At 39.2% G+C, this 288,358-nt stretch overlaps 5 protein-coding genes, 1 long non-coding RNA gene and 5 pseudogenes across 19 annotated transcripts; 7 read left to right on the forward strand and 4 right to left on the reverse strand.

The window, feature by feature from the left end:
* Nucleotides 1–16,963: 16,963 nt before the first annotated feature.
* Nucleotides 16,964–171,662, forward strand: GNAL (G protein subunit alpha L). Of its 3 annotated transcripts, none has more exons than XM_039846035.1 (13): nt 17,576–17,703; nt 63,530–63,773; nt 64,024–64,096; nt 64,760–64,814; nt 64,957–65,076; nt 123,754–123,851; nt 159,305–159,359; nt 160,892–160,965; nt 161,535–161,593; nt 161,941–162,061; nt 163,721–163,851; nt 165,395–165,462; nt 167,709–171,662. In XM_039846035.1, the coding sequence occupies exons 2-13, from the start codon at nt 63,632–63,634 to the stop codon at nt 167,853–167,855; spliced, it is 1,143 nt and encodes a 380-aa protein (XP_039701969.1). In that variant the 5' UTR covers nt 17,576–17,703; nt 63,530–63,631; the 3' UTR covers nt 167,856–171,662. The 3 variants fall into 3 exon arrangements, with proteins under 3 accessions (XP_039701958.1, XP_039701969.1, XP_039701979.1); XM_039846045.1 differs by having other exon boundaries at nt 17,579–17,703; nt 63,527–63,773; XM_039846024.1 differs by lacking the exon at nt 63,530–63,773 and having other exon boundaries at nt 16,964–17,703.
* LOC120589684 (uncharacterized) lies at nt 109,091–109,209 on the reverse strand (annotated as a pseudogene).
* On the forward strand, nt 139,243–139,361 carry LOC120590932 (uncharacterized; annotated as a pseudogene).
* On the forward strand, nt 139,837–143,872 carry LOC120588838 (uncharacterized). The gene is made up of 2 exons (XR_005649330.1): nt 139,837–141,484; nt 143,300–143,872. It is a non-coding gene; the product is annotated as an uncharacterized LOC120588838 (long non-coding RNA).
* On the forward strand, nt 152,217–154,907 carry CHMP1B (charged multivesicular body protein 1B). The gene has a single exon (XM_039846144.1). The coding sequence runs from the start codon at nt 152,356–152,358 to the stop codon at nt 152,953–152,955; it is 600 nt and encodes a 199-aa protein (XP_039702078.1). The 5' UTR covers nt 152,217–152,355; the 3' UTR covers nt 152,956–154,907.
* Nucleotides 164,685–164,803, forward strand: LOC120589576 (uncharacterized; annotated as a pseudogene).
* MPPE1 (metallophosphoesterase 1) lies at nt 169,160–188,847 on the reverse strand. Of its 9 annotated transcripts, none has more exons than XM_039846096.1 (12): nt 188,789–188,847; nt 187,832–187,920; nt 181,846–181,956; nt 179,933–180,327; nt 177,470–177,578; nt 175,692–175,795; nt 174,978–175,052; nt 172,793–172,901; nt 172,562–172,630; nt 172,348–172,470; nt 171,658–171,798; nt 169,160–170,712 (listed from the first exon to the last, which is right to left on the reverse strand). In XM_039846096.1, the coding sequence occupies exons 4-12, from the start codon at nt 180,205–180,207 to the stop codon at nt 170,530–170,532; spliced, it is 1,188 nt and encodes a 395-aa protein (XP_039702030.1). In that variant the 5' UTR covers nt 180,208–180,327; nt 181,846–181,956; nt 187,832–187,920; nt 188,789–188,847; the 3' UTR covers nt 169,160–170,529. The 9 variants fall into 9 exon arrangements, with proteins under 9 accessions (XP_039702030.1, XP_039702064.1, XP_039701992.1 ...); XM_039846130.1 differs by having other exon boundaries at nt 172,562–172,627; nt 181,846–182,023; XM_039846058.1 differs by having other exon boundaries at nt 181,846–182,023.
* A 14-nt stretch (nt 188,848–188,861) lies between these two features.
* On the forward strand, nt 188,862–213,916 carry LOC120588841 (ribosomal large subunit pseudouridine synthase B-like). 3 transcript variants are annotated; one of them, XM_039846179.1, is made up of 2 exons: nt 188,862–189,749; nt 213,596–213,916. In XM_039846179.1, the coding sequence occupies exon 1, from the start codon at nt 189,162–189,164 to the stop codon at nt 189,639–189,641; it is 480 nt and encodes a 159-aa protein (XP_039702113.1). In that variant the 5' UTR covers nt 188,862–189,161; the 3' UTR covers nt 189,642–189,749; nt 213,596–213,916. The 3 variants fall into 3 exon arrangements, 2 of the variants coding, with proteins under 2 accessions (XP_039702113.1, XP_039702103.1); XM_039846169.1 differs by lacking the exon at nt 213,596–213,916 and adding an exon at nt 191,549–192,778; XR_005649331.1 differs by lacking the exon at nt 188,862–189,749 and adding an exon at nt 212,328–212,376.
* Nucleotides 213,917–227,304: 13,388 nt separating this feature from the next.
* LOC120590994 (uncharacterized) lies at nt 227,305–227,423 on the reverse strand (annotated as a pseudogene).
* A 1,726-nt stretch (nt 227,424–229,149) lies between these two features.
* On the reverse strand, nt 229,150–229,268 carry LOC120590321 (uncharacterized; annotated as a pseudogene).
* Nucleotides 229,269–243,656: 14,388 nt separating this feature from the next.
* Nucleotides 243,657–286,897, forward strand: IMPA2 (inositol monophosphatase 2). Of its 2 annotated transcripts, XM_039846197.1 has the most exons (8): nt 243,657–243,963; nt 260,477–260,610; nt 267,314–267,418; nt 269,742–269,787; nt 271,798–271,906; nt 282,752–282,860; nt 283,618–283,769; nt 285,117–286,897. In XM_039846197.1, exons 1-8 carry the CDS (start codon nt 243,868–243,870, stop codon nt 285,230–285,232), a joined length of 867 nt encoding a protein of 288 aa, XP_039702131.1. In that variant the 5' UTR covers nt 243,657–243,867; the 3' UTR covers nt 285,233–286,897. The 2 variants fall into 2 exon arrangements, with proteins under 2 accessions (XP_039702131.1, XP_039702140.1); XM_039846206.1 differs by lacking the exon at nt 267,314–267,418.
* The last annotated feature ends 1,461 nt before the right edge of the window (nt 286,898–288,358 follow it).

The raw sequence follows: 288,358 nt of genomic DNA on the forward strand, positions 1-288,358 counted from the left end.
ACATCTGAATGATCAGATTTCCTAGAGAGAATAGAGAAAACAAGGAAATCAAAACTGAAACACCAAGTTTTTAGATTAAAGAAAGCTAGTAGGTAATGCTTTAAAATGAAAAAACAAGTATGTAGCAAAACGGATGCAATTAAACTAACACTGTAAAATTTCAGAGCCCCAAAAACAAGAAGAGCCCATAAACTTCCAGAGGGAAAAAATTAAAACCACAAGTTCCATAGAAAGGATTAAGGTCAGAATGGCAGTGAAATTTTCAAAAGCAGCACTGGAAACTAAAAATCAACTGAATGCCTTCAAAATTCTAAGAGAAAAATATTTCTAATATAGAAGGCCGTATCCAGCCAAAGTAGTAATTAAGCATGAGGGGAAACATTTTTAGATATGCAAGTTCTCAGAAAATTTACTTCTAATGTACCCTTTTCAAAAAGCTACTAGAAGATGTTTTTTACAAAACAGAATAAATCAAGAAAGAGAAGTTCATAGCAGCCAGAAAATAAAAACTTCTGTGTAAAAGAAAGGTGATACCACACTATCTAGCAAGTGTTTTTCTTGGTATATACCCCAATAAGTTGAAAACATATGTCCACACAAAACCTGCACATGGATGTTTATAAACAGCTTTGTTCATAATTGCCAGAACTTGGAAGCAACCAAGATGTCCCTCAATAGGTGAATGGACAAATAAGCTGCGGTATATCCAGACAATGGAATATTTTCCAAAGCTAAAAAGAAATGAACTATCAAGTCATGAGGAGACATGAAGGAACCTTAAGTGCATATTACTAAGTGAAAGAAGCAATCAAAAAGAGCTTCATACTATATGGTTCCAGCTATATGAAATCCTGGAAAAGGCAAAATAATGGAGTCATTGAAACAATCAGTTATTGGTAGGAGTTGGGGTTGGGGGAGGGAAAAATGAATAGTAAAAGCATAGAGGATTTTAGGGGGATGAAACTATTCTGCATGATAATACAATGGTGGATACATGTTATACATTTGTCCAAACCCATAAAATATACACCACCAAGAGTGCATCATAATGTACACTATGGATTTTGGATGCTAATATGTCAACATAGGTCCATCGGCTATAAGAAATGCGTCTCTCTACATTGCTCTGGTAAGCAATGGATGTCTATAATGAGGGAGGATATGTATGTGAGGGGGTTGGGAGATACATAGGAAATTTCTGTACTTTTTTTGCTCAATTTTGCTATGAACCCAAAACTGCTCTAAAAAATTGTCTATTTTTAAGTTTTTAATTCATTTCAACCTGTAATACTGCTTCCAGCAACTTTTTCTAAAGAAAACAGCAGCATGATTAAGAAAAATAATGTATGTCTAAATGATGAAATGTTATGTAATAATTGAATTTTGTTTTTTCCCCCCAAAACATTATGTAATAAAATAGGGGCAAAAAGACCAAAAGGAAAGAGGTGAAAATAATACCTGGGATGAGAACATTTCCTTGTGGAGGGAGAGCTCAGCAATACCCATGTAACAGGCTGAGAGAGCAACCCATCCAATTGGAAGTAGATGACAATGGATTTGACAATACTAATATTCTGAATGTGTGCAGAGGTGATTCTGACAATGGTAGGGAGATGGGGGCAGAATATAGAGGTGAATTAGTGATAAGATTGTAAAAAACCAAAGTAGAAAAAGTGGATTACTCACTCCAGAGGAAATATAACACTGTGTAGAAATGGAAAAGTGATTCTAATATAGTAAGTGGCTCAACTGTAAATAGAATTTGCCTAGTTGTAGTGATGTAAATACTAATCTAGATTTCAATAAAACTTTGAGAGGACATAAAGAGTGAATGTGAAAAGACACCTGCACTCTCATGTTCATTGCAGCATTATTTACAACAGCCAAGATATGAAAACAACCTAAGTGTCCATTGATGGACGGATAGATAAAGAAGATGTGATATATATCAATAGATAAAGATATAGAAATAGAGAGATATATAGATGATAGAGATAGAGATATAATGCAATGTTAGTCATAGATAAAAAAAAAGAATGAAATCCTGCCATGGATAGAACTTGAGGGCACTATGCTAAGCAAAATAAGTAAGACAGAGAAAGATAAATACTGTATGATCTCATATGTGAACTCTAAAAACAAAAAGAAAAACACCAAGTTCATAGATACAGAGAACAGACTGGTGGTTGCCAGAGGCAGGGGGTGGGGGATGGGAAAAATGGGTGAAGAGGGTCAAAAGGTCCAAATTTCCACCTATCAATTCAATGCGTCCTGGAGTATAATGTCCAAATGGTGACTATAGTTAATTATACTGTATTGTATATTTGAAAAGTGCTAAGACAGTAGACCACAAAGTTCTCATCAAAAGAAAAAAATTGTAACTATGGATGTTAACTAGACTTATTGTGGTGATAACTTTTTATGTGGTGATAACTAATACAAATTTCAAATCATGTTTTACTCCTGAAACTAGTATAATGTTACAGTATATGTTAATTATACCTCATTTTTTTAAAAAAAGACTGAATGTAAGGGGGAATTTTGGAGTGGAGAGAGCAAGCAGGGAGCAAGGGGTGTTAGGGTGAGCTGAAGTCCCTACTTCCCTAATGGGAATTCCATAGAATGTACCTGAAATTGAACAATCAAGAAGTAGAAATGGAAACATTATGGAATTATAAAATTCCTATAAATTTTATAAATTTAAATTACATATATAATTTTATAAATGTAAATATAATTTTGTAAATTATAGAAGTAAGATTTTTTTAAAAGAGCTAAAAAGTTAAAATTGGTTGCCTCCTAAGAGCAAGAAATGGATGAGAAGATTGGCAAAGGAAAGCTGTTTTTCATGAATTAGAGAATAATTTGCCTCAGAATTATGTGTATACAACTTTGATAAATATAAAACTAAACAAAAAAAGTTTCTGGGTGACAATGGGTCACTCATAGTTGGCACAATATATGTTTCCTGGGGCTTCATTTCCAGGCACTCCTCTAGATACCAGAAGTACATCAGGGAGCAGTCAGCCACTTACGCATACCCACTTCCAAAACACATACACATAAGTTATCTATCCACACTTGTGGACGATGAGCCAGTTGTTATATTTGACCTGGAAGTCACAATAAAAACCTAGTCTAAGGTGCAAGATAATTAGCTCAGTTTATGAAAGCTAAGAGATTTGAAAGTTGTGCATTGTCTCAGGTTTCACTAGGTTGTCAAAATGCTTCCTCTCTGTTTCATGGTTAAAAATATGTCATCATATCCAGGATGTCTAGAAACATATTCATAACTTGATGTTTATGTAGCTAATTCTGATGACTAGTAATCATGTAATACCTCATTTTCTGAGTACTATGCTGAAGTAGTATCTTCCTGAGTAATTCAAGCTGATAATCTTGGATTAGGTCAATGAAATTGCAGGAAAACATCTAATTTTAGATTGTATTGTTATAATGTTTTATCAATCATTAAACAAAAGCTTAGTAATTATGTTCTCCCTTTATTTCCTGATTTCCTTCTTCTTAGAGCTATAAAGTCTGGATGGTTGTTCTAATTTTCTAATTGGTGCTTTCCCAGCAGAGACTAAATATAAAAAATATCAAGAATATAAGTCCTTTTCTATGTGTGTACTTTGATGTTAATGACTACAATTCTTGATGTCTCGCTTTATCCATTTATTCCCCAACTGCAGAAGATTGTTGAATCACCTGAGGTACTATTTTGAAACAAAAAGCTCTTTTGCATAAGAAATCTTAGGGCTTTATAATCAAAAAATAGATTGGCTGCATTCAAATTTTATAAGGGGGCATCAAAACTGCTTGTAAAATACAAGGTATTGAATATGTGGATTTAGGTGAATTTAGGGTAAAAGATGTCTTGATGTCCATTCCTCTTTCATCAGGCTGGGGACAGGCCTCATGACATCAACTTGACCATGGCTGTTAGAAGCAATCTGGCTCATGCTAGTCTCTGTTCAGTGAGCAGCAACCAGAACCAAATGTGGTCTCAGCTCACCCATCAGAGACCCACTCCAACAACCCAGGAAGTCCCCACCCACTTCCCTAGGCCTCCCAGAGTGCCTTGCGAGAGGGATCCCCAAATGGCGTAGCTGGCCAAATTTCCTCTAAATCAGTATTTTCCAATTATTTTACTCAGCGAAAAACTATTTCAATCTAAAACCTTACTGTATGCTTATTATCAATTGTACTAATATATCATGATTATTATGAAATTTACACACAAAGAAAGATATTATTAGAATCTAGATTTAAAAATTTTTAGAGATGTCCTTATATTTTCTACTGGAATTCCAGAAAGCCACTGTCCACACCCCCTGGGTGTATTTACCCACTACTCTAAATCTCAGCTATCTGGAACCTGGTTGGAAGAAACAAATATAACCTTCCTGGGTCTTAGGTTCACCTCAGGGAATTTTTCTGCACTAATGGAGATACAAAATAAGCAAATGCCCAAATGGACCTTGGATTGAACTAGATATCAACTACATGGAAGAATTCTAAGGGCTCCTGCTTGCCTCCTCTCACAAACACATATAAATGACAACTAAACCACAGAACAACCATCATTGAGAATCACCTGAAATCTAGCTAAGCAGAAGTCTCACAACTGGGGACTCAGAAAAGAGGCAACCTCAAGACTGGTAGGAGGGGCAGAAATGTGGAATGGGCTGGTCCCACACCTATATGTGGCAGTTGATAATCAAGAGGAAATCTTGGCTACAGAGGTTTCCCTGGAGGAACGAAGAGTCCTGGCCCCACACCAGCCTCCCCAGCACAGGGTTCCAGTACCAGGAAGAGAAGTCCTCACAACTTCTAACTGTGAAAAACAGTGGAGTTTGTAGTTATGGACTGCTTCTTTAGGGACCCATGCACTGACTTACTCACTGATGGACTCACATGCTCTGAGCTTCAGTGCTGGGGCAGCAGTTCAAAAGGTGCGGGGGATATATGTGGAGGAACTAAGTTGTCTGACTTCAGGGCAAGGGCTGGAGGGGCAGCTTTCACCCAGACAGAAGTGCTGGCAGGAGCCATTGTCCTTTGTTGATACCCTCCCCCTTCTCAGTGTGCAGACACAGGCAACTGCCATATATGAGTCTTCATCAACCTAGCTAGCAGTTCCCCTGCCTGGGTGATTTCCTGAGACCCCACACCAACTTGTAGGCCCACTCAAGCCATTTCCAGTGACTTTTCCATACAATCAGCCTGTCTCAACTTATGCTGCAGACTTTCCTAAAATATCACAAAACCTAAACAAGCAGCATCTTGCCTGGGCATGCCCCATACCTCTTGCTGAGCCTCCCTAAGCTCAGTTCTAGCAGCAGCTGGCCTCAGTTCACAGCTTGGCCTCTCAAGACACAGCCAAGTCTGGTGCAGGTGGTGGCCATCTGTGAATGCTTGGTGGCTCATGCCAGGTGGCCCCTGGCAGGGCACAGGTTGTAGCTGAACTTGGCCTGTGGTGGGGCCCCTCCCAAGAAGATCATGCCTGCATGCCCAGTGGTCAGCTTTGGTCTCGTCTAGAGCACCATCAGGGCCATATCCAAGGACAATATATCCAAAAGGCAGACTGGGCAGGAACCAGAGCCCTGCTAACGTGAATCCTACTCTATAGGGTCAGCCCCTGAACAACATCTCCTCCACTGTAGCACTGGCCAGTCCTCACAACCAATCAACCAGAGGGTCAATCCCTCCCACTGACTTGCAAACAGCAACCAAGGTTCAACTACAACAGGAGGACACACACAACCTGTACAAGGGACCTGAGTTAGGTAACCAGGGAGACTGTGCTACTGGACCCCACAGGACACCTACTACATAAAGCCACTTTAGTAAGATCAGGAGACATAGCGGCCCTTCCTAATACATAGAAACAAACACAGGGAGGCAGCCACAATAGGGAGACAAAGAAACATGTTCCAAATGAAATAACAGAACAAAGCTACAGGAAAGGAACTAAACAAAATGGAGGCAAGCAATCTATCAGATGCAGAGCTCAAAACACTGGTGATAAAGATGTTCAATGAACTTAGAGGAAAAGTAAATGAACTCAGTGAGAACTTTAACAAAGACAAAAACATAAAAATGGAAATGGAAAATGTAAAAAAAAAAAAAGGTCATGAAGAAATAACCAGAAATAACCAGAAATGAAGAATACAATAACAGAAATAAAGAATACCTTAAGAAAGGGATCCCCAACCCCTGGGCCATAGACTAGTACTGGTCCATGGCCTGTTAGAAACAAGGCCGCACCGCAGGTGAGTGGTGGGTGTGTGAGCAAAACTTTATCTGTATTTGCAGCTGCTCTCCAGCACTAGCATCACCACCTCAGCTTCACCTCAGATCATCAGGCATTAGATTCTCATAGGAGCCCTGGTCCCTGGTGCCAAAAAGTTTGGGAACTGCTGCTTAGGAGCTAGATTAGATGAAGCAGAGGTTCAAATCAGCCATCTAGAAGATAAGGTAGCAGAAAACATCCAATCAGAACAGCAACAAGGAAAAAGAATCAAAAATATGAGGATAGTTTAAGGAACCTCTGGGACAACATGAACTGTACCTAGATTCACATCATAGGGGTAGCAGAAGAAGAGAGAGAGCAAGGAATTGAAAATCTATTTCAAGAATTAATGACAGAAAACTTCCCTAACTTGGTAAAGTAAATAGACATACAACCCCAAGAAGTTCAGAGAGTCTCAAACAAGAGGAATCCAAAGAGGCTCACACCAAGATACATCATAATTAAAATGACAAAGCTTAAAGATAGAGAATCTTAAAAGCATCAAGAGAAAAGCAGTCAGTTACCTAAAAGGGAGCTCCCATTAGACTGTCAGCTGAAATCTCAATAGAAACTTTGCAGGTCAGAAGGGATTGGCGTGAAATAGTCAAAGTGATGAAAGAACCTACAACCAAGATTACTCTACCCAGAAAAGCTATCATTTAGAATTGAAGGCGAGATAAAAAGCTCTCCAACAAAAAAAGCTAAAGGAATTCATCACCACCAAGCCAGTATTACAGTAAATGTTGGGGATACTTCTTTAAGAAGAAGAAGAAAAAAAGATCAAAAATATAAATAATAAAATGACAGTAATTACATATCTATCAATAATTACTTTAAATGAAAATGGATTAAATGCTCCAATTAAAAGAAAGTATGGCTGAATGGATAAGAAAATAAGCCCCTTACATATGCTGCCTACAAGAGACCTACTTCAGAGGAAAGACACACAGAAAGTAAAGGGATAGAAAAAGATTTCATGAAAATGGAAGCAAAGAAACAAGCTGGTGGCAATACCTATACTAGACAAAATAGATTCTAAAGCAATGGCTGTAACAAGAGACATAGAAGGACCTAGTTATCCTACTTCTGGGAATTTATCCAAAGAAATCCAAAACACTACTTCGAAGGGACAGGACGTGTGAATCCACATGTTCGTTGCAGCATTATTTACAATACCCAAGATATGGAGACAACCTGGGTATCCATCAGTGGATAAATGGATAAAGAAGAGGTGATACATATATACAATAGAATATTGCTCAACCATAAAAAAAAAAAATTTTTTTTAATTTAAAAAAAGAAGGAAATCTTGCCATCTGCAACAACATGGATGGACCTAGAGAGTATTGTCTGAGTGGAGTAAGTCATACAAAGACAAATGCCATATTGATGCAGGACAGGGCAAATTTCCCCAAGTTGGTGGGGAGACACTAAGCCCTGTACCAAGAGAAGAAGAGGGTCCTTTGGCGGAGAGCAAAGAAAGAATTCAACACACGCCAAAGCTAGTGTCAAAAGGAAGGTTTATTAGAAAAGAGGTAACACTCCACAGACAGAATGTGGTCTCATCTAAGAGGCAGAGACTGAGAGGGACCAAGAGAGACTTGAAAAGACAGTGAGTAGGGGGCTGAATATTCAGGGAATTCGATTTATATATCATTCTTTAGTTCTTGTGAGCTATTATTTAAAAGACTTTGTTAACTCATTTCCTTTGATATGGACATACAGTGAGGAAGGGGAAGGGTATGTATCTTGAAAAGGTAAGAATATGTACAGTGAAAGGCCTGCTGGCAGTTTCTAGCCTTTAATCCACAGGTTCCCGTGGTTTTAGCCATAGGGAATGACTCTTGGTTCCTGTGTCCCCTTCACAGGTGTGGGGAATGGGTCGTTAGCAATCCCAGCAGAAATCTTCCTTTGTTCTTAAGGTGTCCTCCTGCCCTGGATGCAGGGCTAAGCAGCACATTGCAATCTCTAATTGTGGCTTTATTAATGTTTTAATTCTCTTGCCACCTCCCTACATTAATATGATTCCACTGACATGTGGAATCTAAAGAAAAAAATAAATAAAACAAACTCATAGATTAAGAGAACATTTTGATGGTTACCAGATGGAAAGGAAGTTGTGGGGTAGATGAAAAGGGGGAAGGGATTAAGAAGTACAAATTGGTAGTTATAAAATAGTTATTGGGATATAAAGTATAGCATAAGGAATACAGTCAATAATATTGTAATAATTATGTATGGTGTCAGAGGGGCACTAGATTTATTGGGGTGATCACTTTGTAAGTTATATGAATATCTAATCATTATATTGTACACCTGAAACTAATATATCATCCAATTCAATTCTTTTTAATTATAAAAAAGAATTCAAAAAATGATATCAATAGAATAATGAAGCTATACATTTTGACAACAGAAAAATTCTGAGATGTCCTAAATCAAATTACAGCAGACCAGAGAGTGGGAAGACATGGAGTTAATCAGTTAGCAGAGTCGCAAGCAGAAACCAACAAAAGAGTGCTCACATTCCTGAATGTATGCTGATACTTTGAATTAACTTCCAGGCAGCTATTTCAACACTTATCTGAAAAGGATTAACCAACCACCAGACTCCACTGCATCCTACTAATGCACGATCTTTCCAGACCATTGCCCATCACCAATTCAAAAGCAGCAAACATTTCTTCCTTATGGACTATTCACCTATCCCAGAACTAGCCTTGCTTCACTTTTTCCTATCATTCTCTCCCCTCCCCTCCTTATCTATAGCCAATGTAAATTCTTTCAAAATAACTTACACTTTTCCTCCCTAAACTCATTGTATAAAAGAGCCCCCTCAGACTCAGCATGTCATCAAGACATTGTCTTCTCTATCTAGCCCTGCCACTGGTGGTTTAGATTTCATGTCCCAGGACCTAGTCCTTTTTCTGGCTAGCATATGGCTCAATAAACCCTTTCTTTCAGAAAAGCTTTTGGCCTGAAAGGTTTTTGTTTAACGATGTTCACTGGGGGAAGTAAAAAACTGCAAAAGAGCACAAAAAAAAAAATTAAAATCACCTGTAATCTGTCAACTAAAGTTAGTTGCCACCAATTCAACACCAAATAGGAGTCCTCAATTTGAGGTGTGGTGGAAGTGGGGACTTTATTCTGTGAAAAACAGCTCAACTGTGAAATAGCTTGATTGTGAAACGGCTTGGTTGTGAGACAGCTCAATCAAAGTAGCCAGGGCAAGGTGCCGCAGGCCAAGCGGCTCAGGTGAGGCCACTCAGTTAACAGCTTCAGTGTTACAGCTCCACTGTCACAGCTTTGGGCAGGGAAACTCAGTCTTCTATGGAAGCTAAAAATATGCTGTGTTGAGGAAGAGGTGAGGCTGGTTTATGTAAAGAAGAGTACCTGCCCCTGGTCCCTGATTGGTCCTTTATATGCAAATATGGACTCCAAATGCGCAGTTTGATTGGTCCAAATAGCACTGTTTTGAGTGGTCAGAATAGAGCTGCTCTGATTGGTTGGTAAAGATGCAAATGATATAGGCTTACAGAGCCCTGATTGGCTAGGGCAGGTCTTCAGCCCATTGGTTGGTTTACAAATGGAGGAATTCCTTTATGAGGGTTGGCTCAGATAGCAGGAACACAGATCAGGAGGCTTGGCAGCCCAGTCTGTGGCTTTTCCTTGAAGCTGGGGAGCATGAGAGGCCCCTATTTAGCAAAGGCTGTTAGACTATCTTTATCAATTTGAGTCCAATTTAGCCACCAGGAGTCTTTCTTAAAAGGCACATTTGTTCTTGGTTGGACAAATCCAACCACTTAGAGACAACACTGCTTACACTTTAGAATGCAGCTTTTTCAGCGATTTTCTATGCATTCAGATGTTTCTTGTCAAAGTGTGCAATTTTTTTAAGTTCCTTTTATTATGAATATTTTGTGTATCCTTTAAAAATTCAACATTTTTATTGTTATGTTGCATAATAGATTTAATTTTTATAGTTCATGATTTTTAAACATTCTATTATAAAAATTTTCACATATACAAAGTATACAGGATAATATACCCAAATGTAGTCATCACCCAGCTTCGACATTATAAGCATTATGCCATTCTTATGTCATTTGTAACTCTACTCATTTCCCACACCCCACTAAGATTTTAGTTTTTTAGGTAAAAATCACATACATTATAATGCCCATATCCTAGCTGTACAATTTTGAAAAATAGATAAATCTGTGTAACCCACATTGTTATCATATGAGCATCCTTCGTCTCCTTGAAAATTCATTCAGTACTCTCCACCAGATGCAACCACTATTACAATTTTTTTCAATTTGAATTAGTTCTGTTCCAAAACTTCATATAAGTGGAGTATGTAGTCTTTTGTGTTGGCTTTATTCACTCAACATAATGTCTGTGAGATTTATCCATGTTTTAAAATTTGTTCTATTCAGAAGTAAAAGTCCATTATGAATACACTACAATTTGTTTGGTCATTGTCCTGATGACAGGCATTTGTGTTGTTTCCATTTTGGGACTATTGTAAATAAAGCTGCTATGTTTTCTCCTATGTTTTCTCCTACAAGTCTTTTAAAGTTCCTTTGGATAAATACCTAAGAGTAGAACTGCTGATTAACAGTATAAGAACATGTTTAAGTTTATAAAATAAAACTACAAATCTGTTTTCTAAAGTGGCTGGACAGTTGTACTTTCCCTCTAGAAATACATGAGTGCTCTGGTTTCTTCACATACTCACCAATAGTTAGTTGGTGTTAGTGTCTTTTTAATTTTAGCTATTTTAGTAGATATAGTCTTAATTTGCACTTTGCTGATGACTAAAGATGTAGATCACTTCTTCATTTGCTTATTGACCAGTCATGTCTATCTGTGTAGAGTGTCTGTCTAAGTACTTCACACATTTTCAAGTTGTCTTATTTTTGTTGGTTTGTGGGAATTCCATTATTAATGTATGTATTGCAAATACTTTTTGTCTACTCATTTTAATGGTACCTTTCAATGAGCAGTTTTTAATTTTACCAAGTCACATTTATCAGTTTTCTTTTATGATTAATTTTTCTGTGTCCTACCCAAGAAACCTTTGTCTATTCCTATGTCACAAAGATATCCATTTATGTTTTCTTCTAAAGGTTTTATGGTTTAATCCCCAGTTCTTTTTTGTGTATGGTGTAAGATAGGGAACAAGATCTATTTTTCTAATCTGGACATCCAGATGTTCCATCACTATTTGTTGAAATAACTTTCTCATATTAAATTACTTTTGCACCTTTGTTGAAACCCAATAGACCATTAAGTATAGGTCTATTTTTGCTCTCAGTATCCATTTCATTGATATATTTGCCTGTCCTTATGCACCACATTATTTTAATTACTGTGATATTACTGTGATTTTTGAAGAAAAATAGTATAAGCCCTCCAGATTTGGTCTTCTTTATCAAGATTCCTTTCGATAGTCTAGGTCATTTGCATTTACATATAAATTTTATAGTCAGCTTATCAACTTCTATGAAAATGGCTTCTCGGGTGACAATTGATACTGAGATAAACCCATAGATTAATTTGGAAGAAATAGGCACCCTAACAATATTGAATCTTTCATATTATACCTTTTTATGTATTTACGTCTTCTCTAATTTCTCTCAGCCATGTTTTGTAGCTCTCAGTATAGAGGTTTCACCTCTGTTTATTTCTAAATATTTTATGGATTTGGATTCTACTGTAGATGGAATTTCTAAATTTCACGTTCTAATTATGTTGTTGTTGTTAGCATATAGTAATATAATTTATTTTTGCATATGGACTTGGTATCTTGAGACCTGGCGAAACTCACATATTAGTTCTAGAATGCTTTTAAAATTATTCCTTAGTATTTTCTGTGTAAACAATTATATCATTGGGAACACAGACCATTTCACTTATCCATTTCAATCTTTACACTTTACTTTTCTTGTCTTATAGCAATGGCTAAGCCCTCAAGGGTTATGATGAAAAGAATGGTGACAGCAGACATCCTTGCCCTGTGACCAATGTTAGGAAAAAAGTTTCAGTGTTGCACCATTAGTTATGATGTTAGTTGCAGTATTTTAATAAATGTCCCATTATGAGAAGTCTATTTCTATTCCTAGTTTGCTGACAATTGGGGTTTTTTTCATAAACAAATGTTAAATTATTTCAAATGCTTTACTGCATCTATTGAGGTGGTTATACTATTTTTCTTTAATGTGTCAATGTGGTGAATCGTACTTATTATCAAATGTTAAATCGACCTTGCATTTTGGGGATAATTCTCACTTGATCACAACGTTATTATATTCCTACATTGTTGGCTAATATTTTTTAAGCTTTATCGCATCTATATTTATGAAAAATATTGGCCTAAAATTTCCTGGTTTTATATTTTATCTGTCAAGTGTTGTATCAAGATTGTCCTGAGTTCAGACAAGTCACTGAGTTTTTTTTTCTTCCTTTGTATTCTGAAAGAGTTTGTATAAACTGGTATTATTATCTTCCTTATCTGTTTTGTATAATTCACCAGTAAAGCCATTGACACCTGGAGTTTTCTTTGGGGGGACACTTTTAGTAACAATTTCCATTTATTTGATAGATACATCACTATTCAGATTTTCTGTTTCTTCTTATGTTCATTTTTTAAATTGTATTTTCTAAGAAATTTGTTCATTCCGTCTAGGTTGTCAATTGTGTTGATAAAAAGTTTTCCAAAATATTCCCATTTATAATTTTGATGTATGTAGTTGCTGTAACAGTATTCTCTCTTCTATACCTGATATTGGTAATTGACATTTTCTCAATTTCTTGCTAGGGATTTATTAATGTTATTAAACTTTTCAAATAACCATAAATTATTTAGAAGTTTGTTGTTTAACTTCCAAATATTTAAGAATTTTCTAGATACCTATTGTCATTCTAACTTAATTACATCGTGGTCAGAAGCATACTCTACAAGACTTTAAATGATTTATAATTTGTTGAGATGATTTTTGGCCCAGGGTCTGGTCTATCTTGGTGAACATTCAACATGAACTTGGGAAAAGCATTTTGCATTTGTTGAGTATAGTGTTTTATATATATAAATTAGGTAAAAGTGACTTGTGGTATCGTTCAGACCTTCTAGTTTTTCTGTTAATGAGACAAACAAGTTAAAAGATCCAACTAAGATTGCAGGTTTGTTTACTTCTCCTTTAAGTTCTGTCAGATATTATTTCATGTATTTTGAAGCTCTGTATATACATTTATATTTGTTATGTCTTCCTGAAATACTGACCCTTTCATCATGATGAAATGGTTCTCTTATCTCCAGTAAATCTCCTTATCTTGATATTAACATAACTACTTCAGGTTTCTCATGATTAATATTTCCATGTGTAGTGAGTTAAATAGTGTCTCCTAAAAATTCATGTCTACCTGGAATCTCAAAATATGACCTTATTTGGAAATAGAGTCTTTGCAGATTTTAATTAAGGTAAAGATAAAGATGAGATCATATTGGATTAGTGGGGTCCTAAATCCAAAGAGACTGGTTTATAAAGGACAGAAAAGGATTCATAGGGACATAGGGAAGAAAACTAGTGAAGACAGGCAGAGATTTGAGCGATGCTGTCACAAGTCAATGATCTCCAGGAGCCACCAGAAGCTAGAAGAGTCAAGGAGGGCTTCTCTAAGGCAATGCAGGCCTGCCAACACCTTGATTTCTACTCCTGGACTCCAGAACTGTGAGAGAATGAATATCTATTGTTTTAAGCTTGTTCGATTATAGTAATTTGTTACTGCAGCATTAGGAAACTAATATACCATCATATACATTTTTCCTTTTTTTTTGCTATCAACCCATTTGTGTCTGTATATAAAGTGTGTGCTTTATAAACAGCATAAAGTGAGATCTTTTATTCTCTGCCTTCTAAGTGGAAAGTTTAGTCCATTTACATGTAATTATAAAAATGGTTGGATTTAAGTCGGCCATTTTGCTATTTGTTTTCTATTGAATTCATTTGTTTGTTTCCTTCTGTTCTTTCTTTGGGCTTACTTGAACTTTTTTTTCTTTTTGGCATTCAATTTTATTCTATTAGCTTTTTAGGTATCTTACTTTTCCTTATTTTTATTATGCTACTTTTCATTATTTTTTAGTGGTTACTCTAGGGCTGCATTGTACAAAATGGTTCCCACTAGTCATATGTGATCATTTAAATTTTAAATTTAAGTTAACTAAAATTAAATAAAATTAAAGTTTAGTTCTCCAGTCACAATACTCACATTTTAAGTACACTAAGTATGTGTAACTAGTGGCTACCTTAAAAAAAACAATGCAGATATAGAACATGTCCATCACTGCAGAAAATTCTATGGGTAACATATTACAAATCTTAGTACAATATCATGCTACTTTACATAAAATATTAGAACTCTGTGAGAGTATAATTCCTTTACACACCTTATCCTTTGTAACACTTTCATATATTTCACATATATTTCAGATTCATAATCATTCTATTTTCAGATCCATAATCATTCTTTGACATTAGAAATTACTTACTTATAACACCCAATGATTTGTGAATTAAAAATCACTCTGGATTAAAGAAAAAATGTTAAATTTAACTAACAGTGATATATAAACATTAAATATTTTATTTTAATTTATCTTATAGATCTAATTTTCTTATCATTGGTATGAAATTACAAGTGTTTAGAAAGAAATTGAAATGTGAGCAAAATGAGCAGAGCATTTTTTCCTAGGATACTAAGAATTATTTTTTCAGTTTACTATATAGGGTACCAATAGAGAACATTGTCTTCTAGTTCTTCTTAATGTGCTCATAAACGTGAGTGAATTCTCATTTAGATACATTTTATTTTATGTACTTAATTTTAAAAATCTGTCCTATATTTGTTTCTATTTTAAGCCAGCTTTAACATATAAACAAAAGGTTATCCATCTCACCTGATAGTAGTTAATAAAGTTTAGCAAATCAGTTATAACAGAAAAGGAATTGGTATATACCCTTCAGATCTCAGTTCAAATATCCCTTCCTTTGAAAGGCCTTGTCTGTATCATAAACAAATCCTCTCCCCTTCCAATTTAAATTGAACTTTCCCTTATTCTAGAGAACCCTGTTCTTTCTCTTCAGGGACTTATATAATTTGCATTATGTAATAAATATATTGATTTGCATTTAGATGGTTGAACATATTTCTACCTCACTAGTGTATAAACTCCACAAGGACCCATGTCTTTTGTCTCACCCAATACCAATCAGAATACCTAGCACATGGTAGGTGCTTGATAAATATTAAATAAATGAATGGATAAATGGAGGATGGATGTGTGACTGAATGGGAAAATGACAGTGATATTTAGTAACTTTTTCTGTTTTCCCAGATTTTCTATAGACCTCCTTTCTCCTACTACTCAAAGATCTAAAAGTACAGCATGATTTTGGCAAAAATTTGGGGATAATGTTACATCCAAAACATTACATGGTATATTTATTTGTTATTAACAGAGCCTTAAAATAAACATGAATTATGGATCTCACATTTATTTAAAATTTAATCAAATGTAATATTTACACCAAGTGCCAACTGGTACTGTGTAAACTGTGTAACATGCTGTTTTTTATTTAACAGGCCAAACTCCTGTGTTGATGGGACTTATATTTAACTATCGGTTGTAATATTCCATGTCATTTTGCTCGAAATTAAGGAATACATGTTACAGCCCAGTTCTCTTTTTTTTTTTAACCTAGTTGGAATTTTTATTAGGGTTGAATATATTGTTTAATTTGGAGAAAAATGATAGCTTTGCAATATAGAATCTTTCAACTCATAAGTATTACATATCTGTCCATTTAGGTTTTTTTCAATTTATCGCAATAGTTTCTTCGTTTTCTGGATCAAGATCTTACATATCTTTGTAATATAGTAGAGTTCTTAAAAGCTATTGAAATTTTCACCCATTGCAAAAACTCTATGAGATGACAGACATGAAGTGCGAGATAACAGAGAAAGTGGAAAGTGGCGACTCTGGCAGGTTTGTCCCTAAGAGGTCAGGAGAGAGGGCACGAGTCTGAATGGGCCTCTAATGCTCTCTGCACTATATGTATATTGGGGGTTAAAAAACAGGCTACAAAGTGTAATTTCATATTCTCGTTTTAACAAGTACAAATAGTATATGACAATTACAGGTGCTCATTTTCAATTTCTTAGTAAGTGGTAATTGTTGAAAATAATGCCATAGACCTCCTGATTTGGAGATTTTGTCGAGATCAAAGGTATAATAGTATTAAGGTAGGGATCAAAAAGTGTGCGGATGTGTGTGCTTGTGTGTAAGATGTGAGTTTGAAAAAGGAGCGTACAGGTGCAGAGATCTCAGGAGGTAATATATTCAGGAATGCAAACTCTTAAAGCTAGCATCTCTAGCCCTTCACTCGCCTTTCCGTTCTTATTTACCACTGTCCCAAGATCAAAGCCGCGGCAGGTTTTTAAGTACTGCAATGGCAGTTCTGGGTGGTGACACCACCGCCGCCGCCACTGCGGCACTGTCCGCAGCTGCGCGCTGGGCTTGGGCAGCAGTATTTACGGTATCCAAGACCCGCACGCGCGGCCTTGTCCACTGTCTTAGGGGCCGGCGGAGGCGGCAATATTTACGGTAACTAAAGATGGACCCGGCGGCGGCATTTACAGTAACGTAAACTGGCCAAGGCTGAGGTATTTACGGTAACGGAAGCCGACCAGTGCGGCCGTATATACGGTAACGAGGACCACTACGGCGGCGGTATCTACAGTAAGGGGGGCCGGGCTCGCGAAGGCGGGTCCGCGCTGCCGGCCCCTCATTTTATCAGGTGATCTCCAGCCCAGGCGGCCACCACCCCTTACGCCCGGCAGAAAATGCAAAATGGCCCTTCTGGGCAGTGAGGGGCCGTGGCCCTTGGCCTGGGCCCGCCGCGCGCCTGCCCTGGGTCCAGGCGCAGCCCCCTCCCGCCTCCGAACCGGAGCTCCGGCCTGAACCCCGCGTCAATAGGCCCCGCGCCCGCGCCGCGCCCACATGGGTCTGTGCTACAGTCTGCGACCGCTGCTCTTCGGGGACCCAGAGGACACCCCTCGCGCGGCCTCGGAGACGCCCGCGGAGGGCATGCGGCCCGGCCCAGCCCCGGCCCCGGTGGCTGGGGAAGACGCGGCCCGGACCCCAGCCCCTCGGGGCGCCGGCCAGAGCCCTGCTTGCTCGCGGCCCAAAGCCGACCCGAAGAAGGAGCGGCGGCGTCGCCCGGACCAGCTGCGCGCGGAGGAGCGCGAGGCCGAGCGGGAGGCGAGGAAAGTGAGTCGGGACATCGACCGCATGCTCCGCGAACAGAAGCGGGATCTGCAGCGGACGCACCGGCTCCTGCTCCTGGGTAGGTGCGGCCAGCGCCCGGACTCACCCGGCGCTCGCGACCTCAGGGAGGGACAGCCCGGGCCGGTCCCCGAGGGGAGCGCCACTGTCATCCCTGCATAGGGTGGGCGACGCTCGCAGACGGGATTCAGACGGGGCTGTCAGTCAAATCCTGCGCGGAATGATTTTTGTCCTGACAATATTTACTTCTGTGATTTGGAGGAGAACACGCTACCCAGTTATTTTGCTCTTTTCCACACCGCTGTTTTGGCCAGTCGCTCACTTATGACTAATTAATGAGTTTCTCTGGGAATTTTTCCTCCTCAATTGATTTATTTCCACAGTATGTAATCCGCAGGGATGGCTAACTCGAGCATCTCATTTCCTGCAGCAGTAGTCATGCTGCACTTTAAGAACACAAATGAAAGTAGATTTATAAGGCCTTTTAGCTTAACCACAAAGCTTTTATTCCAATCACAGAATAATAGAGTTGGTAGGTGTGTCTTGTTCCCTTTCAAAAAATGACTTCAGCAGCTGAAGATATGGCACTTCTATTTCATTGAGTAAGTTCAACTCTGGTGTTCTCAGACTGTTTGCTCCTTTTTCAGAAGCAGAACAACGTGGCAGGCTCCCCAGAGTTGTTAGCTGGTGCTAACTGCATGCAAGAAAGTGGGCACAAAATCACCAGGGTTTGAAAGTAATAAACTGGTATCTGGTTTGCTAGTATTTTCTTACAGCTTCGGCTGTAGCAAACATAATAGTTCTACGAGTTAACAACTGGAAAACATTTCCCATGCAGTCTAATGTAGAATCAAAAAATCATGAATTTTTGGTGCTACTTGTTGCCTTTTAAATTGTAAGGCAAAAAAAAAAAAAATTAAGATATGGAATTTTGATCCAAATTTTGTGAGATATAAAGAATAATTGTTCAATTCTGTACTCTGCTGTGTGAAGGGAAAGAACCTATTCCATGACTTAAGATCCCTGCTTATAAATGAATGTGACTTTTATTTAAGATCTAGAGAACAATTAAGTCTTCAGTTTGGAAGTGCTCACCCATTGCAAGAATGAATAATTAAAACAACACAAACCTAGCTTCTGTAACCTGGTGAAATATCTGAATTCTAAGGTAAAAGGAAATTTTGCAGGAGAAACAAAGAAGAAAAAATAAACAAACAAGCAGGTTGCCTGAAAAGGGCAGCAGACCAGATCAGAAGCAGAGTTTGCATCCACAGTGCTCACTTCTAGAATATAACAATGCAATGTTTCCAGAAAATACTGCACAATTCTGAAAATACTGAATTATAATCCTAGAATTTCATACCTCATTAAACCATTGTTTGTGTGAGAGAATAAAATAGATTTTCAGCTATGCACATGCTCAAAGTATATCCCCACCCACATAATTTCCTAAAAACGAAAATTTTTTTCCAGCCTAATTTTTTAAATGTGTCAGATTAAAATAAAAAGGAAGAAGATTGTGGTCTCAAGAAATAAGAGAATAAATAAATAAGCTCTAGAGTTGTGGTGATATATTGTTGTTTTAATGTGAACGTATAGTTGAGCAGAAGTGGGTTTCTTTTTTAAATAAAAGGAATGTGAAACAGAAAATGCTTGAGATATATAGAAATTAATAAACTTATAATTCTGTGAAAGAGAACTGGGAGATAAGACCTAAAGAGTGGACTGGTGAGCTCCAAAGAGCCAACTTCTTGCAACACAGGTTGAAAAACTCTTTAAAGACCTTATTTCATAGCCTAACATAGCTTGTATATCAACATCATATCTGAAATGACAATGAATCAAATGTCTCACTTGAAAGGGAAAGTGTATCTTCTACCCAATGAGGTCAATAGTATAACACTGTTACATCAGGTGGGCATTGTTTATCAGCTTTTGTGTAGATTTGAATTAAACTCAGAAAGATTCCTGGTTTTATTTGAATTTAGAATGGATTTAGCTGGAAATCATTGAATCAGAAGCCTACTTACAGACCATTAATATCCTCAAATGCTTGCTTCTGCTGCCATTGTGTTTGTTTAATAGCCATTTATCTCAGTTACTAAGCCCATTCTCTTACTTCTTCTGGAAATGCGCATTGGGGGACAGAGAACTCACAGGTTCAGGAAGGACACACTTGCTTCAGGGTACTTCCTTATTCCATGCCCACTGGTCTTGGGTTAGTCCCGTCTTCCAAGATGGTATTTCCTCCAAGAGACCTGCCCAGCGTCCTCCAGTGGGAATAGATGTTTAATTCCCTTGTGTCCATATTGAATTTTATATTTGCACCTCTCGTATAGCACTTTGTTGCAGTCTTCATGTGCTCTGGTTCCTCCATGGGTTCATTCTGATGACCGAGCTTCGTTTCCTGCACAGGACTAGAAACCTGTGTACCCCACATCATGCAAAGAGCACTAGAGTCTGGGAGGGCTTCGTGGCAAGAGTGACATGGCTCCATTTTAACTTTCAGATGGAGCATTCTTTCAGGCATGGGGTGGCTGGTAAATCCAAGGAGTACAGGAGTAGGATGTGGATAAGGTGAAAGTTCCAGTTAGAAGGCAACAGATCCAGAAGGGCTCATGGATTCTGAACTAGAATAGTGTAGTAGGAATGTGGAGGGAATGTGCTTAGAGAAGTGGAAGGTGGACAGTGGGGCGGAATTCTCAGATAACTCACATCTGGATATGAGCTGTGTGTTTGTCGACTTGACTGGCCGTACAAAATGCCACAATGACTTAAACTAGCGGTCCCCAACCTTTTGGGCACCAGAGATGGGTGCTGCTATAAGAATCTAATGCCTGATGATCTGAGGTGGAGCTGAGGCGCTGATGCTAGCGCTGGGGAGTGGCTGCTAATACAGATGAAGCTTCATTGGCTCACTGGCTACTCACCTCCTGCTGCGCAGCCCAGTTCCTAACAAGCCACAGACCAGTACCAGTCTGCGGCCCCAGGGGTTGGGGACCCCTGGCTTGAACAACATTTATTTTCTCACATTTCTGGAGATTTGAAGTCCAAGATTGAGGTCTATCAGGACTGGCTTCTGGTGAAGCCTCTCTCTTGGACATAATTCAGTCCAAAACTCACATAAAAACAGTGTATGCTCTGTCTAAAAGGGACAGCAGATCCTAGCTTCATCCTCTTGTTGCCTTGGGAGAATGCAAGCCCAATGTCGCCAGGTCTTATGAATTACCAGAATAAGATGAAAATGCCCATTTTTATTTGAAAACTACTTATTTTTAAGCATTGCCTAAATTTAATAAAACACAATTTATGTGACTGATAAAATCAGGCTGCTCCTTATCTCTGTTCTATCTTCAGCCACACAGACATTTATACAGGTTGTACACTGAGCTCCAGGGACAGCAGCTCTGGGTCAATACCAATTAAAAGCGCAGTTGACAAGGCTGGGTGTGAGATCAAAATATTTACCCAAACAGATATTGCAAGCGAAGCTACATTCACCATTCTTCTAGTGAATTTTTCTGACACTGAACTCATGGAGTCATAATATAATAGATGCCACTGATTCTTCTTCCACATCTCTTATTGACCATGACATAAATTTCCTGTTCACTACTATATGACTGGAGAAGAGTCATCATGTACCCCTAACCATTTAATATTTTCCTTTTTCCAGATAATTGTTCAAATTTAAAATGGCCAATTATGGGTAGGATTCCTGTTTTTCGCTTTACTAAATTATTTCTTGTTGTATTTTTTGTGTTTGGTATTTCTCTTCCAGGAATACATTTTGAGAAGGAAGCAATCTCTTTGAGACAATTATTGCTTTTCTTTTGTATTTGGCTATTAGTATAAAACAGAATGCTGGAATGACCTCTGTCTGTGTCTTTAGTTTCTCCAATTGGAAGTTCTTGGTGCAGTCACAAAAAAAAAAAAAAAAAAAAACAAAAAAAAAAAAATGGGAATATTCTCTAATGTGAGGTTTTGAACATTTTTTAAAAATAAGTGTCTTATTTTCTTGATAGTAATGCTTTCAGTGACCTAGACAGCAGTTTCGAGGTGTGCAGTAGACTTGGGCTGTGTGGACATCTAGGACACATTCTCATCAGTCTACTGCTTTCATTTGACCACAACAGCCTGCTGCAGCACTTTGGCTGTTAAAATCAGAAATCCCAGATACTCTGGCTGTGCCTTTTTTAAAGTCACAAAAGCATAACACTTCCTCCCAACCTCGGAAGAGGATGTACTGCAGTTGTTTTAGTCAAAACTTCTATATCATTCTCTTATATATACTATTGCTACAATTTTATAGATTTGAAGTGGCCATTGTTTACATGAAGCCAGATTTCATCCCAGGAATTCAGGTTGTTCTTTGACCTGTCTAAACACTGAAAGTTCAGAGCCCTCTTCAAAGCCATTCTCTTTGTCTTGTATCTTCGTCAGCTCGGTGGCAATAACAAAACACCACAAACTCCATGGCATAGCCAAGACATTTATTTTCTCACAATCCCAGAGACTGGAAAGTCTAAGATCAAAGCTCAGCAACATTTGGTGTCTGTGGAGAGCTCCCTTCCTGGCCTGCCTTCTCATGTGCCTTCACACAGCGGAAAGAACGAGCTCTGGTCTCATTATTATTAAGACACCAATCCTTATGATTGATGAGGCCAGTCATAATGAGGCCTACCCATATGGCCTCATTTAACCTTAATTACCTCTTAAAGACCCTCTTTCCACATAGAGTCACATTGGAATCAGGGCTTCAATATATGTATTTTAAGGGGACACAATTCAGTCCATAGCAACTGGCAAACCCACTCATGTTTATACTGATGATTAGTACTGGCCCTGAATAGTCTCAAGTTAGATGTCAAATATTGGTGATTAAGTGTGTCACTGGAATATATGACAATTTTGTGAATGCTCTCAAAATTTTGAAATATGCTTATGACCCAGTAAGAGATGCCAAGGACCATGGTGGTTAAGAACATGGCAGTGGAGTCAGACTTTGTTTGAAATGCCAGCACTCCCATTTACCAGATATGTGAATGTAGGTAAACCTTTCTGAGCTTCAGTTTCCATATCAGTAATAATCTCAATGTCACATGCTTACTGAGAAATTAAGTGAAATTAGTTAAAATAATGTATATGAATTTACTTAGCATAGAAATTAGCACATGAAAACCACTCAGTAAAGTGGTGTGATCTCTGAATCCTATATTCAGCCAAACCAGTTCTCTCTGTGGGACCCATACTCTGAATTGTAAACTAAATGGTAACATGAAATCACACAATCTAAAAAAGCTAATCCTGTTCCAAACACACAACCACTGTGTAATGGAGCCGGGATTCAAATCCAGGCAATCCAGCTTCGCTGCACAAAATTGGCAAATGGCTGAGTGGCCAGCTGGAGACAGCTGCAATGGTCCAATCAAGATATGTGAAGATATGGACATAGGCAGATATAATAATGACAGACAGGAAGGAAGGAACAGACGTAATTGTGAATGTAGGCAAAATGGAATCTAGAGAAACTGGTGACCAAAGAGTTGGAAGAAAAGAAAAATGTCGGGGGTGGGATTATCAGTGAATATTCTCCACTGTGAGGTTTTGAAGACAGGTAAAATAGAGATTCCTCATAACAAGGAATTTTAGAGGAAGAGGCAGGTGGGTTGAGAGAGCAATTCCCTTTGGGATGTGTTGAAGGTGAGACAGCCAAGAATATCCAGTAGGCATGTCCGGGAAGCAGTCGGGTGTCTACTGTGGGTGTGGAGCTCAGGGAGCTTGCTGAGCTGGAGACGGACATGCAGGAATAACCCACTGACAATGGGTCCTGGAGTAATGGGCAGCCACCCTAGGAAAATGTGCAGAGAGAGAAGAGAAGAGGGCCTAAGAACAGAAGAACATAGAACTCCAACCTTTCAGAGGAATGTTGGAGGAAGAAAAGTATGAAGAATAACAAAGATAGCTGGGAGAAGCCAAGAAGAGAAAGAGTTTTGGGAAGAAGGGAGTCGTCAGCAATTTCGGCTGGGAGTTCTTGAAGGACTGAAAAGAAATCCACTGGGTTTGCCAGTTCATGGAATGGCAGACGCAGGAGGCTGAAGGTTGTAAACGATGTGGAAACTATGAAGCAGTCATGGTGCCAGTTCTTGGGAGGACTTTGGCTGTAAGAAGAAAAAACAGCTGTGACCATACCTTTCAAACTGCCTTGTGGAAAGTTTAGAAAGGTAAAAATGCAAGTTTAGAAACTAGAATGGTGGTTACCTCCTGCAGGTGAAGAGAAAAAGGGCGGGAGAGGAATTATCAAGTGTTTCCACTCACATGGGTTCCTAATAAAGCAGCAGTCCCCAACCTTTTGGCACCAGAGACCCGTACTTCTATGAGAATCTAATGCCTGATGACCGGAGGTGGAGCTGAGGTGATGCTAGCGCTAGGGAGCGGCTGCAAATACAGATGAAACTTTGCTCACAAGCCCACTGCTCACCTCCTGCTACGCAGCCTGGTTCCTAACAGGCTGCAGTCTAGTACTGGTCTGCAGCCCGGGTGTTGGGGATCCCTGTGATAAAGGATCGGTTTATTTGACCCTGGTCATGAGTCTGCTCTTGAAGCATTCTGGTGTGTAGACAACCTCAGTTCCTCTACCACAAGTAACTTTCCTGTTGACGATGTCACACAAATTTGTAATTCCAAGTGAAATTCTTCAACAGCAAGCAGAGTTTTCAGTTAAGATCAAGAGATCTAGCAAATTCTATAGCTAATTAAGTTAGTCTATGAAAAGTTTCTAAGTATAAGCATTTTTAAAGGTAAGACCTAGGTACTATGGCCTAAAATCAGCTCATGACGTTGAAACTAATGATCAGGAGATTATAAAAACCCCACTACATAAATAAATAAATGAGAATAAACAAAGATCCCTAAATGACTGTTCTTTACCTCACAGCATCAAGAATAATTTATTCATGTCTAAATTTATTGTTATTATTTTAGTTAATTTGAAACTGAAACAAACTGTTTAACAAAAAGAAAGGAGAATTAGATCCTATCAACTGAAGCAGTGACTCTACTAATGTTTAGGGGTCAGGTGAAAACTGTCCCCTGTTATTTTTAAATTACCTTACAGGCAGAGCACAGGGGATTTGGTGGGGGGGGGGGGGGTGAAACTACTCTGTATGATACTATAATGGTAGATATATGTCATTATACATTTGTCCAAATCCATAGAATGTTCAAAACCAAGAGTGAACCATATTATAAATATGAATTCTGGATGATAATGATGTGTCAATGTAGGTTTAACAAATGTACCACTCTAGTGGGGGATGTTGGTATTTGGGGAGGCTGTGGGGGTGGGGAGGCAGAGGGTATAGGGGAAATCTCTGTACTCTCCACTCAATTTTGTCGTGAACCTAAAATTGTTCTTAAAAAATTTTTTTTAAGCCCTTGCTAGGAAAAGAGAAAGACTTTTATCCCTGAACTAGGCTCTGAGAGGAAGAGCTGATGGGAAGAAGGGTGTTGGGTTCCTCTATGAGTGGATGGATCTCAGGGCCACAAGCATCAGGCCTTCCCCTTAAAAAGCCCGAAAATTTGACCAAGTCAGGAAAGATAGTGTGCTGTTATTGAAAGCTGTGGTTTATGAATTAAAAAGCATCACTTAAAGACATTTCCAACTTCAGTTCTAGGGGGTAAATTATTCTCAACCAAAAAGGCTGGCACTGTAATTCTAACACCTCCTTGGTGCTGGTGAGTCATACCCTCCCTTGTACCTCCAGCCTCCCCTGCATCTGTTCTGTAGCCCCTCCCATCTCTGTGCCTTCATCAGGAGGAGTCACATCATCACGATGCCATTGCTGTTACAAGGGTCACACCTAATGCCACCGAAGACACAGAGGACATTGGGAGCACCCCCACCAAGCCTCCTGCTACTCATTTCACTTGCCTTGGGGGGGAAAGGAAGATGCACACTGTCAGTGAGTAAGTGTTGGCCACTGTAGAGCTGCTGACTACTAGAGGAAGGGCACCAAGTACCACTGCTCAGTTTTTCTTTAATCTCAGCAGAGGAAACATAGGGAAGGCCTGTATCTTCATACCTTTAATTAACGTTCACTTGGTGCGTTCTTTTGTAGTTGAAGAGTGAGTTTTTCACTCTGGGGAAGTGGAATACAACCTAAAAGTCTCCTGGAGAAAGCTCAGAAAGGACATTTGGTACAACAGAACAAGGAGCAGGTATATCTATACACTGAATTGCTTCTGCTCACCAACCACAAACACTTCTTTGAGAGCCTGCTATGTGTCAGGTGCTTCTCTGGGTGATATGGAGATGCCAAAGGGTAAAGGACACTGTCTCAGCCCCAGGGAAGTTCACATTGATGTCGAAATGACATGAACCTAAAAAAGAAATGGCGGTGTGAGTGTGCATGTACTAACGTGACAAACTGCAACAGTACAGGTCAATAATATTGCAACTCTCTACGTGGAGATTTCTTTATAACATGACAGGCACCCCTTTTCCTTAGGATGTGTTATTGGTGGGGAAGTACAGGGAGGGTAGAGACTTAAATGCTCAGAGGAATTTTGATGTTTGCATGTAAATGCATAATGCTATTATTGACCCTGGTGGTAAACTCTCAGCAGAAGCATCGGAAACCTGCTGGGAGCTCACACCTGGCAGCCTGGTTTCTCTATTTATCAAGGAGCCCTGGAAAGAACCCAGAAGGAAGCCCAAAGTACCCACAGCTCTCAAGATGTGGCAGAGACCTGGGGTGCTTACTAAATAGGATTAACAGTTCTAGAGGATGAAGAAAGTTTGAGCAACAGTATGTGGAAGTTTCAAATAGGAAGGAGATTGCTCCTTTTATCTTCGGCCATTGAAGTGCTCCACAAATCAATATTAGAAACTGCATTTTATAAATTACGCCATCATGGGAGACTGACGATAAATAAGCATAAAAGAAAAACATCAAGTTTATCGTTTTTTAAAGAAATTATTCATTGTGAAATTCAGGAGCCGCTATTTGGTCCCCCCAAAACTGTCTACTCTAAAGCATGAACACTCTGTTTATTTACTATTGTTATAAGAACATCAAATTTTTCTAAGTTCTGATTAAAGTGGTTTTAAAACATTTGTGGGACAGGAAGAATAGCTAATTCAGAGTCCAAGCATCAGTTATTCTTCCTTGTATAGCAGTATGTAAGGAACTTTTGACAGCAGAGTTCTAAATTAGCTCTCGTTTGATGGTTGAAAAGGAAGTAACTGTAAGAATAAGTGCCAAGCTGCAGCGCAGAGCCTTTATCTGGTGGCAGAGAAGCGATTACTTCCTACAGGAACTCCCAGGGACACACAGAGTGAGTTTGCATCTCCCAGCTGGGAGGTCAAGCAATATTTCAGACTCTTCTTTTCCCATAAGTGGCTTCTTAGTAAAAGGCATCTGGTCAGAAATATGAGGCACCCACGTGTACCTAGACCCAAGTGATATTTCCTCGTCAGGGCAAAGACCGTTAGCTGGAGATAGGCCAGCTACTGAAATCTATAGACACAAAACTCACCTTTTTGAAGCAACAGAGCAAGACTCGGAAAGCAGATATGGGCTGAGGGAGGGAGTGGGACAGAAGGAGAAGGGGATGCTGATCCAGGGACAGCTTAGGCCTTACCTTCCCTGAGGCCCCAAGGCCTGGTCAGCCTTAGAGGCCGGTGTAGACAAACTGCAAGCCCACAGCCACCTGAGAAAGAAGCCTAGAAACAAAAGCAAAGCCATAAGATGCAAATCAATCAACTGTTCGATTTGAGGAGCAACTCCTATGATCTGAAGGATGTGTCAGTGCTGTGTGTTTGTTAATTCAATCACAGGCAATGACACCTGCTACATGCCAGGTTCTGCCCAGGGTGTCAGTATATGAGGCTATCCTCAGGAACTCACAACCTTGTATAAAGACAAGGGCATAAAGCAGTCATCGTGACACAGCATGATGCATAGGGGACAGAGAGTCAGTGTGCCTGAAAAAGAAGGGAAGGCAGGGCAGAGGAGCCTTGTAGGGGGAGGCTCGTGTCTCCCAAATTACTCTCTCACTGAAAAATCAAAACACACTTGAAGAATATATTTCTGTTTCTAAAGGTGCAAAGTTTGTTTTTTTGTTTTTGTTTTTGTTTTTGTTTTTTGAGGGGTTTATTGTAAAACAGCATATTAAGGTTCCACTTAAAGCAAATAGAAAGTGAACACTCAGCACCTTTTCCATAATTGCATCAAAACTCTGCATCTGAGGAAAGCCTATCTGTTCCAAGTCCATGTCAAGTGTGCCCTAATTTACTTATGTGAACTTACTGCGGAATATAAGGGAGCCTCTCACTCACACATGCTCTCTCTTTCTCTCGCTCTCATTCTCGCTCTCTCTAGCTGTGTGTGTGTGTGTGTGTGTGTGTGTGTGTGTGTGTGTGTGTGTGTGTTACTATAGGTTTTCACTGTACAAAGAAATTCAGCGTGCTGAAAAGAATCAGTAAAATGCCACAGGGAAAACAATCGTTTAATGTCTTTCTTTCCTTCTTGTGCCAATAAGGAACAGTTACACAATTCTTTATCTCTGAAATTATTTTAGCTGCTACTTTATTTTAGAATTACTTTTTAATGTAATAACATATTGAACATCAACTGTTGATAAGTGCTGCGTAGAACTAAAAAGCATTCAGAGTTGCCATTGGTCTAATAAACTTTGCTGTGCCTAATGGAGAAGGTTTATTGAATATTCAGATCCACTTCCCCCTCTTGGGCTAATGGTATTTTCTCAGAAGAAACTGTTCCCATCTGGGCTTGAGAACAGTAATGATTTTGTAACAGGAAAGCGGGGCCAGAGTCAATGGTCTCAAAGCGGGGCAGGACATTCTGATGCTCCCAGCCTGCAGGCAGCACGGAACTGCACATGGAACATTGCATCCTGCAGAACACTGAAACACTGATATACTTAATCCTTCATGCTAACCAAGAACAATTTTATCAACCAAAAGCATCCACACACCATATGTACACAACATACAGTTACTTCTGTGCGTACACTGTGGAAATACACGAAGAACGCCCGAATGAGAGCAAGCAGAGACTGTTTATTCAGACTTTGCTGTAGCAGGAGTCAGCCACCGTCACTTGATCTGGCAGACTCAAAGATAGGCAGAAGAGTGGGAAAGCTTTTTAGTGGAAAAAAGGAAAAGCTTCAGGTGTGTCCTGAGTGACAGCTGTTAGTGTGGGGAAACTGTAGGTGGGCTGACTAGAAGCAGGGCATCCTGCCTGATTGGTTAGGAGTACGTATTTTCTTTCTCCAGGTGGTCCTGGAGGTGGAAGCAAAAATTAGGGAAGCTGCCAGTTATTACTCAAGTCCTGGCCATTCGGGTCCAGCTGTTACATGAATTACTGTTTGACTTCCTGGACTGGTTGCTAGAGATAGTGGTCTCAGTTTTTACACTGGTTACTGCAGATGGTAGGTTGGCCTTCTTGGCTGGTGGCTGCAGGTTGTGGGTCAGAGTTCGATTTTTACATACGTAGAGGCATGGTCTGATTATACGTTCAGTGTCTCTGCACATATCCGTGAAGAACAGTCATTTGAATCAGCAGAGAACCCCTGATTCACAGGCTCTGGAACGGGCTCCAGGGCCAAGACCTGTCTAAAATTCTGGCTCTCTCTCCTCTGGAACATTATTTAGCACTTCTAAGATCCTTTTCCCTGATTATAACATGAAGGTGAGAGTACTTTCCGGAAAGATTGTTATGCAAATTGAATGAGGTGAAGCACCATGACACAGAGCAGGGTCTGGTGACTCTGTTTTCCTGCCTCGCTATTCCTGTTGTCCCCCAATTCACACTGATATATCAGGTCTGGCATGTTATTCCCAGAAACTCCTGTACTTTAACGAGACAAAGCCTAGGTTCGATCTCAAGAAACATCCCAGAGTTGTGGGATTTTTTAGGGTGCCTCCAGTGCCAGCAACTACACAAATCACCAAATAAATGAAGATAGGCTATTAGTTTCTCCCACCCTTTCTGTAAACACTTCTCTTCCTAGGTACCTGCCCACGAAGCACCTCTACTGTGTTCTGTCATTGCTGTCAGCTGAAGGGTAACTAGTGAGCACAAGGATGGCTGAAAGGGTTGTGATTTTAAATGACTTGCTCAGGAAGGTTTCATTGAGAAGGTGGACATTTGCACCAGGGCCTGATGGAGATTAAAGAAAGGACCAGGTTAACTATCTGGAGAAGAGCATCTCAGGATATGGAGAGGCAAGTGAAATGCCCTGAGGTTTGCTTGCACCTAGTGTGTTCAAGAAATAAGCCACGGGCTAGTGGCCAACCATGTAGGAACATAAAAGGCTCTAAAAGGACTTCGGATTTTACTCTGGATATTTGTGATAATCCAAATAGCTAGCGGAGGCTTGGGATGGGGTGGTAGTAATGGAGTAATGAGAAGCAATCAGGGTCTAGATAGATTTTTCAAGGCAAATTAATAATTTGCTGATAAAGTAGATGTGGGTACGAGAGAAGGCAGAGTCAAGGGTTATTGTTGGGGGAGGGGGTAGAACTAAAATTTATTCAGCACTTCCTGTACACAAAACATTATGAGGCTGTCATAATATGTGAGGCTGTAATATCTGAATTGTATAATTACTGAGAAAAATCTCACAATTTAAACTCAGACACCAGTCACTGGTTGTTGAGGACTGAGGAGTAGAAGTGTTTGATTTGCATTTTTTGAAACTTAGCTTCTTTACATACTTCAGAGAAAACTGACACCAGCAAAGGACGTGAAAGAAGTATCACAACAACCAAGGATTACACAGAAACATTCCAATTCAGTCAGGAAAGAATTCCTATTCTTCTTAAGAAAAAAAAAAATTGAGTTACTTACTTTCCTTATCTGTAAAATTAGATCATGACCAACCTGATAGGACATCTTCGCCCCTGTGTAGAGAGGTGGAGAACAGCGATGTGGGAGCAGAGGACCCCCCCTGAAGCTTGCAGCTGCAAGGCTGGGAAATTTGTAGATCAGACTGCGGGCCAGGAGTGAGCTATGCTGAAGTGATAACCCAGAAGTCCTCGTGGGAATTCCTGGCTACGTGCGCATGGCAGGACACGATTTGTGGGCCTCATAGGAACCCCTGTGCAGGGCTGAGGCTTCACTGCAGTACTAGGTGGAAACATCCTCAGAGCACACAATCTGCAAAGCATTTGTTTCTAGAACATAAGAAGGAATGCTACAGACTGAGGGCAAAAGACTTAAAGCAGACGTTTCACAAAAGAAGATATATGAAGAGCCAGTAAGCTGCCAACATCTCTAGTCATCAAGGAAATGCAAATTAAAGAGCAGCAATTCATACCCACGCGGGGCTGGAAGATTGAAAATACCAAATGTTGACAAAGATGTAGAACAGGAATCAGCAAACTTTCTCTATAAGGGACAGATGGTAAATAGGTTGTTTTGTAGGCAGTAGGATCTCTGTGACAGCTACAGCATCTCTGCAAATCAACTGTATACTTAAGATCTATGCATTTTACTGTGTGTAAATTTTACTTCTTATTTTTCTTTTAAAAATAGTATCTGGCATTCAGTAAAGGTTTAATAAATATTTTCTATTTTTAAAACGATTTTTTAATTAATAATATTTTTTTCAGTTATAGTTGGCATACAATACGATATTAATTTCAGGTGTACGACATAGTGATTAGACATATATATAACTCACAAAATGATCACCCTAATAAATCTAGTGCCCCTCTGACACCGTACATAGTTATTACAATATTATTGGCTATATTCCTTATGTTATACTTTCTATCTCTGTGACTATTTTGTCACTACTAATTTGTACTTCTTAATCCTTTCACCTTTTTACCCACTCCCTCAACCCCTCTACCACCCACAAAATGTTCTCTGTATCTATGAGTTCGTTTCTGTTTATTTTGTTCTTTAGATTCCACATATATGTGCAATCATGTTGCATTTGTCTTACTCTATCTGACTTACTCCACTCAGCACAATACCCTCTAGGTCCATCATGCAACATCTTTTTCCATCCCCTTACTTTTAGTCTGCATGTGACTTTTAATCTGAAGTGAGTCCCTTGTAGGCAGCATATATATGGGTCTTGTTTTCTTACCCATTCAACCATCCTGTCTTTTGATTGGAACATTTAATTATTTTTCATTTGAAGTACTCATTGATAGATATGTAGTTACTGCCATTCTTTATTTAGACTTTTGATACATATTTTTTTTCTTCTTAAAGAAGTCCCTCCAATATTTCCTGTAACACTGGGTTGGTGGTGATGAACTATTTTAGCTTTTTCTTGTTGGAAAGCCCTTTATATGTCCTTTGGTTCTACATGATAACTTTGCTGGGTAAAATAATCCTGGTTATAGGTCCTGGGTTTTCATCACTTTGAATATTTTGTGCCAAGCCCTTCTGGCCTGTGAAGTTTCTTTTGAGAAATCATCCAGTCTTATGGGTGCTCCTTTGTATGTAACTAATTGCTTTTCTCTTGTTGCTTTTAAGATTCTCTCTTTGAATTTAACCTTTGGCATTTTAATTATGATGTGTCTTGGTATGGATCTCTTTGGGTTCATCTTGTTTGGGACTAACTGAACTTTCTGGAACAGTATCTTTATTTCCCTTGCCAAGTTAGAGAACTTTTCCATCATTATTTCTTCAAATAGATTTTCAATTCCTTGCTCTCTCTCTTCCCCTTCTGGTACTCCTGTGATGCCAGCACTGTTACACTCAACATTGTCCCAGAGGCTCCTTAAACTATCTTCACTTTTTTGGATTCTCTTTTCTTGTTGCTGTCTTCTGCTACCCCATCCTCTATGTTACTGATTCAATCCTCCCTTTCATCCACTCTGTTGATTCCCTCCGATGTACTTTTCATCTCATATTGTATTCTTTTCTGACTGGCTCCCTATTGTGTTTTCCATCTCCATCTTTATAATTTTTATCTCTTTGTTAAAGTTCTCATTGAGTTTATCTGCTCTCCCCTAAATTCCTCGAGCATTCTTATAACCAGAGTTTTGAATTCTGCATGGTATATTGCTTGTCTGCATTTTGGCGACTTCTTTTTCTGGAGCTTTGTTCTAGTCTTTCATGTGGGACATGCTTCTTTGTCCATTTTTGTTGCCTCCCTGCATCCATTTTTATGCATTAAGTAAGGCTCATAAGTGTCCTGGTCTTACTAAAGTGGCTTTATGTAGTAGGTGTGCTCTGGGGCCCCTTGGCACAGACCTGGGAGGGGTCCAGCTCTGCAGGCCAAGTTCAGCTGCAGCCTGTGCATCTCTGGGGCCATCTAGTAAGAGTCACCAAACAATCCGCATATGGCTGCCACCTGTGCTGGGCTCATAAGTGCCTCGAGGGGCCAAGTCAGAAATCAAGGTCAGCTGCCACAGATTGCGGGGCTTGGGGCTGCTCAGCAAGAGGTGCAGGGCACACTGAGGCCAAATGCTGTTTCTTTGGGTATTGTGAGCCCTTGAGAGATTTTATGAAAATTCACAGCAGAGGCCAAGACAGCCTATTTGTATGGAATAAATCATTAGAAGTGGCTTGGGTGGGCCCACAAGTTGGGAGAGGTGGATTCTCAGGGAATCCCCTGCATGGAACAGCCTGTGTTATCCAGGTTGATGGTGCCTGTATTTGCAGGCTGGGAGTGGGGAGAGCTCAACAGAAGAACAGTGGCTTCTGCCTGCACCTCTGTCATGGAGCAAGCCACCCCTCCAGCCCTCACCCTGAAGCCTAACAATTCAGCTCCTCCCCATATGTCCCTGGCACCCCTCGAGCAGCTGCCCCAGTGCTGGAACTCAGAGTGAATGAGTCTGTCAGTGAGTAAGGCCAGATGTTAAAATTATTTCTAACTGGTATTTGTTCCTGTCCCAAGACTTTTCCCTTTAAGAGAAAAGTTCTACTTCCCACAGCCCTCCATCTCACTTGGCCACAACATCCGCTGGTTTTCACAGCCAGAGGTTATGGGGACTTCTCTTCCTGGCACTGGAACCCTGGGCTAGGGAGCCCAGTGCGTAACCAAAACCTCTCTCTCCTCAGGTAGGGGAGGTGACTCTGCAGCCAAGATAGCCCTCCCAATTCTCGATCACCACATATAGTTGTGGGACCAGGCCATTTGGCGTCTCCGCCCCTCCTACCGTTTTGAGGTGACCTGTTATTTGAGGTGACCTGGTGGTAGGGCTTCTGTTCAGCCAGACCTCTGGCAACTCCAGGTACTGGTTTCTCTGTAGTTTTGTTGTAATTCTGGTGTGGCTGCTAAATGAGGCTTGCACTGCCTCTACCTTCTATACCATCTTGAATAGAGTCCTAAAAAGGATTTTTTAGAAGATAGATATGTTAAAACTTAACTTCTAAATATATGAGAAAATAAATTATGGCTTGCTGCACCATACCTAAATTTAATATGTTCTATACAGAAGATCTTACCATTTGTTGTATATGTATTTCTAATGATTCCGAAGATTAAATACCAAACTCTGAAGTGCGACCGTGGTATGTGAGAGGGGGCAAGGATGATATAGCTAATCTCTCTGTCATATAGTCAGGATTAAAGGGGGAGTTTTGTGTTCATATCAACTGTCTATTTCAATGTTTATTGAGCTCCTAGCTGATGCCAGGCATCATGGGAATATTCACACCTGCAAATCATGAAACTATAAACTGCTCTATTATTGGGTCCCCTACTGCTTTACTGTTTTTATGCTTTGTTCTCCTCTGTCTTTTCACTATACCAGGACCCTAAACTGAAGTTGTAAACCTGAAAGTGAAAGGCAGAAAGCCTAATATGAAGCCATTCATTGGGCCAACTGTGTAGGGAAATTATACATTGATTGTTTTAATCCAGACTCTTTACATTGTAAGTGATAGAATTCCAACTCAAACTAGTGTAAGTTAGAGGCAAAGGGGTGGCTCCTGTAACCAGGAAGTTTACATGCCCTGACAACCAGTGTTATTCAAGCTCTGTCTCTCTAGATCTTGATTCTGCCACATTCTGCCTCTTTTTCAGATAGGCCGCCAGCAACTCCAACTTCATGAAGTCTCAGGAGCCCGGTGGAAAGAGGCTTTGGAGTCTTGTAACAATTCTGAGCTGGATAGCTCAAGTGAGATCTTAAAATTGTTTCTAACTGTTATTTGTTCCTGTCTCAAGACTCAACATTGCTTTTTAGTACATTTATTTAATATTTCCTAAAAATCATTTCTAAACTTGATTTCACCATTAATCTTTGGTAAGAGAATTATCGATGTTTTCATATTTTTATTGTATTTCCTTACAATAATGAAACAGACAGAAACGTATATATTTACTACACAGTGATGTTAGAAAATGAAAATATTCCTGAATTCCTGTTTTAAACAGTGATTTCATGATGCATAATATCAATCAATACTGCAAGCTAAAGACACTTACGCATTTTGAAGACAAATTGTTTGCTTAGGAGCCAACAGATGAAGGACTAATTCCTCTCTTGGGAGAACTCATAAGGTATCACTTAAAGCTCTAAGAATTGGAACACATTACCATAGGTGGAATAGTTAATAAGGTCTCATCCAGAAATGTCAGTACCCCTGGAAGGAAAAGAAAGACCTCTGGCATCTTATTTTTGATTTGCCATTTGGTCTTTTTGTTCATAATTTGATGTTTGACAGTGAACAAGATATTTAAGCCATATTTGTAAAATCCTAGAAATGACACTGAGGATGTGATTTTTGTGGCCTCGCACGTTTGTAGATTTGTTGGCTATTACATCATCTAACACAGAGAAATGAAACATTTTTTTCCTGAGAGGTTGGAAAGAAAACAAGCCTCCTTGCCTAAAGCTGGGTTGTTTTAAGGCTCTTCTTGACCCAACTGATTGTTTGCCACTCTCCCCTCCCAATTTGTTTTCCTTTTTTGGTGAAATACCACCAATAACTGCCATTTCAGGTGCAGTTCTTTGTCTCTCTCTCTCTTTCTCTGTACCTCTTCCCACATGCTGTTACCTCTGCTTGGAAAACTTGTCCTCTTTCAATTTACCTGCATGAATTCCATCTTAGTCTTCACATTTCATAGATGCCTTACTTGATGCCCATTTTATTCTTTCCCAGGGTAATTGCCTCTTTTTCCCATAAAACTTACCATTTTTTGCAATTATATCTTCATTCATGTATTTGCTTAGTGTCTGAATTCAGTGAGCTCCTGGGTCCAGGGACCTCATCCTTTATGTTTTCTCCTCAGTCCTCTTGTCCTCTATGGTTCCCGAAGGAAAGCCTTTTGATAAATAAATGAATGTCAGAATATGATCATAATGTAGGAAATAAGCAAGAAAGGTCCTTAGTACCAAGTGCAAATGCTGGTCAGTGCCCTCTTTTCCCTTTTGAGCCCCAGTGGGCGGGTGCAATAGGGCATGATGCTTTAGATCAAGACTGCAGGGTTAAGAGAGAAAATAAATGGCGTAGATGATAGAGGCTCTGTTCATCCCTCTGGCAACCAAATCAAAGTTGTGACAGAAACAAGGAGCAGCAGCAAAGAAAAATTGCCTGGGATGAACAAACCATACAATTAGAGAGAAAGCCAAGAAATCACCCTACAATGGCAGAAGGCAGGACAGGGCAAGGACACGGGGCTGCCAGGTCTCCAGCAGCTAAGTGAGAAGCAGGCTGCGGCAGCAGCAGACGCCTCTTAAAGGGGCCATGTTCACAAGCAGATTTTCGCGGTGACAGGCCTGCCCACTCTGAGCACCAGTGCCAATTCGGCTGAGCTCAGGGGCACCAGGGACTTACAGGGAGACACTGTCAGAGTGAGGACCGAGGTGAGACTCACTCTGTACAGAAGTGCCCACAGTATCCATTGTTCCTTGTTGAGCTTTCCCCACTCCCACTGTGGGGACACAGTACCACCATAGCCGTGACGTCATCAAACTGAATAACCAAGGTCACTCTGCCCAGAAAATTTCCTGAAACCCACCTCCCCCAACTCATGGCTCCACCCAAGCCACATCCTGGTATAGCCTCAGCAAGTCAGGTGCTCCTTGCCGAGCAGCACCTAGACTCACACTGGAGGCAGCTGGCCTCAGTTTCTGATGTGGGCTTTTGAGGCAACTATAAGCACAGCATCTATGGATTGCTTGCTGAATCTTAACAGGTGGCCCCAGAGGCGCACAGGCTTGGGCTAAATTTGGCCTGCAGCTGAACCCCTCTCTCAGGACTGTGCCACTGGACACCTACTTCACAAATCCACACTAATAAAACCGGGAGACTTAGGAGCTTTGTTTAGTACATAGAAACTGACATGGAAAGACTGCCAAAATGGGAAGACAAAGAAGTAGAAACCATATGACAGAACAGAATAGTGATCCAGAAATAATGGAGTCAAGTAATCTAACAGATGCAGAGTGCAAAACACTGGTTATAAAGATGCTCAATGAACTTTTGGGAAGTGTAGAGAACTTCAACAAAGACATTAAAAAAAAACATAAAAATGGAAATGGAATTTATAAAAGGGAATCAGTCTGAAATGAAGAACACATTATCTGAGATGAGAAGTATATTAAATGGAATAAATGAAAGAATAAAAAAGTGAATAAAGAAGAGGATCGCATGTCCTATGTAGAGGTCAAGAAAGCCAAGGACATGCAATCAGAATGGCAAGAAAAAAGATGACAAGACTATAAAAATAATTTAAGGAGGATATGGGACATTATTAAGGTTCCAAATATCCATCTGATTGGCGTAACTGAAGAAAATCAAGATGTTGAACAGCTGTTTGAAGAAATAATGATAGAAAACTTCCTTAACTTGGTGAAGGAAATGGACATAAAACCCCAGGAAGCTCAGAGAATTCCAAAAATCATGGATCCAAACCAAGACACCTCATAATTAAAATGCCAAAGTTTAAATACAAAGAAAGAATATTAAAAGCAGCAAGAGAAAAACAGATCATTGCTTATAAGGGAACACCCATAAGACTGGCAGCTGATTTCTCAAAAGAAACTATGCAAAACAGAAGGACTTCGCAAAAAATATTCGACAGGATGAAGACCCAGGATCTACAACCAAGAATAATTTATCCAGCAAAGCTATCATTTAGAGTTGAAAGACAGATAAGGAGCTTCCCAGACAAAAATAAGCTAAAGGAATTTATCGCCACCAAGCCAGTATTACAGAAAATGTTGGAGAGACTTCTTTAAGAAGAAAAAACATGTATCAAAAACAGGAGTAAGGAATGGTAACAACTACATTCCTATCAATAAGTACCTTAAATGGAAAAGAATTAAGTGCTCCAACCAAAAGATAGAGTGGCTGAAAGGATAAGAAAACAAGACCCATACATATGAAAAGGAAGGGGTTGGAAAAAGATATTTGATGGACCTTGAAGATATTTAAGTCTGACAGAGAAAGATAAACACTACATGATTTCACTTATATGTGGAATCTAAGGAATAAAAAGTACAAACTAATCAAAAACAGACTCACAAATATAGTGGATAATTTAGTGACAGACAGAGGGGAAGAGATTTGGGGAGACTGAGAGAATGGGGTGAAGGGTTAAAGAAGTACAAATTAATAGCTGATGGATGATCACAGGGATGGGGAGCATGGCATAGGGAATGCAGTTAGCATGAATACATTGGCTAGGTGGAGAGTCAGGGGAAGGAGGGAGCCATTGGAGGGATGGTTTTACGAACTATGTAGATGTCTAACCAATGTACTAGATACATGAAACTAATTAAAATAAATAATTTTTTAAAAAAAGAATGCAGAGTTAAGATGGCACATTCTTTTTTTGCAGAGGGGGGTTACTTTGTTTTATTTTTTATTGTACTATAATTGACATATAACATTATATTAGTTTCATGTGTACAACATACTAATTCAATATTTGTACATATTGCAAAATGATCACCACAATAAATTTAGTTAACATCTGCCACCACACATAGTTAACAAAATTTTTATCTTGTGATAAGGGCTTTAAGATTTACTCCCAGCGACTTTAAAGAATACAATACAGTATTATTTTTTTATTTTATATTAGTTTCAGATATACAGTACATTGGTTAGACATTTACATAGTTTATGAAATGATCCCCTAATTAGTCTATCACTCATCTGGCTTTACACACAGCCATTACAATACTATTGACTGTATTCCCTATGCTGTACTCTGTGTCCCCATGACTATTTTGTAACTACTAATTTGTACTTCTTCATCCCTTTACCTTTTTCTCCCAGCTCCCCAACACCCCTACTCCCTGGCAGTCACCATTTTGTCCTCTGTATCTGAGTCTGTTTTTGTTTAGTTTGTTCCTTTTATTCCTTAGATTCTGCATATACATGAAGTCATATGGTATTTATCTTTCTCTAATACAGTATTATTAACTATAGTTCTTATATTGTACATTACATACCCAGGACTTATTTATTTTATCACTGGAAGTTTGTACCTTTTGACCATCTTCACCCATTTTTCATGAATCACTCCCTGCTGTGAACTCACTAGATGTTCTCTCTGTGCCTTCTGCTTGCTACTCCTCAGCCTTACCTTGCCCTCTGCCCCTGGAACCTCTTTCCCCACACTCTTAAATGACCAGGTCCTCCCCATATTTCAAAAGCCATCTCAAGTTTTTTTTCTTCTTTGGAACATTTCGTGATCCCCTCTGTTAGAAGTCTCCACTCATTTTTTATGTAGTTCCCTTATAACACCTTTTAATTTTATATTGTAGCTATATATGTAAAGTTTAGCTTAAATCCATTATCATTTTATATTCTATGAGAGTCATATCCATTCTTATTCACCTCTGTATCCTCCATACCACCTGGCAGAATATGGCATAAAATAAATCAGAAATATCATTGACAAGACAGAAATGAGAACATGGAAATTCCACTGTGCATTTTAATTTCAATCCAGAAATGTTGCCTTTGTTCTTTTATTCTTAATTGAAATATATAATTCACATACCATGAAATTCACCCTTTTTTAACTTGTACAACTTAGTGGTTTTGAGTATATTCCTAAGGTTGTGGAATCATCACTATCTAATTCCACAACATTTTCATCATTCCAAAAAAAAGACCTCTACTCATTAGTAGTCATTTTTCACCCCCCTCTCCTCCCTACTCCTGACAACCACTAATCTATTCTCTGTCTTCATGGGATTGTCTATTCTGATCATTTTACATAAATAATCATACAGTATGTGGTCTGTTGTGTCTAGCTTTTTTCACTTAGTGTGATTTTTCATCCATGTGTAACATATATCAGTATTTCATTTCTTTTTATGTCCAAATAATATTCCACTATATGAAGTACGCCACATTTTATTTATCCATTTATTCAGTTGAGGGACATTTAGGTTGTTTCTACATTTTAGCTTTTCTGAATGATGCTGCCATGAATATTCATGTACAAGTTATTGTCTAGATATATGTTTTCATTTCTCTTCAATATATATCAAGGAGTGGAATGCTGGGTCATATGGTATTTTATGTTTAACTTTTTGAGGAACCGTTAAACAGTTTTCCAAAGCAGCTGAATTATTTTATATTTCCATCAGCAATATTTGAAGTTTCCAATTTTTCCACATCCTCACCAACATTTATTATTATCTGTCCTTTTTATTATAGCCATCCTAGTGGACATGAAATGATATTCACTGTGCTTCTGATTTGCATTTCCCTAATGACTAATTGAGCATCTTTTCATGTGCTGATTGGCCATTTGTATATCTTCTTTAGAGAAATGTCGATTCAAATCCTTTGTTCATTTTTTAAATTGGGTTATTTGTCTTTTTATTGTTGAGTTGTAGTAGTTCCTTAAATATTCTGGACACTAGAGCCTTTTGTTCTTAACCACATGCAACTCTGCACCTTATGTCCTGACCCACAGGATATCTGTTTAATAGTGAATAGTGTCAAGTTTTGACTCTACTTTTATAATTTTAATTGTACATGAGCAATATCAAGAGTCTTAATTCCAAGATTTTATATGTGGACCTCACCAACATTTACAAAATATTGGGACTATATGGAATTTTCTAAACAAATTAAGATATCAATATACTTTGAAACACTGGTTTATCAATGCAAATATTTAGTCTCAGAACCCAATGATTAATGATGGATGTCATAATTTAACAGCTAACAGCAATAATATAAGAAGTACAGGGACATTCAGGGAGATGGAAAATAGCAAAATTAGGTCTATAGAGGGAAGGGAAAGAAGGAATAAGAAAAGGAGATGCTGTGTATTTTTGAAATAGGCATTTTTGGAGCTTTGATTAACTGACATGCAAACAGAAAAAAAAGAAGAGAAACAAAACTGCACTGTCTGCTGAGAAGGAAAGGAAGGTGGTGCCTGAGGGGGTGTTGGCACTAAACCATGTTAGAAAAATGCTGAAGATCAGTGCTCTGGTTGGGTTATTCCTCGAATCAGCCACCAGGTGGTGCTGCCACACAGAAAAGCTGCGTTGTCTCGGCACCGCTGGTGATGGGAATGGGGAGCTTCCCGCAATTCACCAACTGTGCGCCAGGGACACTCGGAGTCCATAGTGGTACCTAGAAGTGGCTGCCATCTAAGCCCATATACTGTTAGAGGAAAACTAAGATTTATTAAGCTCCTAGATGTGAATGATGAGTACTGGGATCTTTCTTCTAGTTTCAAAGGGAAGTTTAATTGGTCCATCCATCGGATGAATGCCATGCCAGGTGGCTGCGGGGTAGGACGGGGGAGAGGCGTGGGGGCGTCGGGGGCATGGGGTGGTGCTTGGGGGGGGCAGGGGGGCGGGCGGTGTGGAGTGGAGAGTGGAGGGGAAGCACTGATAAGGCCTGGTAGGGTTATCTTGGACACACTGAAGCATTGACGAGTTGGAGTTAAAGCAGAAACAGAATCCTATCCCCTCCTTAGTGTATTCTCTTTTGTCTTTTCTGGGAATATTGTTCTCTGTGTTAAAGAAAATCTAAACCAAGGACTTGTGTGAACATGTTTCTGTACATTCCCAGACATATCATGCACCATTCTTGAGTCCATTATGTAAAACTGCTCCCATCATCTCTGTCCCTAAAATGGTACAATGCCTCTTAACTGTCACCCAGTGCCAGTTTTGTACTACCTGTAATCAGTTCTCCACCTAACAGGATTATTTTGAAACCAAAACTGCCCTTGTCACTGCCCTACTTCTCACAATGCTGTGATGCCCCACCACCCTTGGAATGAAGAGTAGACTCCTTAACAGAACCCACAGCCAGTCCATGTGAGTCACTGACTCCTTGAGATAACACCCAGCATGTCATCAGCACTCCATAAATAGTTGCAGAGATCAGTGATAAAATCCATACTAGTGAAATCTAACTAGCAAGGAGGTAAGAAGGTGAGGAACTGAAAGAGAATTCAGAGGTGAAGAAGTGGGTCTTATTTCTCGCTCCTTGATGTATTAGGATATTGTACTGTGCCATGTTGTAGGGAGCTTTGCTTGGTGTTGATTTGCAGATGATCATCATTTTCAAGACTTTAGCATTTCCCATCTCACCATGAAGGATTTAAGGTGTGAGAGTGGCCTCATCCTCCAAGACAGCTCTAAATTCAGATGAAGCCGTCTTTCCAGGGGCTCAGTGGTTTCTTGGTGGAGTTGGGGAGTTAGCGAAGGGAAGTAACCTTTTCTTTACACAAAAGGATCAAATCACACAGACTGGGTTAGGTTGAAACCATTATCACTGGGGCTCAAGGGCCTAAAGCACGATGGCGTGACCTATATGCTCCAGGGGCAGCAAGCTCACGTAAATGTAACAGTGACTTGACAATTTCCATCTATAGTAAAAATATGATTAACTAGATTTAAGATACTCAAACTTTTTTTTTTATTCCGTGCTCAGCTTTTAAAGGAAAAAGAGATAGACAAAGAAATGACCAAATTCCTAGCATCAAAGCAACATGGGATCCATAGATGTTCTGTCAGTTTCTTACTCTATTGTATAGCTGAAGTTTGGTGGGTTTTGTTTTGTTTTGTTTTGTTTTTTTAGATATAAGATGTATTTTTTAGTTCTTATGTCCATACATCCAATCAAAGAACATCAGGAGCCAGAAAGATCACATTCCTCATATCTCTCATACTTCACCGGTAATCTTGCAGCAGTAATGCCCAGTTTGGGACTGGTGAGAGGATTGATATCTAGAGGTACTTGAAACATCTGGATCTCAGAACTAGTTAAGGAACTCTGATTAAAACCAGGCCCCATCCAGAGCCCAGTGTCAAGAGCCTTCTTACACACTGACTTATTTCAGGTACAATAATTACTGAGATTGTATTACTTTAAAAGAGCCTCTATCTTTCAACTATATTGAAAGATGCATGGGTGGTACGTGATGTTTGAGGTATGCTTTAAATATTACAGGAGAAAGCAGAGAGATGGAGAATTGCTGAAACAAGATGAGCCATGTGTTGATGACTGCTGAAGCTGTTTGAAGGATGTATAGGGTCCAATATGTTCTACTTTTACATGTTTAAAATTTTCCATAATACAATCTTTAAAAAAAAAAAAAACCTTCTGCATGCAAGCATTTCAATCTCACATGAAAGAAAACAACACTAGAGAATGGAGGGTTATGATCATTTCTTTTTGTTTCCATAAGATTCTATAAAATCAAGAAAAGATAAGTTACTTTAAAAACACTTTATTTGATACAATGCAATGGATATATATGCCTTAGTGTTGAATTGTACACTTGAAACGTACTGGATTTCGTTAACTAATGTCACCATAATAAAAAAGAAAAATTAATGATAAAAAAAGAAAAAAACACTTTATTTGGTTAAACATGAATGTAAAATAATGTTTTAGAAAGATATTTAATAAAGTTTAAAATATTTTCATTATTCTTAATTTTTTTGAAAAGCAATGCTATCCCAGGAAAATTCATATGCAAAAATGAATTCTTTTTCCATTATGTATTATAAATTTTAAAAGCATGATAATAGTGTTTATAAAAAATTTATGTCCATAAATATATTGCTTCAGTTTTTTTATTTTTTATTTTATTTTTTATTATTATTTTTTGTAATGGCGACAATGGTTAACAAAATCTAATAAGTTTCAGCTGTATACTTTAACAATAAAGCATATATATATTTAAACTGTATATCCACTTCCCATAGTTAGATTTCTTTCTGTCACCACATATTTGACCCCTTTTACCCTGTCTACCTCCCCGCTTCCCCCACTAGTCTATAGTCCATGTTCATGAGTCTCTGTTTGTACTGTTCATTTGTTGCTTTTAGGTTTATATCCCACATATAAGTGATATCATGTGATTTTCAACTTTTTCTGTTTGGGTTATTTCGCTTAGCATGATTATCTTGGGGTCCATCCATGTTGTCACGAATGGCAGTATTTCATCTCTTCTTATGTCTGAGTAATATTCCATTGTATATATGTACCACAGCTTCTTTAGTCAATCATCTATCAGAGGACACTTCAGTTGCTTCCATGTCTTGGCCACCGTGAATAATGTAGCTATGAACATCGGTGTGCACATATGTTTTTGGGTATGAGTTTTCAAGTCTTCGGAGCAAATACCCAGTCGAGGGATTGCTGGATCATATGGTAGATCAATTCTTAGATTTTTGAGGAACCTCCATACTTTTTTCTATAGTGGCTGTGCCAATTTGCAGTCCCACCAGCAGTGTATGAGGGTTCCTTTTTCTCTGCATCCTCTCCAGCATTTGTTATTACTTGTTGATTATAGCTATTCTAACAGGTGTGAGATGATATCTCATTGTGGTTTTGATTTGCATTTCCCTAATAGCTAGCGATGTTGAGCATCTTTTCAAAAATTTGTTGGCCATTTGTATGTTCTCTAGGCTCTAGGGAGAAGTATCTATTCAGGTCTTTTGCCAATTTTTTGATTGGATCATTTGTTTATTATTCTTATTGAGTTGTATGAGTTCTTTGTATATTTTAGATATTAGGCCCTTATCGGAAGTGTTGCTTGCAAATATATTTTCCCATTTGGATGGTTGTCTCTTTACCTTGTTGATAATTTCTTTTGCTGAGCAGAAGCTTTTTAGTTTAATGTAGTCCCATTCATTTATTTTTGTTTTTACTTCTCTTGCTTTTGAGGTCAAATTCATAAAATACTCTTTAAGTCCAAAGTCCTTCAGTTTAGTTCTTATGTTTTCTTCTATGCATTTTATTGTTTCAGGTCTTATATTCAGCTCCTTAACCCATTTTGAGTTAATTTTGATGTGCGGTGATAGACAACAGTCTAGTTTCATTCTTTTGCAAGTGGCTTTCCAGTTTTCCCAGCACCATTTATTGAAGAAGCTTTCCTTTCTCCACTGTATGTTTTTTGGCCTTTTTGTCGAAAATTATTTGCCCATATAAATATGGCTTTACTTCTGGACTCGCGATTTTGTTCCACTTGTCCGCGTGTCTGTTTTGCTGCCACTACCATGCTGTTTTGATTACCATCACTTTGTAGTATAATTTGAAGTCGGGCAGAGTGATGCCTCCAGCCTTGTTCTTTTTTCTCAGGTTGGCTTTGGCAATTCAGGGTCTTTTGTGTTTCCATACAAATCTGCTGATTTTTTTATTCTATTTCTTTAAAAAATGCTTATGGGATTTTGATGGGGATTGCATTAAATCTGTGTTATGCTTTAGGTAATATGGTCATTTGAACTATGTTGATTCTTCTAATCCAAGAACACGGAATATCTTTCCATTTCTTTGTATCTTCTTTGATTTCTTTTAATAGGGTCTTGTAATTTTCATTATATAGGTCGTTCACTTGTTTCGTTAAATTTATTCCTATGCATTTTATTCTTTTTGTTGCAACTGCAAAAGGAATTATTTTTTCCAGTTCTTTTTCTGACAGTTCATTATTAGAATATAGGAACGCTATGGATTTTTGAACATTGATTTTGTATCCAGAGACTTTACTGTATTTGCTCATTGTTTCTAGTAGTGTTCTTGAGTCTCTAGGGTTTTCTATATAGAGAATCGTGTCTTCCACAAATAGTGACAGTTTGATGTCTTCGTTTCCTATTTGGATGCCTTTTATATCTTTCTCTTGACTGATTGCACTCTCTAGGACCTCCAATGTTATACTGAATAACAGTGGCAATAGTGGACAGCCTTGCCTTGTTCCTGATCTTAGAAGGAAGGTTTTTAATTTTACACCATTAAGCATAATGTTGGCTGAGGGCTTGTCATATATGGCCTTTATTATGTTAAGTTATTTTCCTTCTATATCAATTTTGTTAAGTGTTTTGATCATAAATAGATGCTATATCTTGTCGAAGGCTTTTTCTGCATCTATTGATATGATCATATGATTCTTATTTTTTAATTTGTTTATGTGGTATATCACATTAATTGATTTTTGTGTATTTAACCATCCCTTTGCCCCTGAGATGAAGTCCACTTGATCATGGTGTTTACTCTTTTTAATATGTTGCTGTATTCGGTTCACTAATATCTTATTTACAATTTTTGCATCTGTCTTCATGAGAGATATTGGTCTGTAGTTTTCTTTTTTGTGTCATCTTTACCAGGTTTTGGTATCAGGGTAATATTGGCCTCATAAAATGAGTTGGAAAGTATTGCCTCCTCTTCAATTTTTTTTGGAAGAGTTTGAGGAGACTAGGTATTAAATCTTCTTTGAACGTTTGGTAAAATTCACTGGTGAAGCCATTTGGTCCTGGACTTTTCCTTTTTGGTAGGTTTTTGATGATTGTTTCAAATTCCATATTGCTGATCAGTCTATTTAGATTTTCCAGATCTTCTTGATTCAGTCTAGGAAGGTTGCATTTTTCTAAGTACTGGTCCATTTCTTCTAGGTTAGTAAATTTGGTGTTATATACTTTTTCATAGTATTCTTTTATGATCCTTTGTATTTCTGCAATGTCTACCATAAGTTCCCCTCTTTCATCCCTGATTTTGTTTATTTGTGTCCTTTCTCCTTTTTCCTTTAGTGAGTCTAGCCACGGGTTTGTCAATTTTATTAATCTTCTCAAAGAACCAGTTCTTTGTTGCATTTATTTTTTCTATCATTTTTTGTTTTCAATTTCATTTATTTCTGCTCTAATTTTGATAATTTCTTTCTTTCTACCGACTTTGGGCCTCATTTGTTCTTCCTTTTCTAGTTTTTTAAGATGAAGTATTAGGTTGTTTATTTGGGCTCGTTCTTGCTTTTGGAGATAGACCTGTAATGATATGAACTTTCCTCTTGTGACCACTTTGTCATGTCCCAAAAGTTTTGATATGTTGTACTATCATTATCATTCGTTCCTATGTATCTCTTGATCTCTCTTATTATTTCTTCTCTGACCCAGTTATTCTTCAGTAGTATGTTGTTTGATCTCCATGTATTTGTGGTTCTTCCTGATTTCTTTTTGCAGTTGATCTCTTGTTTCAAAACATTATGATCAGAGAATATGTTTGGTATGATTTCAAACTTCTTATATTTATTGAGGCTATCTCTGTGTCCCAGTATGTGGTCAATTCTTGAGAATGTTCCATGTGCACTAGAGAAGAATGTATAAGCAGCTGTTTTGGGATGGAAGTCTCTGTAAATGTCAATTATGTTCAGTTGGTCTGATGTGTCATTTAAGGATGTTATTTCCTTATTGATTTTCTGTTTGGATGATCTGTCCATATCCAACAGTGAGGTATTTAGGTCCCCTACTACGATAGCGTTTTGATCTGTTTCTCCCTTTAGTTCTGTTAGTAATGGCTTTACATATTTCAGGACTTGCTAATTGGGAGCATAGATATTAATAAGTGTTATGTCTTCTTGGTGCATGATTCCTTTATCATTATGAAGTGTCTCTCAGTATCTTTCTTTACCTTTTTTATTTTGAAGTCTATTTCATCTGATATTAGTACCACTATTCCTGCTTTTCTCTGAATGCCATTTCTTGAAATATCATTTTCCACTCTTTCACTTTGAGTCTATATTTGTCTTTGGAGCTGAGATGTGTCTCCTGGAGGCAGCATATGGTTGAGTTTTGTTTTTTGATCCAATCTGCCCCTCTGTGCCTTTTTATTGGTGAGTCCAGTCCATTTACATTTAGGGTGATTATTGAAATACAAGGTCTTCTTTTAGCCATTTTATCTTTTGTTTTCTAGTAGTTCGGTGTTTTCATTGCTTTCTTGTCTTTGTATTTCTGTTTTCTTTATTTTGGTTGGCTTTGTGGGTTTTGCCTCTGGTTCTTCTTGTTTTATGTTATATACTTCAGTTCTGACTCTTTGATGTGTGATTACCATTATGAATATGTGTATATATGTGTGTGTGTGTGTGTGTGTGCGTGCGTGTGTGTGTGTGTGTATATACAGTTGCCCATTTCTTCTGCACGTGTCTTATCTCCATTCCCCTTTGAGAATTTGGATCTTTGAATCCTTTCCTTTTCAGTCATTGTTATCTCAATTTGTCCCTATATATGCTGAATGTTCATTACTATTTTGCTATAGCAATTCTCTTCTTATTGTTTAAGCTTATAATGCCCTATTCTCAGTAAGGGTTGCATTCCTCTGCTTCCATTTGCCTGAGTCACTTTACTCCTAATTATGTTTTGTTTTGTTTTGGTTTGGTTTGGTTGGTTTTTTTGTCATTTTGTTTTAGGCGAGCTGACCCCTTTCAGTAGTTCCTGTAGTGCAGGCCTCGTAGTGGAGAATTCCCTCAAATTTGTATGTCTGAAAAGGTTTTTATTTCTCCTTCATAATTAAAGGAGAGCTTAGGTAGATACATTATTCTAGGCTGGTAGTTCCTTTCATTTAATATTTTGAATATTTGAATCCACTCCTTTCTGGCTTGTAAGATCTGTGCTGAGAAGTCCAACAATAATCTAATGGGTTTTCCTTTATAAGTTACTGTTTTCTCCTTCCTGGCTGCCCTGAGAATTCTGTCTTTGTTGTTGATTTTTGATAATTTTAATATAATATGTCTTAGTGAAGACATTTTTGGGTTGAGATAATTTGGTGTTCTGTTGACTTCTTGAATTCCAGGCTCCAGCTCATTCCTTAGATTTGGGAAATTCTTGTCAACTATTTGTCTGAAAATGCTTTCTAGTCCCTACTCCTTTTCCTCACCTTCAATAATGCCCATTATTCTTATGTTTCCTCTCCTGATGGCATCAGCTAGTTCTTGTATTTCTCTTTCATTATTTTTCATTCTTCGGTTTCTCTCTTCTTCCTTCTGATTTATTTCTAGATTTCTGTCTTCAGTATTACTGATTCTTTCCTCCACTTGGTCGACTCTATTTCCCAACCTTGCTATTTCATTTTTCAACTCTTGCAGTGTGTTTTTTTAATCTCCAAAAGATCTATTCAGTTCTTTTTGAGGGTTTTAATCTCCTTGCCAAAGAAATTCTGCTGACCTAGTTGTTTTTTCAATTCCTGAAATGGTTGATATGACTCGTTTAGGAATTCACTGAGTTTTTTCAGAAGTGCTATCTTGAATTCTCTGTCATTTAAGTCACATATTTCTATGTCATTAAGCTTATTTTCTGGAGATGTCTCTCTTTATTTCTGAGATGCTTTGCCACCTTGGTTGTTCATGGTGTTTATAGGACTATTTCTCCGCCTGTGCATTAATGGAAGTGTATTCTGCTGCTTTTCCAGAAAGAAGATTTATTATTTATTAAAGAGAGAACTTTAGCCTGTTGCAAAGAAGGCGCTCTTCTTTGGGTTTCCAGTAGGTGGCATCTAAGCCTCTTGGATTTCTGCTTTATATAAAGCCTTAATAATGCCTTTTTTTTCTTGTAGATGTTTAATCACACTCACTACCCTCAGTCTCAGTCCCCGTCAGTGTTAGTGACAGTTTCTGTAGTCTTAGCTCAGATTCCCCTGGGCTCCACAGTGATCGGTCTCGGAGGATATGAGGGGAGGGGCCCTCCGGGTTGGGGGTTGGGGGTTGCTGTTCAGTCTTGGTTTTGCAACCATGACTGGTAAAAATCAACCATTGTTTCTCTGCCATCCTGCTTCTATGCTTTCTGTCCTGATGACTGAGCCCTGCCTCCGGCCACGTGGAGCTCACAGCACTTACAGGCAGGGCTATTCAGAGAACTCGCTGCTCCTTCTCCCTTCCCCCTCCTCTCACAGGGAGCTCTGCGGCTGTGAGAGGCAGCTTCTTTATTTCTCCCAGTCCGCCGCCAACACCTTGGGTTCTGACCCGTGGTAGCTCTTATGCATAGATCCCACACTCAGATGTGCTGTTGTGCTGTTTGGGTATTTTTTGTTGAGTTTTAGATGTTCAGCTTATTGTTGTTTCAAGGGGAGAGATCTGGGGACGTCTCTCACTCCGCCATGTTTCTCCAGACTCCTGCTTCAGTTTTTTAATACTGTAGGATTATACTTTAGGATATAGTAAACAGAAAAGATGGTGAACCATGAATAAAAGTGAAATTGCTGAGTGTTGGGAGTTTTCTATTCACATTGGTGCTGACAGGCATGACATAGAGATAGACTAGATGCAGCCCTGTACTGCATGGTCATTGTGGAGAACATGAGGATGTTGTGGGCAAGTCTAGAACACCTGATGGCACTAGATTTTTATTCCCAATGGCACACCATCTGTTTCTAAATGGAGGCCACCAGTAGCGTCTTTCTTCCATTCACTCAGTAAACATTGATCTGACAGACATTGTAGGAAATAGCCTTTGGAGGGTTTTATTCTAGTAGAGCGACCAGGCTTCACAAAGAACCTCAGCAATGCAGGAGGGAGGTAAAAGGCCATAGGACTTAGATGAGGTGAACCACTAAAAGACTGGTGTCCCCTTCAGGTAGAAGTCATGAACAGAGTCAAGGGTTTCGAGAGGACTTGCATAGATGTGCAGAGATACCATAGGAAAGCATTCCAGATAAGGGAAGAAGGCCAAATTAAAATGGGCAGAGGGACAAGGCAGGGCCAGCATGAGTGTCAGAAGACACTTAAAATATTAACAAGTGGTATTCATAATAAATTAATAAAAGAGTTGGGTTAAATGGAGATAATTTAATGCTTGTTCATTGTTCTCTTTAAACTAAAAAGAATACAAATTCATTGTAAAATGTTCAGAGAATTCAGGACAGAAAGCAGAAGTGAAAACCATCACTTCCCGAGTCCCAGCGGTTTTTGGTGCCCTCAGGCCCTCTTCCTATTGACGGATAAGAATCCGTAATCATAGATAACCCTGGACTAGGAGGGTAACATCTGTATGGTTCTGCAGCCTAGCTACAACTTAACCTCACATGTCAGGACATCTCCAGATATAGTACATTTTCTTGGAGGGAGTAAATTTTTTTTTAATTAAAGATACTTCTTTGTGGTTTTCTTCCTTTTTAAGGTGGAGGTATTGGTTTTATTTTTAACTAATTTGACAGTTATGTAATAAAGGCAGTCTCATGAATGAGGATTAAATAAAGCACCATGTACCCTTACAATGTCTTTGCACAGCATTTGTTTTAAAAGATTAGCACCAGAATTTTGCAACCCTGATTTGCAGAAGGTGCTTGAAGACAGGCTCGTGTCTGAGAGCAGAGTTAGCCGTGTTGTTAGGAGCAGCTGATGGTGAGATCAGCCTCCTTCAGTGCCTGAAGAGCGTCCTTAACAAGGGTAAAAATTACCCAGTTGTATTAAAAGAGAGACATGACAACTAAAATGCTGTGATAGTGACTGGCTCCAGAAGAAGGATAGGGAAGATCATTATAAGGGACATCATTGGTTCTGTTGGCACACTTTGAATATACTCTGTGGATTGGTCAATAAGAGTGTAGCATTGTTTGTGGTTATATATGAGAACTTCATTCATAAGAAATACACATTGAAAAGGACATGTCTGCAACTTACTCTCAAATGGTTCAAGAAAAATAAAATCATAGATACAGATAGGGAGAGTATATGGTCAAGAAATGTAGCAAAATACTAACAAATGAAATACATGGGTGAAGGGTATGTGGAAAATTTTTATGCTATTATAAATTTTCTGTAAGTTTGAAGTTATTTCAAAATGAAAAATGAAAAACATATGGCCGAATATTTATCTGACGACTATAGAAAATTAGCTTATTTTGTGTATTTTAATCATCTTTGTAGAAGAAAAAATAGCTTGCTTCTTTGCAATAATACCTACAAGTGTTTTATGTTATGTATATTGTCTTCTAGTCGAATTCAAGAATCTCGAGCCATTTTTTATTCTCCTCCTCGCCGACCCAAGTTCTGCAAGTTTTTCAGTATGTTTCCCCCTTTCACTGTTTTTAATATGTATTATCTTTACCACCCTGGCCAGGCCTCGAGTGTTCTGCAGTAGATTTAACTAACCACTTGCCCATCTCCCGTCTTTTCAGTCCATGGGTTAATCTTCCTTCAGAAAGTATGGCCGGTGTCAGATCACAGCCTGCTCAGATCCTGACAGTTTGCCAAATACAGTTGTGCAGGTTTTCTACTGCACAAGGACACCTGACCAAAATGGGTACTGAAGCAATGGGGACTGAAATCCATCTGGCTCTGCTTCCCAAACCATAGCCCCAGTACAGAGACACATTGGCCCAAAGGAAGGACGCTGTTTGAGTCAGGATCTTGGCAAAAAACAAATCGCCCATTCAGACTGAGTTATTTAAGAATGCTTGATGAAAATATTGTTTATAAAGATGTAGGAATGGTTAAGAAAATCTATAAGGGATTGTGCCAGCCACAGCAGAGAGCCATTGCCACCCCAGGCCTAAAAGACAGGAAGCTGGAGCAGTTATTGAAGCCAAGCAAAGGGTCTCTAGCAAGGAGGGGAACTGGAAGACATACCCTGCCCTCTACCCCCACCCTTCCATCCCCTGTGAACTCATGGCAGCCTGGGCTGCAGAGGCCAGCCTCCTGGGCATCAGGGCTGGGTCTGCAGGGCAGGGAGACTAACCTGGTATTCTGCACTTAACACATAAAGGCCTGAATTACATTCAGTATTTAAATATTTGAAACCTCCCTCTGGTCCACCTTTCCAGCTACCTAGCTGTAAACTGCTAAGTCATTGCTCCCCAACCTGAGCACAGCCTGTATCCTACACATACACCTTTCTAATGGTGGTCCCTCTGTTGCCTGTGGCGCCCTGGGCCTCCTGTAGGCTTTCTGCCTCTGACAAGCTTTGGGCTTAAGCATAGCTCTGACCCAGGTGCCTGGCTCTCAGCCTCTGAGGCCTGGCTGCCTGTGACATGTGTTGTCTCATCTGCTGTGGGCAGATTTGTTCCCTGAGGACTGAAGTCTGGTCCCCTCAAGGGGAAGGATGGCATCTTAGAAGGTCCAGCTGCCCGCGGGCCATCCACTGGCCAGGCAGGTGAACGATCCCTGGCCTCCCCATCTAGCCTCAAGTGCTTTCCCCTTGGACCAGTGGGTTGTAGGGAATCAGAGACAACTCCTTCCAGGCCAAAGCAGAAGCCGCTTGGTGTGAATCTCTCAACAACTGCAAGGCTCAGGGAGAATGCTAATAGTCACAGTGCGGGGATGGTCAGACTGCTCTTAACTGCCCACCACCGCCTTGGTTTCTACGCTAGTGGTACGACTAAGGTATAGGAACGGAACATTGAACTGTGGACTGAACGAGAGCTCAGCTGAAATCTACCCCAGGCACCTGATTTTTAACTTGTGGACCTCGTGCAGAGAGAATCCCCGTGGTGCTGTTTTAATTGTTTACCTTTTTATGTGGACATAATTTCAAACTTAGAAAAGTTTCAAGAATAAGAAGAGTATGAAGGACTCCTAGATACTTATCGCCCAGGTTCACATGTTGTTAACCTTGCCCCCATTTGCCTTGTTGTTTGCATTCTCTCTGCACATAGAAGATATAGATACAGATACAGGATTTTTTTTCTTAATCATTTGAGACTTAGTTGTGGAAGTCATGGCCCCTGAAAGACTTCAGTATGTATTTCCTAAGAATAGGGGTATTCTCTTACATAACCAAGGTATAGTTAGCAGCTTTTGTAAGTTTGACATTGGTACAATAAACGTATCTAATTTACCGTCTGTATTCCAGTTTTATCAATCGACCCAATTATTTCTTTTATTTCCCCCAGTACAGAATCCACTCTAGGGTCTGCTCTCTCTTTAGTTTCCCTTAACCTAGAACGTTTCCACTGTCTTTTGTTTCTTTGTTTCTTTGTTTGTCTTTGTAACATTGCCATCTTTGACAAATAGTTTTCTCCTTTCTTTTTTTAATTTTATATATCCTGATTTAAGTTCAGGTTATGCCTCCCTGGCCAAAACATTGCAGAGATGATATGTGTCCTACCCAGGATCTACACCTGGAAGCAGATGATGTCTAGCTCCTGGCCTTTGACGGTATCCATTTTGATTACCCAAATCGTTGTCTTGTTTCTCCATTGTGTGGTTATTATTTTTTACTTTGCAACTTATAAGCGGTTGGTGAGGAGACCATGCAGATATCCTGTTCCTCATGAAAATATTCCCCTAGATGTAGCCTCCACTGCTGAAACACGCCTGACCCAAACTTCACTATGCTGGTCGCAAATGCCGATTCTCCCTTTCTAGGATTCCTTCCACATGCACTAGTTGTCAGGCGGCAGGAGCCCTCCCTTCTCCCATATTTATTTATTCATCTATTTGTTATTGGCATGAACACATAATATTCCCGTATTTTTCAATGGTTTAAAATTCATTACCATACTTAAATATTTTGGCACTCGAATCACACCAGATTTGGCCAAATGAGAGCCTCTTCAGTCTGGCTCTTGTGTTCTTATGACATGCCCCCAACATTTTTTAAGCACTTTCTTACTTAATGGCGTAACAATGTTCCAGGTTTATTTGTAGCTACCCTGCCCCTACCCTTGAATCAGCTGTTTCTCTGAAGAGTCCTGGTTCCCTTTGATGGTGAATAATACTGAAGACCAAGATCTGGGCACTAAGTGTGCTCTCTGCTACTGGAGCATCTTAACTTCTTGCCTTTTCAGCAGACAGAACTAGGAAATACATTTATACACACTCATATACATACACATGCATACAAACATACACACACACAGATGCACATAATCACGAACATATACAAACATACATATTTTAGAAATCATGAGTTTATACCAGTCACTACAATTTTAATCCATCCCACAGGCTTTTTCTTGCCTTCTTCTGTATTTGTATGTTCCTTCTTCCTCTCTGAAAATTCTGGCTCTAATACATCTAAGATGGTTTGGGATTTGTCTGCAACAGAGACTCCCTTTTGAACGTCAGTCTTTAATTTGTCTATAGTTTAAATCCATCAAATGGTTCCTACTTAATGATCAATATAAACAAACCATGTAATGTCAAATGTAGACAAATATTGAGCTCTATGTCCCTTATTCTTTGTCAGCAGCCCTGAAAGTTTTAGCAAGAGCCATTCCAACTTTTCTGAGAAAGGCACAGAGTTCTCACCTGTGATACAACAAGTTTATGTTCTGTTTAATTTCATATACAATTTGACATTCTATTATAAGGAATACTGTTGCTTTAAACTCTGTAACTAAGCCAAATTCTAAAAGAAACCAGTTGCTAAGGCAACTGTGCGAAGAGTTAATTAATTCCTCAGTCATTACACGCAGATTAATCTGCCTAACTGAGTTAGAAAAGAGGTGAGCTGGTTTGGTTTTTCCTTTTGCAATTAGTAGAAGAGAGAATTGTGCGATTTTTTCAATCTGTAAGAGCCACAGAGTTCCTTTTGGAAAGAGATCAGCCATGGTCCACCCATTTTAGGCCCCTGTGTGACTTTCAGACCAACAGTCTTATCTGCAAAATATAGATAATAATGTGCATCTTGTAGCTCCAGATGAGATGCTAGAAATAAAGCACTTTTTGTTGTCTTAAAATTAAGATAAAGGTGGACTTACAAAGGTTAGCACAAATTTCTCTAGGAAAGTAAATGTTATTTTTTCTTCACTTCTTTAACTGACCACACACACACCCCTCTATGCATTCCCACTGTAATCTCTATAGAACTCAGAGAACTTGATTGCATTTACTTCATTACTTGTCTCTCCCTCTCTACTAGACTATTAAACTGCTTGAGACTGGAGACAATATCTAATTTATTCTTGTAATCTCAAGGTTCTGTGGCACTCAAAAAAAATGCTTTATGGTGAGTGAATGAATGAATGAATGATTGAATGAATGAATGAAAATGCTCTAATTTGAAAACATCCTTAGAGCTTCCATCTGTCCTTCAGGCTCTACATTTCCACCTGCTGGTAGAAAATACAATTGCAGTAAATGTTTCTAAACAAGGAATTGAAGTCACTTAACTGTACTTAGAGTCAAAACAAATATCCTAAAACGATGAGAGAAAGATTTCTCTCTTCAACCATTGTCATGATGAAGATTCTACATGTAAATTTTTCTTGTTTTTACTGTGCTAAACTATGCTTTAAAAAATTACCATTTTAACCATTTTTAAGTGTACAGTTCTGTGGCCTTAAGTACATTCACATTGTTGTGCAACCATTGCCTCCATCCATCCACAGAACTCCTTCCTCTCCCAAACTGAATTCCCATGAAACACTAACTCCTCATTCCTTCCTACCCACCATTCCTGGCAACCACCATTCTGCTTTCTGTCCATATGAATTTAAGTACTCTAGTTGTTCACATAAGTGGAAGCATGCAGTATTTGTACTTTTGTGTCTAGCTTATTTCACTTCCAGATTCATCCATGTTGTAGCATGTATCGGAATTTTCTTCTTTTTTAAAGCAGAATAATATTCCATTGCATGTATAGACCACACTTTGTTTATCAATTCATCCATTAGTTGTGCATTTTTTGTCAGCTTCTAACATGTCTCGTCACTTTCATGTTCCCAGGTAGCAGCTAGTACTTTGCTCAGCTGAGTGTGAGTAGATATTAAACAAATCTTTGTTGCCCATACTACAGTTCGTTGTTCATGTGTCTGCCTAGGAGGAAAAATCAGGAGCTCCTCAAAGAGAGATAAGGTAGAGGAATAAAATGGGTATGTATTTATTAAATTAACGTAGAATGAAAATAATAATTACTACATCTTTTGAGAGCTTGCTACTTGCCATGCACTATGAGAGATGAATTGATTCATAATAATTCTCAGCACAATCCTATGAGAGTGCCATTATCCTCACCCATTTACAAAGAAAGAAACTGAGAATAATATAGTAGAAGAGGGGTTTTAGCTCAGCCATTCTTGCTCAACAACCCATGTTGTTAACCACTAAGCCACATATTTCATGAGATAGCTTAAACCTTGAAAAAATTGCCATACCTACCAGGAATATGTATTCCCCTGTGGCTCATCTGGTTCACTCTGCCTCTGAAACAGTTTTCACTGTTGGTTCATCTCCCTTCTGTGCAATACCAATTCCCTTTCCTTTGCTTTTACCTTGCAGTTCTTCCTCACCTGAACTGTGTTCCTTCTCTTTATCTAATCTAACCCCACATTCTTTAAGACATGCCTTAGGTCTCTCCTCCTTGATGAAGCTTTTCCCAAGTCTATGGACCCTCACATTCCCCATAGAGGCCCTACCATACCTTCAGCCCTTGGTTCATATATATCGTCACACATCGTCCTCTGAACGATTGGAGTGTACTAGTCTTATTTTCACAACTGCTCAAGAACATAAGAAATTAGCCTTAGAGTTTTCTTATCTGTTTTGTTGTTTATAGATGATGACCTATGGGTAGAAATAAACATGTGTTCAGCAATATGAATCTACACTGGGTAAATATGAAACTGGATTCTCTTAACTATCTTTCCTTCAGCATATTGCTACATGATTTGCTTAAAATACGAAAATAGTAGTGAGGCAGGCAGACATCATTGGATTCCAACATTGAATCAGTGTGTTAAGAGCTAGAATTCCTGTCATGTGTCTGGCCGCTCTACCATCCTACAAGGGCACATCAGTGATATCAAGAGAACATTGCTAAGCATTTAAAACACATACCACATTGTTTGTCTTTCTTTTTGCTCCAAATCAAGGGGACTTTGTGGAGTTTGATTCACTTTATAAGCAAATGTTAGCGAATGTAGTTATTTGAAGACTAGAAAACTCATAGTATCTTGAACTAAGTGCTGAAACTATTTTTTTTAGCATAAAATTTTCCTTAAGATTTAAGCTGTATTCATGTATGGTAGGTTTGTGCAGTTTTTACATTTTACTTCATCTGATGTTTGTTAATTAATAAAGAAATAAATATCTTTAAAACTAGTTAGACTATTTTTCAACTTTACATCAGTATTGAAACATACCAATTAAACAACATGTGTTTGGCTCTCTGCTGTAGTCCAATATTCTGTTAGGCTATTTAATCTTAAGGAACAGAATTAAACAAGTAGGAATGATAATCTTCACTGTTCAAATCCTAATTTTCACTCCTCCTCTGGTCCTTGAGCCCATTATTTGATTTCTGGTTTGTAAAATGTGTTTTAAATGTAATTTTGATGTGTGTGGTTTCTCTTGCAATACATTAACAGTCCACAGGCTGCCTTTCTGACCATTTCCACCTCATAACCTGACCCAGCTTGGTGGCTTTCACAGATTTTTTGAGCTGCAAAACATTGATAGCTTCATTCTGTTTGCAGATTTCCTGTTCTGTTTTATTGGGGGGGGGGGTTGTTATATCATATTCAGTAGCCTCCCAGATCGTGTTTTCATGCTGTAATTAAACATTCACCTATGACACTGAGTTGTGTATTCCAATAAGGAAATTTCAGACTTGGGTTTTTGGACATGAGGTAGAATCAGACAGTTAACATACTTTCTTCTGATTCGCTACTGTTTTGGTTTTTAAAGCTGTCAGTTGAACAAGGCTGCATTACTACCCTGTACAGACGACACCTCCAAAAGCTACTTAATATCACTTTGGCTGTAGGAGTAAGAAGGGAAAACGAGGAAACAAATCATTTCAATAAATTCTAAAGTATTTGACTGCAGAGTATTATGTGCAAAAAGGGAAATGTTTCCCTGCTCTTCTATTTTAAAAAAGTAAAAAAATTACTGCAGTACTTCTAAAGTGTCTTGTGATTAGGTCATGGAGTGAGTTCCACTGCTAAGAATGGAAGATAATCTACACAGGTTATTTCCACCAAGACACTAAGAAATAAAAAATGTAAAACAACAATTGTCTAAAATGGCACGAACTAGAATGATGTCTGTGTGTGCACTGGTCACTCACCCACCACTATGCTGGCACCACCAAGTTTGCTTGCAAAACTGGCTGCGGCTTTTGGTTTCTTAGATCACTGTCATTTCATTGAATTAGTGACTCTTCGCCTTACCTAAATTATTTTGTTCCTCTTCTTTTAAGATTTTTGATATACCTGTTTTTAGTGCAGTTTTAACTTCTAAAGTATAAAATGCTACTGAAAGACCAGTTTTTAATTTTTTTAATATTGACTTTTTAATTAAATTCAACATATCCACTATCTTGTGCTGTATAGCCTCTACTCACTTTTCGGACTAGCTCAGCATCTCCTGAACCTAGACCTGCCATGAACTAAAACAGTTTTCTTGCATATTTTCATCCAGTTGTTAAACTTCTCTGGAGAGAAACAGATTTCTCATATAAATTCTCATTTATATGAGAAACAAATTTTGTTCCTACTGCCATCATGGACTTGAGTTCAGCTAACCAAAGGACAGGTGCAATTTTTTATCAGAATTTGCAAACTTCAATCAGAGAGACTGAAACAAACAAACAACAAAAAAAAAACATTTAAAAATTATTGCAGTATTCAAAATTCACAAAAAATATAAAAGAAATGTAATTAAACTTTCAAATGAAATAGGACTTCTGAAACATCCTATCTGTCTTAAACATCAACAAGAGTGAGGAAAACATCACTTTGTTTTACCTTTGTCCTTTTACTCCAAACTTTGTGCCTTCCCAATTCTTGATGTGACCAGAGCCTGTCCTCGCCTACTTTGCAGGCCCCAGCATTTTTCTGACCCAGCTGTCCCTGTCTCTGCTGGCACCGGCTGCGGGGCAGGCCTTCATATCTGCAGGTGTGTGTGCGCTGCTTGGCAAGGCTGCTGCTGCTGCTGCTGCTGCTGCTGCTGCTGCTGCTGCTCTGCCGTTGCCTGGCAACAGATACTTTCAGTTCCAAGCTGAGCTCCATGCTTCTCCAACAGTTCTGCTCCCGCTGCTCCAGGTGAGCCAGCTGGGATTTTTAATTCTGATCCCTTGGTTTGAAACACAAATGCAGATCAGTTTCCCAGATCAGTCTAGAAAAAGGCCAGGTGATTGGGTTTTGTTTTTTTAAGGTTTCTTTAGCTCCTACCTGATAAAGGTCGGACTCAGTAAAGATTGACTTTGCATTTTTCTTAAGAAGTTGAATCACTGTGTAGACATTACTTTTCTATTTTAGAGTGTTTAGCAGTGTATTGTAGAATACACTGTAGGTTGTACAGTGCATCTGTCTTATTAGATCTGTTAATCTAATCCTTCATATAAAATTCAACATATAAAAAATTCCTAAATTTGAATAAGTAGAAGCTTTTTGCTATATTTTTAGGGTGAACGAGTATCAGGCTGCCTTAAAAGTGTGGCTTCTGGATTCTAACCTAATCACCCTTTATAAGTTTTTACAAGATTTTTTTTTTGTCCCCTTCTCTTCCCACTAACGATTTAAAGAAATCTTAGCATTAAAAAAATTAACAAATTATCATAAAAATCCACTACAGTGTGTTATTTTTATATACCTTTCCTCACCTTCTGACTGTCCCATTAGCCACACTACAGGCAGGGTTGATATTGCCATTTGTGAATATTTGCATTAACACAAGCTGTGAGGCCTGACAACAGTGCTAAAATAATCTCCTTCCACAAAACTAGAACTTTCAATCTGGCTCAGAATATAGTATTGCACTGTATGTTTGTTTCTGCCTATGTCAAAAAGAGTGATTTACTGCTTTTATTTTTTAAAGAGTATTCTTATTTTCAGTGTAGTACTAAACTGGACAAGTATTTACGAATTTAAAATTTGATCATGAAATTCCTTTAATGAGAACTCACACTTCAAGCAGGAGTTATCTTTGGCATTCATGAATTTATTCATCTATTCAATGAAAATTCTCAGGACATCTCCCCTGGGTCAGGCACTGAACTAGGCACAGGTGCAGCAAGTGCAAAGGACAGACTCATCCTGGCCCTCGTGAAGTCCACAGTATACTGGAGTTTTGAAAGAGCAGTAAACAAACAGTAGCAATGCAAGGTGCTGGTGAGATGATGGAACACAGAGAAGAGCACCTAACTCTGGCTGTGGAGGCAGTGGCGAGGCTGGAGGGATAACTAGGAGTTGGCCAAGCAAAGAAGGAGCCAAGGTTTTCCAGTGAGAGGAGCAGCATGTGTAGCCAAGGGGTGAACTAAGGTGTTCAAGAGTGCAACTAGTCAGAAGGATGATGAGAGAGCGCTGGGAGGGGAGGAAAGTGAGAGCTGAGGCCCCAGAGTTTATTTATACTGAACCAGTCTTGAAGGACTATGGCTATGGGCTTGTAGATGGTAAGGACAGTGACATGGCAGATTGTATTGTCACTGTGGCAACATCGTGTAGGGTGCACCTGAGTAAGTGAGCAGAAGGCCACTGCAAAAATCCAGATTAGATTAGTGATCTAAGACCATGGCAGTGGCAGATAGGGTAGAAAGGACAGGATAGATATTTAGGACGCAGATCCATTGGATACAGCAACTATTTGGGATGGCAAGAAGGAAAGGGAATCGAGAATGGCTCCCATGTTCTGATTGGACATTTGGGGCTCACAATACGTGAGAACACATGCCTGCTCTTATTCCCAGAGAGGTGGAGGTTGGGGGTGTGGGGTGAGCATGAGGGGTGAGCTCAGGCCTTCAGAGGGAAAATTGGAGATCCCTGGAATGCATGGAGGTGGAGGTGGGCTGGGGGGACAAAGTGGACAGGAGGGCGATCTGGGCTGGAGATTTGATGTGGACATAGTCAAAGCTGTGTATACAGAGTATTCAGGATACAATCAGCCCCATTGGGAGAAAAGGCAGTGCTGGTCTAAGGACCTTCTGCTGCGTGGAGGAGCAGAGATCCACCAGCCAGATGGCAGGCAGGAAATCAAAACAGTCTGCATGGTGAAAGCCAAAGGACAAGAACTTCTCAAGGAGGGTCAGAGCCATCTCCACAGAGAGGTCAAAGAAGGTAAAGACCAAAGTTCATGGGTGACGTTTAGCCCCTAAGAGGCCATTGATGAACCCAGTGAGAATATTTTCAGTGTAGGGAAGTGAGTTGCCAGGGGTTGAGGTGTGAACAGAAAGTAAGGATGGACAAGGGAAGTCATATCCCTTTATGTCTCTTGGCTGTGGTGAACAGGAGAAAAGTCGGTGGAACTAACAAGGGACCTGAGATTGAAGGACATGCTGTTGCTTTTCAAAAGGACAGAGATGAATGTATTTGTACACTTAAAGGAATGAAGCCAATAGAAAAGGGGAGGTTGAAGAAAGAGGGGAGTCAGAGGAGGCATGTTAACAGGGCAAAGACCTCCAGGATATTAGGCACAGAGGCAGCACAGTGAGGATCCCAGCCAGGTGGGTTTGCTCTCTGTGCAGGAGGCCAGGCCATCCAGAAAGTGAGGAGAAAGTTGTGGGTTTGGAGAAAAGTGGGGCATTTGAAGAGAGCTAAGCTAAGGCATGTAAAAGAATAGATGTGCATGCAACATGCAGGCCCTCAGATCCTGGAGACCATGAACTTGTAACCACAACGCTCACGGAAGTGACGTTCACAGCGCAGTGCTGGCTGCTCAGACTGCTGCCCAGTCACCTATTTTGCCCTCCTTCCCCCAAGTACAGCAACGCCAAGACAAAATGGCTGGTTGCCCCTGCGGTCTAGCAATAGCAGGAATGGAGGGACTATCTCATAGTCAGTCACAATACGTGAGAACACATGCCTGTCTCCTGCCTTAGTTGTTCCTTGGCTACAATGCCAAGTTCTAGGCCATAATGTCTTCTAGAAAAGGAGTACAGCTGTTCAGAAAACTGCAAAGGAGAAACGGGGGCTGGAGGTAAAGACAAGAGGCTAAGGGAGGCGGCGGCGTGGGTGCGCTGGAATAGTCTAGAAAATGAAGGGAACAAAGGCGGTGTGACTGGTGAGCCTCTTACGGATCCTCCTCCCTGATAGAATATGCATAATCCTGCGCGAGGCCTCGCCTGCCTGGGAGCAGGGAGGCGTCGGAAGGATCAGCGGGGAACGGTTGCCCAGACCCACTCTCCTGGGCTTGGGATTCTAGACAGCCACACGGCCGCGCTCCGGACCCCCACGCGTGTGAGCTTCCCGCGGGCTGGGCTCTTAGAGGTCAGCTCCCGACCCCTCCAGCACCGTTAGCGTTAGCTCCCCTCTGACACCTGGGGACCATCGTGCAGGCCGCCCCCGAGCAGGCCAGCCCCCCTTCCCTCCCGCGCGTAGGCACGGAGGGAGCTCAGACCCAGGAAGAGGTGCAGGTCCGACGGCAGAGGCTGAGCGGGACGCAAGCCGGTCCGCAGGTGCCCGCAGTCGCCCTGCGGGGACTCGGCGGCACGCTCTGTCCCTCTGCGCCGTCTTCGGCCACCACCCAGCAGGGTCCCGGCACCTGGCTGCGCGCGTCGCCCCCTGAGCTGTTCCCCGCGGCGCAGCCGGGGGCGGGGCAGAGAGGGACAGCACCGCGCGGGGACGTAGGGCGAGCGGAGGGCGTTGCGCAACCCGGCTGGCTCCAGCAGAGCGCGGCGCTCTCGACCCCAGTCTCCGTTCATTGTGTGCCATTCATCCAGCAGATAATTCTAAACAATTATCTTTACAAAGCGTTTGACTCCGCGCGTCTTCTTGCATCCTTGTTAGTTAGGTGTTTGCTGTGGGCAGGTGGCGGGAGAAAACCGCCTGTTCTGCTCGGAAAACACCAAGAAACCAGACCATCTCTTTCAGCAGCAAGGAAGAGAAGCTGTCGCAGGACCCACACGTATCTACAACTCTCTATTGCTTTTTGTGCAAGTTCCTAACTGTGCCTGACGTCCATCCGAGCGGGCAGGCATGGGCTGTCTGGGCAACAGCAAGACAACAGAAGACCAGGGAGTCGATGAAAAAGAAAGACGCGAGGCCAACAAAAAGATCGAGAAGCAGTTGCAGAAGGAGCGCCTGGCATACAAAGCGACTCACCGCCTTCTGCTACTGGGTAAGGCGGGAGGGCGCGCGCCGGCTCCCGGCAGGAGTCGAGCGCACTGCCAGGAGCTCGGCCAGAGTCGGCCAGGCAGGCCCCACTGGTCAGGGGCCTCAGCGACTGCCGCCACCTCCTCCAGCCGAGAGTCCGCGTGCGCTTGAAAAATGCCTGCGTTGGGGTACAATAATTGTTCAGTGTGGGTTAGCATGAGAGGCGGAAAGGGCATCGGGCTACAGATCACCGCATTCTTTTTGTTTGTTTGCAGGGGCTGGTGAATCTGGGAAAAGCACTATCGTCAAACAGATGAGGATCCTGCACGTCAATGGGTTTAATCCTGAGTAAGGAACGATCAATTTCAGTTTTGCTTCCAGACCGCATGCAAACTTTGTCATGCCTCTCCCAGTTCCCAAAAAATGCTTTCTCCAGTCAATTTGATCACTGAATACACCTTTAAAGGAGGAAAATATAGAAGTGTATTATTGAATTTGGTATATTTAGGCAAATTCTTTTTCTGATAGTATCTAGATCAAAAAATAAAATAACTTGCTTAGCAAAGTACGATTTATTAGGTATTCTTGAGGTATTGATATTCTTGATATTTCTCTGAGCACACTTAGCCAATGTCAATATATACTTTTCTCTATATCATTTGTCTGCAACTATTTTAATTCATAACTATCAACATATAGATAGATTCAAATCAAATATATTTACAAATGTAGCTATATAGTTTCTATATGCAACATTCATTAACTTGTGTGGTTGTTTAAAGCTGTAGATTGTAATGTGTGCATTTAAGTTTGTTTAGAGTACAAATTAGAAAAGAGGGATGTTTTCCTTTCCCAGATAAAAACTTTGCAACTGTTGATCTGGGAGTTGAGCTGACCTCTAGGAAAACCAGTCTATCCCTGTGCTGCAGCTGGAAATTTAAAATCCTACCCAATTGATTCAAATCAATGCCAACGATAAATCGAATTAAGAACAATTCTCTTTTAATACAGGGAGAAGAAACAGAAAATTCTGGACATTCGGAAAAATGTCAAAGATGCTATTGTGGTAAGAACTTTTGTTTACTAGAAAAGTTAAGTACTTTGCTCTCTAAAATTGTGTAGACAGAAATTATATATTAAATTATCATATATATGGAGCTTAAGTGTTATATTTATCCATGCATACATATGTTTTTATTCCATTTTAGACGATTGTTTCAGCGATGAGTACTATAATACCTCCAGTTCCACTGGCCAACCCAGAAAACCAATTTCGATCAGACTATATCAAGAGTATAGCCCCTATCACTGACTTTGACTATTCCGAGGTATGTAAATTTTTATTGAAATATTTTAAGTGATGCAAGATGGAAACATTTTTAATGAAGTGGCTTACTGAATTTGAATCAATGTCAATATTATTAACTTTCTTCAAAATCTAACTCTGCTTAAGAGAAATGCTTTCTGCCATACCAAAATATTAACATTGGTTAAAAACATTAAAGACAATATGATTGTAAAAACCACTTTTATGAATGTATTGATGAGGCTGATAATCAGGATGACAGCATACCTTTAAGAAATATTGATGGTACTTTTTCCCTATATATATTTCTAAATGAACAATTAAGCAGTTTACCAGATAACAAACGAGCAGAAATTCTATGAGTAGAATGCTATACTTTATGATCTGTGATTGCCTCCATGGGAAGAATAGAAAGAAAAGAATTCAGTTTACTTTTAAGGTATGTGTCCTTCAGATCAAATGAGAAGAGACTGCATTCTGTAATTAATAAGGTGGATCTCTTCTGAACATTTACGATATAATAGGAAAATATAGTTTGCTTCGTATCTGCAGGATTTAGGGCTGCTTTCCTAATCGTTTGGATGGCAGTAATGCTTATACGAAAGAATGATATGAATATTAGTTTTCTCTTGTTTGGGGGAATAAACATTTCAATATTATTATTTGGAGATTTGATTAAGCATGTTCCAAAGAAAAATACGTTTGCTAAATTTCTCAGAAAATCATTTTTTTTTATAGTTGTGCCAAAAGAGCGTATATTTTGTCTGTGTGTGTACCCATCAATTACAGCATTTCAAAGTTTTCACTGCCTGGCATGGTGATCTTCAGACATTTATCATTCTCAGAATCCTCTCTTCCAATCGAAGCTGATACAGAAACCAGTGTATACAATAGAAAATCCCTGCCCTGCTCTGACTGAAGTTCTGGCTGGCCTGCTCAGCCCTACTCCCTCTCTTCAGCACAGCACTGTTGTCCAGTAGGCTCTGTATTGGGATGGCCAAAATTACTTTCTTTAAAGCTTTTATTTCCATCCTCTCAGGGGATTATTGCTTCTGATAAGCATTCAGTGTAGCCAGTGAGATCTCTAGAATATCTAAAAAGGAGATAGGGCTGGAAAAATGGCTAGAAAAAGAGGCCAGGGCATCTGACACAGCAGCGCCCACTGTTTTTCACTAAACTATGTCTTTAACTGGATGGCTTGAAGAGGGATAAAGGAGATGATGTGGAGGATAGGGCCAAAGCAGTGATTCAGCTACCCAGAGTTGTAGGATGTCCTCCCAGCACTCTATGATATTTTATGTATTAAAGGAGTCACTCAAAACGACAAGGTCCTAGCTGAAATGAGGAGTGACATTCCCATTTGACTTCAGATTTACACATTCATAGACATATATTTGAGTTCTCAATTTTGTCCTGTCATGTTTGCCTAAACATAATCATAAAGCATATTATATATGGTTCAGATATAGGAAAAAATTATTCTTAGTATATAATGAGAAATTAGAATTAAGATGTATTACTCATTCACACATCTTCTTTCTTCTGTTCATGACAAACTCACATATGATAAAGGGATCTCATATTTAATCCAAAATTCAGAAGCAGTCTGTAGCTCCCTTGTGGATTACTAAGGAATCCAAAGTGTATTTTGAGCTAAATCACGAATATTTTTAATAAAAAAATGAAACTCGACAAACCATTTCCTTTGAACACATGTATTTTCATATAGATATGTTAAGGCTACTTAAAAATAATTATCAGAACCATAATTAATTATCAATAAAAGAGAATTGGGAACCAGAAAATTAAAATGCAATTAGAATGCTCTTTCAGAGCTAATACTTTTTTGGTTAGTGTTTAAGCCTCATGTTCTGTTGTCATCTGTGTCTCTGTCCATGTCAATAAGATTATGTTTATAAAAGAGCCAGCACTTATATAAATGAAGAAATAAATATCAAAATATATAACTATCCTTCTGAAAATGCTATTTCTATTTTAATAACATTCCAGTAACATTCCATAATTTTCTGAAATAGTCACATCACTTATATAATTACATTAAATGGTTCTTAAATTTACTTTTTGATGATCCAAGACAAATCCCTGACATATATTAATATTACTCGGTACATTGGAGAAAATTAACTTTTATTTAAAGAAAATGTATATTGTTGTAAAAAAAAAAAGTAGAACTACATGAAGTATTTTTATAGTAAACATAACACTAACTTACTAAATTTAGTACTTTTTTGAAATTAAATCCTTGAGAAAGTCACAATCAGTTCCTTAAGGGTCTTAAGTTTTTCCTGTAGGTATAAAATAATTTTGAACCAAATATACCCTATCATTAAAAATAATTTGGAGTGCTTTAAGAAAAATTAAAAGAATATGAATTTAAAATTCTCCATAAGCTTGCTCATTATAATGGAAAATCTAAACTTATTTTAAGTTGTCTCAAGAATCTCCTCTGATAATATCACACTTGGTTTCCCTTTTCTTCTCTTGCGCTTCATGTTGCTTTCCATTTGAATTTTGATTGGATTATACGAAAACTTAAGTTGTGACAGAAAGAAGGCCAATGTAGATAGCACCCATCCAGCTAAGGATTGCTGTGTGGGGTTAGAGAGAGCGTGTCAGGGGGCAGATCTCGCGGGCCTCAGAGGCCAGGTCTGCTGATCTGGGAAGTCTTTGGAGAGTTCTGAGCAGTGGAGTTACATGATCTGGTTGTGTTTTATCAAGATCACTCTGGCTATGAGGGGAAAATGGATTGTAGGAAGGCAAGAGATGAAGTGGAGTAACCATTTTGGAGGCTATTATAGCAATCCAGATGAAAGATAGTGGGGCAGCTTAGTATGGGGTGGTATCATGAATTAATTAATTGCTTCTTTATCATTATTTCTCATGCATACATCCAGACCGTCTTGGCTCTGGACTAGACTCTGCCCAGGACCCATCACTAGTTGACATCATGTCTCTGCATCCAGCTCATCTACACACGAAGTGACAGAAAATAAATTGTCTTAGGTGATGATCATGACAGAATGTAGATCAAGGGATCATTTATAAAATAGGAAAATTATTGTAGCCAAGTGCCTCCCCACCCCACCACTTTCCAAAAAACTCTTAGCACAATAGCAAACAAAATCACTGATGAATTAAATTGAATTTGTTTGGCTTTTTTTCTTATTAAAATGTGGGTATTTTGTTAGCTCTTTTAAAATTTAAAATTATTTCATTAGATTTTTTTAAGGGAAGGAGGATAAATAAGGCTTAACGAGAAATGTGAAAGCAGTCTGATCTGTTGGTCGATACTCTTTCATTACCATCTAATATTTCCTAAAGTGACATTTATCATAATTGCATGTCAACATAAACCCAAAGAGTAGGAATAGTCTTTCCTCTCCTCCCAGGTGAGAGGAGACCAAGCATTTGGTGAGGGTGCAGACTGGCTTATGCAGTAGACTGGGGACAAAGTCCTGTGAGCCCACTGTGAGTCTTGGCTCCACCAGTCTCTAAAGATTTGACCTAGAGCACTCAGTGAACAATAGGGTGGGAGCAAGGCTTCCTGAATGGTAAGGATGAGAGCAAAAGTGGGCACAGAGAAGTGCTTAAGGGCACCTTCCAGGACATAGAAGGCTCTGCTGGGCTAACAGCAGATCGGGAACCAACCATTGACACGCCAAAGGGTTTGGGCTCCTCCTCAAGGCTGTGGAGAAACATTTAGTGATTCTAGTCAGGGAGTGACAAAATGCAAGATGACTTTGGAAAGACTGCTCTTGAATTCATAAAGAGGCCACTCTTGCATATCTGCCCTTGGAATGGTTCTCTGGAGGTTTGTTGTTGGACAGAGGACATTTTCTCCATCAGAAACTTGTTTCCAGGCTTCACAATGCTTGTGTCAAAATGCTAAGGAGGAATGGAACTCCCTGCACATCTGGTAGAATGATAAAAGGAATTGCTATCATTTGAGTAAATTATTTCAGTTAGATCTAGAGCTTCGATGAAGATACTTTTTTATTTTTTTTGTTTTTGTTTAGTGTGTGTCACTTTTATTTTCTATTTATTTATTTAAATATTTTATTTATTTTCCCCCTCCCCGCTGAAGATACTTTTTTAAACTCCATTTTTTATTTGGAATATTACCATAAGGCATATTCCTAAAAAATATTTTTTTATTTTAAAACAATTTTAAACTCACCCCAAAATTGCAAAGAACTCTCATATGCCCTTCACCTAGATTTATCAATTGCTAATGTTTGGCCACACTTGCTTACTCATTCTCACTACACTAACACACATTTTTTTAATGAAACATTTGAAAGCTGGTCATAAAAATCATGCTCTTTTACCTCTAAATACTTCAACATGTATTTCCTGTGAACAAGGACATCCACTTATATAACCACAACACAGTTACTGAAATCAGGAGATTTAGCATTAATACAGTGTTGTTTTGTAACCTACAAATGTTATTTAAATTTCACCAATAATAGATAATATAGTGAAATAATAATAATAATAATGATAACTCTGGTCAATAATCCAATTCAAGATCAAGTACTACATTTAATTTTTATTTCTCCTTTACTCTAGAAGTTCTTCAGCCTTCCTTTTCTTTTGTGATATTGACCAGACATTTATTTTGTGGCATGCCCTCACTATGGTTCATCTGATGTGTTGTAACTAGATTAGGTTAATGCTTTGGCATCAATAACACATAAGTGATCTTGTATTCTTCCTAGTGTATCAGGGACCAGACGTGATACTAAGGCGTGGTCTACCTGTTTCTCCTCTGTCCCCTTTATAATTCATAAGTACATTTTAGAAATGACCTTTAAGACTGTATAAATATCCTGTTTTTATAGGAATGTTTACACTCTAGTTTTAGCACACTAATAAATTTTATCCATAATAAATATTTAAGTAGGAAAGCTGTTGGCAATTCTTACTGCTTCTGAATACTATAATAAAAACTAAGTAGAATGTGGATCATGATGCAGCTTTCACTTAATAAAAAGCATATCATTAGAGGATCAACAAGAGCAGTGGCCTCTCCCATCTACACAGACACGCCAAGAAACCTGGGCGTCAGCCACAAGACTTTTCCCTAAAGTGTTTTTCCAGATAGAAAATGCATTTGAAAGGTCACAAAGTAAGGCGACATATATTTTTTAATTTCTTTGATAAGATGTCACTGAAACTTCAAATCCTTTGAAAGTATGTTGTCAAGGTTTTTGTTGTCAAGATTCACCTCAAATTTGCATGTATTGGAAGTTTGTTGCTTGGTTTACCAGTGCAGTTCACTTCCAAGGACACTTGCTCTTTCAGAAGAATGTGACATTAAAAACACCTTAGTACTAGAGCCTGTCGTCTTTATCAGTACAGCTTCTATGTAACTCTGAGAGGAAATGTTTTGAACTTCCCAGCACTCTCTTGGGAAACAGTGGAAGGAGAAGTAGGCTACTCTATGTCAAATCATGCTGTGGTTGAGTTGGCATGTGGTTTGTGAGAAAGGTACACTGAGGTTTTAAGAGACAGAATAATGAAGTTGCTCCTGAAAAGATTCCTTTAATATATTGGCTTTTTAAGTTTTTCAGTTTTGCATGAGAATGTCATCCATGAATGTGTGGGGTTTTATCTTCACCTCTTAAAATAATCCCATACATCTTTTATTCTGTCCTTTACTGTGACATATAGATTGAATTAAGTCAACTTGATGCATAACATTCTCACTATACAAAGCAATTTTATTTTTTAAGTTGTATTTGTATTTGTCTGAATAAGAAATATTTGTATATGGCTCAAAATTCAAAAGCTATAAAAGAGTGAAACCTCTCTCTCTTACTCCTGTCCCCAGGCACCCAGGGCTTGTCCTGCCGGGAGACAGCCAGTGTGGTTTGAAATTGACTTAGGGTCCTTAAAGAGCAATCTTTTTAACGTATTTTTGTCTCATAGTGAATAATTAGTTATAAAATGTAATTGCAGTCAATCTTATTAATATTGAGAAAATATGTAGTCTGAATTGCCAGGTAAACATTTTTCAAATAAAATTTAAAATAAATAAAATTCAAATAAAATTTATTTCAAATAAAATTGAAATAAATTGTATGGAACCTGTTTTGGTGCTTAGACAAAATGCCAGAGTACTTGATAATAAAAATATAGAAAGATTTTATTAGGCATCTACTAAATATTATTATGTTAAAGTATAGAAATTATAGAATTTATCACTTTGAGAGAAATCACAAATTATACAAATAACCCAAGCAGGACCCTTGGAAGGCTTTTGACCTTTGTTCTGCCTGGCTAATAACCTGTTGGAGCATTTGGTTGCTTTTTGGGACTATTTCTCTAACCACTTAGGTCCAAGCCTCATGGCATCTTTCTCACATGAATTTCCTGTTCATTCTGTACCCATCCTGCATTCTTCCATCTTGGCTTTAGGACATTCTGCCCCTCCCACATCTATTTTTCTTTCTTAGACCTAGTCTGAAATTTCTGCCCAATAAAAAATCCCTGGCTTTCCTCCCATGTGACATGCTTACCTGTGTCTGCACATGGTATGCTGTCTTTGCTTCCCACCAGTTCTTGCTCTTCCCACCTTCTGCCTGCTGTTTTTATATCCACTACATGAAAAACTAAGATTCCCAAGAACACAGTTTACACATTGTATATTTGTCCTTATTTAAATATTGATTTGCCAAAGGTCAGTCTTGAGCACTTAGTAAGTACTCAATTAATGCTGAGTGATTTTAAGTTCCTACATTTAACAAGGCTAGACTTACTTAAAAAGCAGATTTTGTCTCATGATTTCAAATGTTTAACTTTTATGCCTGTTCTTTTATTTAAAGCTCACATCACGGTTAGTCGCATTGAACGTCACCACTACACATATATTTATCCTAGGTAAAAACCATCTTCTCCTAGCTTGGCACATACAGTCATGCACCCAATAACAACGTTCTGGTCAATGATGAGTCACATATGTGACAGTTGTGCCATAAGATTATTATAATGGTGCTGAAAAATTCCTATCACCTAGTGATTTTGTAGCTGTCATAACATCATAGCACACATTTTACTCATGTAATTCTGGTTTGTGGTGATGCTGGTGTAAACAAATCTACAGCACTGCCAGTAATAAAAAAGTATAGCACATACAATTATGTACACTACATAATATTTGATAATGATAATAAGCAGCTGTGTTACTGGTTAATGTATTTACTATACTATACCTTTTTTATTGTTACTTCAGAGTGTATCCACTCTACTTACAAAAAAAGTTTGCTGTAAAACAATGTACCATGTTACACCAGGAGCAGCCTCATACATCTATTACCACATCTCTTGATTACATCACTCTCTCTTCTGCTTGATTTAATTTTGTATTCTTTTGTTCATCATGGCCCCCAAGCTGACAAAATCCACTGATAGTGTTGCCAGAAAAGGCCACATTGAGTGACTGACCTGGAAATGAAATTAAAAGTGGTTAAGGACGACGAAAATCACTTTTAATTTTTAATTACTGGAAAATCAGTAATGGTTGTTGCTCACCAGTCGGGCATGTCTCATTCCACCATAGCTACGATCTTGAAGAATGAGAATAAAGTGATGGAAGCTGTTAAAGGATCTGCTTCACTGAAGGCAATAGGACTAACAAAAATTCAAGAAGGGCCTATATCAGACATGGAGAAACTTCTCATTACCTGGATTGAAGACCAGACACAGAAGCGTATCCCTCTCAGCACCATGACAATAATGGCCAAAGCAAAAAGTTTGTGACCTTGAAAGAAAAGGCTAAACCCAGCTATGATGTTGAATTTACTGCTAGTTCTGGGGATTCAAACTATTCAAGAATCATTATTCATTATATAAGGTGAAAGGGAGTGGTTAGTCTGCCAGTGCTGATATGAAAGTAGCTGAAAAATTTTTGGAAACTCTAGATAAGCTGATTATGGAGCAAAATTACTTGCCAGAGCAAATATTCAATATAGATGAAACTTCCCTATTCTGGAAATGGAATGCCTAAAAGGGCTTTCATCCATAAGGAGGCCAAGTCAATGCCAGGTTTCAAGATTTTTAAGGACAGGATAACAGTTTTGCTTGGGAGCAGTGTTGCAAGTTACAAATTGAAACCCTTTGTGATCTGACACAGTGAGAATTCCAGGGCCTTCAAGCGTATCAATAAACACACACTGTCAGAAGCAATAAGAAGTATGGATGACTCATCTCCTCTTTTAAGATCCCCTCCTGAATTGCTATGCCAGCAAAATGGAGAACTGTTTGGAGAATGACATACTTTTCAAGATTTTGCTTATTGTTGATAATTCTCCCGTCATCCTCCTTTTAATGGTGATCTTTATCCCAGTATCAAAGTTGTATTTCCTTCTCCAAGCACCACCTCTTTGATCCAACCAATGGATCAAGGAGTTATAGCAACTTTTAAGGCCTGCTACCTGAAGTGGACCCTTTTCCAGGCTATTGCTGTAACTGAGGAAGACACTGATGCAATTCTAGAAGGATTACAGCATCTATGACTACAACAAGAACCTTGCTTAGGCTTAGGGTGATGTCACCGAGGAGTATATGAATGGCATTTGGAAGAAGATACTCAAGAGGTTCGTCCATGACGTCAAAGGATTTGCCAAAAATGAAGAAGTTGCAAAAATCAGCAAGGCTGTGCTTGAGATGGCAAACAACTTTAACGTGGGTGTGGATGGGGATGACTTTGAGGAGCTCATAGAGATCATTCCTGAGGAACTAACTAATGAGGCGTTGTTCCAGCTGGAACAGGAGTGCATAGCTGAAGAGGAGGCAAGAGAAAAGGAAACTGCAGGAGAAGAAAAAGAAGAACCCCCAAGGAAAGCCACATTTGAAGGGTTTAGCAGAAACTTTTGCAGATCTCAACAAATTCCTTAAAAAGTTGGAAAGCTTGGAGCTAACACCAAAAGATTTTCATTAATAGTGAGGAATGTTCATGATGAATTATCTGCTTATAAGCAAGTCTGTGATGAAAAGAAAAAAAAAAAAAAACAAGCATATTACCATGGACATATTTCTGAAAAGAGTGACATATTTCTGAGAAGAGCCTCAGGCAGGTCCTTCAGGAGATATTCCAGAAGAAGGCATCGTTATCATAGATGGCAGCTCCATGGGTGTTATTGCCACTGAGCACCTTCCAGTGGGACAAGATGTGGAGGTGGAAGACAATGATATTGATGATACTGAATCTTGACCCTGTGTAAGCCTAGGCTAACACATGTGTGTGCCTTAGTTTTTAACAAAAAAGTTTTAAAAGTTTTTTTTTTAATTTTAATAGAAGAAAGCTTATAGAATAAGGATATAAAGAAAGTATTTTTGTGTAGCTGTATAATGTGTTTGTTTTAAGCTAAGTGATATTATTAAAGAATCAAAAAGTTAAAAAAAATTTAATGTATAAAGTAAAAAAGTTACAGTAAGCTAAGGTTAATTTTTCAAAGGAAGAAAAAATATAAATTAATGTAGACTAAGTATGCAGTGTTTACAAAGTCTGCGGCAGCATACAGTAATGTCTTAGCCTTCACATTCACTCACCAATTACTCAGTGACTCACCCAGAACAACTTCCAGTCCTGCAAGCTCCATTCATGGAAAGTGTCCTGTACAGATGTACCATTTCTTATCTTTCATACCATATTTTACTATACCTTTTCTATGTTTAGATATATAAATACTTACCATTGTGTTACAGTTATCTACAATATTCAGTACAATAACATGCTATACAGGTTTGTAATGTAGGTGCAGTAGGCTATACCATCTAGGTTTCTGTAAGTGCACTCTGTGATGTTTACATGACAAAAATGCCTAATGACACCTTTCGCAGAACACACCCCTATCGTTAAGCAATGCATAACTGTAGTTATGCTTAAAAATTGTGAGCTAAAGTCAAGTATTTGTCATGCGCTCAGCACTGTACTTAAGAGTATGAGTTACACAAAGAAAGTCTAAGTTATGCCTTCTAGCCTCAAGAAACTTATGATTTAGTGAAGAAACAAGGTGTATGTAATATATAATATATGTAATATATAATATGTAATATAAAATTAATGAACAATAAACTATCATGTAATTTAATGCTAACTTATTGTGGGACAGGCTGGAAATTCTGTAGCCATTCAGAGAAGAAGATTCAAAAGGACTGTAGTGCTCAGACTGGAGGCTCCATGAAAACACCTGATGTAGTGGGCCTTCCTGGGAGAGTAATATTTTCATCAACAAAGCAGAACTAAGGACCATGGTGAAATAACACAGCTTTAGCTAAAGTCAAAGATGGATGCTGAAAGGAGATTAAGAGTTAGAGAGAGACAGGACATAGACTGCCAATTGGAACACTTTTTATTTGTTTCTATTAAAAACTGGGCACACTACATTTGGAATATGGCTGCAGGAAGACTGAAAGGGAGAGCTCAGAAGTGAGAAGAAAACATTGGCCGTGGAATTATGCTGGGACTCACCTGGTCAGGAAGCATTTCCTTATTCCAAAATTAAGGTCATTTTTCTAGCATAGCAGTTTCAGTCCCTTTCAGTTCTGTGGGAGCAATAAGCTTGGCTAGAATTCAAGATGAGCCCATGGTTTACCAGCTCAGTCCCATGGTGTTCAGAAAAACAGAGAATGTCATCTTTGTTTGGCTTAAAAAAAATACATTCACACTTGTGGCAGTTAATTCATTACATGCACACATAATTGCTTAGAGTTCAAAGAAATGTTAGTGGTAAAAAAATATATGTTCAGGCTAATTGTATTTTTTCATCCTATAAATATATCGGTTGTTTCATTCATTTCCATTTGAACTTACTCGTTCCAAATTGAGGTAAAATGAACCTTACCAAAATCTTATTTATCCTACCTATTTATCCACATACACAATTAAAACACACACACACATACACTCACACACTTGGAGGCTGAATCATGCACAAAATATTATCTAAATTATGAACTTGTTTTAAACATATTACCCAAATACCACATTTAGTTCACAAATATCTAAATCTTCACAAATTAATCTTCGTAAATATCTAAAAAAGAGTGAAAGATCTTATCGTAGCAAAGACTACTTTTAGAATCATTTCTGGAAAAGGAAAACAGATATTTTCTCTTGATTTTCCTTAATTCTCTTGATTTTCCATCCATCAGATATGAAAATGATGTTGTTTCAAAATGAGTTTTACCACCTATTATTCTTGATTGCTTTCTAGAACCATTTATGCAATCTCAGTCAAATGAGTATTTATAGAAATATAATGTTTTTATTTTTATCAAAAATAGTGTTAAAGATTTTATAGAGTTATTATCATATTGCATTTATTTTTATTGACCACAGTGTATTCATTACCCTAAAGAATACCTTTCGTGAGAATACTATAAGTAGGTTGATTTGAGAAATTATTGGGAGATTTTTACTCCTCTTTCTCAAGCCTCTGTTCCTTACCCAATCTCCTAAATTTTGACATTATCTAAATGTCCTATTGCTTTGCATACTAAATGATATATCACTTCAAAGTATTCAGCTTCAAATTTCTCAAAGGTTTTTTAGTAGTCCTTAAACCATTGTATTTTTATTTGTTTTTCTGTTAAACTGTATAGGAACCTACCCAAGACACTAAAATGGCACCAACTAGTATTTTTAACTGCTTGAAAGAATTATGTTGATAAAGATTATCATCAGTGTTTCTCATTTCTACTGATAAAAAGGTATAATTAATAAGTAGTACATCATGTCATCATGTACTAGAAGTTAATATCTTTCAAATTAACCATTAACAGTTTTATCTAAATGGACATTCAATTCAATTTTTTTTTAAAATGATTACCTAATATGTATCAGGAACTGTGTTAAGCATCAGAAATACCAAGATGAATTTTTGTGTACCCATAAGGAGTAACAGGGTTCGCAGAACTTAAATAAATAATTAGGACACACTGAAAAGTTGCCGGTGCGGCGGAAGGTGGGATTAGCCCATTAGGGAGCAGTTGGTGATGCTGTCCCAGGGAAGGTGAGGCTTGAACTGGACTTTGAATAATGAAAGAATTCTGCATGTAGACCAAGGGTACAGGGCTGTGCAGCCAGAGTAGCACCGTGGACAAATTGGGACGCATACAAGGGGTCTTTCTCACAAATCCCCCACATCATCTGAAGAATTTAGAAAGAGAGTCTAGCCCAGCAGAAATATCATGGTGGGACATTTTTAGAGTCATGGCTCTCTTGAAGCTAATTTTTAGTTAATTCAACTGGAGACTTTTATACTTACTGCAGCATAAATTTTTATAGTATAAACATTATGATAAATAAAATAGAGATAAATAAAATCACCAGTACAGATAATAGAAAATGTCTGTGCTTCAATAAAAAGACTGCTTTAAGTTATCCTAGTTGATTTTATTGAAGGTAAATTTGAAACTACTTAGTATTTAAGCTAAGTTGTTATCTATGCTTCTCTTGTGGTTCTCTTAACCAGCAAATCAGGGAGAGTAAATCTTTGCAGGTTTTCTATGGCTTGCTCTGTACTCATCAGTTTGCCCCCAGGACTACTCCTGTTCCAGTTGATCACAGGTCAAATGCATTGACTTCTTCACCTCATTTTGAACACGCCTCCTTATCAACACTCTTATAGTGGCTTCTCATTGAATTTCATCTTGGAGTGGACTTAAGTGTGTCTAGTCTGAGTCTTACTTTACAGATGAGCAAGGTGTGGCAGCAGAACTTTAAGAGACTTGTCTAGGATTGTCCACACGTGTCGACTTGGACATCAAGTCAGGACTGGAACACAGAGTCTTCTAATTTCTTATTTAGTTCTCATCTCATCATTTTCATTAATGTATCGTTCAGATCTGCATTTATATAGAGGAGCTTTATTATCTATTAGATTGAATCATAAGAAATTGCCAATATGTGCCTGTTTTTTACCTATATAATGGCGGTTTCATATGGTTTGACCTTTTGGATTGCATACTACCCATTAGCCTTCTGTCCCTTATGTCCTGTGTTTCCAGAGACTGATTTGCATTTGTAGGACAGGTGCTTGATGAGGGGCACCATCGCTGGCTGGTCTGCAGCAGAGCCAGGCTCTTTCTTTCTTGTTCCATGGTCTCCTTTCTTCCAACCTGCCTTTCTGCTTCCCTCTGGTTGGTCACCCTCTCACCTCTGAAGCACTTCTCACATCCTTAGTCTCATAAACATCTGAACAGAAACCTTACAACAGGTCATCTCTACTGAGATCTTTCACCTACCTGTGAGATGATAGGTGGCAAATTCCCCCCAAGCCACACACTAACTGCACAGTCACCTCATTTGAACATTTGGTTTCCCATTCCCGGGTCATTTAATCTGTGCTTCTATAGTGCTCATTTGGTCAAAGTTACACATTTTTGGTGGCTGAGCACGAGACATGTTTGCTTCAAGCACTCTGTTTAAAGGATTTTGTAGGAAATCACCCAGAAAGAGTCTCAGTATATGTTGGGGGTGGGAGGTAAACAGGATGGCACTCTGTGTAACCAGTCTCTGAAATAGTACCCTTAGTCGGCTCAGTATCCACTCTTGAGACTCTTTTTTGAAAAGAAAGGGAGCAAAATAGTACCAAAAATCTAATAACAATAGCTTTATACACATAATTGTATAAAAAAACAATTATATCTGAGTCATTTTGATGGCTAGAGTAAAGGTTCCTTAACATTATGGCTAAGAATGTTGGCTTTGTAGTTCTCATCTCATCTCTGCCTCCTGCTATCTGTATAACTTTAGGTAAGTTAAATAACATCTCTGTGCTCAGTTTTCTCTTCTGTAAAATGGGGATAATAATGATAATGCCTATCATATGAAGTAGTGATGGGATTTAAATACAATAACGCATCTAAAGTGCTTGGCACTGCATGGCACACTCTAAACATCTGACGAACGTTAGTCATTATCCTAGTTTCTCTTTAACATAATGTTTATAAATGTATGTACATTGCCTTTTTTAGATGTTACCAAGTACTGAAAGTTTGGAAACTTCATTCAGGGATTCTGCTGCCAAATACTTGTGTGCCAGGAACGTGCAAAGAGCCTCATTGCTCAGGGAGGGAGGGTCTCACCCTCCCTCTCTTCTTAGATAGGCAGTGCAGCTTCTGGTATCCTTGCAGAATTCTTGAGACCAACAGGGCCCTGGAACAAGATGATGGGACAGTGCCTATACTTCTTCTGTCAGATGCCTGTACTGCACAAGGGCCACCCAGTTTGACCCAGCGCTTCTAGGAGTGGCCCCAGAACAAGCCTGATTCTGAATAAAGGGCCAGGCTGTGGTATTTGCAGGGGACTCTCTGTATGCTGTAGCTCTCCAAGGCATGGGGTTGCATGGAAAGTGTCAAAAATACTATATTTTGCAGAAAATGTTTTCATCTGGAATAAATTATATTGTTTAGATAAAAATACAAAGAAAAAGCAAACTGGAATTTTAAAATGCATGAGGGCCCATCAGAAAATTTTTTCTGCTCCTCAGTTTTCATCTTTTTTTGGAGATATTGGTAAATTTGCTTGATTCCAATCAAAATAATGACTAATCTCACATAGCACTTCATGCCAAATATTGTCCTAAGTCATGTAGTCACAGCAATCCTCTCAGGCGGGCACTATTGTCCTGATTTTACACGTGGGGAAACAGAAGCACAGAGAAGGTAATTGACTTTGCCAGGGTCACAGAGCTGAGTAGGAGATGGTTCAGGATTTGAGCCCAGGTGGTCTGACTCCAGAGCCTGCTTTGTGACTTCCTGGGCTCAGGAACCACTGGCCCATATTGTATGCCAGGTCAGTCTCATTTCAGCTGCAGACTGAGGCTTGGTCCAGTCCTTCATCATCCCTCATTTTGATCTTTGTTTTCAAAGTTCTGGTCAAAGGAAATTGCTGATTCTCTTGTATGTCTTAGATAAAAAATAACCAGTGTAGTCCTGTATCTGCCTACATATAATCTATGTGGGGGTGGGCAGGGGTTACCCTGCTGGGGCCATCTTTCAGTTCAGCATCTGAGGGATGACAACTCTTCCCACAGCAAACAGTTGCCTGGCCACTCTCCCAGGAGAGCCCAGTGTGTGGGCAGAGCATTCCTATTTAATCTTCCCTTGACTGTGGCTTCTTTCTGATTCTCGATTCACTCATGATAAACCTTCTGCCTTGAAGGAATTGCTTGCTCTGTGGCATTTCCCAACTCCGAATAAGCAATTCTGGAGAGACTCACTTGTACACTTTATTCTGGGAGACAAAAAAATCAACAGCTAACATTCATTGTGTATGAAGAAGAGAAGGTGGCCAGACTGGTCTCGATCCAAGTCCCCTATCTGTACTCACATAAGCTCTCATTTATGGAAAAAAATTTTTTTTTGAAGTTTGGCTTCTGTATTGATAGCTTTCAATCAGTTGCTTAATAAAAGCACCCCAGACTCTCTGTGTATGTTTTCCTTTCGAAGGACACAGACCTAGGCTTCCCGGTGTCCTTCTTCCGCACACGCTCAGGTCAGCTGCGATGATCAGCAGCCTGCCCAAGGTGAGAGTCTCCCCAAGAGTGACTGCAGGAAATTACATCATTTTTTTCTTTTTACCTTTGACCCCCTTTACCCATTTCTCCCACCCTCTATTCCTCCCACCCTCGCCTCTGGCAACCACCAATCTGTTCTCTGTATGTATGAGCTTGTTTTTTTTCTTTTTTTTAAAGTGAAATCATATGGTATTTATCTTTCTCTGACTTATTTCACTTAGCATAATGTCCTCAAGATCCATCCATATTGTCACAAATGATAAGATTTAATTATTTTTCGTGGCTGAATAATGTTTCATTGCATGTATATACCACAATTTTTTAATCCATTCATCCATCGTTGGACACTTAGGTTGTTTCCATATCTTGGCTATTGTAAATAATGCTGCAATGAACACAGCTAGTATATTCCTTTTCTTCAGCTAAATACACAGAAATGGAATTGCTAGATCATATGGTAGTTCTATTTTTAATTTTTTGAGGAACCGCCGTTCCATTCTATTGTGGCTATATTACATTCTTATCAACAGTGCACAAAGGTTCCCTTTCCTCCACATCCTTGCTAACACTTGTTATTTCTTATCTTTTTTGTAATAGTTATTCTAACAAGTGTGAGATATCTCATTATAGTTTTGATTTGCATTTTCCTAATGATTAATGATTTTAAGCACCTTTCCAGGTACCTGTTGGCCATCTGTATGTCTTCTTTGGAAAAAATGTCCATTCAGATCTTCTGCCCATTGTTTAATAAGATTTTTGTTCTTTTGTTATTGAGCTGTGTCAGTTCTTTATATATTTTGGATATTAGCCCCTTGTCAGATATATGGTTTGCAAATATTGTCTCCAACTCAGTAGGCTGCCTTTTTATTTTGTTGATGGTTTCCTTTCCTGTGCAGAAGCTCTTTAGTTTGATATTGTCCCACATTTTTATTTTTGCTTTTTTTTTGCTTTTGCTTTTGGTGTCAGATTCAAGAAATCAATGCCAAGATCTGTGTCAAGGAGCTTACCACCTATGTTGTTTTCTAGTTTTATGCTTTCAGGTCTCACGTTCAAATATTTCATACATTTTGAGTTAATTTTTATGTATGGTGTAAGATAGTGGTCCAGTTACTTTTTCTTTTTCTTTTTTCCTTTTTTGCATGTGGCTGTCCAGTTTTCTCAACGTTATTTATTGAAGAGACTGTCCTTTCCCCATTATATAGTCTTGGCTCCTTTGTGGTAAATTAATTGACCATATATGTGTGGGTTTATTTCTGGGCTCTTTCTCTGTTCTGGTCCATCTGATCTCTGTCTGTTTTGAAGCCAATACCATACTGTTTTAATTACCATAGCTTTGAAATATATTTTGAAATCAGAGAGTGTGATGCATCTAGTTTTGTTTTTCTTTCTCAGAATTGCTTTGGCTACTCAGGGTCTTTTTGGTTCCATACAAATATTAGGATTATTTTTTCTATTTCTGTGAAAAGTGCCATTGGAATTTTGATAGGGACTGCATTGAATCTGATTGCTTTAAGGAGTATTTTGAGTAGATTGCTTTGGGTAGTGTGGACATTTTAACAATATTGATTCTTCGAATTCATGAGCATAGACTATCTTTCCATTTATTTATGTCTTCTTCAATTTCTTTCATAAATGTCATATAGTTTTCAATATACAGGTCTTTCACCTCCTTGGTTAAATTTATTTCTAGGCATTCTATTCTTTTTTATGTAATCATAAATGAAATTGCATTCTTAATTTCTCTTTCTGATAGTTTGTTATTAGTATATTAAAAGGTAACTGATTTTTGTATGTTGGTTGTGTTTGTATCCTGCAACTTTACCAAATTTATGAGTTCTAACAGTTTTTTCCTGGTGTCTTTAGGGCTTTCTATAAATAGTATAATGTCAACTGCAAATAGCGACAGTTTTACTTCTCTCTTTCCTATTTAGATACCTTTTATATCTTTTTCTGACCTAATTGCTCTGGCTAATACTTCCAATAATATGTTGAATGAAGGTGGTGAAATTTGGCATTCCTGTCTTGCTCCTGATTTTAGAGGAAAATCTTTTAGGTTTTCACGATTGAGTGTGATGTTAGCTGTGGGATTGTCATATACGGCCTTTATTATGTTGAGGAACATTCTCTCTGTATCCACTTTGCTGAGAGCTTTTATTGCAATGAATGTTGAGTTTTGTCAGAAGCTTTTTCTGCATCTGTTGAGATAATCATATGATTTTTATCCTTCATTTTGTTAACATAGTGTATCACATTGAATGATTTATAGATGCTGAACCATCATTGCATCTCTAGAATAAATCCCACTTGATCCTGGTGTATGATTTTTTTAATGTAATGTTAAATACATTAAATTTAGTTTGCTAATATGTTGTTGAAGATTTTTACATCTATGTTTATCAGAGATGATGGCCCATAATTTTCTTTTCTGGTAGTGGCCTCATCTGGTTTTTGTATTAAGGTAATGTTAGCCTCGTAACATGTATTTGGAAGAGTTCCCTCCTCTTATATTTTTTGGAAAAGTTTGAGAAGGATAGGTATTCATTTTTCTTTGAATGTTTAGTAGAATTCACCAGTGAAGTTATCTGGTCCTGGACTTTTGTTTGTTAGGCGGGTTTTGGTTACTGGTTTAATTTCTTTACTGGTAATCAGTCTATTCAGATTTTCTATTTTGTCATGTTTCAGTCTTGATAAGTTGTATGCTTCTAGGAATTTATCAGTTTCTTATAGGTTTTCCAGTTCATTTGCGTTAATTATGGATAGTAGTCTCACTATCCTTTGTGTTTCTCTGTTTTCAGTTGTAACATTTCCTCTTTCGTTTCTAATTTTATTTGGGTCTTGTCCTCTGTTTCTCTTGGTGAGTCTAGCTAAAGACTTTTAAATTTTGTTTATCTTTTCAAAGACGCAGCTCTTAGTTTCATTGATCTTGTCTATTGTCTTTTTCATCTCTATGTCATTTATTTCTGCTTTAACATTTGTTATTTCCTTCCATTAACTTTAGGTTTCACTTGTTCTCCTTTTCCTAGTTCATTCAGGTGTAAAGTTAGGTTGTTTATTTGAGACTTCTCTAGTTTCTTGAGGTAGGCACTTATCACTATGAAATTCCCTCTTAGAACTGCCTTGGCTGCATCCTGCAAATTTGGTATGTTACAGTTCCATTTTTGTTTGTCTCAAGGTATTCTTTGGTTTCTCTTTCGATTTCTTCTTTGAATCATTGGTTCTTAAGTAACATGTTGTTTAGTCTCCACATATTTGTAAATTTTTCAGTTTTCTTTGTGTGATTAATTTCTAGTTCCATACCACTGTGGTCAGAAAAGGTACTTGATGTGATTTCACTCCTCTCATATTCATTAAGACTTGTTTTGTGACCTAACTTATGATCTATCCTAAAGAGTGTTTTATGTGCACTTGAGAATAATGTATATTCTACAGTTCTGGGATGAAATGTTCTGTATATATCTGTTGAATTCATCTGGTCTAATGTGTTATTTAAGGCCAATGTTTTCTTATTGATTTTCTGTCTGGATGATCTATTCACTGATATAAGTGGAGTATTAAAGTCCCCTACAATTATTATATTGCTATCTCTCCCTTTAGGTCTGTTTATATTTGCTTTATATATTTAGGTGCTATGTTGGGTTTACACATGTTATGTCCTCTTCTTTACTTGATCCCTTCATCACATATAATGCCTATCTTTGTCTCTTAGTATAATTGTTTAAAAGTCTTTGTTTTGTAGTTTATTTAGTCTGATATAAGTAAGCTATTCCAGCTTTTTTTTTTTTTGATTTTCAATACTTCTTCCATCCCTTTACTTTCAGTCTTTGTGAGTCCTTACATCTAAAGTGAGTCTCTTGTAGACAGCATAAAGATGGGTCTTTTTTTTTTATCCATTTAGCCACTCTGTGTCTTTTGATTGGATAATTTGGTCTATTTACATTTAAAGTAATTGGTGATAGGTATGTACTTAATACTATTTTGTTAATTGTTTTCTGGCTATTTTTGTAGTTCTTCTCTGTTCCTTTCTTCTCTTACTCTCTTCCTTTGTGGTTTGATGACTTTTTTAGTGGCATGCTTACATTCCTTTTTCTTTATCCATTTGTATTTACTACAGGTTTTTGCTTTGTGGTTACCATGAGGTTTTACATATAACGATTTATATCTATAATACTCTATTTTAAATTGATAAAATCTTAAGTTTGATCCCATTCTACAACTCAACATTTTTATTCTCCCCCTCCCCACGTTTTATGGTTTCATGTCACATTTTAGATCTTTTTATCTTGTATTTCTTTACTAATTATCATAATGATAGTTATTTTTACTACTTTTATCTTTTAACCTTTATACTAGTTTTATAAGTGATTAATCTATTACTTTTACTATAAGTTTACCCTTCCAGTAAGATTTATTCTTTCATGTGTTCTTGCTACTAACTAGTGCCCTTTCTTTTCAGCTTAAAGAATTACTTTTACCATGTCTTGTAACACTAATTTAGTGTTTCCTTAGCTTTTGCTTGTTTGGAAAATACCTTAGCTCTCATTCAATTCTGAATAACTCTGCTAGGTGGAGTATTCTTGGTAGAAAGTTTTTTTTCTTTTAGCACTTTAAATATATTGTGCCACTCCCTTTGGACCCACATAGTTTCTGATGAAAAATCTGCTTGTAGTCTTATGGAAGTTCCCTTGTACATAACAAGTAGTTTTTCTCTTTTTGCTTTTAATATTTTCTTGTTTTTAACTTTTCACAATTTAATTATAATGTACTTTGGTGTATGTCTCATTAGGTTCATCTTCTTTGGAACTCTCTGTGCTTCCTGGATCTGAATGTCTGTTTCCCTCCCCAGGTTAGGGACATTTTCAGCCATTATTTCTTCAGATAAAGTTTCTGCCCCTTTCTTTCTTCTTCTCCTTCCCCTCCTTCTCCTTCTTCTCCTCTCTCCTCCTCCTCCTCTTCTTTTTCTTCTTCTTCCTCCTCTTCTTCTTCTTCCTCTTCTTCTTCCTCCTCCTTCTCCTCCTCCTTTCTTCATTCTTCTTCTTCTTCTCCTTATGAAATTGTCATCATGGCAATACCTGTGAAGTGGATGAAGTTCAGGTGGAATAGCTGGCTTCACATCACATGGCTTATACTGGGGGAGCTGGTATTTTGCCTCTAGAGCCCACTCTAAGCCATAATGTCAAAGCGTCTATACACACCTGAAATGATTGCCCTAAACCTGTATCAGATTAGAAATAAGGGGGATCATGAGAAATACTATAATCAACAAAGAAAGAGACAAAAATGGATAAAACACATGCATAAGGACTCAAAAGGCAAATCCTCTGAGTCATTCTGTGCTGGGGCAGATTTCTTGGGGTATCTCTGTGTCTACACCACAAAGTAATTGATGCTCATAGTCTAGATTCTGGGTCTTCAATAAGAAAGAGGTGATATTCAGAATTTTTAAGAAGGCAAAAATGTATGGAATGCTTCAGAAAGATTTCTATTCAAGAGTCATCAATGTGGGAAAAAGTTTCATTGCTGAAAAAAATTAAACCTATAAGTTTAAAGAAATCTTTGATTTGGATTGATAGTCTCTCTAGAAGTTTACCTAGGATTTATCTTCAGTAGTTAATGCCTTCAGATGAGTCTCTAGATGAAAGTGATTTGTAGTCTGTCCATCATTGTCATGGTCCACTGGTGCCTAAAAATAACAGCTTCGATTTCTAGAGTTACTCTGCTCAGTAGGGCCATACAAGTTTTTCAGTACATTTCTGAGGGATTCACATTTTTGCTTCTACTTGGCTCATTAGCCATCTTTCTCTTTCTTTCTTTTTTCATCTTTTTTATTTTTATTTTTTAAATTTATCTATTTAAATTAGTTTCAAGTATACAGTACATTGGTTAGACATCTATATATTTCATAAAATGATCCCCCCATTTACTCCATCCCTCCCCGGCCCTCCACCTAGCCATCATATTAATGCTAACTGCATTCCCTATGCCATGCTCCCCATCCCCATGACCAACTATCAACTATTAATTTGTACTTCTTTAACCTTTCACCCTATTCTCCCAGTCCTCCAACCCCTCTCTCCTCAGTCCATCACCACATCGTCCACTATATTTGTGAGTCCGTTTTTTATTAGTTTGTTCTTTTTGTTCCTTAGAATTTGCATATAAGTGAAATCACATGGTATTTCTCTTTCTCTGTCTGACTTATTTCACTCAGCATAAGAACCTCTAGGTCCAGCCATGTATTTACAAATGTTAGGATTTCATTTTTTTTAACAGCTGAGTAATATTCCATTGTATATATGAACCATTACTTCTTTATCCAGTCGTCTGTTGATGGGCATTTAGGTTGCTTCCATATCTTGGCTATTGTAAAATGTGCTACCATGAATATTGGGGTGCATAGATCTTTACAAATTATTGCTTTGGTTTTCTTTGGATAAATACTCAGAAGTGCAATTGCTGGGTCAAAAGGTATATCCATTTTTAATTTTTTGAAAAACCTCCATACTGTTTTCCATAGCAGCTGTAATACCAACAATGTATAAGGGTTCCCTTTTCTCCATATCCTTGGCAACACTTGTTGATTTTTGATTTATTGATGATAGCCATTCTGACAGGTGTGAGGTGATATCTCATTGTGGTTTTAAGTTGCATTTCTCTGATGATTAGCGACCTTGAGCATCTTTTCATATGTCTATTAGCCATCTGTATTTCTTCTTTGGAAAAGTATCTGTTCAGGTCTTCTGCCCATTTTTTAATTGAATTGTTTGGTTTTTTGTTGTTGAGTTGTATAAGTTCTTTATATATTTTGGATATTAACCCCTTATCAGGTGTATCATTAGTGAATATCTTCTCCCAAACAGTCAGTTGTCTTTTTGTTTTGTTGATGGTTTCCTTTGCTGCACAAAAACTTTTTAGTTTGATGTATTCCCATTTGTTTATTTTTTCTTTTGATTCCCTTGCCTGAGGAGATATATTCAAAAAGAAATTCCTGTTAGTAATATCAGAGAGTTTACTGCCTTTGTTTTCTTCTAGAAGTTTTCCGGTTTCAGGTCTTACATTTAAGTCTTTAATCCATTTTGAGTCTGTTCTTGTATCCATTGTAAGAAGGTGGTCCAGCTTCTTCTTCTTCTTCTTCTTTTTTTTTTTTTGCATGTATCTGTCCAATTTTCCCAACACCATTTATTGAAGAGACTGTCTTATCCCATTGTACTTTCTTGCCTCCTTTGTCATTTGTTAAATGGGCGTATAAGCGTGGATTTATTTCCAGGCTCTCTATTCTGTTCCATTGACCAATGTATCTGTTTTTATGCCAGTACCATGCTGTTTTGATTACTGTAGCCTTGTAGTATAGTTTGATATCAGGTAGTGTGATACCTCTAAATTTGTTCTTCTTTCTCAAGATTGCCGTGGCTATCTGGAATTTTTTATGGCTCTGTATAGATTTTAGGATTATTTGTTCTAGCTCTCTGAAAAATGCCATTGGTATTTTGATAGGGATTTCATTGAATCTATAGATTGCTTTGGGTAGTATGGCCATTTTAACGATGTTGATTCTTCCTAGCCATGAACACAGTAAATGCTTCCATTTATTTGTATCTTCTTCAATTTCTTTTTTCAATGACTTATAATTTTCTGAAAACAGGTCTTTTACCATCTTGGTTAATTTGATTCCCAAGTATTTTATAGTTTTCAGCTCAATTATAAATAGGATTGCTTTCTTAATTTCTCTTTCTGAAAGTTCAACATTGGTGTATAAAAATGCCACTAACTTCTGAATATTTATTTTGTAACCTGATACTTTACTGAATTCATTTATCAGTTAAAACAGTTTTTTGGTGGAATCTTTAGTGTTCTCTGTGTGTAGTATCATGTAATCAGCAAATAACGAGAGTTTCACTTCCTTTCCAATTCAGATGCCTTTTATTTCTCTTTCTTGTATTATTGCTGTGGCTAAGACTTCCAATACAATGTCGAAGAGAAGTGGTGAAAGTAAGCATCCTTGTCTTGTTCCTGATCTTAAGGAAAAGACTTTTAGCCTTTCCCCATTGAGTATGATGTTAGCTGTAGGTTTATCATATACGGCCTTTAAATGCTTTTATAAGATTTGTCTCATTATACATGTCAGAAAATGTTTTGCTTTATTATGTTGAGGTATGTTCTCTCTGTTCCCACTTCCTGAGAGTTTTTATCATAAATGGATGCTGGATTTTCTCTAACGCGTTTTCTGTTTCTATCGATATGATCATATGGTTTTATCTTTTGATTTGTTAATGTGGTGTATCACATTAATTGATTTGTGGATATTGTACCAAACTTGCATCCCATGAATAAATCCAACTTGATCATGGTATATGATATTTTTAATGTATTACTGAATTCAGTTGGCTAATATTTTGTTGAAGATTTTTGCTTCAATGGTCATAAGAGATATTGGCCTATAGTTTTCTTTTTTTGTAATGTGTCTGGTTTTAAAATCAAGATAATGGTGGCCTCATCAATTCTCTGAATGTTTGGTATTAATTCTCTGAATGTTTGGTAAAATTCACCTATGAAGCCATCTGGTCCAGGACTTTTGTTTTTTGGGAGGTTTTTGTCTCCTGATTCTATTTCATTGGTGGTAATCGGTTGGTTCAGATTTTCTGTTTTTTCTTGACTCAATATTGGGACATTGTATGTTTCTGGAATGTGTTCATTTCTTCCAGATTGTCCAATTTGTTGACATATAATTGCTCGTAGTATTTTCTTATGATCCTTTGTATTTCTGTGGAATGAGTTGTGACTTCCACTCTTTCATTTTTTATTTTATTTATTTGAGTCCTCTCTCTTTTTTGCTTGTATCTTTTGATTTCTTCCTTGATCTCATTAATAACCCATTCATTGTTTAGTAGTATGGTATTTAGCCTCCATGTGTTTGTGTATTTTCCAGTTTTTTTTTTCTTGTAGTTAATATCCAGTTTCATACCATTGTGGTCAGAGAAGACGGTTGATATGATTTAATCTCCTTAAATTTATTGAGACTTGATTTGTGTCCTAACATGTGGTCTATCCTTGAAAATGTTCCATGTGCACTTGAGAAGAATGTACATTTTGTTGCTTTGGGGTAAAATGCTTTGAAAATATCTATTAAATCCATCTGTTCTAGTGTGTCTTTTAGGCCCATTGTTTCCTTGTTGATTCCTTAATGGGGTGTTAAAGTCTCCTACTATGAGTATATTACTATTGATCTCTCTTTTTATGTCAGTCAATAATTGCTTTATGTATGTATGTGCTCCTATATTGGGTGCGTATATGTTTACTAGGGTTATGTCCTCTTGATTTATCGATCCCTTTGTCATTATGTAATGCCCTTTTTTGTCTCTTATTATAGCCTTTGTTTTAAAGTCTATTTTATCTGATATAAGTATTGCTACCTTGGCTTTTTTTTTCATTTCCATTTGCGTGAAATATCTTTTTCCATCCCTTTACTTTCAGTCTGTGAGTGTCATTTGATCTGAAATGGGTCTCTTGTAGACAGCATATGCATGGATCTTATTTTCCTATCCATTCTTTAACCCTATGTTTTTTGATTGGAGCATTTAATCTGTTTACATTTAAGTGATTACTGATAGGTACATTGTTACTGCCATTTTATTATTCATGTTTGTTATTTCTATTTTATTTTTTGTCCCTTCTCTTTTTACAGAAGACCTTTTAACATTTCTTGTAATGCTGGCTTATTGGTGATGAATTCCTTAAGCTTTTTTCTGTCTGGGAAGCTCTTTATCTCACCTTCCATTTTAATCGAAAGCCTTCTTGGGTAGAGTAGCCGTGGTTGTAGCACCTTTCTCCTTCTTAAATTCAGCTATCCATGTTGCTCTTTTGGTTTTTTACAGTCACTTTATTTTCATTATACAGAATCTTTTTGTAGATAACAACCCTATTTCAGTTAGCTCATTAGGAAAAAAAAAAAACATTTCCTACTCTTTGGAAAATAACTTTTTTATGTAAGAAGGATGTTAATGAGAGAGGATTCAAATCTTATAAAGCATAACATGTTCTGACATGTATAATGAGACAAATCTTATAAAAGCATTTAAAACTTAGAAAATTACAATCTTCTCTTCATCCTTTGGCTTTATGGAAAACTTTACAGTTATTTGTTGAATTATTACTTTCTATTCATTACTAGATTTGTTATTAGACTATATGCTATAGTTTCCCTTTTCTATTTGTTGAACTTCTCTACCCTTATAGCTAATAGTCATTTATGCATACAAGGAGATCACTCCAGAACAAAACCAAAAATAAATAAATAAATTATAAATGCATAAAGTTATATCAAAATAAAAAACCATTTTACTTCTTTTCAACATTAGGAATCAGAAGACCAAATATGTTTTTACCACTCTTCTTTCCTATGGTCCTCTTATAAGTTAATGATGTGCATGAGTACTTTTAGAGAATGTTAGAGTGATTTTATAAATTAGGAACAAGAGTCCCAGGGCAATGGTGGGATTTGTCCAAGTTTACAAGACATTAGGGGCAAAAATCACAACTAGAAACGACATCCTTTTCTTCTGGGGCCAGTATTCTTACTTCTCATGTGTCAAATGACATGGAATTCAGTGCGAATTTTTCACTTTTAAGGTACAGTGAACCATACCTCAAAATTCCCTCTATTATTCCAGGTGACCTACTTCAGAAACTGTGCCAATACTGTGCCTTTCATACCTATGAAGGCCTGGATAACATTATTTCAGACTAATAGTGATTTCTTTTTATTGTACCTTGTGTTCAGAATACAGCAAACACATGCTACTTGTTGTGAGAACTATATAAAAGGCATGTAAGCAGAGAGATATATTAATCTTCTAAGTAACATCATCTGAACAGTGCAGTTGGAATGCAAAGAGTATCCTGATGAAAGAGGCTTCAAATTGTAAGGGTTACAAGATGAGAGAATAACCTATCCTTCTGCCTATATATTATATTAACACTTCGAATTTTTTTTACTGAATACCTTTCTTCACGATTTCTTTGCAAGTTGTTTAATCAAAACCAAGTTGGTAAACTAGATGGGCATCTACATATGTTTTAAAGGTGGCCAAGGAAAGCAAAGATTCCCAGAAGAGCAAACACTCACATAGCACTCATTACTCCCTAAGAACTTCAAACATATATGCTCACATAATCCTCACAACACCCCAGCAGGGAGCACTATTAGGGTCTGCATGCAGAGATGAAGGCCACACAACTGATTGGTGGTGGGTCCATGTCCAGAGTCTGGCTCCGGGGTCCCTACCTTCATTCCCTACCTGTGCTGCCACTGGGCTCCAGAATCTGTACTTTCCTAACAGCCTGTTTGGTACCTAAAATTCCCATTTCTAGCTTCCTTCCCACAGGTTACTGTGTTGCTTCCAAACATGTGATGTTTGGAAAGGGAATTTCATAACCGCTTAGTACATATATAAAGTGAATAGTGACTGTTGAGGTGGGATGGGATAACAATTGTTTGATTATATCTGCCTTCAAAGTTCAAAAGTTTTCCTTTTGACCCATTATGATTTTTGTCCTTGGAAAAGATAACCATAGTAGAATATCAAGGAAGATTTAAATTCTCTCTAATATCCGAACCATGACCCTTTAGGCTCTATAGAGAAGGTTATTTATGTGTCCATTTAGTTCTCCTATTTTCAGTGTTTTCATCAAATATGGTGCTAACTGCAAACTGAGAGAGCATTCGCTAGATGGGTATTCGAGTCTTCAGTGCTGGAGTCACATCTGCAGAGGCAGTGTGACATTACAGAGAAACAGTATAGGAAAAGTCTTAGCTTCTCTCCTCGATGTGTACTAGCCACAAAACCTTGGAAAACATCACTCAATATTTGGGGCTTTTGTTGCATCATTTGTAAAAATGAATGCTAGGCAACATGATCTCTAAAAGGCCATTCCAGCCCAGAGAACAATAGAATTATGACAAAGGTATTATTTAATCCATGCAATAGGTACGTTAATGAAAATTCACATAGAAAGTAAAAATCTTTTTTTTCAAGAACCTATTTTTATCAGTTCTCATCATGGATTGAGAGATGCATTCTAGTAGGAATAGTTGGAGATTCAAAAGAACTAGAAACAGTATGTAAATGTCACAGAGGAACCAAGTGTTTCTAGTCCAGTAACAGTGGAATTAGTGGTGTGAAGAAAAGCACACTGTGGATTGGAGAATGGGTCCCATGGTATTGCCAAACAGAAGACAAGTGATTACAAGAATAGTTATGATGGAAGCAACTTTTTTCTTTTCCAAACCTATATCTTTCTAATAGTTTGTCATTGCACCTAAAATTTCTATTATTAGATCTCTTCTTGTAGGTTGTAACTATGTGGTACCCATATTATTAGTCACAGCTGCACATTACATATATGTGGTGATACTAATGGTGGAGGCAGGATGGAATAACAGTCATTTTATGAGGTTAATAGTTGAGACTGATAGTTAAACTTTCTTACAGAGAGGGACCTGCTAACAGGAGCTTATGTGGCAGGGGTGCAACTTCATGGAGCAGCCGCAAAAGGGGAAATTACCTGGAATAATTGGATGTTCTTTCCATTCACCGTGATCTACCTCCAGATATTCTGTAAATAATCAGATCTAGTTCTCGGTTCTTTCGAGCAAAAATGCAATTAGATGAAAATGGAAGTATGGATATTATTGGATCATTCACTCATTCAGGTAGAATTTCTTGAATGCCTTATAGGTGTAGTCTGGGATAGCCTAGAAACTGGAATATCACAGTGAACAAGACACATTCCCTGCTATAAAGGACAGTTTATTGACCAAACTTTTGCTGAAATCAAATATTTTCACTTGAGTACTCTTGAAGTTTCATTCATTTCCTTTCATCACACTATAAAAATTTAATTGTGCAGCCATTAACAAAAATCAAGTTGGAAAATATCAACCAAGGATTATTTTTTATACTCACTTGAAGAAGGGTTCTGCAGCTTACTGAGCCAGTGAAAGGTGTCTTTTATAATTTGTTGTTGCTGTTGTAATATATATACACTATCAGAACATAGATCATTATTAGCTCAGTTAGGATCTTTTTATAGCTTTTAGTTCTATGCTCTTATTCTTTCTTAGGGTCTCAGATGTAGTATAAAAATATCTCTGTGATAAGATTCTATTTTAAATTTTTTAACTTCTTTTCATGTGCTGTTACATAAAATTATTCTGTAGGGACTTGAAGCCAATCCCTGAAGTAAAGGGATTTTTGCATATTCACAGTCATACTTTCTTGTCCAGGAATTTATTCTTGTGTACTCTTTTTATATATTTCAATCCTAATATATTAGGCCTTCTTTCAGAGCAAATATCTAAAAATTTTTATAAACCTTATACTTAGAAAAGGATGTTTTTGTTGAATTTAAGATGTGTTAACTCTGGATACTTAAATATTTTAAGATCTTGAAAAAAACAAATGCTTACAGTTTTGTTGTGGGAACCTCTTTGGCTCTTTAAAATAAAAATATTTAAGCCATAAATTAGAGGATGAGTCTTCTATCCAAACAGTTTTTCAAAATTTTTTCAGTCAGCCCCAGTGAAGTGTGGTGCAATGGAATAAGCCCAAGATTTAAAAGACTAGAGTCAATTCTTGGCCAGACACAGTCTCTTGGCCATCTTGCCTTTGAATTTTCCTATCTGTGAAATGGAGATAGTAACACCTACTTCATGGAGGTGCTCTGAGAAATGAATTAGAACACAGGCACAAAAAAGCTGGGTACCCTAAAAAACACAACAAATGTGAGTTAAAATGCTGTTAAAGTTGGCCAAGTTTAAATACTAGAACCAGAAAGGGATTTAAATTATGATAAAAATTAGCAGGAAACACAAAGACTTTGACTTATACATTGCTGACAACTCAGTTCCTAATCTGGAAGACCTAAGTAATACTTGTATAAATGACTGATGACAGATTACTAATGTGTAACCCCTACCAGGTGTCTTTGCATTTTAACTGACTCAGAATCTGTGACTACAGAATTGATATTCTACAAGTTAAATATTAAATATCAACCAGTAAATGACTAAAAATTTATCAGTGGTTTTTATAGCTGTTTCAAATTAAGACTTTAAATGTGGGCAAAATATGTTTTACTTTTTTTTTTAATCAACGTTTACTCTTTTATCAATATTTACTCTTTCGACATGCTGCCTGTAGTCACTGCAAATAAAGCATTCCCTGACTTATAAGTAAAAAATTGGACTGACCATTGAAATACAGGTCTGAACAACTCTTTAAGTTCCTTTGTGTCTCTCAGGCCAGGGAGGCCAAACTAAGAATTAGAAATCTTTACTATACACCTTAAATAATGTAAAATTTCTGAAATTGCCATGTATCTTATAATAGATATGCACATTTAATGTGATAACATTCTCCTCTCATACACCCCCACACCCTCAAAAATCTATTTTAAAGCAGTACTACATCAAGAATGGAGAAAATACAGCATTTTGTGGAAAGTTAAACATATGGCTTCAAAAAAAAAAGAAAAGAGCGGTTGTAGGCATTTCCTTGGCTAATTACATAATTCTTAAAAGACATCATTTTACATAATGAACAAATTACTGAGTCCTTTGAAGATAAACCTTGTATTTTGCAAGAATGATAAACAACTTTGTTATATATACATAATTAAAGGGAGTGAAAGGCTGTATTGCTAAGTAACGTGGAAAGAAAATTCTGAATTGCACACAATAGAATCATCAAGCTGCCAGGTCTTTGTTCAGTCCAACCTTTTGGAGGAAAACCTAGGGGATGCTACTGCCAGAAGCATAGGGATTACAGTGGATTTCAAAATTAAATTTTATTAATAAATAAAATGAGGAATATATGACAGAATATATGTCTATATATATGACATTAGGAATATATGACAGGAAACATGTTCAAGACTCATTAGGAATATATGACAGGAAACATGTTCAAGACTATTCATAGTGGCACTGTTTTAAGAACAAAAGACTGGAAATAACCCAAATGCCCACTAACAGGACAATGGATAGATACATCATCTGTAGAATACACACACAATAAGGTACACAGTAGTGAAAAGGAATGAATCACACCCACACCACAACATGGATGGATCTCAGTATCTTATTGTTGAATGAAGAACTAAAGTGTTAAAAAGGTATACATAATACAATACCCTTCTGTAAAGTTCAAAAACAAGCTAAACTAAATACTATATTGTTTCAACATACATATATTTGTGGCGAAATTTTTTTAAAGAGAAGAGAATGATCATCCCAATATTCAAAGTAGTAAAGAGGAAGTAGGGAGCACGCAGATAAACATTATTAATCACATCTAGTGTGGAGGATGGGAGAGGGCTTATGGTGTTCATCATATTATTAAATAAATAATGAAATAAAACAAAAGAGGCCAGGTAAGGACCAGTGGTGACCATGTGTCATTTTCCAGTTCTCTTCATCTGCAGTCCACATTAAAAAGAAATTACAGTTTTCTAATTTATCAGCATATATTCTTCTTTGTGTCATGTCCCCTCTCAAAGAAAAATTTTACAGAGATGATATTGAAGGGGCTATGTGAGCATAATGCAGAGTAAAGAGAATCATAAGTCTCGAGAATTGAATTTGAGATTTATTGTGATAGATGCCAGTGCTTTAAGATTCGCTGGCACAAAATACTTGAGGGTATTACCTCCATAAAGACAGATTCTGGTTATGCAGAAGATGTGATAAAAGATCAATCAATGTTTGTAAAAGTAATTAACTGTCATTCTATAAATTTCACGTCACATTCTAGCAGTTATTCTTGAAGTGAATCAGACTAGAATTCCAGAGATGGATGCCTCTCCCATTTCTCATCTATTTCTTATTTATTATGAATGTATATAATTATTTTTAAAGTATTTTAAACTTTCAACATTCAACAGAAAGGTTGTGAAAGGAAAACTGCTCCCTGGAGCCGGGCTGCCTGGGGTCAGAGCCCTTCCAAGTAGCGGCACCTCAGTGAGCCAGAGTTTGTTCCTGTCTGAGATGGACATGATACTGGTACCTACCTCACAGAGTTGTGAGCATTAAATGAATCAGCATAGGTAAAAGTTGTTAGGCTCAGTGTTTGCACACTGTAAGTACTCCATATTAGCTATTCAGAGAAAAATATTTTTAAATCAAATTTTTGTGTTATGTTTTTGCAAAACCAAGATGTTCTACTGATCTTAAAGTGACTGCATCAACACATGTAACCTTGGCCAGCCTTTTTTGAATGAACACATTTTCGAGGCCAGCACTGACAAAATACAGAAAATAGATAATATGAGCCACAAATACAAACCACATATGTAATTTTACATTTTTTAGTAGCCACATTTTTTAAAAGTAAAAATAAACAAGTGAAATTTAATAATATATTTTACTTAATATATCCAAAATATTATTTCAATGTGTAATTTCTAGAAATTATTAATGAGATATTCTGTGATCTTTTTTCATAATTGGCCTTTGAAATTCAGTGGGAATTCTACACATACGGAACATCTCAGCTTGAGCAAACAGCATATCAGTTACTCAAACGCCACCTGTCACTAGTGGTTGCCATATAAGACAGGTTGGGCTGTACTGGAGAATATGGGCAACGGAAATAATGATTTGTTCTTAACGAGCTTCAGCATTGGTGGTACTGATAGGTGCAGGGCTGAGTGAGAAGCACCATTTGGGGCTATTCAGTGTGCTTCTCTGAGTCCCCACTGGTCCCCTCACATCCACGTGGCCCTCCCGGCCTGTATTGGTGGACGGTGGCATTCTCTGAGAAGTGGTCACTGCCTGGGCCTGGCAGCCATGCTTCCCCCTTGACGGGGCCAGGCACACTAGTCTTTGCCCTCCCAGTGCTGACAAGAATTGCTTGCTCTTGTAGAACTTTCCCTGCAATGCTTTTCTGTCCTCAGGTCACTGGGTAAGGTGTCCATCTGAATGGGCATGACCTCTAATCCAGTTGCCTGCCCCTAAATCTCCTATGCCATCCACCCATGAGCTGACATTGGGACTGAATTTGACCACGTGGCCATTTTCCACATTTGTAAATGGTGTTGCAGACAGCTGTGTTCTCTGTGCATACAGCAGGAGTAGCTACGAGACCTAACCTCACCACACCTTCATAAAGACACCCCTACAGTTATCAAAATCTGTGATAAGCCTAATACTCTGCTTTTTAAACATACTCTTCTTGATGCTTTTGCCCAAAAAGAGCCACATGATTATGTATTGCTCAAACAGAGGCAGATTGTGTAATTTTGTTCTTTTCATTTTCTGACGCATGCACTTTTTAGGGCATTTAGTAATTCACTGAAAACATGCAAATTAGCATTTTACTTCTAAGCCAAGAAATTGGATCTGGTCTGTGTGTGTTTAAAAGCACTGTATTATGAATCTGAATAGGATATGTGAGAAAAAAAAAATTCTTTTTCAGCCTCAGTGGAATTGAAAAAAATAAAGCCATGTTCTGTGCATGTTCCGTTTCTTAGGAGAAAGCTATAAGGACCTGGGTGTCCTATACATAAGGGAATCAGAAAAGTGGGAGGAAATATGTGATTCATGAGTTTAGAAAAGGTGAATAAACAAGAGGCATTACTCAGGCATTACTATTTAAAACTGGGAACCAGAAGATAGCACAATAGTGTTTGAAGGGGAAAAGTTCCAGATATTTTAACATCTTTCATTTCTCCAAAGTCTGGAATTACTATGATTCATACTTTTTGTCAGTCCCACGCTCAGTTTTCATCCCTTATCAGCCATTTCTTCCCCTGCTTCAATCTAATAAAGTCTTTTAGACTTTTTTTTTTTGCAAGATTTGCCCCTGTGGAATTACGGAAATTAAGTCTAGAGAGCAGAAAGGTGAGAGGGTGCCTAAGAGTTGAGACAAAGCTTAGAGGAGTGGATGTGGATTCTGCCCATTCCCTGTGATGTCATCCCTCAAGGAGCCTCTGGAAATGTGGAGTGAGTATCTGTAGAGCAGGTAGAAGTATGAGATGCCATGTACTAAGCTTGTATGCCTTGAGCCTCCCAACAAATAGGGTAAAAGGAAAATATAACTTTTAAAGCTCTAATAAGTAGAAGAAACAAAGATATTGAGCCATGCTTGGAACTGCCAGTGCTGATGCCTAGAAAGAGAGCACTTCTCCCCACAGCCAGGGCCCAGTGCCTGCCAGCGAGGACCGACCAGTACAGGCCATAAATCTCTAAGAACCAGAGAGCATCCCATCCAGCCTTTCCAAGGGCTTTGTATTTTTCTCTTTCTAGCATACAATTCAGTATCTTAGGTAAAACAAGTCATTGCCAGTGAATTTAAAAGCGAATTGCTTTGTTTTGGTTTTGATTTTTGGCATTGTGTCCATCCTAAACTGTGTCCAGGTTGGTATATGTGAGGCCAGAAGGGGTCATTCTGACCAGAGACCTGGTTTAATTCTTCCCCTCCAGCAAAGTATCAAAGATCATCTCGGCTCTGAACGGGTTACAGCACCAGCTCCTCCAGCTCAGTTCTGTGGCAAGCTGTTATTGAAGGTCTTTAGAAATTTCCACCCACCTTCTTCCCACTCTCCTGGCAAGTGAAAGACATTTAAATTCCTCTCTCAAGGGGGAAAATTATTAAAGTGTAAGAAAATGACTGTTCCCTGTTCTGAAAAGGGGAGAGAAGAAAAGTGGGTCTGCCCCTCCTTTATGATTCCTTACCTGTGAAAGATATTATCAGAAACAGGGTGAAGAACTCTGACTCTCAGAAATCAGGAGAAAAGGAAGTTTATCCCATCTGCCATTTATGTGCTTATTTCAGCTTATAATTCAGTGTCCTAAAATACCATGCACATTCTAATATGGAGTCTGTGGTCGCCCTGGAGTAGATACCCATGATTAGTAGAATTAGGTCTTCACAGAACCCAAATAACTGAACTGTAGAGAAGAATACGAAAGGAGAATGGAAACTGTATTTTTTCTGTCCCTTTGACCACTAGAACTTCCACAGAAAGTAAATCCATTTTGGGAGTCAGATCTAAATGAGAAATAGTGTTTGGTAATGGTTCTTTTACATGTGACTAAAGTGTAATGGGCAGAGAACAAACCGATGCTTGCCATTTAGGGGTGGGGTGGGGGACTGGGTGAAAAGGGGAAAGGATTAATAAGTACAAATTGGTTGTTACAAAATAGTCACGGGGATGTGAAGTACAGCATAGGGAATATAGTCAGTAATTTTGTAATAGCTATGTATAGTGCCAGGTGGGTACTAGACTAATTGGGGTGATCACTTCATAAATTATATAAATGTCTAATTACTACACTGTACACCTGAAACTAATATAAAATAATATTGAATATAACCTCTAATTGAAAAAGAAATTTTTTTAAAAGGCGTAATGGGATGGATTTTCTCAAATTTTCATTTAAATCTTTTTGTATTTTATGAACATCATTTGCTAATTTCTCTGTTAATTCACCTCACCTTTGTATATCCCAAACTAATGAAACTGTACAACATATGTTGGCTTAGCTCCAGCAGTGTTCAAGAAATTGGGTTAGCTGCTCAGAGCAGTGTAGAAAAGATTTTTTAAATAATTTCTGTTCTACAGCTTACAGTCTAATTAGGAAGGCTAGGCCAATACTCATGAAAAACTAAAACTCAAGAGTTTATAGGATTTAAATAAATGCTAGTTTAAAAATGTCTCCACTTCCTATGAACAAATATAAAGGAAAGTAAGAATCTGGCAATGGCAAAAGTCTATTCTGTACCAGTTTTAAGACAATGCATTTTACATCTCCTTAAGATGTTTCGATATAACACTAAAGTCTCTGCTAATAACACATCCCTTCTTTGGCAACAGCTCTTGTGGTTGGAAGCAATAATATGTTATTCAATAAGATGGGCTAAAGCTGTTCTCAACATTTACAGCATTATCTGATTTTACCCTTAGTGATTTTTCGCAGCATTGACATAAGATATAGATATAGAACATTTCAGACTTTGGTATCATTCGGCAGCCATCATTTAACTAGTAGAGTTAAACCTGATTGGATGATTGCCTGTATTTGAGATCTGCCTGCCTTGGTGAGTTTTACTTCATGAAGTTTTCATGTGTATATTAGGGAATATCTGCTTAATAGGATCAAGGCAATCTGTACTGGATTGGCTTGGTAATAAAAATAGGCACAAAGTGAATGTTAACACCTGGTTTCATTGACATTGACAATTTCCCAATTCCTTCTGCAAACTTCCCTTTTTTATTTCCTGTTGTCCTCAATAAATTAGTACTTGATCAAACCTGAGCCATTGCCATAACTGGGTCTTTGAGATCTCAGGCAGCCCTGAGAACTTGTCAGCCTCGGGATCAATGCATAATTCTCAAATCAAAGTGAGCTTCAGGATCATCTGGGGAGTTTCTAAAACAAGGGCCTTATGCCTGCCTCAGAGGTTTGATTCAGGAATTCTTGGGGAGGAGTTGGGGAATCTCTCTATACTAAAAGCTCCCAGAAGATTTCTGCTGTACCTTGGCATTATAACAGAACAAACACCTGGTGTGGCTCTCAGTGCTTAGGCTAGGCTGTGTTCATAAACTTTGAGAGGACTTGCAGGAACTTTCTAGTTATGTGTGAGTGGTCACCAGTGCGAAATGCCTAACCTACAAATGTAGCCCGTGCTCTCTGCAGTTATAGTTCATAGTCATAGGAATAATTGCACTTTCCTATAGCACTTTCTATATTTACAATTCAGAAGAAATCTTGATTCTTTAAAAGTCATCAACAGTATTTTTGCTTAAAAACAGTGTGTATGATAATTTAAATGTAAAGGATTTGTACTAAAGAAGACCTGATACTGCAAATACCGCTGCTAGACCTACCTCAGCTCAGGCACCTGCTCCACCTCTAGCTGCTCTTCCAGCTCTGTGCAGCACGACCTGTGCATTCATTAGCCTGTCATTTTGCTCTCACTCCAGCCAGGCCTACTGGGACATAGAGGGAGAGCTAGAGCAGGGTTGGGTGTGACACTCTCAACAGTAGCATAAGTATTGGGATATTGCTTTGGAATGCCAAAAAGTTAATCAAGGCTAATAACCCTAGTCAAAACTGAGGAACTCGTGAAAAAATGGCCAATGTCCTTTTCTTTCACTGTGCATTTAAGCCTGGATAAACAGTGATTAAAAAAAAAGCTTAAAATGATGTTAGAAATTCTGACACCATCAAGATTCTCCAGAGTCAAAGACCTTAAGTGGTAGATTCCCTCCATGTCAGCATTACTTGAAGATGGTTTGCTGATACACTCCCATGATTTTCTCACAGCTTCTGAGCTCACCTGGGGGACTCCATGTACAGGTAAATCAAAGTCGTGGCATCTACAAAGCATATTTGGTGGGGAAGACTATGTATAGACAACCAGATTCTCCACAGATCAAATAATACAATTTTGCATCTTATGGCTTACAAACATAAGCAAAAATATTCTTTTTAAGTGGATTTTTTAAAATAAAGTACTCTATGTTTCTCCTTTTATCCTATTTACATTCTATCTCCAATTATAGCTTGGCATTTGCTACCATAATCTGGAAACAAACAGATTGACACAAAAGGTTTACATGCTATTTATACGAATAATGCTCATCTGACTTTAAGAAGGTATGTGAAAAATTTAGACTCAGAGCTATAAAAAGGCCTTTTTATAAAATGCCACAGTACAAGACATAGTCTATAATCCACTGATACTTCTGTGTTTCAAAGTAAAAGTATCAAAGTAAATGTTTTGTATGAAGAAGGAAAGGCTCATTTGCAATATATAAATAGTATCAAACAGTATGTTGTACACCTGAAACTAATATAATGTTATACATCAATTATACCTCAAATAAATAAATTAAAAGGAAAGGCTCGGGTCATTGATAATGAAAATGAGAAAATTCTAGGTAAGTTCCAGGCTTCAGGTTTTTAGAGATTTCCAATGGCCCAGAAAAGATACTCTTTTTAAAAAATAATGGAAAAAAATAAAAATAATGAGATGCCAGATATATTGAAGGTAAAAAAATTTAAGTGGGAGAATGGTTTTAATAGTTTGAATATAATTCGCTCAAGCCATTCCTCTGATGAGGGGCTGAGTGCAGGGTCTGGGTGAGTTAGGGTGAGGTAGGGGTGCTCAGAGTCTCAGCTTGTGCCATTTGTCTCCCTGGAACCTTACCAGACCATTGTTGTGAAAGGAGAATTCTCCAGGGTGCTTATTAGTGCAGCCCAATCCCCAGCTTCCAACACTCTGACATCACTGTGTCCTTGCGGGTGGAGGCAAGTGGAGGAGAGGGAGAGTGTTGTTTACGATACTGTGGTATTCACAGTGGAGAGAGATCTCATTGTTCGCACAGATGCACCAAGAGTTTTTCAACACTTAACGGCAGTGGGGGTCAGGGTACACGCTGGGGATGCTGGGGGTGGAACATATTTGCCTAACATGTTTGATTTTTATCTCTGAGACCCCTTTGGCATTTAACACAATGTAAAATTCTGTGTGTAGCAGCCTGTTGATTATTCTATCAAAATTCTTTCAATATTTAGTAAAAGAAATAAAACTGCTACTCAGAATTTACAGAGCAAGACATCCTGATTTGGGAGGGAGAGTTTCTCTAATTAAGACATCCTTTTAGCAGTAGTGAAGGAAAGCTCAGTGTTGGGAGCTTGCGTGGATTTGTAAACCGTTGCTAGGACCCTAATGAAGGTTTCCATGAAAGTGATGCTGCAACTTTAATGAGATCTACAGGCCACAGTTATTTTTAAATGTCTTGTCTGTTTGTATCTTTGTTGCCAGCCACAGAAGCAGGAACAGCTAGGTGTTTTTCTGTAGCCACAGCAGAACCTGGCTCCCTTGTTGTATCATAGAGCCACCCAGGCGGGAGGAGGGCTCAGAGAAGCCATAAGGGACTCTATTTGCCTTCTAAACAGAAGGTTGATTATCAAGAGATCATGCTTGTTTGTTTGAAATAAATGAGCTGATTTCTCCCTTGGGTGTATTTCTTAGTGAAACATTTTAAAAGCTTTGAAAAAGAGAAAAACTATAACCAACTCCACACTAATTAAATAAGATACTAAAGCTAACATGGTACCTATGCACACACAAATCAACCTACTAGTACATGCAATACATTTAGGTAAAACATATTATTAGAGAATAACGGCTTAGCTCGTAGATATGGTCACCTAGACTCATGAGCTGCAGCAACAACATGCATTTATGGAGCTTCTGCTCCACTAGTTTTAGCTAGAAGGTTACGAAGGAGTGTGAGACAAAGGACTTTGGACTCAAGTAGCTTTCGCTAACCATCTCTTTAGTAATATAGTGTGCGAAGAGCTCCCTACGGCTTCCACTGAAGCACCATCACCTCCATCCTCATGGCTCCCTGGTATTACTCATTCCTACTCAGTTAAGCCAATCTGTTCAAAGTCTCCTGACTATCGTATCGTGTTCATTTTTCATGTTCTTCTGGTTCTTTGAGTTCAAGCCCTCCACCTTTGCTGACCTTTCCAATCTATTCTGAAATTGACTGATCTCTCCCTTTCCCAGATTCCTGCAGCTTTCATTTTCTGTGGCTTTCCTAGTTGGCACCATAATAGTCACCATATTATATTCAGTATGTACTGCCTTTTATCATTTTCTAATTATTTGGTGTATCTTAGCCATGGTCTCCTTACTAAAGTGTTAACTTCTCGAGAACAGGAGTTGTAGCTCATACTTGTAGCCCATCTCCCCAGCACCTTGCATTGTGCTGGGCACATAATCTGCAAAATTACAAACTCCCTGAGGATAGGGACCACCTCTTTCTCATCCATTGCAGCCTCCCCAACTCCTAACATGGTACCTAGCACGGGGCTGGAACTCAGTAAATATTTGTTGAACGATCGATTGTTAGCACTTAGGCAATACTTGGGCATTGATAACAAGTTTTGAGGAAGAAGATAATCCTTGTTTTAAATGTCTTTGACAAACCGCCATTATTGGTGACATGATGATACAACTTCCATAGGAAATTCTTCATATTCCATTTGTGGAAAGGAGGCCACTACAAAATTCCTTATCAAAATTAGGTGTGTTTATGTAGTATGGACCTGTTATAGCATTGAAGTATGTCATTTTCCAACAAAACTTATCTGAATTTGAGAAATAATCTAGATTGAACTAACTCTAAACAATATACATACCCCATACCATACAAAAACATTAACTCAAAATGAATCAATGACCTAAACACAAGAACTAAAGCTATAAAACTCTTAAAAGAAACCAGCGATAAATCTTTATGACCTTGGATTTGGCAGTGATTTCTTGGATATGACACCAAAAGCTCAAGCAACAAGATAAAACAAAAATAGATAAATTGGACTTTATCGAAAGTTTAAACTTTTGTGCATCAAAAGATATTATCAAGAAAATGAAAGACAACCAATAGAATGGGAGAAATATTTGGAAATCATATATCTGAAAAGGTCTAGTATCCAGAATATATAAAGAACTCATACAACTCAAGAACAAAAAGACAAGCAGCTCAATTTAAAGATGAGCAAAGGACTTAAACAGACATTTCTTCGAAGAAGATACACACGTGACCAGCAAGGACATGAAAATATGCTGAATTTCATTAGCCATTAAAGAAATTCAAATCGAAAACACAATGAGATACCACTTCACACTGACAAGGATGGCCATAATTTTTTTAGTGAAAATATAAAGTGTTGGTGAGGATATGGAGAAATTAGAACCCTCACACACTGCTGGAGGAATGGAAAGTGGTACAGCCACTGTGGAAACAGTCTGGTGGTTTCTCAAAAGCTTAAATATAAAACTACCATATTACTCAGCAATTCCAAAATAATTGAAAGCAGAAAATTGAACAGATAGCTGTGAACTAATGTTTATAGCAGTTTTATTCACAATAGCCAAAAAGCAGAAACAGAAACGTTCATTGACAGATGAATAGTTAAACAAAATGTGGTATATAATACAATGGAATAATACTCGGCCACAAAAAGAAATAAAGTACCCCTATATGGTACAACCTGGGTAAGGCCTGCAGACATTGTGCTGAATGAAAGAAACCAGACACATAAGACCATGTGTTGTAGGATTCCAGTTATGTGAAATATCCAGAATAGGCGCATCCACAGAGACAGAAAGCAGATCAGTGCTGGCCTGGTGTTGGAAGAAAGAAAGAATGGAGATTTGCTATTTAATGGGCATGATATTTTCTTTTGGACTGATGAAAATGTTTTGGAACTAAATAGAGGTGGTTACAACATTGTGACTACATTGATGACACTGAATTGCACATCTTAAAATAATTAATTTTATATTAGGTGAATTTCACTTCAATATTTTTTAATTTTAAAAAATACATAAACAGACATCTAACAATGTTTCTTCTCATCCCAGGAAAAAAATGACTTTCTCAAATTTATGTTTAGTGAAATAGAGATTAAAATAATTTATAAATCAAGTGTTTTTATCAAGTATCATTCACATGAAACTATAGATTTAAGGGTAGGACATAGAAGCAGATGTAATGAAAGGCTTTGTACTTAAAATAATATAAATTCCATTATGAGAAAAGTTTAGCTGATACAGATATTTCCTTGCACTTTTATACAGATATTTCCTTGAATGTTGAGCATGATGTTTAGGCCTTCCTCTACATATCTGGGCCACCTCTCTGTGTTAAGATCTGGATAACAGCAGAGCTCTGCTGTTTCTGTAGACTTCAGTATGGAGGAGAACAGGCTTCCCTAAGGAGAAATGGTCTCCTCCATGGGTTTGGTGTAAAATAAAATAATTCCTATTTCATCAGCTACAGGTAACTAGGGACAGTAGCAGCTGGTTCCTGCAGGAATGGAGGGCTCAGCTATGAGGTTCTTCAAAGCTGGGGTCAGCTAACAGACACCAAAGCATTCCCCCCAAAAGTAGAATGTTATTATCTTAGAAGAAAATAACCATTTCTTTCTATCCCATTAATTAATTATATATTGACATGCCACATATTTAGAGATGAGCATATAAGCAGGAATCCAGTGAAAAGTGACCGAATGAGAATGGGCACCAACAATGTGTGTGTGTTTTTTTTCCCCCCTCTTTAATTCCCCCACCCTACTTCCACCCCTGACCTATGAACATTGCCGTCTCCCCTTAAGAACTGGATCTCTGAAGACGGGGTGTCTCCTCCCACATGCTCCCGGCATGCACCCAGGCCTGGCACACACGGGGCCTGGCGCACCCGGGTTATGGTCCGTGGCCCCACCTGGGGCGCAAACCCAGGACCGTCTGCTTGTAAAGCAGACGTGCTAACCACTACACTATGGAGCCACTCCAACAATGTGTGTGTTAATGTGATAAGAATGTACAGATTAATTGTAAGATTTAAAAATTTTTAATACAGAAAGGTATCATGAAAGAAAATAAATTCCTTCCATAGTCCTATCTCACTGGGATAAACACTACAAATCTTTAGTGATATCCTTCTAACATCTTATAGACAAGCATACCCGTTTTTTTTTTGTTGTTAAATTGCGACCTTAGCATAGCTACCAATTTAAAACCTGTCTTTTAAACTTACTCGAAATATTTTTCACTTAATTAATATGTCTTCACAACCTGAGTTTTAATGGCTGCATAGTAATCACAACTCTCTATTGTAGGCATTTAATTTTTTGCTATTTTATATAATATTGCATAAACATGTAGCTTTTTACAACTCGCAGACCTTTTTTCCTCTTAGGATAAATTGCTAATAGAACTGCTGAAAGAGACATCATCTTTAAGGCTTTTGATTAATATTGTTATATCACTTTTTTGGACTGACCTAATTTTGATTCTTCTTTGCAGTCAGAAAAAAATGTTTTATTTACAGTATATCAAGTTTCATCTCTTGAATTACTCAATTATTTAGTATTCTTCATAACTTTCTTGGATAGTGTTATTAAAGACACAAGCTTCCTGTTGAGTTTACAAATGAATCTGTCAGAGTCTGATACGTATTTTTTGCAAACAGGCCTACATAGAAAAATGCAAAACACAAAGTCCTAATGTTTTAGACTAGCTGTGAACTAATGTCATTACACAGAGCTGGAGAGAGAGAGAAAGTGTTAATGAGTTACTCACACAGCACTGAAATAAACATTACAACCTAAATGAGTAAGTTAGATTTTCTACAAAAGACGTATTATAACAAATACTCTCCTATAACAAATATATAATGAGCAAATACAGTCTTCAACAACAAACATGTAAAACATGCTTGTGACACTCTTATCCTTGGGTTAGTGTGACATTCCCTGAGAGATAACTATAAAATCTTTGAAGTTTACCACATAAAGTCACAGGTGTGCTTCTTGTACTTCTCATTCAACAAACTAGATAAAAGTTCAGCTTCGTGGTGGCAAAACACAGAGGTGGATGGGTTGGACCGCAGCAGGATTTACCCTTACCTAGGTAATTCTCTTTCTTTTTTGTGCCTTTAAAGCACTTCGTATTTAAGTGTCTCCAATCTTCTCTTCTCTTTACAATGAAAGGCAAACATTAATCCAGTTCCTCAAAAATGTATGAATTGTGGTTATATTTACAACATACATACATATATGTAAAATGATTTCCAGACATTCAGGATTATATATTTTGATTGTGATAAGTTTGCATGATGACAAATGATTACCAGACTTAGTGTGTTGATCACGTTGTAAGGTGTATAAATGTTGAATTACTATATAGTACACCTGAAACATAATATTGTGTACCAACTATACTTAAATACATGAATGAATGAATAACATATCTTCAATATAACTTTGATAGTTGCTAAATAAAACATTCTTTCTTATTTACTAATGTTTATATCAGAAAATGGAATGTTTAGAATCAAATGTGGATGTCAAATCATAAGCTAAAAGCACTTAAGTAGTTTAACATGTTTTAAATGTTCTAACAACAACTTTAGAAATTACTCCTCAAACTAATGAGTCCTAAGAATCTGAGCCTGTGTCCCCAGGCATGGAGGCAATCAGTACCTCTGAGCCTGTGCTTTGGAAGACACCCCATCTCTATAGCCCAAGAGCACTGAGGTGCTTTGTGGGTACTACGATCTTCTTATGACAGGTGTAAACAGCATCGTTGACATCTTCTAGTTGCTCAGTCTTATACATAAATGTTCTGTTATTTCCACAATGAGAATGTTTCGCGGCCTTTATACAGTAACACAATGAATAATAGGGTCCCTATCCAGCCCAGGCAAGCAGTAGCCTTCAGATTGTTATCAACTGACCCACCCATAATTATTATTACTCTTGCACATGGTGGTTGTTTGTTAGTTTGTTTGTTTTTTGGTTTTTGTTTTTTTTTTTTAGGCGAGGCAACCCTTGGTTGACCTCACAGATTGCAAGGACTTTGTCAGCTTACAATCTCTTATTTTTTTTATTTATTTTATTTTTTACGCCTACAGCACCTGGTCTTCCTAGGTGGTCTCCCATCCAAGTACTAACCAGGCCCGACCCTGCTTAGCTTCCAAGATCAGACAGGATCGGGCTTATTCAGAGTAGCATGGCCATAGATGTGTTTTTTTAAAGGCATTTCTCTTAAAGTTTTAGTAGTAAGTCTGAAATGACACAGTTAACAAAACGTCCCACTTTTCCCTTGTTGCTGGGCATGTGTGGGCCTCTGTCTCTCTCTATGTCCTTGGTCTTTTCCCTTTGCCTCTCTTCCTCTCTCCTGTCTCTTCATCCTCTTCACTTGACACTGTCTTTCTCTCCCCCATATGTCTCTGATTCACTCTCTGACCTCTTTCTCTTTCTTTTTTCATTTGTCTCTCTACTCTTCACAGGCCATGAAACTAAAGTCTCTTATTATTATCATTATTATTATTATTATTTGCTTTATTTTTTAAATTGAATCTAATATCCCATGTTCTGATTTTCCCCTATGGATCAACAGCCTTAATAACAATGACAACATATCTTTATCTCCATATATTTATTTCAAACAAACATATACATGATAGATAGATGATAGATAGGTAGGTAGAGGATGGATGGATGGGTGGATGGATGGATGGATGGATGGATGGATGGATGATAGATAGATAGATAGATAGATAGATAGATAGATAGATAGATAGATAAAATGACAAACAACTGGTGTCCAACCAACCCCTGTAGTGAGGCTGATTGTATAAGGATCATGTGGGGATAATATGACCGACTACATGGAAGTGTAAATTGAGGGAATAACTGACTGTGTGTGTTGTTTATTATCCTTGGATTGGTCATAATTAGGAATTTTACAAGCACAAAATAAAGTGTTCTTCATAGATACTTTAGAGAGGTGTATAAGTGGCAGGAGACAATTTGTTGTCATATAGAAACAGTATTTGCTGAGAGGAGAGGCATAAATCCTGGCAGGCAGGAGCCACTGGAATGAAAGTGATCACTGCCTTGGTAGAAGGTCCCTCAGGCCACAGGCCTAGGTAGAACTTGTTCTTTGCCAGATTACATGGCCATGGGTTAAAATTCTTCAGGCACACAGGGAGCCAAACCAACAATAGTGACGGTCACAAGTTAAACCAGGAAAAGGCCAAGCAACCTCGACTTGCCGGGCATGCAAGGATGCAGGCCAGGCGAAGCTCTGATGTGGGAAGGGTTTGTCTTAGCTCTTGTCTGTCAGAAAAGGAAGCTCTTACATGTGCTATAGTCAATACAATATCAATGACACGAATAATTTATGACTTTCTGGGGATAATGGTGTTTTTGGACTCCAGAAAAGTCGTTTTTTAAAATATTCAATACCAGGACAAACATGACTTTAAACATTCAAATATAAAACCTACTTGTAGTTACAAAAATTTTCCCATCAATTCCAAGTTGCTAACAAATAATGTATATGAATTTTCAACTCTCTTAATGAACATAAATGTTTGGTATGGAGGTGAATAAAGAAGATAGAAGGCAAAGTGAGGGAAGATTTCTTGGAAAAGTTTATTGATACATTTAGTTATTAAACAAATATTTATTGAGCTCTTAGTATGTGTCAAGGACTATATTAAGTGCTCGATATACACGAAGATCATGTATATCAGAACACGAAGATCCCTGCCTTCGTGGTGCTCACGGTATAGCAGAAAAGACAGAGAATACATAGAACATAATGACTAAGTTAATTACAGAGTATCTTAGGAAGCGCTAAGCCCTGTATAGACCATACAATTAGAGTAGGCCAAGGGGCCTGGGATGGAGGAGGAGGGGACTGCAGTTTAAGGATGATGGTCAGAGCAGATCTCATTGAGAAGGGGGCATTTAAGGAGAGCCCTGAAGAGGTAAGGCAGTGAGCAAAGCAGGATCAGGGACAGACAGTCCAGGCGGCCAGAACAGCAGCGCTAAGGTGCTGCCTCAGGTGGGAGCAGGCTGGGGGTTCAGGGAACAGCAGGAAGCCAGTGTGGCTAGAGCAGCGAGCAGAAGGAGAATGAGAACGTGATATTAAAGAGGTCATGGAGAGAGGGACAGCAAAGAAATAGCGTTTTGTAGTCATTATAGGGACTCTGAGTGAAAAGGGTTTCATAGGAGGTGTTGAGCGCAGGAGTGACCTGAGCCGACCTGCACTGTAGAAGCATCACCCTGGCTGGAGTTCCAGAAGCAATAGTGGGAGCAGCGGAGACAGGTTAGGAGGCTGTTGCAGTAATCTGGGTAATGAGAAATATTCATGGTTAGAATTATACAACTATTAAGATAGTCAGCGCTGGATACAGTTTGAAAGTGGAGTCATATGAATGTATTAGATATGTCCTGTGAGAGAAAGAGAAGCATTAAGATGAATTCACAGCTTGGCCTGAACAACAAAGTTGCCATCCACACCTCTGGCCATGTGAGTGTAAGATGTCCATTAGACATCCAAAAGAGTGGCCAGAACTGCTCTTCTCCACAATCTTTAAGTAACAGGGTTCTTTTGAAGAAGGTGCTCCATGTCAGAGAAGGAGATAAGTGATCCAAGGCAGGTCCAAAACAATTATAGCAATAATCAGTGCAATACATAACAATCATATATAGTGTTTATGTTTTCAGGGCTTTTCAAACATGAACTTGGTTACCTGTTTCCTTGAAGGCTTAGGAATACTTTTTTTGTGGTAGAAGGAAAGTTGGGTTTTGGCTAAAGATTACAAGAAAAATATTTCTTCTTTCTGGAATCTGTCACATGCCTTAATTTATTCCCTCTTGATAGATCACTTGCCAAGAAAACACTATTTTCTTGATATTTAGAGTTAAGTTAGCAAAAAAATTTTTAAAAAAAAGATCATGCTTCTTATGGATTCCCCCTAAAATCTTGTTGCTGCCCACTAATTGTATTTTTTGGCCCTAAAAGATTAATTGAGAGAGTAAGAACTGAAACCATTCTGTTTATAGAGTTTCTTATGTCATGAATAGCCCCGGAAAGTTGCTATAAGTTCTTTTTGGAATGACTGAACTGGTTCAGAGGACATTGTCTATCATTGTCTTTGTTACTCATGGATTCTGCTTTTACCCTGATGATATGGTTAAATTCCACCTCTGATACCGCCCCGGCACCCACAGGTATTTTGGTTTTCACTTACCTGTACATTTTTGTTTCTTCTCCTAACTCTTCTCTTCATCCCTCAACCCTCTAATCCCTAAAAGCTAGTTATTCTCTATGGTCCCATTCTTGTCACTCTTCTCTGCTTTTCTCCCTACCCCTCTCCCTTGGCAAGTTCATTCAGCACTATGAGTTAAATCAGCAACCTCCTATAGAGTCTTCCCAAAGTTCTTCCAGTCACAGCTTCAACCCTGAACTGAATTCTGATCCTCCATGTGTAACTCTATCCCCGACATCTCTCGAATCATCCCACTAGTCACCCAACTTATCTAAATGAAATTTGTCAACTCTTCCAAAGCACAACTCATCACAGTGTCCTTCAAACTGGTCTCACTGCAGCAGTGGCTTATGGCTCTAACCCACATCTCTGTGTTTTCAGGAGTCACATTCCTGAAGCAGAGCTCTGGGATCCTCTTGGTCAAAACACCCAGTGATTTTTCATCCATTCACAGATGCCTAAAGTAGACACCGAATGTTTATCTGCTAGGCATAATTCTAAGTGCTGTGGATATAGCAGCAGACAGAAGAGACAAAGCTCCTCATGAAGCTTACATTCTATAGAACAAACAAGATCACAACCACTAGATAAGTAGGGATACAGTATAGGGATGGATGGTGGGGAGGGAGTGAAGAAGAGTAAAAGGTAGTAGGAAATGCAGGATGGCAGTTAATGTTGCTATTTTATACAGGGCTGTTAATGATAGTAAGGTATTTGGGCAGAGACCTAAAGGAGTGTCCAGCCAGAAGCAAGAGCACAAGCAGTGCCTCAAGGTGGCATGTTCAAGGAACACCCAGGCCAGTGTCTATAAAAGAATGAGCCAGGCAAAAACAGGGCGAAGAAGATGGGGATTGCGGGGCGGGGGGGCAGATAATGTGGGGACTTCGGATTTTACTCTGAGATGGGAAGCAATGGATTGATGTTTTCTTCTCTTTTCTTAATAAACTTTTCTTTATTGTGGCATAAATTCTTTATTGTGGCATAACATAAAACTTATTATCATAACCATTTTTCAGTGCACAGTTCTGCGGCCTCATTTACAGTCACATTGTGCAACCATCATCACCATACATCTCTAGAACTTTTTCATCTTCTCAAATTGAAACTTTGTGGCCATTAAACACTAACTCTCCATTCCCTCTTCCCCTAGCCCTTGACTACCACCATTCTACTTTTTGTCTCTGAGGATCTGACTACTCTAGGTCCCTCATATAAGCGGAATCATGCAGTATTTTTCCTTCTGTGGCTGGCTTATTTCACTTAGCATAATAGCTTGAAGGTTCATCTGTGTTGCAGCATGTGTCAGAATTTCTTTTTTAGGGCTGAATAATATTCCCTTGTATGAATATACCATATTTTGTTTAACATTCATCTGTCAATGGACACTTGAGTTGTTAGCATTGGGTTGTTTTGAGTCCACTTACAATGTGAACTGACTTGTGTTTTCAAAGAATCATTGATGCCTGAGTTGAATAGATTGTAATAAGAAAGAGTGGAAACAGAGGTCAGTTGAGAGCCTGTGGCAGTAACTGCCAGTCCTAAAAGATGGCTTCAATCAAGAACGTAGAGGTGTAAGATGTGATCAGAATCTGGGTGTGTTCTGAAAGTACAGCCAAGAGGGTTTCCTTAAGGATCACATAGCAAGTATGAGAGGAAGAAAGGGGTCAAAGATGGCTCCAGGGTTTGGGGCCTGAGCAACTGGATGGTGGTGCTGCCATCAACTGGGGAAGGCTCCACGTAGGACGAGTTTTAAGAGGAAATTAAGAGTTTTGTTTTGGAATTTTTTGAGTTGCAGTTACCTGATAGAATTCAAGCAGTGATGTCAGGCAGGCAGTTGGACATGCAAATCCAGAATTCAGAGAAGAGGTCTGAGCTGGAGCTGTCAATGTGAGAGTCACGAGTACAGTTCACCCTCCTTATCCACAGGTTCTGCATCTGCAGATTCACCCAACCAAGGATAGAAAATATTTGAAAAAAAATGTTACATTGTTGCTGATGTATACTATGTAGTTTGACTTTGCATCTGTACTGAACATGTACAGACTTGTTCTTGTCATTCCCTAAACAATACAGTATAACTATTTACTTAGCATTTACACTATATCCGGTATTATAAGATGGTTTAAAGTGTATGGTAGGATGCGCTTAGGAATACCACACCTTTCTATGTAAGGGATTCAAGCACACATGAATTTTGGATCCACAGGGATCCTAGAACAAATCCCCTGTGGATCCTGAGGGATGACTGTGTACTCATACATAGTTAAGCCACAAAACGGAGGAGGTCACAAGGAAGTGAGCTTAGAGAAGAGGATCCAGGACGAGGTCATGAGGCTGCCCAGTATTAGGAGGCTGGGAAAAGAGAAGGACCCAGCAAAGAACACTAACCAAGAATGACAGTGGATTAGCAGGAAAGCCAGGAGTCAGAGAGGTCTCGGAAGCCAAAGTACAGTGTGTCAGTGAGGAGGGGGATAGTCAGCTGCGTTAGATGCTACTGATAGACCAGGTAAGGGGTCAACCAAGAACTGACCATGGAACCCAACAGCCTAAAAGTTATTACCTTAATCACGACCTGCAAAAAAAATTCCACACTTCTTTGGCTTCCTTTTTTTTGTGACTGCTCCCTCACATATCATACCTATTCCAGGCCCTCAATATTTACCTAGTGAATCAATGAATGACACAGCTTGCTTTGACCAAGTCTACTATGGAGGGTGAGGAAGGAATAACCACTCTCACCACCCCAGACACCTTTCCTTCCAGCATTCGCTTGGCCACTATAAGCTCCAAAAGAAAAAAACTAGCTCTGCCTTTTTCTCTGTACCTCCTGTTCCAGCACAGGGTGGCCAACGTGAGCTAGGAGATGGCTGTCACTTGAGCACAAGAGCAAATGAATGGGGTAAGGAGGAGGTGCTGGGCTGTCGAACAGTCTCTGAGTCTTTCTTATTTATTTGGAATTGTCAGGAACTGCAAGAATGTCAGGTCTATCTGTGTTAAAATTTAAATTTGAAATACATTCATAAAGCTAGATGAGATTAACCTTCTTGTTTTATCTGCCACACTATACACCTCCATTACGATAAATAACTAAGCACTTAATAAAGTTATTAAATGTTGAAATGAATTAAGCATGTTGAATCAGAAATCCTAACTAGCAACTCTTATAAAATAGATCCAGATGTTTCTCCTGGGAAAGAAAGGAAGCCCCCTCCTAGGTATGTACCCAGGAGAATTAAAAACCTGCATCCACACAAAAACTCGTACATGAATGTTCGTAGCTTTATTCATAATGGCCAAAAAATGCAAACAATCCAATGTCTATCAAATGATGGGTGGGTAAACATCATACAATGGCATATTACTTGGCAATAAAAAGGGATGAAGCACTGACACATGGCACAACATGACTGAACCTTGAAAACATTATGCCGAGTGAAAGAAGCCAGACACAAAAGCCAGGTATTGTATGATTCCGCGTGTGTAAAATGTCCAGAACCGGCAAATCCATAGAGACGGAAAGTAGATTAATGTTTGCCCGAGTCCAAGGGAGCAGAAGATGAGGAGTGACTTCTAACAGTATGGGGTTTCCTCTGAAGATGATGTTCTAAAAGTGATTCTGGTGATGAGTACACAACTCTCTGAGCAGACTAAAAACCGCTGAATTGTACACTTTAAGTGGGTAAATTGTATGGTACATAAATTATATCTCAATAAAACTGTTACATACAAAATAGAAAGAAAGAGGAAAAATATAAAACTTAAAATCCAGAGAGTCTCAGAACTGGAAGAAATCTTAAAGATTATCTTGTACTAATACATGAGTATAGAACAGCAAGGTGTTTGGCATTTTTGGTCAATTTTCTTTCCCTTTTACGACAGTTGCCTGTTGCCAGATTTGTAGCTGCTTCAGAATTGCAAAGGAACTCAGCAATTGCCTTTGAAATCTTATTTTATATCTATGCGGAAATTTGAATCACCTAATACCACTAGTGTAGTGCTAGGTATTAAGTTTCCTCATAGCTGTTTGTTACTTTCTGGAGAAGGCTCTTGCCTTTCTGGTGCCATGGAGAGGTGGAGCTACACATTCACAGCACAAAACGCCCCCGTGATTTTGTTCATTCCCACTGAGGACACCATCAGCTAATCTTAGTGTGCTGGCTATACGTGCTGTTGTCCATTTATAAGTCAGGGATGGTGGACCTGCGCCTGACATCATCACTCCTAGGTTCTCCCTTTACATCCCCCACTCTTCCCACTGCCTTGCGGGAGTAAGCTGTTGATACCAGTAAGGATCATTGGCACCACGTCCCCAGGCAAAGAATTTGGAGGCTCAGTTTACAGCACATGGCTGTCAAGGCAAATTTTCCAAGCTGTAGCAGACATTCTTACATAAATATTCTGTTCCCCATTTCTTCCTTTTCTCTCGTCATCTGCTGCATTCTTTTCAGCCAGCTTAACTCCCTCACCAGCTGTTAAGTGTGTGTCTGGACAGATCAAATTAGCTTGAAGGCCTTTCTAGAAAGGTCTGAAAACCCAGGGCGAAACCAGGAATCAGAAGCACACTATTAAAAGTTAAGCTCTGACAGCGACGCCTGTCCATGTGGTTGGTTCTTTGTACTGCGACGGAAGCTCATTCCTCTCCTCAAGTGCAGAAATCTTGTGGCCTGTCTCTCGTACACCCTGCACAGAGCATAGTGCCTTATGTCAGCAGGTGTGCTGTAGATGGTTCTCGAATTCGATTCTCAAGCTTACACATGATTTGTTTCCTCACCATGTGTGTTCTCTGTTGACCTGTTGGCACCTGGCAGGCCTTGCCACAATTGTACCAAAGCTACAGTGTCATGCTCCAAAGTGAGGCTCCAGACCCTCCCTCCCCAACAGCACGGGGCACTGTTGGTCACCACTCTGTCGGCCGCCTCAAGTCTGAGCTTGCCCTTCCCACTTCTCATTTTGTCTTTTCAGCCACCTTTTCTCTGTCTCCTTGCTGCCCTTAACCTCACACATGCACCTCCTCCCCTGGCCGCCGTGTGCTCATCAGTCCCAGCCAGGTTCTGCCGTGAAGAACAGTTATCCCCCATGGAGCAGAGGAGGAAAGTTACTCTCAGCAGTCAGAGCCTCTCAGCTGGGATTTAAGCCCAGGCACTCAAATACCAAAATCCGTGCTCAAACCATAAATATTGTTTTATGATTCCTCATTAGACGCTATTAGTGTATTTTACACTAAAATTTTCCCAAAGAAATATGTATCTAATTCTACAGTTGTTGTCAGTAGGAATATAGTAAACTCACTTCTCAAGACACTTGCTTTTAATCTAGTCTTCTTCCCCAAAAGAGGGGTTCCTCTCTTCTTTTTACCTCTCAGCACACAAAACAGGATTCGGAGTGACTAAGGAGACCAAGAATAATACCTAAAAGTGTTATGTAATTTAAGCTTCATGTTCCAAAGAGAATTTTTGTCAGATAACTTTGATAGAGCCTTGTCTGGAAGGAAAGACTAAAGTCGTGATTCTTTGAGCCTCTTATTCCTAATGAAAATACCTAATTATTTTATTTCTGTTCCCACACAAATAAGTTTCTCTTATGAGTCTCTTTGGCATGCTTCAAATGCACAGTTTTCTCAGAGAATTAGGATTTTACAGAGAGAATCTTAGGTATAAGAGTAGGAGTATTATGAAGGGGAAAATCAAAAGCGAGAAAATTAATTTTGTGGAAAAAAATGCTTGAGGAAAATTATGTTCCCATCACTATAAAATAGATTTATTTAATTCTCTATTATGAATCATGGATCTGATTACTAAAGCTTTATACTGATCGCAATTGTTTTGTGAGATTATAAATTACAAATAAAAAAATCTCTAATCAATCTTATTGTATCTTTCTAAAGATACAATACAAGTGTAAGCAGCAAAAACCATGAAGCCTTGCAAGGTGGGCAGTGAAGATCCCTTGGCTAAGTCCTCCTGCACTTTGGAACCACAGATTCTACCCCAGGCCTCATGGGTCATGCTTTTGGGAGAAAAACAGAGAGAGGCCGGAGCTGTGTAGGTAACTATTTCTGTGCACAGCTACACAGGAAGAAATTAAAAGCTACTAGAACTAATAAGTGAAGTTAACAAGGTTGCAAATCAAATGCAGAAATCAATTATATTTCTGTGTACTAGCAATAAAAAAAAATCCAAAAATGACATTTTAAAAATATGTATATACAAAATAAATTCACAAAAAAAACTACTTAGAAAAAATTTAACAAACAATGTGAAAGATCTATACACTGAAACTACAAAACATTATTGAGAGAATTTAAATAAAATACAAATAGATATATCATGTTAATGGATAAAAAAATTCATTATTGTTAAGATGGCATTCTCCCCAAAGTGATATATAGAATCAATGCAGTTTCAATCAAAATGCCAGCAGGCTTTTTTATAGAAATTGACAAGTTAATTGTAAAATGTATATGGAAATTCAAAAGACCTAGAACAGCCAAAATGATGTTGAAAAAGAACAAAGTTGGAGGATTTAACATTACTATCTTTAAGACATACTACAAAGCTACAATAATCAAGACAGTATGGTGTTGGCATAAGGATAGACATATAAGTGGAACAAAATTGAGAGTCCATGAACAGGCCTACATGTATATGGTCAATTTCAACAAAGACACCAAAGTAAAGCAACAGAGACAGAGTAGTCTTTCAATAAAAGACTGAGAAAGTTGGATATCCTTATGGAAAAAAGTGAAATTTGACCTTTTCCTTATAACATCTCCAAAAATTAACTCAAATGGATCATAGACCTGAATGCAAGAGCTATAACTCTAAAACTTTTAGAAGTAAACTTGGAGGAAATATTTTTGACTTTGAGTTAGACGAACATTTCTTAAACACAGAAAAACATAAATACTAAAAGGAAAAAAATTGATTAATTGAACATTAGCAAAATTAAAAACATTGCTCAGCAAAAGATGTTTAAGATAATTAAAATGCAAGCTACGGTTTGAGAGAAAATATTTGCAAAACTTATCGCTAACAAAGGACTTGAATCTAGACAGTTTTTTAAATCTCTTACTCATAAAAAAAGTAAAACTCAATAATAAGACATACAACCTAATTTTTTAAATGGAAAAAATATTTAAAGACACTTCAAAAAGAATATATGCAAGTAGTCAACAATTACATGAAAAGATGTCCAACCTCATTGGTCATTAGGGAAATGTAAGCTGAAACCGTAATGAGATGCCACTATATGCCCACGAGAGTAATTAAAATTAAGAAGACTAACAAAACCAAGTATTGGTGAAGATATAGAAAAACTAGAACCCCTAGACATCGCTCTTGACAATGTAAAATAGAATAGCCACTTTGGAAAACAATTTAACTTTAAAAAAAATTTTAAAGTTAAACATTCACCTGCCATATAACCCAGCAATTCCACTCCTGGGTATCAACCCAAGAAAAATGAAAATACAAGTCCATACAAAGACTGGTACACAAATATTCCTAGCAGCACAGTTTTTAACAGTCAAACACTAGAAATAACCCAAATGATCATCAGTTGGTGAATGAATAAACAAATAGTGGTATATCTGTTCAATAGAATAGAACTCAGCAATTTTTTTAAAAGAAGAACAAACTACTAATACATTACAAAATAGATAAATCTCAAAAATATGCTGAGTGAAAGAAGGCAGATACAAAAGACTATTTATTAGATTTCATTTATATAAAATTTCTAGAAAAGATAAAACTTATAGAGACAGAAGTAGATTAACAGTCTGGGACCTGGGGTGGAGATAGGACTTAGCTCCAGAGGGTAAGGAGGTAATGGAGGTGTTCCAAAAATTAATTGTGGTATTGGTTGCATGACTGTATAAATGGATGAATTTTATGGTATGAAAAGTATACCTCAAAAAGCTGTTAAAAATTATTCTAAAAATAGTTAAAGTAGGCTGTCCTAAGGGGAAAAAATAGTTTAGTTTGTATTATAAATTTGCTATTGTCCCACTGGTCTCCCAGGCACAAGAGACTGCCATCAACTAGAGAATGAAGAAGCTAGCTGGACTCATAGCATGCTTTTGAATCCAGGTTTGACCATTTCCTAGTCAAGGAAGCTTGAGCAAATAGAAAGTATCCTAAATCATTCCCATTTTGTCATCTGTAAAATGGGAGTTGAATCACCTACATGGCAGGTTGTTTGAGACGTAAATGATACCTTGTATCTAAGACCCCTAGAACATTTCTGAAATATAATAGGCACTGGGTAAATGCTGGGTAAAATGAGATGTGACCTCATTTTATATTTGGTTACTTGTTAATGTCATTGCCAACTGTGGTCATGCTTCATTGTAGGAAAGATATGGGCGTGGGGACTGCTAATGACTTTAAATTCATTTGTTTGATTTTTTTTTTTTAGCATAGTTTCTGAAAGCTGTTCCTAAATAGAATTTTAGAGATACTATATTAAATTAGATTTGAAGATGGACAGAGATTTTAAATAACATAATCATAGTGTTACCAGACATGACAGATCCCACATAGACTTTTAACTCAATATATATATCAGATGTCTGAAGAAGAAAATGACAAATCTATTAGATCATTCTGTTATCCAAGGGATAAAATTAAGTAGGTGTATTTTAAATGAATCAGACAGAAACTTGAGCTTTAGAAAATTCAGTTTAAACGGCTATTGACCTGAAACTGCCTATTTCTAAGGTCCATTGGATTATGGTAGTGAACATTATTCACTATGTTTCCATGAAAAATTATGTTAAACACTTATTTATGCTTCAATTTGTTCCAGAAAAGATTTAGAGCTGCTTAAAAAGTTTAAAAACAAGTTAATAAAGTAACTGAAAATCCAAGAGAGTGAGGCTAGGAACATGAAAGCAAGTTATGTGGAGCCAGAAGCACAGTTAGTACCCAGAGCATAAGGCAAAGCCCTTCACACATGGGACTGACCCCGAAACATGACTTCTAGGTCCATAGGATTAAAAGTTACAAGGCCCATAAGATTAAAAATTAATAATAAAATGTAAAAAGCTGTTGCTTGAGAGATGCAAAAAAAGTATTCCTGACACTAAAATTTGAGAGAAGTATAACTATAAGTAGTCCTAGAAAGAATATTGTGCACAATAACATTTTTACACAGTTTCCACCAGCCATAGTACAGGGCACTGAATGTGAAAGCACCTCTGTATGTGTAGCTGGAGCTTTCACTCTAAGCCATTGGACAGCCTTTATTTCAAGAAATAAGAAATATGCTTTTGATTCTTATTTCAAAAAAGAAAAAGTGTACCTCAAGTGTCAGTGTAACCAAAAAGTTATTTTATGATATTAGCAGAGCTATTATACAAGAATTTTTATTACACGTGTCTTATTATCATATGTTTATTTCCATTTTAGAGCAGTTATAAAGAGCTTAAAAGCAAAAGGAAAAATTGCTTCTCATCTGAGAATTCTGTTAGTTTTGAGTATACTTTATATATAAAGGAAGATGTAGACAGCATATAGATTTAAATTTCTTTAGTTAAAAATCAAAATTATGCTGTAATATTTTTAATTCTTTTAAAAAGTAAGTTTAGGTTTGATATTGTCATAATTTTAATTTTCTATAACATAATCTAAACTCCTTTGAATAAGAGTAGCATAAATGTTCCTGTATTTAGTTTGCTGAATGTATGAAGATCCCAAAGCAAGTCTCATATTCGGTTATACAGAAAAAAATTAAGAAATGCCACTTTCTTCCCATGCTCTCAACTTCTATATTTCTTTCCATGCTCTCAACTTCTATATCCTCTCAGATGTCAAAAACAGATTACATTTCACTGTGAACCATTCTTTTATTTTTTTTCAGATATATGCACACACAACACTGAAATTATTTTTATTTAGTATTCATCTTAATTGCTAATGGAGGCATACTAAAATTATTCCTCATATTTATTTCCCAGTTGTAGCAAATATATGAGAATTCTAGCCTGGTTCTGTGTTTAGTTATCATTTAAAAAGCTGCATTGGCTGACTGAATATTTAATGATTTTACAGAATTATTTCTTTGTTTATGTATTTTTTAGTTGAAAGAGTGGCATTGTGGCTATGATTTTTTAAAGCCTTTATGTTTTAAAAATAATGTCGAAATAGAACAATATGGTATAAGATAAAAACTGAGGGGTTCAGCTACTCTCCTTTATACAGAGATAGTCCCTTCGTTGTCAACTGTGGACAGTTTAGATTTGTTGATGATGATGACAGACGATAGATATAGAGACATGTGACATAACTTTAAAGATTGTTCCTGACACTAGGAAGTTAGAATAGGACGTACTGAAACCTAAAGAAGCTTAAGCTCAGGGCTCCTCACTCCTACTCCCCCTTCCAAGGTTTTGTACCTAATTTGTATTCATAATTTTGTTTTCCTTATTTTAAAGAGGGTCCCAGAATTGTATGAGCATCAGGCCCCACAATACTTGGATTTATCCTTGTATGGAACTGTGACTCTCTAAGAAAAATAGCTGCCCTTCATTTTTTTCCTCCAAGGACTCTATGCTGATTCTTAGGGAGCATGGCAGCCATGACGAACAGAAAAGCCTCGATGGCTTACCAGCCAAGTTGCCCCAGACACTTCTGTGCAGATCAAAGGAGGAAATGGGTGCTTCCTGGTGTTGCCATGAGGGGAAAATGACTGATGTGGGAAGAAATATAAATATTCTAACAAAGGGTTTTGTCAAAATTTATATTTAGCAACTACTATATAGTCACTTGCACTGTTAAGTTAATTTGGGTAATTTTGGAAATGTGAATTCCTAAAGCTGCCTTTTACTTTGAGATAAGGAATGTTCTTGTTTCAGAGGTTGCTGCTTGTCATAGTGGGTGAAGTTAAGCACTGTGCCTGCACAGATTTGTGAGAACCAGAAACTGCAGTTCACATTTAAGTCATAGTGTTTAAAATTGCCCAAAATCAGTAAATTACTATCCCCAAAGAATATAATTTTAAAGGTCTTTTTCTTAAAGAATATAATTTTAAAGTTATTTTTCTTAATTACCTAATTCTTTGGGGCCATCCACTCAAACATGTCTCTTCATAATCATGGCTTACATAGGAAATTTTAAATAGCAGCTAAGGCAGAACTTAACCTTATAATAGACATGTTTTTTCATTGTCGAAGTGGCAGTTCCACTAGTAAAGTTATTGAGTACCAAGGACTTTTAAATTGTTAGTTAGTTGCATGTCGTTAACTTTTGACATAATTTTCACTTGGGGGAACTTTCTGGAATGATCAGCATGTTTGACAAATTGATTTGAGTGATGATAACACAGATTCATCCATTTTCATCACAATGAACAAGAGATTTGTGCATTTCACAGTGTGTAGACTCCCACAAAGAAAATAATTCATGTGTTACCTGCAAAATTGAGAGGGCAGGTTTTTTTCACTATTAACTTTTGAAAGATTATAATACATGCATGCTCTTATTTGTAACTTTTTCAAATTTTAGGAATTCTTCGATCATGTGAAGAAACTTTGGGATGATGAAGGTGTGAAGGCATGCTTTGAGAGATCGAATGAATACCAGCTGATCGACTGCGCACAATAGTAAGTCTGCTCTGAGCAGAACCCAGGCCTCTTTGAAGATAGGATTGCACATGTGGTTGGTTGTGCTATCTCCCAGGATTACTGACCTCTCTTGAGTGCAAAGAACAAATAATTAACATCTCACTACAGAAAATAAGCTTTTAAAATAAGGCATGTTTTGTAGATGGAAAATTGAAAATCCAATAGGAATCAGTTTCAAGGAAGAACCAGAAGGATGCTGTATTCATTCTATCTTGATCATGTTTTCAGTTCTATTCGTTTTTTGCTTCTCTACAGTTATAGGCATGTTCATCAATTATAATGTACTTAGATATTCATTATTATATTTTAATTTTGGAACAAGGGCCCCCAAATTAAATTTTAAAATATCAACATCTGCAATCAACCCCAAGCTCTTACTTAAAGTAATAAGTGATACATATTAAAAGTAGACTAGAACCTCGAAAGTAGATGGTCATTAATATAATAAGTAAATATTTGATGAAAAATATAATGACGAGAAATAAGGAAAGGACTCTGGTACCGAGGCTGGCTGGTTGTTTTTCTCTGAAATGCGTGTTTTCCTATTTTCTTTTGCCACTTTAGATTCATTCTATAACTATTAAAGAATAATGGTCTCCCGGGAGAATGTTAGTCAAGAAGTTCGAGATAATGTTTGCTATTGTGATAACAAAAACTAATTGTTTTTACGTGACTCTTCAAGCAGCAAGAAATAGGCACTTTTACATTTTTAGTCTGTAAATTCTAAAAATTCATACATATGGAAGAGATTCATAAGCATAAAAATCTAGGAATTTATAATATTTGGAACCGAATAATGTAGCTATGTTGACTTCAAGGAGAAAATAGTTGTGTGGCCCCAGCCCTTTCTCATCCATAGGAGTTCAGGCACCATCTCCTTGTGACAGGCACTGAGAAGGGCCAATGGCAAGGGCCTGAGGAGGAGATGCTGGAACCCAGGCATTGACAGGAAGCCAGTCTGGGAGCGAACATATGGGTAATGGAAGAATGGCCATAAACGACTGAGAGAGGTCGGTGCAGCCAGACCCTCCCAAGTGCTGAAGGCTATGCAAAGGAACTTGGATTTTTCTTCCAAATGGAATGAGTGACCATTGGTTCCATGAGTGAGGCTGTGAGGGTCACTCTGGCTGCTGTATGGAGAATTAACAGGAGAGAGATCCCAGTGGAGTGCCTTGAGTCAGGTGGTAGCCACGGAAGTGAGCCCTGGGTGCTGAAGGGACAGAATGAGATGGTGGATTGGATAAGAGAAGCAGAGAAAAGGGGGCATCAAGGATGACAGTGCAGTGGGCCATGGTGCCATTTGTTGAGATGGGGGAAACTGAGAGACGCCGTTTATGGAAGAACAGAGGAAGGTATCAAGCTCCATTTGGAGAGGTTAAGTTTGAGATGCCAAAAGGATATCTAAAGAAGGCATTCAAGCAGATGGTTGTAGGAGCCTGGAGCTCAGAAGGAATACTGGTGATACTAGCATGGATGTTTTCAGCCCACTGTATACAAAGCCTTAGAAATGAGTGAACACAAGTGAAGTGGGTGTAGAGAGTGGAAGGTTCCGGACGAAGGAAGTTAAATCCCCAGGAGGGATGCAGCACAAATCCGCTCCACACACTCTGAAATGACCACCAAAAGCTTTGAATGAGCTTCCACAGCATATGCTAAAGAAACTATTTACTAACTAAAAATTGTTATTAACTGGAAAAATATTTTAAAATTTTTATTTCCTATCACACTTAAGAGTCCTTCAAGACTTACCTTAAATCTGTATTCCCTTTTTACATTGGCCACACCCTTAAGTTTACATTTGTGAAGATACTACTGTGGTTACTCTCATGTCATTTAGTAGGTATGTTTGCTTTCATTCCACAACTGGATCACTCAGTCCATGAGAGCCAAGCTGGTTTAGATTTGGGTGTGGGAATAAGGAAAGGTTTAGAGCTCAAGTGCAATTTGAGAGGGTACTGGGAGTCCTCTCTCTTCCTGAAGGTCCTTTATCCTTTCCTTCTACTCTCACTCACTCTTTCTCTAACATGTCATTTCACAATCATTTAAAAGCCATGACGGAATTATATGCTAACTCACAATATTTTAGAGATGGAAAGGATATACTAAGAAAATGTTAACAACTGGAATTTCTAGCACAGCTCATAATAATATTTAAATTCATATACATTTACATTTAAAGTTGATGTGGAATATGCGTTTTATCATCATTTTTGAGTATTTCTCGAGCAAAGACGTCGTGAGGGAACACCACAGTGCTGCTCAGGAATTTCTCCTTCTTAAAAAAGAACAATTTATTCTTATTCACACATCGCCATAGTTATAAAATTGATGATTTAATTTAAAATAGAACATGCAAATATAAATTTTTAAAACAAGTAGTTAGGATTCAGATGACAATAGGTAGTTCAGATTCAGATCTTACCTCTGCCACCAACCATTTGGTGAAACTTTGGGCAAATTACTTTAATGGGAAAAATCATGTGATCTATTCTCATACAGTCATTGTAGGATTAAATAAGTATATATCCAAAGTCCTCAAAAGAGTTCCTGGCACATAGTAAGCCCTAAATAGCTCTTGCTATTATGTCACCAGTGTGGAAACTGGGACCACAAGGGTAAACTAAGACAGCTAAGATCACAGTTTCCCATTAACAGATAAGATCACAGCCAAGATCTGCTTTTCTTTCAGTTCTGTCCTTTCAAATTACCAAGAACCACAGATAATAACTGCCTTGTGAAAGAGACTCTGGGGCATGAAGTCAAGACTCTCTTTCCGGGCTTGTCAGGAATAAAACACCAAATTATTTTTTATGCTTTCTTAACATGACATGGCAAAAATCACAGAAACCATTTCCCCTTCCAGACCTCACTATCTAGGTAACGTCAACAATTTTGCTTTTTTTATCCATTTTAATAAACATGGGAATCAAGTTAGATCAGTAACCTTTGTCTCTTAATAACAATATCTTGTTTTTCCTATACACTCAAATTTTGAGATAGAGGCTGGTGGTGAAGGATTTCAAAAACAAGTAATATTTCAATAACATTTGTTAGACCAACAAATGCTGCCGTACCTTTTTTTAATGTTGCCAAATAAGATGTTAAAGAAATATAAGCTGCTTCCATCTTCCATCACCATCCATTCGTAAAAGAAAAGTCATTTCAACTTCAAGTCGGTGAAGGGACATGATCTCCGAGTAAAGCCCTGGGACTTTACGCCAGCCATCTTGTCCAACCCATGAGATTTTTAATTACTGAGAGAATGTGTTTAACTGATCCTTAAATACCCAGCTCCTACATGAGTGTTCTTACATAAAATAGGTGCTCAGTAAGTCTATCTGAAATAAATGAATTGGCAGAATGGGAGCCCCATATTCACCGTGGCACTAATAGGAAAAGCTGACCCTGTCCCTTTAAAAGTGCACGCCCCACCCCACCCCAGACTCACTCTGGAGCCCCTCTTCTTTCCCCTTGCACATTCCCAGTGTTCCGACATGGCTTTTTTTTACTCTCATCTAAATTGCTTTGAAAAAGATCTGACTTGCATCTTGATATAAATCTAAGTCACGGTGCTACCTTGCTCAACAGCAATGATTTTTAACCTTAATTCTTATTATGATAGGAGTAATTGTAAGCCATGTTAAAGTAACTTCTTCCATGGCAAAAACCACAGGAATATTTGGGGGTAGAGATACTTCCCAGTGATACTGAAATTCTGTTAAGGCTGAGCTACTGATGAAGAATCTAGGGACAGTCTCACAGGTCCTCAAAGGCTTAAACACAGATGCCCAGCATCTTCACTCCTGGATATATAGCCAAGAGAATTAAAAACATATATCTGCATAAAAACTTGTTCATGAATATTCATAGCAGCATTATTCTTAATAACCAAAAAGTACAAACAAATCAACTGTCCATCAAATGATGTATGATTAAGCAAAATGTAAAACATGACACAGTGGAATATTATTTGGCAATGAAAAGGAATGAAGCACTGTACTACAACATGAATGGACCTTGAAAACATTATGCTGAGTCAAAGAACCCTGAATCAAAAGACCACATATTATATTCCATTTGTATGGAATGTCCAGGTTGGGCAAATCCATAGAGAGAAGGTAGAATTGTGGTTGCCAGAAGCTTGGGGACAGGAGAAATTGAGAGTAACTGCTAATGGATACAGAGTTTCTTTGAGAGATAATGGGAATGCTCTGGAATTAGATAGCAGTGATGGTCACACAACCTATGAATATACTAAAATCCACTGAATTGTATACTTCAAAATGGTAAATTTTATGTTATGTGAAATTATGTGAATTATATCTCAATCTAAAAATAGAAAGATTATATAGAAGGAAGAATCCAGGGAAAGCAATGGGAACACTGGTCAAGATTGGCGGTGGGTCAGTCTTCTCACAGAGCCAGGAGTCAGATGAATGTCTTAGTGTGCATTTATAAGGTCTGCTTCTTCATACAGCCACAGGCACATGCCACTCTCCTAGCTTGCAAACACATATGGGCAAATGGGAGCCCTCAATTCATAAAGCACCTCTGTTATACAAATGAAAAGGCTATTAAGATTGATGTCATGCTATTTGACATGGAAAGAGTGGGAACTTGCTCAGGCAACTTCAAGAAAAGAAAATTTTATTCTGAGTCTCTCAGAAGCCACTACTGAATCAGAGGCACTGTGGAGACCAGCTCTTCTATTCCTACTGTCTGGGCATTTCAATTTCTCTTTCCCTGTCTGCTCATCTCATCCCTTGTTTCTAACTGGCAGATCCACTCCATAATCTGCAGGCCAGATCCCAGAGAAAACAGAGGGTATCAGTTTTGCTAATGTCCAGGAGGCTGTCCCCATCTAGCCTTGTCCCCAGTCCCTCCATGCCACCCTACTGGCCCAGTCAGTGGTCATATCCCTGAGCAGAGGCTGCGTTATGGCCAGGGCAGCCAGACTGCACTGTCCAACGCCAGGACTAACATGGCTGGAAAAGCGTGGGAACAATCACTACAACTAAGCTTTCAATATTGTACTTTTGGTAAAAATGAGTGTCTTTGAAGCATCAAGTAAGCCGTGCAAATGACCACAGATTATATTTGATACAAATTCCCCAGTTCCCACTGTGAACATTAAAAACAATCTCTACTGCATTATCCCCCAAAATGCATTTCCTCTAAGTCCTAATAATAAGTGCTTATGTAGCCATGGAAACAGCTATTTTGGGAGAAAGAAAATCAGAGAAAATTGGATCTCTACAACAGGTTTATAAAATCAGACTTTGCTTAATGTAACTTGAAACTCTACAGCTCAGAGCGTAGATTCTTATGCTTTGTACCAATTTATTTACATAAGAGCCTCTAGGAATACATCCACTTGAAAAATTGGTTTTAGTATACTCAAAGACAGAGAATATCCCAGAAAAAGAAAAATGAAAAGAGCAATGGGAAAGGTAAAGTGATTTTCTGCTATGTTCCCTGCCTGCCTTTGCTGTCTGTCAGGAGTCCTGGTGCCCACGTTTACTTCTCTGGCACCAATTTAGAGCTCATGGCTCTCAAGTCCTTGAATCTAAGCTTTCAGGACAATCTAGAAATTAGCAAAAAAAAAAAATGAAGTTTCAACTTCAAAGATGATTTTTTGCAGAATGTTTTAAAATAAAAGAAACTATAAAATGTACATGTTACCATTTACTTTTGAATTCATTAAATATATAACCAACTGCCTGGGTACACGTACTCATTTTTCTTAACTCTCATTTTGACCTTTATTTCTAGACAAATTTATTTTCAGTTTCATTTTATCAATTTACAGAGTTGGAAATGTTCCTGTTTATGGACAGTTCAGTAAAAAAAAATTTTGGTGTGTATGAAGAATAAATTTAATGGCAGGGCTCTAAGTATGTAAACCAAATATCTCAGTGTAAGTTGGTCAGCTCCTGGTTATCCATTTCTTCTATGCTCATTTGGAAACCCTCATCCTGAGAAGGACTTTTTGAGAGGGCTTGCTTAGTACAATGTTTCTCTGTGAGCAGGAAACCTACACTTTTCCTCTTACGTTTCTCCTTTACTCTGACACTGCTACCACACTCACAACACTTCTGACACCAGATGTGGGGAGGGGTGTCCCCCACCAAGCAGTTCCCTGTGACACCAGCTGGTTGCCCTGCAATTTAACTCAATTCTGACACTATCTACTTGGAGATAGTGTCAGACACAAAGGTTAAGTGCTCAGTCCCATGAGACCGCCCCATACTTCAGAGGCCACTTGCAAGTAGTAGGACCCCAGGTTACCACAATTTCTGTCCGACTTGGCTACAATTCAGAGGTTCCCATGATCTCCTCCCCCTGGGTTCAATTATTTCTAGAGCAGCTCACAGAACTCAGGGAAACCTTTACTTAATATTTACCAGTTTGTTAAAGAAGTGATACAGGATACAGATGAACAATCTGAAGAAGAGGTACATAGGGCAAAGTCCAGGGGATCCCTAGCACAGGAGCTTCTATTCTCATGGAGTTGAGGTACGTCACCCTCCTGGTATGTGCATGTGTCCACCAACCTGGAAGCTCTCCAAACCCCGTACTTTGGGGATTTTTATGGAAACTTCATCAGGTAAACACGATCCATCATTAACACCATTCCCAGCCCCTCTCCCATTTCCTTGAAGAATAGGAGCAGGGAGTAATGGAACTGAAATCATGGCTTGGCCTTTCTGGTGCCCATTCCCCATCCAGGAGCCCACCCAGAGTCACCTTGTTAGAACAAAAGACACCCTTTCACCCAGGATATTCCAAGAGATTTAGGAGCTCTGTGTCAGAAACAGGGTCAACGACCAAACAATAGAACAAAAGATGCTCCTAGGACCCTTATCACTTAGGATATCACAAGGGGTTCAGGTGCTCTGTGCCAGGAACCAGGGGCAGAGACAAGTATATATATTTTTTCTATTATCTCACACTGTATAAATTGATTTTTCAAATCTTTCAGAAAATCTACTCCCTTGAGCAGAGAATCCCGGTGGATTCCCATGAAACACCTCATTGAATCCTTAGACTTCCTATAGAAGAGAGGACTCTGGGACCAGGTGGAGTTCCAAGTCCTTGCCCTTACAGCACATCACACTAGTTTCTGATGATGTTTCCCATTCACTGGATAGTGTTAGATTTGTTTTGAAGGCTGTGACTATGGTTTAAAAAAATTTTAATGCTTTTCTGTCTTAGAGTTTTATTTTCCCACTTATATTTTAGAAGTAGAATCCTTTGTCGAACAGTATCCCACATGGGGTGCTAGTAGTGAGGAGGGGTGAGTGGCAGTTAGGAGCCCAACTAGCCTTAGCCTTTCCGGGGCTCCTTCGTGTCCCATCAGTTGGCACCAAGAAACATGAGGCTCCACAGGGCCCAGTTTAAAGTCAAGGGCCAGTTTCCAAAATTTGTAGCCATAGGACCAAATGCAATTTACAACAAATACCAAATAGAACTGGTATTTTATTAGAATAAATATATCACACCAAAGTGATATTTTATTAGAGTTCAATTTATTTTAGATGTTCGTATTGATCACATTTACTTATTATAAAAACTCTATGGCCATTTTGATAAAAACAAGATTGAAATTCAATGTTCATAGATGACAGTTGTGTCTTTCACTGGGCTCAACATCCAGTTTCTTTCTACTGGGGTAAGAGTATATGGAAATATTCTGGTTTATGTAGATGAGTAATAGCAAATGGTAGCAAAAATATGGGCTTTTTTAAATTTTGCTTTGTAATCACAAGAAACATTTTAAGTTAAATTATGCAGAAATGTGAAAAGAAGAACTATAAGAAATTTTATTCCAAGTTGAATTCTTAATAGCCTCTAACAACTTTTCATAGTCTTTAACAAAAACATGAAGTCTGATAGACACTTAAATTTTTAAAGGCACGAATACTGTCTATAAGACAGAATTCTAGTGTGGAAATGTGTCACATTCTCACCTATGAAGTTGCAATGGTTAGGGTGGCCTTTGATGAGGCTGGACACTGCATCCTATGTGCCTATGGGGACCTCTCTTCACTGTTATACTGCAGGACAGGTGCTACATCATCTAAACAATGGCCAGGGTTCTACTACAACCTTCCTTCCAAATAACGACATATCTGCAAGAAGTTAATATATGTGCGTAATATCTTGATCGTTTGGGTTACACAGGTATATGCATGTGTCAAAACTCAGCAAATGTACACTTTAGATTTGTGTTTATATGAATATAAATATTACATTTTAAAAACCAAACAAATATTGATGTCTAGGTAAAGATCCGCATACTAAAGTATTTAGGAGAAAGTGTACTGGCATCTGCAATTTCTTTGAAATGCATCAAAAATAAGACATATAAGTGAATAGATATATGATTTTTTTTTTTTACAGTAAAATGGTAATGTCAGAATCTAGATGGTGGGTATTCAAGCTTCACTGTAAAATTATTTCAAATCTGTTGTACATTTGAACTTATTCATAATAAAATGTAGGGGGAAGAAAAATATACATATGTGTATAAATGTGATCAGAAGTCTAAAGAAAAACAACGTAGCAGAACAAGTTAACACATTAGTGGTACCCCACAAACTACAATATGGCACTTAAGACATTTGTTTGTATGAGGGTATATATGTATAAATAGTTCTTTTAAGTGTTTGTTGAATTCTTTAAAACATTTCCAAGGAACCCAGGGAACTCAAGTTGAAAACCTAAATACTACTATTAACAAAGTACACAGTTTGTGAATAACTTAAGAAGGCTGTCCTGTATTTCTAAGCTTCATAATATAGCTGCAAAATAGCTCATCATTATCAAATCTTACCATTTGGGGAGCTATTTTATGTACATTACATGAGTTAACTTTATTGATCCTCACACTAATCCAAAGTCTATTATTCAAATAATATTTTAAAAAAGAGGAAATAGAGGAAAAAACAGAACACATCATACCAAAATAACACACAGAAGCACAGGCAAAAGAATCAATGGAGACCAGAGCTACCAGAAAACAAAACATAAAGTGGCTATAGGAAATCCTTGTACACCAGTAATCACCCCAAATGTAAATGGACTGAACTCACCAATCAAAAGTCAAGGAGCAGCAGATTGGATCAAAAAACAAAACCCAGCCATACGCTGCTTTCAGGAGACACATCTCAGCTGAAAAGACAAATACGTACTCAAAGTGAAAGAATGGAAAATGATGCTCCACGCAAATGGCATCCAGAGAAAAGCTGGTGTAGCCGTACTTATATCTGACAAAATAGATTTTAAGATTAAAAAGTTACCAAGAGACAAAAATGGACATTTTATAATGATAAATGGGACAATACATCAAGAAGACTTATAAATAATATATATAACCAATCAAGGAACATCAAAATATGTAAAGAAACTGCTAACAGAACTAAAGGGAGAAACTGACAAAAACACAATTATAGTAGGGGACCTAAATACCCCACTGTCAGCTATGGATAGATCATTCAAACAGAAAATCAACAAGGAAATGTCGGCCTTAAATGACACATTAGACCAAATAGACATAATCGACATTTACAGAGCCTTTCATTTTAGAAAACCAGAATATACATTCTTCTCCAGTGTGCATGGAACATTCTCAAGAATAGACCATATATTAGGACACGAAACTATCCTTAACAAATTTAAGAAGATTGAAATCATACTAAGCATATTCTCCAACCACAATGCTTTGACATTGGAAATCGACTGCAAAAAGAAAGTGGGAAAAACCACAAATATGTGCAGATTTAACAACATGCTACTAAAGAATGACTGGAACAAAGAGGACACTCCAAAAGATAAGTAGGGAAAAATGAGAATGACTACACAACATATCAAAACTTTTGGAATGCAGCAAAAGTGATAATAAGAGAGAAATTTATATCATTATAGGCCTATCTCAAGAAACAAGAAAAACCCCAAATAAATAACTTAACATTATATCTTAAAGAACTAGAGAAAGAACAAATGATACCCAAAGTCAGCAGAAGGAAGGAAATAATAAAAATTAGAGCAGAATTAAATGAAATAGAGAACAAAAAGACAGTTGAGAAATTAATGAACAAAGAGTTGGTTCTTTGTAAGATTAATAAGATGAATAAACCCCAGGCTAGACTCACTAAGAAAAAAAGAGAAAAGACTCAAATAGACAAAATCAGAAATGAAGAAGTTACAACAGACACTACAGAAATAAAGAGGATCATACGAGAATATTATGAAAGAGTATATGCCATCGAATTCAATAACCTAGAAGAAATGGACAAGTTCTTAGAAATATATAACCTTCCTAAACCGAATCATAAAGAACTGGAAAACCTAAATAGACTGATCAACAGTAAGGAAATTAAAACAATCATCAAAAACCTCCTCGAAAGTAAAAGTTCAGGACCAGATGGCTTCACTAGTGAATTCTATCAAACATTCAAAGAAGATTTAATACCTATTCTTCTCAAACTCTTCCAAAAAAAAATGAAGAAGAGACAATACTTCCTAACTCATTTATGAGGCCAATATTACCCTGATACCAAAACCTGGCAAGGGTAACATACAAAAAAGAAAACTTCACCCAATATCTCTGATGAGCACAGATGCAAAAATCCTAAACAACATACTAGCGAATCGAATACAACAATACGTGACAAAGATTATATATCATCATCAAGTGGGGTTCATTCCAGGGGTGAAAGGATCGTTCAACATAAGCAAATTGATGAACATGATACACCACATAAACAAAATAAAAGATAAAAATCATGATCATATCAATAGATGCAGAAAAAGCATTTGACAAGATACAGCATCCACTTATGATTTAAAAACTCAATAAAATGGATATAGAAGGAAAGTACCTCAACATAATAAAGGTCACATACGACAAACCCTCAGCTAATATCATACTTAGTGATGAATAACTGAAAGGTTTTTCTCTCAGACCAGGAAAAAGATAAGGATGCCCACTCTTACTCTATTATTCAACACAATGTTACAAGTCTTAGCCCAAGCAATCAGGCAAGAGAAAAAAATAAAAGGCATCCATATTGGGAATGAAGAAGTAAAATTATATAGAAAACCCTAAAGACTCTGCCAAAAAAAAAAACTATTAGAAACAATAAAGAACTACAGTAAAGTTGCAGGAAGCAAAAACAGTGTACGAAAATCCATTGCATTCCTATATACTAACAATGAAATTTTGGAAAAAGGAATGAAAAAAATTCCTTTTGCAATTCCAACAAAAAGAATAAAATACCAAGGAATGAATTTAACTAAGGATGTGAAAAACCTGTACACTGAAAACTACAAGACACTATTTAAAAAACTGAAGAAAACACAAAGGTATTGCATGTTCATGGATTAGAAGAATCAACATCAATAAAATGGCCATTTTACCCAAAGCAATATACAGATTTAACGCAATCCCTGTCAAAATCTGAGTTGCATTTTTTAAAGAAATAGAACAAAAAATCATTAGATTTGTATGGAACCACAAAAGACCCCAAATAGCTAAAGCAAACCTGAGAAAAAAGAACAATGCCAGAGTTTCACACCCCTGATTTCAAATTATATTACAAAGCAACAATAATCAAAGCAGCATGGTATTGGCAGTAAAAAAAGACACACAGACCAATGGAACAGAATTGAGAGCCCAGAAATAAACCCACATATACAGGCAAGCAATTTTCGACAAAGGAGCCAAAAATATACAATTGAGTAAAGAAAGCCTTTTCAATAAATTTCAGTAAATGGTACTGGAAAAAAATGGAAAGCCACATGCAAAAGAATGAAACTAGACTGCTATTTGTCACCATACACAAAAATTAACTCAGTGGATCAAAGACTTAAATATAAGACCCAAAACAATAAAATACATAGAGGAAAACTTAAGTACTAAATTTATAGACATTGATGTCAGAGAGGATTTTATGAATTTGACCTCAAAGGTGAGGGAAGTAAAAGCAAAAATAAATGAATGGGACTATATCAAATTAAAAAGCTTCTTCAGAGCAAAAGAAATCATCAGCAAAACAAAAAGGCAACCAACAACAGAATGGGAGAAGTTATTTGCAAACAATAACTCTGATAAGGGATTAATATCCAAAAAATATGTAGGACTCAAACAATTCAACAACAAAAACAAACAAATCCAATTTAAAAATGGTCAGATGACCTGAACAGACACTTTCCCCAAGAAGGCATATAAATGGCCAATAGACACATGAACAGGTGCTCAATTTCACTAGCTCTTAGGGAAATGCAAATCAAAATCACAATGAGATACTACCTCATACCTGTTAGAATGGCTATTATCAACAAGACGAGGAATAACATTTGTTGGAGAGGTTGTGGATGGAAAAGGAGCCCTCGTTACACTGCTGGCAGGAATGTAAGTTAGAACAGCCAATATGGAAACAGTCTGGAGGGCCCTCAAAAAATTAATAGAGTTATCATATGACTCAACAATCCCTCTTCTGTGTATTTAACCAAAAATTTCGAAAACATTTATTTATAAGGATATGCACCCCTATGTTCATTGCAGTATTATTCGTCATAGCCAAGATATGGAAACTACTGAAGTGTCCTTTGATAGATGATTAGATAAAGAAGATGTGGTACATATATACAATGGAATACTACCCAGCCATGAGAAAAAAATGAAATACTGCCATTTGCAACAACATGGATAGATCTTGAGAATATTGTGCTAAGTGAAATAAGTCAGACAGAGAAAGTCAAGAGCCATATCATTTCACTCATATGTGGGATATAAAAACTGAAATCAACAAACAAGACAAACAAAAACTCATAGACACAGACAACAGACGACAGTACAGTGGTTACCAGAGGGAAAGCGGGGTAGATGGGTGGTAGAAAAGGGTAAAGAGGGTCAATTATATGGTGGCAGAAGGAGATTTGACTGTGGACGGTAAACACACAATGTGATGTACAGGAGAGGAAAAAAAAATGGCATAGACGATAGAGGTTCTGTTCATCCCTCTGGTGACCAAATCAAAGTTGTGATGGAAACAAGGAGCAGTAGCAAAGAAAAATCACCTGGGATGAACAAGCCATACAATTAGGGAGAAATCCAAGAAAGCACCATGCAACGGCAGAAGGTAGGATGGGACGAGGACGCGGGGCTGCCAGGTCCCGAGTGGCTGAGTGAAACCAACAGCGCCAGCTGCAGACGCCACTTAAAGGGGCCGTGTCCGCAAGCAGAATTTCCCAGTGACAGACCTGCTCACTCTGAGCACCGGTGCCAATCAGCTGCACACAGGGGGCACCAGGGCCTTACAGGGAGACTGAGTTGTCAGAGTGAGGGCTTAGGCGAGACTCACTCTGTACAGAAGTGCCAGCAGTATCTATTGTTCCCTGTTGAGCCTTCCCCACTCCAGTAAGGGGACGCAGTGCCACTATAGCTGTGACATCATCAAACTGGATAACAGAGGTCGCTCCGCTCAGAGGATTCCCTGAAACCCCGCCTCCCCAAACTTGCGGCTCCACCCACGCCACATCCTGGTATAGCCTCAGCAAGTCAGGTGCTCCTTGCTGAGCAGCACCTAGACTCACACTGGAGGCAGCTGGCCTTGGTTTCTGGTGTGGCCTTTTGAGGCAACTATAAGCACAGCATCTATGGATTGCTTACTGAATCTTAACAGATGGCCCCAGAGGGGCACAGGCTTGGGCTAAATTTGGCCTGCAGCTGAACCCCTCTCTGAGGGCTGGGCTCTTGGACACCTACTTCACAAATACACACTAATAAGGCTGGGAGACTTAGGAGCTTTGCTTAGTACATAGAAACAGACACAAAAAGGCAGCTAAAATAGGAATACAAGAAGCAGAAGCCATATGAGAGAACAAAACAGATATGCAGATATAATAGAGTGAGGTAATCTAACAGATGCAGAGTTCAAAACACTGGTTATAAAGATGCTCAATGAACTTTTGGGAAGTGTAGAAAACTCCAACAAAGAGATTTAAAAAAAAAAAAAAACATGAAAATGGAAATGGAAATTATAAAAGGGAACCAGTCAGAAATGAAGAACACTTTATCTGAGATGAGAAGTATATTAAATGGAATAAACAAAGTAAATAAAGAAAAGGATCAAATGCCTTATCTAAAGGACGGGAAAGCCAAGGACACGCAATCAGAATGGCAAGAGATAAGATGCCAAGACTATAAAAATAATTTAAGGAAGATATGGGACACTATTAAGGCTCCAAATATTTGTCTGATCAACATAACTGAAGAAAATCAAGATGTCGAACAGCTGTTTGAAGAAATAATGATAGAAAACTTCCCTAACCTGCCGAAGGAACTGGACATAAAACCCCAGGAAGCTCAGAGAATTCCAAAAACCAGGGATCCAAACCAAGACACCTCATAATTAAAATGCCAAAGTTTAAATACAAAGAAAGAAGATTAAAAGCAGCAAGAGAAAAACAGATAGTTACTTATAAGGGAACACCGATAAGACTGGCAGCTGATTTCTCAAAAGAAACTATGCAAGACAGAAGGGCTTGGCAAAAAATATTCAACAGGATGAAGACCCAGGATCTACAACCAAGAATAATTTATCCAGCAAAGCAATCATTTAGAGTTGAAGGGCAGATTAAGAACTTCCCAGACAAAAATAAGCTAAAGGAATTTATCGCCACCAAGCCAGTATTACAGGAAATGTTGGAGGGACTTCTTTAAGAAGAAAAAACATGTATCAAAAACAGGAATGAAGAATGGTAACAACTACATTCCTATCAATAAGTACCTTAAATGGAAAAGAATTAAGTGCTCCAACCAAAAGATAGAGTGGCTGAAAGGATAAGAAAACAAGACCCATACATATGAAAAGGAAGGAGTTGGAAAAAGATATTGCTTTGATGGACCTAGAAGGTATTTAAGTCCGACAGAGAAAGATAAACACTATATGATTTCACTTCTACATGGAATCTAAGGAACAAAAAGAACAAACTAATCAAAAACAGACTCACAAATATAGTGGACAATTTGGTGACAGACAGGGGAGTGGTGTTTGGGGGGCTGGGAGAATGGGGTGAAGGGTTAAAGAAGTACAAATTAGTAGCTTATGGATGGTCATGGGGATGGGGAGCATGACATAGGGAACGCAGTTAGCATTAATACGTTGGCTTGGTGGAGGGTCAGGAGAGGGAGAGAGCAATTGGGGGATGGTTTTACGAACTATATAGATGTCTAACCAATGTACTGTATACTTGAAACTAATTAAAATTTAAAAGCATATGATATACAGATGATGTACTATAGAATTATACACTCGAAACCTATATAATTTTATTGACCAATATCATCCCAATAAATTTTTTAAATTATGGCCATGCCGCCATGAGTGTGTCCAATCTCATCTGATCTCGGAAGCTAAGCAGGGTCCAGCCTGGTTAGTACTTGGATGGGAGACCACTTAGGAATACCAGGTGCTGTAGGTGTTAACAAAAATTTTTTAAATTTTTAAAAATAAATGAAATAAGGAGGTGAGTTTGGATTCGGTAAATTAAAAGTCTATTATCTCCATTTTACTGAGATGAAAACAAAAGCATCTAAGGTTACACAGAACTATACCATGCTAGACTATTACTTGATTTATCCACAATTTCAAATTTTAAACCTAAAGATTTTAAAGACTATTGTAGGCTAAAAGTTCAACAAATATTATGAGAGCATCAAATGTGTATCAGGCACTGCCAGATGCTAACTTATGAAAATGTTGAATCCTGGCTCTAAGCTTGTCACAGGGTACCCATTTTCCAGATCCTAAAGTCATTCTCATCAACTTTTCATTTCCACTTAATTTAATTTGCAAATGAAAGCCAGGATAGTGTTTCTGTAGAGGTTCACATGGTTCGAGAAAGTAAAAAAACTCACAAAAGGGGAAAATATTTGTAAGTTATGTATCTGAGAAGAGACTTGTATCCAGAATACATAAAGAACTTTTATAACTCAATAATAAAAAGATAAATAATTTTATCTTTAATAATAGACATTTCCCCAATAAGATGTATAAATGGCCATTAAGCTCATAAAAAGATGTTCTATATCATTAGCCATTAAGGAAATGCAAATCAAAACCATAATAAGATACCACTTGACACACACTGGGATGGATAATCAAAATGTCAAATAAAACAAGTGTTGACAATGAAGTGGAGAAATTAAAACCCTCATATACTGCTGGTGTAAGTGTAAATGACACAGACACTTGGAAAACAGTCTGGCAGTGCCACAAAAAGTTAAACATAGAATTACCATATGACCCAGCAATTCCACTCCTGGATTTATCTATCCAAGAGAATTGAAAACATATATCTACAGAAAAACTCCAAGACATATATTCATAGCAGCATTATTCGTAATAGCCCAAAAAATGGAAACAACCCAAATGCCCATCAACTGATGAATACAAAATTGAATATTTTTGTACAATACAAAATGTCCAGAATTGGTATATCTGCAGCAACGGAAAATAGATTAGGGTTGCATAGGACTGAGGGGGGTTGAGTGGATTCAGATGAGGAGTAACGGCTCAATGGGTACAGCGTTTCTTTTTGGAGTGATGAAAATGTTCCAAAAGTGATGATAGAGGTGGTTGCGCAACACTGCATATGTAAAACCGTTTGATTATGCATATTAAATTCACTTTAATTGAGTCCCCCCCTACTGCAATTGGCTTGTTAGGTTTTAATTTAGACACCTCAATGAAATTAATTTGGAGATTACTGATCATTTTAATCTGCCTAATTTTAGGGCCTTTCTATTTAATAGTAAGGGGACAGGAAACAGAGACAGACTCCATTTACAAGTGATGAATGATTGCAGGATAGAAGTTAATATTTGGGGGGCTAAAAAAATAAGTTTTTCTTCCACCTTATTATTTTCCACACAAGAATTCACATACTATGAAAATTCCAAAGACAATGAGGGAAATATGTTACATTTTGGACAAAGGAGAAAAGGAAGATAATGAGGTCTTAGATTTTAAAGTGAAAATGGGCAATTTGCAGGTAATTGAGGAAGAGTGGAACACATTTGGCAGGTAAATTTTTGCTAGGCAACTCAGAAAACAATGGGACACCTCGGGCGGGGGATCTAATCAACAGGCTCCTGCCTAGAGTCTTCCAGTCTAATGCTAAGGTGATTATGCTAAGGTTCCCCTCCTAGATCAGGTTTTACATCTGAATCTCTTAGGCATGAAAGGGGGAAGGTCTAAATTTCTTTCTGAGTCTTTTGTTTCTTAATAACCAGCTTAAAATAAACATCCGAAAAGGCAGCTTTAGGGTGGCAAAACTTTGGTTCCCTTCAGTACTCCTTACCCTATAAAGTGAACTGTCTAATCTATGTGCTTGAGTGTGGTGACAATATAGGTACACGGCTGAGAATATTCAGTATAACACCTATAAAGCTTTAGGTTTTGCATATTCTTTATCTTTTTTAAACCAGTTCAAGAAAGAAAAAGGAAGAAAAGAAACGGAAAAGCAAAAATGCTTATTCAAAACATTGTTCCCATACTGAAAATATATCTTTCTCTAACAAAAATTGTTATGGAAATTGGCAGGTAAAAACTGTTTTGTCTGTTTAGGGGACTTTTCGGGGGTGTTTATTTTTTCCAGCCTTATTAAGATATAATTGACCTATATCAATAAGTAATTTTATAAGAAGTTATTTCCATAGGATTTTGAATTGTTCTCCATGCAGTGCCTGACACAGTAACATCTCATTAAATACTTGTTGAATAAATAACTAAATCTAATCAAGTTTTTTAAGCTCTTCATTGTGTATGGGTTAGTATGCCGTTGCTCACTGCTCACATGGAATTATGGTTTACCATTGTGCCTGGAACAATGCCTGGCACATAGGTGATCAAAATATATTTGTTAAATGAATGGGCTTTCATATATAACTGTTCTTTTTCTTTCTCTACCATTCATAGTCCACCATTCTCAATATACAAAATCAGTTTTTCTAAAGTTCAAATAAAGGCGCAATAGCTGTTCATAGCAGCATTATTCAAAATAGCCAGAAACTGGAAACAATGCAAATGTCTATCATATGCTAGAGAAACAAAATGTGGCCTGTCCATAAAATGGGATATTATTACTCGCCTGTAAAAAGGAATGAAGTGCTGATACCTGCTACTACATGACCTCCTTTAGGGAGACTGTCCTACTGTCTGGAAGAAACCCAAACACTGTAGCAGTACATTACGGAGTACTCCCCTCCTCCTAATAAACAAGGAGAATGTGTTCATGATATCAAGAAATGTAATTAAAGCTTTTAAAATAGGATTTAGGGAGTAAAAAATGCTACTCTTTGATAATGCATATTAAAGCATTCAAAAAAGAAAAATCTTCCTTAAGGTAGTGTGTCAGTGATTAGAATTAAATGTCATTCTTACACCTGTGAAACAAAAATTTTAACTTCCACAGCTGAAAGTCTTTTTAAAAGAAAGGGTTGATTAGGCCAGTGCTAGCAAGAGAAAATGAGAAAGAAAAAAAAAACAGGTCCTGGGGCGTGAAGTCTAAATTACCAACAGTGCCAGGTGGGAAAGGCAAGCATGTCCACCATCCTGGAGATGCTGAGCGTTTTTATACGTCAAGTAGGGGGGAGAAATATGTAAGCCATTCTGAAAGAATTTACATTGGCTATCAATAAAGGGAGTGGGAGAAGCTGAAGCGAGGCCAGTTCTGGGACAGGTGCAAGGGACAGGTGCAAAGGACAGGGAAAAAGCGTTTGTTCCTGTGGATTAGCTGTGGGTAGTGGATGGGAAAGTTCCTGTGTAAACAAAAAGGGAAGGCTTCTGAGGTTTAATGGTGCCTAGCTATTCTCTTTTTTAGATAATGACAGAAATAGCCACCTGGAAGTTAATCTGGGGAATGTGAACAGTCTTGTTAGTTGGCCCTGCAGCTGTTAACTGATTAACCACTTTTGGTCTCTTCCTTCCACCCTATTCCTGCTGTAATTTAATTTCGGACATTTCAGAATTTTCTCCTTGTCATATGAAACTCCACTGATAATATAATAATTAGAATCTATGATATCAACAAAAAGCTACCTTTGAAATACAGGCTTTATTCTGTTATGATATTAACTTAGGGCAATCTAAGCACAAATATAATTTGTTTGCTTACAGTTTTATTCATATGACAACAATTAAGTGTTTGGTATGCCGCCGTTTATTATTCTACTTCATATTAATGTGAATCCAGAGCGTTACACATGATTTCTGTGAAGAAGGAATGAAAGATTCTTCATACCAGCTACCTGAGGCAGGTGGTAATGGTTAAGGAAAAAATCACCTTGCCGATACATGCAGTGTATAAATATGTCTTCTGAAACTGACAAGACTTAATAGATCGTTTTTCCATCTCAGATATCTTCAAATAAGAAACTCAGCATGAGGTGAACGTAGATCGGAAGGTCCATTTCTCATTCCATCTCTGTCTCTGACATATGGTCTTAATGTAGGTAGGAGGCAAGAGAACTAAAATGTTAAATCAAGCTATATTCCGAGACTGAATATGCTGATTAGCCCTGCAGCCAGACCATGAGAAAACCTGGATAACAAAAGAAGATTTCTGCTGAGATTGCTGACAACCCATTTCCCTATACCGTGAAAGGAAAACAGGAAAAACAGTCTTCAAGTGGCTGCCCTACACAAAATGAAACCGTTCATTCCCTATGGCTCAAACCATAAGGAACCTACGGAGTAAAGGCTGGGAACTGCCATCAGGCCTTTCAAACTGCAACTCTTCCCCTTCCCCTTCCTCCCTGTATGTCGGTCGATATCACTGGAAATGGGTAAACAAAGTCCTTAAACTGTAACTCATGGAACTAAAGACTGATATATGAACTGGGTTCCCTGACACTCAGGACTTTTTTTCCCTTGTCTAGGCTTTTTGTCTTTGCTTTTCCCCTTCTCTAATAAACTTTTGGTTCTAACTTTGGCATGTGTTTGAATTCTTTCTTATGCGTAACCCTCTTCTCTCTCAGTGCAGAGCTTTGAGTCTCCCCCAACTCAGAGAAATTTGCCCTGTCCTGCATCAGTGTGATCTTAACAAGTCAATATTTTTGGTCTCTGAAAATAGAGCAGCTCACTGGGCATTCCCTCTCAGAGACTGTCTTGTCTGGAAGTCCTCAAAGCTCCTTTCTCCCCGCCCCCTAAGTCAGCCACGTGCTTCTCATAGTTAACATCTTACAGTCAGCTCCCTTGTGAGGATGGGAAAATGGCGGGACCTCTTGGGAAATGACACACAATGGTGGACAGCTACAGAGAGAGGAAACACCAGAATGCTTCCAATAACCGGGAACCATATTGAATGCAGTTTGTGCCTGTTTTTTCAATTTTATTTCATGTAAATGACGTGGAAGAATTTGCAGTTTTGTACATTAGCATAAGTTGAAATTTAGTGAGCTTCGAATTCTTTTAACCCCTAAACTAAAAATTCATTTTCTTTCTCCTACAGTATGCTAAAATTTACTATTCAGTATTATTTCCCAAATGTTAATCTTGGCTAGGATTAGTTATATTTAGGACATGGTTAATTATGTCCCAAGGCAGCCTAGTGATTTTCAGAAAAAAAAAATAGCTGCTAGAATGCTTCACTTGTCAAATTTATCAGGGAAGCTCAGCCAGCACCTCTATGCTCTGATTATGGAGAGCCTTCCATGAGAAGAAATGCTAGGGGAAATAAATACTTCTGCTTTGTGGAACATTATAAATTCATCATGTCTTCCAATTATTTATCTACCCCCCAAGTTATTCAGTCCTGAGCCTTGAACTCAGTAAATATTTGTGGAATACAGGCATGAGCTGGTAGTTTCTAGCCCAACTCTATCAAATATAATAGAACAAGAAGGCATGTTCATTATGTTTTAATTCAGATATCTTGTATCTGATTACTTAATTTAAAGCCATTTTAAAGTTAATATTTCTTTTTAAAATGTCTATCTTTGGCCTCCTTTAGTCCACAAGTGTTACCGGAGAGTGAGGCTCCCCTCTTGACACTTTGTCTTGAACAAAGAATTGAGCAAGACGCCGAAGTACAGCAGCAAAAGCATAGCTTTATTGGAAGGGAAAGCAAGGCGACAGTACACTTCCAGATGTGGAAACGGGGCCCAAGCAAGATAAGCCCACAAAGGGCTCACGGGTTCAAAGGCCCAGTAACAAAGCCTTTGGGGTTTTTATTCCTACTTGCTGCGGGTTGTTACTTTTCTTAGAGGAGTGGGCTTTCTTGATTGACAACTAAGATGGACAGAACTCAGTGACTCATCGTTAGCTTTCTGTGCATGTTCATTCCCAGAATTCAGTATGTTATAATGATATTAATGACTTCCGGGCATATGCATTATATTATAATGACCGTATAATGAGGCTCAGGTGAATTGAAGGTCGTTGTGGGCTTCATTGCACATGTGCAAGTGACTGGCTGAAACTAGTACCCAATTTTCTGCTTACTTGTTTCCTTGTATGAGTTATTTTTAGCCCAAAAGTGCTTTCCGCCTTAATTGTGGGCAGACTGTGGCAGACCCTTTCTAGAATAGAATGACCTCAGTGTTTTGCAGGTGGACCCGAAACCCCCTATTAACTTTCCTGCCAAACCGTTTTTTCTAAGAGCCATGAACCCCTTCTTATTTGTATGGATGTTAAGGGACAGGAAGTCTCTTCGTATCTGCTTCCTGCTGAGCAGGGTTGTAGTCCCTGCCTATTGGGGTTTCATGGAGCTCTTTCCCTCTCTGCCTCAATCAGAACAGGGTCTCGGATATCCCAACAAAACGCCGCCTCTGTCCCTAGAGAAGGAAAGAAAGAAGATACAAACTTATTATTTAAATCATATATCTAGTTATGTCTCTATTAAGGGAGTAAAGGAAAACAAGCTTGGTTAATATGTTTCTTAAAGGAAAAAAAAAAAAAAAACCTCTTGAGTTAAAGGTCCCCTCCCCTCTCAGACTCTAAGGGCCTTGCCTGGCCTAAAGCCATTTCTGCCTACAATGGACCAAGAAGAGTGCTGAGCTTCAGAGATCCTTATCATAGCCAGGGGAGCAGAATCACCAGTTTCAGGGTAATTATCTGAGTTTGAGGGAGAGGGCCTCTTCCTCAAAGAAAGGAGGAAAGAAAAAAACTTAACTGTATACTTAAAAAAAACACACACAATTAAAAGTTCCGTAAGTACCTTTTGCAAATGATGGCCCCGTCTTGGAGAGAATTGAACGCTGTAATAGCACATTATAGAAGTATAGAAGTAACAAGAACACTTCAGCTTTGTTAGAGACTTTTTACATTATAACTATAAGTGTTAAATTATTTCCAGTAGGACTCATTGAGTTATTATAGTTGATTTCTAATACCATTTTGGTTCCTAACTAAAGATACCAACTTAAGCTAACAAAATGTTATGTTTTGGCTCAAAATGAAACTGCAGCTCTTTCTTGACCAAAAGATATTTCCAGGCTTAGCTTTGCATGGGCATTAATGGCCAGCGACTCCTTCCTTTATGTATATTGTGTAGGATAAACTAGAATTTGAAGACCTTTAAATTGTTCTCAGAATATGCAGTTGTTAGAACTCATACTCTCTATTCTATGACCCTGGGTATTTTAAATCACTTGACTTCCTTAAGTTTAATTTAACTACAACATGATGCACATAAAAGATGAGTCTTATGGCAGATCAAATACAGCATTAAGGATTTGAGTGTGTCAGTGACACACACTTATTCCCAGGAGCAGCAATAAAAAACACAAAGGCTGTTCCCCTCCACTGGCATCTCCTAGAACTCAATCTAATGTGGCCCTGGGGAAGCTCACAATTTGTAACCATCTGCTTCCATTACACACAGAAGATGCTCCAAGAGGAGGGTTTTAATATGCAACAAAATATACTGGCTAGTGTGCACATTAACTATTTTTTAACTTATGAGTTGTAAGTTTTTAAAAAGTCATGTGAGAGTAGTCAGCTTCCAGTTTCCTGCAAAGGGTCCCAGACGCAGCCTGGCTGACTAGGGCAGCGTGCAATCCTGTCCTGTGCCAGGTTTGTAGTCATGAAATCACTCTCCATCCAGACCGATGTCTGCAGGATGACTTATCAATTTCCCAGTAGACAGCCAGGCAGCTGTTACACATTGTAGCGTGCTTCAAAGTAAGCTTTTCTTTAAAAGAAAAAAGAGGGAGTATAATAAAGATTTACTGTGAAGAATGGGAATCGTGATTGAAAAAAAGAATGCATGGCCTCTTTCAAAGACCATAAAATATTTCAGGTCTTTGTTCTCCTTCTATAGTTCTTCGGTTTCTGCTTGTATATTTTCTCTCCCTTTGCAGCAGGAGCTCCACCAAAGGAGTAGATTTTCTTACTGCAAAATATTCTGTAAATGGAGGAGTAATATGTGCTGACCACTAGTAATAATATAGAAATACATACAGTCTGCTTTCCCTGTTTTGCTGAATCTACTCCACATGTTCCCCCATGAGATTTGCAAACGTCCATTACAAACTGCTGGGGAAAAAAGGCAACTTAAATAATATATATTTTTTTTCTCTTAGTAAACTTTATAATGAATCTATATAGATTGTTTCAGGGCTTTTTTTTTTTTTTTAATTTAATGGTTTTGAACAGCCTCCTCTGATACTAAAACCTAATAAAGGCATTATCACCAGACTATTAGATTATAGGCCCTCCTTTTCCATTGTTATAAATGAGGAAACTGAGACCTAAGAAAAGAGCTGGCCCAGTCTGGGTCACACAAGTAATCACGCAGCTTTGCCCAGGACAGACCAGAGCCCCGGCCTGACACCACAGCAGGCCACACTGCGTGCCTCTCCCTGCTGCTTTGGTGCTGCTTCCTTTGTTGGGAAAGCCAAAAAATCAAAATCATCTTAAAATAAGAGTGAACTAAAGAGAATCTGGAGTTCTTTTTTAACAAAACCAAACTGGAAAATTAATGTTTAGAGACCATTTTTAAAAAAATAATAATTACTTCCACTGATTTTTCTAAATCCAGATTGTTCTTTAAGGCAAGGAGGACTGGGAAGGACTGTGGAGCCCCCTGCTGTGAAAAAGTAGGCCAAGGTGGTCATTACTTAATTCAGCACCAAAAGAAATCCTGGACTGTCCAGGGATATTTAGATTTAATTTCAGCCTACCATCAAATGGGTAGGTTGTTCAATGCAGAGAAGGAGCAACAGAATTCTTATGTCAGTACCGTAGTAGATGCCCAATTAGACCATCAGGACATAGGAAGGTAAGATTGGCCTAATATTCACTCCTGCCACCACCATGAGGACTAATAACCCAGATACTTACCAACCCTTACATGGAACAGTGCAGACCTCTCCTCATGTGCTGCTTCTCCATTTCCTTCTCTTTCTCATTTTCCTTTCTAAATCTTGACATATTAATATAATCTGAGGGACAATGACTTTGCAATTTCCCAAGATTTGAGAAGTCTCATTGTTTTAAATTATAGCTGCATTCCTAAGTAAAAAGGTGATATAGAGAAAATATATATATAATATACCCAGTAATATATGTAATGTATTTTTTGAAAGGTCACCAAGTAGAGATATACATATCCAAAGCCATTTCCTTTGACTGCATTTATACCTTCAGTAGGAATTTATTGAGCATCTATGTGTCCCAGAGATTGACTGGTACTAGGTGCAAGGTTGTGAACCAAAATGTCACTATAAAAAGATCTAAAAGACAAACTGCTACTGAACAAATCAACATAAATATACACATAGATACAACTTGTGGTAAGTGAGGAGAAGTTTAGAAACAGAATTCAAGGTACAACATTTCAATACCACTAGAAACCTACCTATGAAAATCCAGGAATATTTTAACACATACGATAACATTATTTTTCACATCCATTTCTTTCCTTTTTATTTTAGTGTTTTTAGATTTAGCAGATGATTCTTTTCCAGTGAAATCAAGCCATGGATCCTGCTTAAATATCTCAAGTTTAATCTTTTGTATTGGTTCAAAGGAGAGAAAAGAAATAGGCCATATGTGCCAAATTATAGCAAATTTTTCCCTGTTTTAGGATAAAAATAATTAACTGATTCAAAGCTATATAATTTGCACTCTAACAGTATATGACATTGCCCATTTCTTTCTAAAAGTGGATATTATAGTTTTTGCCAGTATCCCTGTTGAAAATGGTATCAAAAAATAAAAATAATAATTAACTGGTTTGATTTTGATTCCTGGCTTTCTAGAAATGTCTGCATGCTATTCAAAATTTTCTTACAGTCCCTAAATTAAACTTTCTACTTTGGCTATGAGTGTCAGAAGGCGGCAGTGTTACTGTAGAAGTTCTGACTGTTCCAGTGACTGTAGACTGTGTATTCTTTTTTATAGCATGAATTGTATCCAGAAGGTTCTCATGAGCAACTAGCATTGTTGAAGGACCAAAGTCTCCTTTGATAATCTTTCAGAAACTCAAAGTAATCTCCCGTTGACTAGATACATGAAAAGAAAGCATACTAATTTGAACAGACCCTGAAGGTTTTCACCCTCAATGGAATGTAAATAATGGGGAAACTTGGAGAGAGGATATAGCTATAGAGAAGGGGGTCATCCAGGACTATTCCTGAGTCTGACTTGAAAAACAAGGTGAATGGAGGTGCCATTTAGCAAGTAAGGGTTAGCAGATTTGTGGGGAAGGACTGGATGTTCAGTAAATTGGAGGAGCTGCCAAACGGTATTGCGCCCTGAATTTTCTAGTGTCAGGAGATGGTTGGGTATATCGGAGCTCAGAAGAAAACTTGGTCTAGAAATGTAAAAGTGAGAGTCGTTAGTATAGATCACATGGAACACAGTGGGGATGGCTAAGGATGTTATGGAAGAAAGAAAACGACAGGAGGCCTAAGGAATGTACCTAGCTCAGGGAGGATGGGTAGCCTTCTTCTCTGCCTTCTAATTTTCTCTGAAAATATAGCTCCTGGAACTCCACCTCATTCTCTAGACTGTCTGACCAGCTTAAAGAGCAGATCTGCCATCATTCAATGAATGTAGCTTCAGTGGATGTTGACTTAACAACCTTACTTAGGTCATATTAACCTTGCAGTCAACGCAACTTCTCAGACTTCTCAGAACAGCTGGTAAATCGACTTCTTTTAATCCAAAGATAGATTTATTCTTGTTAACCTATTGGATTCCCCACTGTTTTATTACTGGTCCCCGCTCTATCTGTGGAATCCTATTTCTAACATTCCGCAGATGGGTTGTCACAGGCCAGTTGCTTTGCTCTCGTAGCTTCAGTTTCCTTACCCATAAAGTGAGGTGTTAATTGTGTCTATCTCATAAAGTTTGTGAGGATGAGATAAGTTAATTCATATGAAGTGCCCAGAACAATGCCTGGCACATCATTGCTTAATCAATGTTGTCATTATCCACATTGTCTATCAAAGTTTCTAATAATTATATTGCAAATGCTCTCACTGAATTTGAATGTCATTAAGCAAACTATAGAATATGGTTAAGGAACTAGTTTGCTAAGTGCAAAGAAAGCCAGGGACCCAAAAGAAAAAGAGGGTAGGATGAGAGTAAGGAGAGAAGGGGGCGCAGGCCCTCTAGCCCCCACTTTAAACAGATTTCTTCTCTTTATTTATTTTTTTTTTAATATTCTGTTTCTAGAAATGTCACATGTGAAGAAAGAGTTCTACTTTAGGGGAGAGAAAAGTAATCTTGGCTAAGTTGCTAACTAGGGTAATGTCCTAGCCTCTGCCAACCACAATTCAGTTCAGCAAAGCCTTATTGTATGTAGTACCTACTATGTGCAAAGCACATGAGAGAAAAGGGATAAGACTTCTCTGCTTCCACTTGATTCATAATACAATTCAGTGATTTGTCTCCATAGACTCCATGCCAGGAGGTCTGCCCTGTGTGCTATGGCAGAGGTGCAGAGTACAGTGGCATCACAGAGGAGGAGGGTCCTGGGAGGCTTCATGGCGGTGTTTTTTGCAGAGGGGCAATAGGCAAAGATGAATGGAGTGGAAGCCCAGGCAGCAGGGACAGTGTACATAGAGGGAAGAGCATCAATTCTCATTTTCCACACTGATCAAATGACACAAATGATGCTCAACTTCCAAGCTTCGTTCTGGTTTAATTGGCATATAAGGAGAGAGAAAGAATAGGGAGCGTGAGGACCCACTCTGCCATAGAGCAGTTCAGCTTTTCTGCCCAGGTTTTGGAACAACAGAGTAAGGTAATAAGAGTTGCGATTTAGGAAAGTTCATGTGATACCAGAACAACTTTAATTTTGTGGTTCAAGACCCTTGACTAGTTATCACAGGAGGCCCAAAGGGATGATAAGATTCTGGATTAAAATGATCTCTAAACAGAATTAGCGCTTAGTAATCATTTTCAACCTAGCTCATTAGGGCAGGCTAGGTCTTCTTATATTTTACTGTTGTATCTAAAGAATCTAAAAGAAAAAAGCTCCGGGACACATTGCTGCCATCTGAAAGCCCGCATTTTTAAAGGGTATAATACATAGTGACAGTTTTGATATATGCAAGTGGGTGTGCGTCCCAATACTTCACCATTCTCTGCTAGCATAATTTAAAATGACAATTTAGCATGTCAAACTTAAGTGTGAGTGAAGTTCCTTGGATATTTATAAAACATCAAATGGATAGAATCATGTCAGCAATTGATGGAGTTTTTTATTACTAAATCACAGAAGGATTTTTGGGTGATAGTTGCTGAACTTCCAGCCATGGTATTAATGTGCTGATCCACGGTTTTGAAGGCATTTTCACTCATCGGTGAAATAATAAATAAAAGGATATCACAGGACTCCCGTCTAAGTTGTAGTCAAAGACTGAGACGTAGGACAATGATACAACTTTTGTTTTTTAATGTATTAACAATCCATAGTTTCGGGTTCCCCTAAGAAAATGGAAGTTACCCATGCAAATAACGAAAGCTTTAGCCTGCTGACTTAGTTGACTGTTTGCTGTTTTTTAATCCCCCTGCCCAGAAAGCTTAAGGTTTGCCAAGTTTGGAGTTTGGGTATTTTTACGTGCAGATCTAGACACATCCTGTACGTTTCAGTAGATATATGCCTAAGAAAGCGTGTGTGAACACGAATTTTTGTGTCTACTAATGCTTAAATACTTTAAAAACTGGGCGGAACTCAGTGAAGAGAGCAAGCGCCGTAATCAGCCCGGACTACGTCAGCGTGACCAGTCGGGTGCTCGGGGACATCCCCTGGCGCCTTCCGCCCCTCCCCGCCTCTGGGCCCGTGCGTCTCGCGGGTCCCGCCTCCCGGCGCCGGGCTCTGACGTCACCGTCTGCGCCGCGCGGCAGAAACAGGAAGTGCAACCAAAACAAAGGAGCGGCAACCGGGAGCGGACCTCCCTTCTGCCTCCCTTCGGCGTACCTCTGGGCCTCGGCAGCTGACTCCGACGAGCCGTCTGACTATGTCCAATATGGAGAAACACCTGTTCAACCTAAAGTTCGCGGCCAAAGAACTGAGCAGGAGTGCCAAAAAATGCGACAAGGAGGAAAAGGCCGAAAAGGCCAAAATTAAAAAGGCCATTCAGAAGGGCAACATGGAAGTTGCGAGGATACACGCTGAAAATGCCATTCGCCAGAAGAACCAGGCGGTGAATTTCTTGAGAATGAGTGCGCGGGTCGATGCGGTGGCTGCCAGAGTCCAGACGGCAGTGACGATGGGCAAGGTGACCAAGTCAATGGCCGGGGTGGTTAAATCCATGGATGCGACGTTGAAAACCATGAATCTGGAAAAGATCTCTGCCTTGATGGACAAATTCGAGCACCAGTTTGAGACGCTGGACGTCCAAACGCAGCAAATGGAAGACACGATGAGCAGCACGACGACGCTGACCACTCCGCAGAACCAAGTGGATATGCTGCTCCAGGAAATGGCAGACGAGGCCGGCCTAGACCTCAACATGGAGCTGCCGCAGGGGCAGACCGGCTCCGTGGGCACCAGCGTGGCCTCGGCCGAGCAGGATGAGCTATCCCAGAGACTCGCCCGCCTGCGAGATCAAGTGTGAGGACAGAACCCACCCAAAGGTTTCCTGGCTGTAGCCACATTCTGAAATGCTCTCTGTATTAGAGCGATACTGTATACACTAGAAACTTTGAAAATGCCAGAATGCTGAAATTCTCTTAAAATGCTTCTACCTTTGGGTTTACAGTGCTCTCTCTCACTTACATTAAGAAATTCCAGGCTTTCTCCACTCGTAACTGGATTTTAAAGTTCTGTATAGCTTGTAATGATGTGTATTTTTATAGCTACCTTTTAACAGGACTAGTTAATTTGGTGTTTATGAATCTCAAAGTTTTGATCAAAATTTTAGTTCCCGTGTATTCAGTTTTCTGCCCGGATTATCAAAATCGAAGAATGTGTTGTTGTTTTTTTAATATAGTGTAATTAATAATATGTGGAATTGACACGTGCATAAGAATTAGAGGGAAATGATTACTTTGATTACAGGACTAGCAACACCTCGTTCAACTTATTTAATAGTGCTTTTTCTGTGTATCCTTTTTTTCCCATCAAAAGGAGACTACAGTTGACTATTAATCTGTCCTCATAACTTACACTAAAATTACAATAGGACGTTCTCGCATAATACCTTTTTACTGTTTATGTAAATTCTGTAAATTTTTTGTGTGGTAGTTGTCTTATAACTGGAAAAATGCCACATAACTTCCATTTATTATAAGGAAAAATTATTCAATTATGTTTTTATTTACTGAAGTTCTTTTTAAGACAACGTTTAACATATAACAGTTTCTTTCAAATGAAGTTCTCTAACACATTTCTAGTTATTTTCCTATTTCAACACTTTACTTAGACTTCTTATAAAGTATGTTAATTAGCATGGCAGTCATATTACTCACTCTAACATTGCCAAAGAACTGTGATTGTTTTGAGACAACTCTGGGACTGTGTGTGTGGGTTTTATTTTGACTTTAACCAAAATTAGAAATAAAATTAGAACAGCATTTTATGTTCTGTTTGCATTTATTATTTTGTTCTTGAAATAACTTTAATAACCTTGGAAGTACAAGTTAGAATGTTTTACTTAGCCATGCAAATAATTTATACATGCAGCCAGCTGGGACTCCTGGGAAGACAATTCAGGATTGGACAGCAGGCTTGCCCCTTAAGGCTAGAACTCAGATGTGCTGCCTTCCATCTTCCTGGAATGGCAGCGTGTATTTTCTGGCTGAAAAGTAAAGCCTGTAGCAACCCACCACTTTCTCATAGCCTCAAAACATGGAGAACATCGATTTGCTTTTGCCTGGCAAGTATGTTAATCTAAGTGAAATATTTATGAATATGTTAAATTATCCCCTTTTCTTCACTGGAAGACTTCTCCATAAGAGAATTCCACTGTTTCAGAAAATAATTATAGGGACTTCCAGGCCCTTTGAAAGATTCATAACCAAGTATTCATTATAACATGTTTTCCAGTGTGAATGGAAAGGGGGGAAAAAAACATACATGCAGATGAGAGCTGATCCTATGTTTAAGTGTCTTTACATCTGACTGGATGTTGTTCTGAACTCTGTAAGGGACACCTGTCAATTGCCCCATGTGTTTCTAGAACTTGCCCCTTTTTGTGTCTCCTCTCATCCACACGATTGCACAGAGGCAACTGAGTACAGCATGAGTCATAACCCCTCTTTAGACGGGAAAAAAAATTAAAACTTAAAATATAGCTTAGTGTCGAACCCTTTGGTAAATTAAAGACCCTTTTATAGTGCAGATTTTCCCAACAATATTAATATATTTTGTGAGATTAAACAATGCTTATATAAGCTTGAATTTTCTTAAAATGTTCATTTCAAATTATATGAATGAATGTTTTTAGAAACCATAAATATTATTTTCAAAAGCGTATTAGGCCCATGAATTATTTCATCATTTTTGCAGTTGATGAAATGCTGAAATGTAAACCATGAAAGTTTGTCAAATAAATCATTTTAAACTGAATGTCCCTGCAGATGAGTTTGCATTGTGTTTAAAAAGCTATTTAGGAAAAAGAATTCAGAGTAGATTTGGTTCAGAAAGCATGGTATTTTTTGACACTCACCCTTACCACCTGAATTTGTTAGGTTACCATGGAATTTTCATGCATATTTCTGGAAGCCCTAACTATTCTTTATTGTAACAGTTCTTCATGCTGACAAGATTCTTTTTCATATTGAAACTTCCTCAGGTGAAAGAGATACAATTTACAAAAAGATTCAATTCAAACATACCAAGGAAATAGTTAATCTTCCATGCAACTACTAATACAGTTTTTACTTTTTCTTTTTTTTTCTTTTCTTTTTTCCTGCCTTCAAATGCACAAGTTCTAACATGGATTTAGAATAAACTTTTAGAGATCAGGCAGATCGTGAATGGTTTGGAGGCCAGATTAAAAGTGTGGACTTTACCCTGGCGAAAGAAGCAGGAGCGTGAGTCATCAGAACCTATATTGTACAAATGAAAAAAAAATTAGAGCCTAGATAGAGTAGGGTGACAGTAAAAATGGAGAGGAAACTGCAGTGCTTCTCAAACTCTGCTGTGCACATGGGTCTGCTTAACCTGGAGATGTTCAGCTGCACACCCTGATTTCCAGGTCTGCCAGTGCTGCTGCTGCAGCTGGGCTGAGGACTGCCTTTTAAGTAACATGGATCTAACCCTGCTGCACATTAGAACTGCCTGGTACTTTGTCATTGTATAGGTCATCTTTCCCTCCACAAGATTTCTATATCATGAAATAAATGTCAATAATACACTGAGAAAACATTTTTACTTGCCTTGACAGAGTTCCAGCTTGCTACATTTTTCACAAAAGAGATGTTAAATACATTTTAATTTAGTCGGTACTTTTTCTCAGATCCAGTTGTTTAAAGGCACTTAGAATAGTTTTCATCATTTCATGATCCCTTCCTTGTCCCTTTTCATGATCATGTCCATGGACCTAAGAATTCTGTGACTTGAGTTATTTTAGTGGGTGAGAATACAGCAGATGAGAAATAAACAATGAATTGCTGTTTTGTGCCAATATCATCAAACAGAAGGAAGGTCTAAATGATGAGAATAAAAATGCATCTGCTAACATGAATATCCTCAGCTGTAGCAGGAATTAATAAAAATCAAAGTAAATTGCTTTTTTAACATTTTTTTATAGTGTCCATAATGAGGGTGTTTTTCTACAATGGTAATTTGGTATTGTCTTGCAACTCTGTATCTAGTGTGAGTGAATGGTCTATAAGGGAGATTCTTTAATCTGGTTAATATTTTGGTTTAACAGGCAGTGGCATATTTAAGAAGACGATGTTACTTTAAAATGTAGTCCTATGCAATTCTGTATATGATTTGGGAGACCCTTTAAACTCATCTCTCTATATATTATCTTGGGAGCCCCGATTTGAAGTACTTCTACAACATGCTGGGGAATATGTGGATTGAATCAAAGATTTGGGCTAAAGGCTGGCAGAAATACACTACTGTAGATTTTTATTTTATTCCTTTATTCATTAGAGAGCCTTTCAAAGAAAAAGGGAACACATTCACATTAGCGAGGAATTTTCACATTTTATTTTCATTGCACAAACTTGAAATTCATGAACTCAGACTACCTTTCAGCATCATTAACACTGCAGAAGATACTTTGGAAATGTTCATTGATGCTTTTCAGGTCTCGCTTAGATGGTTAAGTGTCAGAGCTGGAATGTACTTTGAGTATCCATCCTGGAGACTTGGGATGGGAAAGGAACTTGACATCTTTGCTCTGTCATCGGCATCTCTGAACCACTTATTTTTAACAGCGTTCAGGAAGGTACTCCCACCACTTTTTTTGGAAGGCACTCTTTAATCACATCTATCAGGAACTTCTGATATTTTTTAACCACATTCCATTGTTTCCATTTATACTAGTTATTACCATCTGAATAAATTCACCCACCTCCCTCTACCCTATCTGCATCCTGATACGAAATTGGTTGCTTCCTAAATTCTAACTATAGCCAAAGTCTTCATATTTAATTTTCAAGTCCTTCCAGCCCTTTTAATCGAAGACAATTAGTTTCTGTGTCACATGTCAGTATTTTATGTCTCCTGCCAAGAGGACAGCTCATTTCTGAATCAAATTATCAAAGCCCCCAGAGGGGTGGGGAGCAGCCTACCTCCGCCCCCAGAGACCTGCCTGGTTGTCTGCATTAATGCCCAGAACTCCCTTTCCAGGAGCAGAAACCGCTTTCACTTCACCACAGTCTTTTGGCTCCATTCCTGCTAGATGGTCAGGAACTCAGTGTATACTTCGGAGGTGCTCTCCACTCCACCAAATTCAAGGCCAGCAAGTACTGAGCCAAACTGCAATTGTGGATTTCAAACCAGGCCTCCACCTTGGCAGTCTCCTCCTGTGGCATTTCCAGGGTTGTTTGTACTCTGTCCAGACCCCTTCTCAGGTATCAGCTCCGCATCCTGGGCCAATTTACCCACCTTCTGGTATGCACGCGGCAGCACCCACCAGGGCACACAATGCCTGCTCCAGAAAGGCCAAGGCTGTTCAGGGACCCTTTGGCCTCTCAATGGCCCTGCCACCTGGCCATAGCTCTGCAGTCCTTCTCCAGGAGCAGTTGGCTTTCTTTGACAACTGCCACAGCAGGCAGTGCAATTACAGATACCACCCTCCACAGCTACCTTCCCCTTTGGTGGGACTGGCCCTGTCTTCCAGTGGAAATGACCTCATTTCCAATGCTGCCTCTTCCTACATTCTGCTGGTGGCTTACCTCCCAGGGGGTTGCCTCTTGTTGCAGCTCTAAGGTAGGCCTTGGTTCTGGAGCAGCGGAGCCTTGTGCCAAATCAAGGGTAAATACATGGATGGCTGCCAAAATGTCACCCTAGCACCAGGCCATCATCTCTGGCTACTGGGGCTGTCTTTAGCTTTCCAGTGGAAAGGAGTGAAGATAGTCAAGGAAATTAAGTGGTCTTACTGAGTCTTCAGCCTCCCTCTTGCTGATGCTGAAAGCATGTCAAGGGCTTAGAGTGTGGGTTGGTCAGGAGACTGGGTGGAAATGGAAAGTAATACCTCCCTTGGGCTATACAAAATGCCCCCAAGCACTTGGGCTTAGAGGAGGGCCCAATCATTGCTTTACTTCAAATATCCTGTGAAGGAACCCAAACCTTCTAGGGCTGGATAGGCAGGGAAGCCAGGCCATGTCCCTCTAGTCTAGGTCACATTCACTCTCCCTCGTGCAGGAGCCTCACCCTGGCCCTTGGACACCCACAGCCAGGAGAGCATGGACTACTGGGGCCCCCCTCTCCCTCCTCAAATGCTCTCCTGCCCTTCTGAAGCCCCTGCTGCCCCCTCTTGCTCCAGAAGTGGTCCTTTGCTCACCAGTTAACTAGTTCCATCTCTTCCTATGTCTTGAAAATCTCTGTGGTATCCTTTGTCGACCAGGCCTCTCAGCCACCTGCTCGCTTACCTCCTCCAGCTTCGGGAAGAGGAAGAGAGCAGACATTAATTCATCGGATAAATATTCAGAGGCAAGGCCTGTGTGAGATGCTAGGGGCACCTGGGCCAACCAGATGAAGGCCTGTGTTTCTTCCCAATTTCTGAATGGCCCCTCACCTGCATTTTGGAGCAAGAAACAGATAATGAACAGATTAACAAATGTAAAACATATCAGGCTATGTTAAGTGCTTTGTGGAAAAATAAAGCAAGGTTGGCATGGAGATGGGCATGGGTGCTATTTTAGATAAGATGTACAGGGCAGCCTCTCTGAGGGGAGAGAGAGCACCTGCCTGCAGGACTCCTTGTTTCTGTGTCTCCTTCCACGGGCAGCTGCAATGTGATTTCCTTTCCCTCCACTTCTCACTCCCTCTATTTGTGCAAAATATCAGACTGCTAGGACCAATCTTACACCTATGAGGCTATGACCTCTGCCAGGTGTGCACATCACATTAAACCTGCTCACAGGCACCCATATTCACACATGACTTTTGGATTTTATTCAGAACTTATTACCTAAGGGAACAGCTCTTGCCTTCAGTTTTATATTTACTTTGCAGCATGGCCTTCCTCTACCAGCTTAGCCTTGGAAGAAGGCCTGTGTTTCTTCCCAAATTCTGAATGGCCCCTCACCTGCAACCCTATGGCAGCTGACAAGAGGGAAGGCAGAGGTAAAAAAAAAAAAAAAAGCAGTCATAGCCCTTCAATCAGGAATGCTATGCTATCTGAACAGGTACATGTGCAGGAAAGAAAATGGGAACTTCCCTCAGCCTCTGTCCTTCTGTGCCTCCTGTGCCTGTGTGTGTGACTGTCCCATGCATCACCCCACAGCCCAGGAGAAAGTCATCAGAGAACATTCTGAGCACTGCTGGCTTTTTTTTTTCAGCTTCCTGGAAAGAATCGACAGTGTCAGCTTGGTGGACTACACCCCGACAGACCAGGTATGTGAAGTTAGAGCTGTGGCCACCCATGGGGAACTTGTGAGGTTAGAGAAATTGCCACTATTATTCAATGATTACTTTAAAATGGATTAAGGAAAAAATTCTTAAAAAACTACTTCTTTCAAATTGTACTATCCCCACATGCACACGTGGTGTGTTACCATGCCCTGTTAGTTGGCCCATGGACTTAGCTCTCTAAAACTTGCTTGATTTCTAAATTCCCGATATTGAAATAATTTTATCTGTGGAATAGGACTAAGAAATTTCCATTCCTCTTGGAGCTGTCAACAGAAAACTAAATCTTTACTTCCCCAGCTTCATAAACCCTGCTCATTCTGCTTTTGGCCCTGGTCTGGGTAATACACAACAGCACACTTTCCAGGTGTGACCCTCTGTGTCGCCTTTGGATTAAGCTGGAGAAAAGTGTCCCATTGCACATTTGTGAGTAGCAAGAGAGGGACATTCTGTGCCCCCCAAAACCTTTGACACTTGGGCATCTGCAGAGACTTAGAGAACCTTGAATTGCTCAGTTTAGGAACCCCCAGATGCCTCTAGATCTAGTGAATTCCAAGAAAGTTAGTGGGGCTCTATTCAAACCAGTGGGGCTCTATTCAAACCGCCTCTCCATCATTCCCCAGTGTCTGTGTCCCCTGGAGGGCCCTGGCTGTGGGCCCCTCCTGGAGGCTTTTTCTTCTCTGACTCTCCTGGAGGACTGAACTCTCTCTCCCTGGAAGTCCATCTCTCTCTGAGGCTTACTCCAAGAGCTCAAAATCATCTGACAGAGCAGTGGAGACTTCCTAGTCTTAAGTCAATCCCTCGAGGCTGTCCTAAACACTTCTCCTCAGGCTAACAGGAGGGGACAGCCTCCCAGCTTCCGGAATGACTGCAGTGTCTGTTTCATTAACATCATAATGGATCTCTGATCAGAAAAAAATACCATCAGCTTTGTAAAACTATGGCTTTCTCTTCCCTTCCAGACCTCATCATCTTTTATCTTAGAGAGAATAAAAGTATGCAGAGACGAGAGGAAATCTAAAATCAGCTAGCATCCAGTCCAAAAAAATCCAAGATCCGTGAATGTTGAGTTACACTTCTTTTGGTTTCTCACCCAAATGGCTCTGAACCCACCGCAGAAGGCTCTCCAGTCTAGCAGGAGATCACTGGCAGTGTCTCTCCCCAGAACACTAAGCATGTGATTTGGTTGTCAACAGCATGATAGTCAGTGGGCTACATTCATCAGTAATTTTTAAAAAGTTCTAAAGAAAATAAAAGCACAGCTATTAAAGTCTCTAAGACCAAACCAGTACATTAACTGTAACTTTCTCAGAGGGTGTGAGATAGAAGATGAGACAGAATGCATTTGCCTAAGTTTTTAATTACCATATTATTCTAATTAACACTCCAGGCCCTTGAGATGCTTTTGTAATGGAAGAAATTGCTATTTGAAAAACTCAGTTATTATGGTTGCATCCAGGGCTTTCCTTATGAAAGGGGACAGTGATATCACTTTGTTTTTCTCTTCTTGCCCTCAGGACCTTCTCAGATGCAGAGTTCTGACATCAGGGATTTTCGAGACCCGATTCCAAGTGGACAAAGTAAACTTTCAGTAAGTGTGTTGTTGAGAGCAGGCCTGCCATGGGGGTGTGGGCAGGAAGCTCTCCCTGCTGCCCACTGGGGCTCTACTGGGTGTGGGACCTGGAGACCTAGCTACCACCCACAGCCCTGGGGCTTCAGGGAGTGTAATCCCAAAAGTACATCATCATCCTTTTGAATAAGTAAATGTAGACTGTGTGGTCCTGAAGTACAGGCAGTAAGTTTAGGGAAGGGCGGAATCCAAGACCTGAGATGCCTGGAAGGGTAAAAGAGATCTGAGGCATTGGGGTAGGTAGAAACTGCAGCCAGAAACTCAGGCAGAGGGATGCACTGAGCAGGCTGCCCAGAGAAGTGAGCCCCGAGCCACCTGATGACCTTGGGGCGAGGGCTGTGACCAGAGAAATGACCAAGTCTGCATGCCCAGGCCGGGTGAGCTGGTGCAGAACCTGGGCTGGGCCCCAGCAGTGTGCTGAGATCCCACGGGAAGCAGTGCTACAGGCCAGACAGCAACAGAGAAAAGCACAGAAGCCTCTGTTGTGTCCTTGCACCTCAAATAATTGTTGTTCTGTTGTCCTTCCACAGCATGTTTGATGTTGGTGGCCAGAGGGACGAGAGAAGAAAATGGATCCAGTGCTTTAATGGTGATTTCTGTGTTCTCTCAAGAATATGGGATGAATTCTCGCACTCATTTCTACTACTATGTTTAAGTAGCTTTGAATGATATCATCTATAAAATGCCATAAGTATGAATCTCATAAATAAGGAATTTAAGCATCCCGAATTTCCATTTATCATTCGCTAATATGAGTAGACTCCTGGTCAGGTACATTATTGAACAACCAATTATATGCACAGTGCTGATTCAAGTCATTCTTATAATCACAGAATGATAATTTCCCTGGAAATGGATAGACATTGGATGTGTACTTTATCATAACCCCACAATGACCATTGGTCTAACTAACTTTTTCTCTCTTCTCCCACTAAGACGTCACCGCTATCATTTATGTCGCAGCTTGCAGTAGCTACAACATGGTGATTCGGGAAGATAACAACACCAACAGGCTGAGAGAGTCCCTGGACCTTTTCGAAAGCATTTGGAACAACAGGTTATAAAAATAATAAATTTGGTGTCATCACTGGATTGCCAATTTTATTTTATTAAAAATACCACTCAGCTCACTTTTATTTTTATTCTCCAGATACATTTTTTCCTTACCAATAAATCCAAAACCATAAGAAGTATCTCTTTTAGTCCATCTCATGTATCAACAGACTTAACATGGGGACTATTCCTTGATAGAACTCTGGTAGTGCTTTGTCAGGAAAATTTAAATCTTGGAATGCCTAAGGGTATACCTAGGGTTCAAATTTGATTTTGTTTTGTTTTCAAAATTTAGAAAGTACCAATTTTAAACATTCACATTTAACTAGATCGTCCCTAAGATCAGTTAGATTTAAGCACAGCATAATTACGTTTGAAACTGCTAGTACTACACAGGGGCAGAACTGCAAACACACACACACACACACACACACACACACACACACACACACACACAATACATACACATATAGTTAAAAGTCAAAGTTTCCTCTAAAGAATAGCACCAAGGAGGATGAAAACATAAGCTGACATTGCAAAAGGTTTGGGTTATCAGAAAAGTATTTCTCTACAAAGTGTCCAACAACTGCTCTCAGTTCTATAGTATTAAGACAGTTAATGGGAAAGAAAGGGTAAGGAAATACTGGCTTTACAGAGGAATACGTTGGAGTCATTAAAAACATATATATACACACATGTACAACCGCATGGGAAAATGACTACAATATTGTTAAATGAAAAAGCAGATTTAAAAACACCATGAACTTATTTTTATAGATATGATAAATGTGTGAGGGTAGGAAAAAAAGGAAGTAAAAACATAAAAATTCTAATAGTAGTTGTCTCTGGGTGTAATTACATTTGATTGTTTTTCTATGTATTAATTTTTCTAATTTTTCTAATAAAAATTCATTTTTATAAGGACTATGTATTTTATAAGTAGAAGAAACCATAATGCTATTTCCATTTGTGGGGAGAATAGATCGTGTTTGTAATTCGTAGTAAGATTCCTGTGCACTAATCATCAGCTTGATTCTTTTGACATAGTGGAATTTCCAAAGGCTTTGCTAATGTGCACATTAAACTTGTGTTAAACCAGTTCTCAGAATTTATTTGATGAAACAGAGAACTTCCCATCCTGCACCTTCACTATACCTGAGGCCTTCCCCTTAGCTTGTCATGTCCAGTGCAGTGATCTGGATTTAGATCTGATTCATATCCTGTTCCACAGCTGGAGAACCTCGGACCTGTTCAGACTAGGCAGGAGAACCAGGCCAGCCACAAACTATGTTCTGTGTGATTAGCTCTTGTTGTTAACACATTAACATCTAGTTTTCTGACCCTTTATTAGTAAATTACACCACCAAAATCCAAGTGTATTTATTACCTAAGCAAACCTTAGCTTTGCTACCAGTAAATCTATATCCTCAGTGAAGATGAGTTACAAAGTGCTAAACTGCTAAATCAACTACCTATGTTTATCATTATAAGAATGCCTAGCTGGCAGTTGGAGGGGGAGGGGGGGACTGAGATATTGGTATATCAAATAATGCTAAATATTGTCAAGAAGATGGCAATGTCCTTTTCACTGAATTCCTCCTATGTTAGATATTCTTTCCCATATACTGGATGTGAAATTTGTATCTTTATTTCTCCTTTTCAGGTGGTTACGAACTATTTCGATCATCTTGTTCTTAAACAAACAAGATATGCTGGCAGAAAAAGTCTTGGCGGGAAAATCAAAAATCGAGGATTATTTTCCAGAATATGCAAATTATACAGTTCCCGAAGATGGTAAGATTTCAAAACAAGTTTGTCCCAATTAAGGAAAAGACTTAATTATTCTTTCAATAGTCCTGTAACTATTATTCAAACAGTTCTGATAAATCTAGGGAATTCAAGTACTTTAAATCAATCCTCTCGACTACTGCCCCATCCTAAAGTACTAGAATATTAAAATGTCCTATGTAGGATTCCATTTGATTACAGTTTGGCTTTCCATTCAAACTGTGCATTTAGAGAAAGGGCAGTTTGAGGTGCACATACGTCATTAGTTGGGGTAAATTCTGCCTCTGGGTGCCTCAGCTGGGTCTGTTGTGAACTGGGCCCATGTCGGCCCTTTACATTGACCTTTACACTGAACCCTCCCAGTAACTCTATGAGGGAGCTTTTGTTATTCTCACATTTTCCCACGGAAAGTGAGGCTGAGAGAGGCGAAGTCACTTTTTCAAGGTCACTCAGGTGGAGCCTGCAAGGACAAGGCAGCCTTTGAACCCTTTTGTCCAGAGCCTATACTTTCAGCCACCGTGTTTACCTCTCTGTCTCCAGCAATGTCTTTGGCTACAATGGCGATTGCCTTTAGGATGGCCAACCATCTGTGGGGATTCCTGGGACATGGGACTCTCTGTGCTAAAGCCTGGAAGGTCCCATTTGGGCAAACCCAGAAGAGGAAATAATCCCAATTCCAGCTGCTGCTCTTCAGTTTTGAGTAGACACTGGGCCACCAGAGGCTTATAGAATGGATTTCTTTACAGCAAAATAACACCACTTCTTAAATTTGAATCCCAAACTCTATAAAGCAGAATGAAAGAGACTTTCCTAGAAACTTTAGTTAAGAAGAGAATTCAGTCTATGGCCATGCCACCCTAAACAAGCCCAATCTTGTCTGATCTCGGAAGCTAAGCAGGGTTGGGCCTGGTTAGTACTTGGATGGGAGACCACCTAGGAAGACCAGGTGCTGTAGGCATAAAAAATAAAAATTAAAAAAAAATAATAAGGGATTGTTAGCTGACAAGTTCCTTGCAATCTGTGAGGTAAACCAAGGGCTGCCTCGCCTTAAAAAAAAAAAAAAAAAAAAAAAAAAAAAAGAAGAAGAGAATTTGTAGTCCTTTGTGCACTAACCTCAGCCAGTCTGAGGTATGCTTTCCGAGGCTAAGGTAGCTAGGCTGTCCGAGGGAAATCTTCAGAGTACCACTTGTGTCTCTGCTGCTGGATTACTGGTCTCCCAGCAACCAAGTCTTCTTTAACTTTCCCAGTCACCAGTGCCCCCATCCCCTTACCCCATCCCATCAATACTCAAGCTCTGCAGAGCTTACCTCCAAAATGTCCACTACAGCATGCAAAAAAAAAAAAAAAAAGTTTTATCAGAGCTCTGTTAAAATTAAAAGATTTGGGAGGAGAAAAGAAAAATGAAAGTGACATTTTAGCTTTTGGCTTTGCCATACTGAGTTTAATGCTGTGAGTATACTAGAGTCTAACTCTGTAATTTGTTTTATGCTTTCCATAGAGTTATATCTCTGTTTCACATTACTTAAAACTCTATTTGTAATTTCTACAGCAACACCAGATGCGGGAGAAGATCCCAAAGTTACAAGAGCGAAGTTCTTTATCAGGGATCTGTTTTTGGTAAGCAATTTTTTTAACCTTTGTTTTCCTACCACCTTAGAGTTATATTGTTCTTTGCAACTTTCAAGTTACTTATCCTATCATGATCTTATTCACTCTCCCCTCAAATTATGAGAGACAAGAGAAGGTATTGTTACTTCATCCCATAGCTTGAGCACTCTGAGGTTCAGAGAGGTTAGTCATCTCACCTCAGGTCACATAGCTTCCAAGCAAGAACAGCACTGAGACAAGCCAGACCCTGTCATTTGTTCTATTTTCCAAAAAGGAAAGAGTCCTTCAGCAGAGTGTGGAACACCAGCACTCATACTAGGTCCTCTTTTCAACTGGGGCCAAGTGGTCAGCCCCCAGAGTCCCCCCCCCAGTCTCATCAACAAGCCCTGTCTCTCAAATTGGAAATGACCCACAAGCCTAAGCCCAAACCTGGGCTAGAATTTTCTCCAGAATCAGCATTACCAAACCTTTTAAAACAGAAGGTAGTAAGTGTGAGGTCAGCCCCGTGTCTTGATGCTCTTAAAAGCCTGCGTGTTTTCTGGGTTATCGTCCTCGTATTTTACTAGCTCCTCTCAGATTTCTTGAACATTATCTTGTAAAAGAGGGCCTCAGAAAGTTGGGCAGCAGCTGGGTAAGCTAGCCAAGCAGAGTCTGGAATTGTCCAGTTTTCCTCGGTGAGTTTCTTTCTATCATTTTTAATAAAAACCGGTTTGTTTCAAGATTTAAACTGAAGTTTGCAAACTGCAACCACCTTTGTAATGACTCCATTCCTTAAATTGCCGTTGCTCCAGTCAGAGACAAACCGGTCAGATTACTACAGAAGGAAGCCCATTTTCATTCATTCACTACGCACTTACTCTGTGTGCCACATATCTCATCTGGTTCTTTTGGACTAAAAAGATATATAACCTACATATTTCAGCATCAATAAGTTTAAAAAACATTTTTAATTGTTCAAGAGAAGCCCGACTATTGCTAAAAACAAGGCTCTCCTCCTAAGAGGAGTTTTATAACGTGATGAGCATTTTCACAATTTCCTTGCAAGAGTCCCCGCATTTCTCCAATGGCTGTTTCCCAAGATGCTTTGCAGAAAAAAAAGGGGGTGGGAATGGGGGTACGAGGAAGACATCCAGGGATTTTTGTGGGTACCTGTGAAGAAAGTTCCATATGATCCCTGCATTAGTCCTACAGACTGAGTGGCTTAACAGAAGACATTTATTTCTCACAGTTCTGGAGTTTGGAAGTCTGAGATCAAGGTGTTTGTTGCCAGGGTCAGTTCCTCTTGGGGCCTCTTTCCTTGGCTTGTAGATGTCCATCTTCTCTCTGTGTCCTCACATGGTCTTCCCTCTACGTCTATGCCCTCATCTCTTCTTGTGAGGACACTCATTTTACTGCATTAGGGCCCACCCTAATTGCCTCATTTTAAGTTAATTACCTCTTTAAAGACCCTAGCTCCTACCACAGTCACACTCTGAGGTGCTGGGGGTTAGGACTGAAAAATATGAATGGGAAAGGGGTCAGAATTTAACCCAAGATAGCCTCTCTTCACTAGGCTCCTTAGCTTTACAATGCCCATGAGCATGTCGCTCCAAGATATCCTCACAAATCATGACATGATGTTTATTTTAATTCAGTGTTTCTCAGTTATTTGGCCACAGAGCACTTTTCTTTCAAAACACCCATGAACCTTCCACTGCTAAACAGGGGACACCTAGGAAATGCTAAAATTCTATGTGAAGGAGGGAGTAGCATGGCTGATGTGCTACCCGTACAGAACCACTAGTCATCTGTGGATATTTAAATTCAAATTAATTAAAATTAAAGAAAACTAAAAATCAATCTCTCTGTTGTATCAGCTAGTAATAGTGGCTACGTTACTGGCAGGGCAGATACAGAACATTTTCATTACTGCAGAAAGTTCCACTGGAAGCCTCTGGCTTAGACCTTCATTTCCAGAAAATACTACCCTGAATTCTACTTTCTGTGCTTGTCTTTTAAATATATGTCCCATCTCAACTAAATTCTAAACCTCTGTGGGCAGGAGGTGAGCAAAGTTTCTTCCGGTTTCCAGCAGCGCGTTCAGTATTTAGACAGACACTCCCTATGGCTGTGTTTCCATGTTAAACACCCCGAGCTCTCTAGTCTTTGATCAGTGTTGCCTAAAACCTTCTCTAAGAATGAATGGGGTGGAGGCGGCATTCCCACATGCCCCCAGGGGCCAGGGCCCAGAAGTGCAGATACCTTGTTTTTTGCAGAGGATCAGCACGGCAACAGGGGACGGCAAACACTACTGTTACCCGCACTTCACCTGCGCAGTGGACACGGAGAATATCCGCAGGGTGTTCAATGACTGCCGCGATATCATCCAGAGGATGCACCTCAAACAGTACGAGCTCCTGTGAGGCGGCCCGGCCCCTGAGCGCGCCTTCTCTCCTCAATCAGCTGCCCCTTCTATTCCCGGACTGCCTGTCAGCCCCAAACCGTGGTACAAAGTAGTGAGTTCCCCAGTGTCATCTGGCTGCCCTCTGTGTCCTGCTCAGTGTCAGCTCCATGTGTGACCACCAAGCCTCTGGCTACCTCTGTTCCCCTCAGGTTTGGTAGGTAGCTTTTCTTTTCATTAAACATGACCTTCCACAGCCTCACCACCCCCACCAATTTGTGTCACTGCAAACCGTCCACTCTCACTTGGGTGACACTGCAGTGAAATCTCTCTGGGTGGGCACCCCTTTTATCCATTCATTCAGTAATTTACTGATTCATCAAGAACTTTACAGGTGGGGGAGAAACACACTTTTTCCCGCGCTATCAAGCATGATAGTAGAGGCACACGTGTAATGCGGTGAGCTACTGTGCTTTCCGGTTCTAGTTTTAAGAAGCTGTAGGGGACAAGTGGCCACCCGTTCTGAGTTGCACTGGCCCAAGACTTAGAGCAGGCCCAAGCCACAGAGTGGAGAGAAAACCTTTTTTCAATAATATTTAAAGTCGCTGCTAGCCTCAGGCATTTGAATTAGAGCTACTTTGAGCCTTTTACATTTTGGCAGAAAACCTACCACATTCATTACTGCAAAGTTTGTCCCGTTTAAAAATGATTCTCTAGACTTTCACTACACTTGGGCAATAGTCTCCTTTCATATATTCTTTTGTTGTTGTTTTATTGCTGGTTTATAATACTGTACAGACCACAAAATGTAATATTATTTTGTATAACCAACTACTAAAGAAAACTTCTTGCAGATCTTTGTGCCTTGCTTATGGCTATACCTGTAAAAGAAATGTGTTTTTACTGTGCTGAACAGCTAAATGTCAACATTATCTGCCGCTTCCTCTGAAAAAGGTAAGAAATGGTAATTAGAATTTAGAATATTTTATCAGGTTGGTACTTTTAAAAATACTCCTTGATTAAACATATATACACATATGATGCAAGTTAATCATCCACATCTTATAAACAATGTCATAGTAACATCACAACCTTCTTTCAGGGAACCAAGGATGTTTTTTCTCTCCAGACAATGTTTTTCGATTATTTTGCTATTTTAAAGACTTTTACAAGTTCCCTGAGGGGGAACAGGTCAACCATTCCCATTGTCAAAGCTTCTGAACCACCCACTTGACCACAGGTTCCACTGTCAACAAATAGGAAGAAAAAGACTAATGGGTGTCAATATTTGTGTCTGCCTAGGAGACTCAAAGGATGACATCTTCCTTTTGAAGAAGAAACAATAGTAAACCTTTATTTGAAATATAAAGTCAAATTATATAGCTATTTCTCAAGCTTGAAAGATCTGCAAATGCAGCCTCAGTATAAATAGCAAGAATCTATGTAGCAGGGACATTTCATATTCGATCTACAATCACAGCTTTGAGGGTAGTTTCCTTAGGCAAAAGATAATTAGTAAAGATATCTGAAGTTATATTTCAACAATAGAAATCCAGAGAAATGACAGCGTAGCATACATTATTTCACTAATTTCCTTTTAGGCTTTTAGTATTCATTGAGTATTTTAAAGTTTATAATATAATCAGCAGTTTATAATCCTTTATAAACTTATGCAATTTTAAATACTACTACTTTTCCAAGAAAGGATGACAACTCTACAGACGATCAATACAACAAACATGGTTTATCTCATTGTTACTGAATTACTGCTCCCCTCATCCTTAACTGTTTCATAAAACTCAGTTGAACGGAGACATATGAAATAGAATTTATTTTCAGTTTACATTGCATTTTCAAAAGAAAACATGAATAAAAACTGAAGATACACCCCCACAAACATACACAAAAAAATGAAGTTGTATATTGTTACATGTATTATTATTCGACAACTCCCCTATTACTAAACTTCCTATTTAAAAGTTTCATTGAAGAAAGAGCCAGACTCGTAGGAAAAATACAAAAAGAATACATTTTGTCTGGCTTAAAATTATCAAGGCATTTATTTTTAAATACCAAATGCCACTTCCAAGTCCATTTTTCAAGTTTCTTTCTTCACAGGCATTAAATTCAGATTTAATAACTTGATCTGCTGGAGAGAAAATTACACTTATCTAAAAATCTGATTCATTAATTCAGCACAGAAGTACAAAAGTCTGTATAAACAATATATTCCTGCTTGTAGCATCTGTACGTTTATTTTCAGTGTACAGCTTTATAATATATAGGAATTTGAGAATGATTTTGGAAAAGGACAAAAGCAAAGCCAGTGTTTGGTTTGTGTACACCCAATCTCGAGTGTGCTCCAGGGCTGCTGGCTCCATCCTGGGGAAGGACAGACTGTCTAGTGCATGCAAGTGATGACATTAATAGTGTTTATATATTGTACAGATACAATCTTTGATTAACATATATTTGATAAAATGAGAAAATAGACTTGTCGTAGAGTACATGTTCCATTTTTATAGCATGAGAACAGTTTAATCAACTATTTATTCTACAGTAGCTTGCATCAATGATTTAGAATTTCTATGATGTGCATAAAGACAGCCTACTTTGGTCCCATCTCACATGAGCATTGCCCAAAGTTCAGTTTCTTTGGCTTTGATATTTATTACTAAATGCAAAAATTCTCCTCTTCACATTGTCTTAAATTTTCTGAGCAGCTGCCAACCAAAAAGAAAAGGTGAGGCTAAAAGCCCAAAGTGAATGAACATGAGAACCACAAGGAACCCAGCTGCTCCACAGTATGTGATCAGAACCGTGTCCTCAAAGGGAAGGTAGCACTTGGCGAGAGCATGCTCTGTGGGTGTCATGCTGCCCTAGAAAGGAAATGAGAACGTAATGCTGCAGTGAGAGCCCCACATACAGCTCCAACACAACAATCTGACTTAAAAACAACAGAGGAGAGGCAGCCTTTTTGGCTCACTCAGGTGAGGCAGAGAAGTGGCTCTCCTCAACTGAGACTCAAGGAGGCACAGCCTTCAACCTACACAAGCAGTGGCAAGAGAAGGGAGTCAAGGGTTCCTCTAAATTATAGTGGGCATACCTGAGAGGTACTCAGAGAGACAGGGAGATTTAAAGCAATGGTTTTCGAGAAACAGGAGTACAAGGCTATTTTTTCATAGTAATATAAGCAATCTGTTACCTAGAAATACATGTGCCAAGAGTATCTCAATGGGCTTGTGTTTGGTAGACAATTTTGCTGTGTAGAATGACAGTGGGGAATGTTTGAATTTGAAAACATGAGGTTTTACCTGTCTTTTTATTAAGTAGAAGTACCAGACATAAAAGCATGAACTGGATGCTGAAACCCAAGGGCAAAAGAAAGGAGCTGACACACCAGGTGGTCACTAACTGAAACAATATCCTTAATCAGCTTGCAAGAGCTGTAGCATTTTTCTGTCAGAGCCCATGGGCACATTTGGAAAATAAGATGACTTGAATACAGCTAATGAAGAAATGATCCTGTTTCCTTAGAAAATTAAACACACAGAGCCTAAGAACAGAAGACACTGCTGTTCCTGGAGCATAAAGCACTCTGTAAGACCCTTCTCCCCTCTCTACCCTCAGAATAATGCCATGTTTATTTGTCTCCAGGAAGGTGTTTAGACAGGAGTCAGTGTACCAAAGTGTGCAGGTGGAGTGGGAGAAGTTTATTTACGGCTTTTGTATATTTTTACAGATTGCAGCAATTAAATAGTTGATTACTGTGTTGATTTAAATACTTATGAAAGCTTTGAGACAAAAATAAATGTTCACATTACCATGATGAAACTGGGGTTGTTTCTGTTCCTCCAACTGAAAGATGGCACGCTGACCTCAGGGATGCCTGTCCCGTGGAGCACCTCGCAGGCACTGTGCGTGTGGCCACTCAGGACCAGGCGCGGCCGGAGCCACCAGAGAAGCTGTGGTCCAGGGGGCAGCAATGGGCAGTTAGTACTTGGATGGAGCCCTGCTGGGGCCCACAACCAGAGTGTCATTGATTTCATTAAGTTAAATATGAAATCCCTACTTCATAGGACTGCTTTATTTTGTCCTTATAAGCCTTTGATTTGTTTAGAATCTATCAAAAGTAACTTCAGGCTCTTAGATCTATTCTTCTCATCCCAGATTTTATATTTTTAAATTTTTATAAGTACTTTATCAATTTATTTCATAAATAAGTTTATTATATGTATATTAGGTATTGTATAAATATATATTTAAGGAAGAACAGTTTAAGTCCTTAAAAATATAATTCTAAGTTTCATTAACATTCCCAAAAACACTCAAATTGGTAGAAAAACTTTGAATAAAGAATAGCTGAGAATATTATTACGCTTGATATTAGGAAATAGAAGCAGATTTACTGGGGGCAGGGGAGGAACAAAACGATGACCTGAAAACCTGAGATACTGCCAAAACCCTGCCCTCCGTCCCCTGTCTTTTGGTTAGCCTCCGGTACACTGCCAAACCTTTTGTGAGGCCTCCCGAGAAAGTGCGTCGTATCTCTCCTTAAAGGGGATTCCCCTTTCTTCTGGAGGTGCGGCATCTTCCCCAGAACAGTTAGCATCACTTCTCCGGTAAAGCGGAAAATGCTGTCCAGGATTTAGAGAGGAGTCAGGTGTGACTGCATGAGACCCTGGGTGGTTCTGCCAAATACACAGAGCTGCTTTCTCCCCACCTCACCTGCAGAAGGATGGGGGCTGACGCTGGCAGCAGCTGACCATCCCCACACCAGCTGGAGCGATGTGCCTGCTGATCAGAAATCAGTTAACCCGGCAAGCCCAGCATTCAGTGCATGGTAGGAAGGGAAGAGGGAGCTAAAGAAGTGACAGAAACACACAGAAACACAACTCACTGTGCCCTTAGAAAATACCAGAACAGAAGGCACCTGTGCCAACTGAAATGATCTCCTACCTCTCGGGAGCAATTCAGTTTGTGAGAAATTTTGATGAGCTCAGCTTCTGCTTCTGAGCAAATGTTGCAGCCGTCCCCTTCCAGGGCAACACTGTTGACCATCACAAAACTGAGGCAGATGGGAGCAAGCAGAGAGTCAGGGGGCTTTCCATGTATTATCTTCTCACGATATCGTTTCCATGAAATGAAAGCTAAGCATCCATAGTGTGAAGAAACACATCCAGAACAGCTTTAAATCTCAACTCAACTAATCTGTGTTTTGGGGCAGAAGTCAATATTAAGAAAACAAAGTAGCGTTATTGGGAGTGAAGTCCAAGACATAGTAAAAGGATTTTTACTGCTGAACTTGTGATAAATCCCAGATCACAGAAGCTCTGCAGTTAAACTACCACTAAATTCAGCATTGAACCATGTGTCCTTGGGCAAATTACTTGGTCTCTCTGTGCCTCATATGCAAAATGGGAATAGAAATAGGACACCACGCCATCAGTGCATTGTGAGGATTAATGAAATAATACAACAGAATAGGGCTTGCCAGTAGAAAGTACTCAGAAAATGTTAGATATTGTTATCACTACGTAAAGTAAACCATGGGCAACATTCGGCAACATCCATGCACCCAGCAAAGAAGGCAGTGTTGGGGGATGGGGGTGCTGGTTAGAGCTGACTAGTATGGATAATCCCAAAGTCAATTATGATTCTCCTTTGCAATCACTTTACCTTAATTATATTTTCTATAAAATCTCATTATATACACTTTTATTTCCTATACACATGAAGAAGGTATGAGTCATAAAGATTGTTTGAAATTTAAAGAATTTTAGAGATGAGTTGCTGACTAATCAAATGATCCGAAATATGATCAGTGTGTTTAAAATTTCCTAAACTCTATGACAAGGGAGAAAAAAATCAAACTGTGCCAAGTCTCCATTATAACTCAGGAAAAGAAGTTAGTCTGGCAGCTACAGGCAAAAAGAGGAAAGGAGCAAGCATTTGTGGAGAAGCCACTGAACCCTGGTCTCTGGGGAGCTTCACACAGGTCATCTCATTTGACAGGCTAGTGAGCTGATCCAGCCAAAGCCAACAGAGTACTGGACACCAGGGAAAGGATATGATCAAAATAGGAAAAAACTTCCTCTACCACCTTTTCTCTCTCCACTAGGTCTGCAACTAGAATAATGTGTACAGTCTGGTACACTGTGCTGCAAACACACACACACACACACACACACACACACACACCCAGAAAGGGTCCAGAGTCGTGCACAAAAATGGTCATGCAGAGGGGAAGCTCGTGCTGATGGTCAGACTATAGGGTTAGGAAGCTTTGATCTAAAAATTAAGGCTGATGATAAGGAATATAGTCAATAATACCATCATAATTATGTATAGGGCCAGGTGAATCCTTGACTAATTGGAAAGATCACTTCATAAATTATATAAATTTCTAACCACTAATATAAAATAATATTGAATGTCAACTGTATTTGAAAAAAAAAAAAAAGAATGAAAAATAGAGAAAAGTTGAGCTGTAGATGCCCAATTCAGAGGGTCTAATACTCTATGCACATACATTCTAGACAGTTATGATAGGAAGGAAAGAAATAATCCAACAAACTATACCACATTTCATCAATTCTAAAATGATCTCAGCTTTAAAATGAATTAATATTTCATCTATCACTATGGAAATAAAAGCTCTGCCAACCGAATTATGGTAAATATATATATATATATTAAATAAAAAACCAAGGCTGATGGGAATGGGTAGGCGCAGAGCTATAGAGCACAGTGAACACACTTGCCACCAAATCCTAGGATACTATAACCACAGGAACAACCTTTATAAAGGGAAATAAGTAAATTTTAAGCAAATAAAAAATACTCCTTTACAAAGTGGGCTGATGAAATTTATACCACCCAGAGACAGTATCGACAGAAAGAATAAAATTCTCTTGGTGGCTAGGTAAAGTAATAAACTAACCGATTCACTATAGGTTGTTAGGGAAAACCAAGACAGTTACTCCCAGGGGGACCATAAACAAGGCCAGCCTGAGGCACCTTCGTCAGAGACTGAAAACCAGGCCAGACAAAGCATGGGTCTGACCCAGTATAGCAATCACTTCTGAAAAATTAAGTTTCCAAGGACTAAAGGTCTTCGTGAGAATCCGCAAATAATACTCACTTAATTCCTTTCCATGAAAACAGCCTCTCACGGTTGAAAACTTCCTCAAATCGTTTTATTCTGTATGTGCTCATCCTACATTCAATTGCAAAAAGAAACATTTTTCAGGCCATTTTAAAACTTCTTATGAGTTATCATGAACACAAAAAATAACTTTCAGGATTTGAGTGCCAGACTAGCATTGTTAACTGAGAGCTCCAGCTGGCCCAAGACTAAGTAGGTGCCACTCTCAGCTCCCCTACTGACTAACGGTAAGGCCTGGCAAGGGACTTTGTCCCCAGGGCCTCAGTTTCCTCTCTGGTACAATGGGTAAAATAAGAGGAACATGATAAAGATGAAAAGAGTTAATATATGGAAGTAAAGTGCTTAAAACAGGTTGACACATATAAGCACTATATAAACATCAGCTATTAAAGTCTAAATCATCTTGTTTCCTGATTCCCAAAGAAAATAACTGGCCATTAAAGGTAAGTTTCCAGTTAGAATCATCCAAGGGCACACACAGATCGTTCGTTTCACAGAGATTTGTTGAGGGTGACGACACACCAAGACAAAACTCTGCCTTCACGAAGTTTACATTCCAGAGCTTACATCTTACAAGGAATACAAATTCCCTCTACACAGCCCAAATAAGGCTTTCATCGAAACTGTAGCAGGTTCAAAATTATAGTTAGCAAGAGCTACCATGTTGCAAGGCTTTAGTGAACTACTTACTGATAGTGGAAGCCAATGTCATGGTTGCCAGCAACTACCTTCAGCTGCACATGACGTGGGTGTCTGAACATTTTGTGAAACCGCTCCACATCATCCGCCCAGGCCTATGGAATAAAAGAGTCACTGCTGAGATCCAGAGAACCTTCTCTTCCTTGTGGCTAAAAAACCACAACCCCTATTCTGATGGTGAGAATTCCCTGTCCAAATCAGATGTTCATGAAGCTAATGTACCAATCAGAATTTCTAATTCTACGTCAAACTTCTCATCCAAAATGAATATTTTAATTATTTGATGCCAAATTTTAATTAAATGGTATCCCCCATCTTAAAACATTAACTGGAAATCCCCAAAATATTTGGTTGATACACCCATTATTTCAAGATCCCTTGAAGATGAAACATGGACCCCAGCTTAAGAATCACATCAGATCTGAACATTTTATAAGAGACTCTTAGGAAATGTCGAGTAAATTTACGTGTCTCAAGACAAGGATGAGCAAATCCTTCAGCATGAGCATTTCCCTGTGGCCACAACTGTGGGGGTGAGACTTGATGAGAAGTGGGGGAAAGAAAGATACCATCCAACAAATATTTCAAGAATATTCCGACATTTGCTTTAACTATCAAAGCTTGAGAATTCTGTGTACATGGTTCTTACTTTTATTAAGCTTAAAAACATCAATTGGACACTCTAGGGTAGACAATACCTAGTTGAATAGTAATCAACTTTATCCTAAAAGTTTTAAATATGGCCCAACCTAGGGAAATATGTTGTGTAGAGAGTCCCTCAACACATTTACAAAGATTTCACTTTAACAAAGAATATTTAAAGTTAGAATAATATAAAATTAAAATAACATAAAATTAGAAAAACATAGAAACATAAAAATGTTGCCCTTAATTTGGAAAAACAGCATATACATCCAATATCATTTTATAAATAGTTGCCTTTTACATATAACATTTCCATTATCATATTTAATTTTGAACTAGATAAAACAAACATTACAACCCTACAAACCATGAGTTTCTATCATATCTGCACCAAAACTTTCTTTGTACAGCTTTTGGATTGTCCTGTGAAATGCCAATGTATTTTTACTATCTTCTAAAAACTATCAGTGACTAAACATTTTTAACCAAGCAGCAAGAAGAGCTTTTTTTTTTTTCTCTCTCTCATTAATTCTAGGAATGTAAAAGCAAAGCATTCTGACAGCTAAGGTGAGAACAGAATTTCTTTTTGGTCTGTAGAAAGGCTCCTACTTCAATACCCAGGCAGAGGTCTCAGGGACCTCTGAAGACAAAGGAACCTCATGCTAAGCCCCCATGGCTCCTTATGCACCTCTCTCTCAGAAGAAGAAAATCAGAGGACAGTAACAAATAACTTTTATAGCATGGTTCTTATGGTTTAATAGTTAAATAAGAGTGTAAAGTCAAATTACATTTCCATGTGTATTCTGTAATTTTGGAGACAACTGAAATAGCATCCATCTTGCCAATATTGCCCTTTCTCAAGAGGTTCATGGTAATGTGCATTCCAACAAAGTGACAGCTGGCTAATCTATATATTTCCTACACAGACAAATATAAGATTAGTCAACCTAACTCAAGATTGTCATTAGACACAGATCCTAATAACCTTCAAGACAGACTATACATTTTTAATACTGGTATTAAGCAAAACTTCCAACCCTAGCTGATATTGCTTCATGGATCCTCTGGGCTGCCGTGAAGGACCCTGAAAGTGGGATTAGGGTGCCAGGATTGCAGGGTCCTACCTGGGAGGAGCTCCACTTCCCTTCATCAAAGATGTCCCCCAGAATGAAGACAACTTCTGGCTGCAACAACCACAGAGCCGTCTGGAAGGCTCTCTCCATTTGCCATTCCCTATAGAGACCAACAGGAAAAAGGCATTGGTCTGTTTCTTGGTTGGAGACTACATCTGTCTAAGGGGTCATTTAAAAAGTGAACTAAATGGTCCCATTCTCTTTCTTCCATGGCCCCATCATCGCATTCTCATCCACAGCTTAGAGGAGGCAGACAGTCAATATCTAATTAAATGTGGGCCACAAAGTCGCCAAAGGAGAGTCAGGCTGCTGTTCTCACATATATCAAAGGGTGGCTTGCCCTGTGTGGTACCCACAGATCAGTCTCTATACTGTACCCAAAAGCCATCACTCAGTCATGAAAGCCCCAGGGATCTGAAAGCTTTATGCTGCTTCTAAAACTGCCCAATGTGGAGTGATTTGGCAGCACTCTGAGGAAATGACAGCCATCTGGCTTAACTTTCACTTCTTCTTGAAGGGACCTCAACTTCTTTCCTGCTTTCAGACTTGGGAAGAGACCAGTGGAGAAACACACTAGCCAATATCAAAACTAAATCCTGTAGACTTCAGGCACACAAGTAATCAATCTGTAGGTGAGACGAGCAAATGAAAAGAGCCTGGGACCTGAAACCTGACGGGCAATGGCTTAACATCCCAGCTCCACTCATGAACCAGTTGTGCTGCCTTGAAAATGTTGGCTACTTTCTCTGATTCCTAGTTTCCTAGTTTCTTCGTTGGTAAATGAAGACAATAAAAACCTACTTCCACAGGATAGTTATGGGACTGAATGAGATAGCATTTGTAAAATTCTGGCACATAGCTGGTATTCAAAAATGTTAGTGCTTTCTCAACCCTCCCTCTCTTCTCCCTAACCAACTCTGATCTGTGTCATTTTCTTAAGGACTCCAATTTTTCCCTCCTTTTTAAGGTATGTTTCTGGCTGCTTCTCCCCTGCAAATGGGGAATGTTCCGCCCTGGGGCACATTAATAGGGGACAGTAACTTCTGGTCAGAGGAGACTTTTTAGGCCCCATATAAACCACTACATGGTACATTTCACTCAAGATACCTCTTCAAATGTAATTCTCCATTTTTCTCGACTTATGTCATTCGCCTTGGAGAAGAAAGCATCTGGAAACAGTAGCAACAAAAGGGCAGGGAAGGCTACTCAAGGGTCATAAATAAAGCGTGATCTATGAGACCGAAACAAAGCCCAAGGAGCTCAGTCTCATTCTGGTCTTCTCTATATCGAGCCTCTTTTGGTTTAAAACTCTGAGTAAAAAAGTACAGCAGCCCCTCCATATGCCCTTGTTTCATCTTATCTTTTTAACCCACCCCTGGGACATCACACATCTACCCTCGCCACCCAACGTAGGGTTCATCTATATCCAAAACACTCTGAGGACACTCCCTCGCACAAGACTAGAGACCTGTTCAGAGAGGCACAGACAAAGCCCTGGTAAGGAAAAGGGGTCAGGGTACAGGGTCACCAGGGTACAGGGTCACCGGCTTTCAACCAGCTGGTGGTTGAAAGCACTCATCAATGGCCTTTTGGTGGACATTAGTCACAGTAGCCAAATGATGGAAGCAACACAGGAGTCTATTGACAGACGAATGGGTAAACAAAATGTAGTGTAAACATACAATAGATATTCAGCCTTAAAAAAAGGAAAAATAATTTTGACACATGCTGCAACATGGATGAACCTTGAGGACATTATGCTAAGTAAAATAAGCTAGTACCAAAAGGACGATTATAATTACACTTACATAAAAATGTTTAAGATGGTAACATTTATGTTATGTGTATTTCACCACAATTACATCTTTTAAAAAGCCTCCTGATGGGAAAACAGACAATGCTGGGTAGGTCTAAGGTGGAGGAACAGTACCTGATCCTCTCCCCAGGGGGACAACAAAATTCTGTTCTGCTCCTCCTGCTGCCCAGAGTGGGCAAAAACCAGTGAGCTCAAAATTACACACCAGTGACTATGAGAGGAGACCACCAACCCAGCTCTGTGTCCTTCCCACCCAGGGAAAAGAGAAAACTACCTTTGCAGCCCACGGCCATGTGCTGGGCGTTGCTGTGGGCATTTTCTTCATATAGCCTGTGGAGTTTCTCTTATTAACCCAGTTACAAACGACGGGGCAGAGACAGGCTTGGAGGGCCCTAGTGACTTGTCCAAAGTCACAAGACTCAAATCCAGACCTGCCTTCCAATTTCTGGGTCTTTGTACATAACAGATACTCTGTAAATAGTAAATTAAAGGAAAAGTCAAATATCTTATATGTCCTTCTTTGAAAGAAAAATATAAATTAATGAGTACTCTGAAGCCATTAACCCTGACCTATGGGGAGAGGACTATGTCTTTTTTCCTACAGAATTTCAGAATGATTCCTGGTTTTTAGTTCCTACCTTCGTAATTTGTCTAGCCAGTGGCCTCTTACTTCCCCGAGCAGGTGGGTATCAGCCAAAAACATGGCTTTCAGCACAGGTTCAAGAGTCTCTCGTTTACCGTCATAGGCTCGAATTTTTACCTCAGGCCAATTACACCGAAAGATCACTAAGTAATAAATTAAAAATTCACAAAATAGAAGCACGGCAAAGACAACAGCTATGATTTTCAACAGCAAAAAACTCTTCAACAGATGAAAATTCTGCCTTCCAAACCAGAGTTTGATAGTAGCCATTTCTCCTGCCCTGGAGTTGCCAGCAACCAAGAGTCAGATCCATCAAGAATTCACCATGAGAAAACTGTAGAATCCTGAGTAAGGTGCAGAAGGTGTCCAGGTGAGGTCTTAGCCATGTACCTATGGAGAAAAGGGAAAGGATTGGATTACGTTTCGTAATGCTACTATCACGTTCCCAAATGAACAAACTGTCCCGTAAACTTACAATAATAATAAGTCTGATTACTAATAAGGATAATAACTGGTTGGCTAGGACGTCTCTTCACTTCCATAGACCAGAATAATGCTATCAGTATACCTTCCTACTAAGATGATAAAATTTTATTACTGCTTTGGAAATCATTAAACAAAAATCTATCAGAAGGATGTTTAAGGTAATAAACATAATAGGGAAAGTCAACAAATGTTATTTAAGTGTAATTTGATCCAAAAAGGATTTACTATCACCCCTCCAGGGCCTTAAAAATCAATAGGTGATAAGCTTCCTGTGATGTTGGTGAATTCATTACTTTTCTACACTCTTTTCCACAAAGGAGTAAATATTCATGCACAATGTACTTCAGATATCCAAATAATGTATTTCACTCTGGGCTCAGAGGACAGGGTCTGACGGAGCCCTATCTATGAATACTGCACTCAGATTATATATTTTTTTCACAGTATGGACTTTTCGCCTGCAAATTAGCTTTAAAACTCTGGATGGCCTTCTGTAATAAGACATTTATGTGCAGTGGTTTCTCTATGGGAACCTTTAAAATGTTTATGGATTCATCCGAGATATATATAAACTTTGCATCCTATAAAGAAAACGTCTATTTTTGACACATCTGAAGAGAAAGGTTGATAAAAGGACAGGCTATAAGAGGTGGCATTTTATTTAAGGTTCCTCAACTAATGCTCAAGGTGAAAATCTTAAAATGGATGGTGACCTGAAGGTTATGGAACACTCAGCTATGGAAGTGGTTCCAGAAGTCTTACAGGGGATAGTGGCTATGCGACACTGACCAGAGATCCTAGCTCAGCCAATAAATAAAGAAAATCTTTTTCTGGAAAGATGATTTTCTAAGCTGAATCTAGAAATCTCCCTATGGTTGATAGGCATCTAAAATAATTTCTGTGAAATTCAGTTTTCATCCCCGTTCACATCTGCAGATAAGCCCCAGTCCCTATAAAAGTCCCTAGCTTATTTCACATTGGTGTTCTATAATAAGCAACCACTATATTTGGAAAATTTTAAAGACTTACCTAAAAACAAGTAAACAGGGGCAAACATGTATTTTGAGCCATTATCAAAAATGGAAAACCCCAGAACTGAAAATACTTTCAGAAATTGATAAAATAAGGAAATATCTTCATGATTATTCAAATGGGGCACTGACAGTTGTTCTGTACTAGGAAGGACTCACTCCATTTGTGGCTTTTCAAAACAGATGAAATGACAGGATAGGAGTGAAATAAAGAGCTCTGTATCTCAAGTCTTCAACATTCTTCTGTCTGCACTCAAAATATTTTTTATTATTTTTATTAAGTATTGTACTTGATTAAAGAGAGAACAGCACATAGGTGCTAGATTTTAAATATGTCCTTTTGGAGAGATCAGAGGAAATCATGCACGTAATCTACGATCAACTGTCTTACCGGAATTCTACGCAGAAAATCCACAACATCTTTATCAACTGAGTCCAGACCACCGGTGATCACACACCATAGCTTGTCCTACTTAGAGCTTCCTTGCCATCTCTGTTTTCTCTAAGGTTGAACCACACATGCCACATAACTAGAGTGACCATATACTTTATCTTCCAACTGGGGACACCTTTGAGAGTGAAATGTGTACTAATCATAATAAAAACAGGACCACGGCATAACCCAGGGCTGTTACAGGCAGTTCAGGATGTGTAGTCACCCTGTGGATAATTTCGCCCTATAAAGCTAGTGCCTAATCTGATGCAGATGAAGAGAAAGTAACAACTCTTTTTTGCTGTCATCCATCTGTCTGCAATCAAACGTTAGAATGATTGGACCAATGTTGTTAGTAACCATTCACCAATGTGACTAAGGGCATGGATTCTCTATTTGGCTGATATTCATAAAAGACAGAAAAGAGAAACTCTAAGGAATAATGAATATAATCCTTAATACCATCTAATTTCCTTTGTTTTGGTTCAATCAAATATATGAAAAGCAACCATTTGATCTTACTATCTCGTTTCTTTCGAAGAGCCTAGAATCTCCTAGATCTTAGAAGCTAAAGCCAAAACAGCAGTTAAAACTTCCTAAAACTTTAATGTTTTTTCAGACCACAGAGGATAAGCCGACAGGGACAGGACCCCAATCTTCCTGGATTCAGTTTAGAATTCTTCCAGTATGCAAATCTTTGCTCTTTACAGGCTCTAAGTTTCCCAAGATGACAACTTTATAACTGCTCTTCTACACCCACTTCTGAGACAACAGAGTTTTGGTAGTAAAGCTAAGATCTTAGAACACAGCAAGGAAAAATGAGTGGCATAGAACAAGTAAGGCGATGCTGCCCTCACAAGTGAGGCCACAGTGAGGCCAGATAGGAAACAAAACTGCAGTCCTCCAGCTTCCCTGGACCAAAATGAACGGGACAGATGACACCAAGAGAGAAGCCATGGGTTTGCACTCACAGGCAACACAGCTCTCCCTAACCTGACTCTCAAGTAAGTTTGATCCTACTGAGCCCACCCAGCTGGGCCCTGTGCCTCTAGGCTGACTGCTTCAGAGGATGACTAACTGGTCAGCTTTGATAAGGAGGGCCTTGCACGAAGAAACTAAAGGTTAGGAGAGCCCTGGCCCTTCCCTCAAACTTCTATGTTCTTTTTTCCCACAGAGAAATAAAAAAATATCCTACACAGGGCCATTCATTAGGAGACTTAGAATGCCGCAGTTCTGCTCTGAGACCTTGGGCAAGCCACGGGCCCTTTCTGAGCCTCATGATAGGGATCACAATACCTACCTCCGCTGATGTTATGCTGATTGATAGAAATGATGTTCATGAAAGTGTTTTTAAAAAGTAAATTTTTCTCTGAGGCAGGTATGTCAGGATTAGATTACAGAGTAAAATTTAAAATCTGAAGAATGCCAACAGGCTCAATGCAACAGTACTCAATTCAAATAGCTATAATCAGGTTAGAGAGAACAAAGGCCAATAATTGGAGAGAATCTAGAAGCTATGGCCATCAGGGTCTGAACCTGTTTACTTATTTATTGAGTTGCACTGTCTAATGCTTCACATCTGAAGTCCCTCTCTAAAAGTAAACCTTAAATTTTATCTCAAGCATAATAAGCAGCCCAACAATTTAAAATCTCCACAGCCACACAGCCTGAATAAACACTACCATCCCTTCCATGTATAAGCTCTCACAGGCTAACGGGAGAGAAAATGTGTTCTTTCCTAGACTAAATGAAAAGAGGGTCTGGTCCTTCATCAGATCAATAAATAATGTGGAAAAAAATGTGTTTATTCATCTTGTACCACTAGACTATAAAATTAGGAAATGAGAGATTTGAATAAAGACTATATTTTGTGTTTTGCTTTCTTGTAAGTGATAATTCCGTCCATATTAAAAGCTTTCCTTTGCAGGTTTGGGTTCAAAAAGCAAAATTACGAAAATGCTATTGCTTTCACTCTCCAAGTTCAATTTGTCAGTTTTAGTAAATTCATCAAATGATAATCCAACAGGAAAACTATACAGGCCTCCTAAACACAGTTCAGCCTGGCCTAGGAACAAAAGGCAGATGCATGCCTCTCAGGACCTCTCCTTGTCTGTAAGGGAGCTATGCTCAATATTAAAGGTTCTGAAAGGCCTTGGTAAGAACTAAAGTGCTGAAACAGCTTAGTAACACCTGCTATACCAGAGCTTTTCAGGAAGCTAAAATTGACCCATCACTGGTTTATGAACTCAATTTGATGATTTGTGACCAGAATTTTAAAAAACAGAATAGAAAATACCAGCCTATACTGCACATAGTAAAGGCAAGGCATAGCAAAGTTTCTTTCATGAAACTTTTGTTTCCATTTTTATATAGATGTATCCATGTGTGCTGGTTATGTGTACTGCACTAGGCTGTAAACTCTCTAAAACAGAGATGTTGCCTTGTTTATTTTCATATCCCACCTCCTCTTATGGCCCAGCACGGTGCCTACAAACAGTAGGTGCTCAATAAATGTCTATGGCATTAAGTGGCTTACATTTAGTCTTATTTCCCCAAACATTTTAGAATTACAAACATACATATTATCGCTCTTTTGGTCCATGATCTGCCTTTAAATGCTTAACAGTCTCCAGTCATAGAAACAGGAGGAAACTATATAGACATTGTTCCTGTTCCTTTTGATCAAAGGGTGAGGCAGAATTTTAAAGACTGGCAAATAGGTACATGGAAAAGTCTCAGCAGGCCTTGTGAGGAACTCTACAAATGAAACACTCAAGTAGCTCTCTGGTGAACAGGGAAGTAATGACAATCTTCTCTGAGCCTCTTTGGAGAAAACAGCTTTCTTCTAAAAGGGAAGTACACAGAAATGCTTGGTAGCTCCTAGGTCCTCCTCTAGGCCCCAGGCTATGTAATCCAGGCAGCCTAAAAAGTGTGTGATCTCAGGAAATTTACTTACAAAAGAGCAGGGAGAAGGTGGAGACAGGATGGTTATGAACAAAACAAAATAGAAAATAACAAGCATTGGCAAAGACTTGGAGAAACTGGAACTCTTATGCATTGCTGGTGGGAACGTAAAATGGTGCAGCCACTGGAGAAAACAGTATGGTGGTTCCTCAAAAAATTAAAAATAGAATTACTATATGATCCAGCAATTTCACTTCTAGATTATACTCAAAAGAATTGAAAGCAGGGACTCAGGTATTAGTATACCCATGTTCATTAGCAGCATTATTCACAATAGCCAAAAGGTGGTGTAGTGACCTCACCTTTAGAAACAATAGGTTAAGGAGAAGACATGGTACGTGCTAACCGCCATGTCTCACTTCTAGTTAGTTATCTGCTAAAAATTTATTAACTAGAGGCATTTACTGGCCAGATTACTGCCTATAGGTACAAAATATTTTAACAATGATGCATTCTGCTTCTGTACCCCTGCTTGCTTACCCACCTCTTAGTTATCAGTTAATGAATGGAGGAGATATAGTCTTTTGTGTAAAAATTAAGGATGTGGGGGATGGAATCGAGGGCTTAAAACCTTTGTGCCCCTGCGCCTCGGGGCTGCTCCTTGGCAAGGACAGCCGCCGGCTAATAAACTGTCTCTTGGATTAGAGCACTCGAGTTGGGCCTGGTTATTTCGGTCACAACAGTGGGAACAAAACAAATGTCCATCAATGGATGAATGAATAAACAAGATGTAGTATATATCTATCTACATGCAATGGAATATTATTCAGCTCTTTAGAAAGGAAAAAAATTTTGACACATATTACAAAATGGATGAACCTTGAGGACATTATGCTAAATGAAATTAGACAGTCACAAAAAGACAAATATTATGATTCCATTTATATGAGGTACCTAAAGTAGTCAAATTCATAGAAACAGAAAGTGGAATGGTAGTTGCCAGGGGCTGGGGGAGGGAAAATGGGGAATTATTATTTCATGGATATATAATTTCATGTTTGTAAGATGGAAAAATTCTAGAGATTAATTAGACAACTATGTGAATATACTCAACACTACTAAACTATACACTTAAAAGTGGGTAAGGTAGTTCAAGAGAATGAGGACAAGCCCCAGACTGGGAGAAAAATATTTACAAAAGACACATCTAATAAAGGACTGTTATCCAACACATACAAAGAAATATTGAAACGCAATAAGAAAACGACCAACCTGATTTAAAAATAGATAAACATAAGAAAACAAATCTTAAGCGTTATCACCACACACAAAAAAAAGGTAACTATGTGAGATGATGGACATGTTAATTAACTTGACTGTGGTAATAATCGCACATACACATATTTCAAATCATCACATTGTACATTTTAAATATGTACAGTTTTATTTGTCAATTGTACCTCAATATAGCTGGGTAAAAAATAAAACTTAAGAATGAAAAATAAATTTAAAATGGAACAAAGACCGTAACAGACATCTCACTGAAGAATACTGGCAAAAAAGCATATGTAAAAATGTTCCACATCGTATGTCACCAGGGAAATACAAATTAAAATAAGATGTCACTACACACCTGTTAGAATGGCCAAAATCCAGAACAGTGACATCAAATGCTTGACGAGGCTGTGGAGCAACAGGAGCTCTCACTTATTGTTGGTAAGAATGCAGTGGTACGTTCACTTTGGAAGAAAGTTTGGCAATTTCTTATAAAACTAAACATATTCTTACCCTATGATCCAGTAACTGTGATGCTTGGTATTTACCAAAATGAGTTTAAAACTTATGTCCTCACAAAAACCTGCCCATAGATATTTGTAGCAGTTTTATTTAGAATTGCCAAAACTTGGAAGCAACTAAGATGTCCTTCAGTAGATGAATGGATAAACTATGTAACATCCAAACAATGAAATATGATTCAGTGCTAAAAAGAATGAACTATCAAGCCATGAAAAAACATTGAAAGACCTTAAATGTACATTAGTGAGTGAAAGATACCAAACTGAAAAGGCTACATACCATATGATTCCTTCTATATGACATTCTGGAAAAGGCAAAACTATGGAGACAGTAAAATGCAGTTGCCAGGGATTGGGGTGGAATAGTAGGGAGGCATGAACAGGTGAAACACAGAGGATTTTAGGGCAATACTCTGAATTATACTATTAATAGTGGATCTGTGTCATTATACGTTGTTTAAAAAAAAAAAAAAAACATAGAATGTACACCAAGAGTAGACGTAATGTAAACTATGGACTCTGGGTGATTATGATGTATCAAGGTAGATTCGCCAACTGTAACAAATGTATCACTCTGGTAGAGGATGTTGATAATGGGGGAGGTTGTACTATGTGGAGGCAGGGGTATACAGGAACTCAACTTTCTGCTCAATTTTACTGTGAACCTAAAACTGCTCTAAAAGAATAGTCATTAAAAATTGGCAAAATGGTAAATTTTATGTGTATTTTACCATAATTAACATTTTTTCATTTAAAATAATGAAATTCTAATATATGCTATAGCACAGATAACCTTGAGGACAGTATGCTAACTGAAATAAGCCAGTTGCAGGACGACAAATACTATATGATTCCAATTATAAAAGGAACACCTAAAGTAGTGTAAAATGGTGGGTACCAGGGGCTGAGGGAGGGTTGGTGGGAGTTATTATTTAATGGATGTGGCGTTTCAATTTGGAAAGGTGAAAAAGTTATGGAAATGGATCCTGTGGTGGTTGCAGAACAATGCAAATGTACTTAATGCCACTGAACTGCACACTTAAAAATGGTTAAAATACTAAATTTTATGTTATGTAGGTTTTGCCACAAATTTTTTTAAAACAGAAAACACACACAGAACCCAACAAGCTAACAATATCCTGTAACAAAGGCTTCATTTCAGGACTAAATCTACTACTTTTATATATTTAAAATAAGTCTTAGGAGCCTGGGTTTAGGGGAGTATCACTAAGTCACCTTCTCACCTTTTAAAGAATGCAACTGGTAGATGAGACTGTATGCAGTATGAAGGCTCTAAATTGGCTTGTGCTCCCCCAAATCAGAGCACCTTTACCTGAAATAAACAGAAAATGAGAGTTTTGTTGCTGAATAACCTTTCATTCAGTTAACTATTACTAAAATGGAAAATGCTCCACTTCTTGCAGGGCACATGGCTGCTGCCCTGTGAGACACAGAAAAGGAACTTAACGAACATTAAAAGTAAAAAAAAAAAAAAATGCTGGGAACCACGCAGCTAAAGGAAAATGACTGACATTATGTTATTGTTCAAGAATAGGTTTTTTAAATTATAGTATATTTATATATAAGACATGTATACTAAATTGTCCTATATTGCCCAACAGATAAGAATAGTAGCTGCAGTCCACAACAGGGAGCAAAATATTTTCTCCATTGGCTTTTAACTTCAAAGTTATCATTAAATATCTAAATTCCCACTCCCAAAGAGCATTAAAAAATATTTACTATGCACTGACCTGTAATTTTTTATTACTTGCTCATTACCTTAAATATATTATTACCACAACGTCGTCAATGGCTATTTGCATGTTAAATTTTCCATCTTAAATAGTATTTTAAGATAAGAGATTTTTTTAAATCTACATCAGTAAACTAGTAAGTGGAAGCCCCTAAGACTTAATACATGGGCCTTGAGTAATAGTGATTTTCCAGCAAATAAATAACTAATCTCTATAACCTGTTTTTTCAATAGGTTAATTTGCAATCCTAAAAGGGCAAGGAGGTTCCAGTTTGCAGTGACATGAAAGAGCAATTCACCTAGAAGCGTAAGTATTATAACATGGTCACAAGAACTCACGTAAAATCCTGCTTGCACTGAGCGCTCAGCAGGACACAAGGTAGATCCGGAAGCAAAGCAAGCCCAGCGAGCCAAACCCCATCATCTCATATGTCCTCCGACTCACCTGTCCTCCGAGTCCCACTGAGCTCCTCGCAGCTTCCTGCTTCCGCGGCTCGGCTGGGCGTGTCACGGTTGCCCTGGAACCCCGCCCCAGCGTCCTCAGTCTGGTCGAATAACCTCCAGACATCCCGGAGAGGCCCGCCTCCGCCCCGCCCGGCGCGCTGTGCAAACAGAGCCTGCTGGCCTGCAACCCCAGGAAGGGAGCCACCGCAGGTCAACTCGAAACAGTAGGTTCAAAGAAAAGTAAACACAGACACGCGGCTGCATCTTCCTCAACGTCTCGGTCCTTTGTGCCATCCTTAAATATCACATGATTTTTCTATGTGCCTGAGTCCTGAGTACTGTCACTCATCGTAACCCCTGGGAAATCGCTGCAAATGGATGGAGGCCGGAGACAAGAACGACACCCCAGAAAGGCGTGCGGAGCGCTCCGAAGAGAAGTCGTTTGGATATGGACCGAAAGGCCGTTAGGACTCAAGGACACTGGCAGCCGGGCCGGGGAACCTAGGGCTCGGGGCGGCCACGCGCTGGTCCCCGGACCACAGCGCCGGTTCGTTGCAGACAGCCGCCGTGGCGGCCTGAGTGCTCGCTGCTTCAGTGCGCCGCCGCAGGTCGGGAGGGAGAGGCGGGCTTCCCGCCGGCAGCGCCCCTGCGGCACCCCAGCCGAGCAGCGGCCCCGCAGCGCCCCGACGGAGCAGCGCCCCAGACGCTCGCCGCAGAGCCACGCTAGGCCGGCTCCGCGCGGGGACAGCTGTCCCCGGCCCGGGCGCACCCCGCGGAGAGTGAGCCAGTTCGCGGGAAGCTGCTGGGTCAGGGAAGACGAGTTGCTCTCTGCTGCGTTGTCCCTGACACTGTGACCGCTTGGTTCTTCTGCCTTTCCCCCTCACCAGATCGCATTCCTGGAGGAGTGACACGGTCTTTCATCTTCGTCTTCTTCAGGGCCTGGCAAAGTTCCTTCAAGAAATGTGAGATGAATAAATGAGACGGTTAGAGTAACTATTTATTATAGATTTTCTTTCTTTTTTAAACTCATGTTACTAATGTTGTAACAGTGTAGCATGGCCTGTTTTACTTCTCAAAGTGCTTTCACATCCATTATTTGAAATAACCCTCAAAATAAGCCTGTAAATTAGAGCAAGAATTATTACCCCGTGTTACAAGAGGTAAACTGAAGATCAGACCAATAGTTAGGGCTTCCAACCAATCAATCCTGGTATGTTTTTGCAAATCTATGAGTATAGTTAATGTACTGAGATGTAATGTGAGAAAATCAGATAGAAAGCAACCAACAAAATGCTTAGTATATGGTAAGTAAGCAGTAAATGGTAATTATTATTAATTAGGAATATTGTAATATTTTCGAATATGTCCAGATGAACTATTTTAACATCACCAAAACTGGGACAAGCTATGCACACTGATATCCAAGAGGAATTATGCAGCATCACTTCTAAAGTATTCTCACTTATGCCCTGCCTTGTAGCCCTCCCCACAACGTGGCAGTTGCTTCTTCAAAGACAACAGGAGAAAGTCTGCTGCTGCTGCTTCTAATCTCTCTGACTTCTTCTGTTTCTTCTCTAGACCCTCTTAAAATATCCGTGTGAGAAATCAGGCCCACCTAAGATAATCTCTTTTGATTAACTTAATGTCAATTCATTAGGCATCTTAATTACCTTTACAGTATCCCTTCACTTTGCTATATCCCATCGCATTCACAGATTCTACCTTCACTCAAGGGGAGGATTCAACAGAGTGCATACTTGGAGAGACACTCTAGGGGACAATTTAGAATCCTATCTAGTCCCCAGATCTCTGACAGAGCTGACTCCTGACCTGGTCACATACACTGTACTAAACTCTTCACAGAAAATCACCAGAAAGTCAAACAAGACACCAAAACCAAGCTGTAAAGGGGGAGGGGAGATGTAACTTTATGCAAACAGGAAAAAAGGAAATCAAATACAAATATAGAATGAGAGCTCACTAACAATTTTATAAATTGAAGAACCACTTTAATGTAAATTATTATTTCTAATTTATCTGTTTTATAAATCTTGATTGGACACATTGAGTTCTTGCTTACAGTGGTGAAAGAACTTAAAGGGATTATGTTTCCTACCTCGATTATGCATATGGAATTTAGTTTTGGTTCTTAGACCTTTGCAATTTTTTTCTTAAGGTAAACATCCTCTATTATGTTTTAGATTATGATATCTAAGGTCAAAAATATACTTACTCCATTTTCCTTTCCTCCAAGTAGTGCATGCAATGTGATCTTAATAAATTACAGAGAACTATGGAGAAGGGGAGTTGTCACATTATCAATCTGCAACAAGGGGTTAAATAATTAATATATTTTATATCACTGTTATTTACAAATTATCTTCCTACTTCATGTATTAAATGTAATTCCAGCTAGATTGGAAACTCCTTCAGGAGAGAGGCTATACTTACACTTATTTATATCCAGAATAGCATTTAATAGAATACACAACAAATAATTGATTCCCAATAAAAATATATTGGATGAATTAAAAACATTAAGATATGTGAAGTAGTTTTCAGAGATTCTGCTTTAGGGAACTTTGATTACTTTTAAGGATAATTACTTTTAAGCAGCTTAGTTGTTAGGGCTTTCCTGAGAGGGTTACTTTGATTGCCTCTGCGTTGATGTGTTTAAGTCAGAGTCAATAGTGCAAACTATTGAGAATAACTCACTAAAATGTTTCCTTTATTTTTTCTTTTGTTTTAAACATGGATCAAGTGTGAATTATCCATTAGGTACTATAGACTGAGTAACTAGACAGCAAAACCAAAACCTGTGGACAATGCTTGGGACAAAACAAGTTAACAAGGTATCCCCCCGAACCCCAAAAGGTAAGGAGAGCAAGGATGAACCACAGATAGCTGCAACACATGGTGATAAAAACATAGTACAGGTAGAAACAGCGGGTGGAAATAAAGCATCTGATGGACCTGAAGACATGGGCAACCAAAATAGCATCAGATTTCCCAAGGAATGCATGGAGAGAACAGCAGTTAAAAACGAGGATTTTTTCCCCACCCAGTAGTAAGTGCAAGGGGCCCATGTATGGATCTGAAAGGCTAGAGCCATCCTTCCTTCCAGTACAAGAACACACATGGAGGGGCAACTCCCAGGATGGAATAAGAATTCTGCAGGACATGAACAAGAAAACTGTAAGAAGGAGAAAAGTGCAGAGAAAAGTGAGAAAGGGGAAATTCTGAAAACAACCTTCCAAGTTTTATACAATAATGAAGACACAGAAGGCTTGATGAATGAAGTTGTGTAAGCTCTCCTGAACCCTGCTTCTTTTAGACATTTAAGAGATGTAAATTCACAAAACAATGAGCAATAGAAAAGAAATGTTGGTTGAAAGCCAACAAAGTTATTTTCAAAAAATAAAATAAAATAAATAGGATGACCTTTCTACAGCCAAGAAAAGCATGCCACAAAGTCAAAAAAATATGGCATAGATGATAGAGGCTCTGTTCATCCCTCTGCCGACCAAATCAAAGTTGTGACAGAAACAAGGAGCAGCAGCAAGGAAAAATCGTCTGGCATCTAGATGACCAAACCATACAACCAGGGAGAAATCCAAGAAATCACCCTGCAACAGAAGAACATAGGACAGGGCGAGGATGCAGGGCTTCCCAGTCCCAAGCAACTGAGTGAGACAGAGACTGCGGCAGCGGCAGCGGCAGACGCCTCTTAAAGGGGCTGCGTCCACAAGCAGATTTTCACAGTGACAGATCTGCTCACTCTGAATACCAGTACCACCAATTCAGCTACGCGTAGGGGGCACCAGAGACTTACAGGGAGACATTGTTGGAGTGAGGGCTAAAGCGAGATTCACTTGGTACAGAAGTGTCAGCGGTATCCATTGTTCCTTGTTGAGCACTCCCCGCTCCCAGTGCCTGGACAAAGTGCTGCCATAGCTGTGACGTCATCAAACTAGATAATAGAGGTCACTCTGCCCAGAAGATTCCCTGAAACTCCGCCTCCCCTAACTCATGGCTCCACCCAAGCCACATATAAGGTATATCTTCAGCGAGTCAGGTGCTCCTGGCTGAGACTCACACTGGAGGCAGCTGCCCTCGGTTTCTGGTGTGGCCTTTTGAGGCAACTATAAGCACAGCATCTGTGGATTGCTTACTGAATCTTAACTGGTGGCCCTGGAGGGGCACAGGCTTGGGCTAAATTTGGCCTGCAGCTGAACCCCTCTCAGGATTATGCCACTGGGCACCTACTTCACAAATCCACACTAATAAGAATGAGAGACTTAGGAGCTTTGCTTAGTACATAGAAACAGACGTGGAAAGGAAGCCAAAATGGGAAAATAAAGAAGCAGAAGCCATATGAGAGAACAGAACATAGATCCAGATATAATGGAGTCAAGTTCTCTAATAGATGCAGAGTTCAAAACACTAGTTATAAAGATGTTTAATGAACTTTTGGGAAGTGTAGAGAATTTCAACAAAGAAATTAAAAGAAACAAAAATGGAAATGGAAATTATAAAAGGGAACCAGTCAGAAATGAAGAACACATTATCGGAGATGAGAAGTATATTAAAGGGAATAAACAAAGGAATAAACAAAAGGAATAAAGAAGAGGATCACATGCCCTATCTAAAGGACAGGAAAGCCAAGGACAATCTATCAGAATGGCAAGAAAAAAGACACCAAGACTAAAAAAATAATTTGAGGATATGTGTAGGGAGCTAAAGCTCCCAAAATTCAAAAGAGTGCATGGATTATCTCAGGAGGCCTGCTTGCATATAAAAGGAAAAAGGCTGGTTCTGTGGAATTCCAGGAAGAAGAAGATTAAGTATAGAAAAAGGGAGTGTCAAAGAGAGTGTCAAAGGAAGTGTCGATTGTACCTCGATCTTCAGGATGAAAGGAGCATAAGAAATAAATTCGGAGAGACAGTTGTGAGATCTGTTCTCCCTCCTGCACCGTGTCTGTCTTCTCTTTTTTCTCAGTCCCCGCTCCCCCATTCAGGGACCTGGTTTGACTTGGTCGGCTGGTTTCCGACAGATATGGAACACTACTAGGGATACAAATATCCATCTGCTTGGCGTAACTGAAGAAAATCAAGACGTTGAACAGCTGTTTAAAGAAATAATGATGGAAAACATCCTTAACTTGGTGAAGGAAATGGACATAAAACCCCTGGAAGCTCAGAAGATTCCAAAAATCAGGGATCCAAAAGAGGCCCATACCAAGACACATCATAATTAAAATGCCAAAGGTTAAATACAAAGAAAGAATATTAAAAGCAGCAAGAAAAAAACAAATAGTTACTTATAAGGGAACACCCATAAGACTGGCAGCTGATTTCTCAAAAGAAACTATGCAAGACAGAAGGGCTTGGCAAAAAATATTCGACAGGACGAAGACCCAGGATCTACAACCAAGAATAATTTATCCAGCAAAGCTATCATTTAGAGTTGAAAGACAGATAAAGAGCTTCCCAGACAAAAATAAGCTAAAGGAATTTATCACCATCAAGCCAGTATTGCAGGAATTATTGGAGGGATTTCTTTAAGAAGAAAAAATATGTATTAAAAACAGGAATGAAGAATGGTAACAACTACGTTCCTATCAATAAGTACTTTAAATGGAAAAGAATTAAGTGCTCCAACCAAAAGATAGAGTGGCTGAAAGGATAAGAAAACAAGACCCCTACATATGAAAAGGAAGAGGATGGAAAAAGATATTACTTTGATGGACCTAGAAGGTATTTAAGTCCGACAGAGAAAGATAAACACTATATGATTTCACTTCTATGTGGAATCTAAGGAACAAAAAGAACAAACTAATCAAAAACAGACTCACAAATATAGTGGACGATTTGGTGTGAGACAGAGGGGAGGGTGGCTTGGGGGACTGGGAGAATGGAGTGAAAGGCTAAAGAAGTACAAATTAGTATCTTATGAAAGGTCACGAGGATGGGGAGCACGGCATAGGGAATGCAGTTAGCATGAATACGTTGGCTAGGTGTAGGGTCAGGGGAGGGAGAGAGCAATTGGGGAGATTGTTTTATGAACTATGTAGATGTCTAACCAATGTACTGTATACTAATTAAAATTTAAAAAAATAAAATCACATGATGCAAAAAAATAAAAAATAAATTTAAAAATAAATTTTAAAAAAAGAAAGGCATGCCTCAAAGACATGCCCACAATACAGACTTTTACAATATTATAAAGGTCTTTGATTTGCTTTTTTCCTGTTTATTTTAAAACAAACTAAAGACATTATGAAAATGCTAGAAGATGTGAGAGAACAACATAAACCAGAATTAAGAAAACTCAGAAATAAAGTGACAAGTCAGAAGATAATTTAAAATAAAAGAAAAAAAGTAAGAAATAACAACTAAATTAAAAGTAACATGAGAGAAAATAAATATAATCAACAACACCTTAAGAGAAATAAAAAATGAAAAGGAAGAAATTTTATAAATCAAAAGGAAGAAAGATAAAATAAGTTTAAGAGAATATGACAAATATTGATGATAGTCAAGAATATCAAAAGATAATAGGAGTCCCTAAAGATGCCAAGTAACATGGGAGAAGATTCTAAAACCTGTAATTCAAAAAAACTTTCTTGAAATAAAAAAATATACATATTGGAAACATATTGAAAGAATACCCTAAGTATCTGAGAATATCTATTCACGATGTTCAGCATCAAGACATATTCTAGTAAAATTATCAGATTTTAGAGAAAAATGAAAATATCATTGGACATGTAGACAATAAGAGCAGTGACTTGTGAGGAAATAACATTTAGATTACCATCAGACTGTGACAACATGCTTTCTGCCATAGTGGAGGAAAATAATTTCCTTTCTACCATTCTAAATTCTTCTGTCTGTTCTAATAATCAAATTGATATGAGACAGATTAACAGAAAATAATAACCAAATTTAATTACATATGTGCACACGGGGACTCCATAAGAATATAGGACCCAAGGACAAATCAGCACTTGAGGTTTATATGCCACCTTGAGCTAAGGAGAAAGAGGGGTTGTAGTTTGGGATTCAAAAAGGAGGAAGGCAATCCACATGGAGAAGGAAATGCAAATTATTGGTAAATAAATGTCTACTGGACCATCTTTAATGATGGGACACAGAGAGGATGTAGATCAAACGAGCCTTGCTATGTTCCTCCCTGTCAATCACACACTAGTTTCTATTAAACTATAGTTATGATGATAGCTCCCTCCCTGGAGCAGGTCCTCTATCTAAATTTTAGATAGTTAAGGGAAAGGTCAAAGATTATTTCTGAGTCTTTTTTTTTTAAATAACCAGCTTAAAGTAATCAATATCCCCAAAAAGTGTATTTTAGAGTGACAAACCTGCTCCTCCTCAATGCCAGAAGAAAACAGAGTACACATACTTAATATTTCCTAAGGAAAGAAAATGTGAACCAAGGATTTTATATGCAGCAAAAGTGAATTTCAAGTATAAAGGTCATAGACAACTGCAATTAATATGCAGGAATTCAGAGAATTTAGTTCCCATGATTTCTTATAGAAAACAAGCTTCAGAAAATCAAACTAACTAGGGAGAGACATTGATGTAAAGACCAGTGGTGAACATTAGAGGTACAGTTTCTTTTTAACCAAGACCAAGTTAGAGATGTAAGAAAGAGTATGATGTGTAGTAGCTATACACTCTGACAAAATAGATGTAATACAACTTTTTTTTTTTAAATGGGAGAAGAATGGAGAGCAGAAATGCAAAAACCAATAGCTGTTTTTAATTAGCATATTGGTAACAGTATTATTTGTAGTGTTATTTTAATACTGTTGCAAGTATAATGGGGGAAGCTATTCATTAGCTATTTGTTAAAGATAAATTATGTGAGAGAAAAAGAAACTTTCTTCTACACTCAAGGTTATTTTGACTGGTCTAATAATCCAATAGAGATGAGACAAATTAGCGAGAGAAAATGACCAAATTTAATTGCATACATATGTATAGGAATCCTGCATACATGAGAGAGTCAGAGACCCCACATACACAAGAGGTTCAGAGACAGAAAGAGAAAGAAAACGAGAAAGAGAAAAGAGAAAATAGCATTCTGAGATAGAGATGAGGTAAGTCACTTTGGGTCTTCAGAAGGTAATTACAGGGAGGACAAATGTTCAGTAGTCAGTAGTTTGCCCTGCCATATAGATAGGTTACCTCTAATAATCTCTTATTATTGGCAAAGCCCCTAACTCTAAAATTTTTAGGTAGTTAAGTGGGGAGCAGAAGTTTCTCTTGAGCCCACAGGGTCTTGGTTGGTTTAGCTCAAAACAATCTACATACCACACAGGCACATCTTAGGGTGACTCATTCCAAACCCCCACAGTTAATAATATGGGATACTCTAATTGTTATTAATCCCTGTATCCCTGATAGAAAACCTGTATGAAGAAATAATAACTGAAAACTTCCATAACCTGGTGAATGAAATAGGCATCCACATCCAGAAATAACAGAGATTCCCAAAAAAGATGAACACTAAGAGACATGTGATGATTAAAATGCCCAAAGTTAAGAATAGAGACAATCTTAAAAGTAGGAAGAGAAAAGAAATTAGTTATGAACAAGGGAGACCCCGTAAGATTATTATATAACTTTTTAATATTTTTCCCAAGCTTTCTTGAAGTATAGTAGACAATTACTTGCTCATATTTACATTGTACAATTCAACAAGGTTTTTTTTTCAATTGTAGTTGGCATACAATAATATATTCATTTCAGTTGTACAGCATAGTGATTAGAGATCTATATAACTAACAAAGTGGTCACCCCACTAAATCAGTTACCCCTTTTCCCTCTTACATGTTTTTACAACATTACTATTTTACTTATGCTACACTTTATAACTATTTTGTATCTATCCATTTGTACTTCTTAATCCCTTTGCCTCTTTTCACTGTCCCCCAAAATCTCCCTCCCATCTAGTAGCCCTCAAAGTATTCCTTATCTATGAGTTTGTTTCCATGTTTGCTGTTGTTTATTTTGTTTTTTAGATTCCACATGTATGTGAAACAGTGTGATATTTGCCTTTCTCTATCTGACTTACTTCATTCAGCACAATACCCTCTAGGTCCTTCAAGGCAATATCTTTTTCTATCCCCTTCCTTTTAGTCTGTGTGTGTCTTTTAATCTGAAGTGAGTCTCTTGTAGGCAGCATATGTAGGGGTCTTGTTTTCTTATCCATTTAGTTTCCCTATGTTTTGGTTGGAGCACTTAATTCTTTTCCATTTGAGGTACTTGTTGATAAATATGTAGTTATTACCATTCTTTATTCATGTTTTTGATACATTTTTTTCTTTTTTAAAAAGTCCCTCCAATAATTCCTGTAATACTGGCTTGGTGTTGATGAATTAAATTCCTTTAGCTTATTTTTGTCTGGGAAGCTTTTTATCTGTCCTTCAACTCTAAATAATAGCTTTGCTGGATAAAGTATTCTTGGTTGTAGATCCTGACTTAACACTTTGAGTATTTTGTGCCAGGCCTTTCTGTCCTGCAAAGTTTCTTTTGTGAAATCGGCTGCCAGTCTTATGGGTGTTCCCTTGCTTTTCTCTTGCTGCTTTTAAGAAGCTCTCTTTGTATTTAACCTTTGGCATTTTAATTGTGATGTGTCTAGGTGTAGGCCTCTTTGGGTTCCTCTTTCTTGGGACTCTCTGAGCTTCCTTGGGTTGTATGTCTATTTCCTTCACCAGGTGAGGGAAGTTTTCCATCATTATTTCTTCAAATAGCTCTCTTCAACGTCTTGTTTTCCTTCAGGTACCCCTATGATATGGATATTTTTACATGTAATAGTGTCCCATAGAGTCCTTAAATTATTATTATATTCTCAGCTTCTTTTTGCCATTCTAATTGAGTGTCCTTGGCTTCCTCATCCTCTATATCAGAGTTTCAATCCTCATCTTCCTTCATACTGTTTATTCCCTCTAATGTACTCGTCATCTCAGATAATGTATTCTTCATTTCTGACTGTTTCCCTTTTATAATTTCCATTTCCATTTTTATGTTTTTTTTATCTCTTTGTTAAAGTTCTCATTGAGTTCATCTACACTTCCCTTAATTACACTGAGCATCTTTATAACCAGTATTTCTAACTCTGCATCTGTGAGATTGCTTGACTCCATTTTTACTTGGTTCTTTCATATGGTTTCTGCTTCTTTGTCTTCCCATTTTGGTTGCCTTTCTGTGTCTGTTTCTCTACCAATCAAAGCTCCTAAGTCTCCAAGTCTTATTAGTGTGATTTTGTGTAGTAAGTGTCCAGCAGCACAGTTCTAAGAGGAGTTTAGCTGCAGGCCAAGTTTAGCCCAGCCCGTTTTTCTCCGGGGCCACCTGTTAAGATTCAGCAAATAATCCTCAGATGCTGTGCTTATAGTTGCCTCAAGAAGCCATGCCAGAAACTGGGGTCAGCTGCCATCAATGTGAATCTTGGTACTGCTTAGTAAGTGGCACAGGACTCACCGAAGATACAACTGAATGTGGCTTGGGTGGTGCTGTAAGTTGTGGGAGGCAGAGTTTCAGGGAATCCTCTGGGCAGAGCAACCTCTGTTATCCAGTTTGAAGACGTCTCAGCTATGATGGCACTGCCTCTGCACACTGAGAGAGGGGAGGGCTCAACTGAGGAGCAATGGATACTGTCAGCACTTCTGCCTGGGAGAAAGCCTTGCCTCTGGCCCTTGCTCCAATAACTCAGTGTCCTCCTATAAGTCCCTGATGATCCCCAAGCAGCTGACCTGGTGCTGGTGCTCAACGTGACCAGGTCTATCACAACAAAAGTCTAGTTGCGGACACGGCCCTTTTAAGAGGCATCTGCAGCTGCTGGCTACCACTGCCAATAGCCTCTGTTCCACTCAGCTGCTGGGGACTGGGCAACCTTGTGTCTTTTCCCGCTTCTACCTTCAATCATTGCAAGGCGATTTCTTATTTTTCTCCTTAGTTGTAGGGCTTCTGTTCATCTAGACCCCCAAGTGACTCTGATTGCTGTTTGATCCGTGTTTCCATCTCAACTTTGATATGGTCACAAGCGGGGATGAGTGAAGCTTTTATCATCTACACCATTTTGCCCAGTCTAGATAATTTTTCAACAAAAATTTTGCAGGCCAGAAGGGAATGGCACAATGTATTCAAAGTGATGAAAGTAAAAAAACCTATAACCAAAAATATTCTACTCAGCAAGCTTATCATTCAGAATTGGAGAGATAGAGTTTCACTGACAAGCAAAAGCTAAAGAAGTTCATCACCACTAACCTAGCATTGCGAGAAGTGTTAAAGAGACTTTTTTTTTTTATGGAAAAGGCTAAAACTAAAAATAAGAAAATATATGGAGGGAGGAGTGAATCTCACTTATAGAGGTGAACACTTAGTAAACATAGTGGATCAACCAATTACAAAACTAGTATGAGGATCAAAAGACAAAAGTAGTAAGATAGTGTCTAAATATAATAATAAATTAAGGGACATACACAATGTGTAAAATATAATGACAAAAACATAAATATGGGAGGGGAGTGAGTAAAAATGTAGTGCTTTTAGAATATGTTTAAATTTAAGGGACCACAAACTTAAAATAGACTGCTATAAACATGACTTGGTTATATGAATCTCAGTAACCACAAACCAAAAAAGCTATAATAGATATACAAAATAAAGAGAAAAAATTCCAAACAAATAACTATAGAAATTCATCGATGTACAAGAAAAGATTACAAGACAAAAAGTAAGGAACAGAGAAGAACCAGAAAACAATAAAGTGGCAATAAATACATAGTTTATCAATAACTATTTAAATGTAAATGGACTACATGTAAATGGGCTCCAATGAAAAGACGAAGTGTGATTGAATTGATTTAAAAAAAAAAAAAAAAAAACACGACCTGTACATACGCTGCCTACAAGTGTGTCACTTAGGTGGAAAGACACACAGAGACTAAAAGTGAAGGAATTGAAAATTATATTTTATGCAAATGAAAATTTTTAAAAACTGGGCTAGCAATACTTATATCAGATAAAATAGACTTCAAAATAAAGGCTGTAATAAGAGACAAAGAAAGCCATTATATAATGATAAAGGGATCCAATAAGAGGATATAACTGTCATAAACATCTATGTACCTAACATAGGAGCAACTAAATATATAAAGCAAATATTGAAAGACATAAAGGGCAAGATCAATAGTAATACAACAATAGGGACTGTGATACTCCACTTACATCAATAGATAGATCATCCAGACAGAAAATCAACAAGGAATCAGTGGCCATGAATGATATATTAGACCAGATAGACTTAATAAATATTTACTGAACATTTCACCCAAAAACAGCAGAATACACATTTAAAAATAATACACGTGGAACATTTTCCAGAATAGATCAAATGTTAGGCCACAAAACAAGTCTCAATATAATTTAAGAAAACTGAAATTATATCAAACATCTTCTCTGGTCACAATAGTAGGAAACTAGAAATCAATTACAGAAGAAAACTGGGGGAAAAAAACGTGTGAAGGATACAAAATATGCTACTAAATAGTCAATGGGTTACTGAGGAGGAAATCAAGAGATATCTGGAGATAAATGAAAATAGAAACACAATGACCCAAAATATACTTGCTCAGCAAAAGCGATTCTAAGAGGAAAATTCATAGCAATACAGGCCTACTTTAAGAAACAAGAAAAATCTCAAATAAACAATCTAACCTTACACTTAAAGAAGCTAGAAAAAGAACAATAAACAGCCCAACAGGAATAGTAAGAAGGAAATAATAAAGATCAGAGTAGAAATGAATGAAATAGAGACAGAAAAAATAAAGATCAATAAACTATGGTTCAATATTTCTTCAGAAAGGTAAACAAAGTTGATAAAACTTTAGATACACTCATCAAGAAAAAAAGAGAGCCCAAATAAATAAAATGAAATTTGAAAGAGAAGTGATGACCAACATCACAGAAGCACAAAACATTATCAAGAAAAACTACAAAAAAATTATATGCCAACACATTGGACAACCTAGAAGAAACGGATAATGACTAAATCAAGAAGATATAGAAAATCTGAACAGACCAATTTTCAACAAAATTGAAATGGTAACCAAAAAACTCCCAACAAACAAAAGTCCTGGACCAGATGGCTTCACAGGTGAATTTTACCAAACATTTAAAGAATTAATATGTATCCTTCTCAAATTATTCCAAAAAATCGAAGAGGAGGGAAAGCTTCTAAATTCATTTTACAAGGCCAGGACTCCCTTGATACCAAAACCAGGCAAAGACATTACCAAAAAAAGAAAAAAAAGAAAAAAGAAAAAAGCAATATCCCTGTCAAACACAGATGCAAAAATCCTCAACAAAATATAAGCAGACTGAATTCAGCAATACATTAAAAAGATCACACACCATGATCAAGTGGGATTTATTCCAAGGATGCATGATTGGTCAATATTCACGAATCAATCAATGTGAAATACCAAGTAAATAAAATGAAGGATAAAGATCATATGATCATATCAATAAATGCAGGAAAATTATTTTAAAACTCTCAGCAAAATGGGCACATAGGGAGCATACTTCAATATAATAAAGGTTTATATATGACAAACCCATAGTTCACATCATACTCAACGATGAAAAGCTGAAAACTTTTTCTCTAAGATCAGGAATAAAACAAGTTGGCCTACTATCATCACTTTTATTCAACATAGCACTGGAAGTCCTGACCACAGCAATCAGACAAGAAAAAGAAATAAGAGTCATCCAAAGTGGAAAGGAAAAAGTAAAACTGTCACTATTTGCAGATGACATGATACTATATATAGAAAATCCTAAAGATTCCACACAAAAAAAACCTGTTAGAACTAATAAAGAAATTCAGTAAACTTGCATGATACAAAATTAATATTCAGAAATCTGTGGCATTTTATACACTAACAACCAACTATCAGAAAGAGAAATTAAGGAAACAATTCCATTTACAACTGCATCAAAAAGAATAAAATATGTAGGAATAAATTTAACCAAGGAAGTAAAATACCTGTACTCTAAAAACCATAAGACATTGTAGAAAGGAATTGAAGAAGGTTATACCATGCTCAGGGATTGGAAGAATTAATATCACTAAAATGTTCATATTACCCAAAGAAATCCACAAATACAATGCAATACCTGTGAAAATACCGATGAAAGTCTTCGCAGAACTAAAACAAATAATTTTAAACTTTATATGGAACCACAAAAGATGCTGAATACCCTATGCAATCTTGAAAGAAGGACAAAGTTGGAGGTATAATGCTACATGATATCAAATTATACTACAAAACTATAATAATCAAAACAGCATGGTACTGGCACAAAAACAGACACATAGATCAATGGAACAGAATAGCAAGCCCAGAAATAAATCCATGCTTTCATGATCAGTTAATCTATGACAAAGAAAGCAAGACTATACAATGGGGTAAAGACAGTCTCTTCAAAAAACTGGACAGATAAAGAATTCATACAACGCAAATCCCCCCAAAATGAACAATCTGATTTAAAAATAGGCAGAGGACCTGAATAGACATTTCTCCAAGAAAGACATACAGATGGCCAACAGACACATAAAAAGATGCTCAACATCACTAATCATCAGGGAAATGCAAATTAAAACCACAGTGAGATTCACCTCACATCTGTCAGAATGGCTGTTATCAAAAAGTCAACAAACAAGTGTTGGTAATGACGTGGAGAAAAAGTGGAGACCATTTAGTCTATCTGCATTGTTCAGCACTGATGTACACATCATAGATTTTTACAATGATGTTTTATGTATTATTGACATTTACTTTTAAAGAAAAATTGCTTTTCATTTTGAAATTCCACTTCTATAAATTTACCCTAAAAAATACTTTGCAAGTGAGCAAAGGTAAAAAAAGAAAAATGTTCATTGCAGCATCTTTCGTAAGATAGACAATCCAAATGCCCATTGATAGACTAGTTAAACAAATTATGGCCCACTAATTAATACAATAATGTAGCTACTGAAAAGAATGAAGCAGACTTCTTCATACTAATATAAAAAGGTATCCAGGATATATTGTGAAGTGGGGAGAAAAAACAGGTTATAGAGTAGAAATGTATAAGGTGATCACATTTCATTTTTTAAAATGTTCATTCATACTTAGTGAAGAAAAAGGCCAACATTTATTGAATACTTAAACAATTTTTCAAAAACTAATTTTTGAACTGTACCATGAGTATATAATCAGCAGACCAAAAAATAAAGGGAAAGAAAAAAAATTTATTCTGCCTTTCATATATGTACTGTACAGTGGGTTACTAAAGAGTTGATCATGGAATGCTTTATGGGAGTATTGCAAATGAATAGATGAAAAGACTGATATAATTAGACTATTCTACTTCGTAACTCTTGTTGAATTAATGGATCTCAAAACTGAGCAGTGATAACTTCTAGCATTACACATCAGCATTAGCTTTCTTCTGAGTGACGAAACAACACACTACATCCTATAGTCTTGCTAAAGGGAAGAATCTTATCAAGCTTCTGATCAAGTTGACAATTTGCGTGACATACTGAGGAGAATGGAACATGTTGAATTATGCTATGAGTATGCTATCAACAATCAATAAAATCCAGACTGGAAAATTCTATAGGATAAACTCTACAGATATTGTCTATTGTCTACCTGGGTAATAAAACTACAAAGAAACATTGGGAAATAATTACTATAGAAGACAGGATAGTGGTTACTTTTGGGAGCAGGTGATGTGATTGAGACAGGCTCATAGGCGGGGTCTTCTGGAGGGCTGGCAAACTTGCATTCCTTGACTTTGGTGGCAATTACAAGAGCGCTTGCCTCAGAATAATTCATTAAACCACATATTTGGTCTGTGTGGTTTTCTTTGTTTGTATTTTATTTTAGAATTTAAAAAAATTATTCCAAAATATAAAAAGGAAAACTGTGAAATTAAAGTTAATATGTTTTATTAACATTCTATAAAATGTAGTAAATTTCTTCATTGTAAAATTGAATATTTATAAAATATTATTGCATTTGAAAACATTTTTTCTTACTTTGATCACACTCCTGAGTATGCCTAATGATTACCAAGAAATCAGAGTCAAATATAAACTGTTATTCAAGATTAAATCACTTCAAAAGCAAAATTAGTCTTTTTAAAATTCTTCAAATGTATTACAATAAAACTACAAATCCATATATAGTTTTTGATGTGGATGGGGTGCATTTTAATGTTTAATATAATGTGCAATGAGACCTTTAATTTGAAATAAGCCTGGAACTTACAAAGTTCTTGAAATGACCTGTAAATGGTGCCACCTGACAACTTGGAACTAGCTATAACTAGATGTATCTCTGTGAATCTACAGATTCAGTTTAGTGTAACGGTTAGGCACTTCGACTGTGGGATTAACTTCCTGGATTTAAGTCCCAACTCTACCACTTATTAACTTTGTGGCCTTGGATAGGTTACTGAATCTCTTTGTTCCGTATCTGCAAAGTGGGAATAATAGCAGTACCTATTTCATAATGCTACTGTGAAGATTAAACATTTCGCTAGATAGTAAATATTAGAATAGTGTCTGGCACACACTTAGTGCTCAGTAAAGATAAGCTATTATCATTATAATTACATTGGCCAGCCAGAGAGATAACCATAAACTGGGGTGGCTGTCCCACCCTATGTGAACAATGGCATGGGGGCCTATTTGTGTGTTTGTGCCTCTATTATCCAGAGCTAGAGAGCAAATGGGGAATGGGGAGCAGGAAGCTGTAGCAGTCGACTAACATGAGCATTTCTTATCATGACTGTGGCCCTCACCTCTCCACTCTTATCAGCCCCACTCAGCTTCTAGTAAGTGTCTCCTTAACACCCATGTTCAACACACACACACACACACACACACACACACACACACGCACTCTCCAGTGGGTACATCCTTTCAAAGTCGTCATAAGCCCTTACTCTGTACTCTAACACATCCCAATATTCTGTTCTGAGGTTGGGAATTTAAATAAAATAGAAAACAAAACATGTATTACAGTTGCAAGTGCTAAACATGTTACACTAAACAATAAAATTCCCATGGACTTTTCTAAACCCACAATGTAGAAACATGATCTCTACTTTGTTTTTACTTAAATTTTGAAATGTTATATATATATTTATTTATTTTAAATGCTAGTTTATTTTTTTCATAGTACATATACATAATTTTTTAACATTTTATTTTTTTATTTTCCCCCTCTCCTCTCCCTTCTGGTAACCATTAGTCCATTGTCCATGTCCATGAGTCTCTGTTTGTTTGTCTTGTTCATTTGTTGCTTTTAGGTTTATATCCCACATATGTGATATCTTGTGATTTTCAACCTTTTCTGTCTGGCTTATTTTGCTTAGAATGATTCTTTCAAGGTCCATCCATGTTGTCACAAATGGCAGTATTTCATATCTTCTTATGGCTGAGTAATATTCCATTGTACATATATACTACAGCTTCTTTAGCCAATCATCTATTGTAGGACACTTCAGTTGCTTCCATGTCCTGACCACTGTGAATAATGCTCCTATGGACATCAGTGTGCAAATAGCTTTTCGAATATGAGTTTTCAAGTCTTTGGGGTAAAAACCTAGTAGAGCAATTGCTGGATCATAAGGTAGATCGATTCTTAGTTTTTTGAGGAACCTCCATACCACTTTCCATGGTGGCTATACCAATTTGCAGTCCCACCAGCAGTGTTTGAGGGTTCCTATTCTCCACATCCTCTCCAACATTTGTTATTACTTGTCCTGGTGATTATAGCCATTCTAACAGGTGTAAGATGGTATCTCATTGTGGTTTTGATTTGCATTTCTCTAATAGCTAGCGATGTTGAACATCTTTTCAAATATTTGTTGGCCATTTGTATGTCCTCTGGGTAGAAGTGTCTTTTCAGGTCCTCTGCCCATTTTTTGATTGGATCATTTGGTTTTTTTGGTTGTTATTGAGTCATATGAGTTCTCTATATTTTCGATATTAGGGCCTTATCAGAAGTGTTGCTTGCAAATATATTTCCCCATTCAGATGGTTGTCTCTCTACCTTGTTGACGGTTTCTTTCACTGAGCAGAAGCTTTTTAGTTTGATATGGTCACATTTATTTATTTTTCCTCTTACTTCCCTTGCCTTTGGGGTCAAATTCATAAAATTCTCTTTAAGCCCAAGGTCCTTGATTTAGTTCCTATGTTTTCTTCTATGCATTTTATTGTTTCTGGTGTTATATTCAGGTCTTTAACCCATTTTGAGTTAATTTTGGTGATAGTCTGAGTTAATTGTGTGGTGATAGACAACAGTCTAGATTCATTCTTTTGCAGATGGCTTTCAAGTTTTCCCAGCACCATTTATTAAAGGGGCTTTCCTTTCTCCACTGTATATTTTTGGCATTTTTGTTGAAAATTATTTGCCCATATAAATATGGGTTTATTTCTGGATTCTCGATTCCGTTCCACTTGTTTGTGTGTCTATTTTTCTGCCAATACCATGCCATTTTGATTACTGTCACTTTGTAATATAATTTGAAGTCGGGCAGAGTGATGCCTCTGGCCTCATTCTTTTTTCTCAGGATGGCTTTGGCAATCCAGGGTCTTTTGTGCATCCATACCAATCTGATGACTTTTTGTTCTATTTCTTTAAAAAATGCCGATGGGATTTTGATGGGGATTGCATTAAATCTGTATAATGCTTTAGGTAATATGGTCATTTTAACTATGTTGATAATTCCAGTCCAAGAACATGGAATATCTTTCCATTTCTTTGTATCTTCTTCAATTTCTTTTAATACGGTCTTATAGTTTTTATTATAAAAGTTCACATTTCGTTAGATTTATTCCTAGGTATTTTATTCTTTTTGTTGCAATTGCAAAAAGAATTATTTTTTCCACTTCTTTTTCTGATGCTTCATTATTAGAGTAAAGGAATGGTATGGATTTTTGAATGTTGATTTTGTATCCAGAGACTTTACTGTATTTGCTTATTGTTTCTAGTAATGTTCTTGTGGAGTCTCTAGGGTTTTCTATATAGAGAATCATGTCATCCTCAAATAGTGACAGTTTGACTTTGTTTCCTATTTGGATGCCTTTTATATCTTTCTCTTGTCTGATTGCACTCGCTAAGACCTCCAATGTTATATTGAATAACAGTGGTGTTAGTGGACAGCCTTGCCTTGTTCATGATCTTAGAGGGAAGGTTTTTAGTTTTTCACCATTAAGTATAATGTTGGCTGAGGGCTTGTCATATATGGTTTTTATTATGTTTAGGTACTTTCCTCCTATACCGATTTTGTTAAGTGTTTTGATCATAAATGGATGATGTATCTTGTCGAAGGCTTTTTCTGCATCTATTGATATGATCATATGATTCTTATTTTTTAATTTGTTTATGTGGTGTATCACATTAATTGATTTGCGTATGTTGAACCATCCTGTGCCCCTGAGATGAAGCCCACTTGATCGTGGCGTATAATCTTTTTAATATGTTGCTGTATTTGGTTCACTAGTATCTTATTTAGGATTTTTGCATCTGTGTTCATGAGAGATATTGGTCTGTAGTTTTCTTGTTTTGTGTTATCTTTATCAAGTTTCAGTGTCAGGTGATATTGGCCTCATAAAATGAGTTGCAAAGTATTTCCTCCTCTTTGATTTCTTTGGAAGAGTTTGAAGAGAATAGGTATTAAATCTTTGAATGTTTGGTAGAATTCACTGGCGAAGCCATCTGGTCCTGGACCTTTACTTTTTGGTAGGTTTTTGATGATTGTTTCAATTTCCATACTGCTGATCAGTCTATTTAGATTTTCCCATTCTTCTTGATTCGATCTAGGAAAATTGTATTTTTCTAAGTACTGGTCCATTTCTTCTAGGTTATTCAATTTGGAGTTATATACTTTTTCACAATATTCTTGTATGATCCTTTGCATTTCTGCGGTGTCAGTCGTAATTTCCCCTCTTTCATCCCTGATTTTGTTTATTTATGTCGTTTCTCTTTTTTCTTTAGTGAGTCTAGCCAGCCATTTGTCAATTTTATTAATCTTCTCAAAGAACCAGCTCTTTGTTGCATTTATTCTTTTTTTTTTTCAATTTCATTTATTTCTGCTCTAATTATGATGATTTCTTTCCTCCTGCTGACTTTAGGTTTCATTTATTCTTCCTTTTCTAGTTTTTTAAGATGAAGCATTAGGTTGTTTATTTAGGCTTGTTCTTGTTTTTGGAGGTAGGTCTGTAGTGATATCAATTTTCCTCTTATGACTGCTTTTGCCATGTCCCAAAAGTTTTGATATGTTGTACTATTATTACCATCCGTTTCTATGTATCTCTTGATCTCCCTTTTATATCTTCTCTGACCCAGTTATTCTTCAGTAGCATGTTGTTTAATCTCCATGTATTTGTGGTTCTTCCTGATTTCTTTTTGCAGTTGATTTCTAGTTTCAGAGCATTATGATCAGAGAATATAGTTGGTAGGATTTCAACCCTCTTCTGTTTGTTGAGGCTATTTCTATGTCCCAGTATGTGGTCAATTCTTGAGAGTGTTCCATGTGCACTAGAGAAGAATGAATAATCAGTTGTTTTGGGATGGAAGGCTCTGTAAATGTCAATTATGTCCAGTTGGACTAATGTGTCATTTAAGGATGTTATTTCCTTATTGATTTTCGGTTTGGATGATGCATCCATATCTGACAGTGGGGTATTTAGGTCCCCTACTATGATAGTGTTTTGGTCTGTTTTTCTCTTTAGTTCTGTTCGTAACTGCTTTACGTATTTCGGAATTCCCTGATTGGGAGCATAGATATTAATAAGTGTTATGTCTTCTTGATTCCTTTTATCATTATGAAGTGTCACTCAGTACCTTCCTTTACCTTTTTGATTTTGAAGTATATTTTGTCTGATATTAGTACCACTACTCCCACTTTTCTTTGAATTCCATTTTCTTGAAACAACATTTTCCACACTTTCACCTGTAGTCTCTATTTGTCTTCGGAACTGAGATGTGTCTCCTGGAGGCAGCATATGGTTGGGTTTTGTTTTTTGATCTAATCTCCCACTCTATGCCTTTTTATTGGTGAGTTCAGTCCATTTACATTTAGGGTGGTTATTGAAATATGAGGTCTTCTTATAACCATGTTATCTTTTGCTTTCTGGTAGTTTGGTGTTTCCATTGCTTCTTTGTCCTTTTGTTTTGGGGTTTTTTATTTTAGTTGGCTTTTGTGAGTTTTCCCTCTGATCCTTCTTGTTTTATGTTATATAATTTGGTTCTAAATCTTTGGCCTGTGGTTACCATAACGAATATGAAAAAGATAGTTGTATATATACAGTCGTCCTTTTTCTTTTGCATGTGCCTTATCTCCATTTCCCTTTGTGAATTTGGATCTTTGAATCCTCCCCTTTTCAGTCATTGTTGTCTCATTTTGTCCCTATGTATGCTGAACATTCATTACTATCTTGCTACAGCAAATATCTTCTTATTTTAAGGTTATAATGCCCTGTTTGTAGTAAGGGTCATACCCCTCTACTTTTATCAGCCTGCTAGTCACCTTACTCCTAATTATGTTTTTTTTTTTTTTTTTTTGGTCGTTTTGTTTTAGGTGAGCTGACCTTTTTCAGTATTTCCTGTAGTAGAGGCCTCGTAATGGAGAATTCCCTCAATTTTTGTATGTCTGGAAAGGTCTTTATTTCTCCTTCATATCTAAAGGAGAGCTTAGCTGGGTACGTTATTCTTGGCTGGAAGTTCCTTTCATTGAATAGTTTAAATATTTGATTCCCCTCCTTTCTGGCTTGTAAAGTTTGTGCTGAGAAATCTGACAATAATCTAATGGGTTTTCCATTATACGTTACCATCTTTTTTCCCTGGCTGCCCTGAGAATTCTGCCTTTATCGTCGATTTTTGATAATTTTTATACGATGTGTCTTAGAGAAGGCCTTTTCGGGTTGAGATAATTGTGTGTTCTATTGACTTCTTGAATTCCAAGCTCCAGCTCATTCCTTAGATTTGGGAAATTCTCATCCACTATTTGTCTGAAAATGCTTTCTAATCACTGCTCCTTTTCCTCCCCTTTGAGAATTCCCTTTATTCTTACGTTTCCCCTCTTGATGGTATCGGCTAGTTCTTGTATTTCTCTTTCATTATTTTTCATTCTTCAGTTTCTGTCTTCTTCCTTCTGATTTATTTCTAGATTTCTGTCCTCGATATCACTGATTTTTCCTCCATTTGGTTGACTCTATTTCCCAAGCTTACTATTTCATTTTTCAACTCTTGCAATGTGTTCTTTATCTTCAGAAGGTCTATTCAGTTCTTTTTGAGGATTCCAATCTCCTTGCTAAAGAACTAATTCTGCTCATCTAGTTGTTTTTTCAATTCCTGAAATTGTTGATATGATTCGTTTTGGATCTCACTGAGTTTTTTCAGAAGTACCATCTTGAATTCTCTGCCATTTAAGTCACATATTTCTATGTCTGAATCTTATTTTCTGGAGATTTCTATCTTTCTTTCTGAGATGCCTTGTCACCTTGGCTATTCATTTTGTTTAATGGACTATTTCTCCACCTGGGCATTAATGGAAGTGTGTTCTGCTTTTTTTCTTTTTTCTTTTTTTCCCCAGAAAGAAGATTTATTATATAATGGTCCCTAGCCTGTTGCAAATAAGGTGTTTTTCTTTTGTTTTCCAGTAGGTGGCATCTAAGCCTCTTGGAGCTCTGCTTTATATAAAGTGTTAATAATGTCTTTTTTTTCCCTTATAGATGTTTAATCATGCTTGCTACCCTCAGTCTCAGTTCCTGTCAGTGTTAGTGACAGTTTCATTAGCATTTGCTCAGATTCCCCTGGGGCTCTGCGGCATTCCTTCTCGGAGGGTATGGGGTAGGGGGCCTTCTGGGTTGGGGGTTAGAGGCTGCGGCTCAGCCTCAGTTTTGCAACCACAGCTGGTAAAATCAACTGCTGTTTCTCTGCCGTTTCTGCTTTTCAGCCATCCCTGTTTCTCTGCCTTCTGCCTTGATGATTGGGCACTGCCGCCGGCCATGTGGAGCTCACAGTACTCTCAGGCAGGGCTGTTCAGGGAATTCACCACTCCTTCTCCCCTCCCTAGCCTCCTACAGGGAGCTCTGGCTGCAAGAGGCAGCTTCTTTGTTTCTCCCAGTCCACTGCCCGTGGTTCTGACCTGTGGGTTCTGACCTGTGGTAGTTCTTATGAGCAGATCCCACGCTCAGACATGCTGGTGTGCAGTTTGGGTGTTTTTTGTTGAGTTTTAGGTGTTCAGCTTATTGTTGTTTCAAGGGGAGAGATCCGGAAAAGTCTCTCACGTCGCCATGTTTAATCCAATCTCCAAATTTTGAAATGTTTATGACTATATGTAATTGCTATCTTAGTAGTTCTGTGAATTTTAATACATTACAAATACTTTGTTTTCTGTCAGAAACTGCTACATGACTGTGTTTCCTTTTTTCTCCAGTGTTTTCTATAACTCTGCATCAATATCCAAGCCAGGACTTCTCCTGGGACTCTAGGTAAATGTCTATTAAATTATGACACCCAAAAATCATATTCCTCAGTATCCTGGGTTAAAGAATCACTGTCATTTTAAGAATTCCACATATCCACCCCACTGAGAGGATTTCAAAGGCTTAGAATAAAACAATGACTTTTTGTTAGTAAGTGCCTCACTGTACCCTGGAACCCAGCAGCTTGACAATTATTACATGGAGATGTTCCACTTTTCTTTTTGGAATTCAAGTTCTTTTTCTTGTCTTTGATGTTCACTCTAAAATGAAGGCTCCATAAATATTACCCTTGATATGTTGGTTTAAACTTGTCAGTACACAGTCTGCAAAAGTATGTCCTCAGCAAAACTAAACTCATAAAAAAAATACTAATTCATTTAAATCTTGGGTTTTATAAACATAAATATAATGTCTCAAATCGCATTATGACATATAACCTGGTCTTTGGGACTGTGTTAATCATTATTAATCCCTGCCGCAATATAGAGTAATTAAAATGATTTAAATTAATTTATAGGCCATGTCATAGTTCAGTTTTTTTTCATATGTAAACTCAGCCAGAGTTTCAAAAGAAAATAAATGCAATTCAATGGCAGTAAACGAATCAGAAGAAAAAAATATTGCTACTTCCAGTATTGTAATTAATTACTTTTATTTTTTAAGATTATCTTCTTGTTCTGTTTGCTATTCTCATCACTTTTTTCTGCTTTTTCTCCTTGAATGATGGTCTCTTTCCAGATATATTCCTGTCCTCACCACAACCACTAGAAGAAAAGAAACAGTCCATATGAGTATATTAAGTCCTTTATTCACCATTGTATCCCTAGAACTTAGTACAATACCTTAAATAGAACTTACCTGAGTCACAGGTAACTGGACATAGATATTTCAAGCAAAAAATAAAAAGTTAGCAACTTCTCCTGATATGGAATTCTCCACTCATGCAACTCCAGCTTGGTGGCCGAGGTACTCCATCTCCTGGGGTCTGCCTTCTTTCTAAAATCCTATGCATCAAGTCTGTAAATAGCTCAACAGGTATCTTAATGTTTTCTGCACAGGGTTCTTGACTTCCCATGAAGAATGTATTTTCCTTAAGGACAGAAAACACTTCTCATTAACCTTGTTCTGAATTAATACAAAGGAAATAATTAAATACCTAAGGCTTTGTGGTTACAGGAAACCTTCCAAAGTTTTAATTTTCATTTATATACATATCTTCATGCAGAGACCAACAAAAGACTTTCAAGTATAAGCATATACGATGAAAATATGACTTCAAAATGAGAAGAAAAGGTAAGATTTCTGATTATTAAAAAAAAGCTTGTGCATTGTTTTTTTAAGTATAGAGATGGGTATCAAATCACTATGGCATTTATATTTCCTTGGATACCTTTAAAAGACAAATGTAACAGCTTAATTTAAATGTGTTGGTTCAAGCATACCTCGTTTTATTGTACTTCACTTTATTGCACTTCTCAGATATTGTGTTTTATACGAATTGAAGGTTTGTGGTAACCCTGCATCTCGCAAGTCTATAGACATCATTTTTCCAACAGCATTTGCTTACTTCATGTCTCTGTCACATTTTGGTAATTCTTGTAATATTTTGAACTTTCTTATTATTATCATATTTGTTGTGGTTATCTGTGATCAGTGATCTTTGATGTCTTTTTTGCAATTGTTTTGGGGGCATCACAAACTCCAACCATATAAGATGGAGAACTTAATTGATAAAGGTACATGTGTTCTGACTGTTCCACCTACCAGCCATCCCCTGTCTCTCTCCCTTTTCTCGGGTCTTCCTATTTCTTGAGACACAGCAATGTTGAAATTAGGCCAATTAACAACCCTACAGCGGCCTCTAAGTGTTTAAGTGAAAGGAAAAGTCAACTTATGTGGTAAACTTCATCATTAAAGAAATTGCCACAGCCACCTCAACCTTCAGCAACCACCACCCTGATCAGTCAGCAGCCACCAACATTGAGGCAAGACCCACTCACTGAAGGCTCAGGTGATGGTTAACATTTTTTAGCAATAAAGTATTTTTTAATTAAGACATGTACATTTTTTAGACATAATGCTATTACATATTTAATAGACTACAGTATAGTGTCAACATAACTTTTATATGCACTGGGAAACCAAAAGACTTGTGTGACTTGCTTTATCGCAATAGTCTGGAACCGAACCCATATTATCTCTGAGGTGTGTCTATATTTACATTAGACTAGCAACTGAATCTTTTGCAACTCTCTAAACTTATGAAGAAAATATTAGAGGACAACTTAAAATGGGTGAGGGGGTAACTGGTTTTTCAAAGTTCCTTAAGGTTATATAAATGAAAAGTTGAAATTTGAAACATTCTCCCCATGAGATTATTCTCACCTTCTCTCTAAAATGAGAAGATGGAGCCCTTGCTCTTTTAATATACACATGTTCTAGTTTTTTCACACCAATACAGCTTAGATAAACTATATAGCTATTAGAGAACAACAATATATTTGGGAGCACTTCATTCTCAGTCTTAGTTGAACCAGACATGAGAAGATAGTTACATAGAACAAATAAAACTCATTATATACTATGCAAACCACAAAACGCATGGCACATACTTCACTATAATAAAATTTACCTGCTCTGGGTTCCCCCCAACCCCCAAATCAATCAAAAGGCAGTTATTAAGTAGCTTCTATGAGCCAACATTGTGTTAGCTTATATTAGTGAATAAAAATATAATCATTTCTCTTTATTTGAGGTATTCACTGCATTAGTGAATACTGAACCATTGCTCCTAGGGGAGAATCTATTTCCAGCATTTTCAGCATTTGGAGGCCACCTATATTCCTTGGCTCATGGTCACTTCCTCCATCTTCAAAACCAGCAATGGTAGGTCAGAGCCTTTTCACATGCTACTACTTTGACCTTCTTTGACCTTCTCTTCCACCTCCCTCTTCTACTTTTAAGGATTTTATATAATTATATTGGGCTCACCTGGGTAATCCAGGATACTGGCCCTTTTTAAAAGTCAACTGATTAGCAATTGAGCAGTTTTTTCCATCCTGGTACATAGTGTCTTTCTCAAGACTACTCCTCCAGCTCTCCAGCACCAGCTGGGTATCCTACAATTCAATTCTGATACTAACTACCCATAGTTAGCATCGGACTGCACAGATTTCAAGGTTCATCCCACAAGACTCACCTCACTTCAGATACCACTTGGAAAATATCAGATCCCTGGGTTAGCCTCACTTCTATCCAACTCGGCTTCAAAGTCAGGGGTTCCCACAACCCCACCACCACACCTCCACCATGTTTCAATAATTTGCTAGAATTACTCACAGAACTCAGAAAAATGCTATACTTACTATTAGAGTTTATTATAAAAGATACAAATATAACCAGATGAAGAGGTACATAGGCCAAGATACAATGTGTCCTAAGTGCGGGGGCCTCTGTCCCTCTGGAGTTAGGGTGTGCCACCCTCCCAGCACAGGGATGTGTTTACGGATGCGGAAGCTCCCCAAATCCTATGACTTAAGGGTTTTTATAGAAGTTTCATAATGTGGCATGAGTGGACATTACTAATGAACTCAATCTCCTTCCTCCCAGAGGCTGGGGGAATGGAGAATGAAATTTTCAAGCTTCTAATCAAGGCTTGGCCTTTCTGGTGATCAGCTACTATCTTGATGCTAAGAACCCACTAAGGGTCACCTCATTACAACAAAAGATGCTCCTATCATCCTTATTATCCCAGAAATTCCAAGAGTTTTAGGAGTTCTGTGACAGAAAATGGGGACAAAGACCGAATATCTTTCTCATTATACCACAGCAACTCTAATTCCATCTTACAACCCTAATTTCCCTTTGCCATGTAAGTTAACATATTCACAGTTCTGGGGATTAGAAATGGAGTCCTGGGAGAAGGAGGTGGGGACATTATTTTGCTGACCACAGAATCTGTTGCAATGTGTGAGCAGTGAAGGTACTGGTTTAGGAAGCTTGTTGTGGCAGCATTATGGGGCATAGATTGGAGGGTCAGTCAAAAGACGGCAGCTGAAGTACTATGTTAGGGTGATGGAGAGAAAATAGAAAGAGAGGAGTCTACAAGCCAATAACAAAGCAGAAGTAACAATTATGTAATCAATATGGAGCTCATGAAAGTCCTATTAGATCATACCCTACAATTAACACATTAGTTCTCTGATAACCTAGAAAATGCATTTCTAGAATGTTAGTGATCTGTGTTAGTTCTAAATAAACATGCAAGAGTCTAATTCTAGAGACCCAAATTTTCTCTGCTGACAAACTACCTTGTTACCCTGGAGAAATTTTGAAGCATTTCATTTATACTTCTTTCTTCCTCCTTCCCTCCCTCTCACCTCGAACTACTTCCAACACTGGCTGACATAGGATGTGGGATATGGTGAGGGGGCACAGAAGGAGACACCCTTCCCCAAGCTGCATCCTATCCCATAATTTAAGTGACCAACCTATCAGTGATTTGTGGATGAGATTTAAAAGCCACAAGAATAAAGTCCTGGCACCACCAGACGACTCACATTAAACAGCCTCTCTCTCTCTGTGCCTGCTAAGAAAACTTTTATAGGTTTTAAGTCGCCAGCCACTCTTAACCACTATCAACATCTCTAGCAGCACCTTCGATGCAAAAAAAGTGCACAGTGACAAGTTAGTTTCACGGCTGGTCAATAATTGTTGAAATCCCTCTAGATGGCAAATGTGCCTATGCATCCTTGTTTCAGATATCCAGTCATTTATTCCAAAGATAAAGATCGTGGCAGTTCTAGAAGTGTGGTTCATAAGGAAAAAAAGATTAATTGCATAACTATGGTGTGATTTCGGGAAATGAGATATTTCTTCAAATCTCAGACACCACTAACTATAAGATATGGCACTATTTTAGGTGCCGAAAGATCTCATACAGTCTCTCATGAGGCCGAAGTTAAGCTGTCAGCCAGCATTGCCATCACCTGAAGCTGAAGCCAGCACTGCCGTCACCAGGCTCATTCACATGGTTGTTGGTAGGCTCTAGCTCCTCCTCAGCTGTTGGCCAGATATCCCAGTTCCTTGCCAACTAGGCCAACTGTCAGCAGCCTGAATGTCTCTCCTAGAGTGAGGAGACCAAGATGGTAGAAGCCACAGCCTTTATAGCCTAATCTCAGAACTTACACACCATGACTTCTGTCATGTTCTATTGGTCACACAGAATAACTCTGGTACAATATGAGAAGGGACTCACAACAGTATGAATAACAGGAGGTGGGGACCATTCATGATGGTTACAGAGAAGCTAGTTACCACATATTATTAAAAGGGACCTGAAGCTAGTTTGCTTCTTTAGGTAACATTTATTGAGCACTTACTATATGCTCTGCCCCATGATAACTCTAATAACTCGTTCAAGAGAATTAAATGAGAACAATGATCCTGAGATTATTCCTATTATTATCATCCCTTTTTTACAGTTGAGAAACTAAAGCTCAGAAAGGTAAAGTAACCTACCTAAGGTCACACAACTAGTAAGGGCGAAAGCTGGTACTTCTGATTTTTCACCAAAATGTTAACCAGTCTTTGCTTCATTGTGTATTATTGACTATGCCAACCAATGAAATCCCATTAGCTAAATTTGAAAAACCCGAGGTTTCTTTGTTTTCTTCACTAGTGTCATCACCAGTTCATAAGAAAGTATTCTATTGTGCTGTGACACTTTTAAAGCTTTAGTTTATTTAATTTGTTGTGATAATTATAATTTTTAAAATCTAGTGAAATGAACTTCAGCTCTGGTGCCACCTACACCTTCCCAAAAGAAATGAGCAAAACTGTCTTCTGAAACACTTGGCTTGCATAAGAGTAGGTATCATTTCGAGAGATAGGGCAGAAGAATAAAGAGACCATCAAGAAAATCTGAGCAATTTCCTGTGAAGACATAATAGTCTCAGAGATAGTATTCAAAATTATTTTCATAACTTCACAAAAGAAATATGAGACAAAATAGACTGCTTTTTATTCTAACACAGAGATGTTCAAATACTAATTATCTAAAACACGTGTCGAAAGTAGACACACTCGCATTCCCCCTATATTTAGAAACAATAGGAAAAAAAGTAAGATAGCTTTTAGACCGCCCTGTGAGCACAAAACAAGCACAATAAGTCCTTACTATTTGTGACCCCAATGGTCTTCTTCTCCAATGAGTCCTTCTACTGCATTTCTGTAAAGAAGCAGACTCAGTGGTTTTGGAATCAGTTCATTGGGATTTCAGTCCATATTAGACAAAGCAATTTTCTTAAATCCCTGCAAGTAAAACTTGCTGAACCTTCAATGCGAAAACACTGTCATCACATCCAGGGGAAAATAAGAATTTAAAGTACTCACAGTGGGAGCAGCTAGATTGAGCCTGGAATAACAACCAGTTGTAACCAAAGTAAGCAGTGGACCAGCTGTTCACGGGGAATCAATTCCTTGTTAAATCCTTCTGTGAGGAGCGCAGAACTAATGGAGTCCATCTATGGGCAGGGTCTGGCTAGGGTCCAAAAGTGGGAGCAGTCCAGACCATCACACAGTGGGGATCTCCCAGGACAAGGGTCGGGGCAGAGAGAAGTGTAAGCGTGAGGTAAAGGGCTGGGGCTGGGGAGCAGCAGGAATCCAGCCAACAGTAGAGAGTTCAGGGGCTCAGCATCTCTGCAGGCTAGATCGTGGTCAAAGAAACAATTGATATTGTTGACAAGTCATGAGAGCCAAGTTTTGAATCACCAAGCCCAGATCCTTGATTGACCCTTTCTGTCTCTTTAGGGAGCAGAGGCCCCAACAGCCTAACTAGTAACAACGTTTTCTGAGCCCAGCATCCAAGAGCCATAAGAACACTGAGTTACTTACCAGTTATTTTTCCTCAGTGCATACCACGGTCTTCTGACATTATTTTGAAGCCTGGGAAGTTTGCCAACAGAAGAATATACAAAGGACTATTTAACTCAAGATTTTTATTCTGGATGCATACCAGATTCTTAAATTATTTTCATTAACTGTGTGTGGGGGGGCAGGGGTGGAGATGAATAGAAGAAGGGAGAAAGGAAGAAAGGAGGAGGGAGGGAGACCAGTCTGGGTGGAAATGCACATGCATGCACACACATGCATGCACACACACCACCGCACATACCCCCCCCACCGCAATCACCCCTAAAGAAATTAGCTATTTTTTAGTTACACCTCTTATCTTAGCCCCTCCTTAGGAGATCCTTTGGGATAAGAGCAGATTATGGCTGGAATAACTGCATATTTTTGGTTAAAATTATTTTTATCTCAATGTGCTGTAAGATACCCAAAATTGCTTATACTTCAGAGAGAAGTACCCCATGCCATTAAAAAGTTGTAATCTACATGGAACAAAGTGACTGGAAACTGGGACTGGGACATTGCCCAGGTCTTGTCCGTGGGCTCGTTCATTTCCTTATACAAAAAGAAGAGAAAACCTGCTATAGAACAGCTCTGTCCCTTCTGGACAGGAAAGAATCGTGGTCTGACCACGGCAGGTAAAAATTAAGCCTCTCGTAGTTAAAAAGAAATTATTTTTTCTCTAGGGCAAATTACTCTGTTTTTCTCTGAAACATAAGCTAAGAGATAGAATGTCTCAAGGCAAATAATTGCCATTCAGAATTAATAAAGGTGATCAGGTTGTGAACTAACTAAACTCAAGCTGATTACTTCATGAAAGGATAGGACTATTAATATCCCCAGCAGGTGGCGCAAGATGCCCTTTGCTGTAATGAGACTTCTCATCCTGTGATCCATTTAGTATCAAAATAAGTTTCCTCAACTGGACTTTGGCTGGTAAACACACAATAGAATATATAGATGTCAAATTATAATGTACACCTGAAAATTATATAATTGTATTAACCAATGTTACCCCAATAAACTTAATTTTTAAAAATTTTAAAAATAGAAGTTTCCTCTTCATATGATGATTGAAACTACATCCTGGCCAGGGGTTAGGTTAAGAAAGAAATCCTTCAGTGGTATTGCAGAAGACACTAAATAGGAAAGACAAAATCTTGAGGCTTTTAAATTTATTTCTCATGTTAAACTGCTTAAAAACATGCATGACTTCACCAATACTATTGATCCATTCACATCATTTGGGGCTCTGAAAAAGTTAATAATTCTGAAAAAGTTAATCTAACAGAGTTTTAGATTAAGTTCCAAAGGACAACAAAGTACCAAGAATTAGGATATCTAAAAATATTTTTATTATCTGGTAGGATAATGGTGAAAGGCACACAATGCAGAAAGTTTTCCCATAACAAAGATAAAGCACTTCTGAAGAAACCATGGGAAAGGGGATGTTGATTAGAGATTATTGAGATCAGCCGATTGTTTCTGCTGCTTAGCTGCTTACAAGTAGTGTTCCAGCTCATATTCTGAGCTCGAGGCTATGCATTTTTTATGAGCAAGCAAACAGAAGAATTGAAAACATTTACCTCTCTGGGCAAGAGGTAACCCTTTGGGAAGGCAGGGAACATAATATGTTATCTTTGGAATCATCTTCACAATCTAGGACAGAAAGTAGAACTTGATTAATTAAGGCTTCTTAAACGTCTGCCCTCACAAGTCTCCAAAGAAACAAGTTTGGAATGTTCAGGTCAGTGACTAATTTCCAGTGAATAGCTGTCCTGCCAGCACCTACTGCCTTCTCTCACATCCATTGATATTTTAACTCTCTGCGGTCTGCTTTTACTGTCAACCTGCCGCAAAAGCTTTATTTGCTAAAGATATTTTAAAATATAAAAGTAATATGTTAACTGCAAAAACATTGGAAAACACTGAAAGGCATAAAAGAGAAATTACCCCTGACTGAGTAGATATTGGCAACACATAATTGTAACAAAGAGCTGTGTCATAAATTCTTCGATACGGTAGTGCTCCTGATCCACAATTTTACTTTCCTTAGTTTCTGTTATCCACGATCAACCACATTCTGAAAGTATTAAGTGGGAAAGTCCAGAAATAAACAATTCATAAGTTTTAAATTGCACATCGTTTTAAGTAGTGCAATGAAATCTAGCTCTTTCCTACCTGGAACGTGACTCAGCTCATTGCCCAGAGTCCTCACACTGTACGTGCTCTTTGCCCATTAGTGTCACTTAGTAGCTGATTATTAGATCGACTGTCTCTGTATCATAGTGCTTATGTTCAAGTAACTCTTATTTTACTTAATGACTCCAAAGCACAAGAGTGGTGATGCTGGCAATTTAGATATGCTAAAGAGAAACCGTAATGTACATCCTTTAAATGAAAAAGTGAGTACAGTACAGCATTTTGAGAGACCACATTCACATGACTTTTATTACAGTGTATTATTATAATTGTTCTATTGTATTATTAGTTGTTGTTAATCTCTTACTCTGCATAATTTATAAATTAAACTTTATCATAGGTATGTATATGTGTATGTATGCATAGGAAAAACGGTACAGAATATATAGGGTTCATTACTACCTGCAGTTTCAGGTATCCACTGGGGGGCTTGGAGCATGTCCCTCATAGACATCGGGGGACTATTTTACATCTTCCTTCAAAACATGGGGCCTAATTCCACCCCTCCCCCGCTCCTCAGAGTAGTCTAGGAGTCAACACTGGCTTCTAACAGAGAGAATAAAGCAGATGGAAGCATGAGGCTTCTGTGATTCAGCAGGCAAAGGCCCTGTAGCCTCCCCCGGGCTCCTCTCCTAGATCACTCAGACAGCTTGAAGCCACTGCTGTGTCCTGTCACTGTTCAAGCAGCCTGTAGGGACTTGTGAGGTGAGGAACTGAGGCCTCCTGCCAAGAGCTGAGTGAAAGACTGTGAGCAGAACCACCCTACTAAATTGCTCCCAAAGAAATGATGACTTACAGAAACTATGAGATAATGAAGTTTTAAGCCACCAAATGTGGAGATAATCTGTTATACAGATATAAATGACTTATACAATGAGATAGTACCACACATGCACCAGAATAGCTGAAGTTTACAAATTTGGCATATCAAGAACTGGTTACTATGTGAACCATAGGAACTCTCATTACACTGCTGGTGGATGTGTAATTGGTACAACCATTCTAGAAAACCATGTGGTATAATCTACTAAAGTTGAATATCTATATACCCTATAACATAAGAATTCCACTTCTAGGACACACCTACAGACATGCATACAATATGCATCAAAATTCACGTGCAAGAATATTCACAGCAGCATCATATGTAATAGGCTAAACCTGAAAATCTACCTAAAAGTAGTTGGATAAATAAATGGTGGCATGTCTACACAACAGAGTGCTAAACAGAAGTGAAATTCATGAACTATAGCTGCATGTAACACCACAGCTGAGCATCACTAACATGATGAGTGAAAGAAGCCAGACACAAAAGAATTAACCCTGAATAATTATGTAGTCAGGACCCAGTAAGGAGAGAGGAACCACACAAGGTACTCCAATAGAGAGAATTTAAAATAAAGAATAGTTATCTAAGTATAAAGATGTTAACTAGATGCATAAAAGTCAAAAAGGTATTTGGAAGGTAGCTATTGCCCCTCGGTCTTGGGAACAAAAGAAAAAAGCTAGAATTCCTGAAATTTAGAAGCTTAGAGGTGGGGCCTCTTGGAGTACTTCCCTGATTCCTGGGCCCAGCTCTCTGGTGTCCCACCTGGCATCCTGGGGGGCGCTGAGGTCGGTTCTGCAAGACTTGGAAAAATTACAAACTCAACTACTACTGCGGGAAGGCACTGTCACTGGTTGGGGTGGGAGGAAGAAGCATGGCTAGAGTGACATTGGGAGGAAAGGGAGCCAACAGGAAGCTAGCAGGAAGAAGCAAATCCCTCCCTTCTCCTGGCTGAGTTTAGGGGAGCAGCTGATAGAAATGGAACTGGCGGAGTCCTGCTCACACCATCAGGTAGAGACTAGAAGGGTGAGTTTGGAACCAAGAGGCCATAGCTTGATAGCTGGCACAGAGGGCAAATATGTCATGTTCAAAAGGAAACAAAAATGAATACATGGTGTTAATATGTGGAAAGTTGTTACCTTGAGAAGAGGCGGGAGGGACATAAAGAAAGCTTCAGGTATGAGTGACATTGTGTGCATTTACCTGGGTAACAGGTATACTGACGCAAAGTGAAGACGTAGCCTGAGGTTAACACCCAACCTACCGGTTACAAAAGGCAATAAAAATTCCAGGAGGTTTGATTCAGTGTAATCCAGCCAGCACTTACTGAAATCTTATCTAAACTTGAAGATAGGCCTCTTCTTGGTATACTTCCCTGATTTTTTTTTTTTGCTCTATTGATCTTTCTTTCTCCTCTGAAGTCAGAGAAATTGTCGTTAATTTCACAGTTAATGCTGAGCTATAATCTTGCAGTGTCGTTTATTACATCACATGAGCTAGTGCTAGTTTTGTCTTCCTAACTAGCTGATAAACCTGAGGACCAGAAACTCAATTTTATTATTTTATACCCCCCAAAATGACATAGCTCAGGACAACTTAGATATCCATAAATATCCGTTATCTGATGATCAGCTTCAAAATTAACTGCAAAGCTGATGCATCAAAATAGCTCATTTGACACCAGGTAACACATGAATATATAAAAGAAATCATTCTTTTGAATTTTTTTTATTAACAAGGGGAAGGTCAAAAGATGACTGAAGTAAAAATGTACACTCTTCAAGGAAAAAAAAATCCTTTTACTAAAAGTTCTGTTTTCTCTATTATTTTTTAAATGAAATGCCTTCACTGAGCTTCTGGGGCAAGAACACACATCAGCGCTGGGCGGGGCTCAGGCGTGGTTCTCACTCGCCACCTTTGCCCCAGTTTAGGCGGCCCTTTGAAGGGTCGCAGCGCCTCAGGAGTTTCTTTGTAGCCTCTCCACTCAGTCCTCAGACAGGCCGGCATCACTTGCCATAAAAAGCAGTACTTTGTATCTCTCTCCACATCAGCCAGGCTATTTTTAAATCTCCCCTACTGGAGAACCCCAAACTAAAAGTATCCCGGGGTAGGCCACCGCATCCGGCTTCCAGCCTTCCCCCACTGCTCTGTGACCTGGCAGGGAGAGGACCGTCCCCAGACACCAGGTACCTTGCTTGCAAAAAGGACCACGAGGAGCATTCTCACCTCCACCCCCATATCCACCCTAGACACCCGGGAGAGGCAGGCTCCACCTCTGTCCCTAGGCAGCCCAGGAGGGCCAGCACTTCCGCTTCACCAGTCCCCCCACCCCACGCTCCCCACCACCACCAAGCCAAGATTTTAAACATGTCAGAAAATCTGCTTGACTTAAAATCTTTTGTTTAAACACCGACTAACAATGTTTTTTTCTCTTGGAAGAGTAAATGGGGTGGGAGGGAGATTTACTTCACACATACCCTTTTTGACCTTTTGGATTTCATGTCATGTTCAAAATTATTCATATTATTAAAATAAAACCTTGCTTTTTAAGCTGGGCTGGTTACATAGGTATGTTCAGTTGTGAAAATTCAGTGAGTTCTATAGTTAGGTTATAGGTACTTTTCTGATGTTATACCTACTTCAATAATAGTTTTAAAAAATAAAATAAAACTTGTGAGCAGAGAGCAGAGCCCAGGCTACCACTGTCCTGCACACACGTGTGTGATTGGGAAGCCATCTGATGTGCTGGATGCAAGCAGACCAGCTCCAGGCATCCACTGCCCCTTCTTTCTGTTGCCTTCTTTCTCTCAAGCTTGGAGTCCCCTCGGGTACATTCTCAGTTCATTCCTACTTTCTAATCCCTCTACAAAGCCAGCAAAGTCTGGAATGTTAACATTTATATTTCAAAGGAAAATCACTCACAGTGATTCAAATAATGACTCTATACTGTGTCCCGGATTCCTGCCTTTTCATTGGAAGGCATCATTCTGTTAAAAGCATTCCATGCTATAGCACTTCCATTTGGGAGATTATACATAGGGAGTAATGGGGCCTTTTCCTCATCCAGCGATTTCCACAGGAGTTATAGAATGCCTACGTCAGGTCCTGGAAGCAAACATGCTTTACTCAGTATAGAGTTATTTGCCGGCACTAGAATGTAATCCGATGAGGGCAGCCATCCCGGGGCCTAGAACAGAGCCTGGTACATCGTAGGGACTCACATGCTTGTTGAATTAATATTTTCAAATGAACTGAGCCAAAAGTGACTGAAAGGTCCGGGACTATAACTGTCCCTTCTCTTTTCCTGCCACCTCAAACACAGACACTAGAGCACCAAAGGGCAAAGACAAAAATTAGGGCATAGTTTGGTATGTAAAGTAGCATTAATTACTATCATTTGTAAATAGTTTACTATTTATATCTGATAGTCATAAAGCATTTATTCATTTTAATATTATGAGAGATACTAAAGCATATTTACATTGTCAGTTTTCCATTTCTAATTCCATAAGCTCTGGCTCCTAATAGGATTTGGTGGTTGTTAAATGAATACAGAACAATGGCCGATGAGACACAAAGGATTTTAAGAGAGCAGGGAAACATAATTGCAGCCCAGGTGAGGGTTCCAAGGTCTAAATAGGTACACGTTTGTGTAACAGAAAGGTTAGATGATGTGATTTAATCACATGGCTGTGAAAATAACATAGAGTGTGGCACATTAAAGTTGGGGAGAGGATACAAGTGTATCAGATAAGACAGAAGCTAGTAGTCAGAAAAGGGAAATATTTTGAAATCTTATTTTAGATCAAGATTGCTCTTAACAAAAATAGTACTCAGTAATGATGCCTCCAGTAAATTAGATACATAAATGTGAACTCATAATACTTACTAAAGTGACCTAAATCACTGACACCTTCCGGGGTCCCCTGCTCTTACTCATAGCTAATTCTTTGTCTTAGGAGAAGGAAAATAAAAATCATCCTGACACTACTTGCCATTGTAAAAGATATATTTCCAGACCACCAAGGAGTCAGCTTTTACAAGGGGCTCCCATGGGCTAAATTGTGACAATTTGAGCATTAAAAAGAAAATAATTATTCTATAAAAAGTTGTGAATTCATTATGACCCCCAAAAGAGCAAACAGGATGAGGTGTACCAAAGGAAAGCTATACATAAATTTCTAATAACAGGTTCAGGAAATGATGTGTATTGATAACCCCACTTGTATATACCAAGTTCATGTTTTGTTTGACAACTAAAGTCAAGTAGTATAAATTAGGGCATGGAGATATAATTTGCAGGTGCAGGACTGATGCCTTCCTGGTGGAGGCAGGGTGAGCCAGGGAGCAGGAGGTGGGGGGGTGGGGTGAAGTTAACAGTAATTAGGGGGTAAAAAAGCATTCAAAGTAAATAATCACTTAAGGCAAAGAAGAGAGCGATCAGGTGGCAAGGAGGTCTGTGAGAGCTGAGGGTTCCAGCCTGACACACAGGGCCTCTCTGCTCCAGTCATGAGACCCGATGCCTGCTCCCTCACCATAAGCACTGCAGGCCCAGGGCCTGAAGTATGGAATCCCACCATTGGCTGGGTGAGCATGTTTTTAACTCTGGGATAAAGAGGAATCAAGCCTACATTGAATGGGACTTGTGAAAGATGTGTTTATATAGTTATGGTAGCAAGTTTTCAAATTATTATGCTGTTTTGTTTATGCTTTGACTGCTGTTAGATGTTTGATAGGGTTAGGGAACATAATTTTTTGGATTTTGAAGTCTGATGGATCAGAGCACTTAAGTATGTAGGGGGATTTTGCCTGTGAGAATTATGGAAGCTCCCAGTTATAGATTTGAAGTGTTCAAGGGAATCAGATATTACATTCAAAATTACAGCTTGAGCTATCTTAGGTAATCTAATAAAGTTTGGAAGTACAGACATACCATGTTTTATTGTGCTTCGCAGATGTTGTGGATAACCCTGTGGGTTTTTTTTTTTTTCTATATATACCTACAGCACCCAGTCTTCCTAGGTGGTCTCCCATCCAATTACTAACCAGGCCCAACCCTGCTTAGCTTCCGAGATCAGGCAGTATTGGTCTTGTTCAGGGTGGTATGGCCGTAGACAACCCTGTGGGATTTTCATTCACATGTGTGTATTTCATGTTAAAAATTGCCTTTCTGTATTTTGGTGTAAAAATGTCATTTCTGTAATAAAATAATTGCGATGAGAGATGGCAGGGTTTTGTTTTTGTTTTTCCTTCTCACTTGGCCATGTAAATGGTTGATAAGTCTATGTAGGTTGCCTATTTATTTATTTATTTATTTATTTTTGAGACATTGGTGGGGTATGGCATGTAGAAGTCTAGGAACTACAATAAAGGGCACATCCTCGGGGACTCTCCTTGAGTCTTTCCCTAACCAAAATGGGAAAACCGGAGAGGTATCAGTGAATGATGGCACTTCATCCTTGCCCAATTAAGAGAGGAAAACACATTGGTGAGAATCCCCAGGATTTTCGAAACTCAATGAGCTTTTCCAAATACTGAAGAAGGAACTCTCTCTCTCCTAATGCCCTTTTAGGAAAAAGAAAGAAAGAAAGAAAGGAAGGAAGGAGAATAGAGGAGAAAGAGAGAGAGAGAGAGAGGGGAAGGAAGGAAGGAAGGAAGGAAGGAAGGATGAAGGAAGGAAGGAAAGGAAGGAGGGAGGGAGTGGAGGGAGGAGGGAGTGAAGGAAGGAAGGAATAATACAGGCCGGGAAGCAGAAAAGGAAGGAAGGAAGGAAGGAAGGGAGAGAAAGAAAGAACCATTAGAAAACACTACTTTTATATAAATATTCCAAAAATTGTATTTGTCAGAAAAAATAATCATGTGTTGTTAGGAGAAAAGATCCTTGGCCTTTTCTGTGGCACAAACAGCTGGACGTACATTCTTCTTTTTTTTAATTTTTAATTTTTTATTATGGTGACATGGTTAATGAAATCCTATAAGTTTCAGTTGTATAATTTAGCAATAAGGCATATGTGTGCGTGTGTATATTTTTTTTACATTGTGTGTTCACTGCCCATAATTAGCTTTCTTTCTGTCACCACATATTCGGCATCTACTGTTTTTTTTACCCCATCTACCTCCCCCCTCCCTTCTCCTCCCCCACCCTCTGACAACCACTTGTCTGTTGTCCATGTCCTTGAGTCTCTGTTTGTTTGTCCTGTTCGTTTGTTGCTTTTAGGTTTATATCCCACATATAAGTGCTATCATGTGGTTTTCAACTTTTTATGTCTGGCTTATTTAGCTTAGCATTATTATTTCAATTTTCATCCACATTGTTGCAAATGGCAGTATTTCATCTCTTATGGCTGAGTAATATTCCATTGTATATATGTACCAAAGCTTCTTTATCTAATTGTCTATTGAACACTTTGGTTGCTTCCTTGTCCTGGCCACCATGAATAATGCTACTATGAACACTGGTGTGCAAATATCTTTATGGATATGAGTTTTCAAGTCTTTGGGGTAAATACCCAGTAGAGGGATTGCTGGATCATATGGTAGATTAATTCTTAGTTATTTGAGGAACCTCCATACTGTTTTCCATAGTGGCTGTACCAATTTGCAGTCCCACCAGCAGTGTGTGAGGGTACCTTTTTCTCTACATCCTCTCCAACACTTGTTATTACTTGTCCTGTTGATAATAGCCGTTCTAACAAGTATGAAATGGTATCTCATTGTGGTTTTGATTTGCATTTCCTTAATAGCTAGTGATGTTGAGCACCCTTTCATGTGTTTGTTGGCCATTTGTATGTCTTCTTGGGAGAAGTGTCTGTTCAGGTCCTCTGCCTTTTTTTTTTTTTTTATGCCTGCAGCACCCGGTCTTCCTAGGTGGTCTCCCATTCAAGTACTAACCAGGCCCAACACTTCTTAGCTTCCGAGATCAGACGAGATCAGGCATGTTCAGGGTGGCATGGCTATAGCTCTGCCCATTTTTTAATTGGATTGTTTTTTGTTGTTATTGAATTGTATGAGTTCTTTGTATATTTTGGATATTAAGCCCTTACCGGAGATGATGCTTGCAGATATATTCGGATGGTTGTCTCTTTGCCTTATTGATGGTTTCTTTTGCTGTGCAGATGCTTTTTAGGTTGATATAGTCCCATTCATTTATTTTTCCTTTTATTTCCCTTGCCTTCAAGGTCAAATTCATAAAATCCTCTTTAAGTTCAAGGTCCATGAGTTTAGTTCCTATGTTTTTCTTCTATGAAATTTATTGTTTCAGGTCTTATATTCAGGTCCTGAATCCATTTTGAGTTAATTTCGGCATGTGGTAATAGACAACAGTCTAGTTTCATTCTTTTGCAGGTGGCTTTCCAGTTTTCCCAGCACCATTTATTGAAGAGGCTTTCTTTTCTCCACTGTATTTTTTTGGCTCCTTTGTCAAAAATTATTTGCCCATATAAGTGGGGTTTACTTCTGGACTCTCGATTTTGTTCCACTGGTCTGTGTGTCTGTTTTTCTGCCTATACCATGCCGTTTTGATTATTGTCATTTCGTAGTGTAATTCGAAGTCAGGCAGAGTATGCCTACAGCCTTGTTCTTTTGTCTCAGGATGACTTTGGTGATTCAGAATCTTTTGTGCTTACATACAAATCTGATGATTTTTTTGTTCTATTTCTTTAAAAGATGCCAATGGGATATTGATGGGGATTGCATTAAATCTGTACAATGCTTTAGGCGATAAGGTCATTTTAACTATGTTGATTCTTCCAATCTAGGAACACGAAATATCTTTCCACTTCTTTGGATCTTCTTCAATTTCTTTTAATAAGGTCTTACAGTTTTCATTATATAGGTCCTTCACATGCTTCATTAGGTTTATTCCTAAGTATTTTATTCTTTTTGTTACAATTGCAAAAGGAATTGTCTTTTCCATTTCTTTTTCTGACCATTCATTATTAGAGTATAAGAACTCTATGGATTCTTGAACATTGATTTTGTATCCTGAAACTTTACTGTATTTGCTTATTGTTTCTAGTAGTGTTCTTGTGGAGTCTTTAGGGTTTTTCTATACAGAATCATGTCATCCACAAATAGTGATAGTTTGACTTCTTCATTTCCTATTTGGGTGCCTTTTATCTTTTTCTCTTGCCTGATGGCACTCACTGGGACCTCTAATTTACACTGAATAACAGTGGTGATAGTAGACAGCCTTGTCTTGTTCCTGATCTTAGAGAAAAAATTTTAGTTTTTCACCATTAAATATAATATTGGCTGAGGGTTTTGACAAATGTTTTTAAAGTACCTACTATGTGCCAACCACAGTACTGGCTTTGGAGATACAATAATGAAAATGCATCTTTTCAGTCAAGAGACTTAGGAATTTTAGTAGGAGAAAGAGACATGTTGATGAATAAATGAGACATGCTCCCAGTGCTTTCCTAGTTACCTGTGTAGGTACAGTGAAGCAGAAGGGAGGAGGGCATCATCAATTCTACTTGAGAAATTGGGAGAAGGCTTCCTAGTGGGAAGCAACACTTCCCAGACAGAAAGAAGGCAAGCCTGGTCAGCAGGCCAGATGGTGAGGCCTGCAGAAGCTACCCTAGGGATCCAGGTGTTCTCCTGCAGGCAAGGGAGGCCGTGCTGATTATTAAACTATTGCCTCTCAACTCAGCTCCACACTTCTCTGCTCTGCCTTTTGATTCTAAGACTCTGCGAATATATTTCCTTTTGCCAGCTGGCTCCCTGTTCGAATCCTCCAGCAGAAACGCTGGTAGGAGACTGAGAGGCTGGAGGAAGGAGAGGGGACCTGCTTGCCTGCTGTTCTTGTCAGCATCACTCTGGCAAACTTCCAGTTCTTTTCCATACCCCGCAAACAAGCTTGCCTATGCCTTGCAGAGGTGGCAGCACTGCCAGGCACCAGCCTTGCCTCCAGGCCCCTCTTCTGAGCCTCTGCTATGCCAGCACGCAGCCTTCCAAGTTGCCTGGCTCCCAGCCCCGCGAACCCCCTCCCAGTTGGCAAGTTCTAGCAACACCAGCTTCTGCCTTGTTTCCATAGCGCCTTGTTTCTGTAGCCCTAAGGTTGGGAGCTGCTTCCTACTCTTATTGCCTTTGCTGCCTCCGTTTTCTGTTTTTGCCTTTTTACCTGTTTAACCAATTTCTTAAAGTCGATTCTCTGTTGAAATACCTAACGTTGTTTCTCTTGTCCTGACTGGACCATGTATGATGTAATACTGCTGTGAGTGGTCCAAGGACACTGGCTCTCAAAGGTCAGATTATGGAATTGATATGGATGTGTTTTTGGCCTTGAATGCAGCACTGAGCTCCTTGCTAGTAGGAAATGAAACACTAATAATCCATAGCATATGGCAGCATTATTATTAGTCAAATTATCATCAGTGGTTCATTAAGATGAAGTGTCTACTGATATACCTTGAAGGACCAAGTGGCTGCTGCACTTGACTGTCATGGTGCCAATGGCCATTACTAGGATGGTAGGGTGGGGTTGCTACTTCTCACTGCACTGGAGAGCTTACAGAAACAATGTGACAACAATTCCTACAGCTGTTTTTGAGCAAGAAATCCAGTATCTGAGAACATGGCTAGAGAAGTGGGAGATTAGGAGTAATAGATTACATGTCCACTGAAAACTAAATTCAGTAACTTCATACTGGTTTGAATGTGTTTAAAAAAGCCCATTCTGAAATTTTAAGTGCCTTTGAATATGTATTTTTATTACTTCATTATAATTTAGTGATTTAAATAAAGCTAGCAAACTAATACGTGTCTGGATTTAGGGTACTATTAGACAAAAAATGACTTCTTGGTGCTCTATAGCTTATCTCAGAGACTTTGATTCCTAGAGTTGAAAGAGATCATCAAGTCCTCTTACAACACTCATGCAGGCAATTATTTACCTCTACTCAAGGTGTTCAATGACTCTGACTGGGAGAATTTCCAGATCTTGAGCAATGTTCACCTCACTGTAACTTTCTACTATCAGTCCTAGTTTTTGTCCCAAGGAGTTATGTAGACTAATTCTAGCTCAGCGGTGGATCAGGAATTAGTGGAGCTAATCTTATTCAATTTGGGAGTCTCTCAGAAAAAAAAAAAATTATAAACATGAAATTAGGTTGAAGGCTCTGACGAGACCCATGCAGGTGAGGGGCCTGGAAGCTTCTGTTTCATTAGAGCCATAGCAAATCCACCTCTGTTCTGCCCTGGCCTCCTGCAAATTCTTTACATCACCTCATTCTCCATCATGCTGAGAAAGTCTTTTCTTCTTTAGGGTAAGCATCCTTTATCATCCAATTGTTTCCTTGGACATATTCCAGTTTGTCCATGGCCCTCCTAACGAATGGTGTGTAAACAGTAATTGGCCCTGGAAAGGAAGATAGAGAGACAACAGACTGAGATGAAAGGCGTCCCCTCATGAAGTTTTTGTGTCATGTGTGCATGGTTACACATTGTAATGCCTTTAATCACATGCTTAAGTAAATCACTTTTTAGAGCATGCCAAAAACTGAACAAGATACTCCAGGTGACCTGCCCAGACAGGATACAATTTGGATTATAACCTACATGGCTCTAAATATCAGGGAATCATAACACCTTGGTATGCCAATCTCTACAACTGCTAGTCAACTCTAAGCACCCACTCCACACTTATAAGTTATGCTTTGGGGCCTAAATGAAAGAGTTTACATTGATTGACCCCTGTTACATTTTTCTTTGCCAAGCTGTCCACAAAATTTTCGAAAGCCTTATTTTATCACCTACTGTGAATTACCCCTCTTGGGTTTGTCATCTGGACAACTGACACAAGCTTTTGTTCACTCAAATGTAAAACCATTGAATGCCTATTAGATTCAAAGACAAAGAAAACCAAATAATTGCACAATGTGACTAAGTCTAGAGCACAGTTGGAGAGAGCTGAGCTGCCAGGATCTGGGGGCCTGGGGAGAGAGAAGGGGAGGGTCCAAGTGGAAAAGTACTAAATATTGAGTCAATGTGGAGAAAATTGTCTTAAAGGCTCCCCAAACAAGGTGATATTGGCAGAGGCCCTGAGAAAGGCCTCATCTGAGATACCTCCCCCACAAAAGGAGGCCTGGGAATGGAGGCATCTAGTCTAGGCCTGTAGATCACCTAGGAACATGGATGGGGCTAGGGAAGTGGAGTGGCATTGGTTACTGAGGCCTCAACTGCAGAAAACCACAGTGTACTGGCTGTGCACCAAGTCTAGCACAAGGAGAGCAGACATCACCCTTCATGAGGCCTGCCAGTTAAAACTTTTTAATTGCCTATGGTCAAGTCTGAAAAATCACACATAGAGTTTTGTCCTGGAGCCAGACTCCTCAGATAGAGGTAAAATAGAATATGATTTCTCAACGTCAGTATTATTAACATTTGGAAATGGTTGGAGAATTCTTTGTTTTGGGGAGGCCGTCCAATGCACTGGGGGATGTTTAGCAGTATCTTTGGCCTCCATCCACTAGATGCTGTTATAGTACTTCCTTCTTTGTGACAACTGAAAATGTCCACAGACATTGCCACATGTGCCTTGCGGGGCACAATCACCCTGGTTAAGAACAATGAAATAAAGTAACGTAACACCTCTGCAGCCTGAGTTGCTCAGAGTTCTACTTCTGCGAACCCACTTCTGCCTACCTTTTGGCATTGCCCTGGGAATGTTTCTTCTGCCCAAAATAACCTTTCTTTCTCTAAGAAGCCTTTTTTGACCACACTCCACCCCTTCCTGAGAGCTGATCCTGTCTTTGCTCTGAATTACATACACACTTTCATTATTATTGTCTTAGCCTCTCTGTGACACATTTATCTATACAGTTCTGGCACTTAATAGTCACACAGTAAATGTTGAAGCCAAGAGGTTGAGCAAAGAATCAGGAGTTTTCAAAGAATATTGGAAAAGATGGAGTCAGAGAACTGCAAAAGTAAACCAGCAGAGATGAGTCCTGGTATGAAATAAGAGAATTACAGGGAGAAGCAGCCCTCAGAGTGAAATGCTATTGAGAGCAAGTAGAAAAAAAGATTAAAAAGCATGTGCAGCATTTAGAAGGGCACTGGAGACATTTGCAAGAGCCACTCTGCAGGGTGATGGAAGGAAGCCACATGGCAGCAGGCTGAGGAATGGCTGGGTGGTACTAAGGAGATGGAGGAGTCTTCCAAAGAGATTCAGACAAAAATGGAAAGGTCTTGACTACTAAGGGTGCAAGATCAACAAGGGACATTTAAGAAGAGGGAGATGTCAGCATGTTTATGGGTCGGGCATGTAGAGTCAGTGGTGATGGGTGCAGGGAATAAAAATACTAGAGAAAGGAGGTAATTGGTGAAGTGAGGTCCAGAAGGAGAATGTAAGGGACAGTGCCAGAGCACAAAAGGGAGGAAATAGAATAGAAGAGACACACCTCTTCCTTTGACACTGGAAAAAATTGGGCATAGGGGAAAGATGTATGTTACCAGGGTAAAGTGGGACAAATTACCTCCTAGCGAAATAGGAGTCAATACGGAGTTTGAACAGTGAGCAGAGGTTTGGAAATGCCAGTGACGGAGAGAGAAAGAGCATGGCTGAGCAGCCCTGAAGTCGAGGAAATGGAAAGAAGTAGACAACATTTAATGAGCATCTACTGTGGGCTAGACCTTTTATACATTATTTCATTTACTTCTTGGAACTGCCCTATGAAGTCGGTATTATATCCACTTTGTAGATAAGCAGTTGAAGACTGAAAGAGGTCAAGTTACTTGCCTAAGGTCCTAGCCAGTAACATATCTGGAATTTGAACCCAGGTTGGTCTGACTCTAAAAGCCAAGTCCTTTCCAGTACTCTACTACTGAAGGTTTCAGAGAGAGTTAAGTTAGTAGAAATAGGTACAAGAGAGAAAGAAATATGGACAGTTCAGACAGGAACCGGACAATTGGAAATCAGTTGCAGAGATGACCAAGGGCCGGGCGATGATGGTGTGCACAGGAGGACTGAGGAGCTGGAGAAGGGATGGGCAGTAAAGCACACCAGAGGCAAGAGGCCAAGGACCTCTGAGTCAAGCATGTACAGTCTGCCATTATTTTAAAAGTTGGAAAAAAATCTAGAAAAATTGGAAATGTTGAGGTGGAATGAAAAAATTGTAAGCCGGAAGACAAACTTTTTAAGGAATGTGAATGATGACCTTGAAGTTAACACCACAAGGACAGAAAAGTTGCTGCATGGCAGTGGCCTCTCAGGAGGTAGGGTCCTGGCCTGAAGACCGAAGAGTGAGGCATGAGGTAGGAAGATGAGGAAATGTTAACATGTCCTCTTTCTTCCCATCCGGATCCTTCCATCTTATTGCACTGCCTCCCTCCTCCCCCCACTCCCGCCGCCCCCCTGCTCCCCACACACACATACACACACACGGGATGTGAAAGAGTATCCAGAAGGCCTGCTTTATTGCTAGGGGACAGCTAGGATTCATTTAGAGCCAGAAGAGAAAGAAGAGCTTACTGTGAAGAGGTTGAGTGGGGTCGGTGGGCAGGCGGAGAGTGGTGTCTAACAGGGAAACTGGCTCATGGAACTGGATAGCCTTCTAGCAAGTTTGCTTTCAGGGTCGATCTAAGCTTTGGATAGTACTGACCATGAAGTGTCCAGGTGCAAACTTCCCTAGTCTACTCCTTTCATGGTCCTTTTATATATACACACACCATTTCCATTGCTGATTGCATTACCTAAGAAGAATAAATGTACTAAAGAAAAGTAACCCACACCCATTCAAATATACTGAAATTTCAGGATGATTTGTCATATTCATGTCCATTCTCCTTCAATGTACTGAACTGCTTCAAGAGAGGACAATGTTGTTTGCTTGATAAAGCAAATCTCTAAAAAGAGTCCCTATGCTCTCTCCTTCACCCAGCAGTCACAGGACATTTATTCTGAAAGAATAAGTCATGGGCAATACTCCCTTTCTCTTTTTGTACTATTTCCAGAAGTTTTCACCTTTAATCATAAAACTATTTGGAATCCTGGGGAAATTACTCTCATTTTAAGTAAAACAGTCTTCTAGGACTGTATACTGATATAAAATAAGAAACCTAGAACTTGAGCAATTTGAGGGCTGAAGTATGTCATTTGTTAGAAATGTTAGAAAATACATTTGAAAATATTGCAAATAGCCAAATAAAAGGCAAATTAAGTTCTGGAATGCAGATGACGTGAGAAAAGTGCTCATGATATAAACATGAAGTAAGATAGACTTTGTAGAATATAACTTTATTAACAATTTTGATAGAGGTGTCCTATATAGGAATAAAGGAGAACTCTCTGTATACTTTGTTTTCTGTCTCAGTGATACACTCTCCCCACTACCACCATCATCCCCAAGAGAAATATGCTTGGAAGTGTGTGTTGTATGAGTCAACGAATTGTTTAGTGTCCTCAGGATGTTTCTTGTGCAGAGGAAAGATTATTCAGAGCTGACTTTAATCCTAAAAATTAATATTTAATTATTTAGTTTTTAGTTCATATTCTTTTTAGCAAATTTTAACAATCACTATTAAAAGTGATTTTTATTATGATTATTTTCACATTTCCTTAATTAAGTGCCTTTAATCATATTAGATTACATTTATATATTTCATATATATTCACAGATAATTTCTTAACGTGGAGATATTGGCAATATGAGTTTGGTTCTCTTTAGCATTTCTTTACTTAATTCTGCATTCTGCTATGGCTAAAAGATGCTCATCCACCAAAGGAACAAAGCTCAACCCATTTCAACAAAGGTGAGATTTCTGCTCCAGGCCTTGGAATTTAATGGAATTCTGGATCATTTTCATATTCTTCCTATCACTGGGACCACAGCTCTCACTGATATGATGATAGTAGCTAATTGAATTCTGTATCTCTCCCCTGGTTTTCATCTGACTCTGCAAATCAGTTTCCAAGGACATTCTAATAGCAATCTTTTGCTGCATCCACCCACCAGTTTGCCATCCTGATTCTCTTATACCTTACATGTTTTCTCCTGTCCAGCCACATTTCCAACTCAATCCACAATGGTACCTGCTTCATTGCGCAGTGCTACCAACTGAAATAAGTGATGATATCTAACTTTACATCTCTTTCTCCTTGTTTTCTTAACCACCAAGGGCCAATATGCAATGGAAAAATGAATGAATGAATGAATGAATGAATGATATACAGGAAGATAAATCCATACTAAAATATGAAATTTATGTTTGTTTTGTTTTCTCCTTTAAATTGGGTTCCTCTCTTGCCAAAAGAGATTCAAAAGTTAGTGCTGATCATAATATCTCCTTTTTATGACACAGACAATTAGAATACACACACATCTCATTTAAATCCCATATTCGTCCTTCAAGGTGAAAAATATGCTAGCTTATTAGTGATGGCTGCTTTAGAAATGGAAATTTTTAGTGAGATTCTATATTTGCTAGCTTTCTTCTGTCAGCTATATATTCCTAAAAAGTATATGCTGTATTCATTCACTTACTTGCTTTCTTTTTCTTTCTCTTCCTGTATGTGTACACACACACACACACAGACGCACACACACATCCTGTACTAAAAAAAGTATTTTCTATTTTTAAGTTCAAATCAGATTGTTTAAAGTTTAATATAAAATGTTGCCTTTAGGAAAGTATGGCTGAATTTGATAATTGCCAGGAATTTCATTCTAATAAATTTAATCTGTCTTCAAAAGGCATGTGAACTTTTTAAAGTGCTTCTTACAACATAGCTGGTTTAGGAAGGCTCCCTGTTGTTTGTTTCTTGAACTCTAAGCATTGGAGCTAGATGCAGGCTATTACTAAAGAGGGAGTATGGGTATGTGAAAGTATGGATGGAGAAGAAAATATTTGAAAAATGCAGACTGTCAGGTGAAGAAAGAGGCCTAGCAGGAGTGAGCACATTTATGCATTTCCCTCTTTCTGCGGTTACCAAAACCACCTGAAAAAGAGCGTGCATGACTTCAAGGTTCTAACCTGTGTATCTTCTTATGGCTCCATTTCTATAAAATATTCTGTAATTTGGTACATGCTATATTCTCTTTCAGTGTGGTTTCCGAGCATAGCTCCATTATTAGACTTTTATTGCCTACTCAATCAATACACATATGTCTTCACTGTTTGAAAGTGTCGTCACTGTTAAAGAATCTTCATGAACTTGAAGATAATTTCTTATAAAGTTGAATGCAACTATAATGTCATTCATAGTGCTTATATAAAAAATACCAGGAATCTTCACGTTTGCTACTTTGATATAGTATTGGGCTTTCTATGTTAACAACATGGAAATATATCAATTTATTAAAACATACTTTCATAAGGAAAAAAAGAGTATATGTATCAACACTTTCAAAAACCAATGATTGTATAATGAAGACATAAAGCTTTGAGATAAATTTTCTTGGCTCAGTGTTAATTGTTTTACCCACTTCAAAATGTCATGTGTTTTGAAAATTGAATCAAATGTAGCAGTCTTATTGTGTACTCCTTTCAAATATTATTAATAACTTTGCAGCATTTTTGCATGTATCAACATACAAACTTTCTCCAGGGTAATGTAATAATGCCTTTTTAGATAAAAAAAAAACAAACAAAACAAAACAAAAGAAAACTTTGCAAACTGAATGTAAGCTTTCAACAAAAAGGCAGAGAAACATTTTCTTGAAAACTATCTAGTTTCTTCTGAATTTATTACTATGTTTCCACTTCCATTCAACTCCCAAAACTTTCCCTGTTCAAGTAGTGAGATATGAGGGTGGATTACCCTAAGGAGGCGGGGCCATCTATCACAGGAAGAACTCAAAACAAAGCATTGCCCCTTTGGTTAGTGCTGACAAAGAAATTACACATTTTGAAAAAGATATGATGAGACAGAGCGCGTGTACCTCCTGCCCCCAGTAGATGGGGTGCGCGGCGAGAGTGGGGTGAAGATGGGCGGAGAAGGAGCGCAGGGAAGGAAGAGTTAAAGCCTAAGGTCAGGCACCCCGCCCCCTCTCTCAGAAGGGCGGAACTGAGAGCAGCAGGAAAAGATCTTTCCTGGAAAATTTTAGGAAGGGAGCCCTTTCCCTGTGGGACCTGGGAAGCATGTACCGTCCTGGTTTCCTTCCACACGACACCAGCTTGGGGACCTGAGCTCAAGCCAAGTAGAAAATGTCCAAGATGACAGTACCAGGCTGGGACCTCCAGTGGGGAGCCTCCCAGAGCCACGTTGCGGCTGAAAGGGCCTGTCTGTGGGCCAAAGCGACCTAGGAGTTGAGGAAGAAATTAGCATGCGACTCAGTACCTCGACCAGGATGGCCAGGGCTACTCAGTACAGGAGGGCAGGGCTGGCCAAAGGAAGCATCTGCCAGTGCAGGAAAGAGCAAGGTCAAAGCAGCAATGTCCTCTCCCAAGGCCAAGCCCCCTTTGCAAAGACCCCCCTAAAGAAAGAAGGATAGCTCAAAGTGAGTTGATTGAATTTTAAACTTGAAATGTCTGAAAAATCATTGACATGTCTGAGTTGTCCTGGAAGTAAGTAGATTCAGTTTTCTGCTATCAGGCAGGAGCAGAAGCTAGAAAGAGAATTCAGTTATGGGGAAATAAAGAGAGTTACATGTTGTACAACTGAGTCTAGAGATTATGAAATATCTGTTCTGTGAGATATTTCATAAACATCATCAGATGCATGGAATTGGAAATATTAGAAATATTTATTTTAAATGATAAATATTTAGGAAGCCTGGGCCCCTTCTTGATGAGACCTATTTATTATAAACAACAAAAAATTATTTTACAGGACTGAGTCCTTGTAGGTTAGAGTTTATCAGAATGAAGGTGGCACCAATTTCATTGTTTTTAGGATCTATATGACTGTGGGATCCGCAGGCACAGAATTATTATAGGAGTGAGTGGAAGGCATAGCAAAGAAAACATAGGAATCCCAGAAAAGCCTTGCAGTGTTCTGAAAGCCAGCATACCATGTGAACTCTCAGGAAGTATCTGGTACAGGTCACACACTCAGCAGGGGTGGAGGGGTGCAGAGTGGGTAATGACCATCACATTAACCTTTTCCTCCAGAGTAGGAAAAAGCATCTCCAGTTTTACAGTGGAAATAAATGCTAAGGAGAAATAAGCCTGCAGAGCAAGTTTTTTACAGACAATTCTGCTGGAGCAGAGCTTTTTACAAGGACTTCTAAAATTGTTCTTTGTTGCAGGGTTGTGTATAGAGTATTGGGTGATATTTAAATACAGAGCATTTGTTGATAATCACCTGACTTTATTTAGTGAGAAGTGTGCTAACACTACTGCATAAGTGATGCTGAGTTTGTGGGCAGAAGGATCCCCTCTACTGTTCTTTTCTGGAGAGCTATGCTGCCTACCACCCTTTACAAAGCCTCTTGGCTGAGAAGAGGTCCTGATAACCCCAAGCATAGCGATGCACAAGGCAAACCTCTTTAGCTCCCAACTGTATCAGTTTGTTAGAGCTGCCATGACACAGTACTACAGACTGGGTGGCTCAACAACAGAAATGTATTTTCTCACAGTTCTGGAGGCTGGAAATCCAAGATCAAGGTGTCCTCAGGTCTGATTTCTCCCGAGGCCTCTCTCCTTGTCTTGCAGATGACCTTCTCCCTCTGTGTCTGTGTCCAATTCTATTTTCTTATCAGGATACCAGTCATACAGGATTAGGGCCCACCCATGTGACCTCATTTTAACTTGATTACCTCTTTAAAGGCCCTGTCTCTAAATACGGTCACATTCTGAGGTCCTGGGGGTGAGGATTCAAAATCTTAATGTTGCGGAGAGACAATTCAGCCCATAATACCAACTTTCCACACATGAGGTTAGGAATGGTTAGATATTATCCTGGGCCCAGTTTTAGGGATTTAGATGAGATGGAAACAAACAAAGACATTCATCAAACGTCCAAATCATCACATCTTGGCCCTTGAGAATAACATTAGATTTGAAAGTAACTAGGAAGCTAGAGAAGTAGGTAAAGAAAAACTTCGTTTGACATTTTATTTAGACTTTGCTTTGTTCCAGAAGGACATGAGGGGAGGGGACTGCCAGATTAGTAAGGACATAAAGGGCAAGATGCAGGAGACAAACTCAGTTTTGAGTGTCCTCTCACCCTCTCACTGCCACCCCCTTGCCTCTGGCTCCTGTTCAGAAACCTTGCATACCTCTTCTTGGTGACTAGAGTGCCCACCAAGGCTACATCCTTGGAGTGAAGGGTGTGAACAGACAGACAGGAAAATCTTTCGAGTCAGACGGAGCCTGGTACTCTAGGGGCTTGCCAAAGTTAATGTGATTTCCCACGTTAAAGAGGTAACATGCAAAAAAAGAAAAAATAAAGAAATAAAGCAGCAATGTACAGACTGGCATACAGGGTCTGGTAGTGAAGAACTATTTTATGTTGCCACAGAGAATCATCATTAAAGCTTGAGAAACTTGGATGATTTATTAGAAAAAGCTGCATTCAATAATTAACATATTTATTAAGTACTTAGTATATGCCAAGCCATATACTGATCACTGGAGGCTATACCGGTGAGCAAATTTTTAGTAATATTAATAAACACACAAGTGCCAAGCACATATATATTAACCCATATAACACAGCCTGCCTTTTTTTTTTTTTACAGTTGAAACTGAAGCAAAGAGGTTATTTGTAATTTGCTCAAACCCACACAGCGAGGAAGAACTGAAGCCAGTATTTTAACTTAGGAAAATCTGGTTGGGTCCAAACTTCATACTAGTAAAAACCACATGATTCTGACAAGATATTTGGAAGTTAGGCAATGAAGTTATAAAGTCTTTCTCTCTGTTTAGATAGGCTGAGATCTATAAGAGTTTAAAGATATAACTGAACTCCCAGATGGGTCCTGATAGGAAGTAGGTGGGGAAGGGTGTTCAGAAAGCAAGCCAAGAAGAGGCCAAAGAGAAATTTTATTCCTTCTTAATTTTGCTAGGCAATCTCTAATGAAAAACTGTCACGAAAATCAATCAATGACAGAATGCATTTAATTTTAAAATGTAGCATTCAGAGCAGTCTTAAGTATTTTTAGAAGTCCAGTTCCCTATCTTGAAAATCATGAAAAATATGAAGAAAAATGATGGAGCAGAGCATGCCCTTAGCTGCTGGTAGTAGGAGCAAGGGCAATTCTAGGTCTAGTTTTCTAAGCTGTAGTATGAGGAAACTGGGCAAGGCTAGGGTAGAGACTAAAGCCCTAGGCCGCTCTGGCTTCCTAATTTCTCTTTGTTCTTTGTAATTTTTATGTCTCTTATACCATAGAGTTACACCTAGAGTTTCTCTACAATGAGTGTTGTGAAACTTTATTCAAAATAAAGTGCTCACAGAAAAAAACTAAAAACTTTTAATCCCATCATTAGGTTAGTTGTATAAAAAATGTCCCATCAAGGTTCTTGTACAAACTCCCATTGTTTTCCCTGGCTCTGAGAGGTGGCGCTCCAGAATAATTTTATATGGGTCAGCATCTTTTATAAAAGGGTAGTACGCACAGCAGCTTATGAAATTAACTCCTGGAAGCCACAGAGTCTCTCTCTTGGGAAAAGCCTTGTATTTATTTATGTTTAGGTGGTGTCAGTGTTCAGCGGCGTTAAAGGATCCAAGATCGAAAAGGTCATTTCTCACTCCAGAGTGGGGCTAGTCCCACAGTTCAGGCTACACCTCGAAGTTCTGAGTTCAGACAGTATACAATCCAGTGCTTGGTTTTTATCTGGGGTGAAAGTTTCTTGTTTGCATCCAAACATTAGGGAACACAGCTTTGTGCTCTCTACTGCCAGACGAGCGCCCGCTGCCGACTGAGCACGCTGAGAATGACACTGGGTATCCAGTGGCCTTCCGCTGAGAGCGACCTGTTGGAGTTGAAGAAAATTCCTTTAGGACCTGGCCGCTCCTCGGGCCACGTGTGTGCGCGGGCCACCAGACCCCGCGAAAGGGCCGTTGGCTCCCCCAGCTGGAGCTGACCCGCAGGCGCCCACAGCACATCGGTGCTACGCCGGAGTCATGGCTTCCGCTGTGCACTCCCATCCGGGCGGCAGTCTAACTCCGGACCCGATTCCCGCCAAGAAAGAGGAGTTTTGCCCCAGCCCACCGTCCCCAGCACCCTCCCACCTCTCGCCACGCCTGCCAGCAGCTGTGTTCTGCAGGCTAGACAGAGCGCGGGGCGTGGCTCAGGGCGGGGCTGCGGGGGTGGGACTCGGCCGAGCGCGCGACAGGGCGGTGCTTAACGGGGAGGGCGGGGCCGGGAGAGTGGTGCCGACTGCGGCGAGGAGGGGCGGGGCTTGGGTGGGGCGTAAAGCGGCATCCACGCCGGGCAGGGCGGGGCTCGGAGGGAGGGGCGGGGCTCGGGGCGGGGCTCCGGCCGCTCCGCGCGGCCTCCCGGGCTGCGGCCGGCTCCTTGCCCTTCCCGCGAACACAGCTGTAGGGCAGGAGGAGGCCGAGTCGCAAGTGGCGGGAGTAAGAGGAGGGAGTGCGGAGCCTGATTTTGGGGTCGTGGGGACTGGTGGAAGACCGGCGTGGAGGGCTGGAGGCGGCAGGGCCCGGCGAGGCCGCGATGAAGCCAAGCCGCGAGGACCAGGCGGCGCCCGCTGGGGGCCCCTGGGAGGAGTGCTTCGAAGCGGCGGTGCAGCTGGCCTTGAGGGCAGGACAGGTGAGCGCCGCGGCCCTCCTACCCCGCCACGGCAGGGTCTCGATGAGCGCAGCCCTGCCGGGCTGGGCGGGCACTCTGCCCGCCTCACACCTACTCGGACTTAGGAGAATCCGAGAAGTCGGACCACAGGGGCTCCTCTGGGGCTTGGGGAAACCGGTCCCAGGACTGCGTGCGGCCGCGGGGTTGGCAGACCGGGGCCGGGTCTGGGTTCAGGGTCCTCGAGTACGGAGCCGGACTGGCGCGACCGAGCCGCGTGTGGTGGGCGTCTGGTGACGGCGGACTGAGGCTTGATGCTGTGAAAGAAGTCTTTGTGTTCGTTTCCTGCACAGACCTTCCCTTTACCTGCTTCACCCCAGGAGCCGGGGAGGTGAACTCTTTCTTCCGTGGCGGTGGTAACCACCCATTAAGCATGTCTCCTTTTGCAGTTGAACGGCTGTAGGTGACTTGACCTTTGCGTAGGAAAGAGCAAGTTAGAATATATTGACTATGCAGATCAGTCCAGGACTTTAAAATTTTGTCCTAAGCATGAATGCCACAGCTGTTTGTTTTTTAAAGACCTTTGAATTGATCCACTGGCCAGGACATGAGAGTGGTTTGCCCCCAGGTTTAAACCCCAGCTGCTTGGAGACCTGGCAGGTTTGCTGTTTGTCTTTGCTCAAGCATCCCGAATGCAAACTTACTCTGACCCACAGCCTCAATCAAAGTGGTTCCACTCAGTGATTGGAGGAGCTCGTTAACACTGATCGGCAGGGTGAAAATCGAGCAGCAGAGCTTAAAACCTGTACTCGAATTTGAAAATGCAACTCTTCTCTCTTCTCATTTTTCATTTTTGTGTGTTTTGTTCTCCACATTTTCCTCAGTACCTTCAGCAGCGCCTGACACATAGTAGGCATGCAGTCCACATTGTGGGATAAATGAGTGAGTGTTGGTTCTCCCACGACTGTCAGGGCAGAGTTAGATTGAGTGGGAAGATGGCTTACTCCTTTGCTTGTAAGGTACATGATTGTGTTTTGTTGATCGGGAGGACAAAGATGGACAGGAGAAGGAGCTATGTATGAGAGGAGATTGACTTGTGCAAACAACATTTTTTTTCAGGTCTAGCAGTCTGAAAATGATTTACAAGTTTTCCTGCAGTGTTAAAATCTGGCTGCTTTCATCTAAATTTGAAGTGAGCCATCATGTGCATAGTGGGTAGTGCTTTACTTTGGTATGAGTCCTCTAATCCCCTTTAAAAGTTAATCTTCAACACCGGGTAGACACATACAGTGTTGGAACGTCCTAAGGACCCAAGACAGCCTATAAAGAATGCATGTCTTAAAGGAATGTTGTGAAGCTTTCCTTTGGTTCCGTTTCCTTTCACTCCTGTAGGAAAAGGAGACTCCAAGTCTTATGAGCTAGTGTGCTGAAGCTCATAGCTTGCAGGATGAATGAACATTCTTCCTAGAAAGCAGATCCACTGTGGGGGAGCATTTGTTTTTCTGCCCCTCCCTCCCTCCAAGCCCCCTCACTTCACTTCCTTTCCAGAGTAACTATCACCAGAATATTTAGTAACTTTTAGGTTCTACTATAAAACTTTTTCGTTGAGGCTGTGAGAAGAAGCCAGTCAGACATTACATGTAAATCCTGGTGAGTTGTTATGGGTTTCTGTGGTTTTCAAATTTAGATCCTTGAAGATACAGAGAGTTTTAAAAACATTTTAACAAATACTTATATAGAGCTTGCAATATGGCAGGCCCCATTTAAGAGTCTTACGAATTTTAACTTATTTAGGAGATAAGTGTTTGTAGCTTGCCAACAACAAAAAAGCTATTTTTTAAGAGTGGGGGAGGGGTGAAATAAAGATTCTGCCATTAAGAGTCTGGTCAGGGAGCCCAGGACTCTGGGCTCCCTCTTGGGCATTATGCTGATGATTCCTGCCTGCTGGGCAGTGAGGGGGAACATGGCCGAAATGGTCTGTGGCTAGAACAATGAGAAGCCACACAAGGTCATTGTAACGGGTGTAAAGAGGGACAAATTGTCTTAATAATGTTCTCAGTAATGGGGTGCTGATTGGAGAAAATCTGGCCTTTAGCCAGATAGTCAAGAGAGGGATGAAAAGGTAGTGGTGATCCTTTTCTGGGTCTTGCTTAGCTAAGGCAGTGGTTGGCACAGTTACCGCGGCCTTTGTGGCCCAGCATGCCCACCCCGTCACCGATACCCAGTGTTCTGCTATTTTATTGAGTTTGCTACGCTCAGCCGTTCCTGAGACAGTTCTGTGTGCTGAATTCTCAAGTCTGGATTCTATTTGCTGAAAGGTAGATAGAGTAGAGAGAGGGACCTCCTAAGAGATAAACGTCACAGCCCTTGATCTTTCCTCTCTACCTTCAGCAGAGTTGGTTCTGGTCAGGGCAGCTTTAGACAGTTTGCTCAATCCTCAGAGGTCTCCACAAAAGCAAGGCCTCCCTACCCCAAAGTGCTGCCCCTGCTCGACAGATGGCCTCCCCTGCTCTCCCTTCCTTCTTTCCTCTCCACCACACATTCCTGTAGTGCCTCTTGGAGTCATCCCTCTTTATCCAGGCCCAACCACCCACACCACTGCAGGAGCCCCTCCCTGGCTTATGGGCTTTGTAGGGATGTGTGTTTGACTTCAGCCTCACCCCATCACCACCACAAATATAAATAGCTGTATTCACTGAAATGGGTGTCATTTTTTAGGTGCTGGGTAAACAAAGGTATCTTGGAAAACTATGCTTTTTAATTGTTGTGCAGGAGTAGATTCAGGTTTTGTTGGGCTTGAAGCTTAGACAAGTTAGGGGCCCTCTTTAAGAAAAAAATACAAAATTACAAATTTAAAATTAGATATAAAAATTATTTAGAATAAGAAAAATCAACAGTATAAATTTTAAGATGCTAACAATATAACAAAATACATAAAAATGCTTCTCAACCTTCTGTAATACTTTTTTCACATTTTTTGGCTTCATATTCTGCATTTTCAAAGGACAATGATTTTGTAAGATTTTCTCTGGAGAGAATAGAAAGGTAAATTTAGGCTTTGCTATAGCGTGGCTGGTTAAAATTGATTACCGATAGTTTAGAAAAATTTCTTTAAGCTTCGACCAGGTAAGGTCATATAAATTTTTAACATTGCCATCAAATTTTAGAATTCTGTCAATTTTTATGTATTAGTTGTGAGATGTGGGAGAATTTTCCATAGAAAATTTTGGCTCTGTGCGGTTGAAGCTTTGTTTCTTTCCATGATTCCTTGTGCCAGCTGCCACTGCCCACCCGTTCCTGTGGTCCTGCCATTTATATCACCATGCCAGGTCAGTTGGTGTGTGTACTGCACAGAATGGCTAACAGTATCTTACAGATGTGAGTGCAAACCCCACAGATACATCCCATTTAACCCAAAGTAAATGCGTCTCCGCTCAACTTTAGCCACTTCAATGCCACCTGACATGAAATATGATGGAGGGGAGGTCATAATGTAAAGAGCGGTTATATTTACAATCAGAGGAGCTGACTTTTGCAAACTTAAAAAAAGGTGTTTATGTGTCACCATGTTAACATTTTGCTATGGTCCCTAGCAGAGCCTCACTCAAATAAAGGGCCTTGAAGCCTCAGTGTCATCAGCTCCACAGTAAATTCTTCTTTGTTTACTGGTGACAGAATCTCAGGACAAAGCAGAAAAACAAAAACCCAGGACTCTACCCTCAGTACCCCAGACTTATCACCTCTCTAACTACCTTAACTACCCATGAGGGTTATGCTTCCCAAGACCTAGTCTTGAGAAATGGGGCCATTGTTTCAACATTCCCTGGGTAGAACAGACCTTTGTTCAGCCAGAGCAAACTACTCTGCATTTTCAAAGCACACACTGCATTTTCCTCCCCTCCTTGCCTGTGTGTATTGGAAACCATACTCTCCCTCCCAGGTTGGGCTCCTGTGCCCCTGCCTTCAATGACATTACCGGTTACGTTCCTCATCTGTCCTGTGCTTCTCCCCTGTGCTACCAACCACTTTGTTTGTCCCTGGTCTGGTTGGTGTGCTTTCCTCATGGTGGGCTCTGAATGTGGAGCTCTTCAGTCTACCTCTGGCTTCCCAGAGCAGAGAGTACACATTGGTGGGCTTTAACCCAGTATCACCCATTTGTCTGGTTTGCTTTGCCAACACAGTATTGTTTTTGATGTGTGATTTTAATTTTTATCAATTAGTCACACAGGAAATTTAATAAGTGAAATACTGCTAAAAGGACTATCATGAAAACAACCGTGCTCTGGTCTATGTTATCCTCATCCTTTTCTCCAAAAGTCACTGTTTTCAATTTTCTGAGTTACACCCATTTTTTTAAAGAAAAGGATTCTACTGCTCTTTCTTAAGTCATCCATTTTAGACTCTATTATGTTGTGTGGCTGTGTTACCTGTTTGGTTTCATTGGTATCCATGTCACATTCTGATGACCATACAGTTGTAATGCACAGTTGAGCCAGGCAGTATAGTTAGTTGTATTACATATTCTTTTCTTTCTTATGCAACCTGTATTTTTCTTTAAGTAAGTAAGTAAATAAATAAATAAAAGTTTTTTCATTTGCTAGTTTTCTATGTGCCTGTAGATAGTTATCTTCCAATTTCCTAACAGAATTTTTACTGATCTCAGTGTGGTCAAACTCATCAGTTTTGTTGCTGTAGAGAAGTGGTCCCCACACTTTTGCCTGTGTCAGAAGGCTCTAGAATGCTTTTCAGGGCAAGCCGAGTCCCACCCCCAGTTTCTGATTCCCTAAGTCTGAAGCGAATTAGCATTTCCACCCAATTCCCAGCTGATACTGATGCTGCTGATCTTGGGACGAGCCTTTTGTCCAACCAGATCAAACTACATTTTCAAAACACTTTGAGAATCACAGTTGTATAGGATTTTCTTATGTGAGTGTTTGACAGTTTGTTCATTGAACTCTTGAGGAAACTTTGGATAGTGGCCAGTTGAGAGTTATTATGAGTAATGTTGCTATGGACGTTCTTGCGTGCGTCTTGGTTATGTATGTATATATTTCTGCTGGGGATATACTTAATAATAGAAGTGAAATTGCTGTGTCAACAGATATGAAATTCTGTCAGGTAGCTTTTTTAAGCGGATATGACAAGTTATACTCCTGTCAGAAGTAAGTGAGGGTTCCTGTTGCTCCACATCTTGGACAACACCTGGAATTGTCAGTCTTTTCCATTTTAGCCATTCTGATGGGTTTGAGTTGGTATTTTATTGTGGTTTTAATTTGCATGTTTCATATAACTAATGAACTTAAGTGTCTGTATTTATTGGCCTCCCTGATATCCTCTTTTTAAAATGGTGGTACTAAAACGCTGATTAGAAATTTATTCATTCACTCAGCAAATATTTATAGAGTAACTCTGGAAAGAACTTTAGCCTTTACTCTGAGTGTGATGTGAGGTTTTGGGCAGAGTCCCATGTGGGGCCCTGCTGGGCGATAGGGACACCACCCTGGGCAGTATGGGGCCCTACAATGCTATGGGGGACCAGAATCATATATCTGATAGGAAGCTATTAAAATAGTCCAGGTGAGGAATGAGAGTGGGTTTGACTGGGATGTAGTGAAGAAAATGGTAAAAAATGAATGTATTTCAAAAGGTGAGGTTCAAGCTTTGCTATTGGATTGAAATCAGGGTGTAAGAGAAAGAGGAACCAAGGATGCCTTCAAGGGTTCAGGCCTGAAAAACTGGTTGAATGGATTTGCTGTTTCCTGAAATGGCGAAACTAGGAGGAACAGGTTTGGAGGTGGAAATCCAGTATTGTGTTTCCAGCATGTTTAGCTTGAATTGTCAGTGGATTATTCTAAGTGGAGGTGTTGAGTTTGGATCCAGAAGTCAGAGAAGAGGTTAAGGGTGGAGGTTCCAATTTGGGAGCCATTTGCCTGAGATGATATTAAGGCCAGATCCTGAACAGAAAGAGAACAGGCTTATCCATCCATGGGCTCTGCCACGGGATGATCCCAAGTCAAGCTCTCGGTTTTTCCTCTGAGAGATTCCCAAATGTCAGTATGTGGAGGTCTTGGGTTGCTCATTCCTTCCAAAAAGACTCCTCTACCCTCCTGCCTGGGCTGAGTGAGCCCACCGCTGGAGGAAAGGAGATGGCAGGTAGTGATTTCACTATTTCTCGCCTTCAGTGCCCTGCCTCACCATGGCCCCAGGTGTCCAGTTTTCGCTTAGCTCCATAGGGTGGAGGTCAGCCTGCATTAACAATTTTAAAACTTTTGACATTTAAAACTTCAGCCAAGGCGGAGAAAACAATTTTTTCTCATGTTTCCCCATGAGAAAACAATTGGCATGTGCAGAGTAGCAGCTGCTTCTTTTTGGGTCCAAGTGTCCAGGGCCCACAACTCACTGACCCTGTGTGCAAGGCCAACCATCATTTTTCTTTTACATCATTGTAAGGAAAGTGGCATGTTTCTTGTGTCCATTTTGTTAAAAGCTGTTCGAGAAAAATAAGGAGTGTATTTTTCAGGGGCATTTGCACCCATATTCCTTCCATCAGCCCATCCCTTGGTGCAGGAGTGAGTCAGCAAAATTCCACCTTCATCTCACTAAAGGTATTGAAGGAAAGGCTGGTGTCACCCCTACGTGGAAGTGAATTGTCCTCTGTGGATATTTACAGAGATCTTTACTGGCTAGTTCAAATGAAACACTCAGTAGTGGACAGTTCTGTCTTTGGGGCTGGGAGGGCCGGGAGGATGCTAAACTCTGACCACTTAGCCAGAAAATAGAAACTTGGGTTTCAGGCCCCATTCACCCCCAGCCCTAGGAGTCTGGGGCTAGGTAGGAGAACTCAGGCCCAAGGAACCTGCGGTTTGGAGAACAAAAAGAGAATTTTGAGTTTGGGCTCCTCCCTGTCCCGCAGCCTCATTGGGCCAGAACCTAAGGCTAGCCTGGCTCACATCTTTTCTCCCATGGGAGATGAGGGAAGAATTCATCTGAGGGACGGTGTCATGTCTGTGTAGCTAATCCAATCTCAGTGTCCTGTGTCCATTGTCCCAGCTCCCAACCCCAGGGGCCAGGGCAGTGCCTTAGCCACCTGGGCGGGTATATTTAGCACTGAGCAGGCATTGCAGGGTGTCCCCCATGGGCTTCCCTAGGACAGAAGCCTAAGTCTGCTCAGCTGTGCTGAGGGTGATCCCAGGTCCTGGGAGCTGCGGACAGCTTCCTGGAAAAATATGCCTGAATTGTTTCTTTATAAAGAAAAGCAGGAGTCACCCAGAAAAGCTGGGCAATGTGCTTGGGAAGGGTAAAGAGGCAGGAAAGGGGTCAAGGCAAAGAAGATAGACATTGCAAGGGGTGAAAGTGAAGGCAGCACCCAGGAACTGCAAGAAATGAACCATGGCTGAAGACTAAGGTGGAAGAAGAGGGTCGGGCAACTGGGTGGGAGGAGTTTGGGGGTCATGGGGAGGCCTTCAGTGAAGAGCGGAGTTGCGGGTAGGTGTCATACTCAAGACTGACCGAGGTGAATCTTGATGATTAATTAACTGCATGTTGGGAGGACTTGGAAAATTGGGTGGATTTCATTGCTTTAGAGAAAACTCTGAACCAGAGAAGGATTGGAAATCATCATTCATGACCACAGCTCAGGAGAGTTGGGTCCGTTTAGTGATGGAGGATTTGGAGCACCTGCGTTGGAATTCTTTTTCCTGCACTTAGAGTTGTATGACCTTGAGCAGCTTTCCTAATTTCTTTGTGCCTCCGTTTCTTCATCTTTAACACAAAGATGATAATTATTATTACCTCAGAATTATTGTGAGGATTAAATAAGTTGGTACTCATGAACTGCTTAGAATGGTGTCTGGGACAGAGTAAACCCTCAGCAAGTGTGAGGACCAACACTGTTGTGATGTGGGCCATGGCAGTGGAGCAGGTGGGGTCTCCAGTGAGCACGGCTTCTGAGGGTGGGGCCCAGCCCAAGTTCTTGGAGAAACCTCTTGTAAGGAATGGTCTGAGGGATAAGCACCAGAGGACAGTGGTCTCAGAGGCCCTGGCAGAGAGGGTTAGATGACACAGAGAATACAGTTGAGATGTGAGTGAAGAATATCCCTGAATTTGGCCGAGTGCCTGGCAGGGTTGGTTTAGAGAAGGTGCTGGGGTGCAAAGGAAGACAATGGGCTGAGGGGTGATGGGAGTTTAGAAAGTAGATATGCCAGGTTTGTGGAAATGTAACCATGAGCTGAAGAGGGAGGCAGTTACATTGTAGAGCCTTGAGACTCACTGGCATGTGAGCCAGGAGAATCTGGTGTGCTTGACCCACCTCTGTTTTAACCAACTACTCCTCCTCTTTAACAGATGTAAACTGCCGACCACTGTGCCATGCGATAGCCACATTATTATCAGGGTATCTGATTTACTTTGTAGATTTTATTGATTGTTACATGTGTTAGGGTTCTCCAGAGAAACAGAACCATTTGGAGGCCATCAGGTCCAATCCGCAGGCTGGAGACCCTGGGAGAGCCACTGCCCCAGTTTGAAAGCTGAAGGCAGTAAGATCTGAGGTTGCACTTGAAGTCCAAAGACAGTCTGCTGGAGAATTCTCTTAATCAGAGAAGAGTCTGTCTTTTTCGTCTATTCAGACCTTCAACTGATTGGATGATGCCCACCCACATTATTGAGGGCGATCTGCTTTACTGCTGATAAAAAATGTTAATCTCATCCAAAAACACCCTTATAGAAACACCCAGAATAATGTTTGGTGATATATCTGGGTACCCCATGGCTTAATCTAGTTGATACATAAAATTAACCATCATATCACTCATTTGTGTTCAATAAGTCAAGAACCTGAGATGTGGCAGTATCATCAGTACCATATGTCTGGTAGTGATACCTCTGGTAGTGATGTTTTCCTGATCTGAAAAGGAAAGACATGTTACCTATTAGAAACCCTACTTCTGGCAGAGTTCTTTTGGGCAAGGTGTTCCATGGGTTCTGGGGCACACACAAGTTGCTCTGTAGTGATGCATGACAATTATGTGGTTGACTTGGGGACAGTAACACAGAGCTAAGCTGGTGTAGAAACAAGAAAGGGACATTTGGACATGTCTGTGAATGAGACCTCTGATGCCGGAGCTGATTGTGTCCTTTTAGATATGAAATTCAGGTTTCAGTGACTGAAGGCCATATTTTGTACATTAGACATTAACAGAATGTTATTTGAAGGGAGAAACCCAGGTCAGGAGGTCTGTGAAGTGCATGCACAGTTAGTGAGTAGTTGGAAAACATCAATTAAAAAACAGCATGTATTGACTTATTACCGGCAGAAAGAGAATGTTTAAAATCTCTAAGACTGAGAAAAATAGCCATGGTAAAGGACTTTTAGCACTTAATTCACCTGGCAGTCCCACAGGCCATCCCCCTGTAGATGAGACTGTGGCTAAAGGGCAGAGCCATTTGAGTCTAATACTTGTTTATTTGAAAAATACAACCTTGTCACCACCTTTCCTCTCCATGTGGGAAAATTTAGAAATTAAACTTTTCTTAAATTAGTATTTTAGCACCCCATTTGAGATTTGTACATTACGTATATGTTAGGTTTTATTTATTTTTTATTTTTTGGTCATCAGTCATTAAATTTTGTCAGATACATGTTCTCACCAATAACTATTTGGAGTGATGAAGGTCTTTTCGCGCGTGCGTGCGTGCGTGTGTATTTAACTCTTAATAGTCCTCACCTGGACTATTTTAATAGCTTCCTATCAGACCATTTCATACAATTTCTTATTTCACTCTTACAACAACCCAATGTCTTAGATACTATGGTTATTACCAATGTGGAAACCAAGGTTCTGAGGAGTTCAGTTAATTCCCTCAAGGTCTCCCAAGTGGAGTTCGAATTCAGATCTGGCTGATGCTGCTAAACTGTAGATTTATCTTCTGTACTCCCTATTGATGTTATGAAATGGATGGAACCAAGAATTACATTCTAGATGGGAATTTTTTATATTCATTTTCTTCATGAAGAACTACAGTTTCCACGTTTTAAAATGTTTATTATTTTTGTCATTATTTTTGAACCCAGCAGTCCAGCTCTATAGCTTGAGCCACTCTGCCATTTTTTTAAAATAAATTTTTATTCAATTTATTTAAATTAAAAAAAAAAAGAAGAAAACAAGTTCACTCATTTCTCCCCCTATACCTTACAACCACCAGTCTGTTTTCTGTATCTATAAACTTTATCCATTCACCCATTGATGGACACTTAGGTTACTTCCATATCTTGGCTATCGTAATTAATGCTTCAGTGAACATAGGGTACGTATATCTTTCTGAATTTTTGTTTACTTCAGATAAATACCCAGAAGTGGAATTGCTGGATCATCTGGTAGTTCTATTTTTAATTTTTTGAGGAACCCCCATACTGTTTTCTGTAGTGGCTATACCAATTTACATTCCCGCCAATAGTATACAGAGTTTCCTTTTCTCCACATCCTCTCAAGACTTGTTATTTCTTTTCTTTTTGATAATAGTCATTCTAACAAGTGTGAGGTGTATCTCATGTGGTTTTTATTTAGATTTCCCTATTGATTAGTGATGTTGAGCACCCTTTCATATACCTGTTGGCAATCTGTATGTCTTCTTTGGAAAAATGTCTGTTCATATCTTCTGCCCATTTTTTAATTGGATCGTTTATTTCTTTGCTACTGAGTTGTGTGAGTTCTTTATATATTTTAGATATTAATCTCTTGTCAGATATATGATTTGCAATTATTTTCTCCCATTTGATAGGTTGCCTTTTCATTTTGTTGGTTTCCTTTGCTGTGCAGAAGCTTTTTAGTTTGATGTAGTCCCACTTGTTGATTTTTAGCTTTTGTTGCCTTTGCTTATGGTGTTAGATTCCAAAAAATCATTGCCCAGACCTGTGTCAAGGAGCTTACCGCGTACGTCTTCTTCTGGGAGTTTTATGGTTTCAAGTCTTATGGTCAAATCTTTCATCCATTTTGAGTTAATTTTTGTACATGATGTAAGATAGTGGTCCAGTTTAATTCTTTTGCATGTGTGGCTGTCTAGTTTTCCCAACATCATTTATTGAAGAGACTCTCCTTTCCCCATTATATATTCTTGGCTCCTTTGTGGTAAATTAATTGACCATGTATGTGTAGGTTTATTTCTGGGCTCTCTATTATGTTCCATTGATTTCTGTGTCTGTATGAAGCCCGTGCTGTACTGTTTTAATTACTATAGCTTCGTAATATAGTTTGAAATTAGGGAGTGTGATGCTTACAGTTTTGTTCTTTTCTAAGATTGCTTTGGCTATTTGGGGTCTTCAATTCGTGGTTCTATACAAATTTCAGGATTATTCTTTCTATTTCTATGAAAAACGTCATTGGAATTTTGATAGGGTTTACATTGAACCTCTATATTACTTTGGCTAGTTTTTTTTTTTTTAGATTGACTTACTGCCATTAACTCTTTGGTGACTGAAAGGAAGCTAATTTTTATAACTTTCTCATGTATGAAAATCTACCAGCTAAGTTTGGTGAAGTCCTGTTACAATGCATATTGCCCCAATAGGTCTTGGTCCAGGAGGGGGATAGTAGAACCTACTTAGTGTTGTAGGGAAGGGTGGTCTGGAGCTACTAAGATGAAAAACAGAGCTCCTGCCCTCAGGAAGCTTAGTCTAGTGGAAGTGCAAGCCCCTGGCTGGCAGTGATGAAATACTGGAGTCCGTGCAGTAACTGAGATGTGCATTCAGTGCTACGGGAACCACTAACCCAAGAGAAAGGGCTTCACCCATGATGAGTGGGTGAAAGGCTACACAGACAGCTTCCTGAGGAGATGGGCTTGAGTTGAGTCCTCAAGGACAAATGGACAAGAGGTAGCCAGGACAGCTATTGCAGGCACAAAGAACATCAAGTCCAAAGACATAAAGGTGCAGGAGGAAGAACACCCTTAAGCATGGCAAGGAGGGGACAGGGCCCAGGGTGCTGCGGGGCTGAGTGCTGCCAGGGCTGGTCATGGGGGCCCTCACACCGGACATGGGCCCACCATCTCCTTGGTGAGCCCAACAAGCTATAGAGAGTGGCAGGACATAGATCCGCTTTCCGGAGAGGCCACTCTGCACAGGGTGGATGGTGTTTCAGAGGAACAAAATAAAAGGATGTTTGGAGGCTGTTTTAGCAGTGCAGGCAAGCAAAGGTAGGCAGTGTGAGAAAGGCGGTGTAGTTTGGGAAAATAATTCAGAAATGCAATCTAAATATTTGAGTATGTAACTGGATGAGAGGGGAGAGCCAAGAATGAGCTGCAGTTTCTCCTCAGATGGTGAGGCAGGGCCTGAAGGAACAGCAGCAGGTGAGAGAGGGCTGGCCGCAGCACTGCACTGCAAGTTGCTAGTGAACATGAGTACAGTGTGACCTACCCTGCTGCTTAATGACACAGGAACATTCAAGCTCGTGGCTTTTCTTATGATACATGCCACAATGAAATGATTGTAGCACAACAATAATACTAATAAAAACAGAAACGAAATACTTTAAAAAAGAGCATAATGCAGCATGCTCCTTCTGAATCCATACATCTACCCTCTTTTGTATGGTTTGTAGGTAAGGGCCTGTTTCCTCTGGAAAGTGTGCCCAGATGACATCAGACATTTCCCAAACTGCCCACACAGGCCCCTGAATGTGTATCTCCTCAGTGTAGTAGAGTTGTATATATTTTGGATCTGGAAGATCAAGTACTTAAATATCAGTGGGGCTAGATACAGCTTCACAAGAACACTTATTAAAAAGTCTTCCAGACATTAGTGACCTGTGAGGTCAGTATGCAGCAAGCAAGAAATATTCATTCATTCATTCGGCAGTTGTTCACTGAGACCCCACTGTACAGGCTGCAAAATCCGCATGTGGGAGGTGGATACAGAGACGACAGATGAGAATCCTTAATCAGGAGTGGACTGCCTTGGAATCCTTAGGAGCCAGTTGTATCGTCTGTATAAGTGCCCGAGGAGCACACTTAAAGGGTTGGATGCCCCGCTCTGCTCATAGAAGTTGAAGACTCTTCATTAGGGAGGTGACATTTGAACTGAGTCACAAAGGAAGCAACACATGGGCCAGAAGAAGGCTGGCAATTCTGTCAAAAGGAGACTTTAGGGTGAATGATGCAATTTGGCTGGAGCATAACAGTTATGGAGCAATAAGGAGCGGGAGGGGGAGATGAGAATGCAAAGGTTAGGCGAGGCCTGTACTTGTTAGGTTGATGGTTTGGCTTCCCTCACAGACACTAGTGACAGAAGCAAGGCAGATTTCTTTCTCTTTCTCATGGAAGTCTATTTAGAGGTCTGGGGGAGCAAGGATTTTGCTTAGGAAGTCAGGTTTCTTTTTAATTGTTGCTCTAAGGAGGCGTTTTTTTTCATGTGACCACAGCTGACCACGTCACACCTGATGGCAAAGGGGAAAAGAATAAGAGGAAGTGGAGTGCAAACAGTGGCCTTCTGAGGTTGTGATTCAGAAGTTACACATATCCTCTTGGGCAGAACTTGGTTACAGGCCACATCTACCTGCATGAGAGGCAGAGAGATGCAGACTGTCGAGGTGGCTGTGCACCTTGCTAAACTCGGGACTTCTGCTCCTAAAAGGAAGAAGGGAAGTCTGGCTCTTCAAAGTCAAATTTGTCTCTGCTAGAAGGCCAGCCCCCAAAAGCTGTTGCATGAAACCTTCAGGGGCTTTGACTTTAATTTATCCTTGGAGCAATAGGGAGCCATTGAGAACAAGACAGACAGACCAAGGTGGTCAGTATTCACACAAATACTAGTCGTCCAGGTAGATCAAATGGTGCAGAATCTATTCAAGCAGTCCGATGTGTATTTTATTCATGATTCGAAGAATTTTGTGTAGCTACTCTGTGTCAGGTACAATTCTAGATGCTAGGGGTGTGGCAGGGAACAAAAGAGAGCAAACTCTGTTATCTTGGAGCACATGTGCAGTGAGGAGAGACATTTCATCAACCATGAAATAAACAAGATGATTTCAGATGGCAAGAAGTTGCAGACAGAAGAACCAGGTAGTATAAAGTTGCCGGACAGAAACAAATTTGGTTAGAATGGACCAGAAAACCAAAGTGGCACAAGGGAGTGAGCGTGGGGGTGGCCTGTGGGAGGCAAGATTAGTGGGTGGTGAAGGCCTGGTCCTGTGGGATCTGGGGCTTTGTTCTAAGAATGGTGGGAAGCCATTGAATAATTCTAAGCATTAAAATGATACAAGCTGATTTCTGTTTAAAAATCATCAATCCAACTTCTGCATAGAGACTATAGGGTGGATAGTTGGAATCATGACCTTGAATTGTATGAATGCTTAGCACATGTGGGGTAAGAGCAAGTGAAAACGAAGCCCGTGTCCTCTCACCGTGGAAACTCCAGGACTCAGGTGCAGTCCTAGAATGTCCCACATCTACCTGCATGAGAGGTAGAGAGGTGCACAATAGGGTCAAGACCCTGCTCCAGCCCCTGCTACTCAGTTGTGGCCTGCAGCATCAGTGTCACCACTTGTTAGAACTTGTTAGAAATGCAAATCTTAGATACAAAACCCACACCTGCAACCTTCACTTTAACAAGACCCCAGGTGACTCATGCACATTAAAATTGGAGAAGCTCTGGTGGTATGTCTTCTGGTTAGGGTGCCCTTCTCTCTTTTAACTATATGCATACATACCCATATATACCACACAACACAACATATACACACCACACAGTCCCCATACACACACCATATAACCCCCCACACATCATATATACACTTTATATCTCCCATACATATACGCACACATAAACTACACACACACACACCTCATAATAGCCTCTTTCCACCCATACACACCATACTGAACTGCCAAGTGACCTATGGACAGGAGGTCTGGACTAGCTCAAAATTTAGGGATTCCTAGAGGGTAGAGCGGATGTTATATGAGCTTGATTTGAGGAGTTTGAAATTTATAAACAAGGAACCCATGGAGATTATTTGACGGGAGCTTGCTATGTGCAAATTGGTGTTTTAAGGAGATGAACCTGATAGTGATGAGCAGGAAGACCCCAGGTGGCAGGCAGTCCGGGGGCTGGCACAGAAATATGAATGGGACTCTCTTTAGTGATGTTATGTATAACTACTACATGCTTTGTCTTTTATATTATTTACAAAATATATTACACTCCAAACTTTCTATAATTTGTGTCTGTTATCTTTACAACAAGATGAAAAACACATGCAAAACCTGTCCAGGCTCAGTATTGTTTGGGTCAGCACTAGGATGGGGGTGGGGGGTAGCTATGAGGAACTTAAAAAGTGGGGACTGTTTGATATCTAGGAGGTTTTCCTGCTTATTCTTTAAAATTCCATGCGAGTATCTCCTCTTTGTAGGCTACCAGATATATCTCTTCCTGCCTCTTTTTCAGCTTTTTTAGTACACAGCACAGGCTGGACATGAAAAAGCTACTCAGGAAATTCTTATCTAAGGTTAGAAAATGAGTGTCATGAGGGATAAAGGATGTCAAGTCTGAGTAACTAAGCAATCGAGGTGCTTTGGGAAGAAACGCAGGATCTTAGGGTGCTATCCGATTTTGGAAGAAATGCCTGAAGATGTTTCTAGGTGTCCTAACTAGGTGTCATGATAAGGCCTGAACTGGAATAGGGGTGCTTTTTATTTCACAAAATAGAACTAACCTTCCTGAAGTGTCCCGTGACTGATTAACTACTCCACATACCTTCTTGTTTGGGTCTCCCAGGGATTAGGCCAGGCAGGAGGTGCTGGAAGTTGAGTGCCCTCCATTCCTCACCCTATATTTAGCCAGAGTGGGTTTAGATGGGATATGCTGGCAGCCTGCACATCTGCAGAACCTGCCTGTGAGCTCAGCCCTGAGGGCTCAGTGAAGCTGCTTGGCACCAAAGCCAGTTCATGTGCGTGTCATCATCCATGGATGGTCAGTGATGCCCTGACACAAAGCCGCAGGGAGAGTGCCTTCCTGTTCTTGAAGTACATTTTAGCTTTCCCAGGCTTCTCAGTCTGAACATTTGTGATCTGCATGCAAGAGCATATTCCATTTTATGTGATTCGTAAACTGAATTGGGGAAAAGAGGTTCTTAAACTGAAATCTCATAAATTCAGATTCATGGGATTTTATGAGGCAAAGGTGTTACATAGCATCCACACTGGATGAAGTTTTGTGTTCTTCAAAACCACTATGTTTTTCTTTTTCTTCAAAGAAAAATTGTTCTTTGTAGAACAAAATAACTTGAAGAAGTAAGTCTGTCATTCTCGTAAAAAGGATAGTGGGTAATTAAGGCTCACTAGAAATCCGAACAGAAAATCTCGGGTTAAACATTAAGCCCCGAAGGCCTGTCAGTGATGACAGAAATAAGTTGTCCATAGGCCTATGCCTGCCGCCTCTCCCCAGCACTCGCCAATGTCACATTGGCCCCTTTGAGGAGGACAGACCCCATTTTTCTGGGGAAAGAGGATGCATGTCAGCTTAACCTACCTTCCTGGACTTTTATTTCAGATCATCAGAAAAGCCCTTTCTGAGGAAAAGCGTGTCTCAACAAAAACATCAGCTGCAGATCTTGTCACAGAAACAGATCACCTTGTGGAAGATTTAATTATCTCTGAGCTGCAGAAGAGGTTTCCTTCGCACAGGTGCGTGTATTTCTCAGGTAAAACACCCAGGAACACGTTGCCACGTTCATAAAGAAGGCCAGGGTCTAACTCGGGAGGCCGCGCCACTGGTTGTTGTGGGCAGACCACAAACAAAAAGCCTCACTGCCTGCCCCCGATATTTCGATTGCATGGTAGACAAACAGACCTCGTTTTCATTCTTTTTACTACCATCTTGACAACGCTCATGTTAATATTACCTTAAAAACTGAAAAGGCTTCACTTTCCACAACGCATGCTCCGGAGAAGAGACTGCTCCCCTCTGCTAAGCCACATGGTCTATTTCTGGAGGGATGTGGAACAGTAATGTTCCCTGGCAGCCTGTGTCTGTTTGGTGGCGCCATTCAGATTCTCCAGAAAGGATTTGACCCCAAATGGCGCCGTCAGCTGTGTGGGTCCAGGTGCACTGCCTGATGGTGTGCCAATGCTGGTATTCAGGGATGCACTCTCCCCTTGCCAGGCCAAAGCATGGGACAGGGAAGGCTGCCGTCCTCCCCTAGGTCTTTATGAGGACCCCTACTCTCTTCTCTGGAGCAGCAGTTCTTAATTTTTTTTGGGGGGGGTCATTATGTGGAGAATCCAATGCAAGTTATAAATATTTTCCTCAGAAAAATTCAAATATTCACACAGTATTTTGGATCTAGTTCCATGGGAGCCACAGATCCCAGAGCATGACCGTCTTTGAGGTCTTCAGGCCCCTTTCTCACCCCCAGAGTTCTGTATAACAGACTTTGAAAACCACTGTTTTGGGTGTGAGGGGTCTCTTTCCTTTTTTGTGGAGAATTGCTAAAACTGGAATACCAGGTATTGGATTTCTGGCTATTGATCACTGTAACAGTCAGATTCTGTGTACTTATGCAGCAGAAATATCTAAGGCTGTTTTCTTCAGCATCCTTCTATCACAGGGTAGGCATAGTAGACTTTTTTCCCTGTCCATAATTAATTGAAAGAAAGGGCAAGCCCGTGTTCAAACTTACCTCCTTTTTCTCTGTTATTTCCTGGTTAGGTTATCTCGGGGTCTCAAACTTCCTTCAAAATTCTGTCAGTGGATCAAATTTGTTTTGTTTTGTTGACAACCTTTGTGTTTGAGTATTTGTTATTTCATATTTCCTTCTTCTGTATGAAGTCACATGTTATACTTTTTATAAGCTCTAAAGTGTTTATAATTTTTTAACTTTTAAAAATCTAAATTAGAAGGCAATGTCAAAAGAGTTATGTAGTTTGCTTTTACTCTTTGAGAGGAGAAAAGCTGTAGCCAGCTGTTGCTGGTTGAGGAACTATTTCGGTTCTCAAGGTTTTGGTGGGATTGGTCTAGGTGCCTACTACAGAAATGAGAGTGGGGTTGGCTGTATGGAGTCCGGTAAAGAACCTTGAGGTCACTGCAGACTAGACATAAAGGCGTTATCAGGGCTCTGGAGTTTTTCCATCAGATTACATAGTACTCTTGACAAACTGAACTCTGAAATTATATGCCCTATTGTATGTGTTGGCGGCAGTTGCTAATGGTTTGGATCTACTATTGTGTCAGTATGGGGTGTGGGTTCCATTTTTACAAGGTAAATTTATTCATTGCTGCATATCACAGGATAAAAGTCAGTGTGAAAAAAAAAAAGTCACAGAAAAATATTATATGAGTAAATGCGGCTTTACCCACCTCCACCTGGCAGTCTCAGAGTCATCAGGGGACAATCAGGCTCCAAAGCCCCTTTGGAAAGCTATGCAGAGCAGTGGACCTGACCTAGGGTGTGTGTCAGGCTTATCTGGGAGCATTTCCAACTTGCTGATGTCAGGCCTCCATTTCTGAAAAGCCCTGGAAGATGAAGATGCACACACCTGACCAAGAATCAGTGATTTAGAGTAGCGGTCCCCAAACTGTACTCTGAAAGCTCATGCCAGCCAGGTGTGAGGGCAGAGATGCCCCCACCCTTTACCACCACTTCCTTCTTGGCCCTGAGAGCAATGCTGGGGCAGAGCTCAAGGCTAGATGTCACTGCTCCTGTTCTCTGCTCAGTGTGCCTGGAAAATTCAAATTAGATGAAATCATTTTTAAACATAACTATAATAAAGTTCGTTTTTTTGCCAGTGACTAAGATTTAAAAGAAAGTACCAGAATTTGGGGCATTAAATTGTTTTAGATATAAAAAAATAGATAAATTTATGATGAGAAAAAAATTGCATTCATATTGTAAAATAAAATAGTATAATTTTTCTGCATTCAGAGCATTTCCATATATCCCTTAAACATTGTTAGGAGAAAGTTGCCTCTCACCCTTTCTTAGGAAGGGCTTTCATTCTCAGCTTATGTCTTTCCTCATTTTTAGTCTTTCATGAAAGAATTTTAAATATAGATTGCAACTGTTTTGTTTTTAACAAAATAAGAAACAACCTGATATAGGCTCCCGGGTTTATTATTTCATTTTATACATTCATGAAATCCAAAGTCTGGGTCCCTGATCTGAAAGACAGGTATAGACCAAATCAAAGAATAGTAAGGTTTAAACTTGCTTCTGCCCCCAGCTTTGGCAGTTACTCCACTTCTCAGGGTCTCAAACTCCTCACCTAGAAGTGAGGGACCCAACTAATGTCAGCTCTCTGGTTTCTGCACCAATGTTGTTGTACGGTGGTGCTGACAGAAAGCAAACTAGCATGTCAAGGTTGAGAGTTTAACAGTCTCCATCCGACTTTGCCTTTGTTGGATGCTTAAACCTGTTATCAGTTGATTTTGAATTAGATCCAAGTTTTGCACCTTTGAAAATATTCAGTAGCATCACCGAATCGTGTACATATAATATACCTGTCCTTGTCCCTTTTGTCTCAGTTGACACAGGCAAAGGGAGGAGGACAGCAACTTGAACTGCTTGGTATCCACAGCCGCCTGCCCTGCCTCAGTCTGGGCCCTCCGTGGTGAGACGAGGCCTGTCCATTGTGGTCCCTGCAGTATATCTAGCACAGTCCTAGACTTGGAAAAAATACGTTCTTGGCCACTGCCAGCTAGCCACTCGCTTCCCTTCACATTTCCACCGTGCTCCACGCTGGGCATGCATGTCCAGGGCAGCAGAGCCCCTGGGGCGGGGGTGGGGGCGGGCTGCAGCCTGAGAGAAGAGGCTAAAGAACTGAATTGGCTCCCTAGTGGCCTGAAAAGTGACCCTGACCTTGTCACAGAGTAGATAAACTGGCCAGGAAAGAAAGTCCCAGATACATTTGGCCTCAAAATTATGTTACAACTATTAGAAAAAAGGCAAGTAAATTAAATTAAATTAGAATGTATCATTCTAATCTGTCACCAAACTTTGAACCTTGCCCGGGTTGCTATTTCCTCTTGCACATTAGATAGGGTGATGAAATGGCCCTTGAGCTCCCCATATTTAGTCACGTGCGTTGTTTCTATTTGTATTACAGAGTTTATGTAGATGTTCCAGTGCTCTTATTAAGGTCTCGCTTTTTCATTTCTCACTTCCCTGTGTTCAAGTTGACATCTACACTCCCTCCATGGAGAGCCAAAGAATATTCTCTCCCATTCCATGGGTGCTAGCTTCCCACACAAGGATAATCAGGTTTAAGTGAATAAAAACTCTATACCCTCTCATACTTATCATTGAGGTATTTTTAGTGCCTCAAGAGTGGACAGAGTCCATGTCCCCATTGGCCTCTGGAAGGCCCTGCCCCAGAGTGCCGCCCACAGGCATGAAGCAGGGGGTTGATCAATGCACCTTCCATCTCCTTTCACTCAGGCAGCTGGGTCAAGAGGAGAAGAATTCTTGGGCGTGAATAACCAGTTGCTGAAAAAGTTCAGGACTCACTACAAGTGCTTTGAGCTGCTCCCATCAGAAATGCTGGGCACAGCACAAGCTGTGTTAACAGGAGCATTATAGACGCTGCTGCAGATAAGCGGCCAGCGAACCCCGAGACCACATCCCACACATTTTGCTAATGAACTAACAGACCTCTTGGCCCTACATGTGCTGAGAACTCTGTCAGTGTGCCAAGTGGATGGGCTCGCACCACAGGTCATGCTCTCTGATATGCATGATACACGTCAGTCCTGCAAGAGGCTCTCCCTCCCACCCTCTGGGAGACCCCAGCAAGGCCCCCTCCAGTGTTGATAGGTGTCAGCTTCCCACTTGAAATCAGGTTTAATTTAAAAAGGAAAAAAATTCTACATTTCTTCTCAGTTTCCTAGGAACCGATCTTTGCATAGGAGTCATTTCCATCCCCATCTTGACCTCAGGAATGTCTTGTCACTGCTTTACTGAACTTGTGCCCCATTTAGGCTTTGGCACTTGGTTCTTATATGTGTGTGCTTTAGGGTGTGGACCCTTTTCTTTAAGAATATAATCACAAGCCATTTCAGGGGGAAATCATGTAGCTACAGAAGAAGACATTGAAAACAGATTTAAGTCCTTAAATCTTTGGCTCAGAAACCAGCAGAGTCATTGCCATGTTTAATCCTCAGCTAAGTGGAGTGATTCTTTGTGCAGCTCACCTGCATTTCTGCTGCGTTTAGGAGTTCGAGCTTCACCGCCTGGCCGTGCCCTGCCCAGCTTGGCTCCTCTCACTGCTCCGTGTCTTTCACCATGCCATTTGTTCCAACTAGACTTGCCTGCCTGGATTATGTGATCCAAAGGATCCAATGGCCCATGGAGGGAAGTGATGGTAGGGAGGCAATTCCCAGCAGGAGGAGGTGACATGGAGCAGACAAAAGCAAGGAACCAGCACTCACTCCATCTGGTCACACTCTAGATTATAAGCTTCTGGGGGCAGATGGTGCTCACAGAGCTTCCCTACACAGCTGTCGTTTTTCAGGGTGTGAATTTCTCAGGTGTCTCCCCAAACTCAGTGCTTTGCCTGTTCCTGCATGGGTTTCTCTACAGACCACAGGGTGGAGAAGGTAGAATCAGCAACCTGAAAATGATATATGTACCCTCATAATATATACTGATGCATTTCCAGATAATTTATGAGATGGAGGGGGCAAGATGACTGTGTGCATATAGAGCATGAATTTCATAATCTATGAAACGGAAATAGTAGTCCCAGAGTTGGGGACCAGATGAGTTACAGTGCATATGATAGCACTATAATTGACTGAAAAGTGACATCAGAATGCAAATCTTATCTCACGATATTACAGACAAGACAACACTGACCCACAGAACTTCCTGCGAAGACAAATGTTCCGCCTGCACTGTCCACTGTGATAGCCTCTAGCCCATGTTACTAGTGAGCACTGGAAATGTGGCCAGTGAGATTAAGGAACTGAGTTAACTTTTTAATTTTATTTAAATTATTTAAATATAAACAGCCACAGGTAGCTAGTGACAAGGCAGTGCAGGGGCAGAGGACCCACCCTTGGTGAACCTGGCTCTGTGACAGTTGGGAACATGTACCAAGCACTGTCCTATCTGCTCTAGATAGACTATTCCCGAGAACAGCTTCAGGAGGTTTAAACAGAGGCCAGTTTTGCAGGGACACCAGCTTATAGGTGGTGGCTGCGATGCACATACCAGTGACTCTCACCGTGCTCTGCTGAGCCTGTGTGGAGGGTTGGAGATGGGAGGAGGACAAGAGAGAAAGCTGAGGATGACTTCTTAGTTTTTGGCCTGAGCAACTAGGTCCTTGGCAATGCCCTTTGGCTGAAATAGACATGAGTAAAGACAACCAGGAGCTCCCTTTTGAGCAGGTTAATTTTGAGATGTTAGTTGTCCTGTTCAGGATTATAACAGGAAATACATGGCCCACTCAAGTGAGGATGGTTCCAGGCGAGCTTGGACTACAGAGGAGTAATTACAAAGGAGGGAGCCAGGAACAGGGGCCCCACTATAGCTGGTGCAGGGTGGTGCATGGGCCTGAGGCTGGGAGCAGGCTGACTATGCTCCTGTGGGGACTGCTGGAGTTGGGGGAGGGGGAGGCACCAGAGCCTGAAAGAGAAGGGAGGAATAAAGGCTTTCACTGGTGGATGGGGGGCGGGGCATTCAAAGAGAGGGAGCAGAAATATCTTAACCTCACTCTCCTCCCACTTTCTCCTTTCCCTCAGGTCCCTAGGCGGCAGGAGTTCCTTGTGGGGCTGCCCACCCCAAGTTCCTGGGCTAGAGGCCAAAGCGGATAAGGCCTCTGTGGAGAATTGCCAGCTCCCACTATCCCGTATGGTGGGGGCAAGTGGGCACAGATGCAATTGTTACCTTGTCTGCAGTTCAGAACAGATCAGGCTGAGAACATACCTGGGAGGTGTAAGCTGTAGGTGACATTTAACGTCCCTGGTCCAGGGAAGCCATCTGCCTCAGGCTATAGCACTACTGGCAGGAGAATCTGAGCTTAAGCCATTGTTCCTCATGCTCTTCCTTCTAGTGTGTCCTGGACCATCTTGCCTCCAGACTGAAGTTCAGAGTTAAACATTGCTTTATAAGATCTGCTTCCCAGGGTTTTTCATTCTTGTATTTCTTGTATTGTGTTCCAAAACTCCTACATTGAGGTATCACTGCGTTTTCTAAATTCTACCAAGTCGACCAGCAGACAGATGGAAACACAGATGGCCTATTATAGACTCTGTCTCTGTTTGACCCGAAGAAACCATAATGAAATCTCTTTACTGTGTCTGCTTTGTCTTTGATGGGACCAGAAGCAGTTTGAAGCACTTTGTCTTGAGTTCTTGGTACATTTTCTCAGGCTGAGCTCCTGCCCACCACAGGTTCATTGCAGAAGAGGCTGCGGCTGCTGGGGCCAAGTGCGTGCTCACCCCCAGCCCCACTTGGATTGTCGATCCCATTGACGGCACCTGCAACTTTGTGCATAGGTGAGCATTGGTAACTCCATAAGCACGCATCACTTCATTCTAATGCCTAAACTGTCCTCTAAGATTTTGTCTTTTCCAAAGTAGCATTTTTGGAGGTAAGCGTGTATAAGTAAAGCTCTAGTAGGTTTATAGTCTCTTTAAAAAGGTGATCAAATCTTGATATTTTTAAAATAGGTTTTCCATTTGTGAAAGACTCTGAGAGCATGTAGGAAATCTTCCCTTGTTTAAAAACCATTGTGTTTGTTATGTTTAAAATGTTGGGTTGAATTAAGAAGGATCGCTGGAGAAGCAAGCAACGTTAAAAAGTAAGTGAGTGCAGCCCAGCAGCTGCCAGAGTATGGGTATAGACAGGGGCATGTGAAGGATGTTCCAGGGCCACCTTCAGAGGTGGGAGCAAACCTCATATCACCATGAGACAGGAAGAGGAACCCACTAGAAGCTGTCCAGGCCTAATCTGACTGGGCTAACGACAGCCAAAAAACAGTAGGTTGTAGGGAGGTCAGATGGGCCATAGGCAGGAGGGGAAGGGAAATGAGCCGCAGAGCCTGGGGAGGTGATGTGGGCGTGGCCCCAGAAGCTCTGACCAGTGGGGAAGGCATTGGAACTATACCCACTTGTCTGGAACTATGGGCACTGAAAGTGGTTTCCACTGAGGGTGGTTCTCTGATGGGAACACGCTTAGAATCACCAGGTTGCTGGTTGGCACAGGTTCCTGGCCAGTCCCCGGGTCCCCTTTCAGTGTATTGAGGTAGCTCGTGGATCTGCATTCCTAGACCACATTTTGAGAGCCCCTGCCATAGATGATGAGGAAATGCTTCATTTCCTTACTTAAAGTGAGAAAGTGTAAGTACAGGTGACAGGGTCCTCACTCTTGATGCTGTCCTCTATGTGTTGCCTCAAATGGTATGTTTATATGTAGATATGGAAGGCGATTCTGATGTAACACGTTAATCACATGGATTATGTTAAGAATTAAGTCATACCGATATAGGTAAGTCAAACCTTTTTGAGGCAATTGCATAGTACTATCCAGTGAGTAACAGCAACAGTGTCACCAGACTATAATTTAAAGCTTGACACCCCCGTGGGGAGTTCATGAGGAATCACAGGTCTCCTCTCTCAGGTGTGTTTGCTGAGTGGAGCACCTGTTATTTCTGTCTCACTCGCCCTTCTAGTGTGCTGGTAATGGGTACAGGGGGCACTGAGCCCCATGGTAAAGGCCACGTGTCCACCTGAGGGTGTTTCATGGGCCCTGGTGGCCCCAGGGCCAAGGGGAATGTGGGCCAGAGAGACTACTTGGAGAAAACCACCGCCTGTGGTGCTGACCCTTACAGTTCCAGAACATAGTCAAGGGCCACAGCTGCAGCCATTCTCAAGGTCTAAAGACATCCGGAAGCCTTCGGCTTCTCCAGCTCAGATGAGAACTATTCATCCTTAAGTCCAACAGTGGCAGTGTTGGGACTAAAGCAAGTGGAAGAAAACTCTTCTGAGAGTTGGAACTGGGGACTGAAGCCGAGCTTGGCATATAGGACGCTTGCTCAGTGAGCCAGCCACCAATGACAACAGCGCCACACAGCTGCCACCTTGGCTGTCAGGGTTCAGATCCATGTACGACTGATTTCATAGTTTTCCTATAGTTTAGCAGTACTCAGCTTTTCCTTGTTCCTACTTGTTAAGTGGTCTTCACATAAAGGAGAGATTATTTCTAAGATGCAGAGCAACAACAACAAAATTAAAAAATAAAACTACCGGCAAACAGCGGCGTCACAGCTGGCCTTCAACTGCTGTGGCCCACGCCTGCTGTTGGCAGCTTGGGTGCTCACGCTGGAGACCAGGTAAGGAGGGATGTTGTTGTCGCCCAGACCCAGTCTTTGGGTGGAGGATGTGGCCTGGCATCTGTGATGTCACCTCCTAGGGACCCTTCTTCACCCTGCCTGGGACATGGGTCTGTCCTTTTTAGAGGTCTCAGTTGTCCCCTTTTGGTCTCTGAGAACCAGAAAGCTGATTATTACAATCCTTCTCAGTTGGTTACTTGGCCATTGTTGAACTAAATCAATCTTAACGTGACTTTCAGAATACTGCTTTCTTTCAAGATCAGCCATCTTACAACATGGTCAGCTAAGCCTGTCTGTCTTGGAAAGAGTTAGTGAAATTGTGGGAAGTCGTTTTTTAAAAAACAAATTCACCCACACTATAGAAAAGTCCTTCTGTGCCCCGAGTGACGATGCTACACAGCCACACAGAGGCTCCTAAGAGTTTGCATATTGGTTTGCACGAGGCCATTTATGTTTTAGAGGGTAAACCATTCTGTTTTCTTTTGCAGATTTCCAACTGTGGCAGTAAGCATTGGATTTGCTGTGAACCAAGAGGTACATGGTGGGCGGGGCCCCTGAGTTGGGGCCCCAAGCCCCTTGGGTCCCCAGGGCTCCAGTTCAGGTTTCGTTTAGTCATCGTGCTTTGCGGTTTCAACCTCTGCACTCCTGTTTTTCTCTCTTTGTCATGTGCCTTAATCATGACTAGTAAATTCAAGTATGCGTTTTTCAAATCTGAGAAAGTAAACAAATTCAAACCGGTTTTGGGTGTGTAGGCTTGGGGCTGGCCCCTGTTTCCACTCTGGTCTTTTTGTGACACGACTATGGAAGGGGGAAGTTCTGCGCAGATTGTCCAAGTTAGTCTCCATCTGACCTCTGGGGCGTGTGATCTAGTCACACATAGAAAGAACTATTTTTAGAGGACATTTTTAATCCCAATATTCTATTAAGTCTTCTTCATCTTCCTCTAGCTGTTAGTGTGAGAACATGGCTGTTTCAGGATTCCCATAGAACCTTGGACCTAAGCAACATCAGAAGGCCTACAACAAAGGCATGAGATCGAGACTTAAACTTTTTTAATCAGTATAAGCAATAGCACTTAGAAAAGCCTTAATTTCCTTGTAGTAACTATGGTTATAGTTAAATAAGACCGGAGGTTCAGTGCCTTTCCAAAGCAGTCCTCCTTTAGCATACCATTTTTCATCGTAATCCTCAGTGTTGGCATAGATACCTAGCATGGAAATTGTATAAAAGTACTTAAAATGAAGATAAGCAAGAATTTTAATATTGAAATTTGGATAAAGAGTTATTTCTCTGCTAAATGTTGTCATTAAATTGAGTAGGGGGTTGAGCTTAATTCTTTAGAAAGACTTTTTTTTTTTCCCTTGGGAGGAAAAAAGGCTACTTGTGATTCTAACCAAACTTCACAAAAACCTCTCAAAATTACTGATGTGTGAAGAATGAAAACTGCATCTATAACTGTCAACTGAATCACAGAACCCAAGGGCAGCTCCAGGAAGACAAATGTGATTCACCAAAGGGGGCTCATCCCTGAGCAGGCGAGCACTGACCAGGAGCCACGCTGTCATAAATCATTGAAGAGGCCTTGGACCACAGCCTCCCAATAAGGAACAATAAAAAGAAGAGAGGAGTGTGAAAAAAATGCTACCTGACACCCATGTGTTTTTGTGCCTTTCCTCTACTGACTTCTCACTATTCGGGGTTAACAGCAGCAAGTATGCTTGGTCTGGGGGTCAGCCAAGTATTCCTCTCTCTGGAAAATGAAGAGAGATGCAGGCTAAATGCCTCAGCAAAGTCTTGGCCAGCCGGGGCTAAGCTCGACCACAGTGGAAGGGACTCCCCACGCTGCAGGAATAGGGTTTATTTTTGAGGAGGACCGTTCAGTCGGCACTCACGGAGGGCCTATAGCCTTCCAGAAAACTTAACCATTCTCCCTCGTGTACCCCTGGCTTTAAAGGGCTTCCAAAATCCAGGTCAGTCCTAGAACCAGGTGGTGGGCGGCCTGTGCCCCTGGGGTGAGCAGGCGGCCCTGAGGCCTTTGCTGGCATGAAGCAAGAAGTGGGACGACCTCCCCTTGATCGGGTGTCGTCCACTACACGGCCAGGCCACCAGTGTACAGTCACAAACACCAGACCCAACCAATGAACTTGCTAGCTGGCAGCATTTTGAGGGGTTTTTGTGGAGTTTGATTAGAATCATAAGTAGCCTTTTTTCCTCCCAAGGAAAAAAAAAGTGTCTAAAGAATTAAGCTTTTTCAATAATTTTCAGTTACTAATGCTTGATTGTGATGTTAATTTTTAATATAATTTTATTAGTTTTCATATATTTTTAAATACAATTATTTTTTTAAAAGTTTGCTTTTATATCCAGGTCTAATTTTAAATCTAGATGCTGATTTTTTAAATTCCCTTTTGAAAGATATTGTGTATCACATTGTCTTTGCATTAGTCAGAACGCTTAGAACACCTCCACCTTTGAATTATTGTTATTTTTTGTGTCCAGTAAGTGAACGGCATTTGTTTTCTGTTCTGCCTCTGCTCCCCACAGCTTGAATTTGGAGTGATTTACCACTGCACAGAGGAGCGGCTGTACACCGGCCAGAGAGGCCGGGGTGCCTTCTGCAACGGCCAGCGGCTCCAGGTCTCCGGGGAGACAGGTGGGGCTTCATGCGGCTTAGTTCCGTTCACTTCAGATGGAAAAATGTGAATGGAAAATGCCAAAAGTCACCCTTTCATGGGGGAAATCTCCTGCTGAGAGTCAGCCTCCTTTTAGGGACACCGTGTCCCTGATGAGCTGGAAGTTGAGCCCGTTCTGTATCTTAATGTTTTTGCAAATGTGGCCAGGAGCTTTAAATAGTCCCATTCTATTTTGCACTCACATCTTTCTTTCATCTTGAACGCTAAAAGAAATCCAGTCACTAGTTATGATTTGGTCTCTAGCAGTCCAAAGCCAAGGGCAGAGTCAGAAGCATGCTCTGGCCCTCAGTGTGTCCAAGTGGTGTCAGGCATCCTGATGTCACCTGGGTGATATCACCCTGGTGAAGTCTGGTTTCCTGGACGTGGACTAACTGCAGCTGACTTCAGTTTCTGTGAGAAATTGTTCAGTAAGCGATGTTTTCAGGCACCGCAGATGTTCTGTTGTCATTGTGATTCCTAAAGCAGAACCTCAGGGGCATCCAGTAGCTTTTATAAAGGGACTGCGTTATACTTAATCTGCATATAACTATATATCAATAACAATAGCCGATGTAGGTGTTTTCACTGACTCTTTTTGGCCTTTCCGTCACACTGATTAACTGGTGATATTTTATCGCCTTGTGGGACAGATACTGTAGAGGAAATTGCAAGACAAAATTCAAGAGAAGCACCCCAGACTAGGAGGAGGTATTAGGAGCCTTTAAAAGGTCTGTAACATCCAAGTTTGGGTCTGAAAAGGTAGAAAGCATAATTCTCACTTGCATGTTCCTATAGCGGAACATCATGAGATACTCTCCCGCACCCCCTACCCCTGTTATTTCATTTACCCATCATGGCTTCCGTCTGTGGTGTCAGCACTTGTCCTCTGAGCCCCCCTACCTTCCTTATACCTCTCCTCTCTCCTCACTTAAAAAATGTATTCCCTAGTGCCCCTTCTCCATTGTCTCTGTTTATTCTGCCTTTTCTTTCTCCCTGGGTGACACCTGTGTACCTAGATGGCCTCAGGGACAATGAGAGGACTAAAGTATGCCCCGCTATCCAACTGCCTCTCATCTAGTGAGGAAGTCAGACTCTCCACCTGTGATCCGCAATGATCCAGTGAGAGCAGGGTCATCCAGGAGTCCTGCTTTAATTGTTAATTTCTTATATTTGAGTTTCTACAACACCAAAGATGCTGATCTGGGTACAGCAGGAGGTTTTTGCTCTGGCACAGACTCTTCCTTGCAGTGCCATGACCCCATGAACAGCCTTTCAGAGAGGTGACCTGCTGTTATGTGAAGGACAGGTCGGTGGGACAGGACCGCCCACTGGAGATTGAGGAAGCTCCCTTAGAGGCCATGAGAGTCACGAGCACAGCCAGGGTGAGGGGACGGTCACCAGACAGGAGTGGGAACAGCAGGACGTACTAACCAGTTACTGATTCTGAGTCCCCTCCCTGCCCCAATTTCTCTCTCTCCCAGAAATGTTTTGTTTGGCTATGTAAAAAGTGTTAATTACAGCTACACATGCCAAGAGGCAACCACTCAAGCTGAATTGTGTAACTCAGTAGTGAAGAAGCATGTTATTAAACACGCTTATGTGAACTTTGCTCTATATTTCATTTGATTATAACATTCAACTCTATTCATACACTCTCAGCTTCCTGGTTGGCTGCCTGCTTTGCTCTGTCATGCCTTAGAACTTCACATCCTCGGTAGGGCTCTCAGACTCCTCGCCCAGCACTGGCTCATCCCACCCATGTAGGCAGGGACTTTGGGTCACCACTGCATTTGGCCTATCTTTGTAGGCCCTCCTGTCCTGGAGTGTTAATCGCTCAAACACTGTCATAAACCCCCTTTGTCAACACAGTTGTGGTTCATACTTCTCTTGAAATTGCTCATGTCCCAAAGCTCTTTTGTAATTTTTTTTTAAAAAAAATTCTGACTTATAAAGTCCAGTGTGGTGTTTTCACCCTGGGTTCTTTTTCTATTTGATGGGTGATAGATCTTGATGAGGGGTGATGGAGCATATTCTTTAGCAGCACAATCTTTAGGTATCATTTCAGATCCTGATTCTGCCACCTTCTAAGGCTGAGATTTGTCAGTTAACCTCTCCGAATCTCAGTCCTCATTTGTAAAGTGGGATGACAATGATAACTTTGAAAGTTAAATAAAATTAAATAGGGAAATCACTCAGCAAAGTCCCTGGCACATAGTACCCAAAATGAGAGTTGTTGTCAAAGAAGAAACTGGAGTCTTTGTACAAAATCAATTACAGCCCATTGTTAAAATCAAGAGGCATTTCTGGAGGAAACAACCATTAAAATAACCACCATTAATCTTTGTCTTCGTGCTTTCTTTTCCTTCTCTTTTCTGATTCCTATTATACCCTTCTGGAATGTCTTACACACACACACTCACACTCACACTCTCACACTCTCTATCTCTCTCATTCACACTCACTCTCACTCACTCACTCACTCACACTGTATAGGGGTAAAGGATTAGATGAGGCCAGAATTTCATTAGTCGCCTTTTCTTCAAATTCTACCAGGCAAAATTTCAAGCATGTATAAAGCAGACAAAAAAAAAAAAATACAGTACACCCACATGACCCATCACTAGCTCCAATATTGCCAACTCTTGGCCAGTCCTTCATCCACACCTCCACCTCACACTCAGCACCCCAAACAACTCCCCGATACAAATCCCAGATAGGATACCATTTCTAGCCTTCTAGCCAGTATTTCAGTATGGATCTCCAAAACATACAGATAATTCTTTGAAAAACATAATCACAATACCAATATCACACCCCTCCAAAAATTAACAGTCATTCTAAAATCATTAAGGATCCAGTCAGTGTTCAAATTTTCACGTCTTATCTTGTGGAAAATGGCCTTTCAAGGTCACATCTGGGTTTTAGGGGTCCTTGTGGCTCCTGGATCCGTCTTTGTTACTAGGCCTTTTCAGTGGATGGAGCTAAGAAATGAGTTGTTTTAAAATATGAAATTCATCATGAGTTCATACTGGTGTTCTCCATTCAAATTCATGACTATAAGTTTGTCTACTTAACTCTTCTATGTATGTCTCCTCTGCCCCATGTTGAAAACCTCAGTGCACAGTGACACTAGGAATGATAAATTTAATAACGTCATGCAATCCTTGTTCACGTTGTCACACAACACACACATATCAGTTTCAGAATAACAATACTAGTCCTACTATCAACAAGTGATTACTGAAAGTGGTTTGTAGGATTTTTTGGTAATGTTTTGTTTTGTCTTTTGGGAATTTTTGTCCTTCATGAATATCCGACTAGGGTCTGGGGTCACATTGCTGTGATAGTCTCTGTAGTGGTTTTTTTGTTCCCTTTGGTTATGCTACCAACTGAGGCTAATCACTTAGATCCATTTGTTTTAATTTAACTTAGAAGGATTACTTTTTTAAAATTGATTTTATTTTGTAATTATGTAAAAAAACAAGTATGTCGTTTCAAAGTCAAATCTATAAAACAAAGTGCATTCAAAGCAGTTTAGTTTCTATCCTTCCTTGTCCTTTTTACCCTATAAGTAACCCTTAAAAAACATAATAGTTTATTTTTCAACTATTCAAATTATTTTTCAACTATTTCAAATTATTTTGGTGTGTTTTTTTAAAATAAGTAGCTGTTTTGTTTGCTTTTATTCTCTGTTTCAGTATAATTTTTGGTATTTAGAAAGGTTTACATTTTTATTCTAATAATTTTCTTTGTATTAAAAATTTGATATGTCCCTAGTCCTCTTTCTTTTGGGTTATTGTCTATGATTCTGTGTTATCGGTAATACTAAACTTAGCTTGTAACCTCTTCACCCCACTCCCCACTCTTCATATACTCCCAGTATATCATTTAAAAATTATATCCTTTTATTCTCGGTAGCTACAACACAGTTGGTGAGCATATTCTACTTGTCACATCCTCTCCACATTATCTTTCCAGTTTCAGATGGTTGTGCTGTAGATGCAGTGGCAGAGCAACCAGCCAGCCATGACATGCTTTTACCCTAAAAATATTATTAATATTTAGTCTTGGTTCCATAGATAAATGTAGATTTAATACCCAACACTCGTCCTTCACATTGCTGTTTCACCAGCCATTTTGTTTGTGTGAAGCTCATTCACTAGTGCAGCATTTCTCACACTTTTTGATTTTAGAACTAACTCATTTATATGCCCGAAAAAAATTATTAAAAACTCCTAAAGAGCTTCCAGTTAAATAACTTATATCTATATTTATATATTAGAAATTTGAACAGATTTTAAAAATACTTATTAATTTATCTTTAAAAATAAAGAACTCATTACGTGTTAACAAAAATGATATATTTTTATGGAAAATACCATATTTTCCAAAACAAAAAAATTTTGTGAGGAGTGGCATTGTTTTACATCTTTTCCAAACCTCTTTAATGTCTGGCTTAGTAGAAGATAACTAGATTCTCTTATCTGCTTCTATATTCAGTCTGTTTTTGTATATTGCCCTTAAACAGATAATTTGAAAAGGGGCACGTGAGGAATATTTTAATAGACTTTTCAGATAATTCATGATATTCATTTTTGATGCTACAACAAAACTCAAGAAGTAGTGGTTTCTTAAAGGTTAGTCTCATATCAAATCTAATAACATATCAGTGAATTTTTTTTGTACTCAGTTACATTGAAATCCATTGGGCCATCTCCTACTTCGAATGATCTTTTTTGTTCATCATGCACTGGAAAATATGGATTCCCTGAGATTTTCAGCTTTTCCAAATGTTAATGTATTTAAAGATATTTAAAAAGTCATATTCATTAGTATCACCACTCTTCTCATGAGAAATCTTTAGGTGTTGGGAAGGTGTCAATCTTACAATGATGGAAAGAAGTCTTCCCAAATTCTAATTTCCACTTAAAAGCTTGAATTTGATCAGTGGCAACCTTGGCAATTCAAGTGATGGGCTCCCTTCTTTCATTTTCAAAAAACTACCTTCCAAATACACAGCTCTGAATAACTATATCTAAGCTCTCTATCTGTACTTTCCATCTCATCACACAGAATATTCAAAAGACATATATACTTAGAGTTCAAGATTTAGTACAATTAATAATTTTTATAGATTTATCATTCTTAAGTAAAACTGACATTTTCCCCCCAGTATATATAGCAATCACTTCTAGAACAGGTGAGACCTTGCCTTGCTGTCTATACATCGAACAAATGTTAACATGGTAGAAAGGCAAATAATGTCTTAATATTGTTATGAAATTTGTTTTAACTTCACAGATTCCTAAAAGAAGCTCAGGGACCACACTTTGAGCACTACTCCAGTTGATGTCTCAGGAAGAGCTCATGGGAACAATATTCCTTGAGTTCCTTACGTGTCCCTAAGTTTATCGGTGGCCTTTATACTTGAAAAGCCGTTTTTCTGGTAGTAAAACACATGGCTCACATTTTCTGGTGTTAAATGTCACAAATTGTCTGCGTTATCTTCCAGCATAAGCACATTATTGAAGTCAGAAAACAGTTTTTTTCCCCCCTGAAAAGGGACTTTAATATTTTTGCTTGAATGCCCAAAGAAATTTTTTCTTTAGAGTACAGTAATTTTAACAAAGCGTTGTTTCTTCTGAGTAAGTTTTCCTAGATATGTGGTATGCCCTTTCAATATGTAATTTCAAGTCCTTTTTAAAAAAAATTCAGAAGTTTTCCTGAATTATAGTTTTTAGTATTTATTTTCAAATTCTGTTGCTTTGTTTGTTTTGTTTTGTCTTCTGGGTCTCTTATTATATGTATGTTGGGTCTTCTCTGCTCACCTTGTCTATATCTCACTTTCTTTTGAATACTTTTCACTTTTTCCACCAATTTTTTTTTTAATTTTTAAAAATCCCTTTTTTTATCTCCATTTCTTGTAAAGCATGATGTATTGTTTATTTGTTCTGTATTCCTTTAATTTAATCTTCTTGTCTGAAATGTTTTCTTTTCTGATTCTTCCCTAAGTTCTGCCCCTCTACTTTTGAATAACACTGTTTTTTTATGTATTCTTTGTTTCTTTTACATAAAGTTACTTCTGTTTTGTGGACAGATCTTTCTGGCATTCTTTGATTGACTGGAGAGATGTTATTCTGCTCCTGGTTCTTTTTCTTTATGATAATTGTGTGTGAGATTCAACCATGATTCTTTTCTTTTACTTATTTCTACTAGAAATCTGTATTACTGAACTTTGGAGTCAGTAAGGTTGGTGAGTGTAGTGGTAGTGGACAGTTTTCATAGTTTCACAGCTCTAGAGCTCCCTCTTCTGTTTTTGTGACGTGTTCAAAAAATTGGCCTTATCCTTAGTTTTTTGTTTGTTTGGTTGGTTTTGCTCTGTTCACTTCATTCACTGTTATCTGGACCTTCTTTTTCCTTTGCCCCTATTACTTCTGTCTAGTGAGTTTGGAATTCACTCCCATACATATCTATCAAGTTCTGGGACCTGCCCTAAGAGTCTCTGGTAAGTCCCTCACAAGAGGTCACAGGGCTGACCAGCTTCCTACCTTCAGACCTTACCCCACACCCAATACCAGGGACCTATGAATTCATGTGTGCAGAGCTCCTCTCACATTGGCCCAAACTGGTTTCCAGTTGAGTGGCCGTTGGTGATTTTGAGGTTCTCCTGTTCTCAGGTCCAGTAGATGCTCCATGCTTCTCTCTTCCCTCTGATGCCATAATGCCATATGGTCTGGTAGGTGTTGGAAGTTTGCTCCACCCATTGTGTTTTGGGGTTTAGATACGCATTGTCGGTATAGTTTTGGTTTGTTTTTTTTTTAAGCCTATAGCACCTGCTATTCCTAGGTGGTCTCCCATCCAAGTACTAACTAGGCCCGACCCTGCTTAGCTTCCGAGATCAGACATTCTGGCTTGTTCAGGGTGCCATGGCAGTGTAGACAGTGTAGTTTTTTTTAATCTATGATGTCTGTAGTTTTGTTTGTTGCTCTCCTAGTTCTGTCTGTTTTTACCAGGGGGTTTGGAGAGATTAAAATCTATGTAGTTGTTACATAGATGTCCAATTCTGTCATTTTCAGGATTCTAAACAATACTTTTTTTCCAAATTACATGTTTCTTTTTCAAAAATAATTTATTGAAGTGAATGTCAAATAATGTAAAACTGACCAATTCCATAGCAGTTATAAGATTCACAAGGCTGCATATTTGCACTCTCCAATGTAAACTGTATACCCATGAAGCCCTCTCTCCTCCGCTCCCCCTCTCCCCGCCCCCAATCACCAATCTTTGTTCTTAGTACTTACGTTTCTAATTTAAATAAAGTTAACTTTTATTTTCATATGAATAGTTCTTATTGGTCTATAAGAAGTCTGAAAGAATTAGGACATGTGTGTAAAAATACTTGTGGAAGCATTGTCACTGGGAGGGAGCCTTCAGCAAAACCAGCTGGTGCCCAAAGGGAATATTTTCAGACTTCTAAGCACAGTCGCCTCTTTCTCTGTGAACACATATTTCAGTGCATACACACGACTTGCTTCTCTTGCCGTTCAGTTGTAACATTTCTCTTAAGATAACAGTACTCTTTGATACTGTATTTTAACTTCGCTCAACAAGAAAAGGGGTTTTCAGACTGTTGGAAATCACAGACTTTTTTTCCACTCTAAAATCTGTTTATTAAAAGTATATAGAGATGCCTTACTTTAAAATCTGTTAGATTTTTTTTTATTGTGTTAATATATATAACAAAATTTGCCATTTTAGCCATTTTAAGTGTATAATTTAGTAGCATTAATTACATTCATAGTGGTGTGCAGCCATCACCACTATTTCCAAAACTTTTATCTCTATACCCATTAGCTCCCCATTCCCCATACACACATCCATTTAAATTAAAAAATTAGCATTTGATTAAAACTAAAATGTTACGATGAATATAGGATAAATGTTAATGAAATGCAAAAATCATAGTAATTGTGGATAACTAGCCAGAAATAATCATAAGAAGATATTAAGTAGAAAGGGTTGTAATTTTTAATTTTTCCTTATCTGGGGTAAAATAAAACAGAAAGCATTTTGCCTGTAGGTGGCAGCATTCAGACTTCCTTTTAACTTCTTAATTTCATTTGGGGAAAAAAATATATTAGCAAGAGAAAGAATAGATACATGCAGCTAGGAAGAGGAAGGTACCAGATCTGGAGATATCTTTTCATAAATTTAAAACCCTTTCTTTCACATAATCACCAGATAAGCTTGAGTTTAAGTCTGGACCTCACCACTTAAGGGCTACATGACCTCATGCGTCACTTCTCTAAGCTCGATCTCCCTATCTGTGAAACAAGGGCAGTGAAATAATGAATGTGATAGAAGAATAACAGCATTCATGGAAGTTCTGGAAGAGAGTAAGGACTTGGTAAATGTGAGCAATTGCTGTTTCCACACTTGGCTTAATTTCCCTTATGAAACAGCCTGAGGGCGGTTAGTTGGAAAATCCCTGCTCTTCCTGCACCAGCCCTGTATATGGGGGTGTCTCCTTGTCTAAGCTGGCCCTCTGGGGACTTTCCTCTCTACTTACATGACAGCCAGCACCTCCCTCTAATAAGGGCAGACTGGGCAAGGTCTTGGCTTGAAGGAGTAGTCACATCTTATGAACCTTAATAAAAGTAGATGCTTGTCTCCCTGTGGTCATTGAATGACCGACCAGCTTTCTGGTTCTGGGGGGAAATCATCAATGCCTTCCATAATTATCAAATTCTAAAATATGTACACTCTTTCACTCAGAAATCCCATTTCTATTTATCCCGAAGATATATCAACGTGACTGCACAAACCTATGTAGGAAAAGAGATAGCATTGTTTATAATAATAATTGAAGATGTTCCTCTGAGGGGGTTGGTTAAACCAGTTCTTCCACTGAGTGGAATGGTGTTCAGTTCTTACGAGTATGGAACCGTGGTAAAAACTGTACTCAGTATATTGTTACATCAAAAGAGCAAGCAGCAGAATAACCTGAAAAACTTTTTAAAAATACAATGTTCACATACACATGTGGGTGTATGTAAGATTCGAAGTTAGGTAAGGAAATTAGATAGAAGATGAGGAGAGACGCCACTGCTGCTTCACTCTGTTTTCTTCCACGGCCACCTCTGAAACAACCCATCCTGCTTCTTTGTTTTCCCTAGTGAATATAACATGCAGACCACACGATTTTTTTTCCCAATTTTCATTTAATGGGCACTCCCCGAATTACCATATGTTATTCAAAAGAGTGTTTTTAACTAAATATTTATAATTCAGAATTCATTTCCCCCGCAAAATAGTGTTGTATATAGGGTTTAGATTCTTAGGTAAGCCAACAAAATTCTACTTAACTCAAAAATTCTTTCCATAAATTTTAAAATACTAGCAATTTAACAAGCCAACCCAAACAAGAAGACTCATTAGTATTTCCTTAATCCCAGTGTTTGAGGGAAAGCATTCATTCCTTCAATAACTGTGTTGAGTGTGTACTGTGCCTGGCCCTGTTGATGTCTTTTTCTTCAAAAGAAGTCATTTTTCCCAGAGAAATGCCATCTCAGTTTGTAGCCCAGGGAAGGTAAGGTTTGGAGGTAAGCTCTGGCAGGGTTAACTGGGTCCTGACCATGGAGACCCCGGAACCACCTGACCCCTGCATTTCTTGTTGTGGGCAGTGCCCAGTGCACCCACACCAAAGACGTAGGCGCATTATCTCAGGTTTGGTGCTAGATGTGCCTGGAGGAACAATTTATACTTCCTGAAGGCAGGTAGCTTCGATGTGGAGCCAAGTCACTTTCAGAAAGTGTTTAAAGTATAAAATGAGAGCCTCTGATAGAAGAAAGTGGGGAAATGGGTATAGATTCTGTCTGAGAGGAAATTGCCTTCTCACGGTCATCTGGCCCTTCAGTGAGAGATAACTTTGCAGATGTTGATGTGGGATTGGGACCACTGAGTGAAATAATTTGTGGGGTGTGTGCTCCCTCCACTTCATGGAGTGTTCTGTTATCTCAACGCACCTGGTGTGGCTGCTTGTGCCTGAGCAACAGGCCTGGTAAGACTTGACAGACTAGATTTGGTTGTGTTTGGGTATGTGGCAAAGCAAGGACAAGTCACTGTGATCCCCACCAGTGAGTCAGGCACAGGAAGGGAACCTAGTCACGTCCCTCCATGCCCACAGCCTGGCTTCCTGGCACAGGCAGCTCACCACTCCCATCGCAAGAACTGTGGGCTTGGTGCGAGCATCTTACCACTGTGTGCTGAGGCCACACAGCTACAGCATCGGCCTTCATGATGCCGCACTTTCTAGAGACATGACTTGAAAGTTGCTTTTTTCAACAGAGTTGCTGTTTCTGTCATTGTGATTGCAGCAGTTAAAGATTTTTAAAGACATTTTTATCTGATGGGGCTTTTTTTTTTCTTTAGACATTGGGCAGTCCCACTTTGGAGTCATTTTGTTTGTATTTATGTTGAATGATGGTAATTTTCATAAGACACCAAACTCTTCCAAGTTTTTCATGCTGACTATTCCTAAAAAGAGAACTGAAAAATCAGTTCGCTCTGAAATCTAAATCAGAAAGTGCTTTAAAGTAACAATGATGCAATAGCTAAGAGTGTGAATTTCTTTTTTTCTTTCTTACTGTGTCCTTACTTTTCAACATAGCTATCAGAAAAAACTTTATAGCAAACCACTCAAAAGATAATTCCTCTGGAAGGAATTAGAGGCTGGTATTTGAAGTTTGCTTCAGGGAAAAACCCCAGCTATTCAGTTAGAACTAAGACTTGATTTTTTTGTTTAAGGGACACTCTTTCTATTGCAGATCTTTCAAAGGCCTTGGTTCTGACAGAAATCGGTCCCAAACGTGACCCTGCTACTCTGAAATTGTTCCTGAGCAACATGGAGAGGTTACTCCACGCCAAAGCTCACGGGTATGACACTTCAGTTCCTGGAACACCCTGGAGCCAAGGGGGAAAGTGCCAAACACAATCTTGCTAGAAACTCCCCAAGGACTGAAAGAGGAAAAGGTCCCCGTGATAAGAGCAAGAGCACATGCAGCCCGTGCTGAGGCCCAGGGAAGCCACGTGGTGCCACATCGTCCAGTATGGGAGCTCATGCAGCCAGTCTGTTAGAAATCAGACAGGGGAGCTTTGTTCCTTTCTGAGCAGTTTTGAGAAGCCAAGGAAATGATCTCACGCCACTCAAACAGCGAATGCTGTTCGTGCTTAGAGCCCTCCCTAAATGACCTTACTCCAGTAAACATTTAGGAAGATAAATCCATGTCCGAGTGAGAATCCTTTCCATCTCCCATCTTCCCTCTAGGTCTGTGCTATAGCTACTAGCCACATGAGGTGATTTAAATTTAAGTTAAAGTTCAATAGTGTTTAAAAAAATGACTTCTTTAGTTGTGCTAGCCACATTTCAGGTGCCCAGCAGCCACAGGTGGTTAGTAGCTTCCACAGTGCAGAGTGTTTCCATTATTGCAGAAAGTTCTATTGGACAGTGCTGTTCTGGACTCCAGATTTTGAATCTACAGCTTGTTGGTAGAAGCCCTGTGGCTCACTTTTAATGATTGGGAATGACCAGCAGAAGGGGCAACTTTGGACGAAGTCAGCGTGCACGCTAAGAGCAATCCAACTTGTGCACAGTGCCACTCACACGTGCATGGTTCTCTTCCCTGTCCTCCAGGGTCCGAGTAATTGGGAGCTCCACCTTGGCACTCTGCCACTTGGCCTCGGGGGCTGCAGACGCCTATTACCAGTTTGGCCTGCACTGCTGGGACCTGGCTGCCGCCACTGTCATCATCAGAGAAGCAGGTGGCATTGTGATGGATACCTCAGGTGAGCCCCTCTGACCCTTGGCCCGCCCTTGGTTCCCAGGGCTATGACAGTAGCGACTAGAGTAACACCTCCAGACTGAATGTTCCCCCACTTCCTCCGAGTTGCTACTTATAAGAGACCAGGCGAAGGCATGGGAAAAGCAGTGGGCCAACAGTTTCCCACCCTTCCTGCCTGCCTTCTCTATGCCTCTAGGCATGAAAATAGACCCCAGGGTCAGGGTAAGTGGCTGGACAGGGACAGCACAGCCACTGTCTATCACACCTGACAGTTTTCTGAGCACACACATCCCAGCCCCACAACCCCATGAGACTGGCAGAGTAAACATGGTGTTCCACAGCCAGTGAAGAGGAGGCTGGTGCCCCATGGCCCTGTAGCTCAGTGTTGGGTCGGCACAGTGTACAGCGCGGGTGCCCCTAAAGGTTTTAGAATGGATCCGAAAGATGACCTGTTCCTTCTGCTTCAAAGTTCTCAAGTCCCAGTGACCGACCCTATGGGGAGAACCCCTTAGCATCTCTGCCCCTGTTACGCCCACTTAGCTGCAGGAAGACAGCTCATCTAATGTTTAGAAACACCCATTCAGAGGCTGAGCGAGTCCTTTCTGAGTCATTCTCTTGTAGCTTTTTAGTTCCAAGCTTGTTAGCAGAAACACTGGAGCTCCCTTTTAAATACAGGGTATATACAAGAGTCTTTTGTCATTTGATTTCTACTTTTTTCCTTTTTCCTCTGAAAGGCCTTAATTGAGCCACTGGAAATTCAAAGTGAAGAGGTATCAGCCTTAGGTAGTACCAAGGCCGGGCAGGCCAGTTTCAGATTGAAAACGAGTCTGTCACTGGATTTAACCATGCAAGCATGCATGTGTGCACGGAGGGCTTCAGCAAGGCCATTAGTCCTGTCCTTGCCCCCCAGAAGGACACACGGCTTCATCGTCCACTCCAGCTGCCAGGTCTCCAGAGAAGCTGCATCAGGCTGCCAGTCAGAAAGACTGACTCGTGGGGTCTCCAGTGCCACCCATGCAGAGGAGAGATTGAGAACTGATCTCCCCTGTCCTGGTCTAACCAGTCATTTCAATCTTTAGTGCTGAATGTTGGACCTCATAGTACATTCTCCCAGCACAGCTTCCAGGGCGGTGTTGGTCTGTGGCACCTCCAGTGCACTCCTATTGGGCAGAGGGGATGCTGAAAAGTCCCTCCTCTCTCTGACCAGGCTCACATCTAGACCACACTGTTTGGTCTGGCCTCAAGTATGGCTCTAGAGCTGTGTTCCTTGGAATATGCGCATGCTGAGTTATCTGGGACCGCTCCGGCCTCTCCAGTAACCCAGGTGCCTTTCCTCCCTCTCTGTCCTCAGGTGGACCTTTCGACCTCATGTCTTGCAGAGTGGTTGCTGCTGGCACCCGAGAAATGGCGATGCTCATAGCTCAGGCCTTACAAACGATCAACTATGAACGGGATGATGAGAAGTGAAAGGGAGCAGAGGAAAAGAGAAATGCAACCGCAGGACTGGTTCTTTCTGGGAATGCTGAAGCCGGCTGCCAATGCCCTGGGGAGGAAGCTGCCTTGAGCAGCCTGCACTCGTGTCAAGTGTCTCCTGCATTCCTAACTACCCCAAAGGGAGGTGTCCTGCTAAAGTATGTGGCTCTAGTTAAATCCACATCTTTCACCGGGATTTGGTATTTAGCTGGTTTCTGTCTTTAATCTCACATAGCCTTTTTCAGGTTAGTACAGTTTCTTCTATCAGGGCCAAAACCCAAATCTCATGATGTACATACTGATAATTCAGTCTCGACTTTTTTTCCAGAATACAAATCTCAGGTTAATAATGCTTTAGAACTGCTGATAAAGCGGACTTGTTCTCAGGCCCTCACCCATGATTCTTCAGACTGTAATAAATCAAAATAATGGCACTCTGCTTATCTTCTCCCTCCATAAGTGTGTCACCTGTTTCCCCAAACAATGCACAAAATCAACAGCTGTAGATGCATTTAAGACTTAATGACGACTATTAGAATAATACCAAGAGATGGAAGTATTCTCCTTAGCCAGGGTCCCCATGAACCAAACCAGTGGTATCAAAGAAATCAGAGAATGTGTCTGATGAGGTATCAACCTGTTTTAGCCAGGTAGCTTGTTTGTTAATTTCTTATATTTGAGCATCCACAGTACCAAAGGTGTTGATCCAGGTAGACTCCTCCTCGTTCAGCCAACAAGTAATCTAAAGCAATTCTGTTATCTAAAACCAGCTTAGCAAGAAAGCCTAGGGACTTTTGTTGTACAGCTGTGGCTTTAGCAGTAGGCTCAGCAATGGTTATCAGAGTTAGGGATAAGTTTCTGATCACATATTCGTTTGTACAAACTCCAAGCCAAGGAAGAAGAGACCGTCCAAATGATGCCCATCCAGAGGGGTTAGCATCTGCTGGTAAACTTCTTTTTGGTCACTAGTATAAATTCAAGGGAGTGGACCAATGTTGAGTTTCTGAAGCATTATGAAGGGACAATGGAACAGTAAATGCAACAAGAGCACATTGTCCCTTCAGCCTCCAGCTGTCAAGACAATGAGTTATAGAGGCTGTTGCCAAAACTTCCACATACAAAGGTGCAGCCAGGAGGTGTACACAGGGCTCCTTTGTAAGAATTAGCATTTATGGACCCACTGGTCACTGTTAGTATCATTCAGTGAAGACTCAAATACTGTATTATCACATATTGAAAGACCATCTAAATATATGGGCCTGACAGCAAGCCTACAAATGGTTGATGCACTGGCCGCTCTTTTATACATGTATTAACAGTGTTTTTTGCATACGTATTCAGTGGATCTTGTTTTCCCATCCCAGGGTTGGATTAAACTGAGGCAAGGAACCAGGTATATGTGAATTTAGTATTTTAACATTTAAAAGGGACCTGCGAAACAATTGAGGCATACAGTGGCATTCAGGATTCCAGTGAAATCACTTACAGGGTGAATAAGTGGTTTCTCTTCATTTTTGGTTTAGCATAACAAATCCAGCAGTTAAGTTTCCTACAGTAACTTGTTTGTGAAATCCTAATTATGATGTTGCCTTCCCATACATTAATAGAGAGAAAAAGCAGACAGCAAGTAGGAAAAAGGAATAAAGGGTTCATATTGGAGATGAAGATCTTGATCTGTGATCTTAGAAGAGCTGTCCAAGATATCTTCTGCTTCTGGGGAGGAACCTCCTGGGTTGATTCTCACTTGAAATCTTTGGCTGGTATGCAGTTCAAGAGTCTGGAGGAACCCTTTTCAACTGGGAGCTGTGGACCCAAGTCCCTCATGTGTGGCTGCCACCTGGGCAGGAAGGAGCACCTGGTATTGTTCCTTCCAACAAGATTCAAGGGCAGTCTTTCTTAGATGTGGTTTCCAGAAGACCCGCGCTCCAGGTTCTAAATTGAGGAAGGTTCAGCCTTCTGTAGGAGGATCAGAGAAAGCTTCATTTACCTGATGGAAAGACATTTTTACATAATGCATTAAAACTTTACAATATTGACTCATACCAGAATTTATGGGTACAGGAGACATGTCTGGTTCTATCGTCAAAGGCATAGGTCTTCCTGTTACTATTTCGTAAGGTGGTAATTTATGCTTTCCATAGGTGTTGATCTAATTGCCATAAAAATTAATGGTAGAACTTTCAGCCAGGTCAGTCCAGTTGATTCCATTAATCTAGCTAGTTTTAGTTTTAAGTTGCCATTTGTTTGATCAACTTTACCAGATGACTAAGGACAATAAGGACAGTGGTAATGCCATTGTGTCAGCAGCGCCTTAATTGTTTAATTATTTGTCTGGCAAAACAAGTTCCGCTGTCACTGAGATTTCTCTGGGGCTACCCCATAAAGAAAATACATTTTCTAAAAGTTTCTTAGCCATGATTTAAGCATCAGCCTTTCTGCATAGGAGAGCTTCAGTCCATCCTGAGAACATATAAACAATATCAAGAGCATATTGATAACCCATTGTGGAGGCAATTGAAAGAAATCCATTTGTAAGTGTTCAGATGGCCTAGTAGGTGGTGGGAAGGCCCCATCTAAAGTATTAATGGTCTTTCCAGGGTTGTGGGTTTGACAAAATCAGACATTGGTCATAAACCAATTTTGCAAGCTTGGAACAGTCACCCCACCAATCTGTCTTCATAATTTGGGTCATTTTTATCTGTACCATGATGAATTACAGAATGTAGAGCTTTTAGTAATGGCATTTTTAAGGACTCAGGAAGAACCAGGAGGCCATCAGGCCCTCAGTGAGTCCTAGTTTAATATTAAATTTGCACCCTTGTTGGTCCCAACATTGTTGTTCCACCTCAGGTGCCTGATTTTGTCTTTCATATAAATTATAAATAATTTGGCTAGCATCAATATTATGGAATTCATTCAAGTTGCATATTTGAGTGCTGGCTGATTCAGCATGAAAGTCTTCTAGAACATTTCCTGGATACTCAGGTTCTGTTTTTCTTGTATGAACTTCAATTTTAATAACTGCAATTCCATTAGGCAGCAGAATGGGCAGAGAGCAGCATTTACTCGGAGTCCATTTTTGATTGAGTTTCCAGTCTACTCTGTACTCTGTCTCTATAA

The sequence above is a fragment of the Pteropus medius genome, unplaced genomic scaffold (genome assembly GCF_902729225.1).
Source record: "Pteropus medius unplaced genomic scaffold, Ma_sr-lr_union100, whole genome shotgun sequence".
NCBI classification, from domain to species: Eukaryota; Metazoa; Chordata; class Mammalia; order Chiroptera; family Pteropodidae; genus Pteropus; species Pteropus medius.

Coding starts and splice junctions, on each gene's coding strand:
- GNAL (XM_039846024.1), top strand. CDS start 17,358: ATGGGTCTGTGCTACAGTCTGCGACCGCTGCTCTTCGGGGACCCAGAG. Junction 65,077..123,753: donor CTGACTTTGACTATTCCGAG/GTATGTAAATTT, acceptor TTCAAATTTTAG/GAATTCTTCGATCATGTGAA. Junction 165,463..167,708: donor TTATCAGGGATCTGTTTTTG/GTAAGCAATTTT, acceptor TGTTTTTTGCAG/AGGATCAGCACGGCAACAGG.
- CHMP1B (XM_039846144.1), top strand. CDS start 152,356: ATGTCCAATATGGAGAAACACCTGTTCAACCTAAAGTTCGCGGCCAAA.
- MPPE1 (XM_039846069.1), bottom strand. CDS start 180,207: ATGGCTACTATCAAACTCTGGTTTGGAAGGCAGAATTTTCATCTGTTG. Junction 172,902..174,977: donor TTTTCATGGAAAGGAATTAA/GTGAGTATTATT, acceptor CATCTGCCTCAG/TTTTGTGATGGTCAACAGTG. Junction 172,631..172,792: donor AACTGAATTGCTCCCGAGAG/GTAGGAGATCAT, acceptor ATTTCTGATCAG/CAGGCACATCGCTCCAGCTG.
- LOC120588841 (XM_039846179.1), top strand. CDS start 189,162: ATGGATGGAGGCCGGAGACAAGAACGACACCCCAGAAAGGCGTGCGGA.
- IMPA2 (XM_039846197.1), top strand. CDS start 243,868: ATGAAGCCAAGCCGCGAGGACCAGGCGGCGCCCGCTGGGGGCCCCTGG. Junction 267,419..269,741: donor ACCTGCAACTTTGTGCATAG/GTGAGCATTGGT, acceptor TTTCTTTTGCAG/ATTTCCAACTGTGGCAGTAA. Junction 282,861..283,617: donor CTCCACGCCAAAGCTCACGG/GTATGACACTTC, acceptor CCTGTCCTCCAG/GGTCCGAGTAATTGGGAGCT.